General features: G+C 48.3%; 7 protein-coding genes across 10 annotated transcripts in view; 1 reads left to right on the top strand and 6 right to left on the bottom strand.

Annotated features, from left to right (window-relative positions):
• The window catches only part of DPM2 (dolichyl-phosphate mannosyltransferase subunit 2, regulatory), a gene marked incomplete at both ends in the record, with an annotated part of 2189 nt that extends 1726 nt beyond the window's left edge, over positions 1-463 (bottom strand). Inside the window, one exon of the mRNA XM_082009132.1 lies at positions 452-463. Within this exon, the coding sequence (XP_081865258.1) occupies positions 452-463 (12 nt within the window). The remainder of the gene's footprint in view (positions 1-451) is intronic.
• A 6710-nt stretch (positions 464-7173) lies between these two features.
• Positions 7174-38030, bottom strand: EEIG1 (estrogen-induced osteoclastogenesis regulator 1; the record flags this gene model as incomplete). The annotated part of the gene is made up of 11 exons (XM_082009101.1): positions 7174-7219; positions 8106-8175; positions 9190-9311; positions 9492-9681; positions 9948-10052; positions 11199-11353; positions 13848-13894; positions 14396-14512; positions 18165-18194; positions 18522-18642; positions 37885-38030. 11 exons carry the CDS (start codon positions 38028-38030, stop codon positions 7174-7176), a joined length of 1149 nt encoding a protein of 382 aa, XP_081865227.1.
• Positions 38031-48108: 10078 nt separating this feature from the next.
• NAIF1 (nuclear apoptosis inducing factor 1) lies at positions 48109-49765 on the bottom strand (the record flags this gene model as incomplete). Its single annotated transcript, XM_082008911.1, has 2 exons — positions 48109-48572; positions 49255-49765. The coding sequence occupies 2 exons, from the start codon at positions 49763-49765 to the stop codon at positions 48109-48111; spliced, it is 975 nt and encodes a 324-aa protein (XP_081865037.1).
• Positions 49766-50742: 977 nt separating this feature from the next.
• Positions 50743-75415, top strand: SLC25A25 (solute carrier family 25 member 25; the record flags this gene model as incomplete). 4 transcript variants are annotated; one of them, XM_082008857.1, is made up of 11 exons in its annotated part: positions 50743-51030; positions 70617-70743; positions 70832-70919; positions 71344-71379; positions 71681-71792; positions 72531-72689; positions 73462-73614; positions 73733-73840; positions 74080-74247; positions 74644-74794; positions 75231-75415. In XM_082008857.1, 11 exons carry the CDS (start codon positions 50743-50745, stop codon positions 75413-75415), a joined length of 1575 nt encoding a protein of 524 aa, XP_081864983.1. The 4 variants fall into 4 exon arrangements, with proteins under 4 accessions (XP_081864983.1, XP_081864984.1, XP_081864985.1 ...); XM_082008859.1 differs by lacking the exon at positions 50743-51030 and adding an exon at positions 67935-68093; XM_082008858.1 differs by lacking the exon at positions 71344-71379.
• A 3748-nt stretch (positions 75416-79163) lies between these two features.
• On the bottom strand, positions 79164-84976 carry LOC309412259 (alpha-1-acid glycoprotein-like; the record flags this gene model as incomplete). Its single annotated transcript, XM_082009131.1, has 6 exons — positions 79164-79797; positions 81623-81726; positions 82509-82619; positions 83428-83501; positions 84177-84319; positions 84863-84976. The coding sequence occupies 6 exons, from the start codon at positions 84974-84976 to the stop codon at positions 79681-79683; spliced, it is 663 nt and encodes a 220-aa protein (XP_081865257.1). The 3' UTR covers positions 79164-79680.
• Positions 84977-86279: 1303 nt separating this feature from the next.
• On the bottom strand, positions 86280-88117 carry LOC309412258 (alpha-1-acid glycoprotein-like; the record flags this gene model as incomplete). The annotated part of the gene is made up of 6 exons (XM_082009130.1): positions 86280-86342; positions 86532-86632; positions 86713-86814; positions 87127-87197; positions 87422-87564; positions 88007-88117. 6 exons carry the CDS (start codon positions 88115-88117, stop codon positions 86280-86282), a joined length of 591 nt encoding a protein of 196 aa, XP_081865256.1.
• Positions 88118-92235: 4118 nt separating this feature from the next.
• COL27A1 (collagen type XXVII alpha 1 chain) lies at positions 92236-251324 on the bottom strand (the record flags this gene model as incomplete). Its single annotated transcript, XM_082009004.1, has 61 exons — positions 92236-92442; positions 93033-93251; positions 94045-94154; positions 94324-94492; positions 94899-94964; positions 95208-95234; positions 95564-95599; positions 95992-96009; positions 97062-97097; positions 97816-97869; positions 98261-98323; positions 98899-98952; positions 101668-101775; positions 103232-103339; positions 103734-103841; positions 103917-103970; positions 105524-105577; positions 107008-107061; positions 108033-108086; positions 108245-108301; positions 113016-113069; positions 113361-113414; positions 114910-115017; positions 115137-115190; positions 129240-129347; positions 130825-130878; positions 131674-131727; positions 133354-133407; positions 135828-135881; positions 136672-136725; positions 136936-136980; positions 137150-137194; positions 137730-137783; positions 145950-146003; positions 149262-149315; positions 150136-150189; positions 153084-153137; positions 160309-160353; positions 161800-161853; positions 163200-163244; positions 165378-165431; positions 165738-165791; positions 167656-167709; positions 167864-167917; positions 168629-168682; positions 176451-176495; positions 176913-176966; positions 180707-180751; positions 185195-185248; positions 198718-198762; positions 199999-200052; positions 202431-202475; positions 204838-204891; positions 205770-205814; positions 211109-211162; positions 213235-213288; positions 218470-218523; positions 226494-226547; positions 235996-237437; positions 242295-242365; positions 251269-251324. The coding sequence occupies 61 exons, from the start codon at positions 251322-251324 to the stop codon at positions 92296-92298; spliced, it is 5244 nt and encodes a 1747-aa protein (XP_081865130.1). The 3' UTR covers positions 92236-92295.
• Positions 251325-286036: the final 34712 nt, after the last annotated feature.

Below are 286036 nucleotides of genomic sequence, written 5' to 3'. Positions count from 1 at the left end.
CCGCGTCTGCGGTGCCTGCAAAGGAACAGGTAATGGGCTCTTCCAGCCCCAGGTCAGGTGAACGCACGGCTGTGGGTCTGAAACGAGATGGGACGAGGAGACCCTCCGCAACAGAAATAATGCACCGCAAGGGCAGCGGGGAGAACGGCCCGGGCCCTGCTGCTTGGCAGCGCTCCCGCTCGGCCGCGTCAGTTCACAGCCCCGCAGCTCCGGCCTAGTCCTCCCAAGCACCGACCCCCGCCGGCACCGGCGCTGCCCCGGAAAGGCCTCAGGAGGCAGCCAAGGCCCAGCCTCCCCCCCCGGGGGCGAGCAGCCAGAAGGCCCCGCGCTGGATTCCGGCCGCGATTCAGCCCAAGCTCCCCCGGTAAGGGGCCGGGCAGGGGCAGGCCATGGCCGCGGAGCCAGGCCCGCCAGCCCCTCACGGCGTCCCGGGGCGGGGAGCGCGCGCGACCTCACTCACCATGGCGACCGGCAGCCGCGGCCTCCCTCCCCGCCAGCCACGCCTTTCCGGGAGCGACCACCAATCAGCATGCCTTACGCCAGCCCCTCCCTCCCCTCCGCTGAAGAAGGCCAATCAGCAGGTGAGGCCTGGGGCCCGCGGCATTGTGGGAAGCTTAGGCGCCGTTCGCCCAGAGCATAGCGGGAGGTGTAGTCCCGGGGCGGGAGCCCAGGGCGGGGGCCCCGCCTTCTCCGCGGGGGGGAGCCGGGGAGGGGCCGAGCGGGTGCAGGGGCTCTGCCGGGCTGCATCTGCCCCCCCGCTCCGGGAAGGGACAGGGCGGCCGCTGCCCACGTTGGCTCCCACTAGGGTTGCATTGACTGGGGATTGCCACAGGTGGAGGCCTGACCTGGCGAGGCAAACGGGTTGTGAAAGAAATGAAATTCCCAGAAACGCCGCTCTGCGTTAGCGCTGTTCCGAGCTGTGTTTGTGTGGCCCTGGCACCGAGGGTAACGCCTGATGGGCTGTGAGGCCAGGCCAGCAGCCCTCGACACTGTCAGTGCCTCACCCATAGCACTAAGATCCTCTTCCATAGCCTGAAGCACGCCCATCCCAGAGGGAAAGGCCAGGAGCGAAGCTCTTTGCCAAAGCATCCCCCCCTCCTGCCCCTTCAGTGCCATCGCCTGGTGATGGGAGAGGAGGGTCCTTGGGAAGCCAGGTGTTCTGGTTTCATCAGCCGCCCAACGCCTGTGAGTTCCAATGGAAGGGACTCCTCTTCGACCCCTCCAGCAGCAGAGGTGTGCATGGCCTGTACCCCAGCTCTTTCTCCACATGTGGGCTGCAGCTGGAGGAAAGGGAAAGGTGACACCAAACAGCCGAGGGACATGAGGGAGGCAGTCAAGGGAAAGGGGAAGACGCTGCCTGGGACTCAAAGCTGATCAGCATGCACGGCTGAGGCTTTGAGAGGGTAGGAAAGGCAAAGCTGCTTCCTCCCGGGGGCCCTGGTCCCCTCCAGCCTTTGCACACACCCAGGCACCGAAGGTGGCTCAAACCTGCTGTTCACGGGATTGCCAGGCTGTGGTAGAAGAGGAGGGGCTGTCCCTGGAGCCCGGCAGGGCTGTGGCACTGTCCCCTGCGCCAGCCTGGCGAGGCAGCCCTGGGCAGGGGTGCCCAGCCCTGCTCTGCAGCAGGGCAGGACGGGGCTGCTCAAGCATGGCCTGGGCTAGGACATGGTGTTCAGGAACACCAGACCTTGCCCGCGACGGGCACTAGTTCACCTTCCTCCCCGATTGCAGGCTGTTGCTTCTGCAGGACTTGTGCTGTGCTGCCAGCTTCCCTCTCCAGCCCTTTTCCCGGGAGTCTGCAGGGAAGAGCTGGCAGGGATCGCCACTCCAAGCCACCACGGAAATCCTAGAGGGCAAAGCTAAATCCTGTTCTAGGACGCTGCCTGCCAGCAGGCACTGTCTGACCCTTCTGCTTCCTTAGCAGATATTTCTGAACAAAAGATACATTTAAAAACAAGAAACAAAGCAAGAAGAATCAGTGTGAAGTACCAAAAACCTTTATTTTCCCCCAAACCATAACAACAATTGACATTATATTGATTTCCTCATATATTTGTTATTTCTCTACATTAGGAACCAGATACAGAAAATACAAACACGATCTGTTGAATCAAAGACGGCACAGCGTTCCGTTAGAAAAAGAAACAAAAAACTAGAGGAGCAAGATAAAAATGGTGAAAAATAGTCATTCCCTCCAGCCCAAACTTTCCAAGAATCATCATCAAAATAGAGCAGTGGAAGTAGCTTCTCTTTCTAAACGCACTTCTGCTTTAAGAAAAAAGTTAGATTTATCTTTAGATTTCAAAGTAAAAAAATGTTAAACTATCTTTCAAGCAATTTTGGAAGTTTGCATAGACCCATTCCCTTTCCAAAAATATCAGCAATCTCTCTATAGAATCTGATATAAATCAAGTGCGCGCCTCATCTGAAGATCACTGAGCTCAACCAACTTTCAAGAAAATAAAACATGATCTCCCCTTCCCCTCCCTCCCCCCACAAAAATACGGGCTCTACTGTTATTCCTTGTGTTTGAGGCAAGTTACGAGGCTCAGCCACACCTCTCACTCAGAGCTTCATCCAAATTCCTTTTTTATTTCCCAGGTTTCCACATTTGCTCCCTCCCGACAGGGCAGGGGCGACGCAACGCGGAGCTGCGGAGGGCATCGGGCTCGGATGGCGCGGGTGGGCTGATGGAGGATGCAGCTCTTGGGAGGGAAGCAGGGGGGAATTTCTGCGCTCATCAACCCCCTCCCCAGCAAGGAAGTGGCTTTTCAAGGACAAACACCTGCGACCAGGCAGTGTTTGTAGGAACTTGCCCCTGGGGACCAGCCTTGTCCACAGGGCTGTCACCAGAGCAAGAACTCATGCAGCTAGAGACTAGGAGGGGTGGCAGGGGATGGGGCAGGAGGGGCAGAGAGCAAATTTGCAGCTCCCAGGTAAGGCAGCAAGGAGGGGAGCGGGGACCCCTCTCCAGGAGGGGTGTTTAACCTAGGTGCTCTAGCGTACCTGGAGTGAGGTTTTCCCAGAGGTTCACAACAGCGTGTGCAGAGTCCAGCTGCACAGCCACCAGTTTAAAAAGAAACAGCAACGACAAAATAAATAAAAAGTCAACCCCTCCTATTAAGATGCAAATGAAATATGTATTTTTTTCAGGTCTCAGCCCGGTTCAGAACCCTCTAAAAACTGAAGCAAACATTTAAAAGGGCTTATTAACTTTCTGCAGGGGGCAAAGTGATGTGGCAACGGGGGGGTGAAGGGGGGAAGAGATCACACGCCTGCTGCCCATCACACTGAGGGCTAGGACAGCACGAAGGCTCCCACTTAAAGTGCTGACCATAGAGTGCCAAAGAAGATGGAGGAGCAGCATCCTTCTCCCCCTTTTTCCATCACAATGTCCAATTGAAACCCATCTCATTCACCAAGCCACAACTAAGCCTATTCTTCTGGGCATTCACTCAGTTTATACTGGTTTAAAAAAAAAGTTAGTAAAAAAGTTACATTGAATTTCCCAACTCTTTGCAATGGGCTTCCACCAGCTAAAGGTCCAGAAACTGGGAGAGCAGAGCCCACACGTTTTCCCTGGCCCTGAGACTGGAGCAGAGAGCCAGCTCTGCTCTCCAGGTTCAGCCAGGCATGTGCAGCCCTGCTCGCCAGCGTCTGAAACCCAGGGGATGCAGAGTCTTGCCAATAAAGTCCTTTTACTTGTTTAAGCCACCTCTGAATCCCCTGAGAAGGGGAACGATGTGGGGAAGAACATCCCCGCTCAGCCCCCCAGGAATAAAATATCAATGAAACAATAATGCAGTCAAAAAACCACCAGCCTGCTGGGTTTATAAAAAAAATTTTCAATAAACTTCACAAAAAAAAAAACCAAAACACCCAAAAGGAAACTAGCCAGCGGTTTGGGTCTGGAAACTGATTCACTTCTTAAATGTTCAAAGTCCAACAAGGAACAGACGGCAGTGATGCCACAAGGAAAAAGTGCTCGCAAGACGCAGCTTCCCGAGAGATGGCAGCGAGTCTGCAAGACAAGCGACCCCACTTCTATCACCACTGCCTCGTACGGCCACCACCAGCCAGGGGCTGCTAGGCATCACTTGTGATGGCTGTGCAGCGGGAGCTCTGTGTGGGATTTAGAAATAGGAACAGACTGCTCCTTTCTCCCTCCGCGTCTGCTCTGGGTGCTCCAGCTCTGGCTGTGCTGCACCAGGCTGAATGACTAGGGCTGCTTTCTTACTCAAAACAAGGGGCAGGAGAATTAAAAGCTACATAAAGACCAGGGTCTGTGGAGTCAATAACAACGTGGAGACAAGGAAAAGATACCCTATGAGACACAGTTATCAAAAATGCAAGCAGTGATGTGCCAAGCAGTGATGTGGAAGAGAAGTCAGAGATGTGCCCAGGTTGGCCACAGCTATGCAATGGAGCAGGTTATGCCTCTGCCAGCCTGGGACAATGAGATCAGCTTTCTGAAAAGCTCAACTGCTTCTCTTCTTGCTTCACTGGGAAGCGATTCCTCCCTCTGTCCCACTGGGGCTTTTGTGATGTGCCAAACTGCCAGAGCCTTAGAGCAGCCAACTCTTGCCAATGGAAGCCCAGAAGAAAGCCCTGGGTTCCCAACTGCTCTGACTGTGACTGCCATTGTTCTTCATGGGAACAGGAGCAAAGCACCAAAAGTGAGGTGGGCTTTGGCCACCCTCCTGCCTTATGTTTGCTCCTTTCAAGTCCTGGTTGGACTCTGTTTCCCGAGGGGGCCGGCCCCTGGGGAGCAGCCTGACCCTCGGCCCCACACGGCCATCCACAGACAGGGCAGGAACACCCACCGCAGGGCAAGCCTGCTCTGCCCTCCCCCTGACCTGGGCAGAGGGACAGGCCAGGCTTGGCTGGCTTTCTGGCAGAGCTCCCAGGGAGAGAGAAAAGCAAGCAGTTCTCCCCTTCCTGCAGACATGCATCATCCCGGGAACAGGGCAGGATGCTCACCAGCCTGCTAGTGAGTGCCAAACCTACCCAGACTGAATGAGGAAGAGATCACCACTAAAAAACACCAGCAAGTGTGAAAGAGTTTTTGTTCTAGACAGACTCAAAAAGATCCAGTACTTTTTCCCTATGTTAAACCATACCAAGGTGGTGTCGCACCCCTTCTTACCCTAATCCAAATTAGCTTCCTTTGAAGGGAAAGGGTGAGAGATCAATATCCTATATGTAGTCTGTCCAAATACAGAAAGAAACCTCCTGACTCGAAGAGAGAAACCGTCAAAATAGAGTAAGCAGCTGTATAGCTTTGCCACACTGCCTAGCACCCTCCCCATGCAGCCATCCTTAGCTAGCAGGGCAAAAAAAAAAAATTTATAAATCAAAGCCCTTTCATTCCTTGTTTCTCATTCTGCCAAATTCCCTTTTCCAGTGGCTCATCTGCATGCATTCTGGCCACAAAGACCACAATTAATCTTTTTTTTCTGTCCTTTAAAAAAAGGCTTTACAATAACTAAGAATTTGAACGACAATGTGATCAGTTACAAGTCTTTCCTTGCTGAATGAGACAAGAGTGTGCCTGTGCGAATGTGCGCGCACATGTGTGTGTCCAAGGAGGGCATGTTCCCAGCCATGCCCAGGAGCATGCCACTGCTCCCAGTGCATGGCTGCTGAGTGCTACTACAGTACACTGTCAAATGAGGAAAGGGCACTACACAGAAATAGCTTATCAGCTGAGAGACTCTGTACAGGAAGGGCTGCAAGCACAGCCTGCTGACGGCCCACGGCTGGAGTCTGCACAGATCCTCGTTTGCAATTCAGCTGCCAGGAGAATCTGTAAGTGGGACCTGAAAGGGACCAACATCTCTGCCACAAACTGCAAGGAAAAAAGGCAGCTAAAGTGTCAACTGCAGAAACCAAACACAAAGAAGAGCAACTGAAAGATCAACCAGAAAATTGTTTGAAGCCTTGTCAGAAGAGTTCTTTCACCACAGAGCAGGTAAGAACGGCTGCTGTGGCTAACACAGCAGAACACACGCATTCTACCTTCGAAGGCAGAGACAGTGGCTTCTCCCAGCCCCCAAAGGAACCAGCTCAGGCATAGATCCCTGCTGACAGGGCAAGAAAGGCCAACCAACACCAATTCCCTTACTGGCCGAGGCCAAGAGAGGCAATTGTTAATCACCACCACAACGGAGAGACCACTGCAGTCAACTGCATCCTGCTCTGGCCCAGGGGAGGGCTATCAGATAACCAGATTCTTTTCACAGTCCCAAGAAGGGCAGTTCCCTTCCTGAGACAAAAAAAAAAAAAAAAAAAAAAAAAAGAGGCTTTGTATCCCAAGCTCCAACAGTGACTATTTGCTGAATCAGTCCAGCGAACAGGGATTACACTCCTGGAACAGCAAGTAGAAGCCTCCTCCAGGTAAAATCTGGAACCTCTAAAGTGCTCCTGCTAATGCTAATAGATGAACACTGTCCTTCCATGCCCAGCAGTGGAAGGGTGTAATGCAGTTAGTGGTATAACAAGCACTAGCATTTAACCATTTATCAACTCCCATATGGATTGCGGTAGTTTTCTGAAATGCACTTTTGGGAGATATTTCCTATGAGAAGAGGATGTTTTGGGATTTGAGGGTAGGAAGGTGAAGTGCACACGATAGCATACCTTGTTCAGTAAAACCGTTGCCTTGGAAGGTGAAGTTCCCTTGCAGCGTCAACGGAATAAAGCATCCTGCAAGTGGCCATTTCACCGTGTCACCAACAAGCAGCTCCCGGTTTGGTTAGAATGGCTTCCCCCCTCCCCTAGTGGTTTGAAGAGTTCACAGTGGTATAACCCAATGTTTTGGGGATAAAGAAGCTGAGAAGTCCCCTGTTGCAAGTGAATGGGTGGAGTGAGAGATGCAGATGAGCAATGTCCCCTAGGACTAAGAATAAGCCCAATAGACACTTTGCATCTGATCAGAAACCGGGGCGAAGGCAGGCACTGGAAGAACCGGGAAGCAGAGAAGGGTAATGCCAATGCAGAGAAAGTGCATGATCTGGAGTGGTCTCGGAGTAGTTCTGCAGTGCAAATGTATGGGGAGGGGTGTGGAGAAATCCCTTCTGGAATGCTGCATGAAGAGAGGTAAAGGTTGGCATCCATGTGGCAGCGGACTGGGTAGGGGGCCTGTTTCCAGCAGCTCTACCCTGTTCTTCACATTTAGTGGGTTTCAATCACCACTGGCTCGTAAACTCCAGATGAGACCCTGGGGTGCAGAGGGGAAGATGATGAGAAAGCCAGGTTATTTTCCTCAGTCATGTAGAGCAAGCAAGTTCTTATTTGGAGCTCTCCAGTCAGAAACATCACCCTCTAACCCCACACAAGATACTGAAAATAACGAGTCAGTCTGGCAAGAAGTCAACCCTCATAACACAAAACAGACAGCTACGTGGCAAGCTAACACTAGAGCACTTGAAAGAGCCGGGTGCAATGCATGAATCCTTCTTAAGGACGGAGAAAAGAGGGGAGTATCCTGCACACAGAGCCAGTGTTCCTGGCTTGGCTTTGCTCCCAGTTTTGGTCACCGACTTGACACATCTTTGCATTACCATTATTGCTTTTGGTTTTTTAAACCTTAAAAGGTGTTATAAAGCCTCAAACACAACTAGCCAAGACACTGTACTAAGAGCTATTGTGACATGAAAAAGTTTTATTTGTTCAGAAGTCTTTAATGAGAGAACAAGCCCTCGTCAAAGACGGAGGAGGCGGGGAAAAGGGACAGTAAACGCGGCCGCTGCATTTTTGCTGCAGGCCAGCAGGAGGCAAAGCTCCCTGCCTTCAGTCAGGCACAGGAGCCAGCAGGAACCAACTTCTACCGTTTTGTCCTTTTACTCCTTACTTCTGTTCTTGGATCTAACAACTAGGATCACGTTATCCTTCTGAGCTCCTGCTGAAAACTGCATTCATCCTCCAGTGCAGCTGTAGCCTGTCACCAGAGGGATCCCACGGGTGTTAATGTGGGAATAAAGCCACCACGTAGCACATGATGTTTAGAATTCTCTCCTGTAGCAAAAGGTGAAAGTTTCATGGGTATAAAGAGCTGACTAATCTCTCTGGAGTGCCTCTGCCTGACAGCCTTTCAGGAAGCCTACCTGTTTCCCAGCTGAATACCACTCAATGTAGTTGTGCCGTCTCTGCTCACGAACAACCTCAGGTTACTGTCTGCAGATAGAAAAGGAAGTAAGACATCAAAATCCAGAACTACCAACAGCTGCCAGGTGCTCCCCTCCCAGCCGCATTACACAACGATCAGCACAGGAACAAGTGCGTTTCTGGGAATGCATGTGCACACCTTCTGGTGTTCCCACAGTAATGCGGAAATGCCTTGAAAAGGCAAATCCATTGATACAAGTTCTTGGTCAGCTTAAACACGTCTGAATAGACGAGATGTGGGGCCTCATGATACTTTTGGAGGCTCACTGGAGGAGAAACTCAGCCTGTTCTGCTGGTGAGAGGTGGCTACATTCAGTCTAGTTTTAACCCATGCTGAGTGAGGTGTAAATCCCCATATAATAAGAATGTTGCCATATGTGCTGATTTAAGGTGACTATAGAAGTACTAATAAGAAGGTAGGCTCAAGTTTAAAACCTTAACGAAAAACCCCAACTAGATGAAAAAGAATGATTTCTAGGCTAAACCAGAAAATTAAAAAAAAATGCAGTGATATTATTAGTTTTCTCTTCACAGATGCTGTGACTGCAATGGAGACAATCCCTTTCAAGGCTCTCGGACCTGGTCACAGCAAACTGTGACCCATCTTTCTTGCCATCTTTTTGCAGAGACATGCTGTTTCCCCTCCAGTTGTGCTCTCCTACTTTAATAAATACCCTTGGGCTGACCCTGGACAAAAGCCACTAGAGCAGTGCAGACAGCTGATGTAACTGATTTCCACTGCACTGAAGAATCAGGTTTTTTTTTCCTCTCATCCTGTATGTCTGAGCTACTGTTTAGCCTCTGCTGTAGCATGTGGAACAGCAGCAAGTGCTATTTGCTAATGGATGCGCAGCGCTCAGATCCACATGGTTTGTTTACCTACCATAGAAACACCTAGCAGGCACTGAAAGCAAACTGCTGTCAAAGGAAGGGAGTCCACGGCAGATCAGATCTGACTGTAAAAGCTTGGCAGCCTTGCTAAAAGAACAGCCAAGACCTCCCCTTTGAGAGTCATCCTCTCACCTTCAGTATTGCTGACATCTGTGAAGTCCTGACTCTGCATTATTTTCTCCACTATATCATCAGCATCGATCCTGGTATCATCCACTCGGGTTGGGTGACTCTCTACTGAATCCTTTTTCCTCCTGGGGAGAGAAAATAAGGGGAAAACTTACTCAGCTTTTCAAAACACAGATTTTCAGATATTCTCCTTGGCAATAATATCCTTCTCAGCAGCTACAATCCAATCTACCACTGCATGGAGACAACGGAGTAGGTTCTGTCTCACCTTCCCAGAGAAGGCACTATGCTCCTCAGCTACCTACCGGGAGGGTCTGTCCAGCAGAAGGGCTGGTCGGGGAGGGCGAGGTGGCTTCTCTAGTTTGTGGTCCCTCTCTCCCTCAGGACACTCCACCGTCATACTCAGCCCTCCGGACGCACTGCTGCTGGTGGAGGTATTCCGGCGATGGGTCAAGTCGGACATACTAGAAGAACGGGAGTGTTCCGTGCTGTAACCTGCAAACACAAAGTGATTACAAATCAGATCTTCTCCCCTTCCTGGCAGCACAGTTAACAGGAAGGGCAGTTTCAAAGCAGCATTTCTGCTCCCATATACCAAGGTTTAGACATACATCTATGAACTCATCTGCAGAGACTGAACAGGAGACTCTAATATTACAGCAGGATAAGATAAATGGCTGCACATCACTCTCAAGAGCTCGCTGCAGGAAAGAAAAAGGGATGGGGCCAGTGCTGGCACAGCCACATGCATCAATGGTTACCGGAGATCTTGGACTGCTGGCTGGCATAGCTGGAGTTCCGCGAGTGCCCCGAGTGGAAGACTTCCTCTGGGCTGGACAGATTCTGATCCGGTTCTTCTGGGACACCTGCCAAGGAATAACAGGGCACTCCACTTACACAGTTACCAAGACAGCACACTGCCTGCTGATCACCTTGGACTGGAGGCTGATCTTGGGATGCTAGATCAAGAAAAAGGCAAGTCTGTTGGCAGAGCCCTGCTGTACAGGCTAGCATAGACCTTAGAAGCAGCTGGGGAGTAGGGAAGAAAACAATAAAGTTTTCTGTCAAGCTTATGACTAATCCTAGCATCCAGTGCTTGAATTTACAAGCATCTCTGGGGGCTTGAAGGATCTAGAAGGACAGGTAGTATCTGAGGCTATCCATCGTTAAAAGCATTAAGATAAGACTAAGAAAACTTTAAATGGCCCCCGGCAGTAAAGTATTAAAACCTCCATTTGGGTGTTTCTCCTGTCACTATCTTTCCCCTTCTATTACCTGTGAGAGAGCCCACGCCATTTAAATCACATCTGAATTTGATACAGAAACCTCAGCATAACCCCTGCTCCTTTGCTATTGCCCCGCTTGTCTCCCTTGCAGCAAGCTTATGCAAAAGTGCACAAGCGTAACGTACTAGCCAGCTTTTCAAGAAGAGCACTTGCACACAGTGCTAAGTCACAGAGGTGATGAGACTGGAGTGCTGTTTTGGTGCAGCGTATCTGCCGGCCCATTTGGAGTGTGCTGGGAAGGAAAAAAAACTATGGGAAAATGCAGTGCCCTTGAAAACGGGCTCAGAGAAGCCAAAGAACTCTGCATCAGCAGCTGGAACAAGGCCATTAGACCTCAAACCAACCTCCAAAACCTTCAGAGGAACTTTTCTAGAAGATAAGTCTGAGCAACAGAATAGCTGAGTGGAGAACAATGTTAAGTGTCATTGAACACAGTGGAAAGCAGGGAAGAGTGCAACACATGAATTATTAAATTCCCAGCGAAAAAAGCAAATTGCTTTTTCTCCACTAACAGAAATATGCATGTGGCAAAGATTCATGCCTCCTCTCCTCAACCTTAATAGATGGTTTTGTTTTTCCTCAATTTTCTTAATGAGCAGAGGAGTGAGGACAGGTGCGGGAAAACATGAAAAATTAAAGAATTTCCGTGCTTGCAACTGCTGGGAAAAACAAAAAAGTGTCCAGGCACAGCCAAGCATTGCATGGCTCCAGGACGGGCATTCATACCCGAGCTGAGAATGGCAGTTCTTGGTTTGGTCTGACGCAGAGAGCCAATCGTGGCTGAACTGCTGCTGCTGCTTGTGGTTCCCTCGCCCTTGCAGGTCAGCTGCAGGGTAGAGTCCTGCCCCGGTATGGTGATGGATTTGGCGGTGGAAGGAGGCCTGTAATCAGGAGCAAAGAAGGTTACAAACTGCCAGGCAGGGATGGGAATCACCCCACCACTCCGGCTGTTCCCACTCTGGCTGTTCCCACTCTGCTCTTTCTAGAGGGTCCCCGCACCTGCACCCACCTTTCGTGGTGGGGGGAAGCTGGCAGTGACACAGCATGACATTGGGGTTTGCTTTCCTACATGCAAGACACTGGTCTTCCCTACCTCGTACTGCATCTGGACTGCATTACAAGGAAAAGCAAGTTTCTGAGGTAAATCAAGGCAAAAAGGGAGCATGAAATCATTTATACAGAGCCCACACTATCCTCCAGAAGACCAGCTAGAGCTGCCCTTTTCCCCCAACACATGTCCAGTGACCTGTTGGCCTCACGAACAGGAGCCGGTTTGCTGTTGTTCAGCTCTAAATTCCAGAACCCTTTTGTTATACCTTTCTAGATCAGGTAAAAAAAAAAAAAGCCTTTTTATCTGAGCAGCCCCATCCCCCTAAGAGAATACTTTTACAGCGATCAAATAACCTTTCCATTTTAACTGATGATTAAACTCCTTTTCAGTGAGACTAAAGTGTTTTTCCAGCTGTCAAAATTATTTTTCTGGTTATTCTGTGTGTTCCCAACATCCCTTTGTAAATGCTGACTGCAGGGCAGAGCGGCGAGTGCCTGGAGCCCCCTCCCTTCCTGCAGAAGTGTTTTTGGGTGGAAGCCATGGCATGTGCAGTGTGGTAAAGTGAATATTCCTGTTGGAGCCCTAACCTCCCTGTAGCCTGATGTCTGAACTGGAACTAATGGATCATATTATGCTTTTTAAGTGAGGAGTAAGAAAGAAAAACTTTTATTTGTCTCACTTGGAGCTCAGAGGGAAGATGCTACATGAGAGGACCTTTGCAGTATTTGGGGAGAAAGAATAAAGCACTGAGAATATTTTAGATGGGCAGCTATAAAGGTTTCAGGAAACCCACAGCATGCCTTCACCAGGAAAAAAAACCCTTCCTAATCACATTATCAGTGATTTACTGATAAAGCACCCGGGTACTTTGGGGACTTTGCTTCACAGGTTAATAAGGCCTTTACAGCCTTAATCAAGCAAACTGTTCCTGCAGCAGCTGTTGGAGCAGCCCGTGGGTCTGTCAGCTCAGGCTGCTCAGCCTGCTCTGCCCCCCTCTACGACACCCAGGAGGAGAAGGTTCATCTGAGCGCTGCAGAAAGTCACTGCTCGGAAGTGATTTCCCAGCACAGTTTAATTCCTGCCTAATCCTCTAATGAGTGCCATTTCTCAAAAGCTCTACTGATCAAGGACTATTCTACGTGCAAAGCTTCCATTTTTAGACGTTTGCACATTGTCAACATGTAAGGAAAAAATGGGAGTGACTGCAAAAATCCTTTAAGAAAATTAGGAGGTTTGACTTTCAGACTGACACTACTTATATTAAATGGAGATATATATATATCCAATTCTGTATAATTTTCAGACATTCTAACAGTGGAACTTGCTTCCACAGTGAAGGAGCAACAGGTATTTTTGTCAGGCATATTATTGTCAGACATCCTGGTACCCTAGATTTAAAACATCTGTTACTTTTATAAAGTTATGGTTTAAGATATCCAAAACTTCTTTATTACACTTCCTGCTGAAGCAGAAATTTTTCAGAATCAGATGACACTGCATTTAGGGTTTGCAAGTCTCAGAAAACGCTGCAGCACTGTGAAAAGCCATTTGCAAAATAAACATACCAAAAATTATGCAGCGTTTTATAACAAGAATGCAAGCTAATGAATGCAAGATAAGAATGCAAGGTACTGCTACAACACGGTATGAAGGTAGATGTTGTCGGTGTATTTGTTAGTTGATCCCCCAACAATTCTTTAAGCAACAAAACTGCTTCATAGCTTAACTGTACTTATTCTTTCCTATCATGATGTATTAAAAAAAAGGTACGTGATTGCAATTTCTCTGCTGATTAATACAAATTGTGAACCTGTGTCCTTGTAGAAGAAAAGGAGAATTAAAATGTTTCAGCCTTGCACTATTTTTGTTGCTGTTTCAATTCAAGATCTTTATCCTGCGTGATATGTGCTGAAGTACATCCATTTCCAAGACTGTTTTCTTCATTGACCTTTCCCTTCTCAGAGGTCAGCAAAACCAGCCCCAGAGCCATGAGAAATTCTAAACTTCATGTTTTGTGTGAAGGATGTCATCAACGTCCGTGGGTTTCCAAAACCTAGCTGACACTAGCAGAGGAAATACTGTGCACAACTAATAACCAAGCTGGGAAAACCAGAGCAGCGAACAAACCACTTAACAGCACAGGCTGGCTATGCTGTTCTGGCTGATTCAGCAATCCACACAACCAGTTTCAAGCTTTCCCCTGTACTTCCCAACATCAAGGGCATCTTTTCCTGCTCCCCATCAATATTAGTCTCCAGCAGAGAGCTGCAAAAGAGTTGGGTGTCCTGGTCTGCCCAGAATGGGGCAAGCACCCAGAAACTCACGTTTTGAAGCAGGGGTCCCCCGAGAGCAGGGACATTCCGATCGTGACCTGGAGAGGGGGGACAAGGTACATAGTTAGCCATGCTGCAGTGAGCTCCTCACTTCACAACAGCCAGGAGGTCGAGGGCTAGGTGTAAAGATTAGCAAGACCTAGCTTCTTTCCAAAGGAAATCAGCTTCAGGGATTTAGCAGGGTATTTCCCTCCCTGCCCCAAATTACTGGCATCAGTAACTCCATGTTGCAGTGGCTCAGCAAGACACCAGCTTGGCCACCCTAACAATGCACTTCGAACTTCCCCCCTGGCTCCTGTTCATGGTTTCTTTGATGACAAAGAATGCTATCGAGGGTCATCACTTGGCCAAATGGATGCCAAGATATCAAAGGGCAACTCAGATAATGGGAAGCTTCCTAAGTCAGACTAGCAGCTTAAAAGCAGAGTCTTGTCTCAGTACATAACAGGACCTTCTCTCAGGCCTGGCACTGCACTCTAGCTGTGATCTTTCTGAATTCAATAGCAGGATTTCCACTGTGGCAGTACTAGCTGCCATACCTTTAGGATGGAGTTGTCCTGTCGGGTGTTCTTAGTATCATATCCTTCCAGCAAGCAGCAACGGACTGTGGATCCAGAACCCGCAAATTCTGCCAGATTTAGATCAGCAAAGCCCAGCTGTAGCCAAGAAAACAATGGAGGGGAAGGGGAGAGAACAAAAATTACTCAATAAAGGGCTACACGGTGTCACACAATCCAAAGGGAAAAAGTGCATCTGTGAGCAGAAACAGGAACCAGTACACACAGAGTCGTGGCTGTGAAGACCACCTACTCTCGAGGATGGGCAGGGTCACATTCCTAATCCCAAGCCAGGTAGACACTTGGAGGCTTCAGGAAACCAGCCCCGTGCGGAGGAAGGCCATACAGTAGTGGTGCTGGCCAGGACAGTGTTAACCAGCCCGCAGCCATTGCACAACCAAGGACATGGAAGGCACCAGGTCAACGATGTGGAAAAAACAGAATCACACATACACAAACAGAATAAGGCACTCTTTGTATCAGGCCATCCCAGAATGCAGTGGAGCATGTGAACCAGGAGATGAAAGGATATTGTTACAGAGGAAAGTGACACTGTCCTGAAAAACAAAACTAAGACTTTCAGCACAGCAAGCTGGAAGTCCAGAGCCATGCAGCAGTGCATGTGCCTCACCCCCACAGATTCAGCTGCTGGGCTGGGGAAATCCTGGAGCAAAGTTTCCTCAACACCGCTAAGATTTAACTAGCAAGTGGTATGTTTGACAGGCAGAAGGGGAGAGAAATATTTGGAGAGATTTAGTTGTGAGCTCTCTAAAACCTTCTCTAACAAAGGGGAAGCAAACAGGAAAGGTGACAGAAAGTTGAAGATCACAGGCAATTTCAAAGAGGGTATTGATGCCTCTAGAGTAAAGACAAACACAATGAAGAGTACTTCTGTTCTTCTGCTCTAATTCCTTGTGCATTAGTACATTTTTTCAAAGAAAGAGTTACGGCTTCTTTTATGCAGAACTTTAGCAATATAAGTCAGCCGTGTCTCATCTAATCTGATCAGGAAGAGATGCTGTACTCCATATTTGGCCAAATCATCCAAGCATGGAAAGTTTGCATCACTTCAACATACAGATCAGCTTCCACAAGAACACGGAGAGAAGGTGGAGAAGCAGCAGCTCAGAACTAGCTGTTATTCTGTGCACTGCAGTACATTTCTCCTGCCCTGGTGTTGACAGCCAGATGATACAACTGATCAGGCAGCCCCAGACAGCAGCACCATCCTAAGGAAATGTGGTGCTCTGTCAACTGTGGAAGCTGATAGGGAGTCACAGCACAAACCACAGTCACTGCCATATGAATCCTGGCTCCCACTGTTCCAAATCAAAAGTCTAAACCACAATCTGCACAAGATACATGATTCAGGGGAAGACAGCAGCAAGACTAGCATAGCTGCTTCCTCCATTCCATTCTCAAAGGGGAACAAGAGCCGATGGCAAAGGAAAAATAAAAGTGTGGAAGAGAGCAGTAACCTTTCTTCAGCAAAAGAAGGAAGGAAAAAACCAACCTAACTTTTGTCCTGTTTTTCTCCCTTCTTAAAAATTCCCTTAACACAAGTGTTTCTCCAGCCCTTGCTGTAGATGTTCCCCTATCTCTTCTAGCCAAGGGGTATGCTGCTTGCTGAATATTCACTGATAAGGAAAAACAGTGAATTTTTATCTCTCAGATAAACAGGACAGGAGAAACCACAGAGGGAGCTGCAATGTATCACTGTGACAAAACTAGAGGACAGAGGAGACAGGGCACAAGCACACCAGCAGAACAACATGGCATAGGAATGGCCCACCCACATCCCTCTTCCTCCACCACAGCACCAACTTCTCCGAGAAGATCGACATCGGAGGACAGAGTGTGGGAGAACCCTCCAGCAACCCATATGGTATGCTGAGCTCAGAAGCTCTTCTCAGGAAGCAGACTCCCAGTATATAGAGGAAGGATCCCTTAACAAAAGGATGTTTTCAGATACAACCTTTCAGAATAGTTTCCTCAGTTTTCCAGCCAGCTGATGGTATTTCTTCCAGCTCAGGGAAAGAGTTTCCGCTTTATCAGTCCTTCCTGTTGGCTTCCGCTCTATAACCCCTGACACTGAAGTGACATTAACGTCAAACCAAAAGGTGCACGAGTCAATGGAAACTCTGTCTTGAGCACAAACAGCTCTATCACTCTCGGTCCCTGCTGAAAGGGGACCAGGTAAAGAGGGCATTCACAAGTTGCCTTTTCCTCTACATCTGTTGCCACGATTGGAGCAGTTTTCAGTTGAATGAATATAGTTTTAAAAGGTGAGGACTCATTGTTTAGAATGGGAAAATAGTTGCATGGACATACACCACAGACTTCTGCTAGAAACGTTATCAATCCCAAGTCAGTCAGTGCTGCCACGAGGACCTGCCTGGAACAAGCCTGGTCCATAGGGCAAGATGGCAAGGCTTCATCACCCTGTCTGGTGTGACATCCCTCATTTCTGAGCTGCCAAAACGCCCGGGTCATCTTCTGTTGAATTCTAGAACGTGTCTGTCCTCTTCACAGGAGACCAAGCAAGATACCAGCCCAAGACATGACAAATACTTGAGCTTTGGTCTCCAATTCTGGGCTGGAGCAGCTAGGTCTCTTTCAAAATGTCACTAAATGCACCTGGAGGCTGAGTAAAAGGGAAGTAGGTTAGAACATGGCCTGAATAAGAGCCCAGGTTACCTCCACCATGGAGACATGCCTTCAGGCTTCCTTTAATTCTGCATTTCCAAATACTGTGGGAAGCTTGAGGATGGACACCGTGAGAGGAACAGGCTCATGCATTTGCTTTGTTTCAGAGGCACGTCTCTCTCTCCAGCTATGCTGCTCTCCCTGGACAGGCAGCTCTGCAGAATGAATACCTCCCTCCCAGTGTGAATTTAGTGAAAGAGAAACTGATGGCCCTAGAGACCATGTCCTCACTAGCAAGAAAAAAGGAAGGGTGTGGGCTGCAGCACTGCCCTCCATCATGCAGCACAGCAATACATCCGAGCGAGTGCAGTTCGCCCTTCAAAGCCAGTTGCCTCCATGGTGTCAAGAAGGATATCGATCGGAAGAAATTCTTACAAGGTCTTGCGTGACCTGAACATCTGTTTATTAGAAACTAGCAGCAGTGACTCATTTTCAAACAAACACGGTTTCAGGCTCTGCATGAGCTCAACTTCTAAGCCAACATTGTTTCTTGATCCAGCACAAAGAGAAGGGGGTGGCCCGTTGTCTCTCCCATAGCACAGGCTAGAAAACAGGGTGGGGGGGAACAAACCAAAACTAACATCCCTGCTGATCCATTTGGGTTTTGCCTCAGTGCCTCCTGTGCTTTGGTAGGCAGTGACTTCTGCTGTAGGTTTCTGCCTGCACTCGCAAGGCAGCGAGGTGCCTACCCCAGCCACAGCTGACTGCTGTGTTCTGGAGAACAGAACTGGAGTCTGTGTTTCTTTATTAGCAAGATGTTGCCAGAAGCCAGAGAGTTCACATCTGACTCAGAACTTCCCCAAAGTTTGAGGACATGCAGATCATCTTCCCAACCCCCTTCTGAAGTCCACATCCAGTGCAATCTGGATCCTGTCCCAGCAAGTCAATTTTTTCGGGAAATCACTTAACTGAGGCTTAAACTAAGAACTAATGACCGTTTCTCCAAATTGTTTCACACAGCAGCCACTGGTTTCTAATGGGTGTAAAGCACTAACAGAAGACAAGACCACCATCACTGCCACATTTGCCTTTTCTGTGCTCTTACCTTTGAGTAGGTTTTTCCGCCCTTCAGCTCCTATAACGGGAGACAAAACAAACAGGAAAAGTAGCTATTATATGTGCTGGGGCAACAGGGGGAAAGTCATTACTTAGTCCTGGAATTTGCTCTCAGGATTTCATAAACCTCTGTGTCTCAAGGGTTACCACCACCATGGTCACTCCCACCCTCCATCAAGCACCCTTGCTGGGGACAGAGGCACCGTCTGAGCCACATCCTGGCCCAGACAATCCTTCCTTCCCACCACTGTCCATGCAATTCTTCTTGTTGCCAAAAAAAGCAGCTAGTAATCAACACCAGTACACTGGTGGTACTACCTGCCAGAAGCAGAAGCTAGATGCTTACCTTACGCACAGATACTCGGCAGATGCAGGGGTCCAGGAGTCCTGTGGCTGGGTTAGCACTCATTTTACACACAAAAGTGAATTTCTTTTTCCAGCGGACACAGTTTTCTTGAACTTCCTCTCTATGAGGATAAAAAAAAATACAGTCTTCAAATGGTACAAAGCCAAATCAATCCCGACTATTAAGTATCTTTAAGGACTGGCAACCTGGCCTGTAAAGATCCTCTACAACACAGCTTGGTCCACAGCACCTGAAACCGCACCACACAAAGGTGTTATGCTAGCATCAAGCTTTCAGGTAAAATCCACCTAGGCAACAGGGAAGACTAATCATCTCATCAACAGAATTTGCATTTAAAACTCTCACAAGCATTTCCTGCTTAGCCTGTTTAGCTCATTCATTGTCCAGCCTGGACAGAGCCAACCTCTGTAACTGAATTGGGCTGAAGGTTCGCAAGCTTATCTTCCTACAATATGCCTGTTTTGTACAGCCTCTGTACAGCAAACGTGCTATGTGTCCTGGACGGCTTGTCCTTCCTAGGCAGCCATCCTGCTTCTTATGCTGGGACTAAGCCAGTGAGGACAGCCAGCTCGACGGAGGACAAAAATGCATGTGGAAATGCTCCTGGATACACACAGACAGGACCATGCGAAGCAAACGCTGTGCTTCAAATCACAGAGGGGTTTCAGACTGTGAAGCAGTCCCAGACAGGGAGTAGGTGGTTTTGTTTGCACAGCTTCTGAGCAACCTACCCTAATCTCCAGGGTAAGTGGAGAAGCACATGGCTCTGGCATAGCCTGAGCCCACAGGAGGAAGAGAAACAGCCTTCCTGAGCACAGGAATCGCTTCAAGTATAGCTTTGGCTTCTGCAGAGCCCTCAGGAGAAGCTGGATTTCACCCTTCAAAGGAGGCCGGTTCAAAGGAGCCTGGAAAGGAGGTGTGTGTGTCCTTCCACAGGGCTCTAGTCCCCACTGAGCCTCTGCAGGACCTGATCTGTTTATGGCTTGGCCCTCAGCCAATTAAGTTCTCAAAGTAATGAGGCTGGGGGGTGGGGGAAATGAAGATACTTTTGACAGCTATGAGCTATCAGGTTTGCATCTCGCTCTTATCTCTCCTCTTAGCACAGGACAAAGGGGCAAGGGCACCTGATAAACTGTTTGCTTTTAGCAGGGAAAGGGAGGCTTCCCACCATCTGACCCTGGCACGGTGCAAGCCAAAGAGATCAGTGGCAAAGGGGAGAACGATCGGTCTTGGTACTGCTTCAACTCTCCTGGGAAGGACAGGGAGAAGCCAGCGCACAGCCCAACAACCCCTTCTGCAACCTCGAGGTGAGCCCAGCAGGACAGACACCAGGGACTGGACCCTGACCCAGGAGGTCCCTGCCAGTCCTCTGAGCTGTTCTGTGGGACCTGAATGCGCTGGCCAAGGCAAACACAGAGAACAGAAAAGGAGTAGGTGACAAATAACTGAAACCTGTAATCCTCTGTATGCTGATAAAGGCCGACTATCCCCGTTTAAAATGTGGGAAACAGAAGGCAGCAACTCTTTCAAGGCAGTGAACTTAAACTCCTTCCAGACAGAACTAAGGCTAGCTATTGAAGCCATTGAAAAGTGAGACATCTAAGTGCCGAAAATACCTTTGAATCTGGGATTAATTCAAGATGAGATCTGGTTCTCATTGCTCCACTCAACTCACTCCAGCTCCTTTCAGACAGGAGAAGAAACACTTCCAGAGGGATTAAAAAGGCTTTGCCTATAATAAAATATTCACTGAGCCTGACAAATGAGGCAAGTTAAACTTCAAATGTGAGGCGCCTTAAACCTGACTTAATAGTAGGTGTCTCAAATGACCTAAAGGAAGGAAAACTCAAATACAGATGAAAAAAGGAATTTCAACAGAAAAAAGCTTGCGAACACATGTGCTTCAGAAATGCAAGGAAGGTACATGGGACGCAAAAAACACCGCATATTTTAGTAGCATTAGTCATCTTTAAAAAGAAATCGCTATTTTTCTAGAGAGCAAGGCTAATGCTAATTCTGCTAACACCACCAGAGCTTCAAGGCAGCTACATAGCCTGCAAGCTTCCTTACTTCTGAGTTCTCACTTGCACTACAGTGCGGCTATGATTAAGCATCTGCTGGATGCTGCTAAGTCCAATGAAGGCTAATTACTTCAAAACGTGGCAAAAAGTACTGATTAGTAATAAAGAGCTCCTTCATAGCTAATTTGCTGTTAGCATAAGCTCTGCTAAGAGACATTCTGCTTCTTATTAAGGATGTATGTTGGCTTTCCAAACTGCTGTAGATACCACATGGCACAAGGGATTAGGAAAAGGATTTGGGGGGGGTTATGTTACTCACAGCACCGCAAAAATGAACCCAAGCTGCAGGTGCACACGTAGCTTGGGGCTTTTTATGACTTTGGACTAGTCTCCACAGGGTGGAAAGGAATTTACAAGATAAAATGCAGAGCTGCTTCCCAGTCACAAGTTTCACAATCATTCAACAATGACTTTCAACTTATTTTTTACTTTAAAGAGTGCCTTTTAAGGGTGGAGGCTGGGTCTGTATTGTCAGACAAGCAAGCGACAGCACTATTGTTTCAAGTCAAACTCTAAAAAACTAGTTCCACATTTCCAAAAGATGGCATGTAGGGAAGCAATGGGCTTTGTCTATCCACCTCACATCAAGCTATCGTTAGGCTGGTAATTAGAGAACACTAAAATAGGGGAAAAAAGCAGATTCAGATGAGGACCAGTTTGATTTTTGGCACTAGAATATTCTCTGATGTACAATTAGGAACCATCATACAGAAACCAAAAACACACAAGAAGCATGGTGAGGCCTGTACCGAGAGGCGTTTCCTTCCACCCTAATCACAAGGCACCTAAAAGCAAAGCAGAAACTAACAGCTTAAAAACAGAAGTATCTAATTTTACATTTTACTCTGTATTTGGAGAGCCAGAAATAGATCAGACCAATGCCTGGTACTAGGTGTCAATTCAACGTGTCTTCAGAAGTTTTATTTTAAAAAAGCTGTCTGTACCATTTTGCAAAAAGACTCCCAGAAGGTTGAATCCCTGCCAAGCTAAGCTTTGCCCTCTTCTGACTCGAGACTTACTCAAAGCTGTGTAATTACTCTGCCAGACCTAAATATATCTCCTCAGAATAAACCAATGCAACCCTGCGGCAGCTTTTGTGAAAACTGGAGTTCCAGGAAGGGCTTCTCGGGGTCTTCCAGCCCTGGAGCTGCTCATCTGCCTCCAGCTCCTTGACCACCCAGAAGGGACAGTTTGCTGCATCCCCCAGCCACCATCCTACACCTTGAGAGATTTACCAGAAAAAGAGTAATTAGAAGATGTTTCACCATAGCATGGTATGAATCCAAGTAATGGGAATGATGCACAGTGGCGACCCACTGGTTTACCTGCTTGTAGAGAAGTAGTAGTGTGCTCGGTGAAGCCACCAAGGCCTCTCTGGGTTCAGATCTCACACACAGCCTTACTGTGGCTCTGGAGACAGGCAAAGGAACACGCGATTAAGAGATTTTAGAGGAATGTTTACCAACTGTGATTTTAGTGCCATGGACAGAGTCGCACTGTTACAGAAAGCCACAAAGCTCACTATGAATGCAAGTTAGCTAAAGCAAACACTTCTAGAAAAGGCCACATATATGACCCATGCTATCTTGGACTACTGTGAGCCTCTCTCCCACATGAAAACCTAGCTAATGAAACACCAGAACAGAGATTAAAACTTCTATTTACAGACTCAAAGCTGAGTTGTGCGCAACTGGGTATCACGCTTCAAACACACAACCAGCTGAAACAGTTTTGCCTTGCTGAAACATTTAGAAAAGCAGATGTTTCACTCTTACTTTATGGCAGCAGTCACACATAAGGCAGTTAAAAAGTATGAAACGTCATAAAAAGGCCACAGGCTTGCTTACTTACTGGGAGGGCAATGACAACAAAAAATAGCTTTCCAATAGCAAACATTTCAGTAAAGCAATGTGTCTCAGCCTGATGTTTCATGCATGGGAGCAGGTGTGGGAAAACCTCAGGCTAAACGAGACGGTATATAGATAAGCGCACACAAAGAGCTGCTTCTTCAGACTTCCTCCTCCTCATCTACACAAAGGGGGGCAGCAAGCTTTCCTATTTCTGATGCACAATCCACATGCTCACTGTCCCCCCTCTGAGGTGTGGATCTTGTCAGACCCTTCAAGCAGAACTAATCCTCCCTCCTGCTTGCAGCGGACTGTACTCTGCATCCTCCTCGACGGTTAACCACTGCATGCAGGAGCGCAACATCACTGAAGCAGCATCTTGATCTCATAAGGCGCAAGAAAGATAACACCATTTTAAAGACGCCAAGGAGCCAAGTCCCAGCTCAGATTTGTTTAAGTGCAACGGATTGAAAAGCAGCCCTCGAAAGGGCCTCGACACACTCCAGCAGTGGGTCTTTTGGGGAGGAAGGTAACACAACCTCAGCAACGCAGGTACAATCCCCGCAATCACAGAGGGAGAAAAAGATTTAAAAAAAAATCAAGTTATCTCAGCAGATTGCATCTGAAGGGCATCTTCTACAGCATTTCTTTACACATCTCTGCTTTCAGATGCAGAGGCCCACCATTAAGATAGTCTCATCTATTCCCCAGCACTTCTGAAAGCTGAATTGGAGCAGGATCACCGATGCTCCCTTAGCTTGGCAAAGTCTGGAACAATACTGTGTTATGCTCCAAAGAAGATAGTTAGTATTTTAACCAGGTCATCTAGTGCAAAGCTGTACGAAAGACCTTTGGTAAAGGCAAGGAACAGTCCCGGAAAAACCCATTTCAAAACTGACTTTCTAAGATGCCCACATCAGTAACCAGTATTCACACGTCTGTGCTCACAGCATGCCAAAATTTATACCATCCTACAGACACAGCAGGTCCTGTTACAAACAGAGGGCCTAATCACTGCCTATAAAGCATAGAAAATAGAAAGGTGGGTGAAAATATTTATAATAGAAAGTGAGCCTTCATTTAGCCATTAGCTAGTTTACATATACAATCCAGAACCTGTAGGTATCCCCAAATAATGGGCTTAGGACAGGGCACTTCACTGCAGCACACATACTATTAAAGAAAACTGCAGCTCTAAGGCATTGCCATCCAGATGCCTGGCAAGGAAAAGGAGAGAAATCAACAGCAAACAAGAAGCACCATCGGCAGACAGCATATCGAGCAGCAGTGTGGGAATGTGTCACATTAGCAAAGGCTTAGGGCTGCTGTCTTTTTTATCTTGTTATCAAGCTCATGTGGGCCAAACACAGAAAGCAGAAGCAAATATGACGCAGCAATCGGTGCTGGATAGCTCAGTGGAAACAAATCCCAAGAATCAGAGGTGACACACCATATTCCTTGGGGAACACTGTACAGGATCATAAAAAAACAGCTGGATACACAATGCATGGAAATCCAAGACAGTTTAACTTGGAGGCGTACAAAGTGCTCTACAGCAAGTTATTTACATGAAGGGGTTTTGCCTTCCCTGAGCAGAAGAACAGAAAAGGCTGCAAGTAGCTTTCAACAATAAAGTTACTCTGTTTGGACTGGGCTTACATCACGGACCAGAAAAACTGCCAACTCAAAGAGCTGGACGTCTCCCCCACTGCAAACAACCCTGTATTCTCCAGCTGACAAGTGCTGGTTGTTGTGTAGTAGACATTAGCAGTTATGATGGAAAAATGGCTCAGAGACAGATGATGCAGACTGTGTTATTAAGAGAACTAAGCAAGCCTTTGTCATGTGAAACAAGTCTTATTTGGCTGTTTCACTGCAAGTGTTTTAAACAAGGGTTCAGTGGTAAGGTCATCACATCCATCACCTACTTGCAAAATTCACTTCTGAATTCCCAGGAAATCCATTCCAATGACCTACGGTAGAGAAGGACACCTACCCACATCCCCCTCTGGGTGTTAGCTTGGACGTATCAATTTAGTTCTTCATTCACACCAGAGAGGAGATACGTATGGGCTCTCTAAATGCCAAAAGTGAGTACCAATGCTTTTAGAATGAAACATTCCATGACCCAGCAGTTTTGGTGGGGAACAAGGCAAGCTCCAACACTTCTGGAGGGCTTCGCTCCGTTCTGCCTCACACCAGGAGATGGACATCCATCCATCCATCCACTCCTGCTGTTCACTGGCACGTGGGGTGGTGCGGGAAGAGTGAAGAGGGACAGAGGAGTAAGGGAAAGTCAGCTCAGGAAACTAGATTCCACTTACACAGTTAACAGCACAGCCAGCAAAATCCCTATTTGACTGGAGAAGAGACAAATACAGGAAAAAGGATTAACAGCAACTGTACAGGAAATAAAAATACTAATGGAAGAAACTTCAGCCACAGCTGAGAAACCAAGGTAAGGAACAGTCAAGACCGTTTCACTGGGGTACAGAGGATGATGACGACAGCACCAAGTATGTGAAAGGCAGCTGAGAAAAGAACCAGAGCAAAAACAAGGCGAGCGTGAAATAAAAACAGGATACAAAGAATGGCTTAGAAATCCTCCTTAGGAGTAAGCTGGTATCTAGCAGGCAAGGGATTGACTTTTTATAGCTTTAACCTTATTTCCAGAAGAAGCCTATTTCCGTCAAAGCACAGCTTTTGAACTGTATATTACAGTTCCCTCCAAGGCAATGATCAATCTTGATAAAGGTCCACCAGTACAAGCCAGGGAGTGATAATACATACTGGAGAATGGGGGTGGCAGTCAATCACCAGTAGAAAACCCTCCAGCATCAGCATTCCTAGATGTGTATTAACAGCTTCTTTGAAAGGCAGTAATTCAGTTATGTCTGGACTCCAGACATGTGTCTTTTATAAGTGACAGACATGAAATCCTGCACCTCACACAGAACATCCCATAGGCAAGAGCCTTCCAGTGCAGTCCATCTCATGTACTCCAGATCACTGCACTGGGTAGCCACACTCTCCAGTACATCCAGGGCTTCTAAAACCTAGCACTGGGGGTTATTTTAGGAAAAAAAAAAAAATTTCCAACCATTCCTTGTCCCTAAATCTTAAAACCTTTAAGCTCTTCCTAACATGAACTATGTTAAAAGTACTATGAGAAACAATGGAAGTTATTAAGAAATAGCACGCAGCTGGTGACCGAGTGCTATGGCACAAGTTGCATAACAAAATAAAAATTGTGCCAAATGGAGAAAGAAAGTAACAGAATAATGACCCTTTAAAACTTAAGCTATAGAACAAGTCAGATGAGTTTTGGAAGGGTAAGTAAGGGTGGAGCAGGGAGAAGGCAGGGGGAAATAATTCTAACAGACTCAGCTGCAGAGCAGCAAGGAACGTGTACATGGCACTTCACAGACGGGACATGCCCAGCCGAGCCAGTCTGCTTTGAGGTATTTATAATTTACATTCTGTCATCTCAAAGCAGAGAAGAAAACCCAGACATCAGGAAGACAAGGACAAGAAGGGACTGTAACAGTAAATGCTGCGCAATACATCTACTGTTACACACTGTGCTGAAGACAGACCAACCCGAAGTAGCACATATCCAAGGACTTCTTGCCACATCTACAGAACACAAGCTCTTTTTGGTCAGAGGCCAGGGACATGTGCCAGGAGCAAAAACATCACAAGCAAAGAATCACCAAACTCTTAAGTGTAAAGAAAGGAGTAACTGGATAGATGACTCTTACCGAAATACAAGTCTGTAATAACGTGCGTATTGAACACTGAAAGACGCATTTGCTTTTTTTGAACTCTGATCATGCACTGAGTCACCACACCAACTCCTACTTCTATTGTTCTGATAGACTATGCTGGAGCTGGATTAGCCAAGAACAAACCACGTGCCAGGCTGCCAAGACCTCCACCAGTGCCTTCCTCTCACAAGCCGATTCACAAGGATTTCAGTAACAGAAGCACCAAGAACAGGTCTGCACTGCAGATTTCCCTTGGGTCTGCCCAAGTTTAGCCACCAGCTACTACACTCAGGTTGTTGCATGTTGGTGCTGCCTCCTCCAGCCTGTCTCAGATGCGTTGTTCCTCTTGCTCCCGTGGTTGGTCTGTGCTACAGGAGACTGGGCTACCTTACAGTTCACACCAAGCACACTCTGAAGAACTTTTCTCACACTGGGCATAAACACCTTTCAGATCTGATTTTCTACAACTATGACCACTGAACAATCAGACGTGCTCTATCCGTAAAACAGGCACGGGGAAAAACTTAACTAAGAAGGGCTCCTGAACTCTTACCTACACCTCTGGTCAAGTCAGCTGGACTCACAGGGGATGAGCAAACACAAGCTTAGACATGTAACTAGGGGATGGAGGGCACAGAGGGAAGGGGTGTTCATTGCCAAGTCGATTGCACAGTAAAAACACAAAAGTTAAAAGGCGGGGTGAGGGGGGTATGGGAGGGGTGGGGGTGGGTGGGTGGGGGGACACAGAAAATCATGACTCTCCCAGGGCTCATTTGCCCTTTGGACAAATCACAATTCAAATTTCTTCCGTGGTTCTAACGGATAGAGATGAAGCTTCAGGTGGTCACAAACGCTTCAGAAAAAGTCTGAAGTTTGTTCTGTACAGATGCTTACAAGATTAAGGCAGATTGACTCACCGTAGAGTCAATAAATGTTTCTGCACCACATGGTAGTTTGGAAGGGCTTTTCACTTGTGGCAGACTGTAGACGTAAAATGAAGATTCACCGATTATCCATTGCTGATATATTTATAAACTTTCTTCATCCCCTAAGTGTTAGCTGTCATTCTGAGAGATTCCAGATTTGCCTTTTGCTGACTAAATTTAAACTCCTAGTAAAGGAAGACAGCAATGTAAACTCCAGCAAGGAGAACTCTGATAATATCCCTACCATGCAGAGTACAAGAGATGGCTACAACTCCATGTTTCTATGAAAGCTGTGTTTGTAAACAAGATGCTTTTATAAAGAAAAAAGAAAGCTACCTTTCAAACAAACAAAAAATCCACACATGCCCCCGAGATGAGAAAAATCAAGACATAGGTCAACTCAATATTCCAAGGCTTTGGTGGGATAGTAAATCTGGAAAATGAAAACCCTGAACAAGGGTTTTCACAAGACTAGGAATAACATCCCTGACTCAGGTGATTTACACCAAGACAAATCTTTTTGCTTCAAGGCAGATTTATGGCACATGAAGACATACTGATGCCAGAAGATTTAAGTGAGCTTTTTTTTCCAATATCAACCCTGTTTCAGCCAGAAGAGTTTGCCAATATAGCTGCACCAGAGAAGTCTTTACAGTGCAAATTACCACGCACGTGAGGCCAAGTTCATTTCTGGAATAATTTCATTAATGCCATGTGATGTAACATCACTGCAATTTGGCTTGAGTACGCTGAAGAGTCCTTCAGTAAATAAGCTGCCTGAAGTCAACCCCAGTGCTAAAAGTAGGTTTAATTACCCAAGAGGTAACACCCTACCATGTGCAGATGTGTTCCTCTGTGAATCACTTCTACATGAAATACATTTAGTCAAAACCAATACCATAGTCCAGGAGAAATCCCTTATGTTAACAGCAGCTTTTTCATTCCACTATGAATACAGGTGCTTTATGATGGTTCCTTTATAAAGGCATTGTTCAGCAGTACAAACCAGGTCACTGGTTTTAAGGACAAGGTACAAACACATTCTCACTGAACCTCCATCCCCTCCATCAGTATCTATCACCGTTAGGGTTTATCAGCAAAAAGCCTACTTGGCAGAAGAGGTTTGCAAATTAGTAGAGACACTGGAGTAAAGCCTGCTGACCGCCTGACTCATCACCATACTGGTGGTGACGGGCTGGGATTTCTAGACCCTGACTGTCCCAACCCTCCCTTCCCTTTTGCCCCATATCCGCAGCGCCTCAGACCTAGTGTTATGTTGCAGTGGCAGAGCCAGCAAGAGGAGGGGAGAGAAAGGGGTCTGAGCTGCTCTTACTCCCCTGGAGCCACAGGTCCAGACAAATGCAATTCTCCAAGAAAGACCAATATCTCATGATGCAGCTTGTCCTAATCAGAGAAAGGCATTTCATAAATTATATCTTTTAAATTATAAAGCAGAAAACTGAGAGCTCTGCATTTTGCAACAGTGGTGGGTGCTAGTGAAGCCCCTGGGAGATGTTAGCATAGGCTCCCACTGCTCAGCTGCCAGGAGCAGGTTTCTGATGATCAGAGAGTTTTTACTTCCTCTGTGGCTGTCACTACCAGAAGTGTTCAGACACATTTCCTTGATTCTCCCCTACTGAGAGCAAATGACACTGGAGATGTGTGTGCATCACTTCTGGAGGGAAGAGAACATGCAGATTTGTTTTGAAAGAACAGACATACTCACATGGAAAGCAGGAAAAGCCATTGCTATAAACCTACATCAGAAATGGATCTTAAAGAGAACAGCGGCCAAACAGAGTATCATCAGCTACTCCTTGTACAGCAGAAAAAGGGTATTCAACAAAGCAGAAAGGCAGCAAATGTAACAAACAGTTATAGGAAATACACTCCTCCACAACACAGAATTTCCCTTGTGGCAAGGAGCACTGCAGGCTACTGAAGGCAGAAGATGAGCAGCACTGTACTTGAAAGGAATTCAACATTATAGAGATGCAATTGCCTGGTGTTACTGAAGTATGAGATAAAACATAACAGGCTGCTGACAGAAGCCAGGAAAGAGCTTTTCTTCAGAGGGGTTACTACATAATTAATCTGTAACAGTCAAGCAGAATACCTCTCGAACAAACCTTATTACTTAGTCTGGAAATAGGACATTACACTAGCTGGGGCTGACCTGGCAAGGCAAGTCTACGTCAAAGCGCAAACGCTAACTGTTGCTTCATTCCAGGGCAACGACGCATTAAGAGATCTGGAAAGATTGTTGAATTATAAATATCCTAGATTCCTCCCTCGTATTCTGTGACACACAGGCACAGCCTAGGCAATGATGGGAAGAACAGGAACCAGCAAAAGAAACAGAAAAGGCATGATGAAAACAGAACCAAGCTGGCAACCCTCTCTCCCCAACCTATACACATGCGAACACAAATGCACTGAAAACCATGATACCACACCCAACCTCACCTTTGCCATTTCAAGCATAGATAGAACCTTAAAGTCTGATACAAGGCAGGGAAAAAAAAAAATTCTGTAAGCCTGAGTTTTTCCAGGCAAGCCTTTCCTTCCCCCTCTCCTGGGCATTTGCATTTTTATTTTGATGAGCGATATTATCCCTTACGGACTGGAGACAAAAGTGACTGGACAGAGAACAAGGCAACTGGAAACCTTCAGCACAGTTCACTCTGGCCTCCCCATTTTGTGCTACTCACACTCACCACTTGCATTTCAGGAGGATGGAAACGCCAGCGGCAGTGCAGGGGCACAGGTAGGCATGTGCTGACCAGTCTTTCATGTGGCAGCTGGCTGAGGGAGTCTCTGTTGATCATTAACCCAATATCCATTAATGAAACATCTTGCCACAGTCATTTCATACAAAGTTTTATTCTTGGAAGCAAAAATGAAGGTATGTGACTACCTGAAACTGAAACCCTGAGGCCACATCCCTTTCACAGGGTTTCCTATTATGGGTTCCTTGGTTTGCTTTTCCATTGCAAAGCCAGACTGGAGCATAATGTGTGGTAATTTCGGAGTAACACAAAACAAGACCTCAAATTTTAGTTTGTACATTTGGTACACTGAATGACAACAGAAGAGACTTGCATCCTTTAGGCAAACATACAACTCTAGGAAGCTGCAATCCCCCAAAAAAGTTTTCTAGCTTTAGTTGTTTATGTGAAAGAGCACATTTCAGGCTAGTTACCAACCACATGCCAGAGTGATGGTCTCTGTAGGTCTCTAAAGTTGCATTGTGAATTAGTGCTGCAGCTTTCTAGCTCTTCCAGGACAGTAAATCCATATACTCTCTTCCTTTCCTCTCATGTAAAGAACCTCAGTGCTTTCAACAGACAACGTTCATTTCTTATTTAGAATACAGCACACATCCATAAAAGTATTTTTAGCTTCAGTCCCATCTCCTACTAAAGATGGGACCTCCTTCAAGGCCTCCTCTCACCAATGAAGTATGACAAATTCAGCCAAAGGAAAGGCATAATCCTGCTCTCTTGCCAGCTCAGCTACTTTCCATCTGCAGGGAAAGCATCTATTATACAAATTGTATATGCTATTGCTCATCTAGAACATCCTGTCTCTTCCACACTTGCCTCCTCCCAATCCTCTAGTCTTCACGTGCTTCCTCTTCATTTTCTTCCTCATCCCCGTAACCCCATGCCATTTCCTTCATCTTTTCCTCATCTCAGCCTTATCAATTGAGCTACACAGGAGACTCACGAGAAGCACGTGAAAATGACCTCCACAAAGATCAGCAATTTCTAATCCTGCAGAACAATTCCCTTTCTTGCTCATCAGATTAAAAATACACCAAACAAGAAGGCTGTTCATCCAGTGAACACAGGCACAACTGTTTGTCTAGTGGGAAGTGCCTTTCAAACCCAGGCACTAAAATGAGATGCTGAGTCCCACTGTATGGTACCAGAGAGATCATGATGCCAAGTCCGAGGTTACGACAGCGATGTGTATCGTGTCTCCCAGCATGTGCACAAAGGCATAATATGAATAAATCGCAAGAAAAAAAAAAAAGCCTCTCATCCGACAGGGTAAGCAGCTGGTACTGTGATGGGTAACACACCCAGCCACCTGAAATAACACCTGAAAGAATCACCTTTACAGCATGGATTACTGATATGAGGTCACAGACCATTACAGAAAAAACAAGCGGATCCAAACATAGGTCCAGGGCAGTCCTAAAAGCTTCTGTTTTATTATACAACGAGCCACAGCTACAGAATAATTCCTGACCCATTGCAGAACAGGCTGCAAGCCCAGGACGGAGCTGGCAGCCCAGAGAGGATGCAGAGCATATCCTGTTTGAAAAAGGGAGGCCGCATACAGAGCCATATCCGTCTGTCCTTGCATGGATGAGACCTTACAGAGTCAAGCGCAGGTGGAGGTTGTGAGAGCTCATCATCCCGCTCTGCCAGGCTTGTGAGCATACAGACTTGCCCTGAAGTGAGAGAGGTTTCCGATGCTCGGTTCTTTCCTGAAACACTACCAGATGTAACTTCCTGCAATAAAGGAATAATAAATCTGTACCTACCTCATTTATCTAGAAACTGGTACCAGAACAACTTGCCACTGGCAACTTACGGCCTATTAAAATACCAACAACTGTGCAGCGAGACCACAGGCTCCCAAAGGCATGCACGAATTCCTCAGAAATACAGCTACAAAGCTAGAGTCAACACTGATGGCAGCTCAAGAGCACAAAGAATAAACAGACCAAAGCCATTTAGGTTTTACCCTTTATTTTAGAAAAATAACTACATGGCTTAAAGCGGGGAGGCACCCTCTCCTACCTCCCTTTGTCCTCAGCCAGAACTGACAGTATTGCTACCCTGCAAATCAAGAAGGCCACAGCGCCCCAGTCCCAATGTAGAACATTAATTTCCAATGAGTAAACTTTTGAGCCAAGGGCTGCTTAAGTCACACAGATAAGGCTGTTGCTAAGAGTTAGCTGTCAAAGCAATGCCAGTTCAGAATTGGCAAAGAGAGGGAAGTTTGAAAGCTGTCTGTATTTGAACATATTTACTGATGCTGTACACACAGCATGTCAGTTACAGGGCTTTAGATTACAGCTTTTGGTCAACAAAGCAGCCCCTGCCTGAGCAGCAGCAGGCGGAACAGAGTCAGAGCATTAATAGAGACTGTTCTTTACTCAACAGGATACAGCCCCCGTGGCAGGAAAGTTTTAACGTAATTCTGCCTGTCTTGTGACAGGTTCCAGCTCGGTGACTGGTGACAGGAAGAGGCAAGTCCAGCACGAAGCAAATCAACCCACCGCAACGACTCTGCAGTTGGACCCAGGAGGTGGAGCAGCCAGAGCCCAGAAAAGGTGAAAAATCTTCTGCAAATCCAAAGCGCAGCTTAAAATCGTTTGCACTGGGGACCTTGCAGTGTTGTATCACTTCTACACTTCTTCTAACACCCTTAACTTGCCAGGGGTTAAACCTCATCCACTGCTGCTTGCTCTCATGACTTTCACGTACATTTAGCTACTCTGCTGGAATGGAACCCCTTTTTCCTCATCTTTGCTGTCTAATTTCTCTATATTTGTTTCAGAATGCAAGCAGCACAGGTACTATGCCTTAATATTATCTTGAACTAGGTTATGTTTTATTACAAATAATTTCTAGAGGCTGTATTCAAATGCCTCCTCCATTAACACCCCCATAGCCCACTCCCGAGGCTGCAGCCAGGAACGAAGCATGTGAAGCTGCTCTGGAGCATTAAAATTCACTCTTTTGATCTGTATATTAGGAAGATATTTATACATAGGGAAGGTCTACATTTTCAGATGTTTGCTACAAATGCACTTTTAAAATATGTTATCATACCAGATACTCCAGCAGAGAATCGAGCTAAAACACGTCATCTTAAAATATGAACTGGGAGAACCATTTACAGCCAAAACCAAGTTCCTTCCTCTACTACATCCTGGCAATCCCACTCAAATCAAGAGGCAGAACTCAGCCTGAGAACCTCTCCTTTCACTACGGCTAGTTTTCTTTCCCTCTTGGGGACACTGTCTCTAGAAGAAACTATTTAGTTACCTGACCTTTGTTTTAAAACAGACAGTGGTGAAGATTTAGATCTCAACTGGGCTCTATCAGTCCTTTAGTTTCTGATTAACCAAACAGTTAACCATTTTCCAGTATGAGTGTGCCAAAAGTGGTGAATCTAATTACTTGAAGGATCCTGTAACATCAGGTACAGTGACTATTTACGTGAAGACAGTGAATTAGCCGATTTCCCACTCTCACCACTGAGACACAGCTGCATTTCAGAGGTGGTACGACCCGCACCTCCCTTCATGAAGGTTTCTGAATCACCGGCCGTGTGTTAGCAGGGCAACACTTCTCCCTCTTTATTTATGTCCTACAAAAATGAAAAAGTTGTGTACACTGCTAAGACATAATGATGCTTTGCATCCTGCCAGCTGAGGAAAGCAAGTAGCTTTAGGTCTATACCTACGCAAGGATGACAAAGCCAAACTTAAAACAAAAGCTGACCTCAGTCCACAGGGAGGTATTGGTATGAGGTGCCTCCCCAAGTACCAGCATTTCCTTTGGCTTTCTGGATGCAGCTTTACACACACAAAAAAGCACGCAATGCAGGAAACGGCCTTTCACTCTTACTCAATCAAGATTTGCAAGGCTAAGAATATTCTCGGTTCAGGCTTACAGCACCAAAATACTTTGAGGCTGGACTACCCTAACAGGGTCAGCTCTTCCCAAATCGAGCCAGCATGGCAACAGCTGCTGGGCTGCAGAAGACTATCTTCTTTGGTTCAAACTGGATCAGAAAACCAAGCTGAAATGCTGCATGTGCTTGGAAGAGCATGGTCCCAAAGGAAATACAGCCTGAGGTGCCTTCAGAAGACAATGACGAAGGTGGGAAATGCCCTCAAAGTTGCTCAACTCATGCAAGAGTCTTTCCTCTAGAGTCAGCCAGGGACTTTCAGAGTGCAGTCCCTTCCTTCAAATCCAGAAATACCGGAGTGAAACTGTTGGCATGCTAACAGAACAATGTAGAATGAAGTGTCAGGAGTCTGTGGATAACACCTGGCTTTCCACTTCCTTCACATCATGCACCGGCAATGCTTGCTGCCAACACGCAGCCAGAAATCAATCAGCACCGAGGTAAAGAACATCTGGCTGTCACTCAACATTAACTGACACTAAGCTGAGACAGGGGGGAGCTTAATCAAGTCTTCCTCTTTTATGATACCCAAAGATGTACATGTATGTACTATATCAGCCTGTTAGCTTTAGGGACTCATTTGGACATCCAGGCTCCCACCTGCACCGATCCATGGATCCAAAACCTCCTGATGAGCTTATCGTATCATCTCTCTAGGAACAAAGACACCCCCCCCCCCCCAAAAGCTTCAAAGTGGTACAAAATGCAACAGCCCATCTGCTTCACAAAAACGGTTGCCATGAATACATCCCTTACATCCCTACTGCTCTGTGCCTGCTATTTTTAAAGATACTTAGGAGGCAACTGAATTCACTGGCAGTTGTGCTATTTAAGTATCTGGATTAATACTATTCAAGGAATATACCGGTACTTCTCCATGGGGAAATACAGCATCTGCCTGGCTTACGCGTGGCTCAGACGCATTTTCAGAAGACCAACTTCTGTAACCCAACAGCAGGGTGAGAAACCCACAGATAATAGATGCTTTTCACGCAGAGCGCTGTAAACTGAAATGGGTGAGTTTTACCCTCAGAAGCCCCGCCAGAGCGTAAGGGGACTTTACATAGGGAGGGGAAAGGACAAGCAAGAGGATATTTACAGCTGCAACTTTAGTCACTACAATACCCATGGTTTAATGCAAGGCCTGAGCACAGCAAGCATAGAAAAAGGGTACCTGCCTGAAGACAAAAAAAAACCACCCAGAAAACCCAAGAGAGGCCAATCCCCAGAGCCAAATGTACTGACAGGACCTGGATCTTTTCCAGAGTGCCTTGAATTCCTAAGAGTGTTAAGTCTTAATGCAGTTCAGACAAGTTCCCCTCCATCCAGGCTGCTCTGTCCCAGCCTAGTCAGGAGGTAGGAGCAGCTCACAGCCTGGGAGGGGGGTCCCGGCCCGGGCTGTACCTCACCAGACCCACAGCAGCAGGCTGCAGCAGGCACCTGCAACCGAGGCTGAAATTGACTTGGGACCGCGACGGGCTGAGGGCAGTTGGCAGTACAGCCCCCCACTTCTGCTCTGCTTACAGGTCAGATTAACCAGGTGCCACCTAGCAACTCATAGATAGATCATATCCCCACTTCTCGCCACAGACATGCACAAGCTGCCAAGTAAGTATTGTAAATAACCTGAAAAATCTGTCTCTGGAAATTCTTGTATTCTCAGACAACACTCTTTTTTCCACATCATAGGTCACTTAATAAAAAAAAAAAAAAAAGACTGATTTAGTGTGTCCTACAAAGCATTCCTCTACATACTTCCCCCTGCCCCCCGTTCTCCCCCCTGTTTACAGACACGGGACACCTTGTTCAGGTCAGTTCTCTGAAAACTCATGGGCAGAAAGAGCTACTGGTCTGCTTGATCATAGCTGCGTACCTCCTATTGCCACAGACCGCCAAAGCAGCCCAAATCGATTGCAGAGCAAACACCAGACATTTTTACAGAAGCAGTTCACATAAGATGACCTGACAGACACCACAAACTCAAACACAACCATTTTTGGAAGTGGTTGATTTCAGAGAAGCAATCACAGATCCTAAATAATGTACAGACTTCTAACACAATACGGAGACAGCACCTCCTTCCCTTTAATCTTTCCCCAGATCCAAAGAGGATCAAAAAGGTCATGGAAATGACTAGAGGAGCCCAGAGCAGAGCCCAGCCATGATCTGGGAGCCTCTCCACACAGTAACTCTTCTCCTCACCATTCCTGGAAATTCACCCCTCCTGAAGTTCCTCTAACTGCAACAGGGGAAAATATTTGGAAAAGGTCAAATGACTTAATACCACTGAGACCCGTAACTTTTCAAGCAGGAACAGGTTTCCATGTGCTTTCAGTTAAACTACAGATAGATTAGGGGAAAGGCGGCAAACCTAACAGCCTACTTCCCCTTTGCTCCTTTGTAAGTAATCAAGCTGCTTGAGAGTAATGTATGTGTTTGGTTTAAATTACACATGATTTCGCTGCTGGAACACATCTGCAATGCACCGCGCTAAGCGAACTGCTGAACCCCAGCCAGTTCAGAAAACAACCCAACGCAACCCAAACGGCTGGCAACATTTACTACGGCTCCTAGAAGCTGCTTTCAGGGACAACAAGGAGCAGGAGATTGACATTTCTCAGCACAGGCTTTTCCCGATACACCTTCCAGTTCAACTCATTTTATGATGACTCCAGGAAGCAGAGGGGTTAACTTCTTTCCAAGTTCACATGCTGTTTGGATTCCTTAGATAAGCTGCTTCCACCAAACCCAAGGATCTAGCCTCAGGGGAGAACACTGTAAGGAAAAGCTCTTTTGATAGATTTTCTTGAGAAGAAAAATTAATTCAAATTCCATTTTTGGAGGTGTTCCACACCCACGGCTTCTACAGACTTCACATGAGGTTGCACCATGCCTCTGGAAGAAAAACCAAGCTTTGAGCGATGCCCTACCACTTCTATTTGCAGGACAGATATGTTTTACACCTACCCAATAAAATCTTCTCTCCTGAAACGAGAAATCTCAGTGTGCAGCACCACAGAGAGGAAAACCAGACCAAACCAGGCTTTAGCTCTGGGATAAAGCCGTTAACAGCTAAAACAAACTAATCCTGTACCTTTAAAACTGAGCAGTCACTCGGGAAAGCAAAAAAACAAGTTTTGAAAGCCACTGAAGGCTTCCTTCACATCTTGAGGCAGAAAGAAAGCAAGTCTGGGCTGCTATGGAATTTGCATTTGCATACTGCTAGTGATAATCTATGTGCATAGCTGGAAACAAAGCAAGTTTTTATTAGCAATTAGTACGAGGAGTGGGGACAGACCTGCCTGAAGGAGTCAGAGAAATGCCAATACACAATGGCAGAACAACCTTACAAGATGTGCAGTAGAACAATCCCAATATGACAGATCACATAGAAAATACTATGGCTTTATACTTGGAGATGCAATGGCATCAGTTCAAGGAGATAAACTCTGTCTTTAACACTGACAACTTTGACTCCAGGCAGCAGTTTTCCCTTGCACAGCAATTTGCAATGCAAAGCAAGCTACTTCCACTCTTACCAAGAGCAGTAATTCGGAAGCAAAGAGAGAGAGCAAACTTGGGAAGGGTTGATCTGCTTAGATACAGTTTTCTACAGAGTAGAGTTTCAAGTCAGGCATGAAAGCAATATAGCATAGGGTCTGAAATAGTGTGTGAGAACTTGGGCGAGGGCGGGGGGGTGGGAATAAGAGAGGATTTCACCCACCAACCCCAGACCCTTTCAGTGGAGTGACCTCCTGCTCCCTCCTCATGTCTCTGAAAAATTCAATCCAGCTGTGATCAGCTACCACCACGCAGGTTCAGAACTCTCCAGCTATGTTCTTCCCCCGCTCTGGAGAATGATGTGGCATGTGAGGCCCTACAACAGAACTATTAAAATCCCATCAAGGGGTAGGCAAGTGGTAGCCATATGCTAAACCACTCAAGTGAAGAATAACCAGGGAAAGAAGCAGAGCCAGGAAGCAAGTCTGCAAGCAGCTTCTTACCTGGTAGATAAGCTAGCAAAGTCTCCTCCATCTAGCAGCCTGATTTTGCAGAACAGAACCCCATTCACAAAGGGGACAGCAGTCAGCTCTTCTAGAGTGAAACTTGTCTGAAACTTGAATTTCTTCTTCTTCATCAGGAAAGCCATGGGCAAATTCAGTGTGGAAAGCCCAGGAATTCCAAACAAGATCAGGGAGAAGCAGTTCAAAACACACACAGACAAGAAGAGGAACAGCACTCGTTCAGGAGCGCAAGCAAGGAGTAAATTCAATTCAGTTACAACGACGGCCCAGCTTCAAATGCACAATTCTCTTCTCTTTGGTGGTCGGATCTGGCTGTGGGATCATTGCCACGGCAGACTTCAGGTGAGGAGGAAGACGTCAGATTAAACCTCTGCAACATCTCCGAGGGAAAAGGGAGGGAGAGAAGTCGGTCTCAGCTCCAGACCAGCAGGAGCTGTCCCAGTTAGAGGCTGCTGTGCTCCGTCTTCAGCATAGCCCCTCCAGAAAGCATCTCTTGTGGGAAGTCATCTTGAGTCTCTGAAGAAACCTCAAGTCTGCGGGCAGCACATTCAGAGAGCTTCCAGTTTCATCTTGTCCTCTTGTGCAACTGCTTGATACAGGTCTTTGGGTCAGCCTTTGGGAGGGAAATGAGTAAATTAGTCTCAGCCAGTCTTGGGCTCCTCCTCCTCCTATAAAACCTGTTTGGATGGATAATATTCAGTCCAGACTCATACCAGTCTTAAGAGGTATGGCCCCAATTAGCCTGGCCCCAACATCCTCTTTCCCCTTTTTGCCTAGAGCAAGCTTCACTGCTGTCATCCCCCTCATAATTTGTTTTGCAAAGCAGCTAATAAAAATCTGCTCTATTTTCACCCATCTTGAGAAGCAGCTTACAGAGCAAGATCCATCTAACACACAGTCTAACAAAGGTAAGCAAAGCTGCCTCAAGAAATGCAAAAATCTGTTTCTTTTCTGGTTTTCTGACCAGCCCTAAGTGTTAGCACCTGTATGTTATAAATGGAGAATGAAGCACAGAGTTAAAAAAAAAAAGCAGTCTGCCCCAGATTACACAGCATAACAACCGAATCAGGTCATCTGGCTGTCTACTAGCCAGGCCCACCAAGTATGCTGTCTTCCCCCAGCACCAGGTCCACACCAAGCTGTGCCCCACACCGTTCAGTTTTGGGGCTTGAGACAGTCATTTCATTACACATTTACGCAACACCTAAGCCAGGGAGGCAAGAACTGATTAGCATCTAAAAGGGACGAGGTTATGAACACCGGGCAGTAAACAATCTTTACCCATACTAAGAATTAATGGCTGCAAACCAACGCAGGGAAAGCTCCTGCTGCCTGCATGTGTGTGTGGTTAAAGGCCCTCTCCCACACGGGCTGCAGTGGGCAAATCCAGCCGGCTTTGCCCACTGTGCCGGGGCCCAGGCACCTCTCCAGAGGCACAGCTCTCCTCTGCCCGCCTTGAAGTGGAGTGAGGAGACAGACTGGTGACTGCTCTGCACCACCAGCCCCCTCCACGAGCCATACCTGCTCCCCGTGCCCCTGCACCGAGCTGCAGCTAAGTCTCAGCCTGCCTTCCAGCCCCTTGGACTGTGCACCAAGATGCAGACAGGTCTCAGCCCACCTCTGGGCCCTGTAGACCACACACCGAGCTGTGGTGAGGTCACAGCCTGTGGCCTGGTAATCCTGGGCCATGCAGTAAGCTGTGGTCAGGTCTTAGCTCGCTTTCTTAGACATGCACTGAATGGTGGCCAGGTCTCAGCCTGCCTCCTGGCCCCACTGAACCACCGAGTGAATTGCAACCAGGTCTCAGCTGTGCTCCCAGTTCCAGGGACCATGCACTGGGCCGTGGCCGGGCTGCAGCCCAGCTCTGATCCCATGAACTGTGCACCAAGCTGCAGCTAGGTCTCAGCACCCCTCCCAACCCATACACCGAGCTGCACCCAGGTCTCAGCCCTGCTCCTGGCCCCAAAATAACAAGCCGACCTGCGGGACGTCTCAGCCCGCTTCCCGGTCCCCTCCACAGACCTGCGGCCCAGTCCAGTCCGGTCCCTGCCCGGCCCTGCTCGCACCGCCTGCCCTCTCCTCGCACGGCCGCCACTGCCGCCGCTGCTCCCCGCCACAGCCGCCTCTGCTAGCGCTACGCCAACTGCGGCCCTTACGCCAACGCCGCAAGCACCCACAAGGCAGAGCAACTACCACCACCACGCTTCGTGAATACCAACGCGACACTACGTAACCCCCGCACCGCCCTCCTCCCCGGAGAGGGGGGAGGGGAGCATGAGAGCGGCGGCGCTCGATTGGGCAAGCAGCAAGAAGGCGGGCCGAGCGCAACAAGACTTTTATTAGTTGATCCGGCACGGGGCGGGGAAACAAGCGCGGGGATTGGAGGTGGAGGCTGTCGATTGGAGCAAAACCCGCCTCCTGGCTGCGGGGTTGGGCGGGAAGCGGGGGGCTCTGCGTCGGTGTCGCCTCAGCGGGCCCGGTGGCGGGAACGTATCTCGGCCGAGATGCCTGGGCAGTCGTGTGGCTCCTGGAGAGGGGGGCCCTTGGGTCTTCCCGCGCCCCCCCAGCATGCCCCATAGCCCTTCCGCAGGCCGAGCAGCCCCGAGGTGGCACTGGAGTGTGTGTGGCTGGAGTGGGCTGGCTGAGGGGATGGGAGGCCTCGGCCCCTGCAGCCTGCCGTCGAGGTGCCCCTGCCTGGGCTGAGGTGATGGGAGAAGCAGCTCTGACAGACATAGTCTCTCTGTGTCCTTCAGTACTGCCCCTTGACAACCAGGACCCCGTGCCCTGTCTGTCCCAATGCCGTCTCTGCTCAAGCAGCTCCCAGTGACATCCCTCCCAGTGGGTATGTCCTCTGTGCTGCGGGCACACTGCTCCTCAGGCAGCGCTGCCTTGCAAACACGGTGTGGCCATCCAATCCTTGCTCTTTGCCTCCGGGTACCACAGAGCGGGCCGTGGGTCAGGCTGACCAGCAGTGCCTGGGCTGGCTGGCCTGGAGCGGGCGGGAGGCCCTGGCACCACACACCCCTGCGGGCAGTGCGAGGCAGGGCCGGGAGCTGCAGTCTTGCCCTCTGTGTGTGAGATGTGGCAACCAGTTAAACACATCTCGTCATCAAAATGGCTCCCTCCTGTTATTATGTGCTGCTGCCATGTCCTGTGCCATGGCTGGGATCCCTAGTTAGGCGGGATTCCATTGTTTTAAGGGCAAGCAGAACAAAATGTCTCTCGTCCTGAAGGAGTCTGCAATCATCAACGTGATTTGCCTATTTTTTTAAGTTAGGGATCTGCCTAAGAGTCTCTGTGGCAGAGAAGAAGTTGAGGCTCGTATGGGAGGGACTTCTTCCAAGGCTGATTTGCATGTCTGGCAAAGCTTGGATGAAAGCCTGGGAGTCCTTGCTCTCTTTGCCAGGCTTTGATGTCCAGACTCCTTGCCTTTAATCTTTGCTATCTATGCAGACAATATCAGAGCTATCAAATAATTCTACCACAGTGTGAATCTTTTAAAAAAAAAATCTGCTAGGAAAAGTCCATGGCAACATAACCTAGATAAAAGTTAAATGCTGGATTAGGCTGAATGATTTGTTATGATTTTTGCTTACCAGATACGCAGACTTTGGGCCAGGAAAGCATTTCATACTGGTACAGTGAAACCATCGCCGATGATACCAGTCTTCCCATAAAGCAGGGTTTGTGGAGACTGCTTTAAAGGTAGGGCTTGAATCATTCCATGAATTGGTACCTGGTGTTTTCAGGGCCTCGAGACATTGCTAGAGATAGGCTGGGGTTTTTTGCTTTCTGTTTCTCAGTTTATTGGGAAAGCACTCAGCCTGCTAAATACTTAATATTTGCCAAGCTGGAATGCTTGAATGCTGGAAGCATCTGAAGCATCCAGCCCAGTCCCTCGCACGTCTCGTTCCCTGAGCATACAGACGTGTCGATCTTTCGCTTCCATCACTAGGTAAAGGACAAACGATCTTTCTGTTTGTGGTGTGGGAGGAGGCTGTGTGTTATCTGGTATGATTCACTCTGATAAACAACCTCCTCCTCGAACTTCTCTTGTTTATAGCAACAGCCCCAAATGCTAAAGTTTACAGAGATTTTAATCCTTGCTGTTCTCACGCATATTTACTCTGCAGTTTTATCAGAAACATCTCTTGAAAACCTCAGTGTTTTTATAATTAATTGAATAATGTGACTGATGTTAAAAATAAATGGATTTGGAAAAATGCCCAGTGAGCTGCTGAACAGTGTGTAATATAGCAACTGTAGCTGGATTCTCAGGGATATGTATATTTTCCTAACAAACGCAGTCTCATGACTTAGAGATTAAATCTTTATTAGTTTGAAATTCACCCTGTTGATTTTTCTGTGTTTATGCTGCATGATTTTTTCCGGACAAATTCACATTTTTTAAAGGGACAGTGCTCCTCTGAACGTGTGCCTCTGCTGATCTCTGAGTGGGTGAGTTTGAGCCCCACGGAGGCACCACAGAGGGGATGTGGGCATAGGATATCTCCATCCATCCACCATCCCACTGGCTTTATATTATTTTCCAATCCAGATCCAATCCATTCACTAAGGGGCTGTGTGTGTGAACAGGGCACTCTGATATATATTGATTCTGCTTACCCCAGACTCAGATGCTGTTGATTTTTCATCTATGACCTCAACCCCACCGTGCCCACCTCAATTCTGTTCTGTGAACCTCAGCCACGTCCCTGCCCCATGTTCTCCCTGACCTAAGCCTCTCCTGATGCCGCTCCCCAGTGCTGCCACCACTTCCTCAACTTTTGCTGGCTCAGGGCATCGTCTTATCAGTCTGGGATAATTTATCAGTTTGGGCTCTGCAGTTAAGCCTGGGCCTCACCTCTGCTACCACTGGAGGTGTGTCCCACTGGCCAGGGCTGGGATTGCTACGGTCTGCTCACCTTGGGGCTGTGAGGGAGCAGGAGAGAGATGGCTTTTCTTGCCTCCTCCCTCCCCACTTCGAGGACTGAGATAAAGCAGGAGGGGAGAAGCAAGGCAAGATAAATTCAGAAGGGACAAAACTCAGTGATGTGAAGCAAGATAGATTCTGTAATGCATTTAGTGAACCATCAAATCCTATCTCTTATCCCAGGGGAATCCCAGATACACAAGCAAATCATCAAGCCCTGTAAACTATATCATCAGCATCTTCCTCTGGAAAACATCATCACGCTAATCCATTTGTCCTAGCAGCCAAATGATTAAAGTTTGAAAACTAAATTATACATGTTACTGCAAACAGCATAAACACAATAATGGCTCTCCTCTGTTACACCTGTAACCTCTGTTATAATAGCTTTAATGAGCTTTCAGCCTCGTCATGCAAAAAGAAAAGATTATCACACGACGCTTTATGCTATAAACGTGTTCTTTGCGCTGCTGGTGCACCTGCAGTGCACTCGCTCGGAGGAGCTGCATGGGAGCTGCGGGCCGTGCACCCATGGTGGGTACCTTCCCCAGAGCTGGGGGGCAGACCCAGGCTGGGCAGCTCCTGAAATGGGGCAGGGGTGCTACCCCCGGGGCAGAACACCGCAGCGGGGCGAGCCCTGTCTGTAGCGTGCAGGCTGCTGTAAACCCTGTGAGCGGAATGGGTACCTATCCCCATTACATGGGATTATCCTATTTTATGGAGTTATTCCAAGCTTGTGTCTTCTCAGCTTAATTTAATAACAGGATGCGAGCTCTACTTTGATCTGCTTGTGTTTTTCACTAGTTCCATATTTAACTGAACTCATCATCATAAAGGCCAGGAACTGTTTCACTTTCTTGCCAGGCTGGGTTTCTTTTTGGATGTGCAAAGGGCACACCTGCACGGTGGGTTTCTGGCCTGCCAGGATGGGGGATCCTGTTATCGACAGAGACAAAGGGAGCACAGGAATCTGGAGTCGGTGGATTCCTTTCCCCAAACATGTGGCCAGACCTGAAAATCCAGCTGCCTGGCTTTTTTTGTTTACTGGTTTTCCATGTCTGCTCCAGTGTGTCCTGGGAATGTGCATCAGGATTCTGTGCTTCTTTCCTGGAGGCCTGTTGGTGGAACAGGAGCTGGTTTGCCCCTACCAAAATTTACAGACTGGAACCCACTTTGCCTCAAGGCTTGTTGTGTTTATTAAGCATTACCCCGCGTCTGTGTCCCAGGTGTCGCCTTAAGTGCTCTCACGGACAAGACACTTGCTGGCTGTGGGCTCTCCCACGGGTTCCGTGCTTCTGGCTGTGGCCCCACAATGCCACTGTTATCCCAAACACAGTAGAAACAACTGTAAGTCTGTGGTTCCCACTTGAAACGGCAACCTCTAATTTGAGATCACAGGCAGTGGAGGTAGCAAACTGTCCCTGCTGGGACTGAGCTTCTGCCTTGGGTTAATCACCTTGCAGGGCTGGGACCCAAGGGCTCATGAGCCCAGTTTGCAGGCGATGTGGGCTTCATCCCTGCTTGCAAAACACAGCCTGGAAACTGTGCTGATCATTCCTGTGAAGCTTCTTGTCAGATGCTTTCAAAAAAGACAAAGAATCTTAAATGTCTCCAGTTTCATACTTCACAACAGACCACACTTGTGCTGACAGTACCTGCTGGCAATAACCTCTCAGATGGCAACAGAGAAAACAACACCACAAAAACCCCAGAAGAATGCTTTGTTAAAACAGGCTTGACAATCTTTAAAAACATGCTGAAGAAGGTAAAGGTAATTTGGGCGAGTATGCAGGTGATATCATTCTGTCCCTTGGCGGGAATCTGCTCCCAGAACCGCGAAGTAGCTATGGCAGCGCACTGTACTCGTGGGATACTGACATATTTATGTGTCTTCTAAAAACCTGCCCCTTTGCCTACAATTAAAGAATCCATGTGTTTTTTTTATCTTGTGCCTGCCCATTCAGTTCTGCAGTGAGCTCATCCGAAAGAGAACTGTGAACTCCCAAAATCTGTGTCCTCTGCCCGTGTTTGCGGGAGGCGGAGTGACCCGGTTTGTGTTCCCAGGCATCCCGACTTTTCTAGGGGTACCAGTGTTCCTCATTGCTGAGCTCTGCCCGTTGAATTTCTTCCTCTCTGGGCTCTCATTCCTGAAAAAATTCATCAGTGAGAGGAGCAAGCAGGATCACAAAAGATGTGGACAAGAAGGGTCATTTCTGGGACCATCCTGCCAGGGCCCTGCATCGCACCGCACTCTGCTGCAGCTCAGGATCCCCGCGCCTTGCCCCGTTGCGCAGTGCCATCTTCTGGAAAGCCGTACCTGAGCTGCACACACCACCACCAGTTTTGCTCTTGAAGCAGCTAGTGGTGCTGCAGGGAGCTTGGCAGCTGCCTCTGCTGCAAAGTTCATCTTCTGACCCACCAAAAGTCCCTCACCAAACATCTCTTCCTCCAGCAGGTATGAAGGATGTGGCCCACCGCCCGGCTGCTGGCCCTCACCTCCGAGGTACCCTGCGGCAGAACATCCTGCGCAGCTCTTTCCTGCTCTGGATGCTGAATACAAATCTTGCGGTACAAGAAGAAAAGTAGAGCAGCACAAATGAACATCCGTAGATGTCACTCCTCAGCTTTTGTTCTGTTCGGGCACTGGTTCCCTGTTCACCTGAATGCCTCGCATATATGTTCACCCTGTAAGTGCCCTGTTTACCTGCTTCTCCTGGTTTTGACTTTAAGGGACACATTTTCTCTCTTCCTCTCCAAGTTTGATGACCTTGACATGAGCAACAACCAAGCCCCTCATCACAGTGCTCACCCTGTATTTAAAATGTTGCTACATCTTTTTAATGAGATGAAAAAGTGTACATGGAATTTGCACCTGAATGCTGCCTGCTTGACTAAGCTCTATGTTTATCCTGAAAAGACCAGAAAAAAGTGTGGTTCCAAGGGCAACACATTTACTCCTATGAAACTGTAACACAGCTTAAGTGCTTAGTCACTGAAAAAATGCACACTGCAATTTAAAGCCAAAGGCTGGTACTTCATCCGTCGTTTTAGGCTCTTGTGGCATCTTCTGAGCAGCTGGGAGATTAGTATGCTTTGGTAAGCTGTCATACACAATGAAATAACTAGTGCTCCAAGGTAAGTCTGTAAAAGCTGTTACTCGAAAAAAAAGATGACTATAATTATGTAAATACAAGGCCACAAAGTTCAGACAAGAGAAAAAGCTACTGTGACATGTGGCTGTTCACAACTTTCTTGGCCCTTTCTCAGTGAGGATTCTGTATTGCAAACTTGTTGTCATGAACTCATTTTTGCCCTGGAGTGTGCCGATGAACTGAAACAGCCCATTTACCAAAACCATACTTTTTATTAAAAGTCATATTTGTAAAGGAGAGATCATTACACAAATGAGGTAAACCCACATGTAGGACATAGTTTTCACTTTAAAAATAAATTTCAATTGCGCAAGTGATTTGATTCCACGAAGTCCAAGAGGAAGAGTCAGGCGAGCGTAACTCATGTGGTGAGATCCTGGGCAAGGCAGGGAGATGCAGCTGATGCCACCCTGACTCAGCACAGAGATGTCAGTGCCAAAGGGTGAGGAGTCTTCCAGGGGCAGACCCTTCTCACCGCGCTTCCTTTTCTCCCCCAGACTTGCAGACGAGAGGATATGAGTAAAGGCCAGAGACAGGCAGCAGTAGCCTCTTCACCTGCTGCTCTAACCAGAGGTCCCCCATCAGCATCCCCCCATAAATGTCTGTGTAAAGGTTCAATTTGATTGTGCAAATTCATTCCCTCATCAGTTGTTGCTCACCATGTCTCAGCCCTAAAGGAGACTTAACAGCAAGCAAATACCAGCTCTGAGAGAGTTCCATTTCAAAAATAGTGTCTGGCAAGCAACAAGCCCATTAAATGTGACACACTTTGCAAGGTATGGGGAGAAGAAGAGTTATGTTTCCTTTTCTTTTTTTTTTGAAGTTTGCTTCCATGCATGTACAAGTAGAGCTTTTAATCTAAAAGTATATGAAGTTACCGCAGGTCTGTGAGAATCATGTTCACCATCCTGTGAAATTCAGCATTGAGGACCACGCTCCACAGCCTGAACACCTCAAAGAGATTAAGTGGCTGCAATGTTGTTTTACCCTGTATAACAGTATGAAAATAGTGAAGTGAACCTCAGACCCGTCTCTCAGAATGCCACCCAAAGCCAGCTAGCAGACTAACAAAGAACGGCTGTGCTCACTTCCAGCTCCTAAAAAGTACAGAACAAATACCACCGCCACCAGCAGAACCAAGTAACGCTCCAGATTTCACCCAATTAAATCAGTGGCTGACAAACTCCTAGATGTTGGGAATTACTGCATGGCTGAAGCTCTGTAGTGCAGGTCCACTTTGATGGATGAAGGTATTATGGAGGTGACCAACTATGCAGAGGAGACACAGTTTCACCTGTTACACCCACCCGAATGAAACTCATTCAGGCCCTTGTGTATTAACTATGCCAAGACAGACAATACCTTCCTTCCGATATGTATCGCAGGACAGTATCTGGCAACCAAGACATGAAATTTTCATCACATCTACCAAGCTTATAGTGAAATTTCATGACCGCACGCAGACAGAACATGAGGTGAACGCACTATTTTAATCCCATTTATATCCTCAGGGGATGTGGGTGGGATCTAAACTGCATGTAGGCTTGGTGCTGGTCTGCATGGGCTGGATGTCATGCTCCAAGAGTGGTATCCGTAACTCTTGGTGCAGAGAGAAGGTTGTGCCACATCTGGTACCACGTTTCCAGTAAATGCTTTCAGCAAAAGCCAGAAATGCATTCACTACTGTGCACTACAGTTTATGATAACTGTACCTTGGCAGCTGCAGTACTGTGATCTCGCAACAAGACTCTTCATGTTAGGAGTCAGTTAAAGGCTAAAGATCGAGAGAGAGAGAGAGAGAGATATCATACTTAGGAAAGTTTCTTCCAAACAGAAGTAAAAAAATAACTGTCCTTTTTTTAAATAAATCTATTGTTTGAGGAACTAAAGCAACCAATGTTAAGTTCCTGGTTTATTACACATCCTGCTACGGCTCTGTATGACGAGTCTGAAAAGGCAAATTAGCATAAGATTAGCAGAGAAAGCAAACTGTTTAGTCTCAGCAAGACTCCAAGGCGAGCCACTTCACATTGACAAGAGCTAGCAACCCTCGCTCCTTGTGTCCACTGGCAGCACGGGCAAGTTTTTCCCAAGAAAGACGTCCCATCACTGTTTCTTTCACTGGATCATGCCATCTTGCTGCCCTGTCTGGCTGGGGTCAGCAGTGACTGATGGACTGGGCGTATTGCTCTGCAAAAATCGACGGAAGTCCTTAATCATGGGGCGGAGGACCTGGATAAGGGCGCTCAGTGCCGCCTGTGTTCCTTCCATGGCTTGTGCCTGTCGCTCCTGGGCACATGCCTGCACCTCCTGAGAGCGACGAATCATCTGAAGCAAGTCATTCTGCTGCTCCAGGTGTTGGGCAATCTCCTTCACGTGCAAGTTGGTCACTCGCTGCTCCTGCAAGAGCTTGGCTGAGTTCAGGGCAATTCGGCTTTTCAGCTCCTGGGGTTTTGCAGACACTTCATGTTGATGTGGCATCATCTCCAAGGGTGCTTCAGCGGTGACGGTGGTGGGGGCTTCTGTTGTGCAGTACTCCACGACTCCATCCTCCAGACTGTGGTAGGTTGTCTCTGCAGGAACTGAAAACAAAGGACAGAAAGGGGGTAAGAAGTAGCTGCGATACGGGGATTTTTATCTACAAGACTATTCAATGAGTATCACAGGAATACTGCCTGTTCAGTGAGATAACATACAATGAACAGCAATGCACAAAATGACCTATTTAAGTCTACTCCACCCTCATTCGAGCTTCCTTCTAAGCTGTACAGGCTGAAGGAATAGGTCATGCCTTATCTGTCTAGACAAAATAATTTCTCAACCTCCAGTTCAGAACAATCTTGCCAAGCGGCATTTAACCAACTGATGTAAGGGCAAAGACAAGACCCAGAATGGCACTTGTCAGAAGGACAGCTGCTTTTTGGGGCAGACCAGGAATCAGCCTTGGAGATCTTTCTCCCCCTGCTTTTGCTCCCAGAGAGGGGGACCAAACAATCTGCAAGGTACAAAGGATACTTGCTTCCCTTGTTCTTAATAGCATGCCCAGCTTCAAAGCTGACTTTCAGTATGTGCATATCTTGTAGCCACTCCCCTGCAGCATGAGGACATATTGGGAATGGTATTTTCATTACAGACACGCGGGGGTTTCTTTTTGCTGGGGCTTTCCCTGAATAGGGCTCAGGACCTCCTCACAGGCGGATGTCAGGGCCCCCCATATGACCTTCCAATTCAGCATAGAGCATCTTCAGCAGCTGCAGCACTCACTCTGGGTCAGGGTGACCGTAGTGGCTGATGCAGTGATGGGTATCTCGGTCCCGTCACCTGCACTGCAGTCCCCACTTGGCAAACTGATGATGGTGGCTTCTCCCAGCAGGTTGCAGATGCGTTGCTGCATGGGGGTGAGGATAACTGGGGCGGTCGTAGCGCCTGTTGGGTCTTCGCTCTCTGGCCCATTGCCATTGCCGTTCTGGCTCTCGGCTCCCCCTTCCATGGCAGCCCGGACTTGGGCCACTTTGCGTCGCACCTCGGTCTTGAGGTCGGACCATTTCTTCTTGACCTCAGGCAGCTCGCGGTGACAGGTGGCAACGGCGTTGACGCGGCGCAGGATGTCGTGCCAGGCGGCGGCCTTGGCAGCGAGGGGCACGCCTGCGTTGAAGTGGTTGATGAGGAGATGCTTGCCTCGCTCCAGCTCCTCCACGATGATCTCCACCTCCCGCTCTGAGAAGTTCATCTTCCGCTTCTTGGCTGGGGGTGCTGGGGGTGACGCCATGGCCATGAGGGGCACCGAGGAGGGGGCACTGGGGGACACCTGCAGGCCAGGGGTCCTGGCTGGGCCCAGGGGGCTCTGAGGGAGGCTGGGCAGGGCCGAGGGGCGGGAGGGCCCCCCACGCCTCCTCACCCCCGGGGCCGGGGACAACAGGGGGGCCCCGAGGCCCCTCAGGGCCCGGAGGTATCCGTCCCCCCCCGCTCCCCCCTTGGCACCGCCAACGGTACGCAAATTGCGTACCGCAGCCACCCAGCAAACCCCGCTGAACACCCTCCACCCTGCGACACTGGCGTAATGGCTTCCAGAATCAGCCCCCTTTCCTGCTTCTTCTGATTGGGCAGCCCTCCTGCCCGTCAGGCGGAGGTCTCGCCTACCGCCGGCAGAACGGCGCTGTCATTCGCCAGCCGCACTGCCCATCGGGGGGGCCAAGACATGGCCCCGCCTCACCGCTTGTCTCAGGCCACTGGGCCTGCGTGAAGCCTGCGAGCGGCTGGGCCCGCCCATAAATTTCCCTGTTCTAATTCCATTGGGTACTTCTTCCGTCCATCAACGCAGAGCGCCCCCTGCTTTGGAAGCTACCGGATACATGCCACGTCCGTCAAGCTCAAACTGACTTGCCGCTTCCCGATCTGATTGGAGATCTTGTGCTTTATCCCCGCCTCCCCGTCCCTCAGACGCTTGTACCGCCCCCTTCCGCCCCGGGCAGTGTTTCCTTCCGATTGGTGAAGGGGAAGGCGTTTCTCCGACGTCAGCGCCCGCCTACTTCGAGGGAGCGCGTAGGAGCCGGGGGTGTGGGCGGGGGCGTGTTGGCCGACGCCGGCGCGCGGGCCGCTGCCATTGGTCGACGTGAGGCATCACGTGGCGGTCGCGGCGTGTGGCGCGAAGGCGGAAGCGCTCCGCGTCGGTTCCTCGCGGCGGATCCGCCGCCATTTGCCGGTGTCGGCGCGCGTGAGGAGCGAGCGGGCGGGCGGACGGACGGCGGGACGATGCCAGGGGCGCGGCGCTCGTTGGCGTCCCCGGTGGTGAGCGGCGTGCTCTGCCCCTGCGGTTCCCCGCGGGCCGCCGGCGCGGCGCCGGGCCCGGGAGCGGAGGGCGGCGGCGGCGGGAACGCGGGCCCCTGCGGGCGGGCTCTGTGCGAGGCCTCTGAGCAGGACCGGCGCCTCCGCGCCCTCTTCCAGAAGCTCGACGTCAACCGCGACGGCGCGCTCTGCATCCACGACCTGGCCGTGGGCCTGGGCCGCCTCGGGCTGCACCGCACCGAGCTGGACCTTCTGGTGAGCGGCGGTGGGGCGGGCGGCGGGGTTTGGCCCGGCGGGGCTGAGCCGGGCCGGGCTCCGGGCGCGCGTTCCCGGGGGGGTGAGGGAGTGTCTGTCCGCCCTCCTCACCCCGCGCCCTGCCTGGGGCCGCCCCGGAGCCCGGCTCCCCGCCGCGGAGCTCACCCGGCTCCGCTGTTCTCGCCTTTACCTGCGCCTCGGCTGGGGGTTAGTGGTGGCTGCAGGCGCCGGCTTGGTGCATGCCAGCACTTGCATCCAGCTCCTGCTCTGTGGAGGACCCCGGGTGCGACCAGGCGCTGGCGGGGCGGGGACGCGGCTGCTCGCACCGCACCACGGAGAGCGTTTGGGCACCTCTGGGTACCCCGCTAAAAGCAACCATGCTGACTTGAGCACTAAACGCGGAGGAATCGGCTGCCTTACTACCTGTAGACATGTACGGTATTAACTGCGGAAATTTGAAGTTGAAAACGTATTGCTTTGACAGGAAGAACCGTAAAAAAAACCCCAACCCTTTTCTCCAGGTCCGAGGGCTAGGAAGCTTGCGTGTTTACTTACATTTGTAAAAGATACTTTGAACGGGCTACGTGCAGGGTTGTGCAGTTTTCATTGTGTTTCCTCACATTAGCCTGGCACTACGTTGCTACTCGGGTTTCTTGCACAAAATGGCTTATACACGCCAAACTCACGTGTCTATTTTAAGGGGTTTGAAATATCTTAGAATGTAGGGAGGCTGCTGCATTTGTACAGTTTGCGCATGGAGTAGACAAAATGTGCAGCGCACTGACTTTCTACTTCAGTATTGGGAGCTGTGGTCTTTTGTGGTCACAGCTCTTTGTGTGATGTTACACTGATGATTCTAGGCTTCAGGGTTCAACCTGATGTTGCTCTGTGTAAACTGTAATTAGTGTAACTTACATCTGCATGAATCAGAATAATGGGCTTGTCCTCAGTGTGCAGTTTGTCCCTGCCTAGTCTCTTGTATTTTATATGCAGGGACATAAAAAGCTGAGTATCTTGGGAGGAGAGTAGATAAACACATGGGTGCAGTCAGGGATGTGCCATCTGAGTGCCTCAATCCTGCAGAAAGGAAGAAGAGTTTCAGGATAACTTCTGAGTCACTGAAAAGATATCTGTTTCAAGTGACAGTTTGTATTCTCTCCCTGTTTTGGGAGTGGTGCCCCAATTTAAGTGCTTTAATTGCATGTGGCTGTCCTTTCCAGAGTTACTAGTTCCTTTCTAACTTTGAATCTCCAACATCTTAACTTCTAACATTTTGTTTTGGTTGGCATCTTCTTCCTTGCTGCTGTAAAGCATGAGAATTCTTTGGCAGCGTGAGGATCTTGTGAGTGGTTTAGTTGTGCTGTTTCTAAAAATAACATTAGTGCCATGGTGATTTTCTGCAGTGTGTTTTTCGGTAATGAAATCTGATTATACCATATAAATCGCCTGTGCATGCCCTGTGAATGCTGACCTGCTGCCACCCGTGGGTGCCGAATCCTTTACCTCTGGCAAAAGTCTCTCATCCACCAGAATGTTCTGTGCTTACGCCTGCATGCCTGTCTCGGTTTGCATTCCCTTGTCTTCCTGGGCATGTTACTCAATCCAGCCTGACGCTGTCCAGGCTAAGAGGATGCACCATGAAACAAAATGCGTTTTTACTTCCCAGCAGATAGTTTCTTTGCTTGCCACGCCGCGGGAGCGGCTGAGAGGAACCGTTCTGCAGGGACTGGAACTGCTCTGCCGGAGGGAAGTGCTGTCTGGATGCTGCTTAACAATCCTGTCTTTCTTCTGAAGCCCTTGTCTGTCAGTATTGTTCCTCAGCCCTTTGCTTCCGCTACCTACTCTTCCGCCACGCAGGAAGCTGCTGGTTAAATGAATAGAGTTTGCAAAGTATTGTTAGTATTGCAAAGCATCCCCTTCAGCAGTGTAAAAAGCATCCGTTAAGAATGAGGATGCTGAATTCAAAACTCTGAAGTTCCAGTTAAGCATGTGGGAACAGTCCTCAGAGAGCTGGCTAAAAAATTTCTGCATTGTGTAATTTTTAGGAAAACCAAATAAGCTTCCTGTTTCCCAGGCAGTTCTATTAATAAGTCATTCTTTTTTCTGCCCCATCCTTAGCTAATAATGGCACCTTGACGCTTGGGGTAACTAATGTGAAGTCACACTCAAGAAAAGTGCTTAAGCATCAAGTTGAAAACCTTTCTGATATACTGGACGTGGTGTTTGGAGACCGATTTAGGCATAAATCACATGGATTGCTTGTGATTAGTAAATTACTTTGTGGCTCTGGTGTGTTTTATTTTCCCTTCCATGCAACAGTACATTTGATATGGGAGTTACCTTCTAACGCTTGGGAGACAGATGGAGAAAATATTAGACTCGTAATGTGAGGTTATCAGCAATCTTAGTTGTGAGTTGCTAATCTCTTTGCGTCAGTAGGCTAAAAGTCCTTGTGGTAACAATAATAGTTTTGGGCTGCAACTTGAAAAGAAAATGAGCAATGTTTTGACTCCTTCAGTGCTTGAGAGTTGTTACTGAGATAAAACCCTTTGTAGCATTCTTGGAAAATTGCTGCCTTCTGTTTCAGAGGTTGCCTTCCGGGGGGGGGCGGGGCAGGGAGAGAGAAGGGGTTGTATTTAGATGTCCTTTGAGGTGGAATTTGCTTATGTAAACAGCATGGGTTAAAAAAAATGTATCATTATCTTTAACCGTTTCTCAAACACAGTATGCCAAATCGGTGAGCCTTCCAAAGAAATGCTTGTTTGCACTGGTTAGCATGAAGCAATTCACATATTTCACTTTGAGCAGCAAAGTGATAACCATGTGGAAAAAAAAAATTAAAGGCTTTTGTGTTCTACTGTGTAAAGGGTTAGTCTTTTGCTGCTAAATTGCATCTACCTCTGGAATGGTCAATCTCTTGTTGCTACTGTTCTGACTTCCCTCATGAAAGTATTTATATAGACTTACAGCGCTGAAAATATGCATTTGATGAAAATATGCGTGGTTGAACCAGAACTGTGTTTTCTACTTTGTATCTGGAGATGTTGTGTTGTTAAAAGGATGTATAATGGTGGGATTTGTATATTTGCTAATAGAATTGTTCTCCTACTGATCCCGATTAACTGCAGGGCTGGAGTGATATTCTAAAACCTCATCTCTGCTGCTGAAGTTCCGGACAGTTTGGACTGGTGGAATTCATCCCAACTGCCTAGAGACAGACTGAGGTGGTGAACTTTGTCTGCAGCTACCTCTTCCGTGGTGGTGCTGAACATCTTCCAGTGGACTAATTCTTTCAGCTTTAAGAAACAGAGCAAACGTAACCCTTGTCTCTTTGCAGTTATAACTGTCCGGTTGCCTCTGCTCTAGTGATGATGTCCTTGGCCTTGTGATGCTTTCTTTTCCCAAGTTCATATATGTGACTGCCTATTGCTGCCTCAGTATCAACCTCCCCATGTGAAACTACATCAGCTCCCATTCTGTTGAAATCTTCACATTTGCTTTCATCACTTCTTTCTTATCCTGGTATCTCCTCTTTGATCTCCAAGTTCTGGCTGTCCAAACTCCCACACAAGTTCTGTTGTTCACTTTTCACATGTACCAAAGAAGTATAACTGCACTGCTGCAGCCGGACTCTCTGCAGCGTTCTGTTTGCTTCGGGCCTCTCCTCCGGATGCCTTTGCTTTTTAAGTATGTCTCTGGACTCTTCCAGCTGTCAGAGAACACTGTATCCATGCTGTGTTCTGGGGTAGCAGATCAGTTAGCTCTTTCGCAAGTGGCTCCATGGATGGATTGAGAAACTCTTTCTGTTGTAGCAGCTGCAATCATAAAAAAGCTTAATCTTATTTCTGATCAATACTTTATCTTCTGTCATGACGTCATTTAATTCTTCCCTTCAGACTCTTTATTTCTGTAACTGCTTTGCTCTCCAGGACTTCTGGATACTCTGTATTACACTATGTATAATGTACTAAAATTCTCAGCACCTGTAAGGGGCAGAGGAAGAAGGGAGTCTTTTCTATGTGATGCTTTCACCTGTTTTCCATTCACAGTCATCTGGAAAAGGAGGACCTGGGTTTTTATTGTGTTACAGAAGTCTGTTCATGATAAAAAGAGCAAAATTGTAATACTGTTCCGTAATCTAGACTGAATTATCTCTCCAAACCTGTACACATTCAGATACAACATCTTTATGGTTCGTGTGTCTTGAATCCTGCAAGGGCAGTTGTGGAGCTTTTAGCCAGGCTTTTGTAATCCATCATGAAGGGTTGAGCAACACAAGGTCGTATCAAACAAATGAAGCAGTATTACAGTTTGAAATTCCCGTTGATACCTTTCTAGTGGAAGGTATTTGCCAACAGCTTCTCAACCACCCATCTCCTGACTAATCCCAGCGGACAAATGTGGATACCCTGAGTCAGTTAACACAAGGTGAAACTGCTTTCAGTAACATGTTAACTCCACACATCTATGTATAATGTGCATTAAAACAGCAAGCAAAAAAGATCGGGTCTGTAGGGTGTGGAGGCCTGTTGTGCTCTTTGTAAGTTATGAAATGTGTGGTTTGAGGAAGGCCCTGTTCTCATGCACTTGGGAAGCCGGGTGCAAGAGCAGAACTATAGGTCAATGATTTAGTTGCAGATAAAGCCTTTCAATCTGTGGTAAGTGGATGACAGTGTGAATTCTGGGTTCTGTTATCTTCTCTGATTTAGGCATGCTATAAGACGCAAATGAACTTCGTAGTCAATCAAATGACTTCTTGACAGCCACTGCAAAGACTTTGAGAAGAAATACAGAGATTGGCTTTGGCACAAGGAAACTTCTCAGCACAGTGCTGGTTATTAATAGACTTGGCCAGCAGCCTCGTAAAGTGAGAGCTTTGCTGGACTGGAGGGTGTGCTGTGACAATGAATGTCAGGGGAAACCGGCTGGCACGCTGGCTGCCCGCGTTTGTCACTGCCTGGACCCAGAGCTCCTGCAGGGAGGGCAGGAGGAGAGGGATGCCGGAGACCAGGGAATCTCCCACTTGTAATGGTGCAAGTCTTTACTCAAACCTGGTCTCTGGTCATCCGGCCTGCCTTAGTGTGATTAATGTATTAACTGGCAGTGCATGTCCACTCAGTGTTCAAAGGGGTAGATTGGAAGTGAGCTTTTAGATCCATACAAGAGAAACTTGCTCTTGCATAAGTTTACCTTGCATATAAACAAACAATTGTGGATTGGGCCAGTGTTGCTTTATGTTCGTGCAAGTACAGGACCAGGTGTGTAACTCTTGAGAGATGCAGTCCTGGGATGTTCTTCCATATTGTTTTTTGTCCTACCTTGCAGCAAATTGGGGAAGTCTGGTGGTTCTCAGGTTTATTGCGCTGAAACCTTTGTCCTATTTGCAGAGTGATAATGAATGAAGGATACAGGGTGACCTTTGTGAGACGTAGATGCAACTTTGACCTGAGCGTATCAATTTTAAATGTCGATGTCGTGAGAGCCTCCCTTGCAGAAAGGCATGCTGCGTGTTACTGGTGTGGTCTCCCAGCGTTACGTTTCCTGCCGGACGGTGTGTATTCTGAGCTCTGTAGAGAAGTGAACGCCTCTAGGATCCTAGAGCCCGAGTGAAATGACAGTAAAACTGATCCCAAAGCAACTGATTGTGCCTGTGTAGGATATGCAGCAGGGTTTTGGTCTTTCAACACGTGTTCTGTGGGGCATTATTTAGTGACCAGCGCTAGATGCCTTTGTAAATAGTGGAAAACGTCACCTTGTCCTCATCTGAGGCATTGGATTATTAGTCAGCTCAAGGAGAGGAAAAAATGAAGTTCCTGAGATAAGGGCAGGTAAAAAAAAATCCTCGGGACTTCCGTATACTTACTGTTTTATTTATTTATTTTTAAAAGAAATGAAACCAATGACAAATCTGGCTGAATAATGAGCATAACCCTTAAATGGTTGACATGTATTAATAAAATGACACCAAAACCGTGGTAAGGACTTGGTCTCCTATTCGACAGCCCTACAAAATGGCGATGCTGCAGTTCCGTGCCCCCTCTTGCATGTATTATAATATGATATGATGTTGGGAGAAGGACAAGGGGGAGGGATTTTTTTTTTTTCAGACCTACTTGTAGCTAATGGTAAATGAGTCTTTGTTCTTGTTCATGCCCTATTGCTATATCTGTCCCTCTGAATGTGGGACATGAGCGCACTTTAATGGTGCCCCAGACTTTGTCTCGTGCGGAGAAGAGACATCTTAGTTTTTCTAAGTTACGTGCAGCGAGCTGCAGGGAAGTTTCTGGCAGTTAAAGTGGCTTACAGTGGAGAATTCTGCTGTAAGAGAAATTGTTGGAATTTTTAGATCATGAGTTGCTTGGAAAAGCAAAGCTGTTTGGTATGTGAATCTACATTGTTTAGCCTAAGGAGAACGGGCTGTGTGAGAGCAAGCCTGGGCCTGGGCTGCCGGAGGGCCATCGTTTCTCACCGGCTATTTTCTCAGTGTTCAGGGTGTGTGGTGTGTGCCTGGTTAACTTGCTAGTGCAGCAAGCAGCTGACTTTCTAATTTCTGAGTACTCAGGATGCCCTTTCTCTTGGTCAACCCGTGGTTCTTCATGTGGTATGATACGACCTCGATGGAACTCGCTGTTCTGGGCAATGGCTGCATATTTCCCTCTCCCTGGCCAGCGCTCTCTGTATCTCTGTATTTGGCACTGGCCTCTGGTTGCCTTAATATATGAACTAGAGTAGCTAATCGCTTGTGCCAGGGTTCCTATAACGTGGTGACCTGGCTTTCTTTGTAGCGTTCACTGAACTATGCTGTATCACCTTAATGTATTAACATAGTTGAATGTCACTAGACAGTTTATTTAAGCAGCAGCGGCCAAGATTTTATGGTGTGGTGTAAGAAGCAACACGCAGGGTTAACTTTGGCTTCCAAAAAGCGGGAAGCACTTACGTTTTCTCTTTCAGAAATTACATTTGAAAAGATAAGAGGTAATTGAACGAGCCAGCGTGGCCCATCCCAGCTGGGGCGGGCTGGGTGCTACCTCTGGGTGGCACGCGTGTAGGCAGCGCTCCTCGGGGTGCTTCCAGGAGAGCTCCCACAGGAGATGAGTCACTGCTGATTCCTGCGGGGTCACCTAAGGAACTGGAGATGCCGACCGCAGTGGCAGCTCTTCCTGCGCCGGAGGAGGAGAAGGGTCATTGCTCTGAGCACAGCGCTCTTCCCTCTGCTCCCCTTTCTTTTCACCCTCCCTCCTGCATTTTTTACATGTTAGCTAGTTGTCTGGTGACAAGGCTCAGATTCTTGCTGGAAAGCGCTGCGCATTTACTTAAAAGTCTTCTAGACGCCATCTTAAAGCAAATGGCCCGAGTCTGAATTTCTGCCCAGTACTACCAGGCTGGAAATGGCAAATGCCTGTTAGAAAACTGGAGTTTCAGACTCAGCAGGTACTAAGATGTGGCCTGCAGGATGTGGCTGAAGAGGACATGAGTTACCTTGGGTTTGCGGCTTAAAACAGAACCTTGTTCTGACAGCTTGGAGTGCTGAGGAAAATATTGTTTTAATTAAGCAAAACACGTCACACTCTTGATCTTTCCTTTCTCCTTTGTCCCTGTTTGGATAGATTACACGACTTTATCATCAGCTTTTCCTCTGGCTATCTAATGACTATCCATTTTGATGGTGCAGGACTCTGAGGCCAGCTGCCACAGATGCCTTCTGTCCCCTGTGACTGGTGTGCTGGCCGAGAGCCAGCTTTCAGATCAGTCCTTTTCTGCCTTCGAAATCCTGGGCTTGATTCATGGAAACAGCTGGAATCAGAGGGCTGACTGTCTCCTAATAAAGCCTGGATTGGGAAAGCTGTTTTGGTGTGGCCTAGAAGTTTGCTTGTGATTTCTAGAAAAAGTGAATTTTTGTTCCTCATCCGTTCCTTTGTGTCACCGTTCAGGCTGGACTCATGGTATTTTTTGCATCTTTTCTTACGCATGAATGATTGGCTTCACGGTGTTGGTAGGATAATACTTTCCTACAAATTCCCTATAGGAGAGCAGTTGTTTTGCCTCTGGCTATAATCATCTTGTCATTACTAGGTTTATTATTCTGACCTAATAAAATTCCCCACTTGGTAAGAGAAATGCTTTTTTTTTCCCCTAAATATGATTAGAAAAGTCTGTTCTCAAGGAGCTGTGTGGATTAGTGCGGTGGCAGAATTCCTCTGAGGTTTCCTTTAGTGAGGACAAAGGCCAAGGAAACATTGCTGAGTTTCTGCTTTAATTGCACCCCAGGCATGTTATTTCTTGCACAAATTATTATTTTACTATGCAATCTCTGCAGGAACAAAGGAAGATGGGGTCCCTGCCGTGCATGCACCACTAAAGCTAATACTACGCAGAGAAACTGTAAGAAATAGTGTCAGGTAACATCAGCTGGTTTAATGGGTCCTTGTGAGTAGCAGCCCAGCATCAAGTGACAAATCTAAAGTCCCACTCGGGTGCTTTGCCTCTGTGTCGTGGCCTGTAGCGGTGGTCCCAGTCTGCCTGCTGTCACCGCAGGCAGCTCTAAAGCCCTTTCCACAGGCAGTCACACTTTTTTGGACCCCATCCATGAGTAGTTAACTCAACTGGTTACCCCAGCAGAAAGCTCTGTAATCTTTAGCTGGGTTAATGAGGTTGTCAGAGGAGCACGGGAGCAAAGTAAGTGCAGAGCTGGTGTGGATGTGTGAGATGACCTCTTAGCGGCAGTAAGCTTCAGCTCAGTTCACTGCTTCTTGTGAAACGAGAGCCTTAGGCTAGTAGAAGCTGATTTTGAAGAACCGTGCCCAGTTCAGAAAATCTTTGTTTCTTCTCTGGCTTGAAAGTATTAGAAACTTTCAAATGTCATCTTTGAGGATCTGATTTACTGCACTTTAGAAAGTAGTTTAACTTCATTGCTTGTAGTTGTGATGACTGGCAGCAGCTCAAATAGAGGCATGACAAAAATTCCTCACTCTCTTCTGCCTCTGCTTGAGCCTGGGCTTCTGAGTACATCCCAACTAGAACTGGACTGTGCCATTCCTCAGAGGGACAGGGCTTTCCCCACACCCTCACTCCAGTGTTACCGCCTCTGAATTTTGTAAATTTTTTCTGGTTTATTATTTTTTTTGTATGTGTCTAGTTTTAAGGTAAAAAATTTTGTTGCCTACTGTAGGTATACCTTATGATTAAATAGCATTTTTTCTTAAGTAATTCTGAAATGTATTTGTACTTTTTAAAAGTGCAAATAAAAAGTAAAGAAAAGAATTGGTTTCTTAATGTGATGTATTCTATGTACTTGTCTCTCACTTTTTCCATTACTCAGGTTGGCTGAAGGAATTCAACATTAGCCAGTTCCCAAGTGTGATGTTTAGTGTTCTTCCTCCCAAATTTATTTGCAAATGGGCTGCTTAAAGCTTGCTGTGCTCCTGTGGGTAGGGAGCCTTGGCTGATGGAAGCTGTAGCCTGTACTTATTTATCCTGCATGTTAAAAAACCGAAGCTGTTCTCTTACAGGAAAGTCACAGTGCTTTGGAAAGCGAGGCACGCAGTGCCCTCTGTCTGTAGATGCAAAAGTCAGGCAAGAATCTAGGACTACAAAGTTGTTGGTACTTTGAAATGGAAAATGAGCCCTTACTGTGTCCAGCCTGCTGTTGGGCCTGCCAGATGTGAGCTGCTCGGTTCCACCAAGGCAGGTTGACTTTTCTGGTGGTGCCCTGATCGGGAGACCGATAGCCCCAGCCTTACACTGGGGCTATGAGCCATTGCTGCTGTGGCAGCAGAGGGAAACGTGGTATTTCTTGGAGAAATTCAGGGAATGCCATGTGCTTATGTATCGATATATACTTGTAGTCCTGCTCTGGCTAATCCTACCCTCGACTGTACAGTTAAAGGCTCCTTCAGCAGCACTCGGCCTGTTTGACTAATTGGCAATGGTTTAACCACGGCGTATTAGGTCTTGCATAGATGAATAGCCATAAATGCTGTGCAAGTGTGTCGCTGTGTTGCGCTGAAAGCCAAATGGCAGACGCACAATGCAGCACCAAAGAGCTATTGTAATGACGGATGAGACTATAATAGACCAGGGAGAGAGGGTGCAGTTAGAGGTTAATTCAGCCATGGCTGGGAAAAGCCGGCTTCTCTCCGGAGAACCATCTGCTGCTCTAACAAAGAGCTGCAGCCGAAGCTGCTGAGCCCCAGGAGCGGGTATATGCATGCCTCTGACAATCCTGCGCTGCCGAATTGCCTTGGGGCCGTGACTTCTGCCGGACGGCTGCCCTGCTGCCCTCCCTGCCTGTAGCTGCCCGACGGAGCTGGCAGGCGCGCTCCTCTGCGGGGTGCCTCCTGCGCGGAGGGCGCGCTCCCGCCCGGCTGCGCGCGCTGCCTTGCTCCGGAGCACCGCAGTGTTGGGAGCGAGGATTGGCTGGGCACTGCTGCAGTGGGGACGCAGCCTGGGTGTTCAGCCTCGCTGCTCGTCTGATGTGCCGTTAGGATGAGCCGGGACGTGCGGGTTAATTGGCAGCTCTGAGAAGCTTCTCTCGGAGAGGTTCATTTTTAGCTTTCCTCTTAAGCGCAGCGTCTTGGCTTCTCTGTCCAAGCAGTCTCCAAAGCTCAGTGTCTCAGCTTCTCCATGCCAGGGGTCTTGTGCTTTGTCTGTTGCCATCAGATTTCTGAGGCTCTTGTACAATGAGCTGCTTGTCAGGCCAGGCACGACTGCAGTAGCAGCAATTTCAAAAGACAGGAAGCGTCCGCAGGAGCGGTCTGTAAAGAATCTGAGCCCGTGGAGTCGCTGGGTTGAACCTCCCGCTGGCTGCCGTGCCGATTCCCGTCTTGGGGGTGCTTGGTAGTGCAGTCACATCATCCTTGGCAGCGGGCAGCTCCTGAGCGCGCAGGGGTTCCCTGCCTGGGACGCTTGCTGGAGCAGCAATGCTGCAGACCCTTTGGCGTTTTCTGTCTAGCTTCCTTCCCAGGGCCATATGCCAAGGTCCTGCAGATGAAAAAGAGGATGAGGCCAGAAACACCACCCCACTTCCAGGCCCCGGGGAGAAAGGGCCAAAGATGTTGGGGAAACCACAGGACAGAGGGACTGATCCCACTGAAAGGAGACCAACTATCCTACTGGTGGTTGGACCTGCAGAGCATTTTCCAAAGGTAACGGGATATCCAGGGGCCTAAGGAGGGGTTGGTGCAACATGACAGCCGAGTGTGTGGTCTGCCGGGAGCAGGGGTGTTGCAGATGGCGTGGGTGAGTAGCTGGAGAGGGGTGTGTGTGTGTGTGTATTTGGGGAGGGGGGAGAGGAGCAGGCGAAGGGAGCAGGGTCCAATGTGTGTGCTTGTGAGAAGGGGGATGTGGGGGGACTGGGGGAATGACTGTGAAGAGAGGAGGTAAACCTTTCAGACATGATGTTCAAAGGGGGGAAAAAAATGCTGTTTAGGGACAAGGGGGGACTATGGGGGTCTTGAAGGTTCCTGGGCAACTTGTAAGAGGCATGACTGAGGGCAGGGGATGATAATGTAGGTTAGTGGCGAGTGCCACCCCTGCACTGGAGACCGGCAAAGGATCAAATCCTAAAATATTCCAGAGTCAGTCTCTGGTAATTTGGCAAGCCTCTGGAAAAGCTAGCATGTTCTGAGCAAATGAGTAACTGTCTGTATTATTTGAATGGCACAGCCCGGAAGAGAGGAAAGCCTGTCCCTGGGGAGCAGGTGGCATAAGGGAGAGACTAAAATCTGCATGAGGATGGGAACTTCCCGGGGGGTGGGAGAGTGGGGCGGTGGTGAGTGCGCACAATTGGCGGAGAATAAATGGTGAGGCTTTGTCTGGGGGGAGGCGAACAAAAGCTGCTTAGTTTAGTGCCTGGGCTCCTAGCACAGTGCCAGCTGACTGCAATTCTGGTTTATTTTTGATGGGGAGGGAACACTGTCCGTCTCTCCTGAGGATGGTGCAGTCAGCTCTGACTACATGTGGTTTAAGACCAAGGGTGTGACCTGGGATTAAGGGAGAAGGAGTCGGGCATAACCCCTGCGAGTGGTGGGAGTTTGGGATGCTACTAAAGGGCTGCAGCAGGAGTAGAGGTGCATGACTTGCAGGATCCAGCTTATTTGACAGGGAATTGGGTATGGCTGTTGCTGTAAGCTTTCTCTCTAAAACGGGGGACGAAGAGGTTCAAGTTGTAGAGGGGATGAATATCCTTTCTGCTGCCCTTTTGAATGGAAGTAGGCAGGGTGGCATTTTGTATTCTGGGGAGCAGAAGCCACTCCCTGCTTGAAACAGGCTGAAAAATCTGCAGGGACTTTTTCCTTCATCCCTATCGTTAGCATTTAACACTGTGCATCCTCACCCAAAAGAGAAGCGTGCACATTTTGAGAAGAGGAAGACTTTTGTGCACAGAGGTTGAAGGAGGACAGAGGCTCAGAACTGAAGGAGGTTGTGATGAGAATTTTGAAAGCGTCGGGCTGAAAATCTCTGGTGTCTTCTAGGGAACAATGGTCTCTCAGTCAGGGAGAGTCCATCTGTTCACACCTGCAAATGAAGCTTTCTCTCTGAGCTGATGCCAATCTCCTCTTTCTTGTGTGACCCTGGGAAGTTTTGCTGCATGGGAACCCTAAAATTGGCTAATGGAGAAATACCTAGAGGTTAAGGATGTGGTAAAATGGAGTTATTGCAGCTTAGGAAGTCACTGCCCATCTGCTAGGAGGTTGTGACTGTGTAATTTTAGCCTGCCCCGATTGTAAAGTAAAACGCAGCGTAAAGCGCTCTGAGGATTATGCAGATACGTTTTACCTTGCAATTCAGGCCGGCTAAGACTGCATCCAGCCGTCGTGGCTCAGCGGGTGGACAGTAACTTGTTAAGCTGCAATGACTTGTTTGTGCTTGATCAGATATCTTGTGTTCTGATTACTTGTCTGAAGGAGAAGTGTTGCAAAAAGTCTTGTACAGCCTTAGGGATAGATTATAAACCACTGTGAGCAAACAGTATTATTTGGTATTTAAAGAAAACGGGAGGATACACGGCTTTTGTTCTTTGCCACTGAATGTCTGTGACCTTGGGAGAAGTCTCTTGACTGGCATGCCACTTGGTGGTGTAAAACCACCTGTAACTACCTGTCTGCTAAAAACACACAAAATAGCCCAATACTTGGGTTACTGCAAGGAATTTGCATGTATTGATAAATTTGACGCAAGGTGCTTCCTAGCCCTGGATTTTCAGCCTTCACATTGTAGCTGGTGTGTTTCTGCTCAGATCTTTGCTTGAAGGTAACGATTTCAACATGAGGCTGTTTCTGCAAATGTGGGAGAAAATAGCGATTGCAAATGTGATGCGTTGGCCCCTGTGTGTGTGTACACAGGACAGAGGTATGATCTGCCCCTGATGTCACCATCTGGACTTGTAACTTTGGATCTGTGTGTTGTCAGTGGAACAGGTCACCTTCCCTGGTTACTTTTATGTCAAATACCACGTAGTGTTGTCTGCCTTCCTCGGCCTCTATCCTTCCCCTTGCACAGCCTTGGCTGGCTGCAGCTCTTTACTCTGCTGGGGTCTCTTAAATGATTAACTCCCCTCCTCCATACACTTTACACTTTGTGCTTTGTGAGGACTTTCTGTACTGTACAATTAATTACAAGCTAGTTTCCAGAAATTAAAAAATACCAAGTCAGCAGGACCTACTCAACACTTCAAGCAATAGCAGTTCTCTCTCTGGCCCATGCTGTACCTGCCCAGAAAGCTGTTTTGCCTGTGAAGGAGGATGTTAGTTACGTGACAGTGACGCTCCATGGTACTTGATATTTTTAGAGACATCTCTTTTTAGCAAAGTAAATTCAAAATTACACAGCATACTTTCCTGCTCCTTGTATGGCTGCACCCTCCCATCCTTTGGGAGGTACCTTCTGGAGCTGGTGTAGTAAATGGGTGATGAAGCAGATGCCCAGAAGAGTACAAATGACTTGGAAAGGTTAGCGTTGGAGTGGCAGGGTGTTGAAACTGGTAACTTGTGCAGCATTTAAATAAGAACTAAGTCCTATAAATAAAATGAAAATGATTTTGCAGCTTCCTTGATGGCAAGAAAAGTGAGCCTTCTGTAGAAGAAAGGCGGACCCAGCTAGTGTTTGTTTGAGCAGAGGAGGGTATTAGCTAGGGTGGCTTCACATCGACCAAAAATGTGTAGGTCCAGCTCTGGCTTCATAGGCAGAATTGGTGGATGGAAGAAATACCAGGGAGGAGTGACTTGAAAGAACCGACTTTATTTGGAGCTCTGCGCCCTGTCCTCGGCATGATCAGGAATAGCCAGTGCTAATGAGGGATGTACTGTCCGTCGCTCACGGCTGAAGCCATGGGGCGGGTGTGGGGACACACGCTGCAGGGGCCGGGGGAGTGGGACCGGCTGCAAGTGCTCAGGCCTGGGCGGTGACCCCCTGCTAGTTGTGTTCAAGCAGCACTCATCCCTGCAGCTCTGCAGAGGTGTCTTGCTTTTGAGTACTTCTAGGTTTACCGGGATTCTTTTAGGTGAAATCTAATACTTGTTAATGCCTGTTTAAGTTCCCTATGTCATTATAACCAGAATTGGTGGTATAAACTTCATTTGTAATCTGTCTCTGCTGCTTAGCTCACGGTCCTGTAACTAATACCCTGCTTAAAATCAGCTTTCTTAACCTCATTACCTTTCTCCTTTCCTCTGACGTAGGTAGTAGGGCTTTTTTTCCTAAAATGTGCATATTTTGCCTTTTGTCTCTAGCTGCCAACTCTAGACAGACTTTATTAGGAAAAATTTGCATCATGTTGGCATAGCAACGGAGCTGCCAAGCCGCTATAATAGTGGAGCTTGGCAACCCGTGGGAAGGACTATGGAGGATCTTAAGGCTTGGTGGGGCAAAGCTGAGTTACGTTTGTTCACTTACTACCTGGAGCTGGGCAGGGGGGAGCAGCTCGCCTTGGTCAGGCTGCTGATGGCGTTTGCTTTTTGCTGGTGGCGTGCAGCATTAGGGTGCCGCTTGAAATGCGACGCGGCTCGGTGGGAAGGCTGGGGCGTGCTGTTGGCATGCATGTAGTGAGCTGCTGCAGCTGATCTTTAAGAGGATCTGGAGTCCCTGAGAAGATCCTGTTTTCGTGCGGAGAGACGTCAGCAGGCAGTAGGTTAAGCCTGGTTAGGTAACGCAGCAGTAGTGCCATGGTAGGTGAGGTGACGGGGAGGGCGTAGGAAACTGTTGTAGGTCGTGATTCTCAAGGGTAGCAAATTGCTGAGTGTTGTGATCTATTATGCTTTTTTTTTTTTAAAAAAAATTGAAATAAACCCCCAGATTAAATATTCCCAATTTGTGTGACTGACATGCAGCTCCACAAACAGCTTATTACAGACCTTGGCTTTTCCTTAAATCTAAAGGACAAAATACCACGGTAAAGACGTAAAGGCCCCTTGTGCATTAGGATCTGAGGAGAGGAATGCTTACTGGACTTTGCACGTCCAGGCAGTCTGTTTAAACAGAGCAAACACCATAAAATGTTGCTGTGTCTGCAATGGTGGGGAAAGCTGTTAGCTGGACTGGCTTAAACCAGTTGAGCAAACATGCTGTGTTACTTCAAGTGCAGACAGGATTATAGTGTTTTAGTTATTGGCTCTGGGTTTTTGCATCTTCCTTGCATGATAGTCCATATTTGTCAAAGAGAAGCTATCACTTTGTTTTAGAATTCATGTTAGCAATCAGTAATTCTGTACTGAGCAGTATTGTTACACGCTGCACTTCTTTGGTACCCTCACTGGAGTGCTAGGTGTTTTCCCATACATCAAACTCCACTAAATACTCACAAGCCTGTAATTATATCCTCATTAAATGATGTGTGTGCCACACTCCCTCTTCAGCCTGGCTTGCTCCTGATGAAAGCTCAGGAACTCGCTTACAAAGCGGTTAAATTGTAAATGGTAGAAACTGGAAAATGTTGTTCTGCCTGGGCTACTTCTCATTATAATGCATATCTGACTGCAATGTTTAATTGGAGTTGGGAGAGGAGGAAGAACTAGTAAGCTGTTGTAATTGCTGTGTGGATGCTTAGCTAGGAGCCTTGAAGCCTTTGGGTCTGTTTTGAAGCCTGCCCTTGATTTTGGTGGCTTTCTGGGTATCTGGTACAATGGCAAACCTTCTCCACAGACTTTATTGCTGCCTGTGTTAGTAACGCCGGAGCGCTGTAGAGGAGATCTTGGTGTGTGGCAGTTGCCTGCTCCTAGCTGGCACACATGTCTTTGGGAGAACTTGCAACCAAAGCCAGTCAACTCTGGCATAGCAAAGTAACCTTATAAAAGTGAATTTTAAGGCTTTCCATAAGCTGGATATCCCAAACATGTATGAGAGCCGTAAGTGGCTGGCATCCTGCTCTTACTGTGTTTTAGAGGAAGTATTTTGGGAAGAGGAAGGCAGTGAAAGCCCTCCTGTGCTGGAGGGGAGAGGTTATGATCAAGACTGGTCCCTACTGTGCTGCGTGTGTAAATCTCTGGAGTGGTGAGCACAGGATCGGAAAGGACTGATCGGATGTAAGGAACAGCGAGTGAGCGTCTTGGATGTTGGCCAAAGCCTCTTGGGTTAAATGAGACGCCCAGTAAGAGTTAACTTGCGGTGAGTGTGGGTGTAAAGTCTTAATGGGAGCCTGGTGTTGAGCAATGGGGAAGCAGCTCACATGCCTCCTCCGGATCTGGTGCCTGCTGGGTGGGACTGTGCGGCCGGCTTCCCTTTTAAGTAGAAGGGCAGGGCTTGTACAGCCAATCCCACCGGAGCCGGCTTCGCTCATAGGCATGTGTCATGAGACTTGCTGGCATTTCCTTTCCACTACGCACTGAAATTAGCTCAGGGGAGTCGCTCGGTTTTACTTCCCTTCCCAGTCGATCTGAGCAGGGCAGCTGAGTCTCCGGCTCAGAAAGATGCTCTGCCTCTGTCTGTATGTGCCGGTGTTTGGGGAGTCGCAGACAGAGTTTGAATACTTTGAGTCAAAGGGGCTGCCGGCTGAACTCAAATCGATCTTCCGACTCAGCCTCTTCATTCCTTCCCAGGAGTTCTCCACCTACCGCCAGTGGAAGCAGGTATGGCCCCGAGGGAGGAACGGGAGGGAGTGAGCGATGGAGGGGTGGTCTCCAACACCGAGTGGCTGGTTGGAAGGGGAGAAGATCATGACGGCTCCATCGTAATAGCTGGGTACAGCATGGACGTGTTTCCCTTGCCCTTTGGCAGGGATTGCCAATACAGCATGGAGTGGACTTTTTTCTTTTTTATTTGGCTTGAATCTGATGAGATCTCGGTGCCTCTGTTTAAACCAGTTGACCTGATGCATGTTAAATAGAAGAAGGGGTTTTCCAAACTATGGGTTCTTAGCTTTAACTGGTCTGCTCAAATACGTTTCACATCCTCTTCCTTTTCCTTCTTACACCCTTCCGCCCGGCCCCCTTCTTACGGGAGGTGTGTGATCTAATGTTGTCTCAAGCCGATGCAGGTCTCGCCGCGGTGAAGGTGGGCAGGTTTGTGCCGTGAGCCGGAGGGTGGCTCAGCAGCGGTGGGTGGGCTGAGCCCCATGGGGGAGGTTGTGCGAGAGCTTTTCCATTCGCCACAGAAGGGAGATGCACTAAATCTGCGGAGAGCTCCGTCCGACTCCGTATCATGGCCCTTGCTTTCAGCTTGCTGCCACTGGCATGATGTTCATGACCAGGCTGTCAAGAGCCCAGACAGCCGATTATTGAACAGCAAAGCTGGGTAGGCTTTTTATACCTTTGTGCAGACACACAAAAGGGGGTTGTAGCAGCCGTCAAGACGTGTGGGGTCCCAAAGCATGCTGCGGGGGGTGCGTGTTGTGCAGGTGGCCATAGAAACAAGCACAGCTGTCAATGACCGGTTCTGTCTTCGGCGGTTTAGTATTAGCTGTTAAAGGCAAAGAGCTGCAGGCAGGTAGTTGTTCATATCTCTGGAGAAGATGCTGGGAGCTTGGCTTTCTCGCCCTTCGCACATGTGTTGCAGGTCACTGTTCAACAGGCTTGCAGCATTTCTGCTTTGTGATCGTGGAGGATGGCGGCTAGCAGAGCAAGGCAGCTTCCGCTACCTGTGGTCTCTGATCACCTCTGCGGTTGTTAGGGGCGTGCTGAGAGCGCTGCTGCGCGGTCGCGTCTCTCTTACAGTGCCTCTGAATTATTAGTGCCTGTCACCTGGTTGAGGGTTGCGAGTCAGAGGGAAGCCCTGATTCAGCTGTTCAAGGCTGATCTGCTGACATGTGAGGGGTGTTGGTCTATCTTTAGCCTACAAGTTGAATGTGGGGTCATATCTGAACTTTACGACAGTCATATGATGAATTGCAGGTTAAGAATACTGGGCACACCTCAAAGGTCAGGGCAGCTGGGACAGCACTTTCTTATTTAAGGTTTAGAAAATTATTAGGAATAATCCTCATAGCGCTAAGGCTAAAGAGGCAGGACTTGGTGGGATGAAAGAGTGAAGTATTTAGTATTGAAATAATTTAAAATGGCATTGAAACAAAGACTTATGAAGGAAACTGTGCTCATAGGCTGAGGAAAAATCACAATAAGCTTAGGTTTGCCTATTACCTTTGAAGCCTAAGCATTGAACAAAATATTGTTGAGGGTTAGCCTAGTGTTCAATCTCAGCGCAGAGCTTCCTTAACAACCCACCTGGTGTTCACATAAATGTTACAAGAATTAAAACCAAAATGTAGGTGATGCAGTAGCCTGAATCATACCTCATTTAGTGTTGCTCACTGATTCATCTTGAAAAAGACTTACAGGCTGTCAAAGGCAAGAGACTGAACAAGAAGAGGAATAGGAACTCCCTGAGCCACATTCTTGCAGTCTGGAGATCACCTCTCCTGTCAACAAGTAGCCACGTGCCCTTAGATAGAACAGTCCATCTTCTATTGCCCCATGCTGGAGTGAGTTAATTAGTCATTTACCTTGTCCTAGATGTCTGGCACGGAGTCTGATCTTGATTTTAGCTTTGTCCTACTAAGAACCTTTTCTTGCTCTATATGCATCTCATGGAAACTCGCATAATTAAAGCACATAGCTCCAGGGTGCCTAAACCAGTTCATAGGGGTTTTTATCTTTGGCTGTGTCCACTAGAGCTGGACAGGCTTTTTCTGGTTGGAGTTAGTTATTGCCAGAGGGAGCTTGCTTCTCTAAGAATTGTAGTAGGCATGAAATTCCTTCTGCTGTTCAGTTTTTTTATTACCTGATGTTTTGTGATTCACTTTTTGTGCAAATCTGTTGCCTCATACATAGTTCAAGAACCTCTGCAAGGGCTGTGTAAGGTGTTGATCAAGATATAGGACTGAGATTAGACACATGATACTAGCAGATTATCCCTGATAAAAGCATGAGGCACTTCATCTGCGTAACTAACTCTGGGAGACAGTTGCCTGGAAACTGGTGGCTTTTCTACACTATTGCTTTCCTCAGATTTCTTTGAGGAGTTATCATAATTCTGTTGGCTACTTTCTGGAGGAAGAGTCAGTCGTGTAGGAAATGATCTTTAAATATGGTAGAAGAAGGGGCAGATCTGTCTCAATGAGCAAAGGAACTGACAGTTTTGGATTGTTTTCTGAACAGAAAATTGTGAAGGCTGGAGACAAGGACCTGGATGGACAGCTGGATTTTGAGGAATTTGTTCACTATCTCCAAGATCATGAAAAGAAGCTGAGACTGGTCTTCAAGAGTTTGGATAAGAAGAATGATGGTAAACACCTTTCTCATGCTCATGAATAGACTACTGTGTGTGTTTGCTTGTAAAATATATACTTGAGCTCACTGGCTTATCTTTGCAGGCTGTATTGATGCCCAGGAGATTGTACAGTCTCTTCGGGACCTGGGAGTCAAGATATCTGAACAGCAGGCTGAGAAAATACTGAAGAGGTCAGGATTTGGCTGGTTCTTCTGTTTTACTGTTGAGGGAGTTAGAAGGAAGTGTAGGGACATGGAACCCATCTCCTCTTTCTACGCTGTACACACTTTCCAGAGATCTCAGCTCCTCCCTTTTTGCTGATTACTCTTAATTTTGATTTTTTTTTTTCCCCCCCATTAGTTGACACTTATAATGTAATGCATTATGGAGAGTTACTGTCAGAATCTCTCATTTTACTGAGCTGTTTTGCACCCCTGTCTGATTGTCCTGCTGCCCTGAGCTTGCTGCTTTGGAGAGGGACTGTGCAGTTGCCCTTTGGAAATGCTGAGTGCTTTATGCATGTGGCACTAACATGTTAACAACCACTTATTTGTGCTGTTTTTTCCTCTTTCTTTCCTCTGCTACCTTCCCTCTGTCTGTTTGCCTGTGTGTCAGAATAAGGACGGGACACTTCTGGGGTCCTGTCACCTAGTAAGTATTATTTTCCCTTCAGTGTCAGTTATGTCCCTAAGTTTGGTAGGAGGGGGTGCAACTACTCCTGTGGGTCAGTTAAAGGGGAGAGAGAGGGGAGGAAAAACAGAGCCTGTGTCTACATCTCTGCAGTGTTTAGTGAATAGAAGATTTCCTAGCTTTGTCTTGTGTCTCTAGAAGTCTTTTAGTAGTTGCTTTGCAAAGCGTTTTTTTTGTGTAGGCCTGAATAATCAAAGGGAAGGGGAGGAGGAATTCATCACTCATTGGGAGTCTGTACTCATCTAATGATAAATCTTTTTAGCATGGATAAGAATGGGACAATGACAATTGATTGGAATGAGTGGCGAGACTATCACCTGCTGCACCCAGTGGAGAACATTCCTGAGATCATCCTGTACTGGAAGCACTCCACGGTAAGAAATGGTTCGTCCGCAACAGGCCTTGGTCTTTCCCCATCTTCTCAGTCAGAGCCCTGACCCCCAGGAGCTGCTATTGGCAGTCCCTATCTTTCTTTCCGTGGTTCAATAGCTGCCTTGTAGCCCTAGGAGCCCAATTGCTTCCTGTTCCATCCTGTTATCTTGCCATCTATCACTGGCACGGCTTCCGAAGCCTCTGGCACAGGTGATAACTGCAGGTGCTGCAAGAAGATAAGGGTGTTCACTTGGCTTGCACCTCCGAGAGCTCATACCAGTGGCCAGCCCTGGCTGGTTCAGGACCTGTTAAGACTAGAAACTGATTTGACAGGCAGCCGTCCTTCCTGGAGACGCTTCAGTGTGTGTAAATAGCATGTAACAAGATTAAACTGGCTGTGAGCTTGGAACGTTCCAGAGAGGTCCATCTTTTTTGCCATGCAGCTGCCCGCAGTTGGTCATTTTGTTCCTTGCTATGATCCACAGCATTTTAATGCAGACAAATGTTCAGCAGTTGACAGCTCCTTGGACAGAAGTCTCTAAATGTGAAGTTTCTCCTTGTGACGTGCTATAGCAGTGGCAGTTCCTGTGGCTAGAAACAGCAGTTAATGGATATAGATAAGCTGCTGACTTGGAATAAGGATATCCAGTACTTCAACACTTAGCACTTATAAAGAGCAATACAATTTTGGCAAGATCACTAGCTGATGAAACATTTCTCAATACCTTATACTTTTGCAGATCTTTGATGTTGGAGAGAATTTGACCGTCCCTGATGAGTTCACGGTGGAAGAGAGACAGACAGGGATGTGGTGGAGACATCTGGTTGCAGGTGGAGGTGCAGGTGCCGTGTCCAGAACCTGTACAGCTCCCTTGGACCGCTTGAAAGTGCTCATGCAGGTATGATCAAGCAGTTCCATTTTGTTCAAATACCCAACCAGATTCCTTTAATATTCTTGGATCCCTAAGAGATGATAATGTTCATCAACACAGTATAGCACTTTGGCCAGGATTAATCTCATCGCTCTTATATTGCTATTTTTGAAAGCTTTTTTAATTATTTGAATGATCAAAGTCATGTTAAAAAGTTATTCTTCATTGACTAGAAAAAAAAAAGAATCTTTTGGGAGGTAGACATGTGAGAACTGTTTATAGTTAGAGAGCTTTGTGGTTTAGAACACTGAAAAACTTGGGATTTGGTGAAACAGGTTCAAGTCTTGTGTTCCCATCAGAGACCCTGAGGCCATGAGAGTTGAAGTGGTTGTGGTGGTTGAGTGGCAGAGCTAGTAGTACTCAGTATGAGTATTATCAGCGTTAGAAAGGAGTTAGAAAAACTTGAATTTTAGTCTGCTTTGTCACTCCCCCTGCTCTTGAGCCAGCTGAGAAGTTTACCCTGGGAAAGCCGATCCTACACTAGGTATGGGAGCTCCCTATTTAACCTTTCCTCCCATTCCAGAGGGAGATATTGATTAGATTTGTTAGTTAACACTAGACTTTGCAAAAAAGAAAAGAAGCTTGCTTTCCTATTGTAAAAGTTATCTGGAAGGGATTAAAGCCTTGGCAAATCTCTGGGTAAATAAAAAAAGCGCCCTTTTGTCCCTGGATTATGGAATAACGTAGCACTGTCGTAATCGGGACTGGAACTAATCCAAGCTTGCGCTCTCTGTCCCAGGTTCATGCCTCCCGCAGTAACAACATGTGCATTGTTGGCGGTTTTACTCAAATGATCCGAGAGGGTGGACCAAGGTCACTGTGGCGAGGGAATGGCATCAACGTGTTGAAGATTGCACCAGAATCTGCCATTAAGTTCATGGCCTATGAGCAGGTGCGTAAAAGGGACACAAGTCTGGCTGCAGAAGGGTTTACAGAAGAATATGCTGGAAGAAAAAGACAGTTGAGATAAGTCAGCAAGCCTCAATGTCTGTCTGTCTTGACTTCTACAGATCAAGCGGTTCATTGGTACTGACCAAGAAATGCTGAGGATTCATGAGCGGCTGTTAGCTGGTTCTCTGGCTGGGGCCATTGCACAGAGCAGCATCTACCCGATGGAGGTGAGGCAGGTGGCTGATAGTCCAGCCCATGAGGGGTCATGGCAAGGTGCTGAGATGGGAAAATGTGGGTAGAACACCAGTGCTATTATAGCTTAATGACTTCTCAGAGATGATATCAGGTAATACGGCTCGCACTTGCTGTAGTCCTGACTGTCATGCTCCAAGAATGACATTGTCTATACGTCTTTCTCCTATTGATTCTCCTGCAGGCCTTCATAGTATTTATTCTTGTCTCCTAGGTTCTGAAAACACGCATGGCTCTAAGGAAGACAGGACAATATTCAGGCATGTTGGATTGTGCCAAAAACATCCTTTCGAAGGAAGGAATGGCTGCCTTCTACAAAGGCTACATCCCCAACATGCTAGGAATCATTCCGTATGCTGGTATTGACCTGGCAGTCTATGAGGTATGAAGCCTTTAACCTGTTGTAGGGCTGTGCTGCTTGTGTAGCTTTATCACTGTCAGACCTGGAATTTATCAAAGCTTTCCTGATCAGCCTTATGGGGCATAAATGGATTGTTAACCAAAACGGCCTGAAAGATGATCCAGTACAATGATTCTCCTTTCCTAGTCAACATCACGCATGGTCCCTTATTTCTCTTTTTTATGAGAAAATTGCAGCAGAAAATTAAAGAAGGGATTTTCCCCAGGCACTACAGTAGCTGTAGCTTAAAAAGATTTGAGAAGCCTGGTGCTTCTGGCTGAATTTGCACATTTCTGGGCCTTTATGCTAGATCTTTTATGTAATGTGGTATTCTTTTGATTGCCTCTTCACTGCTAACATCTGGCTTGTTCCTTCCAGACACTAAAAAATGCCTGGTTGCAACGCTATGCTGTCAACAGTGCTGACCCTGGAGTCTTTGTTCTGCTGGCTTGTGGCACCATCTCCAGTACCTGTGGACAGCTTGCCAGTTACCCACTGGCTCTCGTGAGAACACGCATGCAGGCCCAAGGTGAGAACTTCTGGGAACTATGGGATCTCCTGTCATGGTCTCTGAGCAGGGTAAAGGTCCTCTAGTGTAAACGTTGCAACAGCAGCCTTAGCTGGCCTGTGCAGCTGAGCAGTATGCCATTTGCCATGCTGTAAGAGGACAGTGGACTTTTGCTGCCCTTAGCATCTGGGCGAAGCACCTCCAGGACAGCGGTTCAGTTTTGCTTAGATCAGGAGTTTTGGGCTAAGGGCATTTGCAGAGTGGTTTGGGAAAATGGTTGCAATGTGCAGCATGACCATGGCTTGCTGAGAAGTTAGATGCTATTGCCCATGAAGTGCCTCTGGTCTGAACATCCACAAGAAGCGTATGAATCAGAACTGCTCTGTGAGACAGGTGTTACCTTAAAGTGTTTTTACCACGTAGGCTGCGTGATTTATTGTGGCTTTCCCTCTTGCAGCTTCAGTGGAGGGTGCTCCTGAAGTGACGATGAGGGGACTGTTTAAACACATTCTGAAGACAGAGGGAGCGTTTGGTCTTTACCGGGGTCTGGCACCGAACTTTATGAAGGTGATCCCAGCTGTAAGCATCAGCTATGTGGTTTATGAAAACTTGAAGATGACTCTGGGCGTGCAGTCACGGTGACCAGGAGATGCTGAGGACTTTGAACTCTGAAATCTTGGGGTGCAATCCCAAGACGTATAGCCATCTCTCATTCTGTGAATGTGTTGACACTAAGCTGACTAAGCAAAGCTGTGAAATCTAAGATAGTTTGTGAGTCAGTAAGGGGGAAGGGAGGATCTGGTGTCCTTTGCCATCTTGCTACTCAGAGCTCCACATAAATCATCACATGGTCCTTTTTGTTGGGCCTTTTGGGAGATCAGGAGGTGAACTCCTGAGAGAATCTTAAGGCGTGAAGTGCTGAGGTCAGTTCCCGGCAGTATGATGGAGTAGCAAAGATTTGGGTAACAGGTCTGCTTTCAGCGTATTGCTTGTACAGAGCTGTTTGCCTGCAGATGAGCACCTTCTGACTTGCTGAAAGAGCTTCTTTTTCCATTCAGAGAGCTTTCTTCCATTCAGATGTTTAACTTCCTACCCGTTACTTAAATTTGTACAAACCTTGTGTAGGAGCTGCTGCCACACCAGGCTTGTTACTATGTTTACATATATTCCTTTGGGTAGGAGACATTCATGTTCTGCTTCTGAGACTTGACATGAAATGTAACTTCAAACTATACTGGTTTTGAGGGCTGGTGGGCAGTGGTTTATCCAGTCAGGCTGAAGGTTACTTAAGCCAGCCTGATGAAAAATTAGGATTATTTATTTTTTATAGGTTTAAGTGTGTCTCATAAATCCACTAACAAGATGCACTTACTAACAGAAGCAGCAGACTAGAGCCTGCATGCCTGTATCCTTTGCATGCCGGGATTGGCTTGTCTTATACTCAGCAGGAGCTTGGAAGGGGGAAGGCAGGAGAGCCCTGGAGGGACTGGCACCTTGATGCATGGCTTCAGTGAACAAAAGACAATATTTCACAGCTCCTGTGCAGTTGTGCTCCCAGCACGACATGAGAGCCCCTGTGCAGCCTTGCATGGACCTCTGAATTCCATTCTGCCTGGTGCCAAGGATAGCTGGTGGACCTTTCCAAACTCTGTGCCTACGCTGCTATCTATCTCTTTAGACCTCTTTGTAGATTGACGTTCAGGTTTGCATTAGTGGGATGGAGTCCCCAAGCCAGGAGTATGTCTGCTGTGGGAAGGGGTGTTAGAGAGAGGGGCTGGTTGTCACTGGGAGAGGTGAGCTTTCAGTCCTGAAGATGTGCTTGCTTTTCTTTCAAAGGGTGCTTTTCATAAGGCTAAGGGAAAGAGATGGCTTTAAAATTTCTCTGACTGCGTTATAGGCTACTTTAGTTGATAGGATCTGGCTTCTGAGGCCTGGGAGATCCTCATCCAACTTTTCATTTTGGGCAAGATGGACCAGCGTTGCATTCCACTGTTTTACTGCTTAAAGCATATTTATTTTGTATTTATTTGAACAGAGTTATGTTGGACTATTTTTATAGACTTGTTTAAATATTGTTACTGTGCTTGTATTTCTCCTGTTTTTAAAAGTTCTCTATCTGTTCTCTTACATCACACAGCTGAGTCGTGGGGAGGGACTCTAAAGTCACTTGCATACCTTCCCTTTGGGGCTTGAGCAGCCTTTCCCATGTCTGGGGTTGTTGCTGGAGGACCTCAGCCCAGAGAAATTCTGTAGCAAGAAGCCACAGGAGAGAAGGGAGCTGGTGAGGAAGCAGTACCTTGGGAGGAGGGGAGAGGGTGCGCTGTGAGGCTCGCCTTATTTTGGAATTGCCTCTGCATGGCTGAAAGGGTTTCAGGTGGATGGCTGAAGCTGGGAAGTAGAAGGTCTGTGTATGTTGGATGTCACAATGGCTGATTGAGAGTGATCTTGGGGAATTTTTAGGTGAGGGGGGAGGGGAGAAATCTCAGGGACTAAAGAAAATAATGAATTTCCCGAGAGATGGAAGGAAACTTGCACTTGGACACAAGCTGCTGCTGTTGTGCTTTGAGGCTGAATCAGCAGACCCTGCTGCTGAGCAAGTGTTCTTCACATGGAAGCACTGTGGACAAGTGTGTGAGACATTGGAAAAGGATTTGCTAGCACTCAGCAGCTGCTTTTTTTTCCTGACAGATTTTCGTTGGTCATGGAGAGCCTTCCAGGTGAGGCTCTGCCGTGTCTGTCCAGTGCTGTCAGTAATTAGCCACATGGAAATCTAACCAGTATGGATTAGTGATATGATTTCCCCCCACCTTCTTGAGATCTGTCATAAATTCAGTGGTGGCTCCTTCCTACCAGTGTGGCCTAATGGGAATATGAATATCAGAATGCAAAAATCAATGCAAAATGACAACCATCGTTGTAGCTGTAACCACAAATTGTTATAATGCAAATCTAACTCGGGTTCTTCATGTAGGGAACAGTTGCTAATAAAGGTCTGTCAAAGAGATACCGTGTGGGTGCATCTCTTTCTCAATATGGTTTATTGGTGCTGCTCATGGCCAGACTCTTCCTGGGATGGTTCTCACCAAGGATGCTGACACTGGGAAGGATTCTTCCGATGAGGAAATGGCAGAACAGAATTCTTAAAGGCAAAACCAGCAAACCTGAGATCAAGGCTAATGATGGTAGTGATGAGCTGGGGATGTTCAGATACTGTTAACCTGTCTGAGTGCTGCTGGGCTTTGCTCACCTGTGCAGTATCCATAACGCTCTGTTCGGAGAAGTGCGTTTCCCAGAAAAGCTGGAAACTGCAGTCCACTTATGCCCTCGTAGGAACCTGGCTTACAGGGTTTTCAAAAGAAAGGCTTTGTACAATTTTTTCTTAAAACAGCTAAAAAGCTGACCAGGAGATATCCTTGAAGGTCATTCAGGAACCATAGCTGGTAATGGAAGTGGCCTCTGATTTGGATAACTCGCTGTGGGGGCCAGGCAGGGTTTGTTGGTTCCTGATGCCTCTGACGGTAATTCAAGGCTCTTGTTCAGCTATAAATCTACTCATAAAGTCTGGGTCCTTGTAATCTGAGCCACTGCTTTCCAGCGGTGTCAGCTTCGGTCAGCGGAGACGCTTATCGATGCTCTCTGGACTGCAGCACTCGAGCTGCTGGCAGCATCCGCTGTCGCACTGCTGGCCTCTCCTACCCCTTGACTGTCTCGCTCCTCGAGCTGGGGGGTCGTGTTCCGTGTCACAACTGATAAAGATGCTTTTGAAGCAAAAGCTGGCCAGGTACCTGTGCCCTCAGACCAGGAGGGAATCGGCTGTACTTGACCTTGTAAAATTCATTTTTGCTACAGGAATCGGGCCAAAGGCTCAGCACAAACTCTGCCCAGTAAACGCTGCCGTACAGGGACAGGGCACCCTGGTGCCGCAGAGGGAGGAGCAGGGCTCTCTTCTTCGCTGTGTTCCCTCCAGCTTTTCTCCTTTTTCTTCCTTTTTAAGGAAGAGAGATATTTTCAGTGCTTAATTACTAGGTTAGAGCTGAGACTGAATTACTTTCCAGACACAGCAAATGCAGTCTCTCTTGAAACTCCCCCCACTCTCACAAACACAGAGCGACGGCGCTTTCCTCCCTTTGGGGGTGTGATAAGGGATGTGTGAGGTGCCTGACGAGCGCAGGGGTGTACCGGAGGCATGGAGAACAACATGAGTCTTGGTACTGGAACCTTCTCTCCTCCAGGGTGCCGAGCTTGTTGGGAAATGAGGAAACACGTATCTTTCTCTGGGGAAGTAAAAATCCAGCCTGGGTTGGGTTAGCACCCCCTCCCTCTCTGGCAGGAGGGTAATTTTTCAGTGTCATCATATAATGTTGTAAACCTTGCTGTGGATGAACATTATTGGAAAACTCTTGCCTGGCCCAAAGGGTTTGGGCAGGAACATCTGCCCCAGCTGGGCTACTTCTGGCAGTCAAACTGCTGCCAAGAGAATTGGGTGGTTGCTTCTAGCTAAGCACCCTCTTCCTCTCTGATTGTACAGTTAAAGATAAGTTTCTAGCCTTCTATATATGCCAGTTACTCATCAAATGCTTGGCACACTCATTTAAAATAGTTAATGATTGCCCTCTTCTGGTTAGCCTCTACTACTGCTTCATTTAAGTAAATTTTTTTTTTTTTAGTGGTGCTCTTGCAAGCTTGGTGTGAAGCTGAGCAGCCTGAGTCGGTGAAAAAACTTCCCCGTGTCACCTTGTCTTGCATCCCCCATTGCTTAAGGCTGACTTTTCCCAACGCCTGGGCGAATGATACAATAGGTGAATTGGGTGTTCAACTCCTTTTTGCAAGCCCCCCTCCTGATCTCTTCATGTCACGGCAACAGAATGCATTGAGTTTGAGCAAGACATTTATTGCCGAACGCGGTGTTAGTCACCCGCGCTCCCAGGCTGGTGGGTACCCGGAGGAGGTGATGCTGTGACCGTGGCTGCGGGCTCCCTGCCTGGGCTGTTTCCTTTTTCCGTTTCTTTCACTTGACACAGCTCCTTCCAAAACAACAATAACGGGACAAATGGAACTGTCAGTGCACCAGCAGGAGAGAATTTACTGAAAAAAGGAGGATTTTTCTTTTCCTTTTTATCTGATAATAAGTCTAAGAGGGTCTAGAGAAGCCACGGGCTTCCCCACGCTGCTTGCCTGGGTGTGGAGCTGCTGGTGGTGTCATTTTTCTATGTCTGCTGTAAAGAGAAAACCAGGTTTCTGGAGCAAAGCTGGGCTATGCTGCGGGGTCAGTAAGTGTCCTCTGAAGGCAAGGGGGATTCAAACTTTTTGAGAAATAAGTAGAAAGCTTGTGCTACCCAGACGCTCAGAATTAGTGTGGTTTAGGCTCTGCTAATGCCTCGGGCTGACGCAGGGGTACGTGAGTCTCTGCTCTGTTCATGTCCATCTCTTTCAGCCTGATGGCAAAGGTCCCTAAAACCTTTTCTGCATTTGTTTAATCGGTTTCATTTTACTCCTCAGCCGTGGTGTCCTGCCTCTCACCTGGGCACAAAACCCTTCTCTGCTAACAGCAGTCGCACCAGAGCTTGAAAGGACTAACAGTTTTAGCTTATTCCACTCACCTTGCCTTTTTCTAAACTTCATTTATCTTGCCCAAATTTAAATATGATCCAGATGCCTCTGCAACCCCCAGGGTCAGCAGCTGCCTGCTGTTAATGTGGGGCAGCTGGACCCTGCCTCCCATGTGCTGCCCGTTGCCTAACGGGGAGAGGAGACCTGCCGTTGCCCCGCCAGGAGGGTTTCAACCTGCGCCTGTGTCCCTGTCCCCAGTTCCCCTGAAGCTGTGAGGATTAGTTCTAAAAGAAGCATCCTGAGGCTGGGAGATGTTGAGGGCTACGTCGCGTCCAGTCCGGCAGCTCGGAGTGGGGTTTTGGGCACTTCTGGAAGCTCAGAGTCTAGTGCTGTGGATGAGCAGATGGCCAGGACAGGAATGGATGGACAGGATGGGAAAGGTAAGATACTTTTTCACCCCCTTCTCTGCAAAAGGGAGCCCCGTTCAGCTGGCTTGGGACTGTTATTTGCAGGATAAAATGTCCTAAGTCAGAGGGCAGAGGTTAGGGCTGGGTCTGGTTAACGTTTCGATGGGAAAACTGAAGGAAAAAGTCTGTTTTTGTGGGTGTGGATGGTGTTGCCTCTTTCCTGGTGTCCTGTGGGGCTGGGTGCTCAGGGCTGGACCCCAGCCCAAAAGGACCCTCTGTGCTGGACGTCCCCGCGCCGGGGCCGGGGGAGCGCTGGCTTGAGCTGTCTTCCTGAACCCCATTTAGAGCCAACCAGGCTGTGACCCGCTCATCATGCAGCACCTCGGGGTGCCAGAATGGCAAATCCTGATCTCGAAACAACCCCAGGTTTTTAGGGGTTTGAATTGCCATGGCTTTGGCTTAAGCTGGGCCACGCAGCGCCCCAGGGCACCGGCCCCTCCTGCCCCTTGCTGCAGGTGCTGGGGGTGCAAAATGAGGAATTTTAGCCAAAAATCATTAATTTTGGGGCAAAAATCCCATGCTTTGGCCATCTCCCCCCCCCGGCGGGGGGAGGCAGGCCGTTACCAGTTTTCCCACTGGAGACACTCGGGTGCAGGTATTTGCTTTGGGGAGTCACGTTTCTGCGGGGGGGTGTTATTTTAAACCACCGTCGCTGTCAAAGCAAGCTTGCCTTTACAGAGTCCCCTAAATCATTTCCACTGCCGTGACAATCTCTCTCCGAGACCCCAGTTTGGTGGCTGGAGCCACAGCCCCCGGGTTCTTGGCACCCCTGCCCGGGCTGGGGGCTGCGGCGGCTCTGCCGACCCTCGCCCACGTGCGCGCAGCCGCGTACCGTTTTCCACGGCGCGTACACGATCTCCTCTTCGCTCAGCCCCAGGCACTTGGCGTGGAGCTCGAACTCTTCCCTGTGGGCCGTGCTCATGCTCTGGTTTCGGGCTGGGAAAGGAGAAGCATTTTCCAGGCATTAAATATGGCCCCAGCGGCCTCGGCGTGGCCCTTCGTGCCGCGTCCCTGCCCGCGCTGCCTCCCTTCCCCGTGCTCCCACCGACGCTTGGTGATTTCTGCGGGTCTCTCGCTCCTGTGGCGAATATACCTGAACAAAACCAGCCTCGGTGTCGCTTTTTCTTAACCCTCTCCCCAGCTGGCTCTAGTCCTGCCTGCTTCAAGGGGTTGCAGTGTAGCCTGAGACTCCTGGGGCATCGGGAGGGACCAAGGCTGCGTATGGAGGCGATTTTCTATACGTGACTTCAAACTCTCTTAAGCAACTGCTTTACAGCTTGGAAGGGCAATGGGAAGCCTTATCAAGGTCTAAAATGCTGCTTTATGGGGTTGTGGGTAGATCTGATCGGCTTTGCCTGTGCCGGTGCTGCAAAGCCACGTGCTCAGCCCCAGGAGGTAAGTACTGAAAAATCATGGTTGGCTTGAAAATACTGAGATTTTACGATGATATTGATGCTGACTTGTATTTGCTTCCTGTTCTTTGAATATTTATGGTGTTAAGTGGGTTTTGTCTTTAACTTGGACTTTCTGCTCTGTCAAGAAATTTAGGTTTTAATGGGATTTGTAAATACTCCTGTGACCTCCTGGAGCAGTGGTCTCAGGAAAATCACTGACTCTTGGCGAAACCAAGCTGCTGCGTGGTTGTAGCTGGTAATTTTATGTGTGTGTTTTGGTGTCCCATGATAACTTTAAGTTACTTTAGGATGGAGTTTACATACCGTAAAGATACAGTCCCGTATATGTCCTTTCCCTCTGCAGTTGGTACTGGATGAGTAAAACGTCTTCAGAGCTGAGGTTCATCAGCGTCCCCACGGTTTGATGGGTCTTGGCTTCGAGAGAACAGAATCGGGGTTGGGAACAGCCACGATATTCAGCTACTCAGTGCTGCAGCGGCCATAAACCACAGCCAGGGTGTGGGCGATGCCCGTAGCCCCCAGGATCCGACGTGCCGCGAGTTGCTCGGCTCTGGCTTTATTTGAATTGTGTTTCTTAAGCGTGGGCCTGGGGTGTGAAGGAGCCAAAGCCACCCAGCTCCCGTCCCGCCGGCGCGATGCGCTGGACGGCGCGGCTCGCTGGTGCAGAGGGCACGGGAGGTCTGCGTGGCCTCGAGCGCCCGAGTTCGCGCCTTGGGGGGCTGTAAAAATGGGGAGACACTGTCCCCCGCTCAATGCTGACTTGGCCGGGTCAGTGCAAACTGTGGCTCCGGGGTTTGCGATTCTCACCCCCTCTCCTCAGTGAGGAGGAAACGATTTCAGAGCGGAAACGTGCCGTAAATGCTCCCCTCCTCCCTCCCCCCAGGGACTGCAAAATAACTTCGCAGACGAGGCGGTCTCCTTCCTTGCCACGGGAGCACGTTTGCTCCTTGCTCCCTGCACGGCGTCGCCGCGTGGGCTCTGATGCATCTTGGTTGTGGGGCTGTGACCAGCATATCCCGGGGGGTGGCCCAGGAGCGGGGCCAACCCGGGGTGCCCCCAGCCCCGGGGAGCCCTTTGGAGTCCACCGAGGCTTGAAAGGACAAAGCGACCCGGGAATAAAATGCGTCAGATGGTGTAAAACACCGACACGGGCCCCTCGCGTGCCTCAGCCCGTCCAAAGAACAGACGGGTGATGCCCCCGAAGGCTGCGCCCGCCGCTCACCGTGCTTCACCAGCGTGGCATTGCCCACAGCGATTTCCAAGTAGGTGGAGTTGTTGGTGAGACACTGGTCGCCCCTGGAGAGAGAGAGGAGAACGGGGTGACGTGGGCAAGGGGGGCAGAGACCCCCACCGGGGGCTGGAAGGGACCGGCAGCGCACGGGGCACGTGCTCCCGGCCGTGGGACGGGAACGTGGCTGTGCCAGCTCCTCCGCGGGGCTAGCTGCTCTCGCCGCTAAAATAAGCCTTTTCTCCCTTGTCTGACCTCCACCGGCCGCTCGTGCTCTCAGCCTTGCCTGGCTGAAGGGCTCCTTGGACCCCAGATGTTTCCCACCCCAAAATAATTGAAGCTGCAAAGAGCTGCCTGCGTTGGCACGGAAAAACTCATCCCCTTGAAGTCTGACCCTGGGGGGGGAAACGGCTTTCGGCGCCTGGCAGAGTTAGCAGCCGTGGCACAGGGACCTCTGGAAAGGTCTTCTCCTCCGGAGAGGTCTTCTCCTTGCCCGTGTCCTCCACGCCTGCAGGGGTTGGTACCTGCAAGTGCTCTGTGCCCTGCAAAATTTGCCTAAACCTGGGGGCTGTTGAAATAAATAAATAAGAGAAGGGGTGAGGAAGAGAGGGGACGGGAGAACGTGCATGGAGCAGCCAGGAGAGACTCTCTCCTTGGGAAAACCAGCCCGTTGAAACGGCTGTGGGGGCTGCAGCACGTGGAAGGAGGTGGGTTGGGGCAGAGACCCGAGGGCTGCATCTTACGCGGCCACGCGCTGGGTGATGAGCAGCTCCTGCTCGCCGGCGCGGGGCTCCACGCGGAGGTGGCCGTGGTCGATGAGCAGCATCTCCAGGAGGTACTGGGGGAACTGGGCGGCCCCGGCCACGTACAGCCACGTCCCCAGCAGCTGCGGGAGAGAGGGACAGGGCGGTGAGAGCTTTTGGCTTTGCAGCGGGAGCTTTGGGGGAGACGTTTCCACCCTCCCGGTGGCAAAATTCCTATTTTTGACCTCAGTCCTCTGCCGATGCTGCCTCTTGCACCACGCTGGCAGCAACCAAATGAGACCTGTGCAAACACACGGGGAGGGAAGAGATGGCTGATGGTGGGGGTTGGGAAGCGGTGCCCGGCGCTGGCTGCGGGTGCCCCTGCGCGGTGCGGCAGGGCCGGGACCGCCCTGCGCTGCCACGGGGGTTTTGCACCAAAAAATACCCAGCCCTCCTTGTTTCGAGGTCGTCTTTGGGACTTGCTGGGGGACCACGAGAAAACTGGGTATTTTGGGGTGTTTTGGAAAGAGAACGTTTCCCGTTTGTTGCAGATGCTTTGCTGAGGGCACCTCGGCAGATGTGCCGGGGGTTTTCCCCCCTTTCCGAGAGGACAGCGAGGCTTAGCAGAGCACCCACAAACTCGTCGCAGGAGTGGGGCAGCCCCTCGGGGCTCGGGTCTCTCCTACCTTTGACGCCGTGGCGTTGTCTGGGCGCTGCGGGCGCGGGGCTCCGCAGGGGAAGGCGGCCGTTGGCAGCAGCGCCGCAAGGCCGAGGACGGTGGCGATCCCGGCCGCGGCCATGGCTGCCCGAAAGCGAGGAGCGAGCGAAGGCCGGGACAGACGGACGCGCTCGCTCGGCCGTTTGCTTTTGCAGCCCCGCGGGGGGGTGACGGGACGTGCCGGGGGCTGCCGGCTCCGCGCCGGTGATGCAACCAGCACCTGATGGGGACGTTGCCCAGAGAGGAGCCACGTGCCTGGCACTGAGCTTGGCGCTTGCCCCGGCCTCGGCTGCGGCGGCCGGCGGCGAGCGCCGCTAGCTGCGGACCTTGGTGTGGCTGGAGATGATGGGGGCGATGCACTAACCGCATAAAAACCCTAAATCTGCCCGAAATTTGCCCGTTCTGTTCCTGGCGAGCAGCTGCCGGAGTTGCCTCTTGCCCCGCGAGGGATGCCCCGTGCAGCCCCCCCGCCTCGGGCGGAGCCCGGGGGGCTTCCAAGAGAAGGGAAAGAGGTTTTGCCATCCTTGCTAAAACAGGCCTTAAAAACGGGGCTGAAGGGGCCCCAGGAGGTCACCCCCACCCCGCTGGACACGTCCCCTGCGGCAGCTCCCCCGACTCCCCGTCCTGCTCCCGGCCCCGTGCCGCCGCGCAGGGCAGCATCTGCTTTTCTGGCTTTTATTTCCGATTGCCTTTTCCCCTCCGGCAGCAGAGCAGCCCCAGGTCCCTCGGGCCGGTCCCAGGTGATGGTTTTTCCCGTCCTCTCCCCCTTGCCCTGCTCCGAGACACCCGGGGGAGGCGCGATGTCACCCCGCGTCACCCCACCTCGCCCTGGCCCCTGCGCAAGCCCCCGGCACAGGCGGAGGCTCGTGGGATTTAGCTTGAAAAAGTGGGATGTTTGGGTGCTAACAGCACCTTGGCTGGTTTGAGTCACGCCGGAGGAGACACGAGGGGGTCGGCAGGTTTGTGTGTCTCCCCGTGGGGTTGGGGCTGGTGAGTGGGTGCTCGTGTCCCAGCGCCCCGTGGTTGGAGGGGACCCACCAGGGTGGCCAGGAGGGTCCCGTGGCCCCGTGGGGCTGGCAGGAGGGATGAGCATCTCCGTGCCCGCTGCCACACTCGGCCCGGGCGGGGTTCTGTCCAGGGCGTTTCATGCCTCTCAGCAGGTTCGGGGATGCGGGGATCCCGCCCGCGCTCCCAGCAAGGATGCGGCGGGAGCGGCAGGCGGTTGCAACATGGGGGTTTATTTCGGGTCGGGCAAGGATGGGGGAACTGGGTGTTTCATCCGAGAGGAAAAAAATGAAACCTCGATAGAAAGTCCTGAGGCTGAGCTGAGCCCGGCCGCGGCTGGAGGAGGATGAGGATGGGGCGGCTGACCCAGCCCGCGGGGGTCACTCCAGCTGCGGCTCCGCATCGCCTTCGTCCATCTTCTCCTCGGGCAGAGGACAGGTGTCCTGCGGGAGCGGGGGAGAGCGGCCGTCGGTGCCCCCTTGCCCCAAAACCACCCAAAGAACCACGAATGACGGGGGAGGAGAGGGGGCACAGGGGCAGAGCTGCTCTTACACCCCGCCGGGACCCCCGTCCCAGCCGGCGGCGGGAGCTGGCCCGGACTGGGGCTCGCCACCCTGGGGAGGGCTTCGGACCTTTTCGGAAGTGAAGAACACCTCCTCCTCGGTGAAGCCCAGGCAGTGCAGGTGGGCTTTGAACTCCTCCAGGTGCTCCTTGCTCACGTTGGGCGTCCGTGCTGCCGGAGAGACGGGGTGGTAACAGGAGAAGGGGGGGGCAACCCGCTGCGCCCCGCGGATCTGGGGAGCATCCACTCACCCGAGAGGCTCAGACCCAGGAGGTTGTCACCGAAGTGCTTCAGGATCAGCAGGTCTTTGTCGCTTTGGATCAGCTCGGCCGTGGAAGGCACCTCGTCATCGACTGGAAGGCACGGGGAGAGTGGGGTTCCCCTTTGGGAGCGTCACCCCGTGCCGGGGCTCCGGCCGTGTGGCGGGGGCTGCTCGTCCCCTTACCCCGGGAGACTCATGCTGGGGGGGCCCGGCCGGGTCCCCCAGCGCTGCCGTACCCATTGCGAGGGGTGGGGGAAACTTTTCTTCCCCACATCCAGACGTGTTTTAGGTGTAAAAGGCCTGGCGCCGGGGGCTCAGGGTGCCCGTTAGCGGAGGGCAGAAGCGGGAGGGTGCAAGGTGTGGCTGGCGTGCCCCCCATCCCCGCCCCACGCCACGGCTTTACCGTGCACCAGGCTGGAGTTGTGATGAAAGACCAGGATCTTGCTGATGTTCATCACCACGCACGTCTCATTCCTGTGGGGCAGAGAGGTCAGGTGGGGCGAACATCCCCCAAAACTGCCCCAACCAAACTCGAGGGATTCAGAACTCCAGCCAGGCTGCAGAGCTTAAATAAATTTGGCATAGCTGAGCTCCAGCCCCAAATTTGTGTGGGTGTCTCAGCCCGGAGGATGGTACCAGCGGGTGGAAATGCCCCCGGGCACAGGGGAGCTGCGTGAGGGGCGAATCCCCGTCCTTACACTCTCATGATTTCGGTGACGTTGAGCTCATCCTCGTGGCCGCTGGGAGACAAGAAAAACGTCGCATGTTTCACTGCTGTCGGCTCCCGCAGGCGAGGTTGGTACCTGGAGGCGCCGGCGATGTAGATCCACTGTCCCAGGAGCTGCGGAGAGGAGGAGGGCGGGGAAGGGTCGGGGTCTGCGCTGGGTTCACCCGTGGGCACCACGTGAGTAAAGCAGAGGCTCTGCCCTGCCATCCCGTGGCCACCGGCACCCTGGTAGGTGAGTGCCCCGGGCAGGACCTGGCCCGGGTGAGGGTGAAAAACTGGGGACGGCGCTGCCCAGGCCGGTTTGCACTGGGGGTTGGAAGCAGGAGCCCCCCGAAAGCGTCTGCTCATGAGATTATGGGTGCAGCGCTGCAAGGCTTCACCCTGTCCCCATGCTCCCCATGTGCAGCAGTCTTGATTTTTTTAGGAAAATAAGCATGGGCAGGGAGTGGGATAAGCTTTGAGCTGCCGTTGGGTTCATAACCACTTCTGCACCCGTAACGCTGGCAGAGCCGGGAGGAAGGCGAGGACGGGCGCCCGGGTGGAGGGCAGGGCTTACCCCAGGGACGGTGGCATTGTCAAAGGTGACCGTGACGAGCCGGGCGCAGCTGGAGGGCTCGGCGGCGAGGGCGAGCGGCAGCCCCAGGAGGAGGGCGAGTGTGGCCAGCATCGCCCGGCCGGATGAGAGGAGGCTCCTGCTCTGGCGGGACGTGGCTCGGCCGCGTCCCTTATATACGGCCGCCCACAAAGCTGGACGTCCCCAGCCCTCATGTCCTTGTGCAGCAGCTGGGCTGTTTGCTCAGGCATGAAGCAATAGCAGGTGGAGGAAACTAAGCTTGCAAAAGCTTGGATTTCTCCAGCAGAAAAGATGAAAAAAAATCCCAATCCCACGTTTCACCGATACAGGCTTTGGTTCTCGGAAACTGCAATTAATTTTGCCCGTGCTCGGCCGGCTCCAGGTGTGTTTGGAGGCCTCAGGGGCACCGAACGGCTCGGCTCTCCCCCGCGGGGCAAATGCATCCCCACGGCAGTGGCCGGGTGGTGGCCGCTCACCCCGGGGCTGTGAGGGCTTCGGGTCTGCGCCGGCCTCGCTCCTCGCCGCGGCACGGGGCTGGCGCTGGGCTTCGCGAGTGGTCGCGGGCAGGATGAGGCCCCGTGCAAGCTGGGAGCCCTTGGCACAGGAGAGACACGGACCTGCTGGAGCGGGGCCAGAGGAGGCCCCAGCAACGCTCCGAGGGCTGGAACAGCTCTGCTGGGGGGACAGGCTGGGAGAGCTGGGGGGGCTCAGCCTGGAGCAGAGAAGGCTCCGGGGAGACCTTCCTGCAGCTGCCGGGGCTGCGAGGGGCTGAGGAGAAAGATGGGGACGGAGTTTTTAGCAGGGCCTGTTTGTGATAAGACAAGGGGTGATGGTTTTACACTGAAGGAGGGCAGATTTAGACTAGATATAGAGAAGAAATTTTTGACAATGAGGGTGGTGAACCCCTGGCCCAGGTTGCCCAGAGAGGTGGTGGATGCCCCATCCCTGGAACCATCCCAGGTCAGGCTGGCCGGGGCTGTGAGCAACCTGCTGTGGTTGACGATGTCCCTGCTCACCGCAGGGGGGATGGACGAGACGACCTTTACAGGTCCCTTCACCCAAACCCTCTGTGATTCGATGATAAGCAACAACATTTAAAAACAAAACCAAAACCCCAACACCTCCTCCTCCCCAGTGGTGCCACTTCCCTGAGCTGACCCTACCCCCGCAGCTGCAGTGGGATCCCTAAAGCCGTGAATTTGGGGTTTTCAGCCCTTCCAGCGGAGCTCCCCGTTGCGTGCGGTGCCCTTGCGGCACCTGCTGCTCGTGGCCGGCCCCAGCCCAGCCTCGCAGCGGTGAAGTGGCCTTTGGGCTGTGGATGCTGATGACACCGCTGGTAATTTTAAATAATCTAAAATAACTGATGGAGACAGGGACTTGTTTAATACATTCTGGCTGGGGGGGGGACGTGGCAAGGGACCAACCGGTGCAGGGGGCTCAGGCTTTTAGCAGAATTACAACTTCTTTAAATGCAGCTCTCTCTAGTTACCGGTGCCTTGCATCTCCTCCAACTTTGGCCTCGTAGTTAAGTAAGTGCATTGATTTATTTATTAAAGGTGTTTGCTCTTCCCCTGGCCACAAGCGGTGTGTTGCAGGAATGGCTGGCTCCCGTGCGAGCCCCTCAGCCCCAAACGAGCCGGTTTCTAACGCGCCGCCGGCGAGCGGCACGGCGCGGAGCGAGCGAACGCGACGCTGCCCCCGACGCGACCCAGGAGCAGCCGGAGCAGCTGGAGCAGCCGGAGCAGCTGGAGCAGCCTCCGCGGTGCGGGGTAACGGGGTGCGGGGGGCACCCTGCGTCCCCCTCCCCTGGCCCGAGCCCGCGGGGCCCTCGCGGCTGCCCCCAGCGTGGGCGCTGCCCGTGCCGCGAGCTTTTAGGCTGAGGCTGGGCTGGGGCCGGGCAACCTCCTAAGCAAGAAGCCCGGTTTCAAAGTCAGCTTGGAGCAATTTTTTTGTTTGTTTAATTTTTAATTTTTTCTTTCCTCTTGGTCCCCGGCGCTGTCAGGATGGGGACGGGGATGAGGAACCGGCTGGTGGGGCAGTGGGCTGACGTACAGCGGTGGGGAGCCCACGGGACCCCAGCCTTTCCGCGCGTTTAGCAATGTGCCGAGGGCTGGGCGGGTCGCGCTGTGACCGGCGCCGACGGAGGGGTTTTGGGGGTGGGCTGGGCTCCCCTGGGGGTCTCTGGGCTCTTGCAGCAACGTTGGCACCCCCGGGCTATTTCTGCACACCCTCACTCACCACTTAGTTTCCCATGAAGAAGCAAAAAAACCCCATACCAGTCCCATTTCATTGCCTCAGTTTTAAATATTTATTTGAAGTCCAAAAAAAAAAAAAAAAAAGAAAGAAAAGAAAAGGGAAAAAGCTTTAATGAGAACAAACAGTAACTCCAGCCTCAAGAAAACACACAAACCCGATGGCGCGCGGACGAGAGAGGGAGAAACCCGGGAGCGGGGGAGTGTGTGCGCACGGGAAGGCAGCAAGCGGGCGATGAGCGATGGTGATTTTGGCCTGGGGGTGCCGGGGCGAGCCGGCCCCGCGCGGGGGTGAGGTATTTCCGAGCAGGGGCAGGGCTGCGTGGAGGGTGAGGTATTTGGGACAGATCTTGTTAACCTTTTCTGATGGTTGTTGGAAACCAACCAGCAGGCAGTAGTAAAAAAAAAAAAAAAAAAAAAAAGAATACACAAAGAGAGACTCACATATATTTTTTTTTTCCTCAAAAAAATAAAATCCATAGTCCATATGAGACATGAAAACTCCAAACAGGCACTGAAGCATTTCTGATACAGTACAGCTCCGATTACATCAATATTATTCCTTATATAGAATTAAAGATTACCATAATTATCCTCTTTAAAAAAAAAAAAATCCTCCAAATTTACATATAGAGACTAAATTTCTACAAAACTTAACAAAACAAAACCCCTCCAAGCCCAGCTGGGTTCTGAAACAAGGTACCATCATGTCAGTCTTGACAGAGGGGCCAGACAGAAGGGTTGCAGAGCTGGGTTTAAATATGAGCTTAGACCAGGGAGTCACTGCACGTGCAAGCCGGCACGGACGTGTGGCCAACGCGACTACAGCAAAACTAGTTACATGACAACCAACTCGAAAATAGCTCTCTCTGAGGCTCAGTGCTTCCAGATGAGCTGCATCCCTCACTCCCCTCCCAAAGCAGTGAAGTGCTGATTAATAGGAAAAAAGGCAAATTTACTTTTAAGGTATCCTGTAAGTTATTCTGGACAGGGTTGGAGTTGTTGCACATGCTTGACATCCACGGCGATTAAAGGATCCCTTTAAAGGTGGCTGTTTCTGTGATTTAGCTGTAGATCATAACCTCCTCTCTTCCTAGAGAGATGGTCCTACGGGCTTTTTTTTGGGTCTGTGGCAAGACACTGTAGCACCTTCACAACCTTAAATAGTTTAAAGTCATATATATAAAATAACACACTTTTAAGAGCACCAGAGATTTCACAGTGAGAGGTAGAAACAAATCAAACGAGCCCATCCTCTCTCTCTATTTTAGCACCAATCTCTTCCCCTCTCCTCCTTCCATTCCCCCCTCTTGGCTTCGGGATTCTCTCCTGACCCAACACCACGCATGAGAAGGGATGTTGATTAAACTCACCCATGGAAGGAGGAAGTTAGGGTTTTTTTTCCCGTTTTTTTTTTTCCTTTTTCTTTTTGCTTTAAATAATATAATATATATATTTTGTTTCTTCTAATATTGCACATCAAAATGCTTCCGGTACACAGAGCAGCCAGATTCAACTTACAGCTCCGCCTGGGAGACCTGATGCAGCATGCGGCCATCCAGAGGCGACAAGCTCTGAGAGGGAAGCTCTATCTTTTAATTAATTTTCAATGGAAAGAACATTTGGTAACTCAGGAACCAGGTAAGACAAAACGGGGCGGGGGGGAAAACAAAAACACACGCTGCAAGTTGCTTGAGGTTTCTCTCAATGTTTTCTTTGGTCATGGAAAAAGCTTTGTGTGTGGAACCGCTTGCAACATCTAGTCCCCTGATCCCTTTTCGCTGTTCACGTCCCGACTGATACCCGCTTCCCCTACGTCCTTGTTATTCCTCCTTTCAACAATCTGCTGAGTTCAGTAGATCACGGGTTCTTGGAGACCTTGAGCCAAAGGCTAGAGCAAGAGTTGACCCAAAAGATACAGCCCAGCTATCCTTGCTGCAGAGAGGTGGGAGAGCCTGTGTAAAGACATAGGCCAAACATGGGGTCAAAGCCTTGGAGCCCAGTTTCGATGGCTTTGTTTCAAAGGAAGCACACGGGGCCGACCTCGAGGTGATATTGCTTTCCTGGCTCGGATGGAGGAAGGTTGTAGATGTTGACAATTGGCAGCTGCTGAGGGTCCTGTGTCCGAAACGAAAAGAGAGTCCGATGCCAGCGTCCATCCTTGAGCTGTGCAGGGAGGAGGGAAAGACGGAAAAAGGTGTTTAACTGGGGGGCAAATCCTGCTCAAAGGAATGCATTTCACCGGGGTGTAAGCTTGAAAAGCCCTGCACGAGACAAGGGGCTGCCCTTTGGGCTGAGCAGGTCTGGGGTGAGGCTTAGAAAGCATTTTGGGGAACCCTTTATCCAGATTGAGTTGATGGAAACCAAGCTTGGAATGGCGGCAGCAAACACCAGCTGCTGAGGCAGCGAAGCCAAAATGCTGACACGCGGCTACCGACTCAGGGCGACATCGGGCAAGAGCCGAGGCCACTGCCTTCGGGTGGCAATTCCCCCTTCTGCCATTTAACTGCTGCTACCCCCGACATGTAAATTTGAAATTTAATTTTTCACTTTCTGTTTGAAGGCGATCTACTTAACAGGAGCCACAATAGCACCCTGGACTGGAAAATTAAAGCGGTGAACAGGTAAACTAGACCTTTCTCCCCCTTTTTTGGGGAGAACAAGAAGCACTGGTACAACTCGAGCCTTTTTGTGTGCCCTGGGGGGGTTCAGCCTGGCATTTCTCTCCACCTCTCCCCTCTTTTGCAGCACCGTACCTTGCAATCATCAGCTGCCACTTCTGGCCTGAGCTGCCCGTCCGCCTCAAACATCTGCCCGTTCCAGGCCCTGAAGCGCACGGCTTTTTCCGAAGGTTTCTCGGATGAGCCTTCCCGCCAGACGGAGGTATTCAGGCAGTGGATGGTGATGTGCTGCACCACCTCTGAGCTCAGGAGGCGGAGGAAGGTCATCTGGACTCTCCCGATGTCAAAATCCAGCTGTGAAGGCGACAGAGACGTTAGGGCGTACCCCTGCAGCGGGGCCGGAGGGAGCCAGCGGCAGCCTGAGCGCGAGGTGGGCGGCAAAGGTGGTCCCCGAGCGCTGCTTAAGACTGGAGGTGGCCACGCACGGCCATCCAGAACTGGATCTGGCATGAGCGTGGGCATAAGGGCCAGATGCCAAGTCAGTCTGGAAAGTTTTCGTGGGGACGCAGCAGGTCCTTTGTTTTTCAGAACTGGCAGGTTCTTAAGGCGGAGGAAAATAATGTAAACTTTGAATTTAATACACGCTTCTGCAAAGAAGCAAAGCAGCAGGTTCGAGTTCATTTGCAGGTGAACCCAGATATTGTTACTGGTATTTTTGGTACAGGTGCTTCCTCAAGAAAAATCCTGTAGCATTAACTTCATTGGAAACTTGTATATTTAAGCTGACCTCACTTTCTCAGGTGGCAGAAAACAAAATGCAAGAGTGACCTGAACATAAGTTAATTCAACAAAGCATTTGGAAGCAGCATGTTTGCAAAATTACCGGCCTCTGTTAAGGTTATGGGTTCATTAAACGTTGCTGCAAACGTACTGCTTTGTCTTGACAAGAGTCAACAACAGTCTTAGGTGTATTTTTAACTGCATGAGAGCAGTTCTGAATGTTACAGCTACACTAACTGCCTCGAGGAGAAACCAGTGTGCTGTGTCATAGTGGTCACCGTCCAGTGTCCTGGGACAACACAGCCCTGGGTAAATATTTCACAATAGTAGTATGGGAAATGCCATGCCAGGGTTGAGCTGTGTGTACCTTGGAGACGGTGATGGGGCTAAGACATGTCTGCCCACCGTTGGTGAAGTTACAGACGACCTGTATGGTGTCCGAGGAACAGCCAAGATTTGGGTCAATCCAGTAGGTACCTGAAGAAATGGAGGATTCAAGGATTAGCAAGAACACTTAACCTTTTCTGTGAATGAGAAACGGAAAGTTTTGATTTCTGTGTTACTGGCCCCAGGGAAGGAGACCAGTTTGGGCCACGTGAAATGCCCCTGGGGAGGATGTAGCCTTTGAACACCCAGGGCTTCCTACCATCGTTCATCTTCTGTTCACAGTTCATGAGGTCTCGACAGATGCGTGCAGGGTTTTCCTTGGTTCCCAGGGGTCTTTTGATGCTCTGAATGAGGTTGCTGAGGTAGTGTAGAGTCTTAAAGATCTCCCCTCCCTGGTCCAGCATGAGAAGGTCTGGGTGTTGGTAACCCTGAAGAGCAAAGGAGGCAAGGTCAAGTGCCTTGGGGGGCACCAGGTGCTGTAACCACAAGAGTTTCTGCTTTATCTGTGGGAAAACTCAGTGGATCAAAGACAGGTTGTGCTGGCTGGGATCCAGTGAGCTGCAGACCTTGCACTGTCCTGAACGGGACATCTCTGAAGTGCTGGCAAAGTCACGATGGCCATGCCATGAGGTTTGAAGCTTCACAAATGAGTAACACAACAGAACCACATCCTTTCATTGGATCGTTACATGCATAAACCCCGGTTATCCCATGAGAACAGCGATAAACCAGAGCTTTGCGTATATAAACTTTAAGGACACAGAAAGAACAAGCAACGCGGTGACCATTCCCAGCCTCCAGCAAAGACCAGTGAGTTCAAAAGTACCCTCGTACCTCTGTCTTGAGTGCGGTGTTCGAGTTGATTAATGTCTGGAAAGCTGCCCCAAAGCCATCTTGTTGCTAGTGTGGGGTGAAAAAGATGGTAACTGAGACTGTTTAGAAGCTGAACAGGCCCTGATGCAAGCAAATGCTTCTTGGTCTAGGGCTGTGATTCAAGCATTGCTCTGCTAACACAGCATCCCTTGCTGGACCTGGGTTTGTGTCTTCAGGGTCCCAGCAGCTCTTTCTGGATGTCCCAGCAGCACCTTGGCTCTGTATGACTTATTATCATCATTAACAAACGTACAGAAAACGGCAACTTACAAATGAGGCTGGAATTCCTGGCAGTCCCTAGAAATCAAAGCAAAAAAAGGGCATCAGCCAGAAAGATGGGCAGTCAGGATTGCAAAGATATTCAGTCATGTCCTTTTGAAATCCTCTTTCCCCTGGAGTCCCTCAATGCAGATGACTGAGAGAGGCAACAATGCTGTCTCTGTAAAATACTTGGAGATGGTATGGAGTAAAGCACAAGAAACACTAGTCCATTCACACATTTTTGCATACGAGGAATGGGGCTAAGCTATAATTTCCAGTGAGTGAACAGTCCCTCTGGAGAGTACCATGGCAATAATTTTAGCTTGTTTCAATAATGTCTTTGAACTCATTCCACATATACGTACCGGAGGGCCAGGGTGTCCTCGTGGTCCTGGAGGACCCTAAAGACAGAGTGGCATCAGTTAGTGAAATGTCTTCAGTTTGTATTTCCACCTCTCATGGCTGTCACCAGCATGAGTTTGTTTCCTGCTGAAATCCTCCACATTTTTACCTTTTATAGCATCTTCTCCCTCAAACCTTTCAGGAGACAGGAGGTGGCCCCATTTCGTCCATCTCCCAACTCTGAGGGCATCTGTCTGCACCTGGTCTGTTCCTACTGCAGCCCTTGTTTCCAGCTTTCAGCTCCTTAACTATCATTAATGCCATATCCCCAGGTACTTATCACATTCCCTGTATGCGCAATTACCCACTCTGCAGCTTTACATTTGCGAAAAGCAGCTGTTTTATTTAAATAAAAGATACTCATCAGAAAAAAGTGATTTTGAATACTCACCCTTGGACCTTGCAGACCCTGCAGAGAAAAAAAAAATAGACAGAAAAAGGGAAGAAGCTGTTAGAAGATGCTCATTAATAAATGAAAATCACCCTGTACATTTACGTGCCGTTCCCGAGGTGCCTGCGCTGGGAGGACAGTGAGAACAGGGGCCCAAGGGCCATGGCAGAGAGGTTGTTGCAGTGAAGGACGCCGACGGCCCTGGCAACAGCAAATGCTTGCTCTGGGGCACAGGTCCCCGCCAGCACGCTGTCCTCTGCCGTGCCCACGGACGGGGAAAATGGTGAGCAAGAAGAAACAGAGGCTTGTTAGAAACGTGCACTGGGATTTTTGGCGCCTGGGGGCCGTTTGTTTCTGAGAGGTCTCGTCTGAAGGAGGCACGAACCAGCCTTCTGCACCGGCCACCAGCTGTGTTTGCTGGGCTCCCATGCCTGGGCCAAGCCCCCGCGGGCAGGAACAACCACCGGTTGCTAAAGGAAGAAACCCGGAGAGCAGGGGGACCCGTGTTGTGGGTCACGAGGATGAACGACACGTATCCAGTATACCCCACGCATCCCCTGTATGGTGAGAACACCACGGAGCTACGAGAAGGTGTAAAAGTCCGTCAGAGCCCCTGCAAGGAGGTGCCAGAGACAGCAGAAGGCGAGAGGCTGCCCTGGCACTGCTGCCCCAGCTGCGGGGGCTGCAGCCGGGCAACGCGGCCGTGCAGGCAGGTCCTGTGCCCCCGGCAGGGACAGCCTGGGGCTTCTTGGGCTGCCTTTCACTGCGGTTTGTTCCTGGAGGCACCACAGCCGTCTGTAAAGCGTTAGCTTTTGCTGTGTAATTGGGTTAAGTGATTGGAAATGGTAGCAGCAGAGTGCACTTACATAGGCGCACGCGTGGATGTGCGTGCACATACGTGCGTGTGCACATGTATAGATGTGTATGTCTTGCCCTCGTGGGAGCCTGATGCCACCACGATGAGCCAGAGCCCACGCGGGTGCAGCGGAGCCCAGCGTGGCTCTCGCTATTTCAAAGAGAGGGACCCTCTCACCGGCAGGATGCACCCAGGGGTGCAGACCAGCACTCACCATTTCTCCGCGGCTGCCTTTGTCTCCCTTGGGCCCCTGTTAAAGCACACGAGGTGACTGTTAGCAAGGTGCGCTGCCTGCCTGTGTTGCCACCCAGAAGCTGCTTGTGAGGACCCAAGTGCATCTCTAAAGAACTCAGCTCAGGCTGTCATATTGGTCCACCCATCCCGAGGCAAAAAATAGCCATTACTGGATGTTTCAGCAGTGTCCAAGTTCATCTTACTGGTTTCCATCTCTGCCAGTAGCAGCCTCTCTACTGAACTTTTGAGTAGCTTCATGCTCGTGTTTTTACGAAGCGCTGACCTGTGTTCAGTGCCTTTGGCATTTTGGGGCAGGCAGGGATTTTCAACACTTCCCAGAATTAAGCTGTTCCCAGTTTACATTTACCAGTCTTCCTCCCCCCAACCCGCTGCTGTGTTTTTTGCTCTCCCCCAGGCCAAGTTCTTTGGAAAATGTGGCAGCTTGCTTTTGAAAAACTGCAGTAACATTCTTGTCTTCTAGTCTGAGCCAATCTATCATAAAACCTGCACTTAGGTAGAGTTGTTCCTCTCTTTTAAGCTAATAATCTCTCTGGAGCTATATATGCAGCCAGAGACTAAACCTGCACTTATTTCAAGCTGCTCATCTTAAAGACCATTTTGTTTCCCTCGTTACAGCAGGACTTGGGATTTACTTATGCTGGCCTCAAGCATCTCGGATCTCAAACATTATGCTCTTCTGAAAAATACAGGCAGAAAAAAAAGCAGATACTTACTGGGCTTCCCGTGGGACCCTGAATGCCAAGCGGACCAATAATTCCTTCTTTTCCCTGCAAAAGAAAAAGATACGCGTGAACCATCACACGAGAACTGCCGGTCGCTTCTACCACGGCAGACCCAGCGAAGGCACTTGAATCTCTTTGCCGCTTTTCAGCAACATGATCGCGGTGTTGGCTGTAGCTGAAATAAAAAAACGTTTCAAAATGCAAGTCCAAAGACACAAGCCCTCACAGTACAGTTGTCACAACCCAAGTAGAAATGCCAGAAATAGAAAGATTTCAGTGTAGCATCTCCGAGGCAGAAGAGCCCCGTGCACGTGTCTGCCAGGCACGCGGCGAACAGTGCACTGCGCTCCGTATAGCACCCTGCAGCCTCACAGAAATAGAGGACGGAGGAAGGAAGAAAATCCTCCCAAACCAAACAAACTGAAAACCCACTCACCATGAGACCGGGCGGCCCACGTGGTCCCTGGATGCCTTTGAAACCAAGGTCTCCTGGGGGGCCCTGCAAGCAAAAATGAGACACCAGGTCCCCTGAATAAACATATTCCGTGTTTATGCCCTTGCTGCAAGGACAGAGGTGCTGCCTCTTGTCTACAGGAATGGGAAGGTCCAATTTTAAAAAAAATCTTTTCCCACTGCTGTTTTGCAAGCCCTTTACTTTCTACAGAAAAGAAACCGGTCCCCCTTCACCAGGAGAATTATAAGCTGATAAAATGAGTCTAAATTTCAAATCAAGGCTCTCAACATTAGGAACGCATATCGTGTCTCAGGTACAGACTGATGACTGATGCTGGAAATACAAGCGTCTGAAAGAGGTTCAGGTGGGGAGAACAGCTCTGGGGTCTATAAGACAGCCTTTTTCCCTCTACTGTCTACCCATTTTAACAGGAATAAGCTCCAACAAAGCACATAGAAACACACATTCATTTAAGAAATGAAGATGCATAAGCTAAAGAAAGCTGGAATCACAATTCAATAGTTTTTGCAGAGCTCCTAATAAAGTCTTACAAGTATTGCCTTGTCTGTCCCCAGTAAAGCGAGACTAGAAAGCCAACTGGTCACAAGACAGCCTCTTACCTTTGGCCCAAACATGCCCGCAATCCCTGGAAATCCTGCCTCGCCAAAGTCTCCCTGCAAAAAAGACCAAATACAAGAACAACAGTAAGTTCACATTGAACAGCCGGTCACTCGAAGACATGCCAAGAGTTCAGCAGCTTCAGAGAAAGAGAAATCCATTAGTATTCTTCAGTCTAATACAGGACTGATGAGAAAGAAGTATCAAAGAAATCTGAAGGAGGAATTACACAAAAATCCAGAAGCTCTCACAGACTCATAGGTTACTCAGATCTCATAGACTAAGCCTTTTTGCCCCCAAAATGGGAGGCATTTCTACACTATTTCTAGCAGATGCTTGCCTAGCTTGGACCACAGTCAGCAGAAGCAGGATGGAGAGCATCTACACTGGGATTGATCTTGGAAGTTCACGCTGCAAAAAACCAGCTTGAAAGCCCTTTAAACCAAGCTCTTTTATTTCTAATACGAATTGGACTGACCGACTAAAGGATAATTTCAAACTATGCTTATGCAAACTGTCAAAAAAATGCATGTTCCTACAACATAACCTCCCACTCAAACCCAGGAAAACTGTGCACATCCCCTAATTCTTTTCCTATTCAACCCTGTAGGGATTTTTGCTCAATTTCTTAAGAAAAATAATAATAAAATATTTGGAAGGCCATCAGGCTTGGATTAGCACATAGCATGCACCCTGAGAATAAAAAAAACCCCCACACTGGGTAGCATGTCCTTATATAAACACCCTCATTTCACCGTGTTTGAGATGTATGTCCTTTGATATTTCTGGACTTCTCAGATGTCAAAATCCGAAATGATTCAATGTTAAAAGAAACGGGTCAGAAACATACACCAGATGATTTATCTACAGTCTTAGGAATATCAGAGATGGAAAAGGCTTGTTTGGACTCTCGGCAGGACTATGATGACCCGTGCTGGATTGTGCTTTACGGGATGTTTTACAATGCCTTGTTCAGCCCAGCTGTAAATGACTCAAGCGATGGGGTTTTCACCACCTCTATTACAAGGCTATTCCGGAGTCAGTCCAGAGACTTCACTGTTAGGAAGTTTTTCCTGCCATGACAGTGAGAAACTGCTTGGCAAGAAAGGGTTTGGTTGGACTCGGTGGAGCATAAGAAAGTTTCCAAGGATACAAATTGATTTAACTGCCCATTTATGGATACTGGAAAGGAAAACTGCTACTAATGGAGGGCTAAGGTCTTTCCTGCGTTAAAATAACCAGCCAAGCCTTCTTTCGAGAAGAATTTTGGACAAAAGCAAATGGGAAGTCAGAAGGGTTTAAATGCCATGGAGTCATCCCAGCTAAGGGGACCTGATCACTAGTTATGCAGCAAGGTAAGCAGTGGCAATACTGGGCAAGTGAACCCGCCACTTGTGGACACGAGAGGCAAAATGATAGGTTATTGTGCTGTTGGCTACTATCTTTCAGCTTGAAGACTGCCATCACAGGGTTTTAGATAAAATATACAAACAAGTATATATTAATTGCCATAGTTTGGGTTCATCTTGTCCCTTGTTTTCTGTTAGTCCTAATCTCTCTTTTCCCCAGGTTAGTTTTACATCTGTGGTCTAACGAGACCCTCTGATGGTGGTCCCAATCTAAATAGCTTAAGTATTCTCAATATAGCCTCAGGCTGAGGGCCACAAAAATGCTCCGAGGGCTGGAACAGCTCTGCTGGGAGGACAGGCTGGGAGAGCTGGGGGGGCTCAGCCTGGAGCAGAGAAGGCTCCGGGGAGAACTTCCTGCAGCTGCCAGGGCTGAGAGGGGCTGATAAGAAAGATGGGGACAGGCTTTTTAGCAGGGCCTGTAGCGATACGACAAGGGGTGGTGGTTTTAAACTGGAAGAGGGCAGATTTAGACTAGATAAAGAGAAGAAATTTTTGACAATGAGGGTGGTGAACCCCTGGCCCAGGTTGCCCAGAGAGGTGGTGGATGCCCCATCCCTGGAACCATCCCAGGTCAGGCTGGCCGGGGCTGTGAGCAACCTGCTGTGGTTGGAGATGTCCCTGCTCACCGCAGGGGGGATGGACTAGACGACCTTTAAAAGTACCTTCCAACCCAAACTGTTCTATGATTTGATGATACTGTGATCAGTGCTAAACTGGGCAACCCCACCAGCACAATAAAGAAAAGCAGTAAGGATTAGGAGCCTGCCTTGGAGGCAGGAGTGGGAATTAACTTTTGCTTTGACCGAGGGCTCTCGGTGTTTCTCCCACAGCGTGCTCTGAACTCGCAGCTCCACCGCCCTCAAATCTGCACCGATGACGCCTGCTCCTGCACCTCCTGCCTGACCCAGCAGAGCTACAGACCGTCCTTTGCACCTTTCGGACGGCTTGGAGTGAAGAATTCACCTCCTACACTCAACACCTCCCACAGGCTCCATGGCTCTCGTAACAGCTCTCACCGGAGACACTGCTGAGGCTGTTTGAGATGGCTCTGCAGCCCAGCTGCCAGCACGCACCACGGCCTTGTACCCGCAGGCACGAGGATGACGTGAGCAGCCACGCTGTCTTGGGGAATGCAGGTGTGGGGTGGACACCTCTGGGCACAAGGGAGCAGTGAAGAGCAGGGAAGTGTGCATGCTGGAGAGAGCTGTGCCGACGCTCCTGCACTCACACGTAAGCTGGCTACGGGTTCCCCTGTAAAAGACCCTCCCAGGGCCCACCCTGCCATCCCAGCCTGTGGATCTGCACTCTCTTCTGCGGGAGACAGCTTGGAATCGGGGCTGATCAGCTCAGTTCGTCACTAACCGGCTGTCCTTTGGGTCCCAGATCACCAGGGCTCCCTGGAAGGCCTGTTCCTCCTGATGATCCTCGCTTCCCTGTTTGGCCAGTCTGTCCAGGCAATCCTCTTTCACCCTAAAAATAACAGAATTCAAGTAATTCCAAAGGACAAGAGCTAAATATAACAACACTCAGCCGAAATGGCCATAGATGGAAAGCTGGAAAAGCGTGGTTCATTGGGATAAGGAATGTGGTTTCATCCGGAGATGCCTCAGGTCAGCGAAGGTGGATTGCTGCAGGATGCACAGTGTGAGACCAGCGACGGGCACGACTGCGTCCCCTCCTGAGCTTCTCACAGAGCAGGAGCTTCAGCAGAGCTGTACCGCCCGCATCGGGGCTAAGGAAAGCAAGGGGGTGAAATGTCCTCTGTCTCTACTTCCGTATGTTGTCTGTCCTGCCCTGCAGCTTCTCATAATCTCTTCCCCCCAACAGGCTAGCAATGGATGATTAATCCATCTAAAATGTTGAAGACATGCCAAGACTTCAGCTGGAGGACTTCAGTCCTGAGGCTGCAAAGCCAACATTTGCCCTGGCACCAACTCCACAACTTAAGGGCAAGAGAGGGGCTTCAGAGAGCCAGCACCACACTGTGCTCCCCACCTCTTCCCCTTGGCGGGTGCCAGGACCAGCACAAGCCCCAGCTACTCCATCTGGGGCGGTCTGGGAGAGAGGAGCAAAGGCAGCGAGAGCCTAGGATGGATGAGCAGCTGGAGAAAGGCAAGAAATTTCCCTGGAGCCAGGGAAATAATGTCATATTGACACAAGGGTCTTTCAGTCATTGCTGGTAGCGGCCTGCTATTCTACCCAAAGCAGCTGGAGGGCAGCAAGTGACAGTTTAAGAGTCATGCGTTATGGGAGGCATAATTTAAATCAGCCCTGATAGCCTCTCCAAACCCAGCCGGAGTCTTCACAGAGTCTTTCTACAAATGGCTGAATTGCTGCTGGTCCAGTTCAGGTCCTGTGACCAGCCTGGACCAGGTCAAGGACCAGCAAGAAACCCCAAGGTCACAAAGCAGCTTGTTCCTGGTTCCACCCAGAGCCCATACTGGTTCCAGCTGTTCCAATCCAGTAAATATATGCTAAAAAACAAGTGCCACAAATTATTTCCCTTCAGCAGTTCAGGCCTTGCAGGGCAGCAGGTAGAGGATGCCCGAATTTCCCATAGAGTCATGCATCCTGGACATCCTATGGGCAGGCTGTAGCAGTTCCTTTGTAACTTCTCCAAGGCCGTGGTTTTTTAGCCAGATTTCTAATGAAAGAAGGCTAAAGTGTTCGTAGTGTGGGTATGCGTAGCAGTAGCTTCCTGAGCTCAGTGAACTTTGACAAAGGCAGAAAGGTCTCTGGGACATTCAGCTGCTGCGAATGTCATGAAAGTGGATGGATGGATGGATGAATGGATGGATAGAAAGATCAGCCTCTAGCTAAGTGAAAGATGGCAGCAGGATTTGAGACTTTAATTATTAGACTGTGGAGACAACAGGCTCATGTACTGGATTGCTTGTTGCAGTATCTTAGGGATTCAGAAACTCACCTTGAATCCTGGTGGTCCCTGTGCCCCAGGGAGTCCTGGAATGCCAGGGTTCCCTCTTTTGCCTGGCATCCCTGTCACACCTTCTTCCCCATCATCACCCTGCTCTCCCTAGAAAAGAAACCCAGAAGAGGTTATAAAACAAGATGCTCTTTCCACCTCTGCACAGCTTCTGGGGGGACAGGGGAGTGGTGTGATTCTGCCTGCAGCAAGCACCCGGCATCGGGGCATGGGTGGGTCTGCAGAGATGTTTATAGAAGTCTGTGCATGCAAGTATCTGGCAGGCTAGAAACACCGGTTTATTCACAGACCTTGCCATGCAAAGGCAGCTGCTGCCTCTATGTGCACGTGAGATATGAAGAGGAGTGTATGATCCGCTCTGGGTACACGTGAACTGGAATATCTATAGCTGGACTGCATCCATTTCTCGTGTGCTACCTTTTAGTTTTCCAGCTCCTAAGTTGGTTTTGCTATTGATGCTATAAGGTTACAATTGCAAACTCACAGGCATCCCAGGCACGCCGTCCTTCCCAGGCACTCCGTCCACTCCAGGGGCACCCTCTTGACCCTGCCTTCCCACCACTCCTCGAGGACCCGGTAGCCCAAGGATGCCCTAAAATCACAAAGTTGTTAGTGATGGAGCTACCAGACAGCATTTGCTGGGGCAGAAAATTGAATTTTTACCTACCGGTGAGCCTCTGCTCCCTGCATTGCCCTGTGCTCCTTGCTTTCCTTTCTGACCCTGCAAGTAAAAGAAGACAGACATCGAAATTTGCAGTAGTTCTAGCACAACTTCACTTGGGAGCCTGACTTCAGGGTGTGCTTTTGGATAATGGTTGGAAAGAGTTTTATAAAAAGGAGATTTATAAAGTCAGTCGCTCCAACACTAGGGAATGAACTGCTATTTGGTTTTATTACAAGTGATTCTTCGTATGTCTTGAGAGTTCTAGGGCAGGAATGAATAGCTAGAAGGCAAGGACCTACATTTTTCCTAATACAGAGCAGATGAGGACAAATAAAGCAGGATGAACTCGAGGGAGGACTCAGTAGAGTCCATTAGAACAAGATGCTTAAAACTTGCGTCCTCTGTCAGTTCATTGACGGCACAGTGCCGAACCAAGGACCCAGTAAGTCTTCTGCAGGGCATTCAGCAAGAGCTTTTCTCTGCGAGGTAGTGTCCTCTATTTTGGAAAGTTAATGGCAATGAAAAGGGTATCTTGTGTCTAAAATTTGCAGTGCTTTTATGTGAATAAAGACATAAAAGAAATACTCCTGAGGTTTATTAGCTGTAAAAAGAATTAATTTCTGCAGAATGAATGGAAAACTCAGCCTCATCACCTTCACTAGCGCTCTCTTAGTGAGGTCATGTACTAAAGCACTTTTAAACTGAAGCACTGCATTTTCTGTGCATTGTTTCTCCATCTGCAGAGGACCAGGCAGGCCAGCTACATGAAAGAAATACTCCTGGGGGTGCTTTCTCTGCTATTCATTAGACCCAAAGGCGGTTCCGGATTGTCCATCGATGGGGTAGAGTTTATTTATGTTATCGCCTGGTACGCTTTTTGCCAAGAATACCTACTGTAGGTTAAACTATCTTCTGGCATTACCCCAGCAGGGTCAGATTAAAAAACCTGACATCTGCCAAAAGGGAGCAGGAATTTGCTGAGTATTGAGATCACATACTTATGTTTTAGCAAATAAAGTCCCTGATCTGTGAGAATAATTAGCAAGCTGTCATTATAGCCAGATGTGGAGGTTGGAGTAGGTATGAGGTACCCCAATGAACCCTGAAGGACCCATGTGCGCTGTGTTTTCTTGCTCAGTAAAGGGAAGAAGTTAGAGGGACTCTTCCAAGAAACATAAGAACTGCATGGATAAATGGACTCCAAATTTGGAAGGTTTCAAGCCAGAAAAGTTTATGGTCCAAGTGAAAGAGACAGACACTTGCCTGGCTCAGCCTCCTTAGGGACAGACGAGCCAGCTGTGGCTGGAGGCACCACAAGCAGGGGTATGGGAAAGACACAACCCATGGCAGTGACTAAAGACCTGCCCAAGATTCACCCATCATGCTGGAGCTGTAATTGTCTTGATCTTCTCCAGCTCCACAAAGCCAACAAACTATTGGGCTTGGACACTCAAATACATGTTTACAGCCCTCCCACTAGGTTCTTCACAGTCTTTCAAGGCGTAGACCATAGACCAAATCACACATTGTGGGGAAAAACATGAGAGTCCTCTTAATTAAACAGTTTCTTTAAAGTTGGGACACTATTAATCCACCCTGCTGAAACCTACCACATCACCTTTGGATCCCTTTGCTCCTGGCTGGCCTGGTGGTCCAGGATCCCCCTAAAAAACATTAGCAAGAAAAATCTGCTTGAAATTCTCTTCTGGCAGTATCTTGCATGAAGTACAAAGAACAGCATTTTTTGTGCCCTAACAACGCTGACCGTATGGAAACAATTCAGGGGAACAGCCTGTGCTCAGACAGGCCTCCTGGGGAAAAAGGAGCTCTCCAGAGAGCATTTAACAGAGTGTCAACTGGAGAAGAAGCAACGCTACCCCCTCACTCGGGTGGTGTTTGTGTTCGTGGAAATCATTCACTACATTCCAGGTGATGCCTAGAAAACAGTGCTGAGAAGTGGGCAGGAAGGAGCCTGTTTTGAGAAAGGTACTGCAGAAGCTAAGTGCAGAATGAGTAGTTTATACACCGACTACATCTTCGGTGTTGGTACTACCTCCCTTTTGCACGCTGCAGCCCTTTCCTTGGTTTTGCCTGCATGTCAGTTATTAGAGAGCTACTTATGGAGGAGTAAAGCAGAGAGATATTTCACTACTCTTTTACGGGTCTCTTCCCCATCACACACATCTCCATCTCTTCTTCTGGCCATCCAGGTTTTTTTTGTGTGTATTTGTGTCAGGGACAATTTTTGTACTAATATCAAAGAAATGGTACACACCTGCAGAGCTCTCCTTCTTCAGCTTGTTTCTGAGCCACATATTTCTAACGTTTCTTTATTAAAGACAATCCAAACCTCCTGCTTCCACGTGAAACAATGACATCTGAGGGTCTACCATCCCTCAGAATAAACTACATCCACTGGGGAATGCAGCAGCTCTACCCATTTCTAGGCCGTATGACAGACCACTAAGATTTTACCCCAAAATAGAATCTGTTTTTCTTCCCAGCAGCCCACAAAGAATGGGTATTGATTCAACTCTATTTCCCAATAGAAACTACATTTAATGTGCTGCTGCACTCACAGTTGCAATAGTCACATATACAAATTAAATGCTGCTGTATATAGCAAGGGAATAAAAAGTCCTTCCCTTAAATTTGGATTTAATTTAGTCTTTCATAAATGCACTGGTTTGAGAGGAAACACCTTTGCAGGCAGAATAATATGGTCTTGCCACACGCTGGACCAGCTCTCACCAGCGGCATGCCAAATGCATCATTTCCAAGCAGACCCTTCCACTGTCATTGTCATCTCCTACTGCCCATCTCCTAAGATTTCTCAACCCTCTTGAATCGTTCAGAAAAGACAGTTTTGGAGACAGGCTTCTGGGAGTGCTCCCTGTTCAGTCACCCATTTATTAGTCTCAACATGTGACTCAAAATGCCTGTTCTGTAGGCCGGGCTTATGGAAATGCACACGTTGCACTGCACAGCTCACCACACATTCCTTACTGCAGCCCTTCCCACCTTCCTTCCTTTTGCATCTGTTTTTCACATGCCCGTGACATTGGGTAGCTTACAATAAAGCAGCATCTCTTACAGGTAAGCCTTGCTGTCCAGGTTTTCCTCTTTCTCCGTCAAGGCCTTCTTGACCCTTAAATAAAAAACAGAGAGGGAACATGTGTTCGTTCTGGGGTACTTTTGCGGCAATGGGAAACAAAAATGGATGCAACATGCTGTATGGGGCAGGAGAAGATATACCTATCTGCATTCTGCTAACATAGAAACGTTGAAGCTTGCGGGTAGTGTACCTGCTCCCATGGATATGCATTGGAAAGAAATAGTTAAGAGGAACTGCTAATCACCATCTAAGCAGTAAAGAAGGCTTTCTGATGCATCCCTAAATACACACAGCACTAATGTAAGTGAACAGTTGGAGACTGCTGTCGTACAACATAAGGCAGCAGCACCGCTACCCTGGAGAATTTAAACTCTTCTGTACGTTACCGTAATGGGTTGCTCCGATCAGCTGCTTTTGGATGGAGGTAAGACATAGTCCACAGACCCTTTGCAGATCATCACCAATCAGCTGTCCCACAAAGTGGGCATCAGGAGCACAAGGGAGTAATTCATAACCCTGGTCTTGCTTTTAAGAGATATCCTGATAAGATTTTGGAAATTTCCAAACCTCCAAGTTAACAGAGAACTTCCCATGAAAGAATCTACAGCCATGGGCACATCAGGCTTGAATTTTGTCCAGCATTGACATGACCTCTCTTGTACACATCTTCCCCAGGGTATTTCCTTGATAATCACAAATACCTCTAATGAGATGGTCCTGCTCATTCTTTCAGTCTAGTGTGCTCAGGCAGGTGCATGGCATTGTGAGATGCTGACCTGCAGGACCTGTATTTGCCTTCAGCAAAATTTTTTACCACTTTAGGTAAAGATATCTGAATTACTCCCGGTTTGAAACACAGCCATGTGCTGTGGTTGACAAGGGACAACTGTGGGTTATGAATCGTGACTACTGGGCAAAGGGTAGTCCTTCTGTGAGCTGATGCATATTGGAAGCACTTCCCTAAGACAAACACTTCTGAATCATCTATTTGGAATAAGACTCACAGGATAGCCAGGGTCTCCAGGCTCCCCTCGATCACCTCTGTCACCAACAGGGCCCTAAAACAACACAGCAAAAACTTAAGGTGGATATAAGCAACTTGTCATCTGCAATATCTCAATGGCTTGTGCATATTCTACAAGAAAGGAAAAAACCCAACTAATCCCCTTGCAAAAATCAGCCCAGGGTTGAATAAAAAAGAGATTTAAGATCTTACTCTGTCTCCAGGTGGTCCCTGTGGGCCTTCTACCTTCCCGTCATCACCTTGTTCTCCCTGTGAATAAAAATGCTAGTGTTAATATAGACAGCAGATTATATGGCAGATGCTTCTGTACTGACCCGATCCAGCCCTCCCATATCATGGGCCCCTAAGTCTAGGTCTCTGTTGAATTTATTAACTTTTCATCTAAAGAAAGCCTAAACAATTTTTTGTTTGTTTGTTTGTTTCACAACCTGGAGTACACTGACTCTTTGCATCGCTTTCCTGGTTTCTTTGATGGTTGAACCTGCCTGGTCTAACTGTCCTCCCAAAGGCACCAGGTGCAAACGGTTATTTTCAACAATTCCTAAAACTAAGCAAGAAGCATGTAATTACGACAACATGGGAAATAGTTCCCTGCCTCTGAATTCTATTGCCGACAGTCAAACCAACCTCTTTAATCAAGCATTTCCCCACTGTCATTGAGTGCTGCCTGGGCTGTCATGGGAACAAGGGTGGTCTGGATGGGCTCCCTGGTCATGTGCCACCATCGTGAGCTTGTCTTACAATTGATCAGGTGAAAGGGTCAGCCCCTTACACACTCGCTGCGTGAGCAGCTCCACTCGTTGATGGGATGCTCCACTGCAAGAGCTCAGAGCTCATGGTTTGGCTGGTAGATAACATCACCCGGATTATTTATAACTGAGGTCTCTCTAAAACATCCACAGAGATCCCTCAAGACTTAACACAGACACTATCTTTTTTAATTCTGTTGTATAAATCACTCAGGGTCGTGGTGTCCTATTTTCTCTGGAGTCTAGCTCAGAGACGGCTGTTTCTTTGCTCCCCATAGAAGAGAGCTACATTCCAGCTCCTCCAGTTTTTGGCTTCATATCACTGAGTCTTTGGCATTCTGGCTCCTTAGGATGAACATGTCTCAGAGCTCCTTTGATGTTGCAGCTACTGGAGATGGGAAGTCTGGGGGGTTCTGGCACAGCGGAGCTGCTGTGTTTGGAGTGCTTGAGGTGCTCCTAGAGCCTTGAACATCCAAATCTCCACAGCTATGTAGAGCCAAGTTTTCCACAGACTTCTGTAATTCTCAGTGGTTGCATCAGCCCTTTTTGGTGTATTTACAACTGTCTTTGACTTTCTCTCTGGGCTACTCCCATCTTCTGTTTGAGTTGCAGCTGGTGATAGTAAGGGTGCTTAGGCAATTTCTCAGTGATCCTGCCTCTGGGAGAAGGCATTTGGGGTGCTTTGCTTGTATGTGATGTTTGGTAATGACACACCTGGAGCAATGAATAACCCTCAGTTAAAAAACTCAGAGAGTTGAGCCAATAGATTCTGTTCTGTAGGAACTGGGTCATGGCTTGCAATCAGGGCTGTGCTGCTGCTGAGAGACTTCTGACTGAAGTCAGACCCACACTGACTTCTCACGGGCTGAGCACCAGCATTGACATTTACAGCTTGGTAGAACGAGGCTCAAGGTTTGGCAAAATCTCTTGCAGTTAACCTGAATGGGTAGCAAAGAGCTCAGTGCATCTTTCTCCATTACATGCTTGATGACAGTGGCATTTTCTTTCTCTGCTGCTGCGACATGTGTTGGATGAATGTTGCCAGGATTTCATATATACTCACGGGTTATAGTTACACCGTCCTTAAGAGTTCGTGTGCTGGGTGGAGTACTCCAGCATACTTGTCTGGGGTTTTGGGGAGGTATCATGGTAGAAGAAATATATAGGGAGAAACTGTGCCAGGATGGCTTAAGGATATAGTACTGAGCAATATGGATGGAGAAATTTGGGTGGCAGAGTAGAGAGAAAGAAAAGTAATGCCTAACAGGCTCTGCCAACAGTTTCCAGTGCTACTGAACTTGCTGGTTGAAGTCAGCAGCAGAATACCTGGCAACTGGTTTGCTTTCTAGCCACTATCAAAGGAATGTAGGGTAGAAGGGAAACAAAGCCACCGTTTCTCAACTCTCAGGGAAAAAATCCCAGTATACTTGTTACTATGCAGAAGTCCTGGCACTGATTGCTTCTTCCCAAACAGGATGTGAACACCTTGCCATTTGGGAGCTGAGACAAGCGTGATGAACTTAAAGAAAGCTCATAACTCTGGGGACCCTTGAAGAGCATCAAGACTCACACTTTCATCCCAAGACTGAGTTGTGGCTTTGTGTCCCCTTGAGCCTAATTCCTACCTTGTCTTTTTTCTTCTAACTGAGAAAATCCTGCAGCCTGGTCAGCTCTAGGACTGCGAGACTGAGCTCCTCCAGGACTTCCTGATGCCTCAGCTGCTCAAGAGGGAGATGAAAGGTCTGTGCTAATTCTTCGGAAAGTTGCAGTGAAAAAAAGTTAGAGTAAAGGGCAGCAAAGTAAACATGTTGGGATACAAATGGAAAATGCATGGAGAATAAGGGAAGGCTTGTTGTTGTTGGCTCCTGTCCCAAAGTGAGATACACCAGTTTGTAATTTTTAAAAGGATTCCATCTGGACTGCTTTAAGCAGCTGCCAAGCGCAGGCGTCTGCTCTGAGCAAGGCCTCTTTGAGGAGCTGTAAACGTATTAAATGCAGCGGAGTAGCTGGCTGGTATGGCAGAAGGGAGCTGGATTCCACAATAATGCCTCTCACTGAGCCGCTTTCCTCTCTGGAAAAGGGGAGACCTTCCTTCAGCACAGCTAGGCTTACCACGTTGTTTAAAGCTCGCAGAGCAGTCACGGTTCATTTTTAGTTTTCTCTTAATTTCTCAGATTCAGGCTTCCATTTTCATGTTTGCATGCATGTGTAAGGTTACAGATGTCTGGAGGGAAAGAATCTGTCTCTCCTTAGGCTGGAATCCTGGCAACTCTTAGGCGATAAGAAGGAAGGATGTATAAGAGAACTTAGATGTGAGACTTTGTGGAGCACCTGGATGCTGCGGGAAATGGTGCTGGTGGCTCAGCACGTGATACTGTGCTCTCCTCGTTCATCCGGAGCTGCTCCCCAGCAAGGTGCCAGCAGACCCGCTGACCTTCCAGGAAGACACGAGTGAGATCCGGCTGTCAATGATCATGAACAGATCTGACTGTTCCCAGCAGGATGCATTAGACACTTTGGTGTCTTTGTCAGGCTTCAGCTTGGATAGTCGCATGTAGAATTCATTTTATCGTCAGCATTGCTATGCTCTGATGACACAAGGTCCATGTTATCTCTGAGGGATTGCTCTTCTAGCGTCCATTTGCAGAAGAATATTTTGTTGGTGAAGGGGAGAGCGATTCACTGAGCACTTCAGATTAATAATTTGGGAAGCATTCACTACTGAAATGATGGGAGCTTTCAAGAAGATGGCAACTTTCAACGTTTTAAAATAAAACAACGGCTGCATTTAAACAACAGAGGTACATATCTGCACATCTCTTACTCCTTCTGCTGTAAGGCCAATGGCTTTTTGCCAGGATGCTCAAGTTGCAACAGTGGGACGGCGAGAAACCTGTGAGAAAGCATTAGAAAGGCTGGGGGTGGAGAGGAAATGCAGCAAGGCAGCGATGGAGATGAGGAGCAGCAGGAACGTCACCAGCTGTTCCTCCATGGATGTGTTTCAGCAGCAGACACCAAGAGAAAAAGCAGTATGACCATTGTTCATCCCAAAGGCAAAATTTCTCAGGCATTGCGAATATGTTAGCGGAAGACAACAGTCCACCCTGCCCCACTGCCTCCCGGCCACCTGCACAAGGAGTCTCCAGGCAAGCACAGAGAGCAGCGAGAACAGCGTGTCCCGACACCCAGGAGCCTGAGCTGAAGGGACACATTCAGGTCCAGCAGAGACAAGCCCTCGGGCTGTCTGTCCCACGAACTCCTTTTCTAAGCTATGAAGCTCCTGCTTGCACAGGTACAGCTGCAATCAGAGGGAAAGCCGAAAGCTCTCTTGGCGATCGGGAGTGAAAAATGAGCGAAAAGAGTTCATGCATGTTCAAAAGAGTCCTCTTCATGGGGATGCCATGACCGACCGGTCCCCATTTCCACCACTTCCCTCCCCACACCGAGTGAGGGAGCATCGCTGCCGCTACTGAAGGCACGTGAGGGGCTCCAGCGGCACTGCGAGAACAGCCAGTGCCGGCTGGGCGGTCCTCGGCGCGCGGAGCTGCCAGCTCCGCCGACAGGAAACCATTAAAGCATGAGTCACTTCGCCAGCCCGAACTGGTTACGGCCATGCTGACTCAGCAAAAGGGGAAAAACACAAGGGGAAAGCCACCGCGGAAAGAGGGCTCTGACTCAGGCCGGCTGCGGCAAGGGGGCTCGCCGAGGGGTGGGGGGACAAAGTGAGGTAAGAGGGTGGCAGGCGATGAGGAAATTGGAGCAAGGGTGATGGAGAGGAGACCAATTCTGCCTTGCTTACAACATGCTATCGGCTGATTTAAGCACAGGTGGGCAGCTTGCTGAAGATCAGCTAGTTGTGCAGGGTGTTATTCTGGCTTGATCACAGAAAGCTACTAGCCCCGTTTCTTTTGGCTTGGGGATTCAGCAGAATTTCTGCGGATGCAGGAAAAACGTGTCCCCGGAACACATGCCGGCTGGCTCAGCCACTGGCACAAGGGCACGTGGTGTCTGGAAAGCATGTGCTAGGGGCACGGCTGTCCCAGCGCTGATTTGCAGAAGTAAAGCTGCAGCAGGAGCTACGTAGGTGGCTGTGCCGTAAGACGAGGCACCTCTGGCGCAGACGCATGGGTGTTATGGCAGTGGGGCAATCGTCTCTACGTCAGCTCAGCTTCCATGCTGATGGAAGACAAGATGGCCAAACTCTGCCAGCTTACCTTTTCCCCCGTTGGCCCTGGTGGTCCAATTGGCCCCGGTGGTCCTGCATGTCCCTGTGAGACAGGAAAGAGCTGTTTGACTGAAGGTCCTCCCTGGTTTCCTGCCAGACTTCACAAGCCCTGTGTTGTGCATCCCAGCTTTGGAGGGACACATGAGTCATGGCAGAGATGAACCAAATCCATCTGGAGAAGTCATGGTGGTGCAGATGGAGACTAGAGAAAGAACTAAACTGAAGTCGAGATCAGAAACAAATCATAATTTAAGAACAATTTTGCATCCTGGAGTGGCAGTTTTGTTGCATCTGAGAACAGACAGAAGTTGGAGGATGAAAATAAAGTCCTCACCTGGTAACCTTTTAAGCCAGGTTCCCCTTGAGCACCCATCCTTCCTGGAGCACCCTGGAGAGGCAAGCACAGAAAGCACCATGAGAGTAGCCTCTGGGTATTACCTGACAAGAAGAGGATGCACTGGGCTATGAAAAGCAAAGCTCAGCACCACATGGGAGTGCGGCCACTTGTACTCCTGGCCACTGGTGAGCTTTGCTGCAGCCATCTGAAATGCTCTTGCTTGGCTTTAACCTCTTACACATGGAGAGTAATGCTAAGGAGTCCATTTTATGTCTTTGCCAGCCTGTAGCAAAGAGGTTCCCCACCTCATTCAGATTTGATACCAGAAATGGCTGCATAGTGTGCGCTCTTCATCTGCCCTTCTGGACATCTTCATATCCAAACTAGCTTTGTGCTAGGAAGTCCACCAGCGAGATCATTCTCATGCATGACCTAATCCTAAACTGTTGGGAGGAAACCTTTTGATGTGGGTTCTGAGGCCAATAAAGGAGTTTTCTGGGTTGTGATGAAGGCACTGCAAGAGCTGTTTATTGCATCTTTAGCAGACTGAACAAAAGGGTTTAAAATCAGATCATCAGATTAAAGTGAATTGCAAACTTCCCATCTAATCCCGTTCAGTGTGGAAGAAGGTCCTTTCCACAAGACAGAGATGTGTTCAGTCCAATAGGCTGCTGCTCAGTTATTGCTTTGCCTCGTTGTGAAATAATCCATGGAGGCTTTGCCAAAGAACATGAATCAAGGATATATGGTGAGGCCATAATTTTTAGTGTGGGAAAACACTATCAGCGGAACCATTACTCCATCACTCATTTGCTACTGTCCTGAAACATCACCATGATTCCTGGTTCATAAATAACTCCTGCTTTTTTCACTAAGTTCTACCAAATATAGTACAAGAAGTTTCCTTACCAGCCTGCAAGGCATGAGGAGATACTTCTTACTTACCACTGCTGTCCCAATGCATTTGTCTCATGTGCCTAAAGCAAATTAACTTTCTTCCCTCTCCACCATACTATTGTTGTTCTCTCTGAAAGCCTCACCTTCAATCCCCAACTCAAACCCTTTCCCATGCTGTCTTTCTTCTTGCTGCAAGTGTTTTAAATAAGTAGATCAAGAGTGGGTGTAGAAACAGGGCAGAAGTCCAAGGGAGAGTTCCTTATAACAACACAGTTTGACTTGGAAGCAGCTCTTGCCATGAGTGTGCAGTCTCAAAGGGAAAGATCTTAGCAAAAAATAGCTTATCAGCTCACTTCCTTCTCAAGAAAATTCCCCAATATTTAAACCCATCTGGGGAGTTGCGAAGAACTGTCATGATGCAGCGTGAGCTGGGTTCACGGGGCACCAACACAACCACCACTGTGGAGTCTCTCCTGTGCTGCTCAGAGCAAGTGTTAAGCTGGTTTGGTCAATTAAACCCATCTAACGTAATTCCACTTTCTGTGCTCTGAAGCCTCTGTTGGGCTCTCTGCTTCACTCTGGCCTGTGCCCACCACTGCTAGTCATGTTTCTGCGTGTTGTGTTCGAGCATTCGCAGAGCTCTTCTCACCATAGGTCCCAGGGTACCTCGGGATCCTTTAGGGCCTTGGTTCCCCTTTGGCCCCTCCTTCCCTGGAGATCCTGTCTCGCCGAGCTGCCCCTGGTAGCCCTTGCTGCCCTGCAGAACAAAAGCGCCGACATTAATGTAGGCCAAAACTGCTTCTACAGATAAATCGAAGATAAGCAAAGAAAGGGAGATCCAGAGGAGGAGACATTGTCACTGGGAGACGTTCCTACCTTCTGGCCAGGCTTGCCCTTTTCCCCCTGTTTTCCTGGTTTCCCTTCTGGTCCCTAGGAGAGCAAAAAGAGGGTTGGAACGGGAAAGCAAAGAAGTCCCACCCCAACCAGCCACTCCCAGGCCACTTCCCTGGTATACTCAACCCTGACAGCATCCTCTCCCATCCTATCCTATTCCCATGGGAGCCAACAAGGAGTCTAGGAAGTCTACGATACACAGGTACCACAGCCGGAGTATGGCTGAGTTTGTCCTTGAGCTGCTCCAACACATGGAGGAGAAGGAAACCTCATTGCTTAAAGGTAGAAAAATCTCTGCGCCTGGGTGACTATAGGGCAACATGGCTGAAAGGTGATATTTTTAATCTCCAGATCACATGTCAAAGACAGGCAGGTGATGGAAAACTGCCATCTGATGTATCCATCTGTCCTCAAGGATGCAAAAAAGGGATCTCAGAAGCACTCCTTGAAGGCAGCACCCCCTGAACGGAAAAATTGTACCTACACAGCCACTGCTACAAAAAGGGTTGAAATGTGGAAAAAACATTTACCCTGGCCCCCACAACATGTTTCCTCTGGTCTGCAGACAGAGCTGCCATCTGTGTGCCGCTGCTTTATGGACAGAGTTGTATCTTTCACCATCAACTATGGCACGGAATTGGATATCAATACTTTTTACATGGTTTTAGGATACTGGCAGTGGAACCATTGCCTCAACAAGCAGCTCTTATTTTTACCTTGTAAAAACAGGCAGTGGTTTAATTTTCTGTCTACCTGCACAGCTTTCTGCTCACAGTGCAAAAACATTCCCTCAGTTTGTATTATTATTACTGCAACGCACAGCACAGGGAAAGCACAATATATCGATCAGGCAACTAGAAATGCAGTAGGATGCAAAGCTTCAGGCGGGAGCCACAGCAATGAGAGGCTGACCTGCTTTGTGCACCCAACATGGGTGCCTCGCAGGCTGCAGAACCTGCCACCCCTCCTTGCACGCACGCAGCAGAAATTAGCTGTGATGAGCAACTAAGTATAGTACATTCTCCTTAGGGAGCCCAGGGAGTTCGTTTTTTCAGTGTTTGACCCCGTTGGCTGAAAGGCAGACAACATGTTTGGGATTTGACAGAAAGAAGCAAAAGCATCACTGAAGAAAATAACTCATGCTTTTTGGCAATTGCACAAACTTTTCAACAGCATCTACACACCAGCACGGCATCTCTCCCTCTGCTCTCCCGCCTCCCAGTTAAGAAGGTATAATCTTCACCATCGTTGCAGTCTCAGCTAAACAAAAGCAACTTATAAAGCTAGCTGTATCGGGGGGTTTCACTCTGAGCTGAAACATGGGCCTCGTGAGTGCCTGCTCTTACCACAAAGGAGCAATTCGGACTTATTCTAGCCCTAAAGAATTGCGGCAGTTCTTCACTTCTGCAAAGGTAATAGCTCCATTTTACCTCAGTCAAACACTTCGAGAGCCCACCTTGCCAACTCTATTAGAGCTTCACAAAGGACAGGTCCCTGCCGAGGAGTACCTAAGTCCTGTTCTGTTGTCTCTTTCATACTGCTCAGGATTTTTGTTTGCTATTTTTTGCTGCAACTTTCCAAGAGATCACTTTTGGAATTATTTTCCCACAGAGGCTGAGCAGCTGCAACACACGATGAATTGTGGGTGCCAAGTCTCCAAGCGTCACCCACGTGATTTACACTTTCGACAGGAGTACAGAGAAATCCTCACTAATGAAAGCGTCAGCCTGGGAAATGGCCATCCCCATCCAGCTGTGCAGCTAGCTCACCACTGGACCTCGTACCAGGTCCCTCAACTTCCTCACGTGTCGGTCGTGTTGCGTGTGGTGAAGCAGCAATGACGCTCACAGACCCTGTTCTGCAGCAATATTGTGATGCTTAGTGGCTTGAAAATTTGGAGAGTGAATAGTGGAATCACTCACAAACGTTTACTGTCAAAACAAGATGTGAACGAATAAAGACACAACTGAGATTTCTAATTAGTTGCATAGTGTTTTTCCATCAGTCTCCATGAACTATATACTAAGATCTTTTGGAAGCACAGGCAATAGATGTTTCTTGCAAATGGGAGAAAGCCCGTTTTAAGCTAAATCTGTTCCTGGCCCCAGTGATGGCCAAGCCCTTGATCTTCTCCAGCAGAGTCATTTTGCACACTCAGATGTGCTCCCGAATTGCTGTGCTGTAACAGCTCTTGAAACAAATACTTCCATGTTGGGGTTCCATGCCCAGGATGAGGGTGCATTACACTGACTGTACAAAATGCAGACACCAGTGCATGGATGAGCTCTACTCTTTTACCACTGTGCAGGGGGGGTGGACCCCGTTCACAGGGGAGGTCACGAGGATCTCACAGCTACTTCAGAAGAATTTGAAGTACAGCCTGGTTCCCCCCATCTGGATACATCTCCCGTGGAAGCAATGACTGAAACTTGCTTCTAGCCTGTGCGGGGAATTGTCTTTGCTTTTCAAGAACACAGGCCTTAAATCTTCCCATCTGAGAAACAAAGTTTCCACACTGCTCCTAAAATGTGCCAGCAATTCAAGTTCATGCTTGTATCCACAATCATCAAGTACAGATATAGGGTTGGAGTCATCTGGGAGAGGGGAAAAAAACAAAACATAAACCCAACTTTGACAGTCCGACCCTGCTCGACAAAAATCAACTTGATCCATAGAAGACTCTGCCATATTCAAACAAGGTCTCAACTTCCTCTGGTTTCCTTCAGCTTGTCCTTCCCTTTTGGTGGAGTCTGAACACAGATATAGGCTCCCTGTACCAGCTTTTCCCCTTATGATGCATTGGCCTCATTGAGAAGGGATGTTCATCTACTCCACAAGGCTCTCCTTGGTCCTCCAGCTGGGGTGCGGCTCCTTCTTCATTGCTGGGTAAAAAACAATTGGCAGTGTCCAACTCTTGTCTGATAGTGAGACCAGCTGTTGCCTGCAGCAAACCACGGAGATCTTCCTTTGAGCCTCCCTCACTGTTCTTAGCTCTTGTCTGCTGGTTAAAACTTTGCCGGTATAAATAAACAGGTCAGACCGTGCGGGTGACACCGTCAGCAGAGACATGGCTTGGATCTTGCAGCCTGAGTCACCTCCTCGAACGGAGTAAGCTCTATCAGCAAAGGATATTTCTGTGCTCTACCAGCATGCTTTCTAGGACTTTGGCCAGCAGAGCTCTGCTGGTGAGCGGGGAGCCTACCATATGTCTGATTTTCCTGGATCTGCTTTCTCCAACTGCGCAGGAATTTTGCCCAGATGAATTTAGAGGCAGTTCAACACTTGTCTGGGGTTCCCAGATATGTGATATCTCTACTTGCGATGTTCCAGATGTGGTTGCTGTTTGTTGCAATCCCAGATGTTCACAGGGCACATACGCAGTGGTTTGCACAGTTCCCTGAGATCACCACACTGTCACATGCCACACGTTATACAGGCAACAACAAGCCCAGCAACAACTTTGGTAGCCTTCAAAAGAGGTCAGATCCTTTTTCTCTCCATTCTTCTGACTCATCGGTCCAGGGATGGAAAAACAGGGCCAGAAGAGGGAGCGGGGGGAAAAGGATAAAAATAAAATTCAATAAGATTGTAACTTTATCCAGGATCTCCAAAGTACATCAGGAATGTAGCATCTTTTGGTACCTCTTTCACCGCTGTGTGAAGTTCCTAGGGTTTCTACTCTCTTTACCAGAGACAGCAATGAGGGGCAGAAAAGGTACAAAAGCCTATACATAAGAATAATTAATTCCAAGTTCTTTTTGCTGGATTCAAATCAATTGGGTTAGTGTGCCAAGGCATTAAACACTTGATGCTTTTATTCTCGGGGTTTGTACACATTTTGTGTTGTATGCTTTGGGTTACTGGTTTGCTGAGAAAACAAATCTTCTTTCCAAGCTTCTTCTGTGAGCAGGATTATTTTTAAATGGTGATTTCTCTTTATATACTGCACTCTTCACTAGAGAAGCATATCAGTACCTCCAGAAGATGACAGTAGTTGTGACCAAGGACAGTGGAAAGCAGCAGTTTTACAAAAAGTCACATGCCTTCAAAGTCATCTTAGGTCTAGCATGTTTAAAATTTCATTGGCAGCTTCAGTAAGGCAGCTTCAATTTTATGAGTTTTTTTAGTATGGCCTTAGATATTCCCCCTAAAGGAAAAGCTGGATGGTTTATTTTCCAATGCAAATTGACTAATTTTTAAGGAAAAAAGAGGCTTTCAGCCGCTGATGGCCTTGGCAGCAAAGTCAGGTCGCTTGCACAGCACAGCAGCGACGTTTATTGGGAGCAAATAGATGAGCAGCCCGGCTTTAAATTCTCAAGACACCAACAGTTGAAATCTATGTTACGACAACAGCATCCAGAAAAACAAAATAAGGAAGTTGAATGAACTGCAGAGAGATATGCCCCAAATGGAGCCAAACGACAAACAGTGTTAAAATCCAGACCCAAACTTCCCCCACATTCAGTGATGCTCTGCTACGTGCAGCAGATCTGGGGAAGCGGTTACCGAGACGTGACTCACCGTCCTGGTTTGACTCAAGGGGAACTGTGGCTCTTGGCACTTCACAACATAGACATGTTTCGGCTTTGCTTGCAGACGGACAGCATGGCACAGGAGAGAAGCTCTCCGAGGGCACAGTACGGACGAGAGAGCTTCCCAAAGCCTGTCTCAGGCCGGTTGAGGATTACTCAGGACTGTTGTGAAGCTGAAGCATATTTTTCATATTTTTTTTTTGGGTGTTATTGAGTGAAGGTCATTCCTCCCTACCAAAAATGAGGCAGGAAGAAATAGAAGAACCAGAATGCAGCTACTGAGTAAAGAAAAGAAAGTGCCAATGGCGATGGGGAAAAAAAAAGTGATAGTTTGCGGCACAGGATGTAGAATGGGCAAAAAAGCTAAAGCAGTGATAAAAGTAGGAAGCATGAAGCATAGGATGACCATGGCCATATTGTTCAGGGCCCAGCCAGCGAGCTTATTTAAAGGGAAATGAAAAAGCCCCATATCATTTCCTACTGCTCAGCAACCTCTCCATATGAGAACCTCTACTTAATAAACTTTGATCGAGAGAAGCCTCCCCCCGTGGAGGATGGTTCACAAGCACTCAGGAAATTAGTGGGATTATTGGGGCTGGGCATTTGAAGACATAAATGTTTCAGATTTATAAGAAACACATTTCATAATCACTCTGCCGAGCAGTAGTTTGGAAGGGGAGGAGACAGGGCAGCAGCTCCTGAATGAGTATGGGGAAAGAAGAAAGACTCAACTGTTCTTGAGAAGAAAGACCTGATTGTACTGTGAGGTTCAGAGGGCTTCACTGGGATCACTGGGAAGTAGCGGGCTCTTGGCCTGCTTGTGGAAACCTGAGTGGTGAGTGCAGGTAGGGCTGGCTGGGTGAATTCAAAGAAAAAAGCGAGATGGGGAAATCCTATAAAAAATCTTGGATGGAAAGACTACAGCTAGCGTCACTATGACTTTCCTTTCAGCTGAGTTCCATGTGGAATCCAACCCAAAATCTTGTAGCCCAAACTCTCTGCGTTGCTGCAAATTTTTATCTACTTGCAGACGTTGCTCTGAAATACGCTGCCTTTGGTTTTGTGGATGAGGATGTCTATTTAACTTAGTTTTTCTAAGCAGTCACAGCGTAAGGCAGCAAAGAGAATCACGTACAGAGCAGTGCTGTGTGCTCTGAGCTGGTCTGGTTTGGTCTGATAGCCCTGAACTGCCACTAATTTATTGTTTCTGGGAAAACCCCCTTTTTCCCTCCTTTTTGCCTCTATTTCCTCATCTCTAAGGAAGCACAGGAGACAAAAGTGCCACCAAAAGGCTTGACGGGTGGGTGTGAATTGCAGGAAAAGTGCAAGCCCTCACCCCCACTGAGCTGTGAAGCTTTCATACACGATGACACCAAAACGCTCCAAAGAATTAGGCAGTGTTGGAAGTTGACAGCTGGGAAGAAAGGAGCAGAGGGAGCACTTGGGCAGTATCACTCCGTTTTACACTAACGAGCACTACTTGTGCTCTTTTTTCCCTCCCTTCAACACTAAGGGTTAATGCCTTCCTTTTGAAGGACACAGATGCCCGGGGGTTGTGGAAGAGGAGGGGAATGAAATCCTCTCTTGCAATAAGGAGGGGAATCTTGGAGTAACTGCACAAAAAGTGCGTCTCCTTCGTCTGAGTCAGGAAAGAATCTGTGCCAAGTCAATGGGATTTATTTCAAATTCTGGCTCATTTCGACTCCTATTAACTCTAAACGAAGACCAGCTGGGCTCAGCCTGCCTTCCCGAGCAGCGGAGAGACCCGGCAGAGCTGGCTGCCTCGCTGCGAGGGTGAGCGGCCCCTTGGCTGCAGGGGAGCAACCTCGGTCGCTGCGAGCAGCGGTTCCCCAGGGATTGGGAGAGCTCTGTGATTCCCGGCAGGATTCCCAGGGCTCACAGGCAACCCTGGTCCACTCCAAAGGTTTCAATGGATTTGGTGGACTGAGTCACAGATACCAGAATAGCAGACAAAGGGAAAAAAACACCCCCACAATAAAACCACCCAAACCACAAAATCCAGCATGTACGTCTCCATAAAACGGGATGTTTAGACTTCCACAGAAGAGGCTGGACCTGGTGCCGTCAGCGATGCACTGATTATTAAAGCAAAAGGAGAAGCTGGTTGCAGCTAAGGGCAAGGTTGCCCCGGGATGACAACATTGCTTCTAGAAGAGGAAGGAGAGAGACCTGTGGGCTCCAGCTATGCCGAGGCACTCGCCCTGACCCTTGCTCTGGCCCTATTCAAAGCAAAGAGCTTAAGCACGTTTGACTACATTCCTGAGCAACTTTAGTCCCCTTTGATTTTTGATGCAAGGCAAATACCTGCTTATGGCTTTGCTGGATATTTGTCCACACGAGTAAGATACTCCAAGGCTGTTACACAATGACGCACCATGGCCAAGTGCAGGCACCGTCAGCTGTAGGGACTGGCCCTACTGATGTAGCAGCTACTGGAAGGGACAGGCTGCAGGGCAGGAAAGTATGTCCTGTTGTGTCCCCTCCTCCCGGGTGGAAGGGGTAGCTGTGGCTCGGGATGTGGATCATGCACAAGCCCAGGAGATGCTCAGCCCACGCCCTTTGACAAGGACGGCCATCTCGGGAAGCATCTCCCGAGATGTGTCTGGCCTGTGGGCCGATACAGCCTGTACGTGGCCACTGCACAGGGCGCGGGAGCGGGGCTGGGGAGCTCCATGTCCCCCCTCTGCCACTGCCACCAACCGACGTCCTGCATGACCCCAGGCAAGTCACTTCACTTCTTTGTTCCTCTACAGCTAATGCCTTATTCAAGGGCAAGAGTAGGAGTAACAATACTAGGTTAAGGGTGTGTGGAGCACAGTTACCACTGACACACTGCCGCAGCGGTCACAGCTCTCCCCTGCACACCGAGCCCATTATTCTCCATTCCTTCCGTTGCTCAGTTGGAGGGTAACCCCACGCCCTCCAGTTGAGGGATTTTAAGAAACTTCTTTCAAGTAAGAACTCCACAGACAGCCCGTGGACCAGGGCAAGAAATACAGCTTTTCCAGGAAAAAACAGCTCAGCACATTATCAAAAAAAGCAGAGACTCCTGCATGGACAGCAGAGATTCAAACCAGAAGTGACTCCAGGATTGTCCTTCGGCAGCCTCAGCGTTTTCAGGGAGCTGAGTGCCATGTAACTGATGTGGCGTTGCCAGCTGGTGCTGAGCTCATGTGTTGGGAGTGAATGGCTGGATTCAGCGGCAGCAGAACGAGGCGCTTTGTTGCAGAAAATCTTTGAATCATGTTTTCAGTGGCAGGAAACAGAAAAGAACAAAGAGCAAAAAACCACTCTGGGACAAATTCTGCTGTAAGTGATGTTTGGACAACTTTGTAATAGAGCAGTGTGTCGGATGAGAATAAGCTCCTGCTCCACCCTGGCATTACAGAGCCCAGAAACCAGCCCCATCTCAGCTGTGACCACAGCATGCTGTTTCTGGAGCAACTCTGCTAGCTCAGAGCAGAAGGTCCATCCCGGCCAGAAAGTCCTCCTTCCACTTCAGGATTGTAGCCTGTAGATGATGGAGAAACAAGAACATGATGGGAAGGATGCTGTCCTTGGGACACCATCTAATGCTGCGTGTGGAGTTGCTGCCCCTGCGGGGAGCGACGTGGCTGAGACCACAGCGTTGGAGCCAAGAGCCACGAGTTCACTCAGTGCTCTGTGCTGGGCTGGATAGCAGCTTTATCCTTTACAAAGCACTGTGAGTTCCCTCGAAAAACCTTCTCAGATCTCCACCCCAGCCCAGCTCCATCACTCTAACCTCTTGGAGAACAAACAAAAGGACTTTTGACCTTGTCGCATAAGAGCAAAGGGGTTTACCAGCCCTGAGAGCTCTTTTGGTCTGCTGGTGCACATCTGCACCATGCAGCAGGGCCGGCACATGCAGCCAGATCTTCTCTGATGTAATTGTTTATGGCGATTTATACCATTGGAGCGTCTGGCTCAAAGCTTTCCGAGTCCTGACGTGGCTTGAATGACACTGCAGATAGGATTTCAGGTTAAAAAGGAAGTGGAAAAAGAAAAGAACTGGGCTCCCAGTTTTGCTGAACAACGAGGGATTTTCTTGTTTCAGAGCATGTTGTATTTCATTACCTACAGGCTCTCCAATTGCTTTCCTGGAACTGTAAAAACCTCGCTATCAGATGTCTGCCTTGTATGACAACCAGCGCATTACGAAAACCACAGTTCGCAGCTACGGAGAGCAGCTGGAAACCCACCACCTTCCTCCTGCCAACTGGCCCGGGCCGCTCGCACAGCCACCGGCAGATCAGTCGTCCGCCAAGGGAAGGGCTGAAATGCTGTACTTTCTGTAGGTGGAGAGGAGCAGCAGCGGCAAGGAGCGCTTTCGGGGGGGATTAGTCTCAGGGACCACTTGCCTGTGTCCAGGTTGCTGGGTGCATACCAGTGCCTTCAACCCTTGACTCTTATCCTCTGTTGCGAGGAGCAGGATCGACTGGCAGCCGGATCCTCTAAACGTACACTCCTCTCCAACAATGTCGTTCGGCTATTTCAGGCTCCGTGGCACTATCCCCTCATACAATGACAAGTTGGCAGATAAATTAGCTTTTTACTTTGGCAAATTACACCGTGATAGTTGCATTGCTGACGGATGCCTTGCCAGGGTTCGACGGGCTATTGTATCTTCCGGTCTCTCCACAAGGCGCAGACGCATATCCTCATCCTGCCTTGCCTGTATGGGAAGTCTGGGTCTCCAGCCTCCTGCTCCTGCACTGTTGACACCAGGATCTGCATCTCCAGCCAGTCTCTCTGAACAGAGATGCCCAAACAGTCCTTGCTGCTCTGCCAAGGGAAGAGATTATCAGCTGCTCACTGCTCAAACAAGCCAACTAGAGCTCAAATGGCCAAGTCCAAAAGAGAGTCAAGATCAAGCGAAGGCAACAAGTTTGTATTAGAGGAAGATGGAAACCACTGGGAGGAGATAATGTGTGAGACAGCAGCTCAGGAAAGTTGCAAATCCCTGATGTGATTTTTGAAATCTCAAGTGGATCTTGCATTCAGCTGTGTGTTAGTGTTTCAGGTGCTCTGGTTTCTCTTATGACCAGAGGGACAACTGGCCCATCCCTCTGCTGAGCAGGAACTGGAATTGAATGGAGCAGTGTGAACTTGGACAAAGTGACCAAAAGATAGAGGATACTTGTGTATCTCCGCTCCAGCTGCCTCACGTCCTGCCAGCCACAGCTGTGAGACTCATGGACCATCTCAGTTGCCAGGTTTGTTTGCTGAAATCCACTGGCTTTGAAACATGTACAAACTACCCCTGGAGACTCGGCTGGGGCCTCCCTGCTGCTTTTGTTTGAGCTTTAAAACCACAGTGGAAACCGGTTTTCAGAGATGTTAATACTGGAAATGGCTGAGCCAAGTTAAAGCTAACGATCTTTGCAAAATGTTTCTTGAGCACCGAGGGAAGTTTGGTTGTGCTCAGTCGGCAATGTTGTATCAGCGTCGGGATGGCTTTCTGGAAAATAAAACCTTGCTCAGTAAAGCCAGACTTGTCCCTGCTATAGGGATTGATTGCCAGGTGAACATCTCTCTTCTGCGTGACCCAGAATGGAGCACGGACTCTGTACATTCCCTCCAGCTTTAGCACCTGTGAAGGTGCTCCAGCACGTCCCTTCACCTGCCATCTCCCAGGGAGCTCTACGTCTGTGCAGACCGAAGAGAAGTCTGTGCTAATCTCTTTCCCTACCTTGCGCTGGCCCATTGCCACGTCGTGTGCAAGCTTGTACGTGCCCTGCCAAGTTCCCCAGCTTCTACCTGCTCTGCGGCTACACGAGGTGCTGCCAGCGCCGGGCCTTTGCCCCGGGCCAGAATGTGCAAAATGAGCTGAAAATGTACCAGCAATAAAGCCAGATCATTTCAGAGCAATCAGGCGCCTCATTTCCTACATTTGTCAAGAGGACACTTGATAGTGAAGTGTCGTGTTCCTTTAGACGTAAGCAAAATAAAGATTAAGACTAAACATGTCCTTGGTATTAAGAGAAAATCTCCAAGAAGTGGTGTAGCTGCAGGGACTTGTGATGAAAAGGGTTTTTCCAGAGGCTGTCGCTCTTCGTGGAGGGCACATCTCTGTGGGTCCCCTCTAGCGCTGGGGCAGAGGGCAACACAGGGCCAAGCCAAAGCGTAGGAGAAGCTCGTCTCTATGTCCACGACTGCAGTTGAGCATCAGCTTCCTTGAGCTCGTATGAATTTCTTCCAAGAAGCAGAAGATGAGCTACACACTCTCAGATGAAAGGTCAGTTTGTTGGCACAGGTAACTAGACAGATCCTTGTATATGTGTCTCCCACTAATGGCACAGAAGCATCAACATCTCCCCTGCCCCCTTGGTATATGAGCAGGGCAGCTCAACAGTATTGGAGCAGAAGCAAACACCTCTAGCCCAGCGAAAAGACAGTGGAATCAGGCAGGAAGGCAGTGGAGCACAGATGACTCCTGGGTGTCACGCCAAGAGAGACCAAGTGAAGGTGCAATAGCTAAAGATGAAGTTCCCTTTAAAACCATCTAAACTGAGTATTGGACAGCATAACGCTATCACATCAGATGTATTAAAACCATATGCAACATACATAATGTGTAAACACACAGGATCTGCAGCACACCCAAGCCCAGTGTGCCTCCTCCCTGCAGTAAAAGTGCCTCCGCACCTTCCCCCGGCGATGGCCATGCCACCCGGCAAACCCTGGGCAGGAGTTTGGCACCGTGCAACCTTTGCATTTGCCCTTGGGTGAAAAAACTTTCAGGATTTTTCCCCTGACAAGATTTTTATCTTTGTCCAGCAGCCTTCAAAACCTCTGGCCATCGTACATGATGTGATGGTCTGTGCTGTGCCTGCGGTGGCTTTTTGGCATGTCTCGCAGAGGATGGGTTGACTCGATATTCCAGCTTCCAATCCTCACCGGAGAAGGACGAGGTTGCAGTTATCTCTAGTGGTTTGCATCGCTGATGTGTAAACTTTATCTTGTCAGAAATCTAAGGAAGATCCCACTAATATTTGTACATTTTCTCCATTGGAAGGTAGGATAAAAGTCTCAGAGAAAAAATGGGAAGCGAGAAATTATTTGTACTTCTGTCAGAGGACTTCCACCTTTAAATTACCTCAGTGAGTACAGGAACACCCGCCTATATATTAGGTAACGGCCAGGCTTCTGGCAGAGGAGGCAGCGCTATCTGGAGCCTATGCGGGTCTCTGAAAGTCTGCTTGAGTTTAAACATAGGATATACAAAGCAGCATATTAAAATAGTAGATGGAAATACAGCACTCTGCAGTAAAAAAACCAAAAGGGAGCGATTATGAGCAGGAATCTTGGCTCTATTGACTCTTTTTTTTTAAATAAAACAGAAAACGGCATCGTGTTCCCAGGGACATGCTGGCAAACAGCAGGGACAGAGTCTGAGAGAATCTATATTTTATACTTTATAACTTAATATGGCTTTTGCATGATTTTAGTATTTTTATTGGTTCTTAAAACATGCACAATATAAACACGTGAACCAGCCAGAAGTACAGCACACGGAGGGCCGGGTGCTGAGGGTGGATGTCCAGCCGTGCCAGCCTGCAGCCGGGAGGGAGCTGGGATTCCGGGGACCAGCCCTTGCCCGTGGTGCGGCCCCAATCCTGCAAAGAGCTGCCTGTGGGTGCAGGGGGCTGTGGCCACGGGTGGCCTTATTTGGGGCAAGCCTACAGCCTTATTCTGCACATTTATGGTGCTGCACCGCAGTATTAAGCCAATGTTTCCACTTTCTAGTCAAGTCAGTGCTCAAATCCCAACCTCGGCCCAAAAATAACACAAATCCAGCCCCTTTGCTGCTTCCATCCCCTCACACCCTTCTCTCTGCCCTCCTTTTAGCCAGCCACAATGTCACCAAAGGAAAAAACAACATGCTTTGACAGCGGGCGTCCATCAGCGGTTCCTGCTGCCCTGCTGCCTCCCACCCAGCCCGGGCAGGGATTTCGGAGCTGCCATCAAACTTGGTCAAACTTGGGCTACTCGTTCCCCGTGACGCGCCGGGGCGCAGCGCATGCCTCCCGGAGACGTGTGGGGCGGGAGCCAGTGTGTTCTCCAGCTGCTCGAGAGCAAGACTTGTGCTACGGGCGAGCACGGCCGCTCCAGCCAGGCTGGCGGCATCGGACTCGACTCGGCTACCGCTTCACAGAAAGAGCTTTGCGAGTCCGCGCTTCCGACAACTCTGATCCGCAACAATAATTACAAAGGGTAAATCATGTCGTTGAGCTGATGAACTCCACGTTGCAAGCAGAAGAGCCTGACGTGCCTCGCAGGGCGGCCCACGGGGGCACTGGGCAGGGCCATCCTCCATCTGGCCACCAAAGGAGCCCCAGGCCAGACCCTGCCCGACTCCTCTGGCCCCGCAGCTCTCATCTCAGAGCCAGAACCACATTTTTTCTTTTTATGGCACTGAGATCAGACCTCCAAGAGAGCCAGACATGTCTAGGGTATTGAGGAAACAGGAATAATTACCTGCTAATTTCTTCTATTTGTTTTCTATATTTAAGGGGGAAACCTTAGGAAAATCCAGAAGGAAGCAGGTAATCATCAAACAGAAGTGAAAGAAGGCAAAGGGTGGCCATTTCCAAACTCCAGGTCAAGGCCAGCTGTGAGAGCCAGCAGAAACTCAGCTCCTCGCAGTCCTCTGTACATCCCTCTCTAATGCCCTGCGAGGTGGTCCATTTTACAGACGCAATAGAAGGGCAGAGTGTCCCAAAGCCTACACAAAGTCTGTGGCAAACCACAGAAGCGATCCACATCTCAAGTTTGTGTCCTGCTTAAAAGACCAAACCATCTCCTGGATGTAGTATTTTTGCAAAAATAACATACTTTACAACAACATTTGCAACAGGTCACACACCTCAGATGACCTCCCGCCCCAAGCAGCGTTCCCTGCCTGCATCTCCCTCTCAATCCGCCCCAGGTGTTTTGCTGCAACATGGCACGTCCCGTTACAGTAGTATTAATGTCTACAGTAAATACTGTCCTTGTAAAAAAAAAAAAAAAAGAAAAGAAAAAGCCTATTTATTTCTTGCTAGGGTTTAAATGCAATCCAGCCTCCCAGACACAAGACAGCAAACTTTCTTTTGTCCTCTTGTTGCAAAAGGACCTCGTCTCTTCAGACGAGCCTGTTTGCCTTCTGCAGCCCCCAGCTCGGCGTGTGCCAGCTGTGCGCCGATGCCTGCGCTGGGGAGCACCCACCGCGCCTCTGGGCTCCCCCGCGGCCATCGGGAAGGTTAAAGTCATCTTCTTGGATGCAGGGATTTGGACAAGAGCACACAGCGCTCTGCCGATCCTTTCGGGGCAAGATGCAACCGCTAATTTGGAACCCAGAGTGCAGGTGGCCCTACGGAGAGCGCGGGAGCTGTGGCGGGCCCATGCCCATGCCCCGGCCACCTGAGGTACGCGCACGGCTGCCCACGCAGCTCGGAGAGGAGAGCACAAATTGCTACCGGGAACCCACGGATTGGCTACGGGGGCAAGCAGGCTGGTTTCGCAGACTCACTCGGACACCTGTGATGCCGGGATATCCAGGAGGCCCTTCTTTTCCCTTCAGCCCTTCGTTGCCTTTTTCTCCTTTCTCTCCTTCCAGGCCTTGCTCTCCTTTGTCTCCCTGTGGAAGAGAGGAGGGTGGGAGCTTTTCATACCCACACAACACATGGGTCGCTGTACATGGCTCTTGCAAGGAAAAAACCCACCAAATAATTAATATTTCAGGAGTCTGGGGGGAAGAGAGCCTGCAAGCAAAAGGATGAATGAGGATGAGTCATAATACACTTGACATTTAAAAAATGAGCAAAAACAGTTTTCCTTTTTTTAAAATCTCTTGGCTGGAGGAGAGGAACTCCCCCATTACACAGGGTAATCTGAACCCCTTTGCTTCTCCTGCAATATGGCCTGAACGTCCCACATGAATGAGACAAGATCTGAAAGTCTCCCTTGCCTCACCCAGAAGCCCTGAGCTTGGGATGCTGAAAGGTTTTTAATAGGACGTGTTTGTCTGGAGTGGCTGCTTCGCTCTTGCTGCCAAACGGGAAGCAGCCCAGGGCTTGAATAAACACTGTGGAACAGTGTCGTCTTGCCCCTGTGAAGGATTTGTGGTCCAAGCAGTAGGTGTCATGTCAAATCACTGTTCTTATAATTGATGGCACAAAATTTTATGGAGACAATCAAAAAGGCCAATTCTGTACTGACAGCAGCACCTACACTTGTACAACCAACCAGCCTTGACAGAGTCGTTTTCCACTTGCACCTGCGTTGGTGAGAGCACAGCAACGTCTCTTCTGGTTAAACAAATGCTCCTGCAGCGAGCAGTGACTCTTCCACCATCCAGACATACGTTCAGGTTGACAAGATCTAGTTTGGTTCAAGAACTCTTGGGGATGGTTAGCAGTGGCAAGAGAACACAGAAGTCTTGACTGTCTTTAAGGAGGGGTCTTTTGGTCCAATGTTCAGAGATAAGCAGAAGTAGACACACATGGCAAATAGCTTAACTAGAACGAAGCAATAAACTGCATTGTTGTGGGACCAGCAGCTTTTTCTTTCCATGGAACAAAATTGTTGGCCTGTTTGGAAAAGCCGGCTGTGCAGGGGCAGGAATCACAGTCCTGTTCCAAGGGGAAGGTAGCAAACTCACAGCAGCTAGATAAAGAGCACAGTGCAAGCCCTGAGTGTGCACCTGGGGCTTTGCCAAGAGGAAGGGGATCTGGTTTCTTGCTAACAATGTTCTGGTCAGTGGTGCAGGGGAGAGTGATGGACAATTCTTGATTTTCCCTGCCAGGCCCAGGAATTCCTGATTAGTTGGAAATTTCATCTGTAAAGACTCAAATAAAACAGACAAATTGTTGGAAACTAGATTTTGAAGAAGTTGACCTTTTTGGAGATCTGATCAGATGCCAAAAATGTGGGTAGAGGAGTGAAACAGGAGGAGTCCGTTATGTGTGCTTGCAGAAAAAAAATCCTAAGGGCAGAGGCTTATTGTTCAGACGACCCAATAACTCCCTTGGCTTCAACCTGCCCCTGGGAACCACAGGGGCCTGAGTGCACGGAGATGTGCAGGAGCTGAAGCACGCCACGAGAGTGAGGTTTACCTTGACACCGTCTGGCCCGGGTGGCCCGCTGTCCCCTTCCAGCCCCGATTCTCCCTGCAAGACAGAAGGAAGCGACGTAAGGCTGTGCCCAAATATGCTTTTTTTCCCATGCTTTCAGCAGCTGACTCGTGGCAGCGAGTCAGGCTGCAGCAACGGGAGCCCAGCCCTGCACTTCGACACGTGTCCTGTCTCATACCCTAATGCTGAACAAGCTCTTCCTGGAGCAAGAGCAGGAGTTCAGTCTCTTGCTTTATTCTGAGCCACAGCTTCTCCTCCATGGACCCCGCTGCTGGCCTGCGGGAAGACCTCTTTCCCTGTGTTGAAAAGGGGGCTCAGTCTGTATTCATCAAACCTGGGGCTTCCCCATCCTGCTCCAACAACTGACCTTAGTCCTGAGAAGGGACAAGAGCCACCGTCGGCTTCAATCCATGCATTCATCCCGTCCCTGGCTCCCTCCCACCTGTGCATAGTGTAGCCAGTGTTTCCCTGCCTCATGCCCGCCTTCTGCTCCAGCACCGCCCGGCCCCGGCCGGACTGCACCCTCCCGGCGGCGCTGGGCCGGGAAACAGGCTGGGTCTGTTCCCACACTGCCCCGTTCACACCCGAGGTCGTCACAGCACTTTGCAAAGCAGCGCTGTAGCGTTGGAGAGGCTCACGTAAGCTGGTGAGCTCAAGCTGACGAGCTCTGCGAGGAAGGTGTTTCCACCACCCACAGAAGAAACAAGGGCCGTAAGGGTTATGGGACGCCCAGAGCAGGGTCTGTCTGCCCAGGCTGGAGGTGCACAGGGAACAGAGCCCCTGGGGAACTGGTACAGCAGAGCAGCCCTACCAGAAGGTGACCATACTTACTCTTTGGCCAACAAGGCCTTGCTCTCCAGGGACTCCCAGCTGGCCAGGATCACCCTACAAAGAAGGAACCACAGACATGGAAACAAGCTGTTTACCGACAGCGAGTGAGCATGAAGCACTTCCCATTGCATCCATCGTTTTGACTTTTTGTTTCCTTCTCCCACACAAACACCTACACTTCAGTTTGCAAGGGCGTCCAAAGAACACGTTGGTACCACCAGCACCTCTGCTCGCGGAGGGCCAGCGCACACCTTGCAGGCTCTGTTGCGATGAGTCCTGGGGTCCAGGGGGGGTGCCTGCAGCTGCAGAGCCAGAAGATATTCACTTGGCATGGCCCTTTGGCAGGAAAAGCAGCAGTGCTGGCTGCAATGCAGCGCTGCGGCAGACACACCCGGACCGAGGGAGCAGCAAGCTGACAGCTCTTTGAGCCCCAGCATGGCTGAGGAGGGTGGAGAAGAACGTGAATGTTTCATGGCACCAAAATAAATGAACTGAAGGTGCCTGGAGCTGGCAAACAAATGGATCTTGGCAGTAGGCTGTGAGGTTGCACTGGGGGTACAACGGCCATTGGGCACCTACCTCCCATGTGTGCCCACCCAAGCTGACTGCTTTGCAAGAGGTCAGGAAATGCAGAGGCAGAAGGAGAAAAAGACCTATCCATACATCTCGTCCTGCAGCAAACCGGGCTGTGAGCGATGACTGCCCAGAGCACCTCCCAGCACCTCCCAGTCTGTCCCAGCACCTCCCAGCTTCAGAGGTAGCAGCAGCACAGGACTCCCACTCTCTGACGCCCCAGCAAGGATGTGTTGCACTGACAGCGGGTAAAGGGATGCTTGTGCAAATCATCGTGTCCTGCTCCCGAGGAGGGCAGCCAGGAGCACGGGAGCTGAAATACTCGTGCAGTATCAGGACACCAAAGACACAGTAGCTCCAGTGAAGTGTCAGAAGATTTGCCAAGGAAAACATGGCAAAGGATGGGGCTGGGGAGCGAAGAACAGCAAAGAGGAAATTGCGTTTAATCCCCACATAGAGCCTGTTCAAAAGCTCTCCACATGGTAGCGAACCTTCAAACCAAGCACGAAGGGGGTTAGGATAAAATAAAAACCCCTCTGAGCTGCTCAGCACAGGGATCTTATTCAAACAAAGAGAGGGTTTTTATAGGCCTTTCCATGTGGACAAGAAGGTGCATTCATGGCTGTGGAGCAGAGCACCCTTCCCCTATAACCGTTAGAGCAGTTCAGTCCCCATAGAGCTGAGGCTTGGACACTGTGGCAGGACCTTGTCTGAGGGTGTTTTTAAGCTTGGGACCTTCCTAAGACTCTTCTTGTTTCAAATTTGAAGCTGCCTGGATCTCTGGGTCTCAAGGACTCCCTTCTCCACTCAGATTTTGGATCTGCAAAAGGGTTGAGCTTCATTTCCAAGGCTCTCGAGGAAGAAGACCCCTGGGACAGTTTGTCTTCCCAGCACTGACAGCCTCCCCCTTGGGATGGGGCTCAGGAATTTGTAACCAAGGGCTTAAGGTTAACCTAATTTTATCTTTTAAACTTTATCTTTTTTTGAATACGCTGTCTGCTTTGGCTGCTGGAGGGTGAACCTGCAATGTTAGCAAGCCCTGCAGGAACACAAGTTGCTATTATTTCCCTGGTCTGACAGAGAATTTGCACTAAGGGTTTTTCTTACCTTCATGCCAGGTTCACCTGCAAGGCCAGGTTGTCCCATTGAGCCAGGCGGTCCCTGGGGAAAAAAAAAAAAAGATAATGAAAAAACCCATTGTAACCAAGTAGAAAGCAAGATCAAAGGCATAATTCCTTTAGCAGAGCCCTCCTGGGACAGCAGAGCCCTGGTTGCAATGTAGTTACCTCCCCGGAGCTGGCTCAGGGTACACGGCATCAAAGAGGCCCAGTACCCCCTCGTGCCTGGCCCCTGGGAGGGCTCTGCCCCCCTCTGCCCAGCCCTGCGGCAGCCCCCAGCCTCCTCTGCCAAGCACCTCTCTCCAACTCCTCCTAATGCCTCTGCTTTCTAAGATTAGTAACCATGCCAAGGAGCAGCACTGGGACTAGTTAGGAGAGAAGGGAAAAGCTCCAGAATTAGACCTGAAAGCCCTTCACAAGGGTCCGGCAGGTTGGCTGGTACAGGGGATATCAAAAATGCTCAGCTGTGCTCTTGGTCCCTGCTCACCGCTTCCTGCAACCGCACTTCTCCATCACCGCCGGTGCGAGCACATTCTCGGCGTCACCAGTCTCATTTTAGTTACGGTTAAGCGTTGGTGCAGCCGCAGGGTTTGCAGGCGCAGCGAATTGCTCTGCCTTTGCGGGAGCAGCTGCCGCAGGTGACACAGGCTCGAGCTGAGCCACTGGTCCCACGCTCCCGAGCGGCAGCGGCACAATGGTGCTGCCAGCTCCAGGACAGCTAAAGGGAGCCAAGAACAGCAAGGTTACACCAAATCCTCCAGCAAAAACTTTGGCTAGATTAGCTTTGACATCCATCACCCATTTTCTCTGGCTGTAACGGGCCAGCAAACGTCCTAATGCCAATGACGGGGCTTGGACCAGAAACCCACAGCCCAGGGCTGCTGCCAGGCTGTCCTAGCTGAGCGAAAGCGGCCGGCAGATGAGAGAACGTGGCCCTATCCATATGCGCATAGACCCTGGCAGAGGGGCTTGGCATCTCTCAGAGAGCCAAAAGTGAGTGCCTGACCTGGAAAACTGCGGAAAGTAAGACAGAAAGAGGGAAGATGAGGAAATGACCTCGCAAACTGTTACGCGGTGTCCAGCTGCCACGTCTGATAGCGGGGTCACGTTCATTAGATACCTTTGGTACAGAGAACAACTGGGAGCTTTAATCTTTGTACTTTTTCTACTACTTCTGGGAAGCATGGGAAATGAGAATCTGTGAAACAAGCCAAAAGATGGGACAGCAAAGCATGTCTTTAAAGGATTTGAGTGGTTTATTTACTTATGATATTTGCTTTCTGGACAACAATCTCCCTTCTCTTTGCAGTTAGGAAAAAAGAGCCCATAGTCAAGGGAGCACTTGGCTGTCCAGGGAATAAAGCCAGTTCCTGGCTTGCTGAAGTGGATTCAAGCAGAGAAGGGAGCAGGGCACATGTTGGGTTTACGAACAAGTCACGCAAGGAGAAAATTCAAGCTCCAATGAAAGCAAAAATCCTGCTTTGGTTTCTCCAGAGGTGCCAGTGCAGAGAAAGGCTCCTGGAAGAGTCACAGATTTGAATAAAGCTCTGTACTTTCTTGGTTGGCAACATCCAGAGTGGCTCGGTAGCAGCGTTCCAGCTCCCCAGTGTGGTTTACCACGCTGAGAGCTCACTCCATCCAGTCTAGCAGCCATGAGAATGGAAACTTTCGTGACTCATATGCTTCGCAGTAGACTACACTAAAAGGCACCTTCGCTGCTGTTTTCACAACCAAGTGAAACATCATATCTGTATTACAGCTCGGGAAGTATGGAGAGGAGCTACCCAAGGGAACTGGCACATGTGGTATGAACAGCCAAGACTATAATAGTGCAAGGGGAGTGAAATCAAGCCAAGACTGCAGGTGAGTTAGGGGGAAACCATGGAGGCACCTCCTGCGCTCCACCGGGGCACTGTTTGGCAGCTGCTGCTGCTTTGATTATGGTGAGTTTGTGCCATTGCTTCATGGCAACGGCAACCCAAAAGCACAGTCAGTAGCAAAGGCATTTCTCTGAGCTTCTCTACTGGCTGCAGAGGCTTGTGATGGGACTGCCATGGCAATCCAGGCAATAGCACCAGTGAGGGGGAAAGAAAATACCAGTTTTAATCGTTACTGTATTTGGTCCCTAACTGTGCACCCTGGTGCAGAAAGGTGGTCCCTGGTGTGGTCCTAGACCCATGCCTGGGACATGCTTGTTAGCGTGGTCAGCTTTGAAATGTTTCTTTTGTTGTGAAGATGGGTCTGTACATCTACCAACTGGGTGTCTATGGGCTGTGATGAAAATGATGCTCGAATTGCTGATTTGCACTCTTTGTTTTGGAAGTTGATTTTCAGACTTGAAGGAAATCCTTCCTGCTCTTGTCCCCAGGTGTGGAAGAATATACCTCTGCACATTTACTCCTCTCTCAGTCCTGCCACTCTTGATGCATGGGGAAAACAAATAGGAGCAAAGATCAGACCTACCTTATGCCCAATTTCTCCCAAAGGCCCAGGTGGCCCCTGTGGTCCTTGTGGACCCTGAAAAACAGAGACACAAGGCTTTTTTCATACAACTGTTTTCACTTCTGAAGGGCCATCACTTTCGTGACCTGTAAGATAAAACACCAGTCTCCTCCCACATCACAGTGGAGCTCCACAGCGTGCAAGGGATGCCCAGTGAGATGGAGAAGCCAGCAATGGGTGTGCTGAAGCACTTTAACAGCCAAACAGCTCAGAAGGCCCTTCATCTTTATGGCTCCCACCTAAAAGAGCTGCAGCTGGCAACCCGAAAATGCCTGGTTTACCCTCTCCCTTCAGAGTCCAGGTCAGTTGCCACAGACACAGGAGATGACCCCTCTTCTTGCTTCTGTGGTCCTTTTGGCCCTCCTTGAGGTCTGTGTCTTCACCTGTCACCTCTCAGTGTCTCCCTCAAAGCTGTGAGCTCAATTCTGACACCAGCAGCCTCCCTCTTGGTCTCCCTTCCGCTCTACCTACCAGCTCAGGCCAACTCCTCCCGTTACATCTGACCCTGCCCCAGACCTAACCTTGCCCTTCTTTTCTCCCTTCCTTTCTGAGATCCATCCCAGGCTGTATCCTACACTCTCCCTGGTTGATCCATGGTCCCCGTTTGCTTTCCAGATGTCTGACCTTGCCTTTCCTCATAAGACTCTAGCCAAGTCTTTCACATCTCTGACCACGCTGGACTTGGCAAGAACAGGGAAGCTGGGAATGGGAATGAGTGGTGGGGAAGAGACAGAGAGAGAAATAAATGAAGTGTCTGTGTGTCTGGAAGGAAAGACAGATGAAGAGAGAGTGATAAGACACTTGCCGGGTCGCCTGGAGCCCCTTTTGCTCCTGGAGGTCCAGAAGGTCCTTGGATACCCTAGAAAAATTAAAAACATCAAGGTCAGCTCCAATCTTTCATGCCTCTTGGCAGTAACGTGTACCTCAATCACCCCAGTAAAAGGAGTGGAGAAGTGGTCCTGTAAGTGTGAGAGACTGTGAAAGTTCTTCCTCCTGGACCAGGACCCAAAACTTATGGACCTACGTGAAACTGAGGTTATGAAAGGAAGCATATGGGATGGACACTCACCAGGAAGCCACGTGCTCCTGTCTCCCCAGTCTCCCCCATCTTCCCCTGTGAACACACAGTTACAGCAATTAACAGCTGGGAATGTGCCGAGGCACCTGCGGCGCTTTGGCCAGGAGAAGCTGCAGATCCCTGGGCACTGTGCACGTGCGGTACCTCCGTGGTGGTGTGACACCATGCCAGGTTCGGCAGGCCCTGGCTCTCACAAAGGACATACCTGCAGCCCATCTGGCCCCAGCTTGCCCGGCTCCCCTGGTCGGCCCTGCAAAGCAAAAAGACAAAGACATGTTGGCAAAAGCACAAACTGTATTGGCGATGCTCATCAGCCCCAGCCCCTCCACTCTCGCATTTCTTGTATCTGGCAGGCTCTTTGCACCAGGCATCTCCTGCCCTGTGTTTTTTCCTGTCTTGACCTAATTAACATGAAGTACATCAGAACAGGTACGTATTCCCTTAGGTCATATTTTACCAGTCACATTAAATTGCTCTGATTTCTGTGCTACGTTCAGATGTAACAGTCAAGCGCACTCACTGCCAGCTAAAGCTGCTCCCATTCCTGCGAGGGACCCCATGATTTTAGCATTCAAGGCCCCAGACCCCAGCAGCAAGGGCCCTGATGCCCACGTTGGACAGATTTTACTCCAGCTGCACAAAAGACTCATCGCTGCTGGCTGATCCTCATGGAGCAACTGAACATCCCCTGTTTGTGGAAGAGGATGTGACATTGATCCTGGCCAGGGTATTTCACAACGCAGCAAGAGCAGCCTTGGCCAACCTGGCCACCCTCTGGCATTCACCTTGACACCTCGTGACCCTGGCTCGCCTACTGGTCCATCAGGCCCTCTGGCACCCTGGAAAAAGGCAAAAGAGAGGCAAAACTAAGAACACAGAGTCTCACTGGAAAATACAGCAGTCACCAGGAAAGTCCATGAGATCAGTCGTGGCCAAGCCAACCTACACCTGGTTGGGTTGAGCACAGCAGCTCAGAGTCCAGGACTCAAAAGATCCCTTCTGTGTTTTGTTGCTTCATTTCTCACCGTTTACCAGCACGCAGCACCAAAATACTTTTTATTCCTGTTAAACCAACTACCAACTGCAAACCAAAGCCAGAGGAGAAACGCAGGCCAGGAACAGCCTTATTTTCAGACTACGGTTACATGACAAGGGTTTTGCAATGCACGGACTTGCATTTCTAGCCTTATTGATGGCTAGAACACCCAGGAGCCCTGCTTCTCCAACTGTCCGTGCCCTTAACCCTTGGCATACCACACTGTCTCATGGTCACAGTTGGGGCAACAAAGCTACAATATATATAGAGAGGCACACAAGCCCCCACCATACGGTACCTTCGCAGCTGTGCTGGGCCCCAAACTGCTCCCAAAGAGCAGGGTATGTTTGCTGGCAGCTGAACGCTACGCTTTCAGCTCTGGTTACCTGCTATTTAAAGAACTGACTGCTGTGGAGGATCGGGCAGGTGCTCACGCATACATGTGCTGGGAGGAGCGCAGCCGGCTGTGCCTGCTTTGGCGTGTCGGGTCCTACGCCCAGATCCGCTCCCGAGTGTGCGCGTGCGTGCGGCGGGCGCGAGGACCTCGGGAGGCGCAGGGGACACGCACACCGCTGCAAACGCTCACGGCACGTACGAGAGCCCAGGCAGTCAGCGACCCGGGCCATGATTAGCTAAAATCGAACAGCTCATGGTACAGCTCGAGCACCCTTGTGGAAGGGGTGTCCTTGTTCTTCCAGAGGGTGCTAGGCGAGGAGAGCACTGGTCTCAAAGAGGGGATGTGACCTAGCTTTCAAGCTAATTTCAGAACAGCTGAACATGCAACTCTCTCAACCATCTGAACCCCAGAAACCAGTGTGTCACACTGACAGAGAATAAACAGAGCCATGGTCAGGGAAAAAAAAAAACCACGAAAAAAAGGGCATATCAAGAGACTCTATTAACATCATGTTCATAATCAGGCCGTGAGCTCAGTTGGGACTCTTAGGCGCTACTGCAATATAAATAATAAATAAAAACACAGAGTGGTGCTAGAATGTAGTGGTAAGAGGAATCCTGAGAGCACGCCAATGCAGAAATAGAGAAAACAGGAGCCAACATGCTTAATCGGGATGCAAACTGAGTGCCAAAAGTACTAACAGGGCTAGGGAGCCAATGCGTTAGAAAAGCAACTCCAGTGTGACAGGCAAGGAGAGAGAGACTCACAAAGAAAGGCAGTGTAACAGCAGAAGATGTATAGGAAACGTAGCCAAATTATTACAGCAGACAAACACCGTCAACATAAAATAATGCAAAAACTTCTACTGCGCTTGGCAAAACCCTGTGCCACTGAGTGTACCAGAGATTAAATAACCAAAAGCCTGCATTGTATGCCAGTAAGACACAGCTCTAAAGAATGCTCAGCCTGGCCTCCAGGACAGACGGACAGAGAAAGACTGTGCACCAGATGGGACTACCACAACCAAATGGGGTGTTCCACAGGTTGGTGCTTTGCCACACTAATGTATTGGCAGCTCTCAACAGCCCTAGACCCCAAGTGCCCCGGCTCATGCTGGCCACTAGATCAGAGAGCAGAAAAGACCAAAAGTTTTATTAATCCATGTCCCAATAAACCTCAAAGCACAATGACATAAACCAGAGGGTCATTTAAAAGCGGGGTTACTGACAGCTTAAGCCAGACAGTGCTGTAAGTTGGAATAGTGGGAGAGCAAGGCTTGGAGGCATCTGGGGTGACTGGGACACCCAACAAAATACACAGACCTGCCCTGGGCTGGGTACTGGGCTGCCCAAAAAGAAGGGAGGTATCAGCATGTGTACGGCACCGGCACCCTGGGTAAGCACCCTGCCACTCAACTCCTCATCCTCCCTGGAAAACAAACCGTTCCCCTCCTCTTTGAGCAAGCTGTTCAGACATTTTGTGCAATTACATCTTTACTATCCAAGATGATGGGGTGACCTGCTTGTGAAGAAGGGGAAGAATGTGGGGAGGGGAAGGATTCACTAGCTCAGCCCTGGTATTACAGAAGGAGGGAGCAGGGATCAGAGGCAAGTGGGACATGGAAACGACAGTGATGACCCAGGTTAGAGGTTTCCCTTCCAGGACAGATGCCGTTGGGGAAGGAAAGTGGGATGTGTCCGGCCCCTCCAGACCCATCTTCTGTAACCTGTCCTGCCCTGTCCAGCCCCTTTGCCAGCGCTGGGCTGCTCTGAGCTGGGTGGAGGCTGTTGGGTGTCCTCAGCCCTCCTTCAGCGCTGCAGCAAGCACAGCGACGGCTGTGGTTCCCAGCGGCCCAACGCGGCAGGGCTGGCTGGCTGGGGGGAAGTTTACGGTATCCTCGTTTCTTCCAGCAGAGCCCTGTCACCAGCATCGCAGGATCTGCCAGGGCAATCTCACTTCACAACAGTCACCTGCCTAATCCCATCACAACACATCTCATCGGCATCTGACCTAAAGAAGGAGAAAGTGACCCCGTATTCGCAAATGCATCTGGCAAGCTTCATCTTCCCCAGCCTCCTGGGCTGAAACCCAGGATAAAGGCTTCCCCTAATTCACCCTGACAGGAAAGGCTACATTTAGTCAATTAGTTAAATCTTTAAAACTCTCTTTTACTGACAACGCCGGTTAGAGATGAGTGAGTGAGGTCCTGGCAGCTCTCCAGGGAGCATCCCATGCCAAACGCTGCAAGGCACAGCACGGTGCCTTCCCCCTGCAGACCCGGCGGCTTGGCCTTGCAGGCAGGGCTGAGCGCAGCCCCCCGGGCTCCCCTCGGACCCTCAGTACTTCAAAATTAACTGAGCAGCCAGGCATGCCTACCCTGAGCATGGCAGGGCAGACGGACCAGGGCGAGCGTGTAGAGAGGCACCTCAGGGAACAACCTCCTAAGGGCATAAGCAGCACGGACCCGTCCTTCGAATGGGGCAAGGGGGTACAGTGAAAGGCACGGCTTGGTCACCCGTGGCAGCACCTCCAGGAGCCCGTGAAACGGAGAAGGAAGCTTTTCTTTAGCCTATGTCAGTATTTATACGGCAGTACACAGCTCAGGAGAGATGCCCCTGAGCCGGGGCTGTACAAACAGTGCAAGCTCCAAGTAGCTTCACAATGCAAACAGGGAAAAAAGGAGGGTTAAATCGAGATCTGTGTCTGCTCCTCTGCACGTGGGCAGCCAAGGCAGAGAGAGATACAGGTTCACGGCTGATGGAGCATTTGAGAACCTGCTCAGCTGTTTCACCAAAGCCAGTTGGACATGGATATGTGGTCCAAAAGCATTGCCATGTCCACCTCGCAGCAGCTCACCTGAGATCCCACAGGGAGTCACAGCACAGGGACGTGCCACTGCAGCACATCAGCCACCAGACCAAGTGTCATCACTCATTGCTATCTACTTTCCCCTCTTGGTTGAGTTGTCAGGCACGAGGAGCCGAACTGGTGTCATGCAGGAAATCACAGCTCTGTGTCCCTGTGTCCCAATGCGGTTGCTCCAGCCGCAGTAAGTCACGCTTGTGCTGAGGTCCTGGATCTCAGCAGGCAGCAAGACACTCCTGGCTGGGCAAAGCCGCTGAATAGCAAAGGCAGCAGTATGAACAAGCAGTTAGTAGCTCCTTTCCAGAAATCCAAAGCTTCTTCCGTACCCCTTCATCCAAATACTGATTTTTCACTATCACAGCCCAGCCAAATGAAAAGCAAGCAGACGCCTTGACTGAAGCTGAAGGGAGACGTTGCTGGCCATAGATCTGTAGCTAACTTTTCCTCAAACACTTCGAATGCTTTTCCAGCCAACTAGAAAGATCCCTGGGAGCAAAACAATATACCTCTGCATTTTCTCCATGAACAACTTCTCAGCTGGGCCTGGAAAAAGCAACTATTTTCAGGTTTGCTTAGATAACACCACAGATTTCTAGCATTTACAGACTCCTGCAGTCAGCGATGCTGCGAAGCATCGGGTCCATGTGGCAGAGGGATAGCGGTCCTCTCCCGTGCAGAGCGGCAGAGTGCGGGGAGAGCAGGTCTGCACACCCCATCTCATCTTTGCAGCCTTCACCCGGGCCATAGTTAATGCAGGAGCTTGGTGAATGAATGGCACGGTGGAAGAGAGAAATACACTTTGGGATTTGAAAAGCTCCTCTGAGTTGCCTGAGCCAGCACCCAGCATCCCCTCCAGTGAGGGGATAAAATGTCAGAAATGTTGACAGACACCTTGGCCAGAAGAACGGGGCAAGGTAAAAGCCACTTTACAGAAGGATTTCAGGTGCAGCTTTGTGATCTGAGTTGCAAAGTCATGGCTCCAGTTGATATTTAGCCTTTTGTTGAGATTCTCAGTCAATACCTGGGCTGTTTGATATTGATATCCTTGATAGAGGATGCCAGAGACCATGTGCTTCCCTGCTGCAAAGAGCTGATTACCAGAAATGTGCTTCTGAATTCAAGTGAGGTAGGGTGAGGGACTTGCTGAATCAGCTGCCTCCAAATTTAAACCTTGATTTGGTTAAATAATTAGGTTTAAACATGTGCATAGCTGTCACTAGCTGAATGTTAAGCACATGTCTAAGTGCTACGCTGAGTATGGATGAAGGGAAATAAGCCTGGGCTCCCACATCCAAGTTTCTTATCCTTAGGGAAGAGGAGAGGGGAAACCGCGTTTGTGGAAGATTGTTCAGTATCAATTTGATGGGCTAAACAAAGACTTGGGAAGGAACAATAGCCCTGTCATGACTAAAAAGAAGGTTACAATTTTTAAAGAATTTTCTTTTTAAAATATGTACTTATATCTTGACAATACAAAAGCTATCACAACATAAATATGGACCCCCAAAAGTCTCCATTGTTCTTCATAATCGAAACCATATTTGCTATTTACGTTTCCTTCAAAAGCAAAATTACTTTAATGAAGTATCCACACACAGAGCTCATGGAATCCACAAACATCTGGCGGAGGCTGTGTTCATGTTTCCACTCTGAATTGAATTACGTCCCTTTTGTAAACTAGGATAGAGAGAGGGTAATGTCTGAAATTACAATTGGGGGATCATTTCCCCATCCTCAGAAAACCAAGAGCCGGAATAGCAGGACAAACTAAGCAAACAAAGAATACTATGTGCCTGGAATATCTTCGGTGAGCATGAAGAGAAGGACAACGTGTGTGTGAGAGAGAGAAAGAGAGAGAGAGACAAACCAGAAATCCTCCAGGCAGGAGATCTGCCGGTCCTTACAATACCGACTTTCCCACATCATACGGGCTTGAGGAAAGCCCAAGTTCCTCCTCTCTCCTGGGGATGGTAGAAAGGATGTCTGTCTGCCTGTCTGTCTGTCTTGCAAATTCTGTACGGACTGTATCACTGCGGGGCTCAAACGCACCAAAGCCCCACCGTGCCACAGCCCAGCAGCAGGTATCGAGGGCAGGATCTGTGCAGGGCACCAGCAGCAGATCCAGCTGCTCAGCGCCCGCTGGCAGAGGCTTACCCCTCTCTGGTACCGGTGTCCTTAGGGCAAGATCAAGACCTCAGGGCACCCTCTTCCCCAGGCACTGCCTCCTGTGCTGCCTCCACGTCCTGCACCTCCTGGGGTGACTTTCTGCAGGGCTCTGCAGCCAGCGGGGACAGAGCCACTGCTGCATTTCTGCTTGTCGGGGCTGGGATGCACTTTGAAGCCTGGGCTTCCTCAGCACAGGAGGGTCTGGGGGAGTGACTGGCACAGGGTCTGCCGGGCTCAACATCTGGAGAGGAAACGCAATGCAAGGCCATGAAGTTGCACGTCTCTACCACGTGGTACGCCGTTTTGAGGACAGACAGCGCTGGCGGCAGTTGGTGTCCTGCAGGATTTCTCCTGAGGGTTTGGCACCCTCTCTCTGGATCTAGCTACACCCAAAGGCAGGTCCCTGCTGTGCCAGCTGGTTGCCTTTCTTAGCAGCTAAATCCGACTTCGCTCTTGGTTTTACCTTGTGTGATAATAAATATCCCCCTCGTCATTCCTGACAGCACAAGTGGAGCTGGAAATGCCTTGCTCAGCTGTACTCTCTTTGTGGGTTGGGGACTTTAGGCCAAGGCAGACATAAGAAGCCAAAGAAGATTTATGCAAATGAATCTCACACAACCCAAGAGCCAAACGCCGCAGTTGCCCGCAGCTGCCTGCCGAAAGGAGAGGCTCAGTGCCCGGGGGTGCGGCTGGCATCCCCAGCTGGCGGCTGGGAAGGCAGCGCTTTGACTCCTTCTCTGTCACTGCATACGTTAAAGGCACCGGCAGAAATGTCTGATCTCCTCAGAGGACCCACCTCGCCAAGAGCCCGCGCAGTCAGCAGCCTGGGTTCATTCAGAAAGCGTTTCCCCTTCAGCGCTGTGCTGTAGCTTTACCTTGAGATACCTTCCTCCAGCCATTCAAAGCCTCCTGTGAAAGTGCCTCCAGTTTCTCATCCACCATGATCATGGATGTCGCGGACAGCTCGGTTAATTGCTGCTCTGGAGCACAGAGAGATCTTGCTCCCCAGGGTAACCTCTGAGAGTGGAGCCAAGGAATAAGATCCATGGGCCTCCCCACCAAGGAGAACAGCGGCAAGGAGGCTGTTTTCCCCAGCCACAAGTTAAAAGCTGAACCCTGATATGCATCTACCGAGCTTGGTGTCCTTCTAGCTGTGCTTTTAAAGCTTAAAGCAGTTCCAGGGTACATAACTCTGTGGTTATAAAGCCTTCTAGTTGGTTATTCCATTTCCGTTTGCTGGTCCCAGCTATTCGAAGTGAGTAGTAGCTCTGGTATAGGGAAACATATGCAATCCTTGGCTGTCCCGAATTCCCCAAGCAGGACTTGCGGTAGAAGCAGCGACGGGGGGTGGGTAAAATATATAGTTTACTCCAGCCTACGTCTTCGAAAATGAAACACGGAGACAGATATCATAAGATCCTTGGAGGCAGAAATGCAAAATATGTTGTTGTTGGGGCCTTCAACAGAACAATGTGCGCTTGTTATTAATACTTTGTAAAGCAGTTGGACAAGGAAAAACAACCCAAAGCAGGGATGTTCCTGCAATAAATGTCCCGTAGAAGAAGAAGAAAGATTAAGGAGCTCAGTGGGACATGGGTTGGATGCCACAGGCAGGAAAACAAGCAGCTTTGGCAGGTCTAGAGGTCATTCTGCTGTCGTCTGTCACCCAAACAGAGCAGGAAGAACCACACGTGAACTGACACAGAGTGCTTGCGAAATATTTATCCAGCGTAACACGCACTTGCAGCACTGTCAGTGGTGCCAGCGTTACCCAGTACGAAGCTGGGGTCTGCTCCTTGCAGGCAGAGTGAGGACTCACGCGTGCTTACAGCGCGGTACTTGTTTAGATGTGTGCAGATAAAACCAGGGCCTTGTGTTATGGTCTGGAAAAACCCATAGGAAGACACGGGACATGCTTATCATCTGATCTACTGACAATGCAAAGCACACCTTTCGCACAACCCTGCGGAACGCTGCCAGAAGATATTAATCCTGCGAGACTGAAAGGGGAGACATGGAAAGAGTAGGCTGTTTGGCTCCTTGTCAGCTCCGTTTCTGCCTGCCTCGTCTCTTGATTCTATGTCATGGCATAACATTTCCTGCTTTGTCTGCCTCCGGTTAAATCACACCACTTCACATCTCGGCTGCTCTCTGTCCCTTGGCAGCAAAGGCACCTTTTCTGGTCTTCTACCTGCACCCTTTTCCCCAGCCTAGATACACCTTCAGATGACTAAATCTTCACCATCCTCACCAGAAGTGTCTGTAAACCCTGTTTTGACACTGCAGGTGGTTGGAAAAGACAAGCTGGACCACTTCCACAATAAACTGTACACTGGGAGACTCCTCTGCCCATATACATCCCCTGCGTTCGCATGCCTGGTAAGACTTGCTTCAACGACCGCAGTCTTTATACACAGCAGAAAGATGGCTGCGGAGTTGCTGCCCCAACTGCTGCTCGTCTTCATACCCCCAAGCTAACACCAGATTACTCTTCTGACGGCTGAAAGAGGAGAGGGATAAAAGCTCGTGGAAAGTGCTTACCCTGCGGCCTTTCATCCCTCTTATCCCTGGCGCACCACGGACTCCTGCCGGACCCTGGAAGGGGAAAAGGGAAATAAAATGAAGATGGAGGAGGAGGAAGGCAGCAGCTGTCGGTGAGACCCCACATCCCTACATGATCTGCAGGGGCCTCAGACGCAGACCCTTGACCAGCAGGTTGGTTCATTAAACTCTTGCCAAAGACATTACCATATTTACTTGTCTATAAATGGTCTTTTTTTTTTTTAAACTCACTGATTGTCTTTGGATTATGAACATTTAGGCCAAGGATCCTGGCTGAGGTTTGTATGCTTAAGTATCTGCAGCCTGTTGTCTGTGTAAATGGTGTGATTTGAAGAGAAGTCGATCATCCAGAATTCCCTCCGAAGCTATTAAAAGCAGCTGTTGCTCAGTATCTGTACAAAAATAATAATAACCAGGATCTGTTTTTCAGTTGTCCAAATACAAAATCAGACATCTCATCTTAGGTATCCAAATTTGACCTTTTCAGCCAAATACTGATTTTATCTTCAAGTAACTGTTGCCCTGTTAGTGCTTTATAAGTATTCATACTGGCAGATAGATGCTAATTTCATTTGGACTGGTGGCATTGCGGATGATCCTGTTGCTCTTACACTTACAGAAAGGTTTCAGGTTTTCTTTTAACCTGGGTTTGTACACACTTGATTCATTAATGCGCACACAGAAAATGCAGAAGAAAATTAAACAGGTTTTTTTTTTTGTTAGAATATTTATCAGTTTCAAAAATTAAAGGATATGTTCAATTAACAGGACTTATTTCTGTATTATAACTTTAAAACCCCATATTGAAAGTTAGCGCCTTTCTGCTGTCAGAAAAGAAAACCTCAGAATGACACATTCCGTTCTTACTCTCTCAAACATTCCACATCAAGTTTTGCTATTTATATATTAATAGCTTTTACCAACTGTCAACCCTGCAAACTCCACCAGGGATCAGAACAAAATTGGACTGTGATCTTCCTACCGCTTGTACCACTGCCATTAATAAAGATTTTGCTTTTGGAACGGAGGTGTCTTTCTGCATGGCATGTAAGTTCAGAATACAAATGCTTAGCTGTTCTCGCTCAAGATGGAAAAGTTAGTTGACTGTAACTATATTTGTAATCACAGTAAATCTCAGTTTTGCTAGTGAGGTCAGTAGCGACTGGCACAGACAAGCAGTAATGTGTCAGATGCCTGTTTTACAGAGATTTTTATGATAAAGACATACTGAAATGAAATTCTTTGTTGGTATTTGGAATATCCTCCTGGAAGCCTCAGCTTATCCCAAAAAGCTTATGAAAATACAAGCACAGAAACGTTCCTTGTGATGGCAAAATGTTGAGGGAGCAACTAGACACCATGCTGGGAGTTTCAAGGAACTGTTTAGGAGAAGGTGAGTGACCTTTAATATACCTGTATGTGCACATTATTTTCAGAACAATGTATTAAGACAAAAGATGTACCATGATGGTAAGCAGGAAGAGGGAAAAGGAACTCACAAGCCTCAGTGAGCTGAAATTAAGGACAGTTTCCTACCATTGACTGTACCTTTGCTCCCCATTCCCAATCACCCTCTATTGAATTGACCAACCATCAGAGCTGCTAAGGCTCACTGGATAGCTTAATCTCCAAGGTTTTAACAGTTTAGGACAAACAACAACAGCATGCCTCAGGTCTGGCTTGAAAAGCGAATGGCGTTTGGTGGAGAAGCAGGCCGAAACAGCTGGAGTTAATGAGTGGGGATTTGATATTAGGGGATTATTTGATTTACTGGCTTTGTGGGGAAGTTTGACTTATTGAATTACGGCTTTTTAAAATGCAGTCTTGGAGGAAACATTTTGCTTGGATGAACTCGTTAGCTTTTGCCTGCAGGAGAGCAGGGAGCTGAAGGAAGCGGAAGGATCCGGAGGCTGTCTCAGCTCCTGGATTCGGCATCTCCAGTCAGAGCTGATGCCTCAACTCGTACTGTTGTCGTCACGCCCCAGTGAAGTAAGACAAAACGTAGCCTCCAGTAAAGGTCCTAGTTAGTGGTGCACTGGACAGTGCTTCAGGACTGGGAGCTCTGTGCCACCGGGCCAGTGCAGAACCTGCCTCCGCTGAGGACATGCTCCTGTCCTCCCCCGTGCTCACGTGCGTGGAGTAAAGCTGGGGGCCTGCCTAATGCTCTGGCCATCCCCAAGTCACGCAGCAGCTAATGCGCTGGCAAAGTTGCTAAAAAAGGGACATATAGAGATATCCTGCTGCCTCCTAGTCTTCTGTCAACAGCAAGTGCTGCCATGAGGGGCCACAGAGCAGCTTACTGCTGGGGGCTGCGGGCAGCACCCTCCTCCTTTTATTGTAAGGGCCAGTGCCACGTTGCTGCTCTTCAGGCAGGGACGGGTCACCCCGAGGTGCTGCTTGACCTCAGACCTTTTCTTTCCCTCACCTCCATTGACTCGCAACTGTGAAATCTCTCCCCAGCCAGCAGCTGGCTGCGGCTGGTGCGCCCCGAGCGTCCCCGGGCTTCCCGCAGTGGGCAGAGCTGCCGCTGGTCTGGAGGCCAAACCTTTGGCGCTGCCTGGGCACTCCACTGCTGTGATCTTCCTCCCAGCTAACAACGCTGTGGGAATTCACACACTGAGCAAAATCCATTCCCTGTGCCCGCTCAGAGCTGCCTTTCTGTTGGTTCCAGCAAATGACACGCAGCGGCATTTGTGCTGCGGGGAGAGCCGGGCCCCCGTCTAAACAACGGCCGTGGGAAACTGGAGCCACGTTAAAATCTACCTCCACGCCAACTGCACGCTCCAGCCCCAGCTGCACACGGAGCGGGTGAGCCCGTCCCGACGCAGGGCACGTCTGGGGTGGCTGCGCCGCTGCCCCTCTCCCTCCAGCGAAGGTCTCTGACAACGCGTGACGCAGGCACTGCACGATGTAGCCACCATATGATGCAGTCGCTGTGTCGCGTGATGCGATCACCATGCTGCCAACGGCTCCTAGCAGAGATAGAGGGCCTGGCGATACACCTTGAGCCAGTGGGCTTGTGTCCTGCTCAAAGGTTGAGGCTGGATTGTGAGTTCTGGATCCCCCATCGGGGAAATGGGCTACAAAAGTCTGGACAAAGCACCACTTTTTTTTTTCAGCATGTCTCTCTGTGCTTCTCCCACCCATGCCCCATCCCTTTCCCAATATCTTTTTTTTTTTATCAAACTCAAATCAGCTGGGACACAGTTGCTTGGCTCAGGCCCTGAATGCCCAGGACACGGCATGCTGATTTCTGGTGTGCGGTATTAGGTGTTGATAGCCTTTACTTACTGTTGGTCCAGGGATCCCAGGAAAACCCACTCCTCCTGGTGTCCCAGGGTGCCCCTAAAAGGGAACGAAGAACATGCTTGGTGTGAATTCACAGGATCTGCTCAGTCCTTCTTCCTCCAAGTGGGAAGACAGGAAAAAAAGCCTTGGTTGCTTGGAAGGTCAGGCAGGGCTGTTATTTGCCAGGGTAAAATTGCTCAGGGGCAGAGGGAGAAGGCCAGGCTGCCAAAAGCCCAGCTCCTACCTTGCTAGCAATATAAGTAGCTAGATTTTCTGAGCGGCCCAGAAGAGAATGGACAGAATTAATGTGAAAATCTACTTTTGGGTCTTGCGGTATTGTACACAGGATCTGAGTGTTGAGGTCCCCTCTGCTAAACTCCTAAATGAGGATCCCCAGATGACAAGGCACACAGCGCAGCAAAACACGAGTGTGCTGCCCAGGCAGCTCGGCATCTCCAGCTGCCCCTGGCAACTTCGTGGGATGTGAACAACCAAGGTTTGGAAATCCCTGTTCCCGGACCCTGTCTGTTCAGCTGCCAGGATGCTTGGAAGCAGGCAATCCTTCAAGTGCCGGAGCTTGCAGTTCCTAGTTATCTCCACTTGACACAACAGGTCCCCAGCTGATGGAGCTGCGTTCTGCAGCTCTAACAACGTGCAGTTCCAACGACGTGTCGGAATCCAGTGTTTCTCTGAAGGGGAAATTGCTGAACGCGAGTGCTGAGGAGAGGTTATAACTGAATATCTATAGTCAAGTGGCCATTCCCCATCCCCACAGAGACAGGAAGAATTTGCAGCTATTCTCATGTAGTCAAAAGACCCTTCGCTAGGACAGAGAGAGGCAGCAGCAAGAGCGAGAGAATGCAGACTTACTCCTTACCATCGACCCCTTGACTCCTGGAGGGCCTGGGGGTCCCACCGAGCCACGGTCGCCCTAGGAGAGAGACAAGTCCATGAGGAAGAGTGAGGACTTTTGCTAGCAAGCACTCCGAGCTGGCAGCAATGCTGATCTAAAGCAATGAAACAACTAAAAGATCCACAAATTGTAGCCTATGCCATCAGATTTCTACCAGAAAATCTTCCAGCACAGAATAATCATCAGCCTCCTTCAAGTATCCATCTCATCAGAGTAGTTGAAGGACTACAGCAAGAGTTAGCTAATCCTCCATATGCCAAGAGAAGGGACTTTACTATTGCCATCAAACCACTGAGGAACAAGAAACAAGCAATGCCCTCAAGATCACCTTCAACTCCAGACACTGCTGGGATTGGATCCCATGAGATCTCCAGCCCTTCCTGCCCAAGGCATGACAACCCTCCCTGTTCTGCAGTATCATAATCCCTGCAAATTCTGGTGTTTTTAGAGGTACATGGTCATCAGGCCCTGCTGAGAGCAGGGAGCAAGTTGGAAAAAAACAGAGATGCTGCCTGGAATAGATGGCTGGTGCTTTCAGAAGGAGACCATAGGTGTTTTGGGAGGACTCCCTATCCTGCGGCTCACACTGAGCCCACAGTGCAAACAACAACGATCTGGATGCCTGCGTTTATGAGGGGTTCAGAGCCGGATGCTGACATGGTCCACCCTAAAGATACTATCCCTTCTAAAACAAGCCACCATTTGGCGTTAAAAAAATTAACATACCAAAAAATCACTTATTAATTACAAAAGTCTTACTTATCCCCACGTGCAGAACATCTCACTTCCCCCAAGGACATCCTGGGCCCTACAGCTCAGCCAAGAACAGGAGACGAGGTTTAAGCCTCCGTGAGCACCACCGTGACCCGCTGACGCAAGGACGAGTAGAAGGCATGGCTCTAGCGATGGGATGTCCACTGCTCCTTTTTGGAGACGGTGGCAATTCCCACTGTGACTGCCTGCACTCTCCCTTGCAGGCCCTGTAATGCACCGGGAATTAGGTGTGTTATGTTTGTGTGCTTGGGGGGATGAGGAAGGAGGAGTTAGCAAGTTCTGCCAAGTAGTTTACGCCCAAAATCTGACCTACCTTCCAACAGCTAAAGTGTAAGGGGAAATATTTTCTGGGCTCTAAGCAGCTTATTAAAAACAAACCCCAGAGTTTGTGTTGTCACCAGTTGGCCCTTGTAAACCAATGTAAGGATTTCTTTCCCCCCCTGAACGCATGGATTTTATTAAGTATGTATTAACTGTATTGTTCTCTTTGATAATCTTTGGATTCTACTGGCTTCAGTCTTAAGTTTTGCAGCTCTCAGGATCGAGATTGCTGACTCAGCTATGTTTAATGAAAGCATATTTCCCACTTCATTTAGCTCACAACAGCATAGTAAGCTGTAGGATGCTATGCCAGCTGGAGGCCTGGTTGAGGTTTTGATTTCATGATAGTTATTTCTGTCATTGGTAAGTTTGTCCTGGTAGAGAAGAAGTCTGATAGAAATCACAGCTGTGCTGAGGATCTCCTAGGGCAGATTTTCAAAGGACAGCCCGGGTTTGTCTGGACACCAACATAACATCATCGTGTTACAGAGTCAATCTGCAAGATGAGGACAGCTCATGCGGTCAGGGCACTGGCACAGAAGTTGTAGGGCCAGATGTGAATTTACTGGAGTGGGAAAAAAATCTTCCCACATCTCCTGCACGGCAAACCCCTTCTTCCCCATTCAATTCAGGGCTGCAGCTGCCATTGAGACAGCTCACTTGGGCACGGATTTTCTGTGCAGCCACCTTGGACACATCACAGACTCTTTGTTCCTCCATTTTCCTTCTGTAAAAAGCGACCCACATCAGATCGTTCCTTTTACTTCTTGTATGCCTTGACAGTTTGGACTGAGCCTCCTTCTGCTACTGCCCCACCAGGGACCATCAGTGCAAGGGGCTTTCCAAAGGCTGCTGCAGACAAGCAATAAAATCTGTAACTGTCACAGAGTCTTGACATCATTACCCAGAGGGTACGGCTTGAAGTAATAAAAGTGAGAGAGAGAACCGATGTGTGGAATACATCATTTTATGCTCTTTACTATCTTTATGGCTGTACTGTGAATAATTAAACCACCAATGAAAACCAGCAGTCTGCAACTGAGATACAATGAATGACATAGTTGATTTGTCTTTGGAAGCTACCCCTGAATAAAACTTTACACTCTAACAGAAAACAAATTAATATCCATTTACATTTTTATGGAAAATAAAGCCATTTTTCTTCATGAAAAAAGCATGTATCTGTACTGTACACAAGAGGGCACCAGTCCTTAGTAACGGGCCCAATGCAACCACAGGGGCAGGCGGATGGGATGGTCCTCATCAAATAAAAAGAGAAATATTTGGACCAGATAGGAAATATTTGCTCAGATAGGCAGATGCACTCTTCTACCTTCCCTGCATGTGAGAAATTGCTGAGACCTCCTGTTCAGTGCCAGCTCAGCCCTGGTCCTGCGCGACCCCCTTGGCAACTCAATATGGGCTTGTGAGCACATCCCTGCACAAATCTGTCTGTAAACTAAACTCCTTGGACTCCTCCCTTGACCAGGAACACAGGGCTGATGGTCCCTCATTCCCAGAAAAACCAGAACTGACTGGTAAATACAAGCTTTCTGGCAGATTATGAATGAATAAAGCTTAAATTTTCAGAGAATATTTGACAGCATCTCCTTGGAGGGCAAGGGCATGTTAACTCCTATAAACGCGAAGTAGATGGCTTTTCCCTGGCCCAGGACTATCTCAGATACCCTGGATGCACTGCATTCCCAGCTGGGTGTTGCGCTGACACGACAACTTAAATCTCCACAATATTCCGCCTGCCCCAGTCTCCCTCATCCTGCAAAAGTTACAACAACCAATTCGTTGTGAGCACTTACCTTTTCTCCCACTATTCCAGGCTCCCCCACTGGACCAATAAAACCCATTAGACCCTGAGGAAAGAGAAAAGCACAATTAACTTTCAGTTTTATTTGCTGAGAAAGTAAGCAACTCCTTTGGTCCACCTTGCTGGTTGAAATAGCACAGCATCCCTCATATACTGCTCAGTAATTCCTACTGGCTACCAGAGCGGACAGAGTTGCTCCCAGCCATGGGAACGTCTAACTCCACAGCTGGTTCTGCTTTAGGTGCCAGCTGGAACGGCAGCACTAGGATCTGCAAGAGCCACAACACACAGTGTAGGGGATGAGTTAAGCACGTTTCGTAGAAAGGCCGAGTCCATAGTGTGGCTTTCTTTTGCAAGCATTTCCCAAAACGTCAGCGCAGCTTCCCCAAGAGCATCGATAGCAGGAGCTCCTGGGTTGCACGGAGGCTGAGAGTTGCCATCACTTGAACTGCTGCGCTGGGTAGACTTCCTCTGGGTTAATCTGAGCTGCCTCGGACCCTTGTACAAACGAATTTTGCCCTGGATAGTGTCATGCTGTTGGGATGTCAGTAGGAAATAAAGGTCTGAAGACACAGCCAGAGGGGCCAGCAGGGCAGCAGATCTATCACACTCCTCAGAAACTATCTTGGAAAAAACACCCAGTCTAAGCTCAGGATTTGTCAGAATTTAACAACGTTTGGGATAAAGAAGAAACAAACAGAACTGCTTTTAATTAGGAAGATGGAAACAGATGCAATCTCAAGCTAAGACTCCTGAAAATTAAAATACAGCAGCCTCCCTACCAACTTCAGTGGGTTTCTAGCTCTAGAGATGCAACGGACTGTCGTCCCCGCCACGGTGGGCGCTCTCTCTCACTGCATGATTCTCATGGCTTTGTCCTTAGTCCCAGGAAGGGTCGTTGGGAGATACATACCTATATTTAGTTACTCCAATGAGTCTGTAACTAAAGGGATTAATCTCCTGTTGAAACACTTCATAACGTGCCCACAGTTGGCACAGGTGGTGTCAAATAAAGCCATGCCCTAGCTTGTTTGATTTTAGGCAACAGTCTGGTTGGCACTGGGAGGTGGCTGCTGAGTGAGTCAGAGACAGGAGATGAATTCTCCAGTCGTATCATTCTATTCTTCCACTTATTTTTAAAAATTATTTGAAATCTTCATAATAAATTGTGAAGTTCCTCTATGCAAATGCATCTCACCTTTTCACTTCAACATCAAGGAGGTTTTCAAATGACGCACTCAAGACAACATTCAGCATGAACAAACACAACGGGGGAAAAAAGCTACACTAGCGAGGCAACTTCTGGGTTGTGGTCTCAGAAAAGGGAGAGCTTTTCACCCTGCTATCTCCTTTCTGGTGGAACAGCGAGAAAAGAAGCAAAAGTTTCCCCTCTGTACTCCTGCCTCATTGCTTTTTCTGTTCCCAGCTGGCCTGACACGTGTGCAGATCGCAGAGGAGCTCTCTGCAGCCTGTGCATCGCTGTGGTTCTGTTTACATCTGTGCATGATGGTGTAAAGTGATAGCAGCCAGCTACGGAGGAGCATCCGGCACCACCGGAGCAGCCTACTCACAGGTTGTGCAACTCCTCCCACCACCAAAAGCCTCTCTCTCCATGAAGCTACACTCACAGCTGTAGCACAAAATAACCAGCCTCGTTGCTAGTCTCATGTGTGTGGGGCTCAGCAGAGCCGTTCAGAGACATAAAACACAACGTGGGTCACTCTCCAATGACTTTTAGAGGGAATGGCTTCTGATGATGACTCCAAATGCTGAGAGAGTTCATGCATTAACATTCCTCGCACGGTGCAATTAAATGCCATCCTTTGAACATCACTGGAGACAGGAGCTCCTCCTTGAGGCATGCTGACGGGCTCAACAAAAGCATCTTGCACGTGGACGCTCAGCTGGCTTCACCTCTTGCAGGGAGCAGCCACGCTCTGGAGCTGAAGAGCCCTTGTCACACTCTGGCATGGGAGCAGCATCTGGGTGAAAAGTGTTTAGGAACAACTCATGAGAGAAGGGGAAGAGCTCAGCGGGTATGTCGGAGCCTGGAGTTAGATGCTTGTGTTAGAAATTCATCCGGAGATGATGTCCCAGGAAACCGGCATGCCACTGTGCCACGATGGAAGTATCAGTTAATGACAGGAAGACAGTTGCTACTGGGAAAGCTCTACTATCCCCTCTGACATCAGCACTGAAACGGTCTTTACCGTGTCCGAAGCTGAAGCATTTCCAGTGCAGAAGCGTGCAGACTGCTCAGCAGCAGATTGCCCAACGCAGGAACCCAACTGAGAGCAGGCACATTTGCCGCATCTGCATATGCAAGGTTGCCACTGGGTGGCATTGCTGAAGGCTGCTGAATCAATTATCCTTCCGATTAGACCCAAGCGCAGATACACAGCGGATAACTGTATCCAGTTACTGAATTTTCCAGTAGCCCAAGGCCATAAAGGCGCAAATGTTAAAGTAGAGGAGAGAATGGCACAACAACGAGATGAAACAAGGCAATGCGTTCCTAGGCAAAAACAAGATAATAAAGCAAGAATAAATCTGTTCCTTCATTTCCAGTTTATCAGAAAACCTGCAGAACTCACTCTCTCCCTGGGACGATGCTCTCTCTAAGGTATTTCTGAGTTACTTAGGTCTGTCCCTGCTGACACTTCTGAGCTGCGTTGCATCTCCAAGGTCAGACTTGAAGCCTAATACTTGTGATACACCGTCCACAGCACAGGCTCTAAGTCTCTAAGGAGCCCGGGTCATGAAGTGAGATATACTGGTTGTGCTTCGCAGCCAAACTGGTGGTTCTCTATGGGTGGTTTGCAGCGCACCGACCGCGGCGTGCAAGCAGCCCCCACACTCAACACCTCCTCGAGACCCCTCTCGCTGTCACAGACTCGCTGTTTGTCATCGCAGCTTGTGCAGAAACCTGCCGGCACTGCCAAGGCGAGCGGGGTAGGGTAAACGTCAGGGTGGAGGGGGAGCACAGCCAAAATTTCTGGCCTGGTTTTCACTCCAAAACCGGGAAAACTTCTGTCTGCGCTGGTACATCATGTTTCTGCTCAAGGGAAGATGTCACTGCTCCCTGTGTACCCAGCAAGAGGAGCATCCCACGGCATGACCGTGGCAGAGTGGGGACTGAAGGGAGATGGCAGAGCAGGGACCCTGTGACCCCCAGGCTTCCGGCACAGTAGCTCTGTAGCATTTATGGCCAGTACCATCTGCTCCGGGCTAAAGTAACTAATGGTGCTGTATCTGCAAGCAGACATGAAATGAAAGGTATGTTTAGGCAAAATAAATATCGGTAAATGACTGGGGGTATATGAAACAACTGGGGGAGCTTGGATAATGATATTTTGCACGGGCCAAAATGGGACAGACACTAAAAAAGAACACAAGAAGCAAAAGATTTAGGTTTTAAGAACCAGAATAGCCACCGGTGGCAAACATTAAATCAAAGCAGACGTGAATCGTGTCCATTTTAGTGTGAACAACATGTTTTCCCCAGGTTCCCAGGGCTGAAAAGAAGCCCCGCATCAAACACGACTCCAGGCAGTGTGTAATGATGCACGTGAAGTCCCAGCAGCGGTGGCTGCCCGGATAAAGGCCCACAGTATACAGGAAAGAATGTAAAACATTTATATTAGACGAGGAGTTCAGCATGTCGCTCATGATTCAGTCTGCCGTATTCCCCAGCCAAGGGCATGGCGGAAAAGGGATGGAGATTGTTAAAAAGTTGCTGGGGGCTTGGGGGGAAGGAAAGGGGGAGGACTGGCGGGTTGTAATTCCTAACTCCTGTCTGGCTTTCCCCATTTATTGTCCAGCCCTGTCATAATTAAGCCCCCCCTCTTGGCTGCATCAACAGAGAGCAAGTCAGCAATGAAGCCTTGCATAAATCATAGCCCATTTGAGAGAAACAACCGAAAGGCGAGCCCAGCGTGAGCAGGGTCTCCCAGGGACGGGACCGCCAGTCGCTCCCAGCAGGAACCGATCATGGCCTTTCTGTTTTACTGGTTCGCTAGAACTGAAAACAAAACAAACCAGGGACAAAGGACGGGAGGGAGTAAATGTACAATCCTCCCATTCAGATGAAAGAAAGGGAAAGTAAAACAGTAAATATCACAGTTTAAGGGAGGACGCTCTGACCCGCAAAGAAAAGCCGTGTGGTTTAACCCCCTGTTTACCGGAGCTCGGCTGTACCCTGGGGCCGCGTTGGGTTCCCGGTGCCCGCTGGGAGCGAGGGAAGGAAAGCTGGGGACACGCTGACGAAAGGCCTCGTCAGGTCAAAGAGACTGCGTACGCTACAGTGCCCGCGCACCCCCGAGCGAGAGCTCTGCAGCTCAGAAAGAGACGCTCGGGAGGGGAAGGTAGATGCGTTGGGAAAGGCGCTGCTCCGAGACGTGGGAAACGCCAGCGCAATTCCCTGCTGGCTTCTCAGCGACCCCTCTGGCCTCGGTCAAGCCAATCCATACCTGCACGTGTCAGAACCCACCTGCAAAACGGACATTACAGCACACGCCTCCTTAGTAAGAGCACGGCAAGGAAAACACCTTAGGGAGGCAGCCAATGGCGCTGGTTTCCTTCGACAAATTATTTTAGCATAATATCTGATATTGGGACAACACGCTTCTCCCTCGAGGGAAGAACTATCCCCAGGGGGTCGTGCGGCGACTGCCCTTCCCAGCTCGGTGCAACGGGTGCGCGGCTGACTCTAACACCACCATGCGAATGAGCAGGGCTGTCACATCCTGTACAGGAGGAGAGATTCAAAAAGCTGTTGCTGCTGTGACAGGACCTCCTCATTCCCATTAAGGACGTTCGTCAACCGTAGGCTCTTTCAGCTGGCACAGGTCTTCACTGATATTCTCAGTCTCTCACGCAGAGCAGTTGGGGGTCCGCGGGCTTGCGGCACCTTTCCCCAGTTTGCTATTCTGTCTGCTGCAGAGTGTTGCTTCTCACACAGGGCTGTGACCTTCGACGTGAACATTTCGGTGACATCCTCCTGCTCTGCATTCGCAGGTCTGGAACAGGAAGGCTGGTGGCCTGGGCCCGAGGCCCCATATTCTTCTTCATATTCTTCTGCCTCCATCTACTGGCAAGGAAGGGTTAAATCACACATTTCCAGGGTACAGGGGAGACCAGCAGCTGGATTCCTTCCAACATATGAAGACAACAAGCATCTTATGAATGAACTTCCCGAGTCAGTGTCCTTGCAATGGAAAAACAACGCATCAGGGACTGCCCTGTGGCTTAAAACCTCATTTTTCCAATGAGAGCTCAAGTGTCGCTGGAAATCTTACAAAAACTCCCATGTTTGCCTAAACAGATGTCCCTAGGAAAGGGAAGAGAGCTCCAATGAGATGGATGGCTGATCTTTTCTCATGCTGTTATGCTGAGGGTTTCCACTCAGAGGGAACCGTACGGAGGGCAGAGCAGCAAGTTTGAAAAGTTTAACCACTCCTATTGTGCTTATGCAGTAGAAAGCATCAAGGCCTCCACAAGAGAAAATGGGTGAAGTGAAGGTGTCTTTTAGTGCCAAGTGACCTTGGTAGCTCGACCTCTCAGAGCTCTGCAAAAAACCAACCCAACCCCGACACCAAATGCTGAAGCTTAGGTGGAGGGAGGAACGAAAACCCAACGCTCCAGCATTGTTCAGCAAAGGTGTGATGGGAAAAGAGGTTATTTCTCACTAATCTGGTGTGACGTTTTTGTTCTAATGAATTGACTGGTATGGAAATGGAAATTCTTTCTGGGTGATATTTCTAGACAGAGACTAATTGACTAAGAATAATACAAGCAGCTTTTATACCACTGTGCTGGTTTCAGTGTCAGCGGAGGCCAGCTGTGTTTTCTTTTTGGTGAACAGTGCCTACAGTTTTCATGCAAGGTCAGTCCTGAGGGACATTAAAGAATAATAATCCTAATGATGCTTTGTCCTTCAAGGACAACATCTTGTTAAGCATCTCAAAGTACTTCTAAATATTCATTTTTAACTGTAATACAACAGTATCTGTAAGTGTCACCTGAGAACAGGAGGCATTGTGCTAAGCACTGTTCAGAGCTGTCTCACGCCTTCCACAGAAGGGGAAACTGAGGCACAGAGCACTGGAAGGTGTTGCCTGAGAACATGCAGAATCTGATAAAGCTGCAACTAGAACTCAAATGTGTGGAACAACTTTGCTTCTTCAGTTGCTGTTCTTCACGGTGTAAAATATTAGCCATAACTTAGAAACAGCTCTAATTTCCAAACAGAAATAATTATCCTTGATATACACTGAGACTCATCAGATTGCTGGTACTGAAAAAGGTCCACCTTGGCTTTTTGGACTCGCTTGGCCAGAAAGAAAGAAGAGCCAGAGACGCTGACAAGCTAAATCAAACTAAACCAAACTTGTTGACCATCCAGCAGGGAAAGTGCTGGGAAGGACAGCTGTGCTGAGCAGCATCACCCTCTTTGCCAGGGCTAGCTGCTGCAGCCAGCTTGGTGTGGTCGTGTCGGAACGCACAGAACATGTTGGAGGCTCCATGGCTGCAATTTCAGGGTTGGTGGTGGACAAGTTGGTTGGTTTCAATCACAGAGACATGGGAACAATTGTTTCTTTTTCCTTGATGCCTGTGGTTCCCCTGAAGCCTACAGGGGTGATGCCTGTCCCCTGCTACTCCAGCAGAACGTTCTCTCCTGTGGTACAATGAAATGCAGTTCAGTATCTCTCTCCCCCAGGTTCTGGTTTCTTCAGCAGCTGTCTCTTTTGCTCCCCGGAAAAAATCCAGTAGGAATCAAAGGAGCACAGCACTCCAAAGCAGAGGGTCCTACCCTTAAAATCTACACAGACAAAGCCTGGAAATTGCCCTTTTGGGGATAAGACACAGAAATTCATAATCCTTTTCCTGACCATGGCTTTGCCTCCTTGAGAAACACAGCAGTGTCATGTGCTGTACTGCTGCCAGCACAGACAGAAAATCCACCTGAACTGTGAGTTTATCAGAACATTCAGCTTATGGGAAAACCTCCAGTTTCAAGTAGACATCGTGGTTACTGTCAGTGCTGTTCACCAAGAGCTTCAGCCAGACTAAGAGCACCCCAGCTGGAGCATCAGGACTATGGACAGGTTTGAAGTGGCCAGAAGCCCCTGGCCACCGTCCTCTGCCTGCACCCTGGTCATCCAGGAGACATCATGCACGAGAGATCATCAAACAGAGAAGGAAAACAAGGAGTTTACCTGCTCACCAACTTTCCCTGGTCGGCCACGGTTTCCTGGCTCACCCTGCAGGCCAAGGAGAGACAAGACACACAGGTTAACTGGTGCTCCCAGTCAGACCCTCAGTGCAACATGATTCTTCGTACACCCATGATTTGGGTTGCTGCGTGTGAATCGTGGAAAAATTGCAAGGAACAACATCTTACAAAACCAACTGTGACTTGAAAGATAAGCAAGAAACACAGCTGGCACAAACATGGAGCAAACATTTGCTGTTCTGGAGTGAAATGCCCCCAAACCAGCTGGTCCTGCTGAGGTAAAATAACCTTCACAAAACCAAACTCAGACATTGAAACATAAGCTGCCTGCTTTCCTGTGGCATAGCCTAGTCCTGGTTGCTTTATCCTCACGTTTAATAAGGCATGAATTCTCATCACAGGTGCTCCTGTAGTTGGGGTGTTTCTGACCCATAACATTTCAATCTGAAAGACTAAGTAAAACAGACAGACGAAGACAGAAACACATTGGCGGCAGGAAAAGAGTAGGAAAGGACCCTGATTAACCAAAGGATTTGAGGGGCATCTAGGGAAAGCAAGAGTGCAAATACCATGGGGAGGTGTAGGTCCTGAATGACAGAGGAGAAGAGATCTATGAAAATTCACCTGCTAGTGGAAGTGTCCCAAGAATAAAAGACAACCCAAATATCCCCAGGCAGTGCTGCACCCTGATTCTGCTCTTGCAGAATCTCAAGCATGGGCACGTTGCTGTCACATGGAGCATCCACATGAAAACCACAGAAAGAACCCACACGAGCTAAACCACAGTGCAGGATAGAGAAATTCAGAGAATGAAAAAAAGAGAGGTGAAGAGAAAAGCAGGAGGAGGAGGAGAATTTCAAGCCCACCAGGGATAAGGGCAGCTGTGGCAGTGCTCGAAGGCCGGCTGAGTGGCCCTGGACAGGCCATCCAGTGGCCAGACTCACTGCTAACCAGTATTGTCTCCGGGTGACGGCAGCTGTATTTTCTCAGTAGGCAGATACTCCAGATGTGCTGCCAGACCACATTTTTGCTATTTACTGTTTGAAGAGTTTTTTTTTTGTGGGGTTTTCTCTTTCCTTTTGAGTGTGGGACTGCCCTGGGATGGCTCCTGCTGCTAATTAGGCAGCAAAGATAGGAATGATGTGCATTGTTTTAGAACAAAAACGTGGAGAAGCAATGGAAAATAAGATGAGATGGTGGAGAGGGGGTTGGTTAATATGAAAGGAGGAACACACTTGTTTATAATAAAGCACATGGCTTAAAATAATGCACCATAGTTCTTTTTGCTGAAAAAAACAAGCAGAAGCAGAGACCCCAAAACTCAGAGAAAAAGAGAAATCCTCAGTTCCCTCTGTCCTCTCTGGAATGAATAGCCTAGGCCTGGAGCATAGTAAAGTTGAGAAAAGATGTTTCCCTCTCCCTTTCCTCCCTTCCATCCACTGCTTCTCTGATCATGAACAAACTCTTTCCTCACCTTTGGACCATCGGCACCAGGTCTTCCCGGAAATCCCTTCCGGCCGGATCGACCCTGAAATACATGGAAGAACAATAAACACAAAAAGCTTGCAACTGTCCTTGGTCACAGCAGTGTGTCTGTGAACCTATATGGTGCAGCTTACGAGCAACGCTCCCAGTGAAGTCAGGGTGCTAGAGGTGTAGCAGTCCCTACTGATGCCGAGGCAACACAAGAGGAAAGCTCTGTGTTTTGAGTGACACCAGGTTTGGTCCATGGGGAACATGCCTAGAGAGCTACTCCAAGTTTCAGCTCATTTCTGACACTCCAGCTCAATTCCATTAATTAATCATCACATCAGAAACATTATGCATAGACTATAATCAAACAAGCCAATGGCTTTATTGCTGCCCTTTGGTTTATTGTCTGCCGCATTCAGATGGATTTATTCTACTTCCAGCACTTTTCTTGTAGCAATGCCAGCAAGGACACCAGCAGCCTGAGCATTCAAAGATGGTACTAGCCTAGTGCTGGCAGGGACTCGGCCATGTAAACTTCTCATGGGCTCCATCCCTGGCATCCAGAAAGGATGTTGAGGAGTACAACTGTCCCTACAGTGGGGGAAGCCAGGCTGACATTCACAGCTAGAGCTCAGAAAAGCAGAAATAAACCTGCAGACCATAAGGTTCATGTTGAGTCTTCCCTTTGTCTAGAAGAACACTTATGGTCCTGTCCCAAGCACTGGAGTAACTGGATTTATTATGTTGTTCCAAAAAGGAATTAAAGTGGAGGAAATGCAAGGTAAAACATTTATTTTCTGATCCACCTAGAAGCTCCAGCACAGTTACAAATTTCCAAGATATTTTACTATCCTGCAATGACAATTATGTCCATAAACATTAAAAAGTCCTGAGCGGGCAAGCTCACAGAGAGTATTCTTTTTACTTCTTCTAACTGTGTTTCTGTGATACATCACTGTGTTCAGATTGATGCAGAGGTCAAAAAGGACTCTGCTTCACTGCTCGGTCTTTTTTCTTGCTTTTCCCTCTACTCATTAAAAAATACTATAAATCAAGGAAGAAACATCAGATCTGGTTACAGAGATGGTTTCCAGTCAACATGCTTTATCTTGAGGATGAACTATTTAAACATTAGAGGGTTTTTCAAGGTCTAAGACTAAGCAAGTTATAAAATTAGAGTCCCTCTCTAATTTTCTAACTCAACACCCTGTGCAAGACACTTCCTTGACTTTCAGCCATCCTGGATCAAGCAGTTGGACCAAGCTCTGGACAATACAACATTTCTTAGAAGGGCAAATCACTTTCCAAACCAGGAGGTTTGAAGATTTATGTTAATTTAACTACAATTCCATTGCAAGGTCAACAGAGCTGGTAGTAAATGAGTAAATGACCGAGACCTACCTCTGGACCAGGGACTCCTGGTGGTCCTAAGGGTCCTTCATCTCCCTGACGTGAAAAGAAATGAAAGTAAAAGGCAAAATAGTGACAAAATCTGGACTCACCATGCAGCAAGAATGAAAGGTCTGCAGCATGAGCAGCCAATAAACACAGGCTGTGTGCTCAGCTGCCACATTTTAACAACTGAGTCCTTCTGAATCTTACAGCAGGCAACTCAGCATCTCTGAGGTTTCTCATTTCCCTTCCCCATCTCAGGAAAAAAAAAAAATCTAAAGTCAAGTCCTGCCAGTAAAGGCCATCCAAAATTTGACCAAAATCAACACCAGTTGATTGGGCCTATCATGGGCTGGATTTGGCCCATAGGGTACCCTGGACATGCTCACATGACTCTGCTTCATTTGATTTGGCAGGGATACGAATGCTGTAGAGCTCTCTGCTTGCTTGCTTGCTTTCTTTTTCTTCCTTCCTTCTTTCCTTGCTTCTTTCCTGCCTTCCTTCCTTCCTTCCTTCTTTCCTTCCTTCCTTCTTTCCTGCCTTCCTTCCTGCCTTCCTTCCTTCCTTCTTTCCTTCCTTCCTTCTTTCCTTCCTTCCTTCTTTCCTGCCTTCCTTCCTTCCTTCTTTCCTTCCTTCCTTCTTTCCTTGCCCCACAAAAAAGGGTGTTGCAAAATTTCCCACAGAGCCATTTGGCAACCGTATGAAGGTTTGCCTTTTGCTTTCAGATGGGACTACAAATGCTGCAAGATGGAGTTATCGCAAAATCTCATACAGCAATTGGACTCGGTCCTCTCCCTTGGCTCTACACCAATTTCTAACGTGATATGATCATATCTACAGTTTCTAGGAGACCTTCAATTAAGCTTCACAAAAATTATCTCAAGTGTCTAAAACCAACTGCCAAGAGAGAAATTAAAAGCGCCCTTGGCAGCCACAGTTCTGGCTGCTCTCATTTAGGTGGTCAGCCGTGGTAATGAAGTGGCACGAGCTGGCCGGCTGAAGATGGAACTGGAACTCAGGAACCCAGCTCAATGGGCTCAGACAAACCACCCACTATGTGCCACATTTTTAAAGAAGATGTAATCCACAGCCTTGACCTACCGCCTCAGGTAATGGCAGCGGTAAAGGCACAGCGGTGAGGTGCACATTCAAAGTCCTTCAGTGCAGCTTATGTCAAACTCCATGTCCATGTCTTCAGTCTTACTCTTACACTCACTAACTAGGGTAAATTGAAGGCAGCTTGGTCATGCCTGCCTGAACCTGGAATGCAGGGCTTCGATTCCCTTTGTAAATTGCCTAGAATATTTTTTTTTCCTATTTCAGTGCAAATAAATGAGCTAATTTGCATTAATCCCATTTAGAGAGCAAGCAAAAGGGTTCCCAGAAAAAGTTAAGAATTATTAGCGCTATTAGACTGAGCTCCTGCCCATGCATGCACTGCGTATTATTTGCACAATGTCTCATGACTCCGGACAAACAGCTTACGCTGGCCTAAATGAGAAGAAACTACATTGAAGTCACTGGAATTACAAAAGGATAAACAGAGGGCACTCCAGCCTTCTCTGCTGCTGCTATAAAGTATCTGCAGCTCCAGGACAATTAAATCAATGACAATTGTCTCTTTCTAGAGACTGCAAGTGGAATGAAGCTTCAAGTTTTCACATGAAGCGACAAGCAAAAGCCAAAAGCCACAAGCTCTGAGATGCTGGGGCAAATGACTCTTTGCAGAACAGCAATTTCAATTTATGTACTCTTTTTACAAAAGGATATTGCTCCATGTGAGAAAGTGGAGTCTGCAGGTCTCACAGTTGAAAGAAAACACACTTAAAAGGAGCAGAAAGCAAAAGCCAGGTCAGGGCATGCCTGTGCAAGGGGATGTGCAGGGAGAAGGGCATTAAACACCCGTTCTGGGTGTGTGTGGGTGTGGGGAACAGACTTTAAAAGAAAAGCCAATGCAGAGTTTAGGGTCAGCAGATGCCAGCAGTGACTGCAGGCAAAGATCACAGGACTGCAACTGCGGGGAAGTTCCTCGTCTGTGGGTCTCTGATCATTGAATCGAAGCATCTGCTTCCAGTTTCAGAGGGACTGGAGGATTTCAAGTCGCAGGCACCATCTCAGCATGCATAAATCTTCAAAATTCAACATTATTCTTTAGATCCAATCTGCTTTTGGTCTGAGGACACTCACCTCTTGTCCAGGCAGTCCTCTCGGCCCAGGTAAACCTCGTGCTCCTGGCTTTCCCTGAGAAGGAGCCGAAGGAAAAGATACTCAGAAAATAGAAACATAAGCTCAGAAAGGCAAGTAAAATGAGAAAGTCTCTTTCACAGTCACAGGACATCATCCAATGTCAATTTTGTTACAGAAAAAAACCCTGAAAAAAGAAAACCCTGCACTTGGAGGGACCTCAAGCCAAACAGACCAAGCTGAAACGCTGGCCAGGACAATCTTTAGGAATCTCCAGGGCTTTCTCTCTCCCCCCTTCCCACTACTTTGTTTTGCTTGGCTGCTTCCCACCCCACACAGAGCTTCAATCTCTGCTCCACTCACCTTCAGGCCTTCAGGACCATTTTCTCCTGGAGGGCCAATGTCACCTGGGAAGCCCTGAAGAAAACGAAAAATAGGGTGCATAGGTGGACTTTTGCAGCCAGCTTCAGAGGACAGCTTCTGTGAGAGTTTTAATTAACGGCGAACGGCTGCGACATTTGTTACGTGCTGGCAGCGTCCGGGTGTGGGCCACCGCGCAGCTTCTGGAGGGAATGAAGGAAGACAATGGCAGCAGCGCTATCGGGTGGATTCAAGAGCAGCAGTTCCCTTTAGGTCCATCTTCTTAGAAGATTCATTGCTGTGAGGGCTTCCCTGTCATCACACAGCTAAAAATGGCAATTTGGGTTTTAATTAATCTCTATGAGTCAGCGCATAATCTCACTGCTCCGAGGAACGGACTGCACGCCTCAGCGACAAAGGGAAGCAAGCAAGGAATTAGGAAAGGTGCTGACATGCTCATTAGCTGCCGCCTTCAGCCGGGCAGCAACTCCTTTCCACCCACCAGCCCTTTGCTGAGGAAACAAAGGAATCTGCGGTTACTTCCAATAGCAACAAAGAGGAACGATTGCTAAGTGGCAGCACTCGACCGAGAGCCCTTCCAGACCCAGCAAAATACCAAAACGCTGATGAAGGGGAAACAGACCATCAGTTGTGCTGGAAGTGGCTCTCTAGCATCTTACAGATGTTGTCTGGTTGCTTCTGAAGGAGGAAAACGACAACGTGCTGGCGGAAGCTGATCCTGCATTTAAGGTATCACTGGGACAATGTTTTTGGTAAGGGCAATAAGGGTCTTTTTCTACTTGAAATGGTATTTTGTGGGGGAAAAACTGAAAAAAGCCTCCATGATATCTATGACAGAAAGTGGAAGGAAAAACCAGGAAACCATGAGACGCAGAATGGGCCATGAACCCGTCTTGATCCTCCCTACCTCATCACCACTCATGTACCATCATACACCTAGAAGAGAAGTGAAGCCCTGCACTGGAAAGGGTGGAAAGTGAGATGCAAGATTCAAGAAATGAGTGTTCTGCCCTGCAAAAGCAGTTGAAGAAGAACTTTAAGGGCTAGACAACAACATGGCGAGTAGAAAGACCAGTGTCCGTGGAGTCTGGCTAGTGGCTGGGAGGCAGTCTGGGGCTCTTGCCAGGTGAGAGACAATCTTTGGGGACTGACCTTTCTGAAGAAGGACAGAACAAGCTGTTACATATAGGACTTGCATGGGAAGATAGGGAACAAAAAGGCTTGGGATGGTAGTTGGACATCAGGAAATCTGAGTGCGGGGTGGTCAGAGGGTACAAGATGGGCAGTTTGCCCCATCACCCACATTGAACAAAAGTCAACCTCAATTCATTAAATGACAGTAAATCCTGCAACACAGCAAAGCTCTTTCTGCCTCGGCATTTCTGGAGCGCTGGCGTGCCACTGTCCTAAAGCAATCCATCTGCCTGTCACTAGCAAAGGCTCCGACCCCAGAACATACCAGTTTTGGGTTGGTAAATGTATCAGAGCTCAGGTGTCCTGGTGAACGGTAGCGGTGGCAGCCATCCCCTCCCTGCATCGGGCTGGGGGCCCACATGGGAGGCAGAGTTTGGCTCTTGCTTTCCCTATGAATTAGCAACAGTCACATCCATGTGCCTCCTAATCAAAACCCTCTGCAGGCCTCTCCGTGCATGGCCCGAGAGCTAAAAAGCTCCACTGGGGAAAGGAGATAGGCATCTCCAATGGTGTCTCAAATGCCACATGGGTGTTTATCGGAGAGCTGATTCTCAGTGGGGCAGCAAGCTGCAGACGTCGAATAACTACTGCTGCAGGGGCAAAACGAGATGGGAGAGAAGAGTTACCGCATCGGTTTGGTGAAGAAAGGGTGTTGCAGAAGTTACCAAAGAAAGACAAGATGTGAGAAGGAGGTGGTGGGACATACCTCAGGGCCGGGTGGTCCTGGAAACCCGACTGGACCTTTGTCACCGACTTTTCCCTGCAGAAATCAGAAAAACATGGAGAAAAGTGAGCTGGTTCCTGGCTATTGACTTTCCTCTTTAGAATAGCACACCCCTGCCAAGCTGTCTTTCCAGCTGGGCGCTGAACCTTTGGAAGGGGGATGAGGAAGCAGAGGATGCTTGGTCACTTACCAGGGGGCCTGCTTTCCCTCGTGCCCCAGGAACCCCAGGCAAACCCTGGCTGCCCTGAGAGAGACAGACACATTCTTTCAGAAAACACAATGAGGCATCAAAAAATACCAATTCCCCAGGCTCCCGCTCCTCTGCAGCAGAGAGAGGAGCACTTTCTAAGGGCTAAACTCAGCCCGCGAGGAACTGGGACAGTTGTGGTAATGTCAGTGAGATGCTTCTGCTAAAGCCGGGGCTGAATTTAGCCCCAAAGAACACATGAGCTGCTGCAGTTCGTTGTGGCTCGGAGCCACGTAGGCCCCAGTGCAGTGCTAAGTACAGCATTACTCAGCTGAAGTCAGTACTGTAGTGTAGTCACAGGGGAGAAGTCATTTGCTTAGAAGCTATGCGTGGCGTTAAGTGCTTCACTGCGTCAGGGTTTAAGCTGCTACACTCAGCAGACAAAACCTCCAAGTCTGCAGCCGCTGGACCACACACATTCACACCCATCCCCATCCATCACTTCCAATTTCTGCGTGAAGATATGGCCTGTTTTTCAGAAAGCCTCCAATAGAACTGCTTTTATTATAAGTAACAACAAAATCTATATATTGACATGATTTTTAGAAAGGCGCGGTGTACCCCAAATGAGAACTATCCAAGCAGAGGAACCTGACAGGAGGTTGCAGATAGTTCCAGCTCATCATGGCTTAAGATGGGCTGAGAAAGCTGGTGGCCACACATACTATGTAAGGGAAGAAAAACGATGGAGAAAAGCAAAACAATTACCTTGTCTCCTTGGAAGCCGATATCTCCTGGAACACCTGCTCCTCCCTGATCACCCTGGATACACATCACCAGAGAGTTAAAATAGGCAACAGCAACGGCCAAAACGCCCAGGTAGATGCTAGACGGTGCATTGTACAGCAGAAGTCTCATCACTAGCTCCATTCAAATCTGAACTGCTGGCAAACTGTAGATCATATTAACCGTAACAACAATCCTGAGTGAAGTCTGTATTGCCCAACATTGTGTTTCTATAGAAGCTGTAAGAAGAGGGACTACGTTCCTCTGGCTAACAGCAACCGTGAAGGTGCTGAAGTGTTAAAATTCAGTTCAACAGAAGAGCTGGTTTAGTTTTCAATGAATGGACCTTTTCTCTCGTACGGCTCTATAGAAAAGAAAACAATACTTGGGGTTTCTGTGAGTGTATCCTAGTGCTGGCATCAAAGATCAATCCTCTTCCATAAGAAAACAAGAATAACGTCCAGTTATGCTTTAGTACCATCTCACTGCCAATCTCAGCTAGGCTGAGATTCCCTGGGAGAGGTAGGCTGGTGTTCACTGGGATGCGGATCCCATCTTTGAGCATGCCATCACTGACAAGATTTCCTGACCAAGCTATCTTTCTTTCCCCCTCTTTGGACCATCCTAACAGATTCTGACTCCCTGGCTAGAAAATAAGTATCCCTGATGGTTTTCTTAGGAGTGGTCAGCTATCTTGCATTGCCTCTCAGCCCTGCTGTGAGCAGGTTGTTGGCCTAGATGTCCTCTTGATGTCCCGTCCAACCTCATTTATTTAGTGATTTACTTAAACAATGGGTGAGTCAGTAACAGGGCAGAGAAAGGAAAATTCTACTTGGGAAGTCAAAGGAGGAATGACTATAAAAACTTGGTACACTGACAAGACCCAACAGAAATAACTGTTAGAGGAACTCTGTCCCGTGCACAGCACATGCCTCTAAACTTGGCTTCCTACTAAGGGAACAAGCCATACAAGAGCAGAGAGCTATACGTTTAAACATGGTCCACATGGAAGACATATGGACTCCTGCAACAGAGCCAAAGTCTACAAAGAGATGACAGATGAAGTCTACTTCTACTCAAGCAAAAACCACCCACTTGTTATCAGAGAGTTGAAATAATTCTAAGTACTTCAGTGACATGCGGGGGATAATGAAATTGTGAACGGTTAAGGCTTGAGTTGGGAAAGACTTTTTGGAGACAACTTTTTCAGAAGAAAAATAATTAAGAGTTATGCAGATTCAATGATGGAAACATTTCATGGATTCATGCTAAATTTGCTTAAATGTTTTGGTAAATGTTCCCAGAACATTTCACTGAACCATCTTCAAAACAAATATTTTATATAGCAAAATTGAAATGTTGCTCTTAAAAAAGTTAAATTAATTTTACTCATTTGGTGTTTAACCTAAAATATTTTAATTTGAGTCAAATAACGAACACGTTGCTTCATCTAAACTATTTTCCATCTATCCTTTTTTTTTTTTTTGGCAAGGCAAGCAAATGGAAACAATCAGCTATTTACACAGCTTCAGTTTGGATGCACCCCAAGTATTAGATACAATGGAGATGGCAAAAAAACTACTGTATGACCCAGCTCATTTTCCTGCCATTGTCAGATTTCTCTCATCTTCTCTGAATTTTCTACTTCTTTTATCTAGTCCAAGGCTTAAAACACTGAAATCAGCAAGCATCTCCTGCCAGAAGACAGCAGAAAAATAATTTTTCATGAAAGTGAGAGGTTCTCTGAAAACTCCTTGTTTTCATCACCTATGCTGAGGGTCAAAAAAACCCCAAAAGTTTTTTTTTTTAATTAAACAGATTTCTACCTGGACAGCTAAGTGGTCATTGAAATACTGTTTTGGAAGAAATACTTGGACATTAAGAAATGCCTACTATAACAAAAGAGTTTCCTGAGCATAGCAAAAAGCAGGAACAAACCTTTATCTGACCTCTATGCAAGGTGGGATAGAGCTGCATGACAGAGAAAACAGTATTCAGACACCTCTGAGAAATGGGCATTAGAGAGGGTAAGAAGGAAGTAGAAAAGACAAAACACATCTCTCATCTTTAGCTGGGCCCCACGCAAGACGTTCACATGCTATTGCAATAGCACAGCAAAATGTCACGGCGTGAACGATCCGTCTGCAACGGTCATTAATATCTTAAAGCAAAACCGAGGACTAGGGTATCCCCTTTCAGCTGCCTTGAGCACAGTAAATCTGAAACCGTGACTCAGGGTGCGTGTCCTTAACGTGAGGGAAACAATAAGGAGGAAAGAGATCAGGAATGTTTATTATTAAAAAAAGCAGCGATGCCGAGATGACAAAAAGGGGCTGCAAGGACCCTGCTCATGAGGAGGGGGGGAAGTACAATCTGAAATTACAGACAGGATCTGCCCATGGGATATTGCCTATGTTTCATGTTTTACCTATAAAAAGAAACGCAGTTTCAGAGACCAGGAGGCCCTTCTTATCGCGATGCCGCACAGAAAGGGGCTGCGAGGGAAGCGGCAGATTTGCAAGAGTGAGGTGGGTTTGCTGTCTGTAGGACGCAGAGGAGGTCTCTGTGCAAGAACCTCATTTTGCTCTGTTGGACATCTCTTCTCCCAAGACTTTCTGCTTAGCGATACTGCAGAACTACCAGCGATATTTTACTGAGCCGTGTCCTTCACAAGTTACAGATGTCCTGATTCATAAAACCCTTTTATATGAACAAGCAGCTGGGATTTCCTCCACTTCCTCTACCTTTCCCCTGTACCCATCACATCACATGGTCTTCTCAAGACCACTCTTTATTTTAGGGCTATACAGTAATTCCACTTCTCCCTATAAGAGCAGACGCAGCCTGCCTCCCTGCCCCCTCTCCTTCCCTCCGTGAAAACAGAAGGATGACCCATGTTGTGGGAAAACTGAAGCTGTAAAAAACATCATTAACTTCGGTGGTACCAAGTTTTTATGGGGGGTGCAGAAGGGGTTGGCTAGCATTGATGTGCTCTGTGCTCGTCTGTCCGGCTGCTGGAGACAAAGATGGGATTTCTGCAGGAGGAGTGGGATGTTGCCCCTTGTTCAAGTTTGTGCCTGGTGTCCACCATGCGATGCATACATCTGGGATTCATGAGCTGCACCTTGCAGAACACTGAACAAGACAACAAAGTCCAAAAACCAGTCAAAAATATCCCCTCGTGGAAGGGGAAAACCCTCCCGGTGTTGAAAGCAGGTTCCTGCTCCTGTCATGGCAAAGGGGAACGGTAGCAGCATTTCTGAAAGATGCAGCATTGCAGTGAGGACCTTCTCGCAGGTGGATTGAGGTGGCAGCCTCAGTTACACGCCGGCTGCCCACACGCGCCATCCAGCCACCTTGGCATCGTGCTTAGGTTTTACCAGTATCTGATCTGACTGCTGTTGAGTGAAGGCAGTTTTCCTCAGCTACAAAAAGACAAACCTGTTCAAGGCCATGCGCTTGGACCGTGACCAAGGCAGATGGGTTTATTAGGAGATTGCAGGCATCTAATTAAATCTTCATCAACACATCCTCAGAAGGGCACTGTGGACTGCAGCCTGGAGCTGACGGGGCAGGCCAGGCACAAGCAGTACGGGTTGTGCTCCGGGGACCCTGTGACACTGGCACCGATGGCTGCTCCCGCAGCCCCGTGGGGTCCCAGGGCACAGCACAGGCAACTCCATGTGGACGTGCAGAAGAAGCCAAGTTCTGTAGAACTACAACAGGAGGAAAAAGACCATCCTTTGCCAGAGAGAACATGGGACACTCTCGAAATTGCTATTCTTCATCAAAGCTGGGCCAGTTTGTGAGTGGCCGTAGATGGAAGGTGTGAGGCCCCCAGGGCTGCTCTCATCTGCCATGAATTACTAATTACAAAAGGTTAAGGCCTACTGTCAGCATGGAGCAGCGAGGCTTGCCACTCTCTGCCCCTGCTGATCCAGCATTTCAGATGCTGCCAAATGTCTAGGGCTTTTCTTTTTTTTTCTTTTTTTTAAATATTAAGTTTAACTCTGTATTTACTAGCTTTCTGAAAACCGCATTGGAGCAGAAGAGGGGAGACCCAGTACATTTATCCCCCCTGCCTCTGGCCATGTAATGGGAGACTTCTGCACTTCTCCTGCAATAATCCCTCACACCCCTTTGGGAAAAGCCTCTGTTTCTAAATGGGTTTATCAGAAACTGCTTTCCAGAGAATCCACCTGACATCTTCACACAAGATTTAGCCTTCGGTAGGCTGGGACTCTGTGTTGTAAGGTGTTGAGCTGCTGCTGGAATGGGCATGTTTAGTAAGGCTGACAGCTACTGTTGGCTGAGCTCGGGCATCGTCTGTGCTTGCTAGTGCCTGGATTCATCTTGCACATTCAACACACTTAGTGCATGGCTCAGGGTCTTTCAGAGATGGACTAGCCCACTTACAGTCTTCAGGAAAGATGCTTGGACAGCTGGCAGACGGCAGCTCAACCCCTATGGAAAATCATTCATCTTCAGCTGATTTCTGAACCCTGTTTACAAGCTGGGGTGTAAGTGGAATTCCTGGACTCTAACACGGCTTTATGCTGTACGGGCTGGGCATCTGCTCTGCATGCTATGGTGCCAGCCCTTCCTTCTCCTGCAGCATTCCTGGTGAACACACTGCAGGAGAGCCACACCAGCTTGGAATTTGAAATAATTTGCTCTTCAGAGGGAACTCAGGGACCTCATATGCTCATAAAGAAGTACAGCGGGATGGGTGTGCTTGGGCCACACCAATGTGCAGAGAAAAGGTTGCTGCACGGTGGCTGGACTGTTGTTTCCAACTAGTTAGCTAAGTTCACCCTAGTAATTGCATCCTCAACATCCAGCAGAGAGGAGAACTGTGTTACTTGGGAGGTGACCAAACTATGAATAAGGATCTCTGCAGAGGCAGACTGCGTACAACTGCGGTTTGGAAATGTTTCAAGAATGGCAAGAGGCAAACTTTCAGACCAACAGACATAGAGAATACAAGATTCAGGGAGGTTGCTTGTGTTTCTGATCACAGCAGTAAGACGGTTTTGTCTGAAGAAGATGATGGAGGGTTAAAATCAAATCAAAGTCTAATAGACAGAAAAAGAATAGTAAGCGACCAGAGAAAGCCTTTAAATAAGATGTCACAGCCTAAAAATAGCAATTGCAGCAGAAACTAACAGTGACACGACTAGTGAGAGATTACAGAAGAGAGTCTCCAACACAAGTCAATCCCTCTGCTCTAGGGAGGGTCCTTCCTGTGACCCAAGGGCACTAAGTGAACATAGAGACTCTGTCTCTACTTTCTTATCTGTAGGATTTCTTTAAGTCAGATATTTTTAAGATCGGCTTCAATTAAAAAGCATGTGACAAAAACAAGGGGCGCAATGAAAGATTTATGATGCAGCTTCTTAATAGAGGCTGAGATGGAAAACACTTTCATTGAAATGAGGCAGGTGGCAAGAGCAAAGGGGATTCCAGCAAGGAGAGGGTCCAAGAGGCCGGGGTGTACTTCTCACCTCTAGCAACTTCCTCCTTGGTCACTTCTGTGACTCAGAAGCCCTCACATAACATGAAGGGCACGAATGTCCCTTCCTTCTACCAGATGTGCATTTAGATTATGATCTCTTTCAAGGCAGAATTTTTCCCTTGCTACAAACTGAGCAAAAGCAGCAAGGACAGATATAATTTATATTTTTCAGTAGTACCAGAGCATAAACAATTAAAATACAAATGTAAACAAGCTGTAAGAAGGGATGAGTGTTTTTGCTCATGATGCCCAAACCAGAGCGAGGGAAAATAAAAAGGCTTGAAGATGCCATTCCCTAAAGAAACATGGGAGTGAATGAATGCAACAGCCTTTTGATTAGTTGGAGAAGGGATGTATTATAAACTGGGCCAACTAGCTGAACAGCAAGACCAACAAATCAAAAAACCAAATAACTGAAAAAACCACAAAGCTATTTCAGGCCAAATCCTCCCCCAAATGTAAGGAGAGCTGATGAACTTTGTCTATGCTCATGCAAACAGGTGCAGTAAACTCAGATGCTTTGGCTAAAAACCGCACCACCAGCGCTGCGTGCCTCCACCTGAGCAGGTGAGACTTGTGGCCATCAGTGCCTAAGTAGGTCTGATTTTCCTTTACCTTCTATTTCCCAGCCTATTTGGCTGTTGGATTGCTGGAAAGGGTATGGACAAGCTGCTCGGAAGGTCTCTCTGACTCTGAAAACATCGCTGGTCTGACCTGAGTGTTTGATAGCACCCAGGATATTTGAACTAAAGTCAACTCCTTAGGGACAGAGGAGGCTCCAGCAGGAAGGATGGTTTGTCAGTCTTGGATTAGGAAAGAGCTGTAATGAAAGCCAGGAGGGAAGTCTGTCCTGTCCAAGGAAAATGCGGTGGGAGAGGTAGCTAGGGAGAGAGAGAAAAGGTTTCCTGCACCCCAGGAGAGAGGCTGCAAGACTGAGCATGGGATTATTGGGGGCAGATGGATAATCCTGCACTTGGGAGTATTGTAAGGATAACTCTAGGGAGAGCTGCAAGCCATTTTGTTACTGTGATAGCAGCGGCTGGAGAAATACCGGGGATAAACAGAGCAGTCTGTGTAACGTGATGGAATACCGTGATGTCCAGGAAGGTTAATTTTGCTAAACAACGATTTAAACATTGGCGATTCCTAAGATATTCAACCATTTATCCCAAGGAGCAGACAGAAGAGTCTGTGGTCTCTAGGAATTGCTGTTGAGTCAAGAAATCAGCTAGAATGTCTTAAGCTTGTCCTAAAGAAAAAGTCCTTTTCTTGCCCTGTCCTTCCTCTCTACAAAAGTGAAGAGGCAGTACAGGGGAGAAATGGAAACGGCAGACACAGGAGCCCTGGCAAAGAGCTGCTATAGTATAAGGAGAGTGGAATCAGCTGGCTTGACACTACTTCCCCCATGTGCAGTGTTGGGCTGCTAAATCATTCTCTGACAGCAAACATCTAACAAGAGAACAAAACGTCAGACAGGAGGAGGAGAATACACTTAATGGTCATTTTCCATCGCCCTCCCGAGCAATCAGGGCCAACAATAAATGATTGCACCTCCCACTCTTTCAGACTAAATAAATCCTACAGTCGAGTATCTGGAGGAGGATGGTTCTCATGGCAGTGAAACATTTACACACGCAGCTTCACGCTGATTTAGCTCAAGCTGCATGTTTTTGTGCCAACAGCAGTAAATCATTGCAGTCAATGCCCCTCGCCTTTTTTCTTTTCCTAAAGTGATTTATCTCAGTTTGGCATAAGGCAATTTCCTCTCGGCAGGAAGCTGAACCGAGGTGAGCCTCTCCAAACAGGAGCAGAGGTACTGAACACAGAACAGCTTTTCCCAGGGATCCAGCTGGTTTGCCTGATCCAGTGAGCTGTGCTGCTGGATGTGTTTCATCCAGATGCATTAATGTAAACCCACTGTCAGTGTTGTTAGGACTTCATCCTTCTCCACACCCCATCACGTAACCAATATAAAAATGTAAAAGCCCAGTGGAACACCAGATAATCTTACAATTACCATCATCATCGGTGGGAAACAGAAGCTCTAAAGAGGATCTGAGCGTAACTGATCTACACTAGAGCTCTATGGAAAAGGTGGTGGGGTAGATATCATAAAAGAAAGAAAAATCAAAACAGGAGTGTCAAGAAAGGAGGGAGGGTGGGAGGATGGGGGCAAAGAGACAGCCAGAGTGGAACCAGTACCATGGTGCTGAATTACAAAGAGATGACAGAAAGGGGATTTCACATGCAAAATTAAAACACAGTGCAATAAGGGAGTATTCAGATCACCTTATCACCTTTCAGTCCATGTTCTCCAGGGTTTCCCATCAGCCCCTAAAACAAAAGAAAGTTCAGAATGAGACTGAGCCATTGTGAATACTCACTCAGGTCTGTGACATTGATGTCCCTGGTGGGGCTGCTGGCTCACACCCACAGCACTGGCCTGCCACAGTCCCCAGGTCAAATGCTAGGCTGTTCCCAAAACCTGTTCCATCACACGTTCTCTAGACAACCTTCGTGGGCTGAAGGTGCGCAGGGCAAACGCCCCTGGGATTCTCCAGTGACTTATACCTACTGCAGACCGCCAGCGGGTTGTTGTGGTCGACAGTCCTGTGCCTCGGTCAAGCGACAAGCATTACTGCTGCCATCCTTTCTCTTAGGATGGTCACCGTCGCCCAAGGGAGGAATAGAATAATTCTTCAGCCCTGCCATAGAGGAACAAGAGCTCACACAGCTCAGGTATTCTCTCACCTTTAAGCCTTTTGGTCCTGGATGGCCTATCGGTCCAACAGAGCCCATGTCACCCTAGTAAAAGAAGGAAAATTACCAAAGTCATTAGGTGCAAAACCAAGACAACAGCTGTATGTGGTGTGAAAGGCCTCTCCTATCTGGCCCCTCAGAATCCCTCAATTTATAGGCATTGCACCACTGACTTCAGCAGAAGCAGCATCCCGGCACGAGTCAAGAGACTTCTGATGTGTAGGCAGACTGCATGTAAAAGAAGCACAGGGTGTTTGCCTCGCAGGCGTGTGGGAAACAGCAGCTCCTGCTCGCATCCTGCTCTCGCCACAAAGAAGAGACCCCAAAACAGCTTGACGCTAACCACCGGAGACATGAGCCGTCTCCCACGATCGGCTCACCCGGCCCCATCGTCCTGCTGGCCGGTCCGTGGCCACGGCGATGGGGCAGAGTGTGCTGGATGCCTGGACAGCACACGAGCATCCTGCTCCTGCGCCACAGGAGATACGGGTGTCGGCGACTGTGGCCGGACTCCAAAACCAGGAGCTGGGATCCTGGATCCACTTAAAAACTAGATAAGGAATTCAGGCTAGTAAGTTAATGGCAAAATAATGGAAAACTAATTAAGAAACCCCTGTGAAGCTTACAACTGTGGTAGGATCTGAGAAATTTTTTTTGTATACTCCTCCTAACTTTTGAATGGATTAATTTCCCTCTCCCGCTACTTGAAAAATTAAAATATTGAGCTTGTTTAAGACAATCCTGGAGCATATTTATTCTTGGTGAAGTTACTCGTTCTCAGAAAGAATCCCCCACAGTATTCCTGAGTTCTCTGGAGAGAGTGTGAAGCTGTGTTAAAAAGGACAGAGACCCAAACAGCAAAAAAGGCAATAGTCAAGAAATTTGGGTCGCTACTGAGCTTTGAAAACCTAAAACCGATATGCGGAGGGAAGAGGAGAAACGGGAGGTAAGGACAGAGGTGTCTCATCAGCGTGGCCATTCTGCTGCAGCGAGAAGTCAGTACGGCTTCGCGCACTGGGACTGGTACGAGAAACTGCAGCGCAGGACGACGCTGGAGCTGGCGGCTGTACCTGTCTGTGCATGTATAAAAGAAAGCCTTCAGTGGCCGACGTTTAAACAGGCTTTGACTGCTTTCTGCCCCTGAAGGGAGCGAGCGATGCGGTGCACCAGCCCTGCCTGCAATGTGCAAACAAACAGGGAAGGTTCCGCTGAAGGAGCGCGTCTCTGGTTGGCAGCCTCGGGCCCGCAGCCGCGCCGGGAGCGCTGGGCTGCAGCCGCCTGAACAGATGCCCTTTTCATACCTCCCAGCATAAGGGCTTCTTGTAGAAACTGCGTTTACTTAAAGCTTCGCCTACACAGTTAATTAGGAGAGCGAGAGGCTTTAGTTAGACCTAATTCTGCTCTTCAGCCTCTCTTAAACAGCCAGCCCAAACACCTGCAGGGTGTGCGGAGGCAGCCGGGAAGCCGGCCGGTGCCCTGGGGGTGGCTGTAGCTGGGAAGAAAGGCAGCGGCTGAACGGGGGCCAGCCTGGAGCAGGCACCCAGCCCCAGCCTGGAGCAAGCACCCACCCACCTTCTCTGTGCCCTGCAGCATTGAGTCCTGTGCTGCAGACCCCCGGGGAAGGAGACTAGTGCGGTCGTGCAGAGAGGAGAAGGCAGGATGGACATGTCCCCTTCTCCCCAGAAGGATGGAGGAGGATACCCTCAGATCAATCCCACTAGAGATGCTTCAGCATCCTGAATTTAGGAGTTGCTTATTACCCTGGGACACAAGATCTGAGTCCATTTGAAATTTTTATTTGCCCAGAGCAGTACCAACAGGCTATCCGGGAAAGACAGCAGCTAATTGCTACCACTGCAGCACGTGACTCCTGAAAAAACAGAATGGCAAAGGACTGACTTCCTGCTTTAAAAATAAAGCTAGGAAGAAGCTCACAACAGGAATGATGATTCTTCATCTAGACGGGAAAGGAGAAGAAATATTTAAAGTCAAGTCAGACCAGGTTTAGCAGCAAAAGGAGAACTGCTGGTTTTGCCCTTTTCCAGCAAAAACATTAGAACTTGTTGTGTCAGTAGAGACTGACATAATGGATCAAGACAAGGAAGGTGACAGACTCCAGATATCTGGTGATGGAGCTGAATCCTGGTCGAGGACATACAATACTAGGTTTTGGGGCCAGTCAAGGAAAAAAACAGTTTAGTTGTACCTCACATAGAATTTAGTGTCATTTGGGTAGCTACAACCGATGTGGGACAAAAACATCACAATTGGAAACCAGACGTTGCATGCTCATTTCAGATCAGCCCAAGGCAAAACCTGTCCTTCCTGGCCCCTGTGATCTATCCCAAGCACAAAACAGCATGGCACTGGCTAGGCTAGCCAGGAGGGGAGGACAGGCAGCCTCTTGACTCCATCACCTCTGGAAGGAGGTCTCATTTACCGTGTCTGATGTGTAGACGTGTAAAAATGTGTAGTCATGGCACTTCAGGACATTGTTTAGTGGGCATGATGGTGTTGGGTTGGCGGTTGGACTTGATGATCTTAGAGGTCTTTTCCAACTTTAATGATTCTATGATTGCATGACCTCTCACCTTCTAACAAACTAGTAAGTGTGAGATAATAGCAGCCAAGTTAAGAAGAATCTTTCCAAAAGCTGGAAGAAATATGATCCAATTTGGACAATCCCTTCAATCGTATTCTTTTAAACAGCAATCTTCCTCTCAGAGCAATTTGCTAGGAGCCCATCCTTTCTACTGCTGTGGCTGAAGTCACTACTTTCATCTCTACTAACAAGGGGAAACACAGACCTAATTCCTGGCTCCACGAAAAACCTTCTGAAGCCTTAATCCACCCCTGTCCCAATCCCCCATCTGCAAGACGGGTACACTTGTTCCACCATGTTCTTGGCTTTTTCTCCGTGGAGTCTAAGATTTCTGGGTTTGGCACTCTATGCTTGTGCAATGTCTAGGGTAATCAGGGCCTTGATCTCAGCTGACATACACACTCCTATAATTCAAGCTACGGAAAGGCAAAAGGGGAAGGTTTTTAACCACTTATTGGAAGTCAAGTTTTCATGGATTATTGCAGTTGAGGAGGAATCATTTTGGAAGAATGCTGTAGTACTAACAGAGCCCATCACTTTTTGTGCATGGAAGGAAATAACTTGAAACAAGTCCTGAGACCTAAAAATAAGCCATAATATGTTCAGCTGGGCATTCACTAACCCCCAGCACAGCTGCCAGAGGATGAGTTGCCACCCATCCTTACAGTCATTAATCTCCTGCTGAGGAAGAGTGTAATGAAGGGTGGAATTTGGCTGTGTACATAATTACCTGGATTAGCGATGAGATGGCGCGAGCGCACGTAGAATTCCTGTGAACCCAGAGGGCAGACAGTTCCTGCCCACGGTCTCTCTAGTGAGCAAGAACTGTGTGTCCTTAGGCTACTGCTTACTTTTTAAAAGATGACAGATCCTGGTGTGGAATGAGTATTGCCTCTTTGAAGAAATACCCGGGTAAACATTATCAAAAGGGCGAGTTATCTAGGAATAAGGGCACTAACAGCAAACCTTTAATCTGTCCTCTTTTGCTTAGAAAGGGTTTTGCCTCCTCCACCTCCCAGTCTATCAGGCAACCTCCTCTCTCCCCAGACATCACGCCTCCCCCATGCAAGCAGTCGTCCTGTTCACTGCCCTGCCACAGGAAGAGGAAAATCTGTGCATAGTTATGCAGGCTGAAAGGGTTAAAGCCCTGAGAAGCCAGATCTCCATTCGGTTTTGTACTTACAATGAGTCCAAGGACTCCAGGAGGACCTGGGGCTCCCAATTCTCCCTAAAAAGGAAAGATAAACCGACGTGGTTACGGACACTTTGTAGACAAACAGAGGCTGAAAGGCAGCTCAGTGTTTCAGGAGCTTGAGGGAAGAGAAAAGACCGTCCCTCCTCCTTCCATCCCCCCGCCCCAGCCCCTTCCCCAGCCAAAGCGATGGAGGGCTTCCATCTTAGCGAGCGCGGTCGCGAGCGCAGCCTCCCCAGACACAGGGCTGCTTGTTGGGCAGCAGTTACTCGCAGGGCTGACCTCCCCTCCCAGCAGCAGGCTGGATAAAAGAAGCGTTTCACTGTGCAGGCAGGGGAGCGGGCAGGAGCCTGCCCCAGCCAGATGAAGGCATGGGCAGGGAGAGAGACTAGGGGAGGGAGGGGGCACAGGGGCAGCGAAACTAAGGTGGGAAGGAGAGGAAAGCTGCTGCTTAGCATTGGGGAAGCTGAGGTTTTGGGGAGTGGTTAAGGAGCAATAAAACTCATTAGAAAAGGAGGACTTGGATGAAAAGTAAACTGGATAATTTGGGGAGAGGCTGTGTCAGCTTCTGGTGCGGGCTGCTGGGCCCTGGGATTGTGTTTGGCACACGGGGTGCTCTGAGGCTGCTCCTCCTGTACCCAACAGCTGGTTTAAGGTGGGCAACCAGCGGTGTCCTCTGCAATCGGCCTCATCCCTCTGCGCTCCTGCCCAAACCGTCAGCTAGCCATTTCTTTAATTTTCAGAAAAAAAAACCCTAACCTTTGGGCGTATCTGCAGGGAGGTGGCTCAGCACCTCTGCCCCTGGAGCAGGGAGCTATCTGCAGGGAACCCAGCGCCTGCCTGGAGGACGAGTCACTTTTAACCACACCGCAGAGAGCAGGAGATGGACTGCAGAGATTTCATCTTGGGCTCTGTGCCCATTTGCCATCTCTTATAGACCGCTCCCAAGCAGGGCATTTTGGAAAGCGCCAGCTCCTCTTAGAGGCTTTTCAAGAGCTGCACAGAGCTCACTGTTTTGAGGGACCGACCGCTGTCTGGGTCTGTGGGGCTGGTTTGAATTCTCAGCTTCACCACAACCTCCCTCCCTGCCAGCTTTCCAAAGACATGCAGGTGCCAGGAGCATCGGCAGGTGCCTGACGGCATTTCCAGGTGAAGCGCAGCAGAGAAGCTGTGTCAGACCCACACAAATCACTGATCTATGTCCCCAAGTACTTCAGCAATCCCTATGCGATGCTCAGCCTGTCCCCACGTCTCCTTCGGTGGATCACCTACTCCCTTGCCACGTTGGCAGCGGGTTGCTTGTCAGGGCAAGGACCCGCTCTCACACACCTCCACCTCCAACAGGGCCTCTCAAAACAAGTGCATTGGAAATACTAAACCTCCCGCTGGCTCAGACAATCCTACCCTTGCTCTGGATCATGCTGGCTACTCCCTTTGACAGACCAGCTCAGTTTATGGTGCACATCTGGTGGAGTCCCCTTCAGTGCAATAAAGCTCCCCTTTTATGGAAAGATTTGCCTAGTGAAAGAATGAAAGAGAAGGGGACGCAACGTGCTCAGCCTCCTTGGGTAAAGGGTTATGTGTGTTTATTTTATGGGAAGTGGAGTAAAGGACTATTGGGCAAGCACACACAAAAACCATTTCATAATCTCAACCAGCCTAAAATTGCCTTTTTATGGCCGGTTCCTTTCCTGCATACTTGGGACATCTGTGGAGCAATTGTTCCTCACGGGTGGGATTTCTGCATCCTCAGCGCTGCTGTAATAAGGTTGGCTTCAAGCTTTTAGTTGAGGCCTGGCATTACTAGCCTCAGCAAGAAGAGGGAATATCCCCAGGAATGCTTAGCACAGGAGCTGCACGTGGCCTGGGTTTCCCAGTAAGCTCTGCAGGCTCCGAGGGCGTCTGGGATGAGACTGGGTGGACGGTTGGCTCTCGGTCCCACCAGTTGCAGGAGGGACTGCCTAAATCTCTGAGTTACGTCACGTGGGCATTTCTCAAGAGAAAGGGTAAATGTGGAAACACGTGGCGTCACATCTAACGCAAGACGATTTCCTCTCGGAAGAGGAGGGGATGGATTCCCGTGGGGGAGGTGGACAGGAGTAGTTGTTAATTTGAGCCATTCCCTGGCCTGGGAAATGGAGGATTTACAGGTGCTTTTTCCCAGCTATCAGTAATGACAGGCTGGTCCCTGACCTGCGAGGGAAATCGGGCTCTATTCTCCTTTTTTCAGTGCGTGAACTGGGCACTGGGACAAGAGACAAGGGGATGAATCAACAGTCCTTTCCCATGTCTAATTCCTGTGATTAAGAGACTAATTGGAGTGGCTAAAGCGCTCCGGGAACAGGGATCTGGAATGTGATGGCTCGACAGTTCTCAGCAAGTTGGTAGGAGGGAAGAACATCCCTGCGGTTGGAAGAGTCTTTGCTCTGTCTGGAGGGGACGGAAAGAAGATCAGAGACTGTCGGCTTCAGCCATCCCCATGCGACGGCAGAGGCGGCAGCAGCGTAAGTGCTCAGTGGATCAAACAGAGGACAGGGCAGTTCAGGACCCGTGGCAGCCTGCCCGCCTGCCTACAATTTAGCTGCATACTCCACCTAGCAAACTCGGCATATTTGTGTGTTCCACAAACAGACTTTCTGGCATTTTTCTGCGTCTGTGACTCCGCTTGTGACCCTGTGAACCTCCCTTTAAGTCAGCCGAAACAGTCTGTTTTCATTCTACGATCTCCAAGGCACATTAATATTTAAAAGCCGTTGATAAGATGAAAGAAGAGCAATCATTCTGGATGAATTAACGGAAGGGACATTTGCTCTGGGAACTGGCATTCGGCTAACATTGAGCACATCTTCTGAATGGGGCTTAGACAACTTGCAAATTTAAAAGAAAACAAAACAAGTTATTTGGAAAAAAACAGTCTTCCTGACCTCCAGGATTCCTGCTCTTCCTGGTGGGCTGGCTGGAAATAGCAATATAATCTAGAAAGCCTTTTACTTTGGGACTACTGATTCCACTCTGACCCATGGCTTAAGATGACAGAAGGATGGGAAAAGTCCTGCAGAAATATTCCTTGGGAATCTAATTCTGTCAGTTCACTGCATTTGTGACTCTTGTGCTGAATTCCCACAAAGGCAGGAGTGTAGCTGAGCCTGGCTTGGCGATTAGAGTCACTTGTGAAAATAACTGTTATGCTGCGTGTATGACGAATGGGAACTTGAAGACACATGAGGCGTGGGTTACTTCACACAAATCATTCCATTAAACACCAAGAGCAGCATTGTGATTATGTGTGAATAACCAAGACAGCAGGAATTTCAAAGATGAATCAGTACTGCTCACATGCTAATTGAGGGAGAACCAACAAAGTAATTGAGAAAATAATTTAGAATAATTAATACATCTGAGAACTTTTGCAATCCACAAGGGCGTGTTTTGTGACTAGTGGAAAACACAGCGCACATACCCAACTGTTTGGTATTAAGTGCTACAAGAGCAGAGCAAAATAAACCTTATCAGCATCCAGCTGCTTAAATGGTCTCTGTGACCATCCTGACGTAATTCCCAGGAGACACATCCCATTCTTAGAAAGCCAGCAGGGGTCAGATGAAGACCGGAGAGAGGCCAAGAGCTCAGGAGCCTGGAGACTTCTCCCACTGCAGTCCTGTGGCCAGCTGAGGTGTGGGGCAGAGCAGAAGAAGCCTGGGCTCTGGTGTCTGTCTCTCTGCTCCCAGACACCGGAGCGGGGAATCTGGCACTTCTTGCACCAGTATTAACATTCACTTCAGGTGAGAAAAGGTACTGAGCCTGAAGTACTTTAGAAGCTTACTTCTACAGGCTAGTAAGATGGAAACCAAGTGCTTGCTAACCTGCATCACAAAATGAAATGTGGTGAAAAGGAGAGGAACCTGCCTCTTTCTCTACGTACCTCAGACCTCTACACAACTGAGTACATGATCTGCTCCTCTGAGGGTTCAGGTGCACTCAGGTAGCCATCTGTAGTGCCTTACGGTGATACATCCCTCTGTCTGTGGGCCCATGTCTCCCTGCTATGTTCATATGAAGCTTCATCCAGACCACACTATTCAACAACATGATTCCTGCGGTTGTCACAGGCTTTACATCAAACCCTGTGGTATGGACAACATGCTCCAACCACTGCCTGCTCATCAGGAGCAACATCCTTGCCTTTCCTCTCTTGATTTTTCTTCTAGTCATATCCTCAGGATGAGAAAGCATCTATCAAAACCAAGGTGTGAGAAAGGCAATAGATGGAGACAAATGTCAACATGATGACCTAGCAGTTACAGGATGTTGAGGTGAGTCAGGCAGGGACATTACATTTGTTTTTCAGGAGGGACAAAACCAAAATGCTAGCAGCTGCTACCAAATTTAAAAGCTTCTTTCAGCTCTAGCTAGCTTGATGCAGTACAGTGTGCTGTCTACTGCAATAGAAAGAAAGAAGGGACAAAGCTATCAACTTACTGGGTTCCCATCGATGCCTGGAGGTCCTCGTTCCCCAAAATCACCAGGAAAACCCTGAGGAGAGGAGGCAAACACGAGTATTAGTTATTGAAGCACCCTGGCGTAAAGACAGCTAGCTTAAAAAGCACTCAGTGCAGCACTTTGGTAGACAGCAGGTCACAAGGAAGCGTAGGCCAACCAGCCTGCTCGTCCTCATCCAAACCATTCTTGCTCCACCAGCACATCCGCTCAGCTGCAAGGCCAAAAGCTCTGATTCACTGCTCCCTCCTGGGGCCAATGAAGGGTAACCAGAAGTACCGTTTACAAGGCTCAGCCGTGAGCTGCACTTTAACTAATGGGAGCCTTGAGAGGAAGAATCAGCGAGGAGACAGGAAGGCTTTGTCCTTGGCCATGCTATGAAAAGCACCCAATGCTGAGCCTGCTGGACCTGACTTATTCACACCTTGTCTTGCAGGCTACGTCCAGCCCTCAATCAGCTGCACCTTTTCTTAGCACCACTTGTCAGCCCTGGGCACGCTTCATATGGCAGGCAAGGCTTTTGCAGCGCCTTGTAGAAAGACAACGTGAGCGTGCATAGCAGAGAGAAGGGGTGGAAATCAGTGCTTCTGTCCTCCTTTTGGTTCACCCAAGTACTCCAGTATGTCCAACAAGGAATATGCAGACCTGAAGACTATGTTGTGTAGTTTACACATGAAATTATAATTCCACACTTGGAAGATCATATTCTGTGTTTAAAGATACAGTGCTTTCTATCCTCCTTCAGGAATAAATATCCTACTAATAGGATACTTCCTTAAAAGTCAATCCCAAATCCCTTATGTTCTAGAAGAATTCATAAATCTCACTGCAATAACTATCCTCAAAAATGGATTGTCAATCTGAATTATTTCATCCTGTCTACTAACACAATCATTTTAGCAGTACCCCCTTCTCGTAGGATAGCTGAATAGCATAATGCCTGTTGGAGCCCACGCAGATGCTTAATGGAGCTGATCAAAGATGCCTAGTGAATTCACTCCAATGCATTCACGACCTTTCAGCTTGCCAGAGGAACAAACGGTTCCAAGCTCATTACGGTCCACACCCCAGAGCTGTGAAAGACCATGTTTACTACATGAAAAAGTCACCACAAAAGACTTCTTCATCATCTCATTATATCCGATACAAATTTGGAAGACTTCAAACAATTATAGAAAAGGGAGTGGAGGTACTGAGCCAGAGCCAGCACATGGTGGTGTGACACGTTCTCTCGCACACTTAGACAGACCCTCTGCTCCCCCAGGCCCCCCCAATTCCCTGTTACAAAAAAATCATACAGCAGCTTGCTCTTTCCTGTCCTGCCATGCTCTGTCTCCCTCAGAAAGAGCTCAACAGAAGGGAATACAACCTGTTGTGGTTAGTAAACCCCCTTAGTCACTACACCAACATTTTCAAGGAGGAAGCAGTTGAGTTTAAGATGGATTGGACTCAATTTTCCCCTGAGCTTGAACTTCATTCAGCAAAGGACTGGCAGGGAGTAGGCTGCCAAGAGCTATCAGGGACCAGCTCAAACATCAGCAGCTTCAAGGCTACTCTGAACTTCAGCTGCAGTGGAAGGTGCTTGGGGAGGTTGTGACACCAAGGTAAGAGGGTGCTGTGACTCTCTACTTCTTCTTCTTGCACGTCTCTTTAGATGGAGTGAGATAAAATAGGACACAGCATCAACCTCCTTCGACCCTGAGCCAAAAGGGAAATTGTTGTCTGCTAGAGGAGCTCCCCACGGACAGCGCAGACGCAGAGCCTCATCCCAGGCTCTGACTCCTAGACTCAGTTAATTCAGCCAGGGCTAAAATCCCGCTTTATTCTCCACACTATTCTGACTGTGGGCATCAGGATAGAAAACTAAGGAATATATTTGCATAGAAAAGGCTTCCTAGCCAGAGCATCTACCTTTGTGCTTCAGTTCAGAGTAAGAACTTGCAAAGCAAAGCTCCAATCACCCCTGCTCCCTCTTCTGTTCATGGTGGAGCAGTCTTGGAGAGTAAGCAGCATTGCTTTGATGAGGCTACACCAGATGTGCTCCAGAGACACACCAACAAGCTGCAACTGCTAGTGGGCGCGTTACTTCTGAGGCAAACCAGGCGTCACAGTAAAGCTGCCTTACACCGTTCTCTGGCTCCACCAGACTGTGAAATACAAAGGACAACACGACCACGTTCTGGGCTAGCTAAGAGCAGGGATGGAGCAGACACGGAGAGGATGGTCCTTGCTGAGCCAGAAGGATGCTCTCTCTTCCTGCCTGCTCCCTTGTAACCAAATGCTGGTTACCTTGGAAAAGCAAACCTGAGGGAAGCAAAATGTGGCAGCCAACAGTAACATGCTATCTGGAAACCCATGAGCAACACTGAAAATTGAAATGATCACAGCAGACAGAACAGGAAAACTATACTGGGAAGCTGCAGTCAAAGGTGTCATCCAAGACCTCCCTTCACCTTTGAGGGTTTACAACTCCTGGTCAACACAACCAGGTAAAAAGATACCTGGTGAAATCTAAGGTGAGAGATGGGAGACCTGCTTAAGACAATCCAAATTTTGCCACTGACTTCAGAGCCAGCATTTCACCTCTTCTGCACCAGTCCCCTACGGCATTCAGTACACGCTCCTGAACAGCCACAAGCTATCGCTTGCTTGCTTGGATTCAATATTTCTATTTTATGGGCATCAGTGTGAATGGGAAAGTTGTCTGCCTTTTTCCAGCTGGGCACTACATCCTTCAAGCCTGTGCACATGCCAAGAAGCTGTGGTAAGCGACCACTGGAAACAGCCTTCTGCCATCTAGAGACAAAGACGTCAAATATAACAAGAAGGCGGGGGGCCTACAATTTTCTGTAATGAAAAAAAGGGGAAAAATAACCCTGCTACATGCTGAATCAATAAGATCAGAACAGAGATGTGTAGGGAAAACTCATTGCTCAGGCAAGGTAAAAAAAAAGCAAAAAAAAAAACCAACCCCCAAAAATAAGCCTTGGAATATTTTGCTGTTTACAGTCATACAATTTGCCAAGGAAAATATGAGTGTGCATAGACTGATACTGTACTTACACTGCTGCAGATTGCAGTCACAGCCTTCAGCACTCCCCCAGCTGCATCCTTCCTTTCTCAGAGGGCAGAGCTGGGCACAGAGTGATGCCACTGAGCAGCCTGGCCCTGGGGCTGCTGAGGTGCCTTCTGTCAAGCTAAGGTCTTGCCAACATGGGAAGGTTTTACTACTTCGAACTGTACAATTAAATCAATATTGCTACAGCAGCATAATATCATCTAGAGGAATGCTTCCTCCAGACTAAAAGCATTTTCTAGATTTGATTTAAATCTCTTCCAACGTGATATAAACAATGCACTCCTCTGCCAGAATAAGAGTGTCCAGATAAGGAACTATTTAAATTCATATGTTTCCCACTAATCTCTTTTCATGCCTCAGTTTCTAGTACTAACCTCACTGCTTAAAGATAAGGACATAAGTGATTTGAGGCACACGGTAATAGTTAATAAAAATCTATCTTTTACACAGGCTTTCCAACAGTAGATCTCCAACTATTTAAAAAAGCAGATTATTCCTGTGTTTTGAAGGCAGAGCGCTGAGCACCTGAGGTCGCTTGGCCAATGTTACCCAGAAAGCAAGAGATCTGACAATAAAACCCGTTCTCAGCACGCTGTGAGTCTCGCCGCAGAGCTAGGGTTTCTGCCCATCCTCAAGACGGGACAGAAAAGGATCAAGGTGGGAGGAAGCCGAGAAGAAAGCCCAGAACAGTGTGGGCTGGCACCATTGCTACAACAGCCAGGCCCAAGACAACGCTCAGCAGCGAAGCCCCATCCTTGCCAACACCTGATCGTCCTTAACACGCCATTGGCTCTGCTGGCACCAGCACCCCCCAGACAGGCCCACAGATCTCCGGGGTGACGGGTGGTACTTTTTGGCCTGAGCTGTAAAACAAAGCCAGAGAAGGAGACAAACGGAAAGAGCAGTTTCAATTCAAGCGACCCCCAGGCATCCTAGCCCAATATTTGAGCTCGGCAACGCAAGTATTAACAGTCTTTTGCACACATTAAATGAGACCAAGCCTGGTGGCTGTGGCATGAATGAGGATATTTCAGCATCCGTACAGTCTCCGAAGACCCAAACCAGGTGGTGAAAGCTATCCCAACACGGTCCTGTGCTCAGCAGGAAACAATCAATCTCCTAAGCCCCTCATGAAAAAGAAAGCACTTTCTTTCCATGGGGCAAGCAGTAGCAGTTTAAACCACGATAACAGTTCCAGTGACCACAGCGTCCCAATTTATTGGATCTCACATGTCGGTAAAAGCTATTTTTTCAGTGCCTCTCCCCTCCTGCCTGAGCCTAGAGGACAGAGATGTTCCCCAGGAACAAAACTAGCACTGTTCAACCAAAAAACAAGTAACCTAGGAATTTCAAGCGGACTGTGTTATCCCATTTGTTTCATTCCTGTAAGCAGCACTACCTCTCCCCTCCTGTGCGCTGCTCCAGCAGCCTGAGAAGCCCAAACTGAGGGAGAACACATGGGGCAGGAAGCTCATTTTATGGTGCTGGCAGACAGGCAGGTCACAACTGGCAGCCCGTTACAGGAGACTTGTGAAAGAGACTGAAGAGCCCAGCACATTCAGAGTCTCCTGACCTTCCCAAAGTGAGTGCAGAGGTTTTCCTGGTACAGAAAATCCACCGTTTTTCAGGGTGCAGCTGTTTTTCCAGGAAAACTGGTCCCTGGAAATTATGCTCAAGAATTGGGACAGCAAAGAAAAACACCCTCGTGAAAAATACCGAGCCATACATCCTGCCCGCTCTCTGGGAGGGAGGGGGTGTGCAGGACCAGGGAGGGATGGCAAATGGCAGCAGAGCAGGGAGGAAAATGCTCGACCAACAAGTTCTGTTGGCCAAGAGCCAGTGAGGTGCTCCTCCGCAGTGGCTGAAGTCAGGTATGACAAAACTTTTGGCTCTATCTCACAGCTGGGAAATACACAGAGGAGGTGGGGGAAAAAGTCCAGCCGAATGGATTTCACATTGTCTGAAGGAGAAGTTCAATGAAAGAAGCAAGATGAAGCTTGAAAAGGAGTTGGAGGAGAAGCATACGAGCAGATGCTTTGCAGTAAGAAGGATCCAGGTGCTTCTGTGCTCTCCTGTGCCCACCCCAAGCAGAGCCTTACAGGGGTTGCACAGCTCCTCGCTGCACTCGGTGAAGCTGAGGAACCACTATCAGAGAGGGAACTGAGACAGAGAGATGCAAACGCATTTATCCCAGGTAACACTGAGAAGTTCGAAGCTGAGCCTGTAACTAAATCTCTATCTTTGAGATCCTACAATAGTCCCTTAATTCCTTTTCATACACACTCCCTGCGAGGGGCATCCTTTCATACGCCAGGAGACTCCTGCTGAGAGCAACCAGACCTAGACAGACACTGGAACCAGCTCCTCCCGCATCAGGGGATTACGTCCCCCTCCACCTCCCCTTCCTTTCCTTCTCTGCTTAAAACAAACAGAGCAGCCTGCCCTTTCTTGCTGTTCTCAGCCAAAGGGCTGTTCCTGGCCTGAGCAGATGCCACCAGTGCTTGTCTCTTGTCCCTGGAGGCAGCTGTCTTCAGGGAGGCAGAGACCGGTGAGACGCACTGTGTCCTTTGCTTCCCCAAGGCCTTCTCAGGTGTGCACATGTGGGTGGGTGTGTTGTGTGTATACAACATCTGATTCAGTTTAAAACACTTTCCCTGATGGAGTAAGGGAGGCAGTCTGGCAGTTGCTGCTCCAAGGAATCCTGGCAGGTCTTCACGCCAACAGAAACCTTCTCCAAAAATAGGATTTTATTTTCCTGTTGGCTGAAGGTGAAGCTGCTCAAACCAACCAGTCCTCCTGTCTTGTCTGCGAAAGACTCTACTTGCCAGTTGGCTCCGGCCAGGTGAATCACTGCCCAGGAGTCTCCCCAGGGATGGAGCTTGCAAGTCAAACAATTTAAACCAAAAAAAAAAAAAAAAAAAAAAGGTGATGGTGGGGAAGCAGGGCTGAGGGTGAGAGAAGGCATTCACTGGAAAAAAAGGAGGAGAATAAAATAAACAATTGTAGCTTATGTTGGCAGCTTACACCTCTGAGAGCATTCTTGGTGGAGAGGGCAGCCGTGAGCCCCTCCACAGGTGGGCGCGAAGGCAAGCAAGCTGGCTCAGACCCAGCGCTGGTTCCTAGAGCGGCAAGAGTCACCCTAAGGGGAGCCTGGCAAACCCTGTGCTCCCGGCCTGCCTGCTCGCTGGCTTGAAGTCACGCACTTAGGCGGGAGCCCTTGCCTTCTGCTCAGTCTAGACCCAGGGCTGTGACAGCGTTCATCCCTGCAAAGAAGGGGGATGCCATCCTCGGCTGGGTACGGGACTGGCGGTCCTGCTGCAGTTCTGCTCCTGTGTCACCCAAAAGGCAGGTTTGCTCTCTCTCCCTGGGAGACTTCACAGCTCTGTGTCACGTCCTCTTTGGATAAAGATTTCATGGTGTTTTTTAACATAACTATCCCTCCAGCTGTGGGACCACAGCCTTCCAAGGCAGCCAGTTCCACCCAAACATGAGCCCTGAAGCCCCTTTGACCAAACACCACTGAAGTTAACTGCCAGCCCCTCCACCCTCTTGACCATCTGCCTTGCTCCTTTTACACATGTATATGATCTCTTCCCATGCTGCAGGGCTCTAACAGAGTGCAGATTACACAAAACCAATTACCTAACGCTGAAAAGCGCTGATTCTGCCAACGCTCCTAATTATTTATGGCCAAGATTTCCAAATCAAGCAGCCTCCTATTTAAGAAAGTCAATCAGCTTTGGTGATCAAAATGTTTTCAGACTCAAAAGCAATAGTTGCATTATTTTTTACTTATAATTTCTAAGGAAAATAATTTTGGGGCCTTGATCTGATTTATGAATGAACATTTCCCTGAAGGAAGAAAGATACTCTTGTGCTTGGGAGATCTTTGTTCAATTCTTCACGAGCTTTTTGAATGACGATGGACAAGTCGCTTAGGGACATTCTTGGAAAAAAAACTGTCTTTGGGCTTGTTTCTTCTCTTTCAGAAGAAGTTATGGGCCTTGGCACATTTGAACTCTTTTTCTCTCTGTTTTCAGTACTTTGTTTTGCCCACTCCTTAAAAAATGAAATACATGCTAATATTGTCCACCTTGCCAGGTTACTTCGATGATGTAATCATGAACATATGAACATGTGCCGATATCAGAGTGATAAGTAACCGTGCAAACACCTCACCACAGAGATTTGGGAAACTCCAGACATGTGGAACAAAACTGAGGCCAAAAAGAGATGGTGACTTTTGCTCTGGGCTCGTGCCTGCATTTCAGAGTGGTGAACCAGGCCCTGAGGGGAAGAGAGACCAGCTGCCCAGTTTCAGCATCCAGCTTAAGCATTAAAAAAATCACTGATTGCTCAAACCAAAGCTATTTTAAAAATTTAGGCTAATAAAGAAAAATTATAGCAAGGAATTTACTTAGACGGCTAACAGGAAAAATCCAATTCATGGGCTAAAACTCTCTCAGTAAGAGGAGCTTTGTTGATTATTAATTTTCAGGACCTACACTTGACTTTTCATGCAAACAGAATGATTAAAAGCATGTTGGTTTTTTTTTTAAATCCATCAGTTCCTGAAGCCATAGCACCAAACTTTTTTGTGCTGTGCTGGGCTATTGGCACAAGACAGAGCTCCCTGCATCCTGTCCATTGACTCTTAGAAGCCATTTGTGCTCCTTCCTGCAGCTCATCTTGTGGCTTTGCCTCTACAAATTGGTCCTCAGCCTGCACTTTTCTCCACTAACTTTAGCTGGCCACATCTGAAAGTGCACCTCTATATGCACAGCTGTACCTGAACTGGGACACCAGTTTGGAAGGAGTGCTTTATGGGTTGGAGGATGAGTTCACCAAGTGCTCAGGTGAATAAGGCCTGTGATAGCAGTGAAGCTATGTGGAAATTATTTATTTCCTGATGAGATATACTGATAACATCATTTAGGATCAGTTTAAAAATCACTCCCATTTCTTTCAAACCTTAGGAAATGGCTTGTGGATCAACACACTGAACTGCCACCTTGCTGAGTGGGAAACTTATTTAGTATCAGAAATTTATCACTACTTCTTTAGACATTTTTCAATTTTAATGTCAGTATTTCTTTAAAATGTTTCTTAGTGTTTACAGCTCCATTCTTTCTCCTTTTTTTTGGTAGGTAACAAGGTCTCAGTGACAAAAGAGACACGGCTGGACCCTTAGCAGCCCATGTGAGCCACGACAGTCAGTGCTGTAGGTGAGAGCTCTTAGAGTGTATGCCTAAGTCATGAGAAAAGCCATATGGGCCTGCCTCTTTGCACCCCCAGGGACCCCATTCAGGTCAACTGGAGTTTGGCAATTATTTGTTAAAGAAGAGGTTCTTTGAAATGCTGTTACCAGTTTCCCAAATCTCAACTTGTGTGGTGCAGGAGACTCTCGGTTGGTTCACTCCAAACACAAGGAAGGACCTCGGCTGCATTCAAAGCAGAGAAAAGACTGGCGCAAGAAGAGAGGAGTTGTTTATCATCTTAGTCCCTACAGAGAGGAGCAAAATTAATTTTCTCAGTAATTTGCGGTTATGCCAGCCTTTCCAGACACATGGCAAAATGCGTCCCCCATTGTTTGCATGGACAACAGCTCAGACTGTGTAACTTGGCAAAGCCCCATGCACTTACGTTCACCACTAAGTTATCTTAGCCATATGTCAAAAGGTTGGGGGAAGCTGTAAAACGAAACCTTCCTAACCCAAAGGCAGCCCTGCCTTTTGCTATCTGGTGTTTCCCACAAGGCAATGTCTTTTCACAGGATGCAACAGCCTACCCGTACAGGTGGGGAGCGCAGGACTATCACATACTCTTCTAACAACCTATCAGATGAAGAAAAAAGAACTTGGTGTTCACTGGAGGCAAGAGTTAAGACATTAACTTTATAAGTCATCACGGAAGAAGACAGTAGACATAAAAAATAGCCTGGCAAGAAGGCGCTGCCGCATTACAAGCTGAGAGCTGGCAAGGGGGACCCCAACTGTGGTCAGCTCATGGAAAACGGATGCCAGATGCGGCAGCTTGCCACCGCGTTGATGCTCACAACAAATACTGAGCCTACGTTAGAGTGGCTGCCAGATCACTGCTGGCTCTCACAGCCTCCACATTGTGGCTGACAGGCAGAGGGAAGGGAGACTTCTGGACTCACCTATGCGCTGATCCTGAATACTTCAAATCCACGCACCACTTTATAGCAGCTCTTCCTTGACATCCGAGCAGTAATCCTTAGCATTTACATGCTAAATGTCAGCTAGTGAGCTCAAAGGAGAGCAGAGTGTGTTACCTCCGTTTTGCACACAGCCAAAACCAGCCAAACAGCTTGTCTGAAGTAGCCACGGGGGAAAACCAGGTCCCATATCCTCTTCCTCCTCCTGTGCAGTCACCGAGCAACGCAGCATCTCCCCGTCTGGCCTCGGCAGACTCCAACCGTTCCCGCAGGCAGAGGTGTCAGCCGTCCTGGCCACACATCCCAAGCGCAAGCCATCCCTCTGCGCCTGCGACTTACACAGTCTGTTCCACCTGCCAAGCTCTCTCCTCGGAGCAGCACTTCGCATCACGTTGGCTCTTGCCAAAGGCTGTGCAGAGCCGGGTGGCAGAGCTTGTGCTGTCAGGAGGCGTTTGCCTCCCTTGCCTGAAGTTAGGAGGTGGCAGGAACCCCCATCAGGCCACCCGACAGCTGGTGGGATGCCGCAGCGCACCGCTCACAAACGTGAGCTACTGGAGGACAAAAGAAAGAACAGTAACGATGAGCACAGCTAGGCAGGCAGGGAAACCAAAATGTTGGCTTGTGATGTTAACGACTTGCTCATGCTACTGTTACCTAAACCTTCCAGCCCTGGGGGTGGCCTGATGCTGTGCTGTTTTGTAATGCTTTCGTTGATGGACCCCGTTGATGGACCCTTTGGGTTTTTCTTTCAGGAGGTGTTTGCACGGTACCTGACACGGTGAGGGTCTGAGTGCTCAACTGAGCTCCAGGCACGGGACCAGCAGCACCGACCGACAGGTTCTCAGAAAAATATAAGGAAACCTCAGCTGTGTTTGGCTGAATGGTGACTAGATTTCAGATAAACCCAAGAATTACTAAGTATGTCTTGGCAATAAACTTTACTCCTTCCTTTCTACCTCTTTTAAAATAATACTACTGACAAAACAGATTGCAAGCAAAAATCAGGCCCAAGATACTGCAGCTGGTGCAGTATTAATATTCTATGTAAAAAAAGAACAAGAGACACAAGTACTCATCAATAACGAAGATGAACAAAAAAAGAGCTCAAAGTTCTTTGGATGTATTTCCTGAAAGTTCCCCTTTAAGACTCTTTCTCTAACAGGGCTTGAGAACTTCTGAAAATATTACACTCTATTTGAAGTTTAATATAATCTGCAATGCAGAGATTTCTGATTGTAGCTACCCATCTCCCACGGCATAAGAAAGATATCAACAGCATAAGAAAAGCATATCGCTCTCAGCTTTGTGCTTCTTGAATGATGACTAGCTGCATCTCCTCTTCCTGTGGGTTACCTTCTTCAGTGACCTTTCTAAAGATGACCTAGGACTGCTCTATCGCCTACACATGTCACGATAGAGGGTGACAACAGTTTGTCTCATTCCTTCCCCCAGCACGGTGTGTGGATCACAGCCCTGCTGCCCTCACAGCAATTAGACCTTTTTTTATCCTCTTTTTTTTTTTTTTTCTAGCTGCTCAACTGAACACCATAAAATCCCCCAAAACACCATAAAAAGCCATTCTTTTCAGCCACTGCATTGGCAAGACCGAAGGCTTAAGCAACGGCCGCTTCAGCTCCAGGCCTCCAGCCTACCTCTGAAACAGGCAGCAGATCCAGAGACGTACAGACTTGTGTTATTTCAGTCTCCCTAGTGCATTGTAGTCTAATCGTAATTCTCTCCCTAGCTCACCCCCGGCCCTCTCCTTGCTCACGAGTTCGCCAGCGCCCATCGGTCAGAGACGCGCTCGCCTCCTGCGCTGCTGATGCACTGCAGGGAGAGCAGAGCGGGAGGTGGGGTCCGCTGTTTCCAAGACAGTTTCACCATGTCCCTCATAGCTCTGCAAAACTTAACTTCCCTGGAAGGGGTTCAAGATCTGACTCATGTCCAGTTCTTCTATTTTAATCATTCCCTCTTACATCATTCTCGGGGGCCCACGGTGTCACATGCAAACTCCCCCAGCCCCCCGCTCCTCCTCTGCCGAGCACTTCATCACCGTCTCTCCTCCCAAACAAAACCAGAGGGAGAAATGTGATTGATACCAACTCCTTCCCTACTCTCCAGAGCATTTACCAGCCTTGGATGGCAGCTAATACGGGCATCCAAAGTTCCCCGCTGCAATGACAGCACGGAAATAGAACAGGACCAGTAGCCGTGCCAGCAAACCTAGCGGCGCGGGGGATGCGAGAGACCAGAAAAATCACAGCAGGCTCACTAACACTGCAAACCAGCTGGGAGACAGCACAGGCCAGGAGATAAGTGTTGGGAAGGGAACCAGGTCAGCTGGTTCCTACTTTCCATTCTCCCAGTGACTTCCTGAATAACTCTGGATGTCACTTAATCTTTTTGCTTGCGCTCGGAAGTACAAATCATCAGCATTGTTCCATTCAAGATTTCATATTAAACCTGATATCATGAAACGGGGATGGAGCCAAAACTCTGAAAGAGCCGAGTAGAACAAAGGTGCTCACGTGCAGCCATTTAATCCCTTCTCTAGATCCCAGCCTAAATGCCTCCACGGTTGAGAGATTCCCCGCTGATCTCAGGGGAGCCCCTTGTTTGTAACAGCGACCGCCAGACCAAAACTCTTGCCTGGAAGATTACAAATGCTAGCCAAACAACAGCTGGAACGCTTTGAGCCTCCAGCATGCTCTGGGCAGAAACAAGGCAGAGAGCAGAAACCACGTACCTAACGACAGTTGCTTTGTTTGTTTTACTCTGGTCAATGAGTCACCCTTACATCGACGGGCGCCCTGCAGTTATTCATCACAGAGGTTTCTGGTGCAACCAGCAGCTTACAAAATGGTAAGATCTGGTACAGATTTCCACTACACCCCTAAAAAGATCTGCTCGGCCTCCCCCGGTCCCAGGGAGAGAAAAACAGCCTGCCGGGATGAATGTGGCACTGCTGGGATGTTTGTGTGGCTTTTACTGTGAGAACACCAGCAAGCGGTAGGCGTGGGACTCCTGGAAAGCATGCGTTCGCATGCGAGGGTGACAAGGGGAGAGCACTGGATTTTTCCGTGTGTGGGTGACTGGACATTTTACAAGGAGCCTGTGAGTGCAATGATGTCAAGAGATCAAAAGAAACTCAGGCTAACATGAAGAACAAGGTGCAAAGGCAATGAGACACACCAGAGCACGAACGTGCCTGATCTCTCCGCTGACTCCTGGAGCAAAAATTTTTATACATTTTGCTAAAGGAAGCACGCAGAATTGTTTGGAGGAAGGCTGATGTGGGAAAGGCTTTCCTCTCTGTCCTTTCGCTGTTTCCTCTACTCATTTCTTCACTGTGAGGGTGGTGAGGCATGAGCACTGGTTGCCCAGAGAAGTGTTCAAGGCCAGGTTGGACAGGGTTTTGAGCAACCTGGTCTAGTGGAAGGTGTGCCGGTCCATGGCAGGGGGTGTGGAACTAGATGATCTTTAGGGTCCCTTCCAACCCAAACCATTCTATGATTCTCTGATTTCAGTCCTTTTCCCACCTGCTTTCATTGTGCTTTTTGCTACAGTCAGCACAAACCCCCTTCTTCTTCTATGCAGCTCTCACAGTTTCCAGCCTGTATGCAGCCTTACCTACAAACACCTCTTCCTCCTGGCCAAGCTCTCAAATCTACCTGGTCTCCTTGCTTCTCAAACATGTCTTCATCTGATCTGCTACTGCTTTAACTCTGTACAACCACCAAGGACAAAAAGGTTTCTATACAAAAGTGCACTTGCATTATACAAACCAGGATGCTACAAGGGTTGGAGAGAATCACAGCAGAGGCAAATGTGATGGGACTGGTGGGAGCACAGAGCAGTAGATACAACAGAGCGAGCACAGACACCCGGGATGCTACAATCATGATGAGGAATTACGAAGTGTGTTCAGGGAAGAGGCTGGCCAGAGGGAGGACAGAGGGGCAGACGTTGCAGGAGAGAACCTGAGAAGTGCAAGATCCAAGGGAGCACGGAGACAGTGCGAAAAAGAACAAAAATGCCTGTGAAGTGGGCAGAGCATGGAAGAAAGGAAGAGAACAACATTTGTATCTTCAGTTTTCTTCCTGCTTGAGAAAAGAGACATAGAAAGGTCTGTCAGATCTCCCCATTTAGTTCTCAACAGAAAATATGAGGGGACCCAGCCAAAAGCCAGATGTTTTGTTTCCGGTTTCATTCAACAAAGTCTGCATAATAGACGAGGAAAAACTTTACCGGCCTACCCATCTTGCCCCTCTTCCCAGGAACTCCAGGGATCCCCTGCAAGGAAAACACACAGAGAAAAAAAAAATAATAGGTCTGGTTGAGAAAGCAAACAGCCAACCAACAATACAAAACAAAACTAGAAGAGAAAGGGGAATGCAAAACAGGCTAATGACTGCAGCATTGTTCAGGAATCAAAATGTCAGCTACTTGCAGTCAGCTGTGAGAGCAGAAGACAATTAACCTTCACCCACTAACTACAGCCCTCCCTGAGGACACACACAGGCAGCATCCACACCCAGGGCAACAGGCTGAAGCTGTGCTTAGCAGGAGCAATCATTAAGCTACTGGTCTGGAACCGAATGAAGGCCACTGCCAAGGCACTCGCTGGAGAACTTCTGTTTATGTTTCTTATTTAGTTATACAAGCATTAAATCAGCGACTCTAGAGCACAGGGTAGTCCCCTCCCAGGCAGGCACACACACACTCACTCCCACATGCTCCCGGGGCCTCTCTGGCTTCTGGAGTTTGCATTCGAGGGAGAAAAAGCTGGAATAAAACATCTTACAGCAACCTTCCTTAGGAGCTCTTGCAGTGGGAAGAAGGGATCCTTGGATGGGTAGAGATCAGGCAGGTGGGGGGACGTGGGGGAGAAGAGCAAAAAAGCAAGGGAGGTCTTGCAAAGCTCTGAACACGTGGGTTTGGAGAATGAATAGCACGATGAAAAGGATGGTGGGGGGAGGGAGGACACATGGGAACAGTAGCCACAGCTGCCCGTCCACAGGCCCCAGTCCTGACTGCACAACTCAATGCAACTGGAAGGAAAGCCATTGTCAGAAAGTCCCAGGCCCTGTCCCTTCCAAGAGCCAGATGCTTTCCAGACACCTCCAGCTGGACACCCAAAAAGGCTTGGACACTGTGGCTGGGATGTCACTCTTGTGGGAGCTGGGAATTTCCACATGTATTCCGCCCCTCACCCCATCCCACTAAGATGAACTAGTAAGGGGGAGGAGGAGGGCAGGTTTTGAGTGAAGGAAAATATAGAAAAACTCCTCTCTACTCAACAGTGAGGTCTGATGACCCTGTCTGAAGCCTAGGCTTTCCTGAGCTGAATGTCAACATCACACAGGGACACAGGTCTTCATGCAAGGGTAGAAACAGGTTACAGAAGGCACGGTTAAACATTAGGCATGCTTGCCTCTTTCCTCAGGAACAAGGGATAGAGAAGGTTACAACAGGCTCTGAAGAACTTATTCAAGCAACACACCAAGGTTTTCTTCACAAAATACTCACTCGTTCTCCATCAGCCCCTGGCAGCCCAAATAATCCTGGGAGACCAATATATCCCTAAAGAAAAGAGGAAACAAGTAGTCAAATACATTCTCCATTAGCAGACAGTCAGTCTGTCTTTCCTGAAGAGCAGAGCATCATCCAGCGTTGGTCAATGGCAGCCGTGATGAAATAAACCTTGAGGCAAGTGTATATGCCCATGGACTGCATGGTGCTGGCTTCCACGATGTAGTCCAAGGGCACATACCCTCACACCAGGGATCAGGAGGACTCCAGGCAGGAAGAGGCCAGCAAGAAGAAACCTTACCTGGGCTGGCTCTGAGTGTACCTGAGGGAAATGGAGCTTGGTTCAAGGTTAGTGAGAGTGATAGCCAAAGGAATCCACATGCCTACACCTCCTTTCATCTCTCCAAGGGCTCTTTCCCTGCCTTTGGCACTCACTCCCAACTGTGCTGTAAAAATGGCCTGTTGTACCAAGCCCTCTCTGCCTGTCTTACGTCACACGGTGGTCACACACTGCAGTCTCTTCTCACGCAAACAACACCTTCTCCTGGGACGCAAGGCTGCCGACCACCCCGTTGCTCAGAGAGGAGCGAATCAGTAATGGTTCTGCCTAAAGCCTTTCCCTGCAAACTCTGTTGCACCACCAAGACCTTTTGCAAACACTTTGTCAACCCAAGCACCAAGGGCCCTGTCTGGCCAGGGAGAGGCCGAGCGTGCCATTTCAGGCTCTTTGGATCGGCGTACGAGGCTCAACTTGTACCTACATACAGATCCTCTGACAAGGATCTGTAAAGAAGCCTCCGTCACACCACTGTGCTTCACACAAAATCTGTTCCTTTCACACTCATCAGCAGGCGTCGCGTTTTCAAGGGCGCGATGTTTCCCTACCGCCCGGGGATCCTGCTCAGACAGGACACAAATGCGACATTTCCCTTCCCTTGCAACAATTGGAGCCTTGTGTTTAATCCTCTTTGCTCAGCAGTTAGTACAAAGTTACCTTGTGTGCTGGTCCTTTGCAAAGGACTAATTTGTGCCAAACATGCAGAATCAAGAGGAAGTGAATTTCAGCAGGGAGCCCCCTCAGTGGCACCTCACTGTTACAGGAGCCGAGTGTTAACACTGATTTTTCTCTCATCTTTCTTTCTCCATCATCACTAAATCTCTTACTGTCACTCCCACCAAACTTTTTCCACCAGTCCATCGTTCCCTTTAGCTTGCGCTTCCTTCAGGGATAATACCTGGCCGGGAAATATAGCCACATTAAAATGATGCTATCTGCCTTTGTCTCCGACAAACTGTGTGACTCCTGAGCTACTACCTGCAGAAGGAAAAATAGAGGTGGGAAGTGGAGAAGCATCCACAGTCGGCTCCCTCAATCCACAAAATGCAGATATCTCACCTTAGTACCCAGTTCTGATTGACTGCAGTTGAACTGAGAATGGCTTTCTCAGGTAGCTATAAATATTTCAGTCCCCAGCACTCAGGGGTGCAAAGCGGAAAATAATTTTCAAGTCTTACATTCTGCACATCTACCACATGATAATTACATGAGGTCCTGGTTTGGGCAGTGAAATAGATGCACCAGGGACAACTTTATCAGTTGCAGAAGTGAGGTGAGCAAGCTGTGCTATCTCAGATCTTCCTCTCTCCTGCAGGACACTGAACATGCCATCTCCCTTCCCAGCTCAGGAATACAGCTAGCTGCAGGGTCAGCATTTGTTTATTCCTTGCAGTTTTCCTAGTGATGGAAGCCAGCTGGTTGAATTTACTGCATATAGAGAAAGTATCCCGTGTTAGAGAAAGAGGGGATTTTATTGCCTCAGAATCTTGTTGTGAATTTATAATTGCAGGAAAAGAACAAAATGTGATTGACCAGAGTCTTAACTGGTAAAAAAATAAAAGTAATCCTTTGCAGTGAGAATGAACCCCCAGCTATTCAATTTGGTGAGCAAAACCAGGCAGAACAGATATTAATGTTTGTATTTGCACATGGCTTCAAGATGCTGGCTTGCCATCCTGCATAATGATATAAATCACTCGCAAACCCAGGACTATACCCAAAAGAGCCCACATTCAGCTCGGTCGAAGACCGCTGAACCACACTTATTGAAACTAAAGAGGCCTTTGGGAGATGGGGGCTTGCAGAAAGTTCAGACTTTGGTCTTTGGTAGGAATTTGTATGCCATTCTTCCCTCTCCTCTGAAGGAGTTGGCTTTGTATCATCAGCACTATTGGTGAACTTTGATCTTTGTAAAAATACTCCGTTTAATTTAAAAAATTTAGCAGTCCTTCAATAAACAAGCGGTGCGCAGTTCAAAACCCTTGAATGCAACAAATTAAAGCAACTAGTCTCCGGATTGCAAAATTAAAAAGTTTCTTGAGAAGCCCTTGGTAAAAACAAGTAGAGAAAAGACAAATGAAAGGCTGCTTACCCGACTGCCTTTTGGACCAGATTCCCCTATGGGGCCAGGTAAACCCTAGAACAGAAGGGAAAAAACAAAGACAAATGTGGACAGGCTTTAACTTAATCTAACGAGCAGTGCCAAATCCCCAGCACCGTCCCTGCATGGTTCTGCTTTCAGTGCCGTGTCCAAGGCATATGAAGAAAGGAGAAAAAAGGACAAAATGATACAAATAACAAATCTCCCATTGTTGGGGATCTGGGACTCCGCAGAACCTGAGACTGCTGCACAGAGTGAGCCTTCCCTGGGGCTGAAGTAGAGATTTCTGATCATAAAGCCCAGAAAGGCTAATGCAGCAGGGTGCACAGAGGTTGTGTTACACTTCAGATGCAATGTACAGTGATGCTCTGTACCCAACAGCTCTCGATTCATTTTCCTGCCTAACTGAGCACATGCATAGCAAATGACAAATGTATTTCAATGCCTGTTTAGGGAACACAGGCTGATCCTGACACAGTGAGAAAGCCCCTCAAATTTCTACAGCCTAGAAAGTCACTTAGCTGTGCAAGTACTGCAATATCTCTAAGCCTTTGCAGCATCAACAAATATGGAAAGAATTCAAAATATATTCCCCATTCTACTTCTAAGCCTATTGCTGCTCCTCAAAGTACTGTGAAAAAGAACCCTGTAAAAATGCATCATGAATTTTCATGTTTATTGTCTTCTAGCAAGTTTCCAGGTCAATTTTTTCTAGTTCCAAATGTTGTGGGGCTTTTTTGGAAGGGGGAAAAAAAAAAAAGGCTAAGTCCATATTTTCTTTAGCTGGCAGCACTGCACACTCAGCCTGAGATCTGAAAGTCAGGTTGTGCTCTTTCCTGGCTCATGCATCGTTGCCAAAGATTTCAGCCATCGCAGTGAAGTTAACAATTCTGCCTATGATGTGCAAATCCAAACAGAGCCAAGCTCTCTCTCCCATAGCGCTGCAGAGCCAGCACAGCTGACAGGAGTAACAAGTAGTAAAATCTCAGTAAAGTAAACAGCTCTGATTCTGGATACACACAGCATTCAGATATGCTGAAAAAAGCTGCCTTAATAAAAAAAAAAAAGTCACTTTCCTGACCCAAACCACGTTTTAAGAAAGCACTTTTGTTCTTCGTATGTCAAGCGCAAAGATTTCACCCTGCTTATCTGATGGGCAGAACGCTGCTGTGAATTGCCACGCAGCATTCATTAACCTTGTATGACCAATATCGCTCAGACCACTTCATATTAGTCATCTAACGCACATCCACACCTAGGAGGTTGTTTGGCATGCAAATCTCTGAGAGCCTTTCAGAGTATGAATGGAGCCTTTAGTCAGGTGCATAAAACTCTCATCCAGTTCTACCATCTTCACTCTCCAGCATGCATCTGTATGTTCCACCTAAATTTGCTAAGCGAGGTATCAATTTAATTTCAAATTGAAAATAGTCTGAGGCAGGGGAATGCAGACTTGTTCTGTGTATCTAGTTCAGGTTTAGTCTAATAACCTACACATCTGGGTAAAAACTCACACATGAACTCATGACAAGTCTGAAATGCTCATGGCAGACTGCTTGGGGTCTTTAACACCTGCCTAGCCTCTTCGCTATGTACTTAAATACAAATTAAATACCTTAATGTGTCCATTGTAGAAAACTATGACAAACTAATTTCCCTGTAAAATGTTACAGGGCCAGGTCTTCTGCCCTGCAACAGATTCCATTTTGGGTCTCACAAGTTCTTCCTCTTAATTTCCTTTCTACTACTCAGTATCTTACATGACAATAAAGTGTCCAGTATTGATGCATTTTCCTTTGCGTACTCCCCCATTCCTAAAGTAGCCTTTGTGCAATTTTTTCAGAATGAAAACAAAGACTTGGTTTTCTTGCATCATCTTTTTTGCAGCTGCAAATACGATTTATATGGTCCATGTATAATTTTATGTGTGTATATATATATGATTATACTAGGGAATTTTACTAATGAGAGTTCATCTAAATCTTTTCTTTCAGCCTTCTTCTGCCCAGATTTCTAACATGTTCAAGATCGGATGTAAAATGTGCCTAAAAGTGAAGGGTTAGCAGCTTGCAGGTATGTATCTCTGCTCTGCTGGTTTGTGGGGTTTTTTATCCCTGTTGTTATACTGAAGCAAAAATTGGTCAGATTTTGCTATAGAAATTCAGGGTTTATCTATCATAGGCATAAAATACTTTCTAACAACCTTAGTGTCCCCCAGAGTTGAAAGACTGTGTCACTGATACAGCATCTTGGGGGAGGCGGGAAGAAGGAAAACATTCAGACATATTCTAGACGTCTGCACTGTCTTTAGTGGGGCATGTATTTAGCAGGGCATATATTTAGCTACCTGCACACCCAAATCCCTAGTCTGTGCACAGCACGATGAGATTTACTGCACCTGCCTGCCAGGATAACCTTTGGCACCTGGACTTCCATCTGGTCCTCGTTCGCCCTACGGAAAGAGAAAAGGCACAGAAGGTAAGGTGAATGTCACGCTTGGGAAGACTTTTTAGCTGCTTCATTCTTTGAGCTGGGGGGAAAGGAGGGTGGAATGGATGAACCTGATGCAAATTTATAGAGAGGAAGAAAATATTAAGGGTAGGCATTGGAATAAATTAGTAACGGGGTGAAACACACAATAGCCAAGTCAATAGGATCCATGTATTAAGCAAGTGTTGCTCTTTCTCCTTCTCCCTCCATCTGCAGTGAAAGCAGCAGATAGTTTGAAACAAGGAGGCTAAGAGAAGGTGTAAGGCTGCATCTATATCTGGCATATGGAACCGTTTTACTGGTGGGGAAGCACTGCCAAAATTCTTCAAAACTAAATGGATTCATGTATAATATCCTTTAACATCATTGCTAACAGGGCTTGCTATTCATTGCCTTTTTTTTTTTTTCCTGAACTGCAAACATCAGACTTAACCAAATAAAGAGGGGGGAGGAAAGGGGAGAGAGGGAAATGGGCTTTAGGAGGGGAATGACATGTTAGTACTTAATATGATGTGGTTAGTAAAGTCCAGGTAAAATTAATGTGAAAGGAAAAATAAAGGGGGAGTAGAGTAAGCTGGTATTTCTTCCACCATGTAAACTTAACACGGTTAAGCAATAAAAATGAGAAATTAAATTTAGAAACCCGACAGCAGTCTCCTCCCACCAGCTGCTGATGCTCAGTCAGCGTATGTGCACAGCGCATCCCCTGTGTGTACCGAGCTGCCCTGGGACAGAGCTGGCTGTCCATGCTGGGCAGGCTGTACAGGATCCAAACTAGCACTAGAGTCAGCAAATCCATCCCTCTTTAAAAGTTCAGTGTTGGAAGCTGGGAAGACTCACCTGGTCTCCAGGGTGACCTGGTGGTCCAGGGTAGCCTTTATATCCCTGTTGAAATAGAATGGGAGAGATGAATAATAATAAGAAAAAAAATCTGGCTTTGGTTTGAATTTCTCTTTGCAGGTGGGAGTAAAGTTCTGAGAAGTAGGTCTTTAGATATGGGATAGCACTACACAATCACGCAAACTTTTAATGTGCTGCTTTGTGGTTGCACCACCTAAACCCCACTGACGTTCCCAGACTTTGCTGCAACGCGGTGTGGTGGCAGCAGCCTGCACCCGCTGGGGTCTGCCCTGGTGGTTCCTCAGGAAGGACTTGCTCCATGAACAGACTTAGAGTTGTACCTACACTCACATCTGTCTATTTGTAATCTGCACCTTTAGCAAAGCTATCCTTAATCCTTAGGAAACCACAGGCTTGTAGGGTGAAATGTTGGCTTTGGGCAAGTTGGGGGACTACGCAACATGAGTCACTCATGTTTCAGAGTGCAAACTTTCACTTTAGAACTTGAAATGCCATAGGAAACACCAAAATAACCACTTACTGTCACGGGAAACTTCAATTTTGTTTCTATCTTGAATTTGTCCAGCTTCCAGCTTTTCTAACCTAATTATTACAAGGTATGACAAGATCCAGAGTCCTTCATTATGAAGCTACATAAAATGGTGAGCAAGCTGTCTCTTAGCCTGCTCTCTCTCTGCTGAATTAATTAGAATTAGTTTCTTAATCCAGCTTGCAAGTTGGCAAGCGTTGCAGGCTTCAAATCATTCTCGCAGGTCTTTCATAAACTTGCTTCAGTTTTTCAGGTTTGTTTTTTTTTGAGATGCAGACACTGGAGCGGCACAAAGGTAGCCTGTTCAACTGCCAACTGATCAGCATGTATTTTAAGAGAGTTTGCTTTCTCCAGGATTTACCTAGAGCTCTCTTCAAACACTGAGTAAATTCTGCAAGTGACAAGCACTTCAGATTTTTTTTCCCCCTCCCCTTTATAACCTTGCTTCAGCTATTTAAAACAAACTCCTTTCCATCAAGTGGAGTCAGAGCAGATTAGAAGATTAAATTCAGTTACAGAGATGATTGTTTTAGCTGGGCTACTAGCAAGATTTTTAAAAAAGCGCAGAAAATTTAACTTGAAACAAACGGAGAGACAAAATAAACAAGAAACAATCCCTGCACAAATAGTACAGAAATAACTAAATGCTTTCGGGGTGGGTTACAATTGCTAATCGTAACTCAGTCTCTGCAACTCACCCCGACCCCAGCCCGGGCTCCCGGCACACGTTGCCTGTCTGCGAAACCCACAGGGAGCACCCCCCTGCTCTGGGAGCCATAACCAAACCTGGTTTGGCCGAGGACTTGGCCTTTTCCTTCACTCACCAGATGAATCCAGGCCTGTTTCTTGCTCCCAGGTCCACACCTCTGCTTAATGGCTTTTTTATTCTTCCCAGGGGCTACTCTAGACCCGCAGCCTATGTCTTCGCTGGCAGAGGTATGCAATGCTCTCAGCCACCCTGGCTACTACCCACTCCCCTTTGCATTCCTTCTTGTTCATTATTTCATTTTGGCCTGGAAAAAATGTTGATTCCCTTTTCACCGATTCTCTCCTGCTTGCCCTTGCTGATGTACCATGGCCCACTCTTTTGTCTGAGCTGCACCCCTTGAGAAGGCCATGCCTGACCTAAAAGACCATTTGGCTGCCAGCTACTCCTTACTTGAACCACCTAGAAGGTCCTTTTCCAAACTCTGTTAGTGCATTTCAGCCAGGGGCTCCTACCTGGAAGTGTCCCAGCAGCTCTTGGGGCAGGACCAGTAGATGGGCCTCCCTGCCCCTCTCCAGCAATGTGCCCCATGAGATCCTCTCTTGCTTATCCTCTCCCCAGCTCCTTGACAGAGGCTAAGCATCAGCAGAAAGGAGGGAGGATGCTCCACCCCGGTTGGGTGTCTGGTCTGAAGGTGAAGGCATGTTGTGAAGGTCCAGACCCACCCGGGTGTGGAAGGCCCAGTATCGGTATCACCCATCCCTGGAGTGTGGACCAGCAGGGTGTTGTGCAGATGGAGAGCGTCTGTTCTGGCCTCCCCTCACCTTTTCCAGAGAGAGCTGCCAACAGAAACAGCCCTGGGTCCAGCATCTCCAGACATGCTTTGGGATTTAGCACGGAACCCCTGGTGTTTCCTCCTGGGGCCTCTGCCCAGCTCCTCCAGCCACAGCCCGGAGCAGGAACTATCTTTATCTCCAGACAGCTGGAGCACCTACTTCCATGGGTACAAGCACTTAGAGATGTCTCGCTCCCTCCACTGATGGGAAAGAGGTGCCTAGCTTGGCAGCTCCGGATCATTCTGCTCCACTTGGGTTCCTGCAGGACAGGCCTTCCTAGCCTGTGCTGTGCCCCCAGAACAGGTGGTTAGACAATAACCCCTTGAGATGCTCAAAGCACCTCCTGAGCTAACGTACGCACCAAACACGGCATTGTTATCTCTACAATGGTAAGTGAATGGCACTTAGGTTCAATATGTAGCCACTCTACTACTGTTGCATCCTATTAAATACCCTCCTCACAACATACAATTCCAAACTCTGGGAGGCTTGGAATGTGTGTTTCTTCGTAGTATGCTGCAGTTATCTCTGTCTCAGGTTGATTATAGCGAGGAGAAAACAGAAAAGCTTGTGTATGGTAAAGTTGGCTGCAACGTGAAAGGATTTACCTGCCTAAATCCTCTTCAAATAGCACTAAAATGACAGGGCAGAGGGCATAAAAACAACTGCATTTGCTCTTTTATCCAAACACTTCCTGATGATTACAGTGTGCTCAACACAAAGGGCTGTGATTTAGAAAGGAAATTGCACTCCAGTGAAGGATTTACTCATCTGTGATGGTATTTATAATCCACTCTCTCCTAGCTGAAAAGGATCATCCTGCACTTTGATAGGAAATGTGAAGAGCAGAGAGGCCAGCGAATGAGATCTGCACGACAGGATGTGTTTTGAAGCACTGGCCAGTTCTCAGCTCTGTCTTTACTCCCTGAGTGACTCCAGCGAAGCTTTTTCTCTCTCGCTGCTGCTGTCGTCTACAATCCGGCACTTTTCTACAACCATTTTCTCCTCCCCAGCATTTGAGGCAGGGAGCAATGATGCAGTGCTCCGCTGAGAGGTATCTGCAAGGCAGCTACAGTTCGCAGCCCCCAACCAAAAAGCCAAAGTCCGCCGACACCTCGGAGGCCCCAGCGGGGAGGGCAGAGGGGACAGCCACGGCCTGCCAGCATTCCCGACTGCTGCTGCTCAGCAAAAGCAACGTTTGCTCTGCGTGGAGAGGATAAGAATTACATCTGCTGCTTGAAAGGCAGTTTCATATACTCGTAGCTGGGTGCAGGCAAAATGACTTTGGGGGTGCTCCGAGATCAGACTCTTCCATCCTACAAAAAGCAGAGGTCTGCGCTCACAAGACAGGCACCGTCTTGTGAGCCACACTATCCGAAACCGTGTCTTACTTGGTTGCAGCTCCAGCTCGTGCTGCTGAGCCAGTTGTTTCATTTAGTGGGAAAAGTATTTTGTTTCCCCTGGTGAAATATTTTGCCTATTTGAAAGTTTCTAGACGGCGTTTTCAGAACAAAGCCCTTAGAGCTCTTTTCACACTCCATGGAGCGAGCAGGAGGGATGTCCATTTCCAAGGCGTTGCTGTTTTCTGCTAGCCAAGATGAGTTGCCCACCTTCAGCCAATACACCAGCATATTTTCACTGGGAGAATGCCAGCAGGGAATCCAGATAAAAAAAGATTTTTTTCCAAACATTTCTCCAACAGCTGTAAATTTTTTCTTAATGCAGGATGCTAATAAAAGCCAGGTTACACCAAAAACACTGCCAGACTAGTGCTACTGGGAGGTGTTTTTTTTAAGCTACACCAAAGGAAAAATTTCAGCATCCAACTTGCTCATTACTTGAAGAAACAGAAGCATACCCCTGCCTTCGCCCTGTCCTGGGGGAGCTCAAATCAGATGTGAAGGCCATGTGCTGGACTCAGGAATGTTTGTTCAATCTCCTATTCCTTCTCCACTTTTTCCACTATGAGTCCTTGTACTCCTGACATTGCATTTTGCTGATTGTAACCACAAGGTTTTGTTTTACGAGCTGTTATACCAGGAAAATGGTATTCTTTCCACCCTATTTGTTAGAACTTATTTGTGACAGCAAAGATCAGTAATTAATCACTCTGCTGCTCCTAGCTCCACACAGCACCTCAAGCACAACCAGCCTTGGGAGCAGGAAAACGAAGCCAGCCCCTACTTTTGGCAATTTGATTCCAATATAAAGCATACAACAAACAATCATGGAGAGGGAGACTTTCTTTCAGACTCCTTCATACTTACTTTCTTTCCCCAGAGTCTTAAAGCATACCTGAGTAGGTGTTTGCGTGCAGCTAATTGGCCTGAGGAACAGTATATCTTCAATGGCCCATTGACTGATGAAGTGATGGAAACAAGATGCTAATTTTAACTGTTCAGCTTGGCTATGTCAATATTGGCTTGCTGGGAAGGGGAGCCATGTCCACTGAGCCCAACTATTAAACAGCTCCTTGCAACAGGTCCAGCTTCCAAAAAATCAAACGAACCTACCAATACAGCCTGAACTGGAAGGTCAACTGAAGCGTCCTTGATATATAAAAGACATGAGCTCCAGGTAGGGATTACTAAGGTATTGCTCTGCAGACTTGCACGCGTGAATACAAGCACACACACTGCTGCAACGTGAAGGCAGGGTCGGATCTTGTGCTCTATCCCTACGTATCCTTTTCTAGGCATAGGTACGTTGTTGATGTTAATGATGTTGAAACATCAATATGGAAGCAAAGTAAAACCTGCCTAGTACTGTCACTCTCCAAGCAAAATAGAGGGAAGGCATACAGATATTTTGTTTGAAATGTGATTTACCAGGAGAGACAGTCAAGGTTTCCTTGGAATGTCTAAACCTGTTCTGAATCCAACCTTTAAGTATTGATGTCGGTTGTAGACCCATTTATTTAACATATTGGCTGAACCAGACCTAAATTCAGCTTGCTGATGAAGACCCAGTGTCAGGGTGCAGAGGGATAATGCAGTGCAGTGGGACACGGAATACAACGAAGGAACGGAAATCTGGATCCAGAATTTCATTTCATACTCTTACATAATCCTGCTGGTACAACCTTTAGGCTGTTGCTTCATCCTGTGTCCCATCTTATACGCCGGTGAAACAGGTGTAAGACTTTTTTGCTGGGTACTAGGACTTAATTAAATCTTTTAGTCAGAGTTAGAGAACATTTTGAAATAAAACCAGTGATCTAATTCACTAGAAAAGAACATATTCTTACCTTTCTACCAGGTGGTCCAGGGAACCCAGTCAAACCAGGTAAGCCCACATCTCCCTGTAGGAAGCAAGTAGGTTGTTAGTTTTCAGCGACATTTTCCCTATGCCTAGCGACACTGTTACTGAAATCATTTTGCTGACAGTAGCACCCAGCTGTTGATATTTCTGATTCTAATTGCAACTCTTCAAAAACTGACTGGAAGCGTAGATTTAAACATCATCTCTATTAACTGACTCATATAAATAATAAACCCAGTTAATGGCAGCTGATGCTAAAGTCCAGCTTTTTGCCAGCATAACGAATGCTTTTTTTTCAATTATCTCACTCAGTCACATGCTTCATTTGCCTTTTAATAGGCATCTAAATCACCAAGGCAAGAACATTTTAGCTTTTAAATGCAACAAGAACAACAGGTACCTCCTGCCAAATCCTGTGATGGTGCTCATACTATGCTACTGCACTGGCTCAGCCCATGGCTCCAGTTCAGGTGGCGCTGAGGGTACAATTATTTAACCTGCCTATATGACACTATGATCACCTTTCTGACCCTGAAATGAAAAACTTTAATTAATGACATAAGCCAGGGACCCAGCCTTTGCAGGCTGCTGGTGGGAGGGTTTTTCAGTGGCCTGTACTTCTGAAAAGGGATTGCATCACATCCCAGCTGGCATACCCAAATCACTATAGGAATGGAGAAGAGCTTTGCTGTGAGATCTCTCTAACATCCAATCCATTCGTAGAAGCCCATTTTGCCCTCCTCTGATTAGGATCAAAATCCCTTTATAGTCCCAAACACTGTGCTGTGCCTGCTTACTGAAAATGCATTTGGAATATCTAGCTCGAAAATTAGGCATCACTCCAAACTCCTGCTGGAAACTCCTTGTTTCTATTACTGCTAACAGGAATAAAGCCTTGTTAACATGAGCTAAAAGTGATCTGGATCTCTCCCTTTCTTACACTGAGCATGCTTGCAAGAAAATGGTTGCAGACTCTGCGGGTGGATGATTTCCACGTGATGCCATTCCAACGTAGTGCACCAGAAATTTCAAAAGGCACTTTGTGCTGTTAAGTTAAAAGCATCATTTCAGATTCAGCCTTCTCAATGTTTTCTAGCGTCACCCTCCATCTTGCAGTTGTGTGGCTTACTGTGCTTCATGAAGGCATCTGGTTTCAAATGAAGGGCCTAAGTTCTTCATGGCTGATGCTTTCTATTAGCTGTGTGTTTATAGCAAGGCTTATGATGAAAGGAAGAGAACCAAGGCTTCTTGTCCTAGGCATGAGTTATGAAGTATTGTGCAGGCATCAATGAAAGAACTAATTGAGGTGGATGTTGTGGAGCCCTGATTGCTCTTCTATTCATTTCTAGACTTCTGTGAGGCCTCAGTAAAAATCGCTCAGCTGTGAAACAGCAAAAATGGGAGCTGTAATTTATTGAAAAGAATTAGCAGAACTCTGATCCTTAATAGTTGCTAAATCCAGAAACCAGCTACCCTTCCCAGTTGTGTGCTTTGTGTTGGTTTGAGTAGATCTTGGTGGAAAGGCCTCTGGTCATCACACAGCAGGGTCCATGCGTTGGCAGTGCAATGGTCTGAGAAGCCTCCCTTTCTCCACCAGTGGGACAGCAAGGCTGCTCTCACAGCAGTGATCTGCTGTGGGCTGCGTGTGTGACATGAGACAAATTACTGTTTCGCAGCTCCTCGGCAAAAACATGCTTTCCTTTGCCTTCAAGGTTTTTATTGCTTATACTGGGATTGCCTTTTGCTACAGAAGCATGCCAAGAGCTGGCAAGGTGTGGCTCATCTCATATACACTAGTTTAAATACCCAGCTTAAGTAGCCACATGCTTGCAGCAGCAGGGACTTAAGTTTGCACTGCAGATTGTGCATAAAATGGATAAACGCTTGGACTGGATAAAAGCTGTGGCAGCAGGCACTTCAGTGCACTGTGGTCAATACCTTAGCTAACTCTCTTTAGTCCTGAATCCGGGGTCTAAGTCTTAATTTTAAGTCCCAAGTCTACTTGAGAAGCTGTGGTGCTTGTGGCTGCAGTATGGCCTCCCTCCACATGTATGCGCAGGGCTTAAAGCACACTGTGGTCTTGATGCCTGCGCACTCTGGGCAACGTCTTACCTTCTGTCCGTTGCGAGCCTTTCCAGGTGACAACCCAGGATCACCTTTCTGACCCTGAAATGAAAAACTTTAATTAATGACATAAGCCAGGGACCCAGGCTATAGCTGTGGCTCTGCTTCCACCAAGGCTCCAAATTAGAAACATGTTTTGTTTTATCTCTGTCTTGCCCCGACATCCCAAATGTATTAAAGTCCCAGGGTATAGCTGTTTTGCTGGGACTGGTTTTTGTGAGTGATTGCTGCTGCTAAAACATTGAGTTTTAAATAGTATTTGACAGTAATAAATTGACTAAAGAAAGAGTAACTGGAAGAAGGCAATGTCAGGACTTTTGATACTCATTAGACGGGACATCTGTGATTTCTTCCTTGTCTACAACTACCATCACAAAAATAATTACCAAGCCTATTACTGTAGCTAAACCATCCTCCTTAACAACTTGCTAGTTGCTGTTGCTTTTTTAACTGTGGGGAACAGATGAAGCTGCAGAGAAAGTTACACTAATTAGACGCTACCAACAGCCAGCGTAATTGTGAGGCTTCCAGGCTGGCAGAAGAAAGAGGCACACTTTCTCTTAAGTGGCAGTATTCCTTGTCTTCCTTCTTAACAACCGTGACGAGAGAAATTACAATTTCAGACTGTGATCTTCTCATGAACACAAGCTGGAATTTCAGCAGCGTTTGAACATCTAATTCCAGCAGATTTCTTTGAAAATCCCAGTTCAAATTCTTAAAAGGTGGAAACAGCGTGAGAGTTAGAAGTAAGAAAAAGTAGAAGAGACTTGAAGCGTGTCGGATTTTTTTGGCAGGGGAGAGCTAAGGCTTAGCACCCAAAGCAGCTTAGGTCTGTAGAAGATCTCTTCTGGCACAGCTAGGAGGCAGGTATCCTAACTTCAGGCACTGGCTATTTAACTCCCTTGGGATCGCAACCAAGTCGCAACCTCTGCGTGCCAAATCAGCAGCACGGGATGCAAAACCAACCACCAAGCACAGGGCAGTTGTGAGGGTGAGTTAATGCTTGTCAAGTGAAGGGCTGGGAGGGAAGATGAAACCCTACAAAGGAGTAACAGTATTATTAACTGGCATTTCTCATTAGCAGCACTAAGGTCTAATTATAGCTAGCTGAGCAGCTTTTCCATGCAGCCTTACTATTTGACTACATTTGATACATACTTCCCACCTTGCAGAGAGCGTGTATCTCCCCTTCTCCTCCTCCATCATCCATCACAAGTTGGAAGGTTCAGGGAGTGAGACTACTTGGCTACGGACTGTAGGGAGCACTGCTGATTCAAGGCAGATGCATCTGTGCGAATTCTGAATGAAGGCAGCCTGGTTTCCAAACAGTAAATGAAGTCATGCAGATAATCTTACTTTGCATGCAGCTGTTATCAGGGCAATTCTCCCACTCTTTGAGCTTCAGAGCAGTCAGTGGGTGCTACGACTGCTTGGAACAGATTAGAGTGACCCACAGGATCACAGGGTATTCACTTCTACTCCACAAAATTAATTTACTGCAGCAGGTAGACACCCACCACTCTCCCTAAATCTTGCTGTGTGCTCAATGCAATGACTTCGAGCCATGTGAAGGAATACAAACATCTTGCATTTTTCCTTGGGAAGCCTCAGAATCATTAGCAAAAACTGTGCTTTACATCACAGTTCTGTGTTCAACACTGCTGAGACAAATCACACAGGTGGAGAACTCAGCCACAAGTGGGATCACACTTCCCTAAGATTAATCTGCAAGATGGCATCAGGGCCAGAAAGAACAGATGCCTGGATGCCGAGGGCTGAAATTGTGGATTAATTGCCCAACTCTTCTCGCACAGCCACCGCAAGATGGGAATTAGCCTAAGCCTTGTCCATCACTAAGCCACAGCACCTTGCCCACAAGCTTCTCTCTTTCCCATCCCAACTGACTAAGCACACTACTTCCTCTTGTAAAGGCAGAAATTGTTTTCCGTATTTTTCCCTACCAGGGAGAAGTCTAGAGCTGTGCAATTTAAACACCTCAGCTTTACAATCACACCAGTAGCACTTCAAACACCCGTGAGCCAAACTGATGAGCTATCTTAGAGCCAAGCCATTCACTAAAAGGAAAATTCAATTTTTCCTAGTGCTATAACAAAAGAGATTTATCCAGAGCAGCTAACTAAGCAAACCATAATAGCGTCTGATGCCAAAAGCCTGCCGATGAGAGATGCAAACCCAGCTCTTGTAATGGCTTTCAAAAACACACCCTGTTTGACAGCTAAGCCTCCTCCCAGTCCCAAGCTCTATTAGGGCATCCTCAGAGCTACATCTAGTCATTAGCAAAAACGATCCTCCTGCCTCCACCAGCAGCTTACAGGTCACACAGCTAGCCACAACCCTAGCCCAGAATATATCTGCAGCCATTTAAGAGGTTAACTACTACAGTAAGTGTTTGCTAACTAGATGCAATAGCAATTTTGCAACTGCCTAGAACAACAAACAGAAAGCAAAAAGTGGCAAGAAGCCCCTTTTAAAGCAGTTAAACATTATAAATTGCTGAGAAAAGCATGATAGGCAAAATTCTCAGGTGGCACGAGTGGGTGTAATGCCACTGAAGTCAGTGGAACCATGCCCAAGCAGATCAGCAGGAATTTGGCTCAACAGCCACATACAGCTCTGTGTAAAAGATCAGCTTCCTAAGTACAAGGAATTATAAGTGCTCAGCTCCAGTGATGAGAATAAGGTGGGCCCTGCAGAGGATAGGTTCAGCAATGCAGCAGTCCGACAACACAACGCTGGTGCTCCCCAATGCGGTGCAGCCGCACAAGAGACATGCACAAACACGCGCGTCTCTGCCAGCTGCGACGCCACATCACATCCCTCGTACACACCGATTGCCTGACCTTAGGAGTGCTCTGTTAATTCAGCTGATAAAAATTATGATCCTGGGTTACTTCCTAAGTGACAATAACTTGGTGCTAGTCATTGTTTCCAAGCTGTATCTACCCAGGAAATTCAGTTTCCTTCCTTGGATTGCTTGCTTTTTCCATGGTATTAACTGCTATCTAGGGAAGACCTAGTCCAGCAGCCACTTGGTGGCTGAGAGCCACTTGAAGGCTCTCAGCAAGAGAAGTTCTAGCTGGGGCTGCTCTGCCTTGTCGCCCAGGCTGAGCTTTCACAAGTCCATAATTTCAGCCACAGGCTGGGTCTACTAAGAAGATACCAGATCCCAGGTGCAGGCTTGTAAAGCCTGGTGAAGGGTAGAGGCATTTAAAATGTAAGGGGGTGAAATACCAATTTTTTGTGTGAAGTCCATCTTCTGGGATGGTGTAAAATCAGAGAAATGAAGGGAAGGAGGAAAGTCAAAACTCTGGGGTCTGATATACACCTTCCAAAAAGTGCTTCATATGCAAAGATCTTGCAATCATGGCTTAGCAGGCTCTCCCTGCTAGAGGTGAAATTATGCCCCAGCCTGGGCTGAGCTACAGCTCTCACATCCCATTGCAAACTTAATACTTCTTTTGACGAAGCATCATGTAGAACAGCCTAATCCTGCAAATTGTGGGTGGACAAAATTAAAATATATCGCACAGACTGATAACACCGTATCTCTGCTGCAGACTATTACAGCCATCCATCCACTGCGGGCTTCCTGCTGCCGGACTGCGCATCAAAATGGAGGAAAAATGCTTACAGGAAGTTTTTATTTCTAGTAGGAGACCAACTGAATACAGCATTACAGCCAAATGATGATTTCTGACAAGGCATGAGGCTAAAAGTGTTTTTTTAGAAAAAATCCTGTAGCATAGAAGCGTAGTTTGACTCTACAGATTGGATCAGGTTAAACCTGCAGGACTGGAAGTTAGATAAAGGAACTTTGATTTGACTTATAAAACTCAACAAGTGTGATCTGGAAGTCATTGATGGAGAATAAATGCAGAACACTAAGATGTAGAACTTTTACAGCCTCACTTTTCAGGCCATATAACTGCACTTTAGAATTTAAAACAGCTGCTGTTCACCAGCATGTCTCCAGTGCCTAATTTGTAATCACGTAGCGGCAGCATGCCAAGTTTCCAGAATCTTTTTCCCAGAGCATCAATAGTGTTCATAACATCTCTGCCTACTGATGAGATCATGAAAAGAAAGGACTCTCGCTTGTACCTTTCTCTATGTTTGGCTGAGACATCCTACAGCTTCCTTGGTAGTGAAACCCTCTGTTAAGCATTGCCTTTCAAAACTCAACTATTCTTTAGTCCCAGATAGATTTATATTTTATAACGCCTATTTCTGTGTAAACAATGACACCAAAACAATCCAAACCAATTTCCCAGGAACTTCGAGGTCTTTAGGTAACTGTCCTGGTTTTGGCTGGGATAGAGATGTTTTTTCTTCCCGAAAGCTGGTATAGTGCTGTGTTTTGGATTTGGTATGAGAATAATGTTGATAACACTGATGTGTTTGGTTGTAAAGTAAGCCACGACAGTAACACCAAGCCTTACACAGAAGAACGAGTTAGGATTTAAAACATCTTTCTGAAGGGTTTTGTAGCACACAAAAGGAGCTGCATCTGTGCTAAAGTCTCGTGCAAAGGGAGGAGGTCCGGCTGCGGAGGGTGGCTCCCACCTTGCAGCACCCCAGGGAGAACAGGAGAAAAGGACAAAACACGGGTCTCCTGGTATTGCAGGAGGAGGTCTGAGAGACCTCACAGGCGAGATGAGGACATCTAGAAGGAAGCAACGGGATCAGTTTGGGAGAACTGATGGTTCCCAGAAACTCTGGGGAGGGCAGGAGAGACGAGGGAGTTTCAGGAGGAGGAAGGCAGAGGAAGAAGCCGGGTGCTGCCAGTCCCCCCCCACTGTCTGGACCCAAAGGTGGATGAGTCGGCTGCAAAATTCAGAGAAGAGAAATGACAAAGGAAAGAAATCCAGACCTGGTGAGGCTCTGGAGTGGGAGCATTCCACTGCCCTCATCTCAGCACAGCAGTTTGCTCCCTAGCACAGGCATCGCTTAAGCAGGATCCTGATTAGGCAGCCTTTGAAACGAGGGAGACCCAAGAACCAAGGCCAAGCAGGGTCTCTCACGAGCACAGGAAAAGGCTTTGGCTGTGCTGCTGGAGGGCCCATGTGTGAGCAGAGGGGAGGGGAGACGTGGCTTCAGCTGCTTGTCGGTTTGTACGGGGCAGGATAAAGAAAAGCCGTACTTCCCCACCGGGACGTCCCCCGAAACAGGAAGGCAAAAGCTCCTTACACCGTTAATACTTACTTTCAGGCCTGGGGGGCCAGGTGAGCCAGGGTTTCCGTGGGGACCTGGGGGACCCTAGAAAACACAGCAAACACAAAAGAGAGTCAAAAGGAGTCAGTAGGCACCTGCATGAGTCCCGGGAACTGCAGAGAGCCACGGGCTGTGGCCAGAGCTCACAGCGCAGCAGCCCGCACCGCGGCAGAGTGCCGGCTTCAGCGGGACCCTCGCCGGCTGCCTTCGGAGCGGTGACACGTGGCGGCCGGTTCCCACCTGCCTTACGGAAGGGGATGTGTGTCAGTGGCCACAGCGTATGTCATGACGAGACAGCTTGGGTACACCAAATATTCCACAACCAGGCACAGAAACTACTTTGGGGTCAGGGGAGTCAAAGCTCGGCAAGGAGCCTCGGCAGAAAGAGATGGGGTGGGCAGAGGGGAGCGGAAGCGTGGCAGGGTGTTAACAAATTTTTTTTGGCCAAAACGGAAGAGAACAAAGATAATTGCTAAAGGGAAATTGTTCAGCTATTTGGGATGAACTCATTTCCCCTACAAGGCAACCAGAGTTTTGCCTTTAGAGGTTAGAAAGAGAATGGGCGGCTGGACAGTAAAATGGAGAGCAGAAGCAAGTCCCTGTTTAAACCATTTCAATCTATATTTTCGCACAGGTCTCACAAGCCGATGACACTATCAGAGTATCTACCTCAGATCACGTATGGCCATATCTCCTTTTGCATGATCTTTTAAACCACCCTGCATATTTTCCGAAGACTATTTAAGGAGTTATCTGGAATAAGCAGCTAAGAATAGTTTATCCTGGGATTGTATACAGCACAGAAGATCTGTTAACCTTTCAGGCTGAAATCATAACAATTCTAAGTCCTCTTGAACACGTTCCTGGGAGATGAAACAACCTGAAGATTCAATTCCAAGGGCTCCTGTTCTGCCAAGAGCTTTACACCAACATGAGGAGCGCTTTAACATACCCTCTAGTCAGGAGTGCAGGCTGGGGGATAAAAAGCCATTCAGACACTTTCTCAGTAAGCTGTAGTATTTCCGATGAGCCCTTCAGCATACGTGGGGCCAATATCTTCAGGGTCTGATTTCCAAGGAAAATCACTGCAGTTGAACATGCAACTGCCATCCAAGTTCAGTGCCCTTGCTCTCTTTTGAGAGAACATCAGCGCGATGATGTCTATTCAGTTTTATTTTTACTGCACTGTAATAAAAAATAATGGCTTTTTTTATTTAGCTATTGTATCTTGTGGTATAGACAGTTGTTGAGTGCTCAGTGTTATTTCACAACATATGCTGCTCTGCTGTAAGAGGCTGTTCAATTAAAAGGCTGAGGCTGAACTTTTCAAATGGCATTTTTTACCCAAATAAATTTAATGTCCCATTCTTAAATTCCTTCCAAATTTTCAGCCTGAAACCAAATACATTTATTGTCCCATTCTTAATTTCCTTCCAGATTTTCAGCCTGAAATTCTCTGATAGTTTAGCCTGACTGTGAATTTCCAATGAAACTGAAACAACTTTAATTAAAATTAAGGTGTTTGAGTATCAACTTGTCATTTGAAAACCCATATAGCTGCTGTAACCAGAGTAACTGAGCACCGAGCAGTCTTAAATAAATTCATCTTTCCAGCAAACTATAGCATCATCTGTTCACCTCATTGGTGGGACACTGAAGCAGAGGCTTAATGTACTGCTTAGGATAAGTCAACAAGCCTGTGGTAGCAAAAGCGCTTCAGCCCAAGTCTTCCAAATCTCAAATAGGTATGAAAATTAATATTAAGTGACAGAAATCAGAACAGTAAAGTCTCTATAAAAGATGAGTTCCTAAAAAGCTCTTATAAGTAAGCAATAATCTAGGCAGCTCTGAACAGGGTTCATAAATCCAGACTGCTCTAGATTTGAGGAGGGAATTTAGCTGTTACTCAGCTTTGGAGTCAGGCAGCTTGGCTCAAAGCCCATTTCAGCGCAGCTAGTTGAAATCCATGCTCCACTATAGCCTGGGGCAGGCTTAAACCAGTGTCAGACTGGAGGGAACAGCATGGTTTGGTGTGACTCCTAGCTGAAAGCGATAGTTTCCAGGAGGAAGCCTGGAATGTAGGAAGCTCAGCTGCTGATCAAGAGCTCCTAGATAAAAGACTAAGCACATCTCCAGCAAAATTTAGTGCAGGCTCTTCCACAGCTAAACCAAACCACATCAACACAGTGTTGGGAGGGAAGAAGGGAGAAAGAATCTAGTCCCAGTATCCAGTGACAAAATAGGTGATTATGAAAAACACAGGCTCTTGATATAAGATGGAGCCTTTACCACGGAATTCAATGAGACTCATAGCGTGTAATCCAGGCAAAGGAAGGTCAGAAACCCGTCCTGCTCCCAAAGACCAATGTGGTCTTATCCTAGTGAGAAGTGGCCACATCCTGCTGATGAAGTGACAGTGGCAAGTCCAGTCTGGCACACAAGAAACTGCTGTAACCAAGCCTGGGGCTTGTGCTAGACATTTTAATCTGCTCTTGTGACTGTGAAGCGAAAAGGGCGTAGTCTGGCAGTAGTCCTAAAAACGGTAAAAAATAACTGATCTTGATGTGTTCCAACATGGTTAGTCCCGAGTCTGTGATTACACCCACATTCTTGGCAGAGGAGGAAGTTGTGGTGTGGTACAGTTAGATGGGCTGAGTAACAAAAGGTACAGGACAGCATCTGCCTCAGGAGCTGTTAGCAACGCAAAATCTGAACAGGCAGGACTTACAAATTAATCCATGCACCAATCTGCAAGCCCCAGTAACAGCCATCATGCCCCCAAGCTACCCACCCTTGTTTTATTAAACCCAGTCCAATGTTCTTTCCTCTTCTCCTACTGTGCCCAGCAGAATTACCCACCTCCAACAAGGGCTCCCAGAAATAGCCCTCTTTTCATGGAGAAGCAATTAAAGAGTTAATTGCTATATTTTACTCATGCTCTCTTGGATTTAATTAAATTTCCCACTCATATCTAGAAATTGGTATTCTCCTAAATATATTTATTATCAATACATGAGTTTTGCTTGTCTTTTCTACACGCAGGATGAGACAATGCTGAAACCACCGAATAAAAAAATCCCACAGCACATATCACTATTTGCGTGCGTGCCTGTTTACCCACCCGCTTTAACTCCCTTATAACTGCTGAAACAATCCAATCCAATCTAGCAGCAAGCAAACTTGCGTCTGAAATCTTCCAAACCTTGCTCCAGAAATTCCATGGAAAATTTTACCATGGGACAGCAGTAGCCCAAGACTCAATGGCACAGAGACCAGAACAATCCCTGAATGTGTTCTCCAAGTGAGGGGGGATTTCCCAAAGGTGACGGGGTTTGTAATCTCCCTGGAATGTCTTTTACGTGACTGATGGTAGTTGAGCTCCACACTGTGCCATGCAGTTCATCTCGGTGACGTGCCTGGAGATGAGACCCTGCTCACAGAAGCACTTTTTTCCGTAACGAATGGTTCACAGCCCGCAAAAAATTAACAAAAGTGTAACTGTGTACGGCTCCCCCCCATGCCTCCAGCATTCACAAGGAGGGAAAAAAAATGCTCCGAACTCCTGCTAAATGCTAGAAAGCTTCCGTCAGAGAGGAATGACCACTCATTCAAAACTCATTATGTCTTGGGGTTTCACTGTGTAAAGCAACTTTTTCTGCTCCTGACCTACAGATCCCACTCTGACCTCCAGCTTGCTGAAAAATGAGCTAAATATTTGAAATGAAGCCAAACAAACTGTTTCTTTAAAGAGTTCTTTTCAGAAATTGGAAGATCTTCCTAATGGAATGAGGATACCAGGGAACCTCTACAGCTGACTAAGTTCTTGCTTGTTTTAGGAGGGAAGCCCTGCATTTTGAAGGAAAGGGAGATTTTTTGCAACCACAGACCAAATGTAACAGGGACACGTTACACTGGGACCTTGCAATCTTTCAAGCTGCTAAGGTTCACAGGAGGGTGGCAAGAGCATCCCAAAGCATCGGGGAGTGCATGCGTATTCTCTTCACCCTCCATTTGGGTTTCTCCTGCATTTTTCAGAAAGGTTAAATAAAACAAGAGCAATTGTAGCACGCCAGGCTTTTTCTTCCCAATTCTGCCTCTGACCTGTTGCGTGGACGTGGGTAAAATGCTCCCCTTGTACCTGCGTTTTGCTCACCTGTTAGAGAGGGAGACAGACTTCCATCGGGAGCTGGCTTCCTAAATTATTTAAGTGTTTTGGAAAGTTTGACCACAGTTCTCTTCTTGCTGTGCCGGGAGCAAAGCCAACAACTGGGACTCCTGGCTGTCACGCGCCGGCGTGCTGTCTCCTTCACGTAGGGTTTACGTAGCTCTTGTCTGGAAGGCAGCATTTAAGTACTTTTCTGCAGACCTGATTAGATTGTGGGTAGTTTGCTGGTCTAACTATCCCAGTGAGGACTGCAACGAGTCTTCATTTGTGGCCAACACAGAGATGGGCTAGCAAAAGCCCCTGGTGCGGACAGCCTGGGAGCGAAGCTAATCGGGTCCTGGGCGAGGCAGGACTGCGCTACAATGGTGCCCGAGTTATTGCTCCACCGGGAGCCCTTTGTTGACAGTTACTTGTAGAGCTTGTTAGCACAGCTCTGCTAGCAAAACCCGGCCTCCGTCACTGCCTCCCCTCTGAACCTTGCTGTTTGAAGAGACGCAAAGGTCATCTGCAGAAATGAGGTGCAACACGCATCGCTCGCACAGAACGGCTCCGTGGGGGTTGCTGTGTACGTACTCCGAGTGCCGCCGCTCACACACGCAGTCATGGCAAAGCTGTCCCACTGCATGCCCGGCAAAGTGCTTTCACATCACAGAAACCTGGGGAAACCCTTTGCTGCTAAAAGCTCCATTCCCTTCGAGAGGCACCTCAGACCTTACACAGACGCTTCCCAAAGCACGTAGCACGTTCATTTGAGGAGAAGCCATAGGGACAAATCTCTTGCTTATGCCTCAGATTCTTTAATGCAGACATAAAGCTGAAAACAATCCTAGCTGAATATAGAGAGAAAACCTTCCTGTAAAGCGCACGTGACCAATGCAGCAATATATGCTAAGAAAGCACTATTAGCCATCATTTCCAGTCATCAGAACTGCAACGTTTGTACTCCTTTCCACTGCAGTCCCTTACGCAACGATGAGAAGAAATACCCAGCTTTCATTTATTACGTACGCGTAGTTGCCAAGAGTAGCGCACGGGTATAGTCTGAATCTGTCTCAATGGGTCCCTGACACTGAGCAATAAGATGTAAAATTAACTCCATGCTCCTAAAATGGGCTTGGTTTTTAAAATTCCAGGGAATGGCATTTTCAAGAAGACTGCCACTATCCACTTCGCTACCCTCCACTGGGTTGCACTTGCATGCTGAGATGTGCCCTGAACACAACCTCCCTCAGGCTTTTACAAAAACAGGCATTTATTACTATGAACCAGGTGGCATTGCTCAGGTAGAGAGCAACGTTCAGACTGCACCAGCACGGCCAGCCACGCTTCTCTGTGGGAAACAAGGAGACAGAATGCTGGGATCAGCTAGATTTTCCTGCAAACTGTCACTGACCACAACCCAGAGCTTTCATCTTGCCCTGAGCAATGTGGGGAGGGGGGAATAAAACAGAGACAATACGGAATTCAGAGGAGTGGAAATACCTCGCTGCATCAGCAAGAGAGCCACTTTATGGACTTCACAGCTACAGAAGGTCATGAGTCAAACGCTGTGACTAGATTTTCAAATGAGCCAAGTAATTGTATAAGCATTAATAATGTAGAAATTATGCAAGCTACAACAAGGGCAATTATGTCTCATGCTTTAGGCCATAAACTGCAGTGGTGACAAGAAGAAATCCTTCCTTTTCCCTGGTACCCAGCACCGCAAAGTTGCATGCACTATTCACCTCCTCACAGCAGGTCCAAGCTTGGGCTGGAGCCTCATGGGACACCTCATGGGTTACCCATGGGCTGGGCTGGTGTAAGGACTGTGCGGGTGCTTTGTTTCAGGATCAGGTTAAGCAGAGATCGAGCATAACCCCTGCAATGTTGCACATTTATTTTTAAATGGCTCATACAACAACAACAACAACAACAAGCAAGAATTCCCCTAAGCCTGTCTTAATTTCTGGCAGCTCCTCTTCCTTGCAATGAAATCCTTAAACCCTAAAGAGCCACAGGAAAAAAAAATACTAGAAGAAACACACTGCAAAGTCAAAACAACTTATGCAAAGAGCAGTTCTATCTCCAGTGCTCCAGGCCAGACATTTAGAGTGACTCTTTTGCCCCCTCCCAAAATTAGCACAGCCTCTTTGCAGAGGTCTGAGCCAAGCCAGGCTCAGCTGTGCTGAGCACTTCCTAACTGGGAACTCTTTCCTGGGCCAATTCTCAGCACCTTTGGCAGGGACTGAACTCAGAAATCCTGTGTTGCTTATTGTCTTCCAGAGGATCATCTTAAGTATGGGATGGAGAATGCCACAGCTGGGGAATAACATACTTTTTTCTCCAGGAAAAACTCAATTTTTGGTAGGTAGTGCAATTCAGCTGCCGAGCTGAAATTTGGTCGTTCACACAGAAGGCGAGGGATGCAGCCAGGGTCTCCAGACATGGAGTCTAGTTTGCACGCCACAGGATTGCAAGAAGCAACACCAAACATCTCTTGTGAGTAATGAGCTGGGGTAAGAACAAACTTTCTTGGGAACTTGCTAAGAACTGCAAACTCCGGCCAATTTGCTGGTGTGGTTGCTGCTCAGGTATTTGTAAACAGAAGACATAAGGGCTGTACGACCAGTCGTGCCGATGTTTCACTAAAGAACATATCTAATGTGGAATGGATTGTCCTAGCCGTAAAACACATGAGCCTGGTGCTAATGCCTCAGACTTACAGCAGAAATGAACATTGGGGTCCGTGGCTGCCCACGCCCAGGCTGCGGGGCTCCTGCAGACCGTTTGGGTTTTGCTCTTGTAGAACGGAGGTGCGTTTGTCTTTGCTGGTTCCTGCGAGATCTCACAGGACTGCAACAAGCGTCCTCAGGGAATGCACAGCCTTCGAGCTCTTAGCCTCTTGGTTGTTCTTTAAAGACATTACACAGGGTTGAGTTTTAGCCAAGTATGTGTGAGGAAATCTCTCTCTGCTGCCAGGCCAGGATGCTGCCTGGATCACGGATCCAAATATTCCCTCTTCCAGCCTCAGACACTTGCACCTTTTGATTCCCAACCCACATCAGTGCAGCGCTCAGGAAACAGGCTCCATGACCGTACCCTGTGGGACGGCACCTTGCTACCATGAAAATGGTGCCAACAGGTAACTGTATCCAGGCCAGGCACATTGCCCAGCTTTGGGAGACTACTTCTGCAGCTAGGCCAATGCAGAAAGCTTTTCTCACAGCTAGCTGCAGCGCTCAGAACCAGATGTTTTCTCAGCATAGCACTCAGTGTTCAAAGATCTGCATCAAAATTTAATGTGAAGAGGAAGAAATTCAGGAATTTGCAATGGATCTTGTAGAACAGCTCAGACATTTTGTTCTAGATCCTGAAAAGGAGTCAGAGAGCGAGTCTCAGTCTGGGGAACGCAAAAGCTCATCCTTGTGCGTTGAGTCCTTGGTCCTAGACCATGGTCCCACTAGTGAGGGCACAGTGAGAGTGAAGAACCTCAAAGGAATTTGGGAAGCTGGGGAGAGTGAAGGACAGAGCAAAAAGCAGCCAAAGCTAATATCCAGCACTGGGTTTGCAAGAAGGAACAGATACTGGAAATAAAGTGAGGCAGACCAGAGCTCATTCTTCTGATGGCCATTTGGAAACATTCATCCCCAGCCTTTGCTGATGCCAAATCCTAGCTCAGGGAGGCTGCAAATCACCAGTGTGGCCTCCTGAAAACCTTTAACAGGGAGTGAGAGAAAGGAGGAAGGCCAGACCTCAACAGTAGGGCTTGAAGCAATCATTACTCGGCCATAGGAACACACATCAGCCCTTGGAACAGCAGGCCAGGCAGATACAAGTACAAATTGAGAGAAATTTTTAAACCACTTACTCTGGAGCCTCTCTTGCCAGGTGGTCCCGGTAATCCCGGCAGACCTGGTGGACCCTAGAAAAATAAAATTAACTATTAATAATGGTTCTACAACAGGATGGTGCTCCTGACAGTGTTTCAGGGAGATCCATAATACAACCAGTTGGAGAAGAGCTGGGGAGAAGGACCAGTTATAACACCACAGCCAGAATTTCCCTTCAACTTAACGTTATTACCATAAAGGGATAAGAGCCATGCACAGTAACTGCTGCAGAAGCGCGTGTTTCCATAGAGCAGAGACAGAGCCTTCGTATCCTTCTGCCGTGGACCACATTCCTGTGATCACAGCTGTGTTTCACCCATCCAGTTTCCTGGAACCGTGCTGTAACACAGGGGTAACACAACTGTCTCTCAGCTTCAGAGTTTCCTGCTACGTGCTAGCACACAACAGAAGTAATGTGTTAGCACCTTGGCGAGGGAGGAACGTTGTGTGTTGTAATGTATACCAGCTGAGGATGTATAGTTCTTGATACTGTAGGTTCCTACACGAGTTGCAACATAATCACATCCCAGCCCTTCATATTTTAAAGCAGCATGTTATAAAATGTAATAAAATTGGTGTCAGTGTTGGAAATTCTTAAATACAGCTCTGTAATATAGGAGAGGTCAACTCATACATGTCAGAGTAGTGGGGGTTCTTGGAAGAGAGTGAGAACAAAGTGGAGATATCAGGTGCCCAGCTGTGCACTGATCTGAAACAGGTTAGGAAAATACTTAACCCATGAGGTTTGAACGCCTTTGAATTTATTCATTTATTTATTCATTTTTTTCAATGGACTGGAGAATTCAGATTTCTGGAGAGCCATTTGCAACTCCTAATAACTCATCAAAACTTCTTTTCCCCCATGCCAAACATGTCTAGCAAAAATAACTGTTAATTAAAGCATCTCCCAGAGGATTTATATTCTAGTAGCTTGTTACAAAAGACGAGTTTTCATTGCGTCCAGGGGAGAGAGAGATCCAGAGCTGCAGACTGAAGGAGGTCTGGAAGGCAGCCTGAGCTCTCCAACTGCGTGGTGGGCAGGAAGGCAGGTCCCAGGAGCAACGCTCCGTGGGGAAGATGGGAGCATTGCGTGGAGCAGGGGCAGCATGAGCCCCACGGCCGTGCTCCGGCCCCAGCACGGCTTCACTCCCTTCCCGCTGGGTCACCTCTGCAGGGTCTCACACGCACGATCATGCCGAGTGGAGCCTGCTGCACGGCTGACCCTGCCGCGGCTGAAGGGGTGCCAGGCAGGGCTGCTCAGGCTTCGCAGTGTGGTCTTGGCCCCAAGGAAGAGTGAAAAGTTCATCATCAGTTTTCAGGAGTCATCAAGTGCGTGATTCAGTAACAAAAATAAACCTGGAGATCCCTAAATCTCATGCTTTTCTCCAGATTTTGACTGGAGAAAAGCAGCCTGAACCATATAGGTAACTATAACTAATATTACCAACCCTCCTATAAGTAAGTAGCAAGTTAATTTGTATAAAAGAGACCTCTTAAAAAAAAAATAAAAGACATCCAGCCAAACTCAGTACAGTAGAAAAAATTCACGGGGAGGAGTACGCAAAGCCCAGGGCAGGCGCTCCCTGCTACTAACTTGTCAGGACATCAAATGAATCATAACATATTTTTTTCCTGTAGTTATTTTTATCTGTAGTAAAAATGACAAGAAAAGGATTGTTTTAAAAGTGTAAGAGCCTACACAGCATAGAATAGCTAATGCCCCACACTTAGTCAGTCAGGGATGGACTTCTACCACCGTATCACTGCTACTACCCAACACTGCTGCCTGGCCTGCAGACTTCCAGTCTCTGTAGCCTGGGACACTTCATCTGACCCCTTTGCAAGTTGCTTATCGCTGGCTAACACAGTATTACTGGCCTTTGTATTAACAACCCTCATTGATACAGCTGACCCTCATTTTAGCAATACACACAGCATTTTAACCTGCCATTGTGCCAGCTCAGGGCCCCGTGCATAATGCAATTATACAGCTGTGCAAATAGACACATGATTGTAGGGTTTTTTTAAAGCCTCACGTATAATTGTGCTCCAGAATCCAAGCTTTTATTAAAAAAATCCCCTTGCCCTTTTAGTTGGGAAGATAACTATCAAAACATGAATCCAATGCAACTGATCCAGCGACAGAGTTTACCAAAGATGAATTCAAGTCCTTAACCTCTTCTCCATCCAAACCCATCCCCATTTACCCCAGGAGAAGTCAAAGAGAAGATGCAACTGTCTGAGAACTGCGTTCCATGCGTACCAGAATTGAAGTGACCTTTTCCACCTTCCTGCTAACAGCGGCTGCAATTATACTTGGCCACTTGAGTAAAAACCTTCTCCAAAAACATGGGCTGTTCAGAATAAACTGAAGCTAACATAAAAATAAGGAGAGAGTTAATACCTGCACTGGAGTGGGAATATGGAGCTAAAGGAAAGGCATTTAGCTGCAACAGCACAAAAGAGCAGCACATAATTCAGGAGTCCTATCGCTTTGCTTTGGTTTAATTTGCCTTTCCTTCAGCCTTTCTCCCCCCGCTCCCCCCTTTTCTGAAGAGTGAGAGGAATAAAGTGACTGTGAGATAAGTGGCTAAAAGATGCCAGCCGTTATGGTAACTGCATATGGCAAAAGTGTGTCCACATATAAATTAGAAGCCAGTCAAGGTGGAAGAGGACTGGGGTAGCTGGATGAACACAGGGCACTGTGAAACACGACACACTGCAGGACCACCTTCTAGCTTCTCACACCAAGGTAGCTGGTAGTTCCTTGGTAGTTGGATTGGACGGGATACGTACTGTGCCTCCCCAGTAACTCCTTTCTCCTCTGCCCTGTACATATGCCTCTATATCATCCAGCTCAAGTTCTACGAAGAGGCTCATATCAGACAACGAGCTTTGCCTGGGGAGAGCAATACTGAAATACACACAAAGAAAAATGCGCATCCGCAGAGGCGGCCAGAGAAAAATAAGACTGGATCAGGGCCCAGCTACTTACAGATGACGGATGCAATCCCGCTTAAAATGTAAGGCTCCGAGACATGGAGAGTAAGAGACGCCTGTCGACGAGCCACCACGCAGCAGGCTGCTAGAGTCGGCCTGGAGGTAATGCCCACGCAGTGCCTACGCTCACCAGAGACATCTCCACCCTCACCCCTGATGCGTGGAGGCGTTAAATTGACCACAGAGAGCCTGTGTGGACCTTTCCATGTGCCCTTCAGAGCATCCCCAAGGAAGTCCCTAGCGAGCAGTGGGAAGTGCTCCGAGAGGCAGGAGGGTTTCCTGGCAGCTGGAGGAAGGTACCGCTGCTCTGCTCCTGCCCTCCCACCCAGGGACGCCCCGTGGTCCGCAAAGCTGACGCCTCCCGCAGCGAGCTACTGTTCCTAGCGCTTCGGTTCTCGTCTCACTGGCTTCTTGCCTACTCCTTTCTGCAAACTGAAGGCAGAGAACACACACCCTGTTATCACACAAAGCAAAACTGGAGATCAAGGAGAAACGTGGCAGAGGCAGATACTCTCTCTTCTCAAGCCAAACAGCTGAATTGTTAACCAGCCTGAACAGCTCTGTGAAGCAGGTAATGGCAGCCACATAAAAGTTTAACCCTTCTCAGTTTCCCACGGTAGCATTAGCAACGATGACTGATCCCACCAAATGATTACAGGATTTATTCTAAGCTGCTGCTGGGAAACTTTCTGGTGCAAAAGGAACTTTTTTCCTTAGCTTTCTGAGCTTCACATTGCAAACGGAAAATTAAGCTAAGTTGTCTGAAAGGGAAATACATCGGACCCTGAGGACAAGAGAAGTCTCACCATTTCATCTTGCTGCCGAGATCAGCCCGTTCATACCTCTGCCTCTCCCACATCATGACCCTCCTCACACGGCTCCCTCTGCCCGCAGCAATGCCACGGGGAGCTAAGGTGCCTCAGATCCCAAAACCTGAGCGAGGCTGAACCTCCTCTGAGAGGGCTTGAAGGAAAGCCTGATCAGTACAGGAATTGGTGCTGGTGATCTGGGAAATGACTCGCTTCCTTTTGAATGGCTACTGCATCAACTTGCTCAGATAGCAAGTATTCCTGTAGCACTTCCCCAGGGGCAAGTACTCGGTGTAGTAGCAAACAGCCGACAGTTACCCAGGACACAATTCAGCTCGCGCTCCAGTGCGCACTGGTAGACTGACACAACCATATTTTAGGGTCTCTCCAATGTACTTCTGCCTCCCCTGTTCTGCACCCCTGCGCAGCATCAGCGGCACAAGTTCTCCTTTACCCCAGAAACGGTTGCGTTTCAGAGGTGGGCATCCTCCACGGTGCAAAACACTGCAAAGACCGAAGAGAGAACATTCTTCTTTCTCAGATACATGCATGTGGTAAAACCCAACTTAAAAGGGAGTTCAGAAAACGCATCAAAAGCTTCTCCCCACTTTGGCATCGAGTTCTGAGCAGTGACGTCACCCCTGCAAATAAAGAATCTGTCTTGTTTTCTTCCTGGAGGAGGATGAGGCATATTTCATACGCAAGGCCGCTGCCACAAATGCACCGTTTAGCCTTGTATGTCTGGAAAGCCCCAGCACGGAGGGACTGAGCAGCTAGCGGGGCAGCACGAGAATTAAAAATCCTCTGCTCAGGAAAGCAGAAGAGGAGGAAAAGACCTCATCTTCAAAAGACATGCCAACCCCTCTTCACCTCACTGCCCTTGCCAGGCACTGCACAGAGAGGGAGACAGGACCTGAACTAAAACCCAGCTTGACGTAAAGCCTGAAACAAACCTGGAATTTTTGGGGGGGGAAAAATCCAGCACTTTGGTTACTTTCTTCTCCAAGGCAGGCTTATTGTATTAAATTTGGACACATCTGGGTTTTGACCAGTCTATAAAGAAAAAGCCCTCATAATTCTGGCAGGAACAGAGCTGTTGGTGGAAAGCCAGTCTTGTAATACGATTTCCGCAATAGACACAGATGTTTATTCTGGGTCTGTTCAACACCTATCACAGACAAGTCCTCATCCACAACTGTATTCCTAATAGAGTGGCAGCATAATACATAACAAAATATTAGTATTCCAGCTTGATGAAAGCAGCTTTTCTGTAGAGACATTTCTGAAACAGCCTCTGCATGAGGTACTTCAGACTCTCGAGCAATCTCAGACCTTGGATGGAGTCTGACGGGGTGCGAAGAAAGAGAGGGATCCCCCACTCCATCACTTATTTTCTATTTTTAAAAGATTTACAAAGATACCTGTATGTATTTACACAATACATCCCTAAGTCTTTTGCAGCACATTTATCACATTTATCTCAATCACGCTTTCAACTACTGCTCTTCAAAATGAACTTTGTTTTAAGCAAATAGAGCTCTCTGGTGCTTAGTCATTTGCCTGCAAGAAAACTTCCTTTTGGGGATAGTGCTGGTTAAATTAGCAAAAAAATTATGATCCAACTGTGTGAGTGAGGCTAAAACTTTTCCCACGTATTATACAAAGCGTGCAATCTCCTTTTTTTATTAATATGACTCATTCATTAAGAGACATTCAAGCACACTGTGTGTTCCTTCATTTATCATAGGTTGTCAGCCCAACTAGCCTTTTCTGGTACAAGACTGGAAACAGGCACTTCATATTTTATCAGCGTTCCCAATCACCTCTGTCTCCCCTGCCCGCTGATTGAATTGGCAAGGATTGCTTCTTTATGAACGGAGCTGGGCTCCAAGACAAACCGCTCGTGCGGAAGATGGCCGCTGGAGCGGTCTAGACCGGGGACGGGCTCAGAAACACATCTGCCTTTGAGAGGAGGCTGCTTGCCAGCGCAACACCGCACCTCTGCCTGGGCTGCCGCCAGCAGGGCTCGAGCCCGGGGCTCCTGGCCGCGGGCCGCGCCGCGCGCGTGGGAGCTGGAGGCCGCGGGCGCACGTGCCCCGGGACTCCTCCGACTCGGATACTTGGGGTGTCGTTTGAACCGCGCTCCTGCCCTCTCGCCCCGCTCCTCTTGCGTTACTCCGTGCTTCCTCAGCCTCTTCGTGAGCTCAGCCCGCTCCTCTGCGTCTTCAGCGTCAGGTATAGCGTCCTTGCTCCAAAAATAACCCTCGGACACTTGTCAAGAGAGTCAGTGGGGGTTTTTTTTGTTTGCAGGGGCCAAAAAGCTAGGGAATTGCAGCCTTATACGCAGAAAGAGAAAGGTCTGCGTGGGGCGCGCCGCGCACAACCCAGCTAGGCCCCAGGGCTGCACCTTCACCACCGAACGCAGGGCATGCACGGCCCAGCGGGCGGGGCTGGCGGGCAGGGGAGAGGGCTACAGCCCCCTAAATCTCCCCATCAAACCTGCCGCGGGTAGAGACAAGCAAATGCCATCCCACCCACCGAAGGAGTCAAAACATCCACCACACCACAGCCTCGCAAGGGCCTGAGGGCTTGGCACGCCGGCAACAAAACACTATTTTTCACGTATTATTTTTCTTTTGTGGGTGTCCAAGCTCCTTGCAGCCATGTCTTGGGGTCACGTCGCTGCACAAGCTGAGTGAAGGCCCGCCTGGCCTCGCGCGGGGACCGGGGATCGGCGAGGCTCGGCAGTGGTGCTGCGGGCAGCCCTGGGGATGATTCAGAGGGACGTTCGCCAGCTGCTGAGTCAGGGCTGTGTTACTGACTTAGCATGATGTTCGGGTCTTCTTTTTGCTCCCCCCCCCCCCCCCCCCCCGCCGCAAAAGAAATTTAGAACAGAGATCCCAAATGCTTGTGGTTATTAATGGTTCCCAAGAAATTTTTCTTAAGACTGTATTATCCTCCCTCCTCTAGCCGCCCAGCAAACCCAACATTCCTGAAGAATTAATGCTCTGCCATTAGCTGCATGTGGGATGCAGGGTCTCCATTTCCTGTCGCGCAGCACCATGGCGGTCTCTCCGGGCGGATTAAGCCACAGAGGGTGCTGCCTTTGATCGCTGGGTGAACAGATCCTTTTAGCCCCTCGCTTGCACCCCTCTAGCTGGGCGGACACCTCCCTCAGCCGTGGGGCTGGGATCTTCTGTACAGCGAGGATCGGACCACAGTTATTTTGGTAGCACTGACAAAGCCAGGACTGCGGACACCACAGTGCCCGAGCCATCACCGCCTCGCACCCTGGCTGTCAACCACATCCTGGTTTTGGGATGAAAGACAGGATCTTCTCCTCTTCAAGTGGAGAGCTGGACAGGCAGGGCGCTGCTTCTGCCCCGGAATCATTGCTAAGGTGGCCCCAACCCTCGCTGAAAAGGTAGAAGGCTGTTCCCCATACACACTTCTCTGCCCACTGACAGTCCTCTTGAAGAGACCATGTGTGAGGCAACGCAACCAGGAGAGCTAATTAATCGCCTTGTCCTTCCAGCCGCGTGCCAGACTCCATGTATGATGTTCCCAGCCCACAACCTGCCCCGTCCGGGGAAGCGCTGGGCTGCGCTATCGCGCGGCGGAGCGGCAAGGTCTGTACTGACCTCATCAGAAACGTCTGCCCAGCACCACGAGGTCAGCGCCAGGTAATTACTCAAGCATGGAGCATTTATCAGCACTTGTTCTGAAACATGCTCATCTGGCCATAGAAGTGCTACATTAATTTCTCAACACGTCATCCCATTCCAGTCTTTCCTCCTCTTTCTCTTCCCACGTCAGAGACGGCCGATGCAGTATGGTAGAGAGATCTCCGAGTGAGTCACAGAGCTATCAAGCGCCGCACGGCAGCCAGCTCCAGCCGAGCCGTAACCTTTCCCTCCCAAAGCGCCGACTTTGTTTCCAGCAGTCAAAGAGGATAAGGCCAGACACAGCCTCAAAATGTTCTCCTTTCCCTCGACTCAGGACTCCAGTTGTTCTCGGGATGGAAAAATCCTGCCATCTCTTCTCTCAGCCCTCCACAGCCTGAATCAGTTTTTTTGCTATGATTCACAAGCTGAGAGGGATTTTCCACTCCTGTTCAATAATAAGCTCTTTACACTGCAGGGAAAAGTGGGGACTTGGAGCTTGGTCACCCTCATGACATTTGCAGGGCAAGAAGGTGGAAAAGGCCAGGATTTCCCTGGGCTCGGAGCAGGCCACCCAGCTTTACCCCTTAGTACGTAATATTATTAGTCTTAGTAAGTAAGCAGTGTTTTAAGAGAAGTCCACAATTACTGAATTTCTCCTCTTGGAAATATGCCTGAAATGACTCTCTACGAAACCCAGAAGACTGCCCAAAGATAAAATTGCTGAAGCTCATTCCACCTGCTCAGGGATTTAGCAAAACATCTCCAAGTACAAAGAGGACAACAGGGATGCTGCCTGGAGCGGCATCTTCACCTCTCCCAGAGGTGGGAACCTCAGAACAAAACACACCCCTCAGTGACTCCCCACCCAAATTACAAGGAGATAAATCACCGCACTGCTTTGAAATGGGAAAGGAGGAAATGCAAGCCTTGAAGGTAAGCACCCATTAGCAAAACACCACCATTTCACGTTAGGTGTTACTTGCAACAAGGAGCAGCACATCTGCAGACACAAGTGCTGTTGATTGTGCTCCTTAAGCTAGACTCAATATTTCCATTGTAAACCCTTCTTTCACTATTTTAAGAAGTCAGCTGTAAAAAATTGCTCTGGGCTGGAACTTGGCAACCAAAGACTCCATCTGGGAGAAACTTATTTTACATGTACAACCCCTCTCTCATATACACAATATAGCAAAATGCTTGGGTTGGAACACCAAATCCTCCTAAAAGTTGGCCAGTTTAAAGATCCTGTTTGCATTCTTGCATTTGAAAAAAAAAAAAAAAAAGCTAGCAGATAATTAGTGTGGCCTGACTGCTTTTAGCATTACAAAATGTGTGTATACTTTTATGATGGCCAAGATATACACCCTGAGAGTGGTTATTGTGCATGGAATGCAGTAGTTAAATTTATAAAGGAAACTCTTTACATGTTTTAAGTGTGGGCTATGAGAAAGAAAAAAAATTAATTTACACCATAAAAACAGAGAAGAGTTTGTTTAAAAAAATAAATCCTGAAGCAACCTCTGTACTTCCATTTGCTGAAACAGGGTACTTCTCTGGAAACGTGAAGTTCGGGTGCAAAACAAATTAATAACAAGGATTAAGAAATAGTTCATTTATGGCATGTTTTTGGAGGCACCTGGGTTTTTTTTTGGAAGGTGACCGGCAGTTCTTCCCTCTTAACCTTGAGAAAAAACAGGGGCCTGGAACAGACCCCCAACCTGGCCATCAAAATTTTAACCAGCAACTTGTAGGAAGGAAGGGGGGATCTTTTTTTTTTTCTTTTCTTAAATCTACTATTAAGCAGCAACATTAACTGCAAAATTTAAGGGGCATCCACCATGACCAACCACTCAAGTTTACACTGAGATATATGACAAAATTGTGATCATCAGAAATGTAATAGTGCTTGGCTGCTATTTTGAGCTGTCACACTCCGCTGTAGGTTACGGTCTGCCAACCACTTAGCGGATCTGTGGCTGGAAACAGCATTAAGAGCTTGCGCTTACCTGAGGTCCTCTCTCTCCTTTCAATCCTGGATATCCCAGTAAAAACGGAAACGGAGTGGGTCCGAGGGGGTCAAAGATTTGATAACCATCAGTCGCAGCCGGGGTTGTGAAGTTGAAGGCCTGTGCCCTGGCTCTGGAGACAGGACGGGCAGACCCCAGGGCTGGTTTGGTGTGCACCAGAGGGATGCTACTAGGATCCACTTTCCCAGTGGGGGACGGCGTGTGTTTCTTTGGAACGGGCCCATTGCTTGGGTTCTGTGGGGTTTGCTTTAGGGTGACAAAGTGGATGTTGCTGGTTATGTTGTCAGTCATCCTCCTCGTTGGCTTTACAGTACTGCGTGCTTCAGGAGGCTCAATGGTGGGTTTTTGGTTGATCATCTTTTTGGTCTCTTGCTTGGACTCCTTTCTGCTGGCTGTGGCAGGGCTCTGGCTTGTTGGTGGGGCCTTTTTGGCAGTGGGAAGGGGAGTTTTCTCCATGCGCATGCTGAGAGTGGGCCGAGACACCCTGAAAGCTGACACCGTCCCCCGAGGGACCAAATGGGTGGGTGGCTGTGTTTCAGTACTCGATGGAACAGGAGATGGGGCCACTGTGACCTTTGTGGCTTTGGTTGTCAGTCTTGCCCGTGATGGTAGGGATGATACCAATGCGACGGTTGTTGCACCTGAACCCCGAGTTTTGAGGGGTGCAGTGACCCTGCCAAATTCCAAGGATGAGGCAGCAGTGGTCAGGTTTCTCAGACCCTGCAGCGAGGGCTCCATATGCTGTGGGGTACTCGGGAAGGCACCAGGATCCCGGGGCAGGAGGGGGATGAGGGGAGGCAGGTTCGGCCGGTAGGTATCTGCTTGCCTGCACTGTTTTTTCAGGTATTTACAGTAATGATGAGCTGCCTTGGCGGAAGGATAAATATCAAACTGGCAGATGGCTCCTTCAAACTGCACGGAGTGCTGGTTCATCTTCCCAAAGAGGAAAGATCCATGTGGATCCAACGCCTCGTCCTTTTTAAAATGCAAATCCGCATGTACTCTGCGCTTCCCACAAGAAGTAAATAAAGTGACTGTCTGGCCACGGATATCGATGGCCATATTGTGCCACTGGCCATCATGGACATTATAATCAAAATACACAGAGCGCTTGTGGCCCACATACACTATGATCTTCCCAGGCACAAACTGGACCCCCAGCTGCAGTTTTTTCTTTTTGCTCTTGACAGCAAAGAGAAAAGCATTGTTGATGCGGTGGGAGCAGAGGCTCAGCACTAGGAGCAGGTCAGTGCTGGAACCCGTGGGGATGATGGTGCTGACCGGTGCTTCGACACGTGCGCGCTGAGTGAAGATGACCCCTGATTTGAAAGGAATGACTCCTTGAGGAACTGTACGTGATGAGGACCATCCGCTTGATGGCCTTTTCCCTGACAGGCCCAGTCTTTGAAGGACATCCACATCTGAAAGGAAAGCACAAAGAGGTGTTGGGCAACCCAAGGTCTCGATGGGTATGGGGGGGTCAAGCCAGTCCATGCAAAAGGGTGACAGGTGATGGGAAATCCCAACCATCCTCTCACACATATATGTTCAAATAATCAGAATGGAGAGCATCTAGCGCTTCTGCACATAGCGTAAGGAGCAAGTGCATGCTCAACTTGGTCACCAGCAATTGCCAAAATGCATCAGCTCCGTGGTGCATCTGGCTAGCTGTCCCATCCCACCAGGGACCAGCTCCAGATGTTCTGGAGGGAGCTGACCTCACTACAAGGAAATTTCCCACTGAGCACCAATAGTCCACTTCTCTGGGATTTAATTCTGAGTACTGACCACACAGCTGGAAAGGAATTTGAACAACAGACTCAGCTGGGATTGCAAAATTTTATATCCCCAGAAGGCAAGGAACAGAACTTTCAAAGGGAGCGAAAGCCTTGTTATCTATTTCTCTCCAAATTAGTAAGAAGCAGCTTTTGATCTTTGAGATTCTGGAGAGTTTAGGGAAGCAAAGGTGCCTCCAGCATGAAAAAACTGCACCTAGATTTCACTGAATCGCTTAAGGTTCTCAACAGCAGTACTTTTTTCCCAGCAGATCATCTTACAACCTTAAATGATTAAAATAAGTCGGAGGAACCAGACTTGGTTTGTGAAGATCCGAGAAATTGGTTATGGCTACCACTGAGCAGTAGAGGGAAGACTTGCCTCCAGCATTTATCAACCAGGAGCTAGGTGCCTTATTCAAGATGGGATGCGAGGGATTGACATCCAGAGGCACCTAGCTTTCTCCACCGACTCCAGGAGAAGTCTGCAATGGACGCACAAGCAGAATTCTCTGGTTTCTGGCCTCGAGGTCTAACAGGAGTCACACACAGCTTGGAGTCCAAAGCAGATCAGCAGGCAACAGCAACACAAACTGGAGCCAGCTGGCAGCAGTCTCAGCTGAACTGCTTGACTGGGGAAGGTGCTGAGGTCTACATGAGAAAAGCTGCAAAGGTAAATGTGCCCTGATCTGAAAGAGGTGCTCATACACCCAAAAGCTTGTTCTCTTACTCCAGCTCAGCCATTTGGTCTAATAAAAGATGTTACCTCCATGGTATAGACAGATAAAGATACGGCTATAATAATTACCATGACACTACCACTGTTGAAAATGAGTGAGGATAACTGTATCTCCTTCCCTCTTCCCTGCCCAAACGCGATCCCCATTACTCGATGACCAGCTAACTCTCGCATTTAAGTGCTCTTTGGGGAAGCTAGCCTGGGCTGTATAATCCAAATCCTGAATTCGCAAGGTAAGAATTTAACAATCAGAAATGTGGCAGTGCCAATCATGGCTGCATGTCAGCTAACACCATGGGATTGCAGCTTTCCTAGATTAAAAGGAAAAGTAAATCAAAGGTTGTCCAAAGAAAAAAAGAGCTCCTTCTCTAAAGGGGCTTCGGAGTTTGGCCTCTTTCACCCTTAGCTATTAAATATTCAGCACAACACCCAATATTTGGAGAACTGGCACTTAAAAGAAATTATCAGTGTTGGCCAGAAGGGTTGTAGACGCAAGCCAGTCTGTGGCCGGTAATGTTGCTGGCCAGAAGGGAGGAGAATAACGAGAAAACCTCTGTTCCTTGACTTTGGCAAAAACCTTGGTCATTTTTGTATGTAAGAACAAGTCAATCAATATTTACTTTGTCTGAACTCAGCTTTATTCCCATCTCCCTTTTTTAAAGCAGCTTGACTCATTTTCTAGCAGAGACTACCCTGGAGAAGATGTGTCAGATGTGAAAGGGGATGGAAATTTTCCCACTCTATGCAGAGGGGATAATTTACTGCACAGTATGTGCAAACGACAATAACGGTACTTCTCCCATACTAAGAAATTCTTGGTCGCCCTCAGTTTTTCTGCCATATTGCCTAACGGGGCTGTTCCTCAGCATAGCAAAGGGAGAGCCTTCCCTTCTCTGCACTGAATGGAGGAATCACAGCAGTATCTTCATACTGGATAATCTTCAGAGCCCATGAAATATTAAAGGCCAAAGCCTGGCTTTAGCAAAGTCAAGTGGGACCCTTGCCACTTGATGCCACTTCAAAGGCATCAGGATTTAGCCCTAAGGAAATAAATTTACCATTTAAACTAGGAGCTAGGCTCCAGCTTCCAATTTCTACATGTATTTTTAGGTTCTCCTCTAGAGACAGACAGTGGTGTGTCTCTAGTAGGCAGAGATGCTTTATACTCCAGGAGCTATTCATTTGGTAGCTGCTCGGAAAGCATAAGGATGTTTCCCTGCTCAGAGGATGCCACTGCTGTTTGCAATGCCAATCCAACTGCCTCGCTAGCAACTGCATCCAACTGTGCTTCAGAAAAAGGAAAAAAGCACAACCCAACCACTCCTTTCCCTCAAAACCCACAAAGGTAGAGCCAAATTCTAGATGCCTACGCAAAACCCGATTAAAACAGACCTCATGCAGGACATGTATGTGGATTTTCCAGCACCAGGTCCAGGCACACAGCTCAGGACTCCTGTGCACCCAGCCCGTCTGCCTCTCCATCCCATGCTGACTGCCGTGCACTGGTGGGGCATGTCCCCCAGGATGACGGGATGTCATCAACTAACGTAAAATGCAAGGTAATTTTGGCTTCCTTAAGTAGGTCCAAGTTTAGCAAAGCGTTTTTTCCCTTTCAAATTTTTTCCTCTGTAGATTTTTCCATCAAAACACATTATTTAAAAAACCATTCACTTTGCACTGCCTGGTCCCAGGTGCCTTGAAGCTGGTTGCAACATTCCTGTCGCAACACTTGAGCAACTGGGAAAAACTTTTCTAACAGACTCTGTGCACGAGATGAGATGCGGAGAGACTCCTGAACAATCACATGATCATCCCTGAAAGAGGGGATAAGGTGTTTTATTGCTCTCCTTCCCGTCTCTTTTTTTCCCTCCCCCTTTCCCCATGCAAAATCTTTATATGTAAAAGAAGCCAAAAGCCAGGAGAGAAAATACTTGCAGCTTCCTAGATTCCAGCAGCTGAGATGTGATGCCCACAGCTAAAACTGGCTTGAATAAATACTACATTTCCAAAAGTTACTGCCCAGACCCTTAGTCTGTGCACATCAGATGAGCTCAATAACCTCACGATCTTTTCGACTTGTACCGCTTATGGAAAAACCACCCTCTCTGTTCCCTGATTTTCCAGTGTGCTGGAAGACCCCTAAGCCTTAATATCAAAAGCCCAGGGCATTAGCTTAATTTCATCCTCACAGAGATCTATGAACAAGCTCTTACTGCTTTTGTCAATCTGATGTTTGAAAATCCTGAGTGATAATACGGTCTCAAGTCACCAATGTTTCCTTACGGCCTTTGCTTCTTTGGAAGTTTTTGCTTGCTGGTACCCAGAAGAAGAGCCTGTCTCTGATCGTGGGGAAACCAAGAAAGATTTTTTTTTTTAAATTCCTTTACCACAGAGGAAGTAGAGGAGAGTTATCTTCCATACTAAGGTAGATATGTAAGAGCGAAGTGAAAGAGATTTATTTAGATTAAGGGTAATAAAAGACATGGCACCATCCTATAATTATTATGGGAGTAAAATGATGGATAGAGATGAATCTAAACAGTGTATTAAAATTGGCTTGAAAAAAAGAGATGCCAAGACACAGTATTTGTTCTGCCTCTTTATGAGCTGACATAAAACATGCTCTGAAACTTGCTTGACTAAGTAATTCAGCCAGATGTTCACCTCTTTTGCACTGAAGCAGAATTTGGAAAATATTACATTTTTAAAAATTGCTGATGGTAGGGATGTATTTTTTTAATCCCCCACCCCTGTAGAAACTGCTCCATGGGCTGGCTTACAGCTGAGCGTTGACCAACCTTCTATTTTTCCTTCATGTTTTGGAGACTGAGAGGAGAGCCTGGAGCCTGCTAGTCCACTTATTGTTGTCTACTGATTGCAGAGGAAGCTCTTCACTTCCAACATACATCGATGTAAAGCATCCATGTAGGAGAGGTGTTGCTATTTTAAGAGGAGATGGCTCCTTCACAAACAGATAGTGGGAGCTGAGCATCTCTGCAACATCAACTGGAAAGTACAAATGTATTTTTGTTTTTGTTGTCTCTGAAGATTTACCTCTCCTCTTGTGGGATCATTGATTATTGTATCCCAACCGTTTGTCCTGTCCCCAGCAGCACCAGGGAAGGGGTGCCTGGAGAAGGGATGTGAAGACAGGGTGAAGGTGTATGATCACTCCCCTATAAAATACTTCCCCTCCCCTATAGAATACTTCCCCTACAGCACAGGGACTGAGCCAGACATAGTCATTCTACTATCAACCATCCCCGTGGGATTTTTCTTCCTTAAATTTGCTTTTTATTTTAGAACTCACATCATTTCTGTACAGACAACATCCTATGTGCCTGCACAGGCATGGTCAGGCTGCATTCAAGTCAAGGAAAAACCCATCTGCCAGAGACGCTTAATTCCTTAATGCCCCAGCCTCAAGGGGCACTTTCTAAAAGCAGTTAAGTACTAGCACGCGCAGGTACATGCCAGTGACGTTTTAGACACAAAGTGCTTCATTCCCACCAGTTCCACCAGACAGGCACTTCTGAAAAGTCCTGTAGGGCACATAATCACCTGTAAAAAGCTGGTTCTTTTGCCAACTGTTAACTGCGTCATCTATATCATCAGTACTGCAATAATCTGCAATAAATGCATTTAATTCTGTGCACTAGGCTCACACATTATTAAATGATAGTCTTAAACTGATACCAAAACACTTGGCTTTTACTTTGGTTGAAAGGGGAGAGGAGAAAAAAGGAAGAAAAAGTGTAATTTACCTTCAGAATTTCCCTGTGTGAATCCCAGCAACCACGTAAAACATAACACAGTCCAGAGAAAGCAGAATCCCCTGAAATTGGAAGAGAAGAAAAAATAATGAGTTTCTCCAACATTAGTAACAAAAACTAGCCCTCCGGGTTAAGGGCATTCTCCTTGATCACAGGTCTAGCAGTCAGCGGCAGCGTCCGCACGTCTCTGGGAAACAGAGAACGGGTGCTCAGCAGAACACTGCTTGCTTCCAACTGAAATTTCGTTTTGCTACTTTAAAGTCATCTAAAGCCCACTCAATTCAGTGGAAGGTTTTCCCACTGGTATTAGGGGCTGATCAAGCCTTGAACAAGGACCAGAGCAGTGTTTTGCGATGCAGTGTCATGACTCCCTTCGTTACAGCTACACTCGGTGGCACTTGCCCCATCTAGAACGGAACATCAGAAATGCAAGAGGATGGAGAAGTAATTCAAAATTGGAAGGTCAAAAGACATGCCAGGAGGGCATGTGCATGTCTGTAAGAACACGGGTAGAAAATGGGCTGACATGCAGCGACATGTCAACTGCCTCTGCATCTCAGCAAACTGATTCCAAGTCCTATTGCTTTACCACATGCTCAAAAATATTCTAAATGTACAAAATCCTACATGGATATATTTTTCTTTTTACACCCAGACGCAAAGATGGGGGACAGCTTCCAGGACACTCAACACCCTGTGCTGTTGCCATGACTTTCTCATTAGGTTGGTATGGCAGGAAATTTTAGGAAGCGAGAGCTGCAGACTCCCAAACACTGTGCTCTCGCAGACCCTTTCACGCCTGAGAGGCAGTTAGACAAACCTTTCAGTTAGCTAAACTAAGCCTTGAAGTGCCAGCAGAGAGGAAGACTTTTACCAGAAAGGTAGCTGAAGCTCCCCCTGCCCCCACCAACTTCCTTGATTTGTAGCCAAATAACGAACATAGGAAACTCCTTGGTTAAGCTCACTTAAAACTGTCTGAAGATTGAATTCCCTCCTCTTCTAGAGATGATAATTAACAGCTTGATCAGCAAGGGCTGCTGGAGGAGCAGAGACAAAAATGTAAACTACAGAAAGTCCTCAGCCAGAAGAAAGCAGTGTGGGACATCCACAGGTTGTTCTTTGTGTCAGCCAAGCCAGTGCGAACACTGGGATATGCACAGCAATGCCAAAGCGCAGCTTGCTCCTCTCTTCAGATCTGGCAAAGACAAATCATTTATCAAGTGGGATTAGAGACCACTCTTCTCCTGCCATCAAGTCTCAGCTTTAGCGCAAGAAAACATCCTCCGAGACGATGTATTAGCCTGGGCCAGATCCTCATCTAGTGCAGAAGACCGCTTCTGAGCGCCAAAATGAAGCCACAGTGATTTACACAGCAGTGAGGAAACCTGGCCTTGAATGTAAAAATCCATGCAGGAATCCAGCCACTAACGAATATTTTAAGGCTTGAAGGGACAAAATGCTGGAGCAGCCCTACATCAGCTGGGAAACAAATGAGATGGACCACATCATTCTTTGCTGTTTCCATTATCCTGACACTGGGCTGCATATTTCAGGAGCTCTGGGGCTGCTTTAGGTTATGCATGAAGGAACAACAGCTTGGAATAGCCAAATCATGGTATTCTTTCGCCATATCCTATAGGCAGCCGCATGCTAATCAGGAAACCCTCACTGTGCTCAAGAGACCTCCAGCTGGGGAGGCTTGGTTGTTTTCTGCCTACTTCATCCCATGGGACACGGCTGTCGGGCTGAAGACGCTGCTGAGTCCAAGGAGAGCTATTGTCCCTGTTCATTCAGGGGATATAGGAAGGCAAGGAGAATAGGATGATTCTTCAGGGCCACCTCTAGCAGAAGTCTTTTTATGACTTAAAACAGGCTAAAATGCACTTTGAAGACCTGCATTTCTGGGCTCACCTCCAAAGGAACCATGGAGCTTTAAGATGCAGACACAATTCCATGTGTGCACACAGCAAAGACCTTGCTGGGTATCATCAACTGGGTTTGACTGTCTGATGAAAGCATGAGAAGACGAGGGGAAGGGGGTGACCAACATGACACGAACTCCAAGGGCAGCAGGAGTCCCAAGCATTAAGAACACCTTTTCTCTGGTGAGGATCAGATTTGTACAGCTATGTACAAACACTGATGCACACAACACACCTAACTGAAGTCCAGCTCTTTTTTGGAGGGGTACCTTTACAACCTAAATTTGCTTCCAAAATCCCCGTTGACCAACACAGTGAGGGGAACAAGCCTTAGGGGAAAATCCAGCACGTAATTTCATTCCAGTGACACTGACGGGACTATAAAGGAGACGAATGCACGGCGTGGGATCCAGCTGGCCTCAGCCCTGCTGCTGGACCCCTCACACAGCCAGTACCGTAAGAGTCGAGAGCGGGGCCGAGTGCCAAAACACTGAAGGAAAACAATTTGGCAAAATTTACCAACTTAATGGAAAAAGCAAAAGCAGCTTCCAAATGGCAGACCTGTGACTGATGGGGCTGTTAATTATTGCAGAATTTTATAGTGCAGGCTCTTTTTCCATTACAACTGTGTAGCGACAGGATTGCATAAGCAGCTTGAGTAGCAATAGTAAAGGAAGATTATTCTCCTTATATAGAGCTATCAAGCCCACCTTGCCTTTATCTCAACTTCTTCCCACAACCAGTGATTTCCACAGGGACTCTATCACGAGCTACCCATTAAAGGCATTTATTTCTTTTATTGCACAGGGCCTATGAATACAAGAATGAGGACCCACCGCTACAGTCACTGGGTGAAGGACTGCCCCCAAATACCTACGGATGTAAGCTCAGGTGAACCCTAAAAGTTTTCTAGTGGAGACAAACTCCCTTTATAGCCAACTGAAGCTACTGACTACAGCTTAATTTTGCTTCGCTACTTTTTGTGGACTCCTGTGATCAGCCCATGGGAACTAACCAGTGCCGGAAGCGCGATGCAAGAAATAGCAGAGAGGGACAGAGAAGCACAAAGACTAACAAAGGTAGCACTTCTCAGCCTTGGTGGGGGTTTTAGCATCTTCCCAGGGAGGATGATGTGCGTGCAGGTAGCAGCCAAGAATAAACATCCTGTGGAGTTCCTACAAGAAGCACCACTTCTGCTGGGGCTCCAGGACAGGCAGGAGGTCCCTGCACATGGTGGTATGCACCAATCTGGGGACCTGATGAAATCACGACTGCTAATTAGCATACAGGCAAACCCGGGCAAAACAGTGCCCTGGGTTTTCAACTTCCAGACTCATTTGCTGTCTTCTTAACGAGCATTCAAAAAGCAGACTTCTGCGAGAGGCAATCTGGGGCTCCGAGGCTAAAGAAGAGTTATCACCTCTGCAGGTGGCTTGTGCACAGCGTGTCTGGCTGCTAGCCCCGGTAAAGTCATGTTCAGGGTGGCAACCTCAAGAGCAAAGGTAAAAGGAAAAATATCCTGTTGAACACATCAGCTCTTACCTGACAACCACTGGCTTCCATAGCAGAGGAATAGAGCACTACACTGAACTAAAGACAATAGTAAGACAACAGCCTCTAGGGTAGAGTTGACCAGGAATTATCCTCAAAAAAGTGAAAGTTTGACAAAGCTGAAGCAATCTGTAAAACAGTTGTGACCAGATAATTCTCCGCAATTTCTGAAATAGGTTGGAACAATTTCAGCTTTTTTTAATTAAAAAATTTGCCCCACCTTAGAAAAAAAGTCCAAATGATTTTGACATCTTGTTTGCTTAGATAATGGGTCAAAACTGAAGAAAAGCAGTATTTCATTTTTAATTTTGTTTTCTCCCTCATTTACAGTGGGGAAATGTCTTTGAAATTGCAAACATTCTTGCAGGGCGGAAAAACGATTCTCACACCTCCCCCTCCATTCAGGTGCATTTTTGATTCTGTCCAAAAGACCAGAAAGCCAGCTGGATGTTGAAAATTGCTTTTCAAGAAAGGCAAATCTACGGTTCTAGCTGTAGGTCTATGTTGCTTAAGATCCTTTGCACATGACTGGAGGTGATATTTTGTAAGACTCCCAAGCAGTTTTGATAGTCAACAGGAAACAAAAAACACAACCTACATACTGAGGCTTTAAATTGCATCATGGCATCAATTCCACTCCCAGCTTTTTGGGGTAGAAATCTTATTTTTTACTAATACCATCCTTTGCAGAGCAGACTTCTGCTCTCTTTTCGGGGCTTCTGGAAACTATGGTGTTTCTCCTCTCACCCTCAGCTTCTGGAGAGAGCGATGGGAACGTATGATTATGTAGATGTCCCCATATAGACCCCGCATAGTCCTTTGCTGGCCCTTTTCTGCAGTATCAACCAGCTATTGGCGTACACCTCCAGCCAAAGATTTTTGTCTGATATACGCAGGCACTGTTGCGAAACTCAGCATGCTAAGGGGAGAGTTTCTGAGATGACGAAAATGGTATTCATTTTTAAGCCCCATTCAGCACCTACGTTTTTAAGAAAAAGCAGAAAGCAGACATGGCCCAGACAGATACATTTCCATAGTCATTTTAAAATACCGAGAAACCTAAGAGTGATCTAGAAACTGTCAATATTAAGTGGGGAAGAATGAAATTCAGTACCCCTCTAAGGTTTTAATGTTCAAAAAAAGCTCCCCAAAATATCATCCAAGTACACAAAATGTCCAGAATCCAACCCACTGCTTCCAGGCACATGTTTATCAAAAGAGATTTTTAGATGACAACTAAAAATTCATTGCACGTGCAGCCGTACAGGGAAAGGATGAAGAAGTGAGATGTCAGGGCGGCTGCCTGAGCTTTATCAGCACCCTGAGCACCCTCCAAAGTGGAGGGTTTCAAAGATTGTCCCACCATTATTACTGAAGACTCCAGTAGCCCAGACGGATGGGAAACTCCCTAGGCCAGACTCCAACCCATCCTTGGGGTGATGCTGAACAGGAAAGTCTCAGTTCCTCCACGCTGCCCCAGAGTTTGGAACGTGTGTGCAAACCCAGAAATTCCCAGGGAATTCTGGCACCATTTCTGCCAAATCCGATCTTAATTCAGGACAAAAATGCCCTTAGTGCTGTGCCTGTAGAGGTTTATCTCAGGGTTTTGGCAACTGTGGTCCAGAAAAAGCTGCTGCTTCCTTCGGAGGAGGCCCCTGATAGCCGAAGAGTGACCCACGGGGGCTGATGGAAGGGAGGAATCGTATGCCCAAACGAGAAGGACAGCTCCTGGCAATGGTACAGCAGCAGGTCTCAAGTGCTGCCAAGAAGCTTTGCTCTCCCAAAAGCCTGCGTTATCAGCCAGGCACGAGGAGGGGTCTGGATGCATGAAGGCCTGGTATTTGCTCCCCCAGCACCTATAGCTCCTCTTAGGCTGTCTCCAGGAGGCAAAATGCAGACCTGCAGCACACAGGGCATGGAGATGAAACATCAGTGTGGCAAATCCTCCCTCCCGCCGATGAGGTGCCCCTTGCTCTTTCACGGGTTTATGCTGATATCTGCAGACGGAGGGCTGGTGGGTCCCAAATTGCTCACTCTTGTCCTCCTAATTGGGAACTAGAGCTTGTGTACTCACTGCACTGAGCTGGCCCAGAGCTAACCAGCTCCTCTGAGCTGGCAACAACCCGCTCCCTCACCTGCTGGATGCACAAGTGACTCAAACACCCTCCTAGATACCTCCCGGCAACTTCCTACAGCGGGGGACCTTCCCTGACAAGCCGTTACCCTGTCTCCTCTTTGCTCACCACTCCTGTCCATCTGGGTTATTGACTTTGCCGCTGTGTGAAGCGACAACACTCACTACTGGCCCTTGCCTTTGTGTTCTCAGTTAGTAACTGGAGCCCTCAACAAACAGAAGCGCTAAGCGTGATCTGTCATCTAACTCCTTTTTTGTCCTTCCAACAAATGCCTTTGCATTCCTTCATTTTGTGAATGGGGTTTGGCAGAGCCGTATAGAATTCCCCATTGTTTCCATTTGCACTTCAGTAAGTGTCCATCATTTCTACTTGCCCCCAACAAATTGGCGGAAGAAAAAAACCCCCACGTGCTCTGTGTCTGTCCCTGGTCAGAGATTTCCTACAGCCCCCTCACCACAAGACCTGGGCATCCCCTGGTCAATAGAGTAACCTCCATAAACACTGTTTTCAAGCAGGGCAGATTTTATTATACAAATTAATTTGTCCCCAGATCACCTGCCCGGCTCGTATGCAAGGCTCTTTTCCTCTTAAACAGGAGCCGTTGCCTTCCTCCAGCCCTTTCAGGCCTTCCTAGGGGCTGACCCACCTTGGTGGTGCCAGGCGGGTGCTACACCACCCTGCGCGTAGCTTTCGCATCCAGCACACGGGCCAGGCAGCCCCTGAGCAGCATTACACCGACAACCCAGGGCTAGGACAGCAAGCAGGCACCATCGGAAGCCTCCAGGAGCATTGCACAAGCCTCCTCCGTGGCCAGCACGCGGCCCTGGGGCTGGAAGGGGCCAAGGTGGCCACCACAACAGCTGAAAAGCACAAATGCTATGGTCTGGACATGTGCTCAATGCATAGCTGAGTGCAAAACCTTCTTCTGTGGTTTACTGAGCCTGTGCACTAAAAATGCATCAACAGAAACGTTCAAGAGGGGCATTTTAAGCTTGCAGAGCCTGTAAAACTTTGTGTTCTTCTGGTTTTACAAGCTTTGGCTGCTTGAGCCAGGACAAGGCTTCAGAACACTCTGCAACTGCTTCTCCTTCCCGGGTGAGCCAGCCCTCCCACTCCCATCCATGGGTCTCCTGCATGCCTGGCAGCTCCCCAGCCACCAGCCCTGCTCCAGGGGATGCTGCGGGAGTCCTGGGACACGCGTGGACCCCGGTGCCACGTGGGAACGAAGGTTCCCATTACAAGCTGCCTTCAGGCAGCGCAACCCACACCCACCCGAGGAAGGCTCAGCAGCACAAGGGTGGCCTGGCAAGCACAGGCACAAGCCAGCTCTAGGTTCAGAGGACCCTCTCCAGGACTAATGGCCTCAGCAGGAACATCCAGCTGTGGGAATGGTAGGATGCACAGCACGACTCTGCCAAGCAAATGAAAACCCAGCACCAAAACGCCCATCAGAGGAGATAATGTGAAGGGTAGCAAGCGACCTCTGCTGAGGAGGGAACGGATCAGCAGCACGCTGGCGAGGTGTTTAAGGCAGAGGAGGTCCTGGAAACAAAAGGCACACATGTTCATCCACCAGAAAAGACCAAAGAGCAGATTTCCCATGGCACTGCAACACGCAAACCCCATGCAGCCATGCACAGCACTAGTCCGGGACACCAAGATGCAAGAACATAGACCTCCGGCGAGCAGGCAGCCACGCTGCCTTCTCCCGCGTCCCTGTTTCCTAACCCCGGCTTCAGCAGGGTCTGCCTTGCCCCAGGAGTCGAGCAGGATCTCGCTGTCCTCATCTGCAGCATGATCGTGGTCAACTTCTCCATCCTGCTGAGGAGCTGGTGCTCTACAAAATGCCCGTGCCTTGTGCCAAGTATCTCCCCAGCATCAGGGCCCTTGCCCTTGCCTCGCTGCGACGCCGCGCCGCTCTCGGTCTTTCAAAGGAACCTTTATCTGTCTGCTCCCCTTTAGACTTCTCCATTTTTGACAGCCAGCCACCCTCGCACGGTCCCAGGCAGGCATTTCGCTCCAGACCTTGCCCAACATTAAAACGGTGCAACTGGGAGACGCTGCAGTTACCAGCATCTCCAGGCATGCCACAGCCACGTCCGGGGAAAAAAAAAAAAACAACCCCAAAACACCCAACCCCTAAAGCACTGAAATTCAGTCCTTGTGAGTATATAAACACACAGAGAACTCCTCAAGGAGAGCTGGTTGCAGCTTCTGGGAGCGGTTCTGATCTCTCCACATAACTTCACCCAGACACAAGCAGGCAGAGAGAGCGTGTGCTGCCTACAAAGGGAACCGCGCGTTTGCCCAGCGCAGAGCCCAGCGCGGCGCTGAAGGGGCGGCTGCCGGCAGCGGGGTGACCCCCGGGCTGGGGGGGTGCCCCCAAATCCCCTTGCTACACCCTCCCACAGCCCACCCGCGCCGGGCAGGAGCAGAGGGATCCCGTACACAACTTTTTCAGGCTGCCAGGCAGAAGAATCCCAGCCTTTCCAAGGGAGTGTCGGTAAATCATCGTTACATCCGACAACGCAACCACGGGGATTAACCCTTTGCTAGTCCCCGGGAAAACAATAACAGCGACAACAACAACAAATGTAACAATGAAAATAGTAAAAGCTGGTCCCAGCTGTGCGAGAAAGACGACAGGCAGGGTGTGTGCTGTAGTTTTTTCATACCCACGCACATAAACGGAAAGAAGCATTTTGTGTCCAACGCGTGACGAACACGCCGCCACGCACCCGCCTGCCCCTCGGACCGTGCCTCAGCCCTCCCCGTGGCTCTCCCACTCTGCGGAGGGCTGCGCCGGCGACCCCAGGTACTCGTATCCCCACGGCCCCGCGGGACAGGGTCAGGGAGCCGCATTTCCCCCCTGCTCCCAGGAGGGGCTGGGGAACCTGCCCCCCCCGCCCGCACCCGGCAAGGGTGTAGGTGTGCGAGGGGGGAGCGGGGAGGGGGAATTGCCCGTCCCTGCATCCCGCGTGGGTGCACCATCAACGCCCACCCCCAGGACCAGTTCCCGGGCTGGGCGCCCCTTTCCCCGGTGTGTGGGAATGGGGGAGGGGGCGGGGGGGCTCCTCCTGCCCTTCCCGGCCCCCGAGCCCCCCGCTCTCACCCCCTTTCCGCACACCCCAGCCCCATTCCCACCCACCCTCCTGCTCCAGCGTGGCCTCCCTCCTCCCAGCCCATTCTCCTCTCCAGCCCGGGAGTTTTCACATCATCCCCTGGCAGAAGGAATGTCTTCCCCTGCCCACCCCCGCCGCCCGGGAGCGGAGCTCCCCTCTGGGGCCGCCCCCCCCCCCCCCGAATCCCCGGGCACCCCCTTCCCCAAGCGCCGGAGAAGTCGGACTTTGTACTCACCCCCTGCCTGCTGCGGTAGCTCTGAGTCTGGAGACCGGCTCTGATCCCGGCTCCATCACGTTTAGTGCATTGTCTCTTTCGGGCAATTTTTGCGGCAATCCATCAGAAAAAGGGGGACAGGCCGGTTTGTGGGTACATCCTTCCCAGGAGCTCAGCTCTCTGCCTCTCTGAGGGGCTCAGCTGTGTCAAAGACACCCCCTGGCCCGGACGGCTCACTCCTTCCTCCTTCTCTTCTGGGTCCTTTTGCTTACACAGATCTTTTAATCCCATTTAACTCCCTCTCGGCAGACTGCAATTACCTTGGGAAAAAGGAGAGAGAACAGAAAGTACACACTAGGAAGCCAGGCTGGCCCATGGTCGCTGGATTTCTTGCCTCTCTCTCCCCCCCCCCCCTTATTAATAGTACAATTTCTGTGATCTCTGATTTCCAAAGTCCTTGATTGAAAGTGTTGGGTTTTTTTCTTAGCTGTCACTTTTTTGTTTGGTTGATGGTTGTAATTATTGTTTTTATTTGCAGTGCAGATGTGCCTCCCGCCCCCCCAAGGATCTCTCCTCTGGACTTAGAGAGAAGAGGAAAAGGCAGATTTTAAGAAATGAAAATTATTTAAGGATGTCCCTGCTGCCTCTCTCTGCTGCCCTCCTCTGTAATAGTAAAGCACTTGCAAAAAAAAAATACAGAGTAAATAAATAATTAAAAAAAAAAAAAAAAGAAACTGTCTTGGCCAGAAGAGCTGCTGAGAAGCAACCGAAGACCCTTACAGGATCCGCGGAGGACACGCACAGGCCCCTGCTCCGGGGGAGGCCGTCAATGGAGGCGGATGCTCGCCTGCGCTCACCGCTCACCTGCCGGGGCCAGGAGCCCTCTGCCCAAACTGGCTTCGACCCACGGGCTGGCAGGGGACCCACGGGACCCACATTACAAGGTACCCGACACGGCTTTTCCCTTGGGCTCAGCACTCGGCAGGGGCAGTTGGGAACCTGAGGAGGGAGCTCGGGCTCGCAGGAGAAAAGCTCCCCTGCCCCTGCTCCTCCTCTCGCCCTGCTTCCACGGGGAGGTGGGGGACAGGGGGCTGGGTGTGGGGCACCTCCAGGGCCCCCCTCTCCTCCCACCACCAAGCGATGGAAGCGGGAGCCTGGAGGGCAGGGAGAGGGGAGTGAGTTTTCTCAAGCGAGGTCCATTGGAGCAAGTCGAATCCCAAGCCTGTTGGGCCAGCTCCGCCAGGAGAGGGGAACTCTGTATGTTGGCCAACCTGGATAAAACCTGCATCCCTCTGCCCCCTCCTCTTCCCATTCTCCCCCCCCCCCCCCCCCCCCCCGCCCCCGAGCTGGGACCCAGCCACTGTGAACCCCCCAGGGCGTCCCCACCAGGACGCACCAAACCCCTCCACTCGCTGGGATTCCTGCAGCCCACCAGGCCGAGCCCTCCCACCTCCCCCCGCGCCCCTGGGTGCCCCCTCGGCCCTGCTCCCTTCCCCCTTGCACAGCGTCTCTGCCTTGGGCACTTACTTCGCAGCAAGGCGAGAGGCTGTGCACTGTCTCCTTGCAGCCCCACGTTCATTTGTCCCAGCCGCTTATGGCAATTTCTACTTCTTATAAAAGAATAATAATTAAAAAAAAAAAAGCACAAGCAGCAAAAAAAAATTAAAATAATCCCCCAAGCCCCTTCCTCCCTCCTTCCCCTTCGGTCTCAAGGTGTCTCCTGCGCTGGGGGCCAGCGAGTGCCTGCCAGGCTCAGGGGCCCTGGGCGAGCCAAGGCTTCCTGGCAAGCCTGAGGCTCCCCAAGTTCAAGAGATAATCCTTCCCGAGGACCGGCGCGGGCAGGTCCCCCTCGGGCCGTCGCTCCACTCGTGGGTCATGGATGCTGCAGGGATCCAGGAGAAAAGAGAGGTTGGGACCGGGCGCTGGGAGGGACATGGATGTGAAGGAGGTGGAAATTCTAAGGCTGCCCTTGTCCTTTTAAATAGCTGCAGCCAGGGGACTCCGCTGGCTGGGGTGCCCCAGGTATCCGGTTTCAGCGAACAGCAGCTAATGAGCAGAGATCCAGCCCCCGGGGGGCAGGTTCAGGGCTGCTCTGCGGGCAGGGGGAGGCAGGGGGGCACCCCGGGCACCCCACCAGCAAGGGCCGGAGCGGGGATGAAGCTGGAGGAGGGGAGGGGAGAGCTGCGGGTGAAGGGCTGCGTGGGCACTGCCGCTCCAGGGCGGAGCGCAGGCTGCAGCTCCTCGGGCTGCAAGCTCTGCCGGGCAAGGACAGGTCCTGCGAGGTGCTGAGCATCCAGCTCGGGTCTCAGGCACCAGCCTGGGCCTGGGCATCTAAGCTGAGCCACCCCAGGGTCTCGCTCCACGGAGTGCATCTTCCAACATTATCCCCCCCAGAGAGGGGGAAGCATCTCAAACCTGGATATGGGCACTAAACTTACACACTCCCCGTGAAAAATAAAATACAGCCACAAGCAGGATCAGCATCGACCCACCAAGTACCTGAACTTGAAGCTAGAGGAGAATGAGGTTATGCTCAGAGCAGAAAATGCAGTGACCCACCAGCCTGACTCAGCAATGCAGGTTTTACTCAAAAACCTCAGAATGTGGCCAAAAATTAAATTTTCCACCATAAATCAGATCTCCCGTACGCATGACACCTTCAGTTACCATGCACGCTACGGATGTCTCTCCTTTAATACATATATTTGACTTAGTTGTGGTGCTTGCCAGGCCTGCGGGTTTGCATCTCCCAATTTCTATAGGCATAAGATTTTATTCATACCTTTACTCTGAACCATCTGCTTTTTGCCTCCTTACTTGCTATAACAGATGAAGGTTTAAGTAACTATAACAAAAAATGTAAAACAAGCCATGTTATGACTGGGGTAGATAACCAACAGCCTCACAGTTCACTGTCCTGAGCAAAACCTTTTCAGAAGAGTGCAGCTAAGTTACACATCCAGATACTTACAAGAAACTCCTATGCACAGGCGAGCCTGTCTCAAAACCCTCTGAGGGCCCAGGAGCTCAAACAACCCACCTGGACCAGCTTTCAGGACTGGGTCTTTAGGGACAAAAGGCAGTCAACATAGCTTGTCAGAAATCACATAAAATCTCTATTTTTCTTTGCTATTTTTTCCATGTTTTCAGTCACGCATTCCTCACTGAGTAACATATTCTAGCCAAGCCTAAGTGTTTAAGATAAAGCTTTATTCTATTAAAAAAAAACCTTCCCAAAGAAGCATGTGGAAATTCCTATGCTGTTGAATATACCTTGTATCCTCCTGCTCTTCTCTACCTTTTCTTTCTTCCAAAAGCAGCAAGTATTCAGTAACCTCACTTCCCCTCAAAAAACCCCGCTTCCACCCCGAAAAGAACAAGGCCCTGGCTTCCCAGACCGAGGGACAGAGAAGAAAGCAAAAAGATCTGCTGCATCTTTTTGCAAAGACGTACGCGAGCGGGCTGCGTATGGGTAGCTGGTAAGGACTGGCAATGCGTCAGGCCCACAGCATTGCACCAAGGACCACCATAAAACACGCTTAGAGCCCCATCCTCAGAATCTCCACACATCGTTTGCTCAGATGAACACTTTCAAACCAAACACATGCATAAAAGCTTTGCTAGCACGGAGACATAAATGTAGCCCAGCAGTAGGAAAAAAGGAATTAGCTTAAAACAAAAGGAAACCCAACGTTGCTTAAGCCAAGACTAATGCCAAGTGAATTCAGGTTCAAAAATTAGACCTCATTCTTCAAAAAGAGAAAAGCCACAACATATGATCTGAATAGAAATATATTTAGCAGATTTATTTTTCTTTCCTTCCAAATTTAAATAGAAGCCATTTTAAAACACTAAATAAACTGAAGTCAGTCAGCACAGCAGTGAAATGAAAAAAAAAAAAAAGAAATAAAAGAATTGGAATTGACTGTTCTAGTTTAATTAGCCAAAATAAGAAAAGTACAGGGGAGGAGGAAACGCCACCACACACCACACAACATCAGGAAAAGAACACTTGCTTTTGACAAAATGCACCTCTCCAAAAAAGCAGCATGTCATTAGTGCCTGAATAAATACAGCATTTAAAATATTCACCCATATTTAGCCAGTTTCCAGAAGAATCAGTACCCACCTCTCCTCAGGATCTGTAGCTTGGTTAAGCATCAAGGCTCTTATTAATATAATTTTGCCTCTTTGCTCCTCTTGGAAAACCAAGCGTGAAGGCATCTAGGAGCCACGGCCAGCACGCGTCACAGCGGCGCTACATGACTCACGGTGCCCGGCTGCAGGGACCAGATGAATCCCAGACACTAACCTGGGCTCGTCCTCCCAGTTTGGCTTGGCCTGAAGGACGACGCTGAATTACAGTTCAAGCGTTTTTACCTTTGCACAAGCCAGAAAAGTATCCCGAATCACTCACCGCCCCTCAGAAGGAATTACAGAGATATGTTGGGATGTATTTAGATAAATACCCTATTCAGGTTTAAAACCGTGGCATGACCAGGCAGAAGGCACCGGCAGCGTGAAACCCAAGGCACCGGAAAAACTTGTGGGAGGGATCAAACATGCGAAGGAGAGATGGATAAAGAGCCTTTCACTCCTCCCGGGCTGAGGGTCTGCAGCCAGCCCGGGTCAGGAGGATCTAAACTCGGTACCTGGTTAAGAGCTGCTGGAGCCACAGGGAAAGGGAACCCGTCCGGTGGGAAGCACCGCTGCCCTGAAGGGGGGACGGTGCCCGTGATCGCGGGAGGACGCGGCCATGCGGCACGGCCCAGGAACACGCGTCACACGGAGCGGGGCTGGATCCGCGCCTGTAAAGCCAGCAGCGACAGCAGATAAACCATCCACGGAAAGGGGACTCACCCCCGGGCCCACGCGCTGTCGCGATAATCCAGGCCGTGGCTGTGCCAATCTCCAGCTCCCGGGGACATCTTGCCGGGGGCTGACCTAGCCCCTGCGCCGCACGTGCCAGCGGCCTGCGCAGCAAGAAGCCGCTGGAGAGCTGCAGGCAGGGGGGCTGGTTCTGATCCCCGGCTGCCGGGGCGGCACGGAAACCATTTCTACCCCTTCTGGCTCCTTTGAGGGCAGCCCAGCCCCTCTGCCCTCCCATGCTCCGCACTCTGCTGCGATGCTCTCCCAGGTATGTAATTCCCTGCACAGGATTTCCTAACCCCTACACGACATTTCTGTTTGGATCCTGTGGTTGACACGGCCGTACCAGCACTTCTCACACTCACGAGCTCCGTTTGGGTGACCGGTGCCAGTTCAAGCCCTGGACTAAAGTCTTCCCCACCCTGTAGGGACCTGGTCACGAGCAGAAACCTGCCGATGAACTTCATTTGGTTGCTGAGAAGTTTCTCCACGCATGTCAGAGTCGAGGTCTTCACAAAGGCAGAAGCTGGCCCGGTGGGGGTCCGGGTAGCTGATGCTCCAATTTGTTTTCTCTTTCTGGCTTCAGCCATCACTGCAAGAATAGGTGGCTTCAGCCGAGGGACTTCTGGTTTTAGTGACTGCTGTTTGACATCTAGTTTGTGATGCAAAAGCTGCTGCGGGTTACGTTTCTTGTTCCCAGTGCGCTGTAGAGGTACTAATTATACAGGAGGAGATGTACAGAACACTCAAAAATCCTATAGGTAACCAAGTTACTGCCCAGTGCTGTTTTCTCCCTCTCTGCAGCCTTTCTGACAAACCCTGTCCCATCCTGTGCCACAGGCTAGCGGTGACACGTTTGAACTTCTGCAGCCGTTTGATGTAAAATGTTTTAAATTCTTTTCAGGAACACTAAAGGCTTTTGTCTCCTGACCGGTGCTGTGGGGATGCCACGTCTGGCAAAGACTGATCTTTCTGTGCTTTCCAGGCCCACCGTATCACGTCGGGCTGCCCAGCCGGCGGAGAGGTAGGAATAGCTGTTAATTATTAAACGGAACCTTTTGCAGTTGGAATGAAAGGAAAGACAACGCAGCGATACAAGTCCAAGCCCACCCTTCCCAAAGAGCTGCTGCCTGCTGACTACAACTCTGCCACACGCTTCTATTTAGATATTTAGAGAACTGCAGTTTTACAGGACGGCTGTAAAGCAAATTGTTCAGCTGATGTTACAAGCAAGCAGTGTTGACATGCTTTGATGGGAAGGTATTGCAGGTCCTACATCCTGATTGTCTTTATTTAAGGTATCAGGCAAAGGCTCCCTGGCTTTGGTAACATCCCTTTATTCTCCTTGTTTATCCATCTGTTCCTAAGCTGGTTTCAGTCTATCCATGGTTTAGGACCTATTCAGTCACTGGTGCTACCAGAAAATGCAAGAGTCAGCAACAGTTGGCAGCTTTGAGCGGTGTCCTCCAACCCAAACACCAGCCCAGGCTGTTCTGCAGCCTTCGGCAGAGCATGGTGATCCCGTGCTACGCTGTGACCTGCACAGCGGGTAACCGAGGCCGCTTTCCCTCCTTTACCACGCGGGAAAAAATAATCCGCCATCAAAATCCGCATTGGGCTGCTGCGCACGGAGCAGTAATTCTTCCAGTCCGGAGGTTTGACAGTTAGACGCAGCAATGCGCCAGCAAGAACAAGTGCTTTCCCACCGGCGTGCCAAAGGACCCCGGCTGGTCGGTGGAGATGGCTGGGTGCTCTCCGGGGTGAGTGCGGGTAACGCGATCTCTCTCTAGGGAAACAGCATGTCTTTTCTTCATGAAACGGAACCACCCTGAGAGCGTGTTCTCCCATGGCAAAGACGGACATCACACCGGTACACAGAAGTACCTGGTGATCCACGTAACCCCCTGCATGTTAAGGGCAAGGGTCACTGCGGTCGCTACTACAACAGTGTAGTACTATGGGCGGAAGCATAAACCGCTGCGTGAAATTTAAGTCTAAATTCTGCAAGGCACACACGCACGATATTTAGCAATTTTAGGCAGCACTGCCCACTTCTAGTGTGTTCCATCAGCTTTCTGGGTAGCCCGGCAGCACTGGTCGGGGGGGAGATCGGTGCTTGTGCCAGAGTCCCTGCACACGCGACGCAGAATTGACGTAGGTAGGAGCAGCGAGCCCGAGCTGCTCTGAACGCTCTGGGAGGTACCGACTGCTGCCCCACGCTGCGTCCTTTCAGAGGAGAGCTGCGCTCTGCTCTGTGGAGGCAGGTGCCTACACGTGAGCACGTGGTGCTTACGGCAGCTGGAGCCCATCTGTGCACCTAGCAAGCCTCAAGGCTGAATCCAGAAGGGAGACAAATCAGTGCAAAATCTTGGCTCAGGAGACAGCACGTTACAGTGCAAATGTCCGGTACAAAGATTTTGCGCAAGATACTAAGCCTGGGTCAGGTTCTGAGTAGTTTCAGTGGGAGGGAGGAAGGAAGAAGAGCTTAGAAAACATCAGAATAACTTTCTGTTATGACCAACATTTAAGGTAACACTATTTAAAACACAACGAAAATAAAAGAGTTTTTTAGAAGTAAAACAAGATTTATTTTTTGGTTTGGAAAAGTTTTCCAAAAGTTGTCAGTTCCGGCCGCTGTAGGAAAGAGAACCCTGCCTACTGGTGTGGGGCAGGCCTGTGGGAGCAGTTTACTGGTCAAAGGGAAATCATACCTGCCTTGTGTCAGGAGCAAACTAGAGTGGAAAGGACAAGTCCAGGGCAAAGCGGAGGCAGAGTGAGCTGAGATGAGCAGCTCTTGGGCTCCACCCGCACAGGGCTCGCTAATGACACCAAAAAAGTTTCTTTAGCAGCGGTAAGGATGACACCCCCTGCGTGTACACACGCATGTACACACACGTGCACGTTAAGCAAAAGCTTGCACTCCACTGAGTTCAGAGGTATCGAACACCAAAACAGCTGCAATTTGCTTCGTCTAATCTGAGAGTAACTTTAAAATACAAACCAGCCTTAACAGAGAATTGCTTAACTTCAGCTAAGCTACAACGTGCTACCACATCATCTCCTTTAGCAATTGTATTCAGCTATTCTGCAACCAGTTGCTCACCCCTGCTCTGATGAAAAGAGACGTGGCTGGTTAAGGAGAAAGAGGTGTCCCCTCCTTTCTTAAGAGCCGTTTGGTCCTGGATGCCTGGAGGCAGGAGTGGATCACACCTTTCTAGATCTAACTAGAATCTAACCTAGATCTCGGCAGAGCTCGGTTTTGGTTCTCACTATTCCAGTGGCCTGCGGGATGACCTGGAGCAACTTAAACCGTTGCTTTTGTGCCATTTTCTTGTCTCTAGAGCAAAGCTTGCGATATAGATCGGCTCACGTGTAAAGAGGTTTAAGACCTTCAGACGTAAAGCGCTGCCAGTGAACTGTTACTACTTCACTACGCAGCTGACAGCAGCCTCCGCTGCAGGAGAAGGTGTCAATCTATTTCCCAACCAGCTTTTATACTCACACAACCTGCCATCGTCCAGATGCATGGTTCATTAGAGAGCGTTCGGTTTTATCTGGCTGTAAAGTCCCCTGTCAAAAAACACTCTGCTGATTAAATGTGCAATTCAAATACATCTTCTGGAGTACAGTAGACAACTCCTAGCACTTTATCTGCACTGACTGAAACGCAATCCGTGCCACTTAGAGCAGAACAATGCTCGATTTCTTCATACTTTGCTCGAACTGTTAACACAGAAAGCAGAAACACAGTCCGTTTTCACGGAGAAGTTCTCTTCTGACATACTCAGTATGTTAACCAAGAGTATACAAATCTGTTTCAAAGCTAATAGGCTTTTTTTCTTCCAGCAAACACACTTCTTCACATCTGCACACTCTTGCTCTCTCTCTCCACTTCAATAGCAATAGTATTTGGTAAAGCTCTCCAAACTGGAGCCACTGCAGAAAGACTGTATTTACCAATGTTTGGGTAAGAACTAATAAGAGACCTGGTTGTGTCTCTGCTCCTCAAATTAAAAAAAAAAAAAAAAAAAAAAATCAAGTCAATATTTATACACCCACTGGTGAAATAAATCCCCTCCTCTCCAAAGAAGAGGGAAATAAAGTGATTGAAATGGGATTTCATGGAAGGGGACTTTGTTTGCTTATTTGTTTTCAGAGCTTGGGAGGTGTTTGTTTTTTTAAAATTTTATTGTAATTTAAATGCAATTGTACTGTCCAGAGCACATCAAAGCAGCTGCACAGTGGGACCTTTCATTAAGGACCAAGAGCTCGGCAGCCCTCGCGCGCTGCTAGCCTCACCGCCGGATCTGGCGGACACACGGCTCTGGCATCTCGGGGGCTGGATCACCTCCGTTCCTGCCGAGCACCCTCCCGGGACGCACTCGGCTCAGCCCTGGTGGAGCCAAACCCGCCGAGCGAGAAGCGGTTAACGTTCCAGAGAGTTAGATGCAGTGTAAACAATGTAATCAGCATTGTTTTAGCTCTCCCAGCACACAGATCCTGTCCAAAGCCTGTCAGGGCCAACGGAAAGACTTACATTGACTTCTCGGGCCTCCAGAACATGCTCTGGTTTCACCAGGACTTCTTGCTTCCGTAGACCCGCGGCTAACTCCAGCCTTCCCGGGCCGCAGTTCCCTTGAAAAGGGAAGCTCTACCCATGACAGATTTGCTTTTTGCCTCCATGACAAACTGCTTTGCTGGTCTCCTCCCTCCGCTCCCAGCAATGCTCTTGGGCTTGCCTCTTCCCTGCGGTTCACAAACTCCTTCACTAAAGCAACGGTCAGAGCGGCAGGAGCTGGGATCCATCAACGTGCCTGTTCCATGTAGCTTCTCTCCGTCAAAGGCAAATCCCCCTGAACTACACACCTGGGCCACATCCCACACAGCTCTGCCTGCGGGAATCACCGGCGTGCACTACCGCACGGCAGCCAGCCGCAGCACCGGGCGCGCGGCGCGACCGGCACCTCTGCACCGTTAATCAGGATGGAACGAGGAGCCTTCATTTGAGTTAGGATTTTCCTATCAAAAGCATCTATTGTTCAAGCCTATATAATCAAGTCACTATTCCTATTTTTTTTTTTTTTTTTAAGAGTGATTCTGAATCCTTTTGCAAAGGATACCTGAGGTTTTTTTTTTACTGGGACGCATTTCACTAAGCTGCCAGAAAACTCTTTCCTGGACTAGCTACTCCATAGCAAGCAGCATATCAGCCTTCCTAACGGGGTTTAGAAGGATTTAAACTGCCAAATTTGTTCTTGATATAGACTGCCAGAGTGCCACTGGCTGCAGCTGGGCATCCCCCATTCACGATGTAGAGACCTGGGAGCAGGTTTGTATATACTTGCAAACAGAAATAAATATATAAATACTGCCAACACTCAATAGCACCTTCTCTATGCTTTCAGGAAAAAAAAAAGAAAAAAGAGTGAATGTTAGTAAAGTTAGTAAAAATCCTTCATTTCCAGTGCTCACAGTTACAGCAATAGAACTGCAATGAATTTCTGTGTGTTCAGCTGAAATTTATATTTGTGGAATAGCACAGAGAATTTGGCCCTTATATTTTTCAGAAATGTAGCCAAGGGGGTAAGTCCTCATTTGCAGTATCCAGTGGCATCTCTATAGAGGGGCCATTGTACAAACCAAATCAAGACATTTTTAAGCCTGCTTCCCGTTTCCCATTCCGCCAAGGTCTGTGGGATTGAAGAGCAGCCTTGTCGCTGACGAGGGTTAGTTCAGGGTCAAGTTCTACACTCCAAAAACCAAAGAAGAAACACTGTTTACTCTCCAGTTTCTCAGAAGACAGTAAAATCCTTCTTCATGTGGAACATCTCATTTGTGTGTCATCAGCAAACTTTTCCACTGGCAAACTTGCCATGCTCCAACATTTGCTTCATACGTAAATAAAATTTATGCTTTATCAGTGTCATCTCACTTGCCAGCCAGAATGAACACCTGCCTTTCTTCTGTTATATTGTTTTTCGCTGGCTTTTCTTTATTATGAGCTAACATTAAACTATTTCTTGTTTAGATTAAAAAGGGCAACTTTTACTCTCATTCTGTTGCTCAGCTTATCTTGAGATACTCTTCTCCAAACGGCTCTGACTGTGGGTGTTTTCCCATCAAATCCCACATTTAGCACACAAGCCAGACCAAAACTCACCACGAGACTCACATTCATCAGCAGAATGGAATAAATGAGACTATTTAATATTTTACATCTTCAAAGTCTTCAATAAGCAACAACACTTCGTTAATATTCATGTCAATGGCTACGCCCCAGGCAGGGAGGAGGTCCAGTATTTTCTCTGTAACACTGATGTAGTGCGCCTGACAGCCTCACCGCCGGATGGCTAAGGCAGCCTCAGTTGTTAACTGATGTGGGTGATGTGGCTCTCGCCTTTGCATTCCTCAAAATAACACATACAAAACACCCAAACCAGCCATCCCCATCAAACACGTGATGAACAGGTCGTTAGTACAAAAAGCACTTTGATGCCCCTAACGTGCCTTTCATCATAGCATCCTAAAAGCATTTCACAATTATTAACGTGATCCTTAATTCGTCACCCACCCACGCAGTTTTCCCTAATTCACCAGCTGGATATACAGAAAGTCCCAGATACATAAAGGTACAGTTCTGAAAGAGGTGCCTGAGCACTCGTGCAATCCCAGCGGTCGCTGGGAGCTGTACTTACCACCCCGGGTTCAGAAAATAAAATCAGACCATTAGTAGCTTGTCTGGTCCCAATCACCGTGAGCAGCAAAGCAAGGAGAACCCAGGAATCTGTCCCCACCATGCTACGAGTCCACAGAGCCTCCCCTCAACACCATTGCACTTGGTAAGTATTGCAAAACACGCCTCTCCCACGTATGTGGTCAAAGGGACCTTGTGGAGAAAATGAAGTTGCTCTGTACTCTTCACCCCTTCGTCCTGAGCTGTTTTGGGGGTTTTTTTTGGGTTGGGGTTTTTTTGGTTTGTTTTTTGTTTTTTTGGTTTTTTTTCTGACATGCCATTATTAAACAACAGGAACAAACTAGTTTCTGGGTAAAACATTCCCCAGAGTAGTTGGAAGATAGCAAGAAACGCCAAGCTTTCTATTTTTCCCCTCCTTTAAAGGGGAAATAACACTGAATTAAAATATTTGTAAATGGCACTGATCAGCATTTTATTTTACAGCTCTGAGTTTTAAATTATTTTTTTTTTCAGCCCAGCAAAGACCACCCTCTCCCCCCAGCAATACTAGGAGGGGACTATGCTGAAAATTATAGATTCCAGAGTTCATAAGAGAACCACAAAAGCTTAATGATAGTTATTGACATACCGAACACCCACTGAAGGCTTCATCTTCCCTTGGCCTGACACAACCACACAAAGCGAAGGTAGCAAACGGACATCAACCAGCCTCGAGCAGGGACAGCTCATGAGTGCACCGGGGCGTGAGGATGTGCCCTGCTCGCCTCCCGTCGCAACCCAAAGGGGACACGGCCGGGGGCAGTTGTTGCCGTCGTCCCCTCGCGGTATCGACCTGGCTTGTTGGGGGTGGGTTTTACCCCCCGCTAGAGCAGGGTGGTGCAGGTAACCCCCTGCCAGGTCCCAGAACAGGCCTGAAAGAGCTCCCGTCTCTGCCGCCAGATTCAGTAACCCCTTCCGCGCCGTTAACGCGCGGCGCATCGGCACCGCTCCCAGCCCGCGCGCACGCGCCCGTCCCGCCCGGGCAGCGCGAAGCGGCGCTGGAGGGAGGCGGCCTTTGGCGGCAGGAAAGCTTTGCAGACAGAGGTGCGACACCACTGGGAATTAGCGAGTGTCTGGACTGGTCTGCCCCAGCCCAGCCCTGCCCGCTCCCAGGCCGTGCTGGCAAGATCCCGAAGAAACAGCGCTTGCGGGCAGCGCGCGGCCCTCCGCGCAGGCTCCGCGCTGCCCACGGCTGCAGTCGCATCGAAGGCTGTGCGGCTAAAGCGATGCTAGAAGGGTTAGAGAAGGTGAAGCATCAGCTGGGGGCTCCCAGGGAGCCCGAGGAGGCTACCGAGCACCCGTCCCTCTGAAGGGACGCTGGGCTGAGCACGCGGCGCCGGCTGGTGCCGCTGCACTGCTCCCGCAGAGCCCGCAGCCCGCGAACACAACACTTGTGAGAGCCCTGGGAAGGTGGGCAGGAGCCCGATGATCCGGGGCGCGAGGCACAGGCAGCGGCGAGGACTCGGTCGTTGTCACGGGCAAAGACCGATACGGAGCTGGGGGTACAAAGCACTGAGCTACCAGAGACATCCCAGCCACACACCCATCCGTTCTCGTCTCACCGGCACGGGAAGGCCCCGTCTCTGTCCCCGCCAGCCACAGGCTTTTTTCTGAGGGGATGGGACGCAGCCGGGGCCGCCTTCGCCCCGAGGCCCCGCGCGCCTGTCGCCTTCCCCGGCAGCCACAGCCATGCTGGTGCAGCGGTTCCCAGCGCTCTTCGCAAATAGCGGGCTGCACCACAAAGCCCTCATTTAGACTGGAGCGAGTGTATTCATGCAAAAAAACACAACAAAGCTCTTAGGACCTGTAGGAGTGAAGAGCTGACGGTGGGAACGCGTTTCGCACTCACACCCAGCACTTCTGTGCGGCCATTAAAAGCCACGCACGGAAAGACCCAGGACTGGGTGCGCTCCACCGCGGGCTCGGGCTGCGCGGTGCAGGGGACGTGGCTGCGGGGAAAGCGAGTTCAGGTGGGCTTAACGTCAGCTCGAGTGCTTCCAGCAGCGGGAAAGTCCCCACGATTGCGTTTTTCCTCCATCAAGGGACGCTGCCTTTGCCTTGTGCACCGAACAGCGTGGACGTGACCCGCGCAGCTTCAGCATTTCCACGCCCCGTTTTACGCAGCGGTGTTCACCTGACAAGCTTTGGAGGGAGCTGCTCCCCCACCAATGCACAGGGAAGACAAAACCCTTTTGTAAGAAGGGAGAGGTCGGAATTAACCCTTTTCTGTAGTGAACTTCATGGCACATACATCCAGGAAACTTGTCACTTAACAGCACGGCCCAGCTCCCGGCACGTCCCCTCGCTGACTCGCTATTTGGTTCCCCGGTGTCATCCGCAAGCCCAGACACAACCAAGGGGCTGCAGAAAAACTTCTAAAGAAAAGCGACTGCCAGCACCGGGGAGCGCAGAGACCCTCCCAGGAGAGGTGCAGTCCCAGCACCCAGGTACGTGGTTGCAGCAATGCTCGGTACTCTCATTTAGAAGAGTGAGCAAAGAAATCTCCTTAAATCTGGAGCAAAGAAAGTAAATAGAATAAAAGCTAAAACTGAATGGGCTGGTTATTGGAAACAGCAGTATTATACTTATTTGTTTCTCATCTCCTGTGCACCAGCTTTAGCCCACTGAATAGCTGGAGAATTCACTGGCATTATTCCTAATTTTACAATGATTTGGGAGAAGAGGGGACAAAGGCAAGCAAACAAAGCTAATTGCCTTCAGTGTTTTGTTTATCTGGTTTTTGTTCAGCCAAACAAAGAGGACGTTCAGGTCCAAGCTGACTGTGGAGCCACAGAACTCTCTTGCTCGGCTGGCCTGCTTAGAAACAGTTTGCAATTTTAGCATCCAGCATCTTTGGCAACTACCACTAGCAAGTACTTTCTTATCTCTCTCTGGTCACTATAGAAACTCTGGTGACTTCAACCCACTATTACTACAGATTAATCAACCTTGCAAAGCCCCTCCAAAAAAGCACGAAGTCCTCCAAGAGCCAATCCCTTGGTCATAAAAAGAACAAAGCAAGGAGGAGATTAATCACCATGTGCTATTTCCAATGCAAAAGCCCAAGTGGGAAAAGTCCCATTTTTAATAACAAAGCTCTGTCTTCTCACCCATCCATACCAACATGCTTTGTTCTTTGTGCCAGAGTAGAACACACTGAGCATAAATGTAAATAATATGGCATGCAGGGCAGGGAGAGTGTACTGCTGGCAATAGGCAGCAGAACATGGACTACGCAAACCACAACCAACCAGTTTTGCCAGCTTCGGTTGCCTTCTCCGAGTCAGCCAGCATCTAAGATTTCTCAGCACGGTCTGGGAAAAATCTTCTGGGAAATCCTTCCAAAGCAGCAGGACTCCCCAGCATCGAGCAGAGGAGCACAGCAAGAGAATAGGGAGTCTGGGAGGGCAAATCCAACCTGCTGTGATTTCTAGTCGGGAGCAAAACACCTGGCTGAACACAGATATGCCAAAGGTGCTAAGAACTGGGGCCACCTATACCTGTAAGTCCCCAAGAGAGGGTCTAGCAAAACAAGATCACCAGATGTTAAGGAACCTGGTGAGAAACAGGCTTGGCTTATGTCCACATATCTGAGAAGACTGCAAGCCTGTCTCAGTGCTGCAAGGTGGGATTGGACAGACTTTGAGCAGCCACCCAAAAGGGGAAGGCTAATCCTAACAGCGTTACCTGTCCTAAAGTGCCCAAGCCAGCAGAGCAGCCGCGTGCAGTGCTTTGGGAGGCAGCCTACGGCTGATGCCGATGCAAAACATCACAGTTTTAGTCTTTCCACCTTCTCAAATAGGGAGCGGTGGTTGCAGGGCAGGTGTTAAGGATCAAAAGCGCTCTGCTACTAACTCTTAGAAGCGTGGTTAGCACTTAGCAGAGGTTTCCTAAGGCCCTGGGACTGTGAGTAGCCTTTTCTCGTTCACAGAAAACAAACAAAATGTGTTGGTAGCAATTTGTACTTCTAGAAGGACAAATGAAAAAGTCAGATGTGAAAAGAAAACTATTAAAGAAGTTGCAAGCCAGAAGGCAAAGAAAAGCATCCTCAATTCTATTATCTTTATTATGACATTGTGAGCATGACTGAATGCCATCTGAAAATTGGCATTGCCAAGTATCTCCCCACTAGACACCAGCACAAAGCGTCCGGACTCTCGGCAGAAAGAGGAGCTGGGAGGCTCAGGGAAGCCTCCTGGTACCCACACGGAGCAGCCGGGAGAGCCTGGTGCAGCACATCCTGCCCACACCTCACCCGCGCCTTGCGGCTGGCCGCAGCTCCCGCTCAGCCTGTAACCCATCCCCGCCACCGCCTGCTCCCATCTGGGACATAAAGCCAACCCTGAAAACTGGCCTTTGATTCGGGGACTGGGTTGGAGGATTAGTACACTTTGCCAACCCTCGCTGTGCCCACTGGCTTGAACACTTTTCTCAAACGAGATTTTACAATAATGGTTTAATGCTTCAAGTTACAAAGCTTGGGAGTTTGGGAATAATTCTTCAAGTTAGGTTCCCAAATGCTTTTAGAGTGCAACAGTGCACTGTTGGCACTAAAACGGAGGGTGGATTTGGAACAGCCTTTTACAGCGTCCAGGACAGACAAGCAAAAGGGTGCCTAACCCGCTCAGGGCTCCTTGCTCTGTAACCATAGCTGTTAGTGCCTACTCTACAAGAGTTTGCCATTGATCCTGCCAGTTCAACTACAATAAAAAGACTCTCTCTTTATTTATACTATTTTCTATCTACACAGTCCTTTTTCAGAGCGGACCCACAAGGAGGAAGGGGAGGTAAGAAACAAGGAGAAGGCAATGCAAACAGTTTGGGAGGGACCCTTTGAAAGTTTCAAAGTTTCAAAGAATTCTCTTTCGAGTGTCCTTCACTCTTCTTGCCTCAGGGAGGGAGCACAGAGGAACCAGGTCACTGAATCCGAAGAAAAGTCAAACAAGCAAATCTCAGCTGAAACCCCTGAGGTTAGTGTGTCATGATCCTGTTCCAAATAGGAGAGTTTCTGCTAAGTTTGACAGAAATGTAAGCAAGATGGGCTTTAAATAAACTAAGGAGGTGGAACACATTAATGACCTGCCCAACTTGCTTTGAAAAATATCAAGGAAAATGAGAATGAAAAATTTGGTGCAGGGGCTTGGATAATTAAGCCACCATTTTACATCAGGATGAAAGCCAGGAGGCGAAAGGGGAACAACAGCCCACTCTAAAGTCATGCTGGACGCAGACCTGCATTTTGACAAAGGGCTTTTAGGTCTTTTGTTATTTGTAAGGCTCTTACAAACCAGCTTTCATTAACATTACGGAAATAAAGCTCTTAACCTCAGTCTGTAACAACAGATGGAGGCTAACACGCTAACGCCAAAGATTTTGAAAATGACTGGTTCAAGGTGCTTCCACCTTTGTAACCCTGCTTGTGATCCCTGAACAAAACCCATTGTTTCAAGAGCTTGATTTTCTAAAAGCACTCCACAGCTGCACCCAGAACCACCCAGAAATTGTCCTATACATAGGAAAGGGTTTCCTACACCCAAAAATATTAATTTGATATCTTAACACTTCCCTCATCTTTTCCTATTTACTACTTCCCCCCCCCCGTAAAACGTCAATTGATAAACACTGAGCATTATTTTAACAATCTTATGATTTGAGATTCCTCATTTTTCTCCTACATGCAATGTGCACAAAAGCTTGTTGTCCGAACAACGTAAAAGTAATCTGGCTCATTCTTGTAGTTTTCCAAAAGGAAGAGAAGCGACAAGCTAAGATGACTGCCATTTCTGAGATGATCGCCAAGGTGCTGCTCTCTCCCCTCCCTACAAATTACCCCCCAGACAACTGGAAGTTCCCCCTGGTTTGACTGGAGCGGCATGAAGATGACAACTGCCCTGGTAGACGCCTTGGCTGGGTTTGGAAGCTCCCTGCTCCCTCCTGGCTTTCTGCCCTCCCTTTAGCCACCAGAAACACAGGCTCCGGAGCGGAGGAGACCATCGCACAAAGCAGCAACTCCAGCTCAGTTTTCCACGTTCTGCGTTTCGACCGCCAGCCTGTGGCTGTACCAGGGACCTCCCGTGCCGGCTGCGCTGCTCCTCCCGGGCTGCCTGGCCCTCGCCAAACGCAGCACGACGGCAGAACTAACAGCAGCACGCACCGCCTGGCTCTGGGGCGGCGGAGCACGCTCTGAAGCTCCGTCGGCTCAAACCAGATCCAGGGTTTCACCTCTGAATATCACCTGATCTCACCGTCTGCGTCTCTGCCTGACGCGACCCAGGCGTTTCCTCAGTACCAGGCTGGGCAGCCGCAGAGTTTGCATGTTTCTTCCTGGTCAGAGCATCCCAGAACAAGCACCGACAAGGATTTACTGGAGTGAGAGATCATACCGGATGGCAAGAGACGTTCACAATGGATTTGGGAAGCTCAAAATAGAACTTACACCTTCTTCCTAGACTTGCAATAACTACGGTTGCTTTAACACATGCTTCTTCCCCACTTCTGCATCCTTGTGTTAATCCTTTTTCTGTTATCTACATCTTTTTCTCATATCCTTTGAACCGCAATAGATTTTTTAATTTTTTTTTTTTTTTAATTTTTTAAATATCCTCTCATACCATACACATCAACAGAAGTCATTCATTTCCTTAGGACATGTGTGTGCGTATGGCAAAGTATATATAGCATGCGTATATATATACTGTATATACACACATATATATGTATGTACTCTCTATATATAGTATATATGTACATACATACATGTACCAGAAGAAGCCTGGTCATGTCCAGCCTCCTATTATCCAACATGTTATAGAAACTCCAGGCACCCCGCTGGGGCCCTCATTGTGCTGGACAAGAGCAAAGCAAACCTTCCCTCCACTGAAGGCTCCCCAGTGGAAATTTTTAAGAAAAGGGGGAAAAAAGATCCCTGAGTGGACAGTAACCCCAGATCACATAAACCACAAATTTCACATCCTACCTCACCTCCCTTACAGGCAAAGCAAGCTTAGAAACAACCCAAGGCTTGGACAAGCTGAGCAAGCCCTGACCAGCACATTTTCTTTTTAGTGCACCGAGCTGAAAGAAACCCACATAATAACTTTCTCGAACCACTCAGGAGTATCATATCACAGCAACTATTCCTTGTTTTAATGTCATTAGGTTGTATGCATGCAAGTCTGGCGGGCTTTACACACATCAGCCATGTGCTGAAGATAACGAGTTACCACAATTTTGCCCATTTATTTTTGGAAAGTGCCCGATAGAAGCTGGTAGTTCTAGCTTTGACCCACTCTCCCAGAGAAAACCTTGTTCATTGTTGCCAGAATATTTAAAAAGACACCAACAAAAAACAGGCACTAAAACGTAAGCCTAGAATTCATTCCACCACCACAAAAATCAAAGCTGCTGTGGACGTGAGAGGGAGAAACTGCGGTGCTGTGGACAGCAAGCGTGCCGTAAAGCTGCAGATACTAACTGCACCTTCCACTGGAGCTTGTGACGGCGCTTTTGGCTTCACCGCAGGTTCATTTACTGTGGGGACAAGCATGGAGTTCATCTTCCCATTGCTTCCTTGCCCATTACACATTCCTCCCTCCTTGTTCCAAATTAATGAGAGTTGCTGCTCACTCAGCAGAAATTAGACCCGTCTGCTTTAAAAAAAGGGCAATTAGGAACCTCTGCTTTCGCTGGGCTGCTCGTGTGCCAGGTGAGAACAGCAGCGAGAGGCAGGGTCGTGGGGTTACAGGAGTCTCCAGCCATCCGACTCCTACAGCCAGCAGAAGCTCTCACTGGCAAGTCCCGGGGTTTATTCCCTGTGTAACACTTTCTCCAGGCTCACGCGCCTCGTCGTGCAGACGCCCATCAGCGGCAGTGCGAGGGCGGCAGTCGCCAGCGATCTGTGCCGGGGAGAAAAAGGAGGGGGGGTCCCTGCGTGGAACCCCCTCCGCAAGGCTCCTGTCCCTGCCTCCCACGTCGTGAGTCCTGAGCCTGTTCGCTCAGGCTTTTCCCGATCAAAGTGGGAAAAGCTCTTGCCCTTCTTGGAGCAGGGGAGGAAAGCACTACTAGAGCTGTCGGCGTTGCTCGCCAAGGCAACTCGTCTTTGGCGTGTGGAGTTTCTAACGCTGCAGCTGTAAGTTGTAAGGAGGGGAAGGACACGCTGACACAAGTGTGGAAGCAGCACAGTCCAGAGAAGAGAAAGGGAAGGAGGTGGGGATAGACAGCCAGGATCTCCATTCAACTTCCCATTTTAGAAGTGCAGAACACCGTATTTCTTATTGGACGACACAGGGGGATAAAAGTGTTTGTCAATTTTGAGACTTAATAGGCAATTTTGAAAATAAACAGAAAAATTAAGACACTAAGCCAACCCACGAGGAAGTACCACCTTACTTATGGGTATTTTGAAGTCCTTATGTGACTGTAAAAGCTATAAAATTCTAGGTTGCTACATAACCATCATACGAAGAAAATCATTAGAAAGTTTCAGTCATCTCAGAAATCTAATTCCATCCTTAAATTGCAAAAATATGAACCTGTCTTTAATTAAAGGACTGTCTCTTGTTAGCGTAACAGTTGGTGCTGAACTTCTCATGAACTGAAAAGGATTCAAACATCATCTAGAGAAAAAAAATAAAGCAAAATGCCTAAAAGGATTATTTTAATGGTCCTACCTTAATATTTCATGGCTTTAGCAGACTTTAGTTAAGCCTCCAAACAAAAGGAAGTGTCTTAGGATACCTCCTCTACTCCCTATGACAAGGAACGGGAAGTTTTCTCACCTTGCCAAGACCCGATTTCCAAGCCTTTCCTCCCAACTGCGGCCACCACCCCTGAAAGAGGCCGACCTGGGGGGCGAGAGGAAGCCCTGCGGGACGCAAAGGCTCTCCGGTCTTAACGGATAATTAAAGCTTTAGCCATGGGTGCCCCCTTGTGACTCGGTGAGTAATTAAGCACAACCTATGGAGTCACAACACGGCACGTCACAAACCGAGGGGGACTTACCGGCGACCCCCGGCGAGCAAAACACGAGCACCCGTTGCTTCGCTGCCAGGCTCAGAGGCCGATTAACGGCCGCCTGCGGCACCCCCGGCCGCACGTCGGGGCGCAAAGGAGGCTGCTGGGGCTGCAAACCCCACTGTCCCACGGCATGAGGTATTTTTTAAAATTCCCTCCACCCCGCCCCCCCAAAGCATGGTGCTCTTTTTCAAGCTGAAGCAGAAGAGGTTTTGAAACGCGCTCAGCTTGCCCTGAGTTCGGGTGGCGGTGGGCACCTCCTGAGACCTCACCCCAAAGGCCTCAGGGAAGCCGCTGAGCTCCCCTCGCCCACGAGCTTCTAGATGGGGACAAGACACCAGGCTGCCCCGGGGCCGCCCCGCTCGCGCAGCTCCGTGCGTTTCCGTCTGCGGCCGTGCCCTCCTCGTCCTCCCCTTCTATCTGCACCCACCGCAATGCCGCCAGCCCTCCGTGCCCGCTCCTCAGCCCTGTGGGGTAACGGTGCCTGGCCCGGCTGCCACTAACCCGCCTGCAAAAACTGATGTCCACCTCACTGGCCACCAGCCTGGTAACCTGGTCCTGGCTTGACCGAGGACCTCAGCTGAACTCTGCCGTTAGACCAAAACCTTCCCCTTCAGATGGCGTCTGTGAAACAAGACTTTGAACATCCTCAAATGTTGGTTTCGGTTCCAGCGGAGGAATCAGAGCCACCTTTGGTTGAGGCCCCCTCAGGCAGCCCGAGCGCCGGAGCGCAAGCGGCAGCACCGAGGCGTGAGGCTGGCGAGCCCATGGCCACGCCGGGCTGGTCCCGCTGGCAGCAGGTGCACAGGTCTTCAAACCAAGCTTCGTCGCACGCGTCCAGCCTAACGCAACACCCACGCGAATGCAGCAAGGCCCAGCGGCACTCATAGCCTGCGCAGGATGCCGTTTTTCTGGAGATCGGTCGCTAAGCAGATATTCAAAGCGGCGCTAGCAGATATTGGGCTGAGGTCTTGCCACGTGGGATGAGTGCTACGGAGGGCTGCTGGTGGAAACGGCACCAGCCGGCAGCCTCCCACCGTGGAGCACCTCAGCTCCCACAGCTACTCTGCCGCATTTCCCTGCCATCCGCGCACTTCCTTCGCTCTGGCCAAGGCCATAGCCGTGCCTGCCAGTGGGTTAGCTGATCCTCCCGCTTCATCCCCCCACAATTATGTCTACGGGAAGCAACTCATGTATTTCTAGGCACAAACCACCACTCTGAGGTAATGCAGAAGGGACCTGACACCATGAAGCATCTCTTGTACTAAGTCGACAGGCTGCCAAATGCCCCTCTGTGGGTATGTTTCCCAAATTTCAGCTTCCTTTCCTAAACTCATCTATTTACTTTGTTTTCACCTCTTCGGAAGAGAAGTTGAGCATCCAGCTGTAAGACGATTGATGCGACACATCAGGGTGAAGGTGAGCCGTGTCCACCCTTGGCCTGTCATGGGACCACGCAAAGGCTGTACTGAATGCCTGCCTTTCTCACAGCAGCATCGTTCAACGTCTCCAGCATTCTGGCACAACTCAAGATGGATTTTTCCATTTCCACTACTTGGCAGCTCATTGCCTGGGGCCATTTTTCTCCATTCTGATATTTCTGCTGCAGAAGGGCCAGTACCGGCACTCCTAATTTTCTCCGCTTTGAATATCATGGCAGAAAGGGGCACAGTCACACTGTGCCTCTAAATCCAACAACAGCCACTTCAGTACCGAGCCTCAATCAATACTGTAATGGGTCTAATTTTCTAGCTTTTGATCAAAATGTCTTTAGAGCAGCACATCTTCAGATACTGCCGCTGGCCTTTGAAAATAAGCAGAAAGAACAAGATAACCTTTGTGAGACTTCCCTCCTTACGATCTATAGCCAGATCTACACAGCTTCATTTTAGTATCTCCTTAACCCAGTCTGGTACATGAGAGCTGAGCAAAGCTGAATGTGAAATCGTTCCCTAACAATGTAAAACCAACCTCTCAGTCGGCTTATTTTGGGAAGACATGGCAGTTTCTTCATCTTAGCAAATATGAATGGATATTTTGTCTCCAAAAATCCCTCACAGCGTGCAGATTCAGCATTTGAGTTTTGAAGTCCAAGCTGAATTTAGCTGTGACCAATTACATGAGTCAAGTCGTCTAGCTTTAGCACTTCAGCGAAGGCAACTCTTTTCTGGGTGGCACCAAAAATATAAAACCACCCTTAAATCCCCCAAATATTCCCCTGCTATTTGAATCCCTCAATACAGGCAAATCAGAGGAACAGTGTTAGGGAAATTTATATTGCTTTTATAATTCATTCAGTATAAAACAAACAGGCTTCCTTTAAGTCATTGCTAGAAAAAAAATCAGAGTTTCTTTAAAAGTAAGTTACAAAGATTAACTCTATTAAATACTGAGTTTAAAATGTAGTTATTTCTGTCTCTCATGGCCGAAGTTATTGCATGTGTGCATGGTTTTAGCTGCTATAGGACTTGGCAGAACGTTACCAGCCTTCATTGCTTTGGTGCCAAAGGTACGAGAAGTTTTGGGAAACTAGATTCCAAGACCGTATCAGCCAGCACTGCCATTATATAGGATGTCTGTTTTCCATAAGTATTTGTTCAAGTAAAACCATCTTAGTCATATCAAATTAATGCAAAGCTGAAAAACTGCTTCCCCTCAGAAACATGGAGATGTCAATGGAAAAGATTTCTAGTGGTTTGCACCAGGTCTATGGCTGTTCTTGTAGCCAACGCTGGTGCTGAGAACAGACAATACTCCGGGTACCATGAAGCCCCAAGTATTTCACGATGAGCCAAAACTTTCTCATCACTTTTCAAAGTTTGTTTCAGAAAAAAAATCTGAAATGAAGAAAGGTAACTTTCCAGTTTCTAAATGCTGGGTTTCCTTCAACATCTCCTTCTGCAGCAGAAAAGTAGAGTCGGGCAAAATTCACAAATACTTTTGGTTGACCTGAAGCAAACAACCTTTAGCATGTAAATTATTCATCTAGAACTCTTTGCCCAGTTCCAAAGTTACACATCCATCGCTGGGTTAATGGTTGGACTTGATGATCTTGAAGGTCCTTTCCAACCTTAGTGATTCTGTGATCTTCCGAGTTATTTTTCACGGTGCAGGGGGTCTGCGGCTAGGAAGAAGCATCTGAGGTGGGGATGTTGACTACTTACACACAAGGCTCTAGACCTGCATTAGCAGCAAGATCATCGCCCTGTTGCTTTGGCTTTAGCTGAAAGTCAATTCCTGAGGCAAAGCTGATGCCTGAAGCCCAAGAAGCGCTGCTGGGCTGAAGTGTCCAGAAGTCAGGTTTGTTTACATCTGTCCCCTGTTTGGTGGGGGCATCAAAGCCACTCAAATCATCATCACAGGTTCCTCTTCCACAGAGGAAGCAAACCTTGTTTTGACATTTGCCATTAGTCTCCAGAAGAGCAGCGTCAGCTCAGGAGACTGCGGTATCAAGGGGTGACAGGATTGTTCACACATTAACGGTAAAGTATTTTGAAGCAATTTTGGAGATGTACACTCAGATTTCTGGTCCTCATTAAAATTAATGAAAGGTTTGTATTCGAATGCCTATGCTGCCTCAGAAACCTCAGTCATTATGGTTCAGAAGTTGTCTCTGTCATACAAAACCTCCCAGGATGATTTACGAAGTTGTACACGAGTTAGTTATTATATTTAAAGTCACAATTATTATTTAAGGTTAAATTGCGTATTGGGGAAAAAAAAAAAAAAAAGACTGATGCAAGAGAGTCAATAAAAGGGACCACAGTATTTTAGGGGCTGAAGCATCAATAGCACATGGGCATAAAAATCAAAGAGAGCGAAAGCAGCTGGACCGAGCATGGAAGCAGACAGAGACAGCAGGAACTCTTCGGATCTGAGTGTTCAGATTTTGTTTTAACATCCACAAAGCCAAGAAAGAAATGAAAGAATAGCAGCAGGAATAGCGCAGCAAGTCCCTCTTACGCTTTCTGTCCCTGAGTGTATCTCCAAACATTTTTATTAACCTTGTGTTTTAACACAGACAAACCTCATTCCCCTCCCTCAAATGATCGTATTTTCATAGTAGTTGTTTCACTGGCTCAGTTGCCAAAAGCTTCTGCTTTGCACCAAGCTTCGGCTTTCAGAGGCGCTGCAGAGCCAACTGAGTGAAATTAATATTAAGCAGAGTCAGGCTCCAAAGATTGCTGTTACCTAATCCTGTACCATTACACAAATTTATTTGTTAGGAATATTCCAAGGTTTTGGGAAAAGGCTTACAGCAGCTCACAGTGTTCCTGCTGCCCACCACGAACACTGCCTTTATCCATCGTGGAACCACACTTGCGCTCCTACATGGAAAAGACAGGGTATTACAGTGAACCTCAGAAATGTTGAGGAAAGATTCCTTCAACCTCTGAAAAGACTGGCTTATTATGTTATTACAATTCCCTGGAAATTGCTACGCAGTCATCACTAGAGCATAAAATTTCATCAGAAGCCTCTGAAACATTCCTGCATGTACATTCCAGGAGAAGTTTAAAAAAGCCCCATATGCACAGAGGATCACAGAAAACCTATTATCCATCTACAGCACCAGAGTATTGATCTGTCAACACAGAACTTTTTGGAGAGTATTGCAGCCACCCACTAAATGGATTTTTGATTAGCCACGTTGTTTAAAGTGACCACAAAATTTTATAGCAAACATCGGGCTGCCAGGCAAAGGGTCAGTCCCACGGCTCAGCCCAGCTTCACAAAATTCTTCCACTGGTTCTGGGCTGAAGTTCAAGTGAAGATGGGGAGATGGGTTTAAGTTTAAAATTGGCAACTCTGCCTGATTTTATCAAAAGTCTCATGATGCTTGGCATATTGCTTAAAACCCCAGCTCTTGGAACCTTGTACAAGAAATTCAACTTCTGCTTGAAAACCTCAAAACCTCTATTCCATGTAAGCATTCTGCAAACCTGAGACATCAGTTCTACAGAACTTCAGAAGTCAGAAGGAAAGAACCATACATGACGTATCATTTCAGTCTCCTTATTTTTGGGAAATGTATTTATGACTTTTGAAACATCTGGTATTAATAGCATGTTTCTGGAATCATAACATGAAAATTTTCTTTCAAGACTCTGACTTTAACTTGTTTGCTTTGAAATTCTGGATATATTAATTCAAAGAAAAATGCAAAAAGGAGAGAAAGGGAAATGAAACAGCAGCGAACATTCAAATGTCTTTTAAACCAGAATGAACCATTTCCTCTCGAAAACAAACTACCGCACTTATGCTGCTGTGGTTTTTGCCCTACAAAAGACTATGGGTTAGTCAAGATATTCCTGACTGACCTACAGCCTCTAGAGCACGGTTAGTTGTGCAGGGCATAGGGCAGGACCTTAGACTAAATCCGTCTCAAAGCCCTAGTCAACTATCTGCTTGAAAACTGCGGATTGACTCCAAATCATCTCACAAAATCTGCACCAGCAACCATACGCGAAGCCAATTTACAAACAGTGACTACAATTTAAGGTCCAACAGAGCTGTACCTGTGATCGCTTTCTGGCTTCTCTAACACCATTTACTCTCCAGCATCGGTATTATCTTTCTCTTTTAATCCTTCACATCTCCCCCTCCCTTCTTCCTCTCACACAGTAGCTCTTTTCATCTGCTCTCAATAGGTGCTGCTCTACCTAATTAATTGAGGACTTAACAAGTGCACTTTCTAATTAAAGTAAATAAGCCCATGCTTGGAACAGTGGCTCACAGTGTTACCCAGCACTCCTTCCTCAGGAACAGGATATTATGGGCTCTACCTCCTCTGTGCCAAATTAATGCATTAGACTAATAGAGCAGAAGCAAAAAAAAAAAAAGTATCTTAAAGCATCGTTTAGAAAAATGATTCTAAACCATAAAGTGAATCCCAGTCTTGAGTCTCTGAAGCCAATGAGATCTACAATATTTGGCTTTAGGAAGAGGGGGCAAAAGATTAAATCTAGATTTCAAACCCAAACTCCCATTAGGTGCTTTCAGTGCTCTTGTTGGAGATGACTTAGTACCTGGGCTGGGAGGAAGCTGGAGGAAGAGGCAAGGGAACAGAATCACAGGGGGATATTTCTGTCACCTCCTACAGAGCCTAAATGACTCCAAGTCTGTCCCATAATAACAGCCCATATAAAGACTGGCCTCCTCCCCCAGAGTTACTTCTGTGTCACAAACCCGAGATGAAGATTCAGAGGGGCTGTTTGGAAATTTCCCATCTCTCCTCACCATTCTTCCGTATCTGAAGTTATATGTGGATCTCCACCTCCATTATTGAACTGATGATATCCTTAACGTACACAACCACTTGCAACAGATGCATGGGAAAGAAAGCTGATTATTAAATTACACCACTACCTCCCACTAGGTTAAGCAGGGGCATTCACTGCCTCTCTTATGGAAAAGGTCAGATTTTGGAAGAATTTGCAAAAGCTGTCCTCAGCTGAAGGAGAAAGTCTGCACTTGTGACTGCCCGATTTGGTGGGAGACAGCAGGGCTGGCTTGATACACTGGAGCAAGACAGAATAGCGAGGCCAAATACATCAGACAATGTTTTTACAGGGAGGAAAAACTTTTTTTTTTTTTACTCTCTCCACTGAAACTAGTTAAATGAAGCAGCAGGGGTTCTGGGGAGGTGGTTGGCATCCATCTCGAAGGCGTCTTGCGCAGCAGGAGGAGGACATCGGCTGCACCATCTGCAAGTCCAGCCTGTGAAAACCCAGGCTAAGGGTAGATTCCCCAAACAAATCAAATCAACCACCGTCTTCCTCTATCACTGAAGACTTCTCTGTAGCAGTAAGGATGAAAACAAAATTCTGAGTATTTTGGAGTATTCTATAAACAGTCAAAAGTGCTTCCAAACCAGCATTTGAATTTGTGTCTGAATTTGTTTCCACAGATGGGTTGGGAGCAAGACTCTGTTAGTTTAGGCTTTATATGCCTAAAGTTCATTAAGTCAAAAGAAAGCTTTGTGTCTTTCAGTAGTTTTTGGATGAGCTTGCAGGTTTCAATAGCCTGGACAGGGCTACGGGAAGAACTAGCAGGAAAGAGGGAACAGAGGTGTATGGAGAAATGAGGAGTGTGAAAACAGGGTGACAGAACTGTATTTTGCATCAAATTATTCTCAGCTCGTTGTAAACTCCTGGCTTTGAGCAATTAGTCCAGAAATAAAGATTTGTTTGTATTTTCACAGTCTCTCCCTGTTGTGGAGACCAGACAGAAAGCCAAAAAAAATTGTGCTTTTCCCACTGCATTTCCTTCAGCTATAAACACCTTCATTTATATATATTTAAGAAAACACACCCACACAAAAAAGCCAGGAAACTGGAGCTTAAATCTTATTTAGATATACGCAAAATCAGCCTGTGTCCAGGCAGAACAGTTAGGCAGATCCGGGTTCAATCTCTAGTCTTTAATATTAATTTTACCTCAGAATTCTTGTGTGCTTTTTGTCTCGCAAAACAGTATGAAAAAGAGAACCCTCAAAAATTGGTTGCAGTTTGGACCAGCATAGCTGTCAGAGCTCATCTGTGTGCCAGCCACACAGCCCTTGATACAACGGCTTCTCCCTTATGCCGTACGCCCTGGGCATTGTTTAACAACAGTTATAAGCACAGATGCATCCACCAAAGCAAATATGATTTTTAAGAAGTATTATTTTTAAGAAATTTTTTTCTATGCATGAGGCTCTCACAGTTATGCTGATTTTTCCAGAGGAAAGCTGCTCTTTTTTGGTAGGTCCAAAGCCTCAAGATACCCCTTCAAATATGCATCCGCTTGCCTTGCTGGTGGCTAGAATGAAAGCCGGTGGAGAAACGAGAACCCTGCCCCAGCCTGACATCCCGAGCTGCGAGGGGAAGCCAGGCGAGGCAGCTGAGCAGGGACTACCCTTACACTCAGACTAACGACCAGCAGCTCTATATAGTCGCTGTGCTTTGTTACGGTGTTAGCACTGGAAGCATTACGTGAAAAGCAACATTTCAGTTGCATTATGTTATTAATTCGGCTAAAAGCCATTGCCTTTTCCAGATCATCTTAAAATAACCGTTTCCTACTGAAATAGCTTCCTTCTGCCCGGCCAAATAATAAAAGTAGCCGGGTTCGGGGACGCAGTGGAGAAAAGGGACCCGTGTTGTTTCCAGTTTTTAAGCCTATGGAAATTTAGCAGAACATACACAAAAGTGATGAAAGTCCAAAGGGCCAGAGCGTTTAGTGCTTGTTTTTGTTCCTCCCCTGCCAAAGCAGCAGCGGTTGCCCGTTCTTTCCTTTGTGCCTGGCAACATGACCACTGGTAGGACAAGCCTCTAGTCTTGGTACCTACCACGGGGCGTTGGCAGCCAGTCACCGCTCCGCTGTCCTGAGCTGATCCTTTTATTCCATGACATTCACCTCAGATGTAATTCAGTTGGCTTGGTGGCCTTGCTATTAAAATAAAAACCTGGATGAATCACCTTCAGTTTATACACGCAGGGAGTCACAAGTTTGCTGCTCCTGTTAGCCTCTGTTTGTCCCGCATGCCAAAATATCTACCCTCTTTTGGGTGTTCCAGCCACGAGAGTCACCAAAAAAAAAAAACCCCTTTCTTCAACAGGGTGGGCATTTTCACAAAGTTTACTTTAGCCTTTAATAAAAATAATAATCACAACTTCTCCCTGTAGATTTTGCTCCTGAGAGCAGCCTCCTTGCTAATTTTATTATCTATGTCCCAGTTATGGGGTTTTTTTTTAAACCCTTTCTGTTCATTTGATGCTGGTGGGTTATTTTTGTTCTGTAAACCCTGATATTTGGTCTTGCATTGACCTAAAGTGTAAGGATCTGCTCCTCAGTGAAAAGAAGGTCAGGAGTGGGTGGGAACTCAAGATGTGCTTGGGATCATGCTGTCTGAGGCCTCCTCACCAAACCCAGAAGAACAGGAGCCTCCTTTTGTTGTTACTATTTCAATCCAGACAAATCCTTCGAGTAAGCCCAATCCTGTTCTCCAGGTAGTTATCCCTGCTGCCACAGAAATAAAATCTTGTTATCGTATTGCAATATGGCACAGAGGTCCCTCTGAAACCCCCAAGTTTTGTCATCAGCTTAAACGGAGACAGAATTTTCCTGCAAATCCCTCTGTTTCGCAGATTTGTTCTGCTAACGGTGAGGCTTGAGGCTGGTAGAAGAAAAGAGGATTATCAGTAACATGTCAACAAAGCCCCTGCATTAAACTGTGATACCTGGCCAGGACCCAGCAGAGGTGAAAACGCGGCAGAAGAGGTAGAATAGAGATACTACATGAAAGAAGCACTGTGAGCTCAACGCAGCCAACAGTCACAGGATCCTTCCCGACACAAGGAACTGCTACTGCTGTACCTGAAGTGTCACATCCAGTACACAGCTTGAGGACATCAATGCAGGTCTGCAAATCAGGCATAGATCTCTGGCAAAATGAATGCAGACAGAGTGTGAAGCAGCCCCACAGAGAGGCACAGCACGCAATTAAACTGTGAAACCCATTGTTACAGGACATTGCGGAAAGCAAGGGGAAAAAAATCTGTCAATGGGCGTTAAATCAAAAAAAAAAAAAAAAGAAAAAAAAAGGCACTAAAACCAGCTGAGAAAACCCCTAGACTGAAGTCACTGGAAGAACATACATGGGGAAAAATTATCACTATATGCTGGTCGTTACCCTCTTCCCTAGCTGCTCCTGCTACTGCCAGGGACGGGAGCATGAGGGTGGACAGATCTACACTGCGAGCCGTCCTGCATTCTCAGGGTCTTTGACCCAGGGACAGAGACTGCCTTCACTCCAAATTAGCATTGCAGATTTTGCTAAACAAGACTGAGGTCAATGCACAGCTTTGTGCTCTTGCCATTTGACTTTGGAACTACTCTACTTTGCCTGCACTAGGAGCCCAAAGCACAGGGGCCGTACGCGAAGGGGATCGTTGCCAGGTAAGAGTAGAATCATCATAAACAGTACATTTGCACATCGTCAGTTAAAGCTTTCTGGGCAGCGACCATCCTGCTGGCACAGGCACATCTGACATCTCACATGCATTGCCTGGACCTCCAGAATACATGTGTATTCTTTTTATTGTAAAAAGCCAAGTTTGGAAGCGATCTTCCACAGGCCTGCACTTGTTTGCTTCTTGTCCAGGCTAACAACATCTGTCCCCAAATAAGTGAACACATACATTGCCTTTCATATGATGCAAACACACAGACAAACCCCAGACTCGTAGAGAAACTCTGAGAAAGCCACAGGTACACGTTGCAAAGGTGACACGAGTATTGCATCTGCATGACATCTGAGCCAAGTGAACCATGGCTCAGGTTGAGCACAAGGGATGGGCGAGCAGGCCTTGGTCTCTGATCACCGTCCAGTGCAGATTAGGAAACAGATTGCTGTCCCCAGGAAAAAAAAAAACAAGGCTGGGAGGGAACAAACCTTGAGCTGCGATCCTCCCAGATCATTAAAACATGCCACTTGATCCTGGGCAGGATGACTGGACACCTCTGTGCCCCTATCAGGGGACCTGTTTTCCCCAAATAATAAGGAAAAGGTTTCTCAGATTGATTCTCCTCTCCCCAGAGTAAGGATTTAAGACACATCAGGGACTTCAGGGATGGAAAAGACTTGTTACAAATGGCAAGCTGCTGCCTCTGGCTGCATCCTGCCTGACATCCTTTCCTCCTTTAGTGTGCTCTTTCTGGACAGTTTACCTGACTGATGCACGCTCTTTTCTCCCTGTCCCACGACTAGCAACCTTGGGACCCTCAAGGAAATGAAGCATATGAACCAAAACTACTTAAGAACACTTTTAAGGCAGCAAATGAGCCAACGCAGCCATCTCCCCAGTGGGAGAAAGAAGGAAGGGGCATGAACTCAAGGTCTTGCAAAAACACACGAGTCCGTCAACTGAAGTAGGACTTTTGTATGTACTTCACACTTCAACATGGCACAACAGTTTAAGGTGGTGGTTGGATTTGTACTACTCACCCCCTCTTCCTACTACTCTACAGCCAAGAGAAGGATTCATTCTCTGATGGCTCGTGCACCCTATTGCAGAGCTCAGCCCCCCAAGGACCACTCTCCTCCTCTAGCAGTAATTTCCTATGTGCCCTTCCCAGGCTACTCTGTCTTCTGATTTTCTACTTCTCAGAGACTTTTAAATATATATTTTAAATTCCAACCAGATTCTTGGACTTGGCAGATAAACTGTGGCTCCCATAAGAGTTATATTTTCTTTGAAAGCCTTGAATGAAGCTTTTATAAAAAACTTCATTAATATTGCTACCTATACGCCTGCTCCCCACTTCCTGTGCAAATCCAAACAGATTCTCCACACAGAAAGACTTTTGAAATTCGTGTATTTACTTCCCCCAAACAGTGAGAGTGTTACTGAGGAGTTTGTGGTAGAGTCAGTCCACATGTGTGTTGTCCTACTGGAGTTTAAAAAGATGAAGCCTTCTATTCATTGGAGATGAAAGAAGTAGATGAAAGAGGAGAGGATATAAAGCTGAGGAGATTAGAGCTCTGGAGTTCTGTGCTCTGGCTTCATGCTGTTGGCAGAATTCGGTCCATTTTGGCAATTAGATTGTATGACAGTAAAGAGTCATTACCGCTAACGCGGTAGAGTGTGTACAAGGATGTTAAAGGTGGTTCTGCCAGAATAGTAAATATTAGTAAAGGAGCTGTTTCAAAAGCATCATGTTTTGTTTGGTTTGATTTTCTTGTTTGTTTTTTGTTTTTAACAGAAAACCAAACAAAACTACCCTGCTGAATTCTGTGAGCTGCAGATGCACACCCCAGCTTTCAGCACAAGCCATCCACTGAGATCCAACTGGTACCTCAAGAAACTATGTCCACAAAACAAGTCCTGCTCCCACTGCAGTCACAGGGTGAGCCCCCTTGCCGAGAAGCAGGTTGGAACAGAGCTGCGATGCAGAAGTAGGCGTAAAACAGTCTACCAGAGGACAACATAAATCCAACATCTCATAATATTTCTATTTTTAAAAGTCACCTTCTTCCAGGGTCACCACTTTATCAAAGTTTGAGTAGCAGCAGCAATTAGCTACAAACAGAAAAGGGCAACATGCAGGCACCAGGCTGGATAAGAGACAAACGGATGGACGTTGAGCAAAACAGTCATCTGAGACACAGTCCCAGCTCTTTCATCCACTACACTTTCAATTTCCCTTTTCCAATGCAAAGCCAAAAGATACATAACTCTTCACAAAGAGCTATGCAAGCTACTGCCTACGTGCCATGACATGCAAGGAACCCCTCTGAAGACTACTTAAACCTTTAAAATTATTCATACTTATAAATATATCTCAGGGAAAATAGTTGGTACACGCAGCAGCTAGTTAAATCTTCCAGACCTCTTCACACACTCTCAATATTCAGTGGTCTATAGGACTAACCAGCCAGGTGTGCACACTTGTAGGACACACAGCGGTTTAAGACTCCTATTTCTATATTGCTAGGGCCGGCACAATTCAAGGAGGAGATCCTCAAGTAGGCACAAAGCCTCCTACACTTCTAAACTGCTTAGTGTTCTCACTTCCTTGAGCTGGAGGCACTTTACTGATGGCTTTAGAAATTCTCCTTTGACCAAAACTGTCCAAATGGTTGAACCTTTGAGTATAGTGCAAGGCTCATGTATTTGGGCAGGTGTCTGGAACGGTCCACAGGCTTAATCTTTATTTAAAAAGGATTAAAACTGGGAGATGTTTTGGATATGTCAACAGGACTCCTTTAAAAGGAGTAGCTTGTTTTAAAGTGGGCTGGTTTAATTAAAAGGTGGCAAGCAGAGGAAAACAAAATAGAAGAGAAAATCCATTTGAACTTCTTCAGTGGAAAATTAGGTTTCTGATTAAGAGTAATGTGACCTTTCCTTCCAAAGGAACATTCAAAAATTTCTGAACAAAACCCAAAACATGACATATCTCATGGGAAATTGCAATCGGTTATCCAAAATCCCTCCGCTCCTCAACAGGCAGCATTCCCAGGCACAAAGCATCCTGCACACCACTCCTGCTCGGGGCTCCCACGACACACGAACTGAAATCGGAGTGCATCGGGGAACACGCAGTACAAGCAAGGAGGTTTGTGGAGGAACAGCAAGAGCACAAAGTGACACAGAAGAACTGGAATATTCTGGGTTTGAGTTTTTCCCTACAAAAAAGTTCCTATCAGAAGGAGAACATTTTCCAACAGGCTCACTTTTTGGTGGGGGTTTTTTTTTTTTTTTTGTCAAGGATAGTTACAGCCCACTCCAGTTTGTTTGGCGTAAATAACCAAAATTAGAATTGCATCAGATTTTGGCTGCAGAAGGCAGATACAGAATAGCTGTTTCAACACCACGCTGGGAGAGCTGTCTCCCACCCTTATTCCACTGCTTCAATCAACTTGCCATTTAGCTTGAACACGCTTTGCTTTTGCACCCCGTGGCTGCAGAAGAGTTACTGGGAAGAGCTGCAGGACAGCTCTGCTCTGCCTTGGGTTATAGCTCAGATGCTGAGCATGGCTGTCACCTCACCAGAACTCCACAGGAAAGCCACATCCACCCCTGAGACTTCTTGATTCTTAGTGGCACTTTCATATGACCCGCTTCCCCTGGTGGGCGAGGAAGTTCTATCCTTGGCACCTGGAAAGCAGTCCAACCTTCTTCAGCAGAAAAGTAGAATTACAGAAGGCTGACGTCAGTTGGAAATTGCCCTGAAAAACCTATTTCTTCCATAAAATCCTTGGAATTTCCAAATACCTTGGAAAGTGCTGAGCACCTCACTTAAATCAGAAAGCCTTTCGGGGGCAGAGACTCCACCATGAGGAACCCCCGTATGACAGTACCGCCACACCTACCCACGCCACATGCTGGGCCCCAACGCTTGCAGTTGGAAATAACACATTAAATCTGAACTACTGCAACCGTAGACGAGAGTTCAGTTTTTAATGGGAACCCACTGCGATGGGAGAGAAAACTCCCGCACCAGCTAATTCTTTGAAAGGAAGAAAGGCCAGTAATATCCCAGCAGAGAGTAGGGGAAGGGTAAATATACATGTGCAGCGTAGCCAAGGATCATTGTTTAAAAGTCCTTTACAGAACAAATGGAAGGCTGAAATCTTAAGAAGGGGTTTTTTTCTCCTTTCTTTTTTAAGGAAGGAAGAAACATCTGTGG

The sequence above is a fragment of the Phaethon aethereus genome, assembly GCF_964289735.1.
Source record: "Phaethon aethereus genome assembly, chromosome: 20".
NCBI classification, from domain to species: domain Eukaryota; kingdom Metazoa; phylum Chordata; class Aves; order Phaethontiformes; family Phaethontidae; genus Phaethon; species Phaethon aethereus.
The sequence above is the reverse complement of the archived record's forward strand: the minus strand, read 5'-3'. Positions and strand labels throughout refer to the sequence as shown.